Consider the following 268,039-nt stretch of genomic DNA (forward strand, 5'->3'; position numbering starts at 1 on the left):
ACTGCACTCCAGCACTCTCCCTTCGACACTCCAGTCAAATCTTAGCTGTTCATTTATTGCCTTAGCCCTTTTCTTTTCGGGGAAATGAATGCCAGGCATCTCTATCAGTCATCTTGCTGACATCCAGTCAATTTTGTAGATCTAGAAAACATTGATACCACTTCCCCATAACAACTTTTAGGATTAAACACTATTTATTTATAGTATCTGGCATTTACAATGACTTTTATGATTACAGATTCTCTGTTCTTCTCTTAGGTTTTATGCTTTATAATTTAAAATATGTTTCTGCCTTCTAACATTCATGTTAATTGGGTAGGTCTGTTTACTTGCTGTCTACCTCTATCATCAATTATTTGAGAACTGAGAGCTGTTATTCAGCTTAGATGGCACCTAAAATTATTTTCAAATCTTTAACACTTATAATTAACTCTCTCTTAATTTTTGACCTATCTAAAGAGCAGGTATTTTAGAATCCATTTTGTTTGATGTGAACTAGCCCCTAGTTATATAAATTGATCCAATAATACTGTTTTCCAATAATTTGTAACGGAAGAGGGACAGAGAGAATGAGAGATGTGGATTGGGTGGTAAATATCTGACAATATTTGATTCTATGATATTTCTATAATGTATGTTTCTTGTTTTCACTGAAACAATACTGCATCCTGTCACTAAAACCCACTTTCCTGTATAAGCTAGCCTATATTTTTACATTCACCACAAAAAGATTTCAAGATTCCTAAAAAAATTAAAAGTTGTCTAGACTAGAATTTTGATAACAACAACAATAAAAATCTCCCCCTAAAAATTCTGCAAGTCCTGCTATCATATAAGTTTAGGGTGTGGATTTCCACATTCTTCTTGGTATGGTATTTTTAAAATCTCATAGGTGCACGAAATAAGCAAATATATTCAAGTGAGGCTTCATAGGGTTTCCACAGGTAAATTTCTGATGAAAATAAGCATAGTATGCAAATTTACATAATAGACGAGGAAAATAAAACATTGTGAGTGGGAGTCAGTGGAAGCTATAGCTATGTTAATTATATTCCTGAAAACTTTGGATACTAAAATTATTAGTTGAAAATTATTAAATATGTATTTTAAATAATTATACACATAATAATACTGTCAGAAGGAAATCTATAGAAAACAACACCAGGCAACTTTGGAAGAATCCAAAGATCTTGTAGAAATTGAAAATGCAATAATTGACATAAAAATAAACTTCAATGGGTTGATTAAATACTAGACTAGACATTGTTAAAGAGATAATTGGTAAAATGGAAGTTAGCAATGAAAAAATTATCTGGAATGTGGAAGGAGGAAATAAATGTTTTGTGAATAGGCATTAAGAACTCTAAAAGATAGTGTAAAGATATCAAGTGAAAAGCAACAAATGAGTAAGGGAGAGGCAAATTTTGAAGAAAAAATAGCTAACAAATATATAGAACTAATGAAGAATATCAAATTTCAGATCACAAAGTATAAATACATTTATTGTATTTTCCCTGACAATGAAACAAAATCAAATTTATACTTTGACATATCATAATGAAACTGAAGAATGCTAAAAACAAGAAGCAACCAAAGAGAAAAGACAAATTACAAGAAAAAAATTGATAACAATTTTATAGATGACAGAATACAGCAGCAACAAGAGAATTCAAAAGACAAATTGTACCTTCTAGTGATTGAAATAAAATAATAGTTAACCTAGTATTTTATAGCTAGCTAAACGATCATCAAAAAATAAGAATGAAATAGAAACATTTTCAGACACATAAGAATTGTGGAAGTTTACCCTCATCAGACACTCACTGAAAAAAATTATTTTTAGGAATGCATTTCAAGAAGAAAATTGATTCCACAAATAGGCAGATATGCAAGAAAGGCACTATCTCTGCCTGGAGTCAGCTCTGATTCATAACGGTTGCTCGAATTATTAGAAAACTAATACATCATTTTTACATATGACTTTAAATTAAAATATGGTTATTGCAGCACAAATTTTAGAATGAAAAGAGTGTATCACAATTTAAAAGTAATTATCAGATTCTGAAATTTTCAAAAAAACTACAAATAAGACCAAATAAAATTTCTTTTTTCCATGCTGGTTAAGTTTTTGGTTCCTTAATGTGGATAAACTGGAGCTTCATATGAGAACTTGTTTTATATCTTCTTTGTATTTTTGTCTCACATGCACACACAAAAGAGTCTTCAGGTACTGTCAATTCTTTATAGTTTTAAGAACATTATCTGGCCACAATTTGTGTCAACATCAAATTCATAACATCTGAATGAATACTCCTATTTAGTAGGCAATAATAAACATTCAAATCAGAATTCTAGGAAGTTGTAATATGTGTTAATTTATTTTATAATTAAAGAACAAGATACTTCTGAGCAATCTCTTCTATATTCCTGTCAAATTCTTTGTCTAAATCACTAAACAGAACAAGACAGAGTCAATGCTTTTATGCCTTATATTTTCTGAATCTTTCCTATTCAACATGATTCCTCAAGGATTATATTTGGTGCCTTCCTTCTGAAATCACCTCACTGCCCTAACATGATATTCAGCTAGAGAAGGTCAAGACACAACTTATTTGAGCAGCTAAACTAATTACTTCTCACATTTGCTGAATGGATTTTTTTTTTTTCAGTTTGAAAATCAGTTATCTTAAGGAAAAAAAGTTTCTTTATCTCTTGGATATTCATTAATACTCTTCCCTTGGCCAGCCCTAGGCCTAAAATTCTCTTTATCTTCTTAATGCAAATCTAAATATAATGGTCTTTCTAATTTTTCTGAACATTTTTGGAAGCATCAGCTCATTTAAATTGTTATTCTTCCTGACACTATTCTTAAAATTTGTTCTTAAAACTTTATATAGACTAAAAGTTTACATCAAGAGAAATTTCATCTGTCCATTCATGCCTTACTTGGATCCTTTGTATAGTCCATCTTATCAAGAAAATGCTCAGTGTGATATGCAAAATGACCCCCATAAAGATGTTCGTGCCCTTTTACATTGCAAAAGGGACTTTGCAGATATAATTAAAGTTACATATCTCATAATAGGGCAATTACCTTGGATGATCTATGTGTACCCAATCTAATCACATGAGCATTTAAAAGCAGAGGGTGTTTTCCTAGATAAAAATGCAGCAAAAAAAAAAAGAAGTCAGAGAGAGTTAACATTATGGGAGGGACTCAATCAGCTATTGCTGGAGAAAGTGACATGGAAAGCATCAGAATGATGATAGGCAAACTCTAGGAGCAAAGGACAACCCTGTCCTGGCTGATGGCTAAGAAAGAAATGGGGAAATTAGTCTTATAAACTCAAGGAAATGAATTGGGTCAACAACCTAAATGAGATCTAAATAATATCTTAGTCCAGAAAAAACATTAATTTTGGCCTTGTTAGGCCTTGAGCAGATAATTCAGCTTAGCCACACTGTGTCCAGGCTTTTGAACCACAAAACTGAGATAATAAATGGGCATTGTTTGAAACCACTGATTATGTGGTAATTTGTTATAGCAGGAATAGAAAATTAATACCACTCACAATTCTCCTCCCTTGTAGAGCCCATCTCATGGAAGTGAGCCTGTCTTTTCCCTTACTTTTATTAAGTTGGCCTTCAGAATATCTAAATTATATATCAGCACAACCCAGGCATCCTCTTATCTCTTCTCTGACTTCCAAAATGGCATTATTTCTCTTCCTCGAGGCTTTCCATCTCTCCTGTTATACCAATTCTTTTCAGGAAAGGGTCAAAATTAGAATAGTAGTTTCTGTATTTGTTCTCCCTGTCTCCTGGGAGATGAAATCATCAGCAAGGCAAGTCCAGAACTTGTCAGATACTCTGATTTTAGCCAACCGAGACTTCCAGCAGATGTCCAGAAAGTCTTTCATTTTGCCTCCGTGCCAGTTCTGTAGTTTGTGTCAGGAACACATCATCCATTCCCTCCATCTGTTAGTCTGTCACCTTCAAATTTAAAAATTATAAAGAAGCAACATTTATGTAGTTGGCTCTGGGATGATACTAATGTTACTTTGGTGCATCTCTCTTTTTACATTCTCACAAATGTTGCCTTTGAAGTCATTTTTAAGTATATATACATATATATATGTATTTAGGGTATAAAACATGATGTTTTGATATGTGTACATTGTGGAATGGTTAAGTCAATATGATTTACGCATGCATTCCCTCAAAAAGTTATTTTGTGTGTGTGATGAGAACACTTTAAAAATCTACTCTCTTAGCTATTAAGTATATAAGACATTGTTATTAACTATTATCACCATTATCTACAACAAGTCTCTTGAAATTATTCCTCCTGTCTAACTAAAATTTTATATTTTTGACCAACATCTCCCCACTCCTACCACCCCGGCAGCCTCTGGTAACCACTATTCTACTCTCTGCTTTTAGGAGTTCAACTTTTTTATATTCTACATATAAATGTCATCATGTGATATTTGTCTTTCTGTGCCTGGCTTATTTCACTTAACATAATGTCCTCCAGTTCCATCCATGTTGTCGCAAATGACAAGATTTCCTTCTTTAAAAGTGAATACTATAATGGTGTTCCATTATGCATATATAGCATATTTTCTTTATTTGTTCATTGATGGACACTTAGGATGATATCATAGATTGGCTATTGTGAATTTAATGATGCATTGAACATCAGAGTTCAAGTATCTCTTCAAGATGCTGATTTTATTTCCTTTGGCTACATACTCAGAAGTGGGATTGCTGGATCATATAGCAGTGCTATTTTTAATTTTTTTGAAAAACTTTAATACTGGTTTTCATAACGGCTGTACTAATTTACATTCCCATCAAAAGTATACAAGGGTTACCTTTTCTTCATATCCTCATCAACCCTTATTATCTTTCTTTTTTTTTTTTGAATATAGATATTCTAACAGATGTGGAGTTATATCTTACTGTGGTTTTAATTTGCATTTTCCTGAGGATTAGTGATATTAGACATATATTTTCATATGTCTGTTGGCCATTTGTATGTCTTTTTATGAGAAATGTCTATTCAGGTCTTTTGCCCATTTTTAAATCAGGTTTTATTTGTTTTCTTGCTAATGAGTTGAGTTCCTTACATATTTTGGATGTTAACTACCTGCAAGATGCACTATTTGCAAATATTTTCCTCATTTCATGCATTGCTTCTTCACCCTGTGACTGTTTTCTTTGCTATGCAGAAGTTTTTAATTTGATTTAATCCTATGTGTTTATTTTAGCTGTACTTTTGGGGTCAAATTCGAAAATGCCTAGACAAAAAAAAACCAGTCTATTGCCTAGATCAATGTCATCGAGCTTTTCCCCTTTGCTTTCTTATAGAAATTTTACAGTTTCAGGTCTTACATTGAACCCTTTTCCTGTATACCCTGACTATACTCAGCGACTGTGCTTGAGGCTGCAGTGTTTACCCAGAAATAACTTTGCCATGAAATATCTCGCTTTTATTACGATTTTTGCATTGCTCTATTATGTCGATTTTGGAAACAAAGAATATCATTCTGTTTATAGCATTCTGTTTTTAGTAGCGGTATACCATTTACATAATATAGTAATTCTTGATTGCTGAAAATGTCAAATCCTAGAAAACATAGCTTTTCTATGCATGATGTTAACATTGTTCTCAAACAGTTGTTGGCCAAAGATTCATTTGATGAATCTGATTTTTGAAAAATAGATGATTCTGATGATTCTGACAATTCTAATGTTAATTCTGTTTAGAAATAACTCCAATAACAGTTTTTATATTTTATTTTCACATTGAAAATAAGTCAGATTTGCTTCAGCCTCAAAAAGTGTGTTTATGTAAAATTAAATCAGCATTAAAGTGAGCTGCACTTTGTTTTTCTAAACAGGAAAAGGGTCTTTACTCCATTTTAAGTTGATTTTTCTATGTGCTGTGAGATAAAGGATTAATTTTATTCTTGTTCATGTGGATATCCAGTTTTCCCAACACTGTTTATTGAAGTGACTGTCCTTTCCCTGTTTTGTGCTCTTGTTCCCTTTGTCAAAAATCAATTGATCTTATATATGTGGATTTATTTATGGGTTCTTTATCCTCTTCCACTGGCCAATGTATCTGTTTTTATGTCAGTACCATACTGTTTTGATTACTATAGCTTTGTAGTTGATTTTGCAATATGGTAATTATGATGCCTCTGGCTTTGGTCTTTTTGCTCAAGATTTCTTTGGCTATTCAAGGTCTTTTATGAGTCCATATGAATTTTAGGATTTTTTTTCTAATCCTATGAAAAATGTCATTGGAATTTTGATAGGAATTGCGTTGAATTTACTGATTACTTTGGGTAGTTTGGACATTTTAAAAATATTAATTATTCTAATCAATTTCTTTGTGCTTTTTTCAATTTTTTTATCAATGTTTTATGGTTTTCAGTGTACAGATATTTCACCTTCTTGGTTAAGTTTATTTCTAAGCATTTTATTTTTCTGTAGCTATTCTTAATGAATTGTTTTCTTGATTTCTTTTTCAGATAGTTTATTGTTGACGTGTAGAAATACTACTGATTTGTGTATGTTAATTTTGTATCCTACAATGTTACTGAATTTGTTTATTAGTTCAAACAGTTATTTCATGGAGTCTTTGAGGTTTTCTCTAGTAAGACATAAGTAGACATAATGTCTATAAACAGCGACAATTTAATTTCTTTTTTTCTGACTTGGATGCCTTTTATTTGTTTTTCTTGCATAATTGATCTGACCAGGACTTTCAGTAATATGTTGAATAGGAGTGGCAAGAGTGGGCATCCTTGTTTTGTTTCTGATCAAAGAGTAAAAGCCTAAAACTTTTCACCATTAAGTATGGTATTAGCTGTCAGATTGTCATACATGGCCTTTATTATATCGATTTACATTCCTTCTGTATCTAATACTTTGACAGTTTTTATCTTGGAAGAGTGTTGAATTTTGTCAAAAGGTTTTCTGTATATATTGAGATGATTATAGGATTTTTGTCTTTCATTTGTAATGATGTAACACATTTATTCATTTGTGTATGTTGAATTCTCCTTGCAGCCCAGGGATAAATTCCACTTGATTATGATGAATTATCCTTTAACTGTGCTGTTATATTCAGTTTACTGGTATTTTTATTGAGGATTTTGAAGTCATTTTAATGTTATTATAGAGACCTGGAATTTGCTAGCTCATTAGCCTGCTTGTCTGGCTGTGGGACCTCAATCCCTCTTCTGGGTTAACTTTGCTTTCCCTGACATTTCTAGGAGAATTCAAAGCTATCTCTAACACATTTAGGAATCTGTCCTAATTACTTCTGATCATGATGCTTTGACTTTAATTTTAATTACCACTATTGACTCTCTATTTAGACAGCCTGATTCTCTCTGCCACTCTACTCATTTGCTGGCCAATTCCCAGAGCACTACACAAGGCTTCCACAGCTTGACCACTTCTTCTGCAAAGTCTATAGCTAATATTGTAGTCCATAGTATATAGCAGTTTGTAGTCTAATCTAGTACCTAACGGACACATATATCTATTAAATTTAAATTTAAATACATTAAAATTCAAAATTCACTTCCTCAGTTGTACTAACCACATTTCAGCTACTCAACTCAATTATTGCCAGTGGCTACCACATTGGACAGCACAGGGTAACACTCACAGTTTGTTGCAGTAAGTTCTATTCAATAGTGTTGGTCTATAGAGAAGTATCCTCCTCCTCTACATTCTATTCCTTTACAGGGATCCCCAGAAAGCTATTATACAAGGATTAGAAAGTACAGAAGGGCTTAAATGTTTGCTTATGATTGCTAGCTTTCGAGTATTACAACAGAAAAAGGGAATCAGATTTCCTCCTATATGGGGGAATTTTCCTAAATAGATAGTTCTTTATCTTTGCAGAAAATATAAAAATCAAGCCATACTAATGACCAGTATTCACACTGTTGAGTGTACACCATCTCAAAATACATCATGAATCAAAAGGAAACTCATTAGCACCTGGCTGGGAATATTCTGTTTTATTAAATTTTTGTTTCTAAGTAAAATATGTTGCTGGATAAAAGTAGTTAAAACTTTTCTCTGCCTGGATATTAGGAAACAATCTGGCACTTCCCACCAATGCCACATCCCTCCCCATATCTCTTCTGATATAACATCTTCAGGAAATGTGACAGGTGAAAACTCAATCTGCTCTACTGATAAAGAACAGAGAAACACGCAAAAAAGGACTAAGGCTTTGTTACGGAATAGGGAAGCTGCATCTTTTGTTGTATACATCACACTCAAAGGACTTCTTGAAACCAAACCATATTTCTCTGACTCTTCCTGCAATAGATTAAATGGGTATGCAATTAGCTGAGCCGACAAGCCATTTACATTGTGTTCTTGGAACTACAGATACTCCAAAGAAGAAGTATGCCTAAATTTGTGATAGCCTCCCAACCACCTAAGAATAAGTGTGGGAAATGGGAATCTGGGTCATTGGTGCCATCTCTGCCTATTCTATTTGTCCACACTAATGAGTGTTTGCCTTTTGTCTATTTTAAAATGTTTAATTTGATTTGGTTAAGTTAGTGAACTAGTAAAATAGACTTGAAGATATTGACATTAACCCACAGAAGATATTCTGCTTCAAGAAGTAATTTAGGTACTGCTGTGAAGGGATTTTGCTGAAATAATTAAGAACTTAAACCTTAAAATAAACAGATTAGGTCTGGGCGGGCCTGGGCCAATTGCATGAATCCTTTAAAAGCAGAAAGTTTCCTTCAGCTCACTGGAGAAGGGAAAGTCAAAGAAATTCCAAAAGACAAAGATTCAGGACTCGAGAATTTTTGTTGCTGGAGGGGGCTATGTGTCAAGGAAGCTGGGTGGCCTCTAGGAGCTGAGAGTGACCCCTGACTGAGAGCTAGGAAAGGAAAAGGAGAAGTCAGTCCTTTAACAACAAAGAATTTAAACAAGAATGAGAGTGAAAACGTATTTTTCCCCAGAGCCTCCAGAAAATAAATCAACCTGGCTGACAACCTGATTTCAACCTGTGAAACCTGGAAGAGACAATTTGGCCATGATGTCCTGCATTTCTGACCCCATGGAACTGTGAGTTAATAAATGGGTGTCGTTTTAAGGTACTAAGTTTGTGGTCATTTGTCATACTGCAATGGAAAATATAGTGAGATAATACCATTACTTCTATGTAGTCTCTGTCCTATCCAGAGTGCACAGATCAGTTTAGTTCAAGTAATAGCTACTGGCCTCCTCAAAAGTGTTCAATTCTCAATCAGGCTCACACGAAACAAGTCTTAGTCTGCACCAAGCTTTACTACCAACTCACAAAGAATGAAAGAAAGGAGCCACAATTAACACCAAATCAAAATCTTTGATGCCATGATTCAATCAGATTAAGGTTTCTAAAATAACTCCATTCTTCTTTATTATTATTTGTGCAAATGTGTGAGTTATATGAGAATTTTTTTACATGTATATCATGAGTAGTGATCAAGTCAAAGTATTTAGGGTATCCATCACCCAAAGCATGTATTGGTATACAAATAGAAACATCGACCAATTGAACAGAGTAGAGAACCCAAAACTAAAGCCACATATTTACAGCCATCTGATCTCTGACAAGGCCATCATAAACTTACATGGGGGAAGGGACACCCTCTTAAATAAATTGTGCTGGGAATATTAGATAGCTATGTGCAGAAGAATGACACTGGGTCTCTATCTCTACCATATGCACAAATGAACTCAAAATGGATCAATGACTTACATGTAAGACTTAAAACCATAAAAATACTAGAAGAAAATCTAGGGAAAACTCTCCTGTGCATTGCTTTAGACAAATAATGTATGACTAAGAACTCAAAAGCACAGACAACAAAAACAAATATATACAAATGGGACTTAATAAAACTAAAATGCTTCTGCTCAGCAGAAGAAATAATAGACAACTATCTAATGGGAGAAAATGTTTGCAAAATATTCATCCAATAGGAGACTAACATCCAGAATACACTCCCATTCTTGAGTGCATTTTGAGTTTGATAGACCAGCTCTATGTCCATTACAAATTTTACAGGAAAGCTACTTAGTTTGGGGTTCTTACCAATCATGTAGCTACAAAGATTATGCAATTAACTTCTATTCCCTAGGACAGATGTCTTATAAATCCATAAAATTGTAGGCTTATTTATAAGTCCCAAACTTGGAGAAGACATTCATTTACTTCTTAGCTGGTGAATTCCATCAGTATATTCACAAGAAGATGTAGTCTAGTCAAAATTGCCTGACCTGAGGAAAATGGGAGAAACTGAGTTACAGACTCAGTTTTCCTCTAGCTCCCAATTATAGTCAAAACAACTGCTTTTCTTTGATGCTAAGATTTTTTTTTCTTTTCAAAGAATTATTTTTCCAGTGTCAAACAGTCCATTCCACCTCTACCTCATTACAATTTGGACTCCAATGCCTCCCTCTGCCTCAATTGACCTGTAATACCTTCATAGCCAAATCTACAAGCTAAGTACTGAAAAAGTCAAGGCTTATTTTGTTTTAATTTGTTTTGTGGTGGTCATTTGCTACAAAAACTAGTCCCATGAAGATTAATGGATATGAAATATATACTTATATTAAAAGGAGAGTGTATCCACATCTGTGTATTAGTAACAGCCCTCGTCAATTCAGGCATCCTACATATGTTTGCGTATGTCTTCCTGACGTAACTTCCTTTTTACTAGTCCTAATTGCTTATTTCCATTCTGAATCCACTTCAACAACTCTTCAGAACATCAGTAATGTTGCATGTTATGCAATAATCTCATGTTTAGTTTATTTATTATCCATATGCTAAAAATTGGTATATAATAGACATCAGAAACCACAAGTTTTATTTTTTAGCCTCTTCTAAATAGTTTGTGTTTAATAGCCAGTCTTTCTATTCTTCATGGAATTCCTGAAGTAGTCAACACTTTTTTTAATCTTATAATTTGGGTCTCTCTTCTGTATTCAGTTTTGTGTATCTTTGGACAAGTCATGTAGTCTTCAGGCAAATAGAAAACACATTCTTCGTGGTTCTTATGAGGTGAGCTTATTTCTTAGTCAAATATTTGCGCAGCTGATAATATGACTCAGATTCCAAACGTTCCTTTTCAGTGCCACCTGAGATACCTGAATTTACTTGAAAACATCGCTGTTCCCTTGCAGAAGTTAAATTTTCTGTTCAAAATCAAATGACACAGTATTCTAAGATTTTAGAAATTCCTCTTCTAGGAGTAAAACATGTCTTTACAAATTAGCAGCAAAGAACAGCATACACCTGATTAAATTGAATAGCAGCAGGTTGTAATCCCATATTAAACACATACATCTCCCAGTGAATCACATTAGGTCTATAATCCTCAGTAGGGAGTCAAAACCAACCTTCATGTCTTTTCAGAACCCATAGTAGGTTCCTGGAAGCATTAGAATTCAGGGTATTTATTACACTATGTCATTGTTTTTCCCAGAAATCTGGCTTTTCTGTAATAGGATATGCTTATTGATTTCAGAGCTCCAGTAGAATAGTTTATTGCTCCACTTCCTGCTCATATCAGTCTTCTAAACTGTGTAACTGTGTTAATTGTGTTTTGATTTCCAAATATTTCTCATCCTTATTTCACTTAGTATTTTCTCATCCTTATTTCACTTAGTATTTTCATCTTGTCACAATTGACACAATAAGCGTTATATGTATTAATTAGAAAGCTACAGTTTTTTCTCCTTTTTATTCCTGAGTCACCCATCTCTAGTCTCTGAATGCTTGAAATGGATTTTTATATATTAAATTCCCTTAGACTCTCATTCAATTTCCTTTTTCTCTAGTGGTTACTTGACTGTATGGGAGCCATCATGTTTGGCAGAATAAACATTTACCTTAGGATCAAAACTACACAGGCCTGATATTTTGTACAAATGTGGCCCTGCCCAAGTCATAGTGGTTTTGATAATTTCTCTTAAAAAAATGAAATAATTTCTACACTTCAGAATTGTTTTGAGACAAAATAAGACAATGTATGTAATTTTTGAAACATAACACAATGTAGAAATCTTTGGCATTCATAATTTAGTAACTTCTTATTCATTCATTTATTCATCCATTTATATATTTAAATATATACATTAAATTCTATATAATTTTCTTTTCACTCTAGTGTGAGCAGGTATTTGGGACTTTGATACTTCTTTGTCTTAGAAATTTTTCTTCATTGAAATATAAACAATTAAAAACAGTGTTTTTTGTATTTTAATCAATAGCCTATTTCATTAAAACTATTATACTGTAAAAGAGCATAAAAATAAAAGAAGATATTTCCCAGAGACTAAATAAAGTTGGAGACTGGAGGGGGAATTTCATCCCTACATATCTGAGAGTAGTAGGCTGGGAGGTTGGTAAAACTCTGAAGAAAAGCTTCTATTATACACCTAAAGAATTGGCACCTAGTGAGCTCCCACTGTTACTAACAATTTCTAATCTTTAAAGGTAATTTTTAAAAATTAGAGGAGCCCATGTAGGCTGGAACAATAAGCAGTGTACCTTAATAAGCCTTTAAAGAAAGCGGGAATCTTGACACTGCATTGGACTATGAAAACATTCTATACCTTGGAAAAGAGAAAGTTCCAGTAATGACTAAGAAAGTGTGTCCATAACTTAGGAAGATAAGCGGTTAGACCTAGATTCAGTTATTAAAAAATAAATGTTAATTTTCTTTTAAATATGCTATGTTTCTATTGTATGTATTAGTCAATCAAAAACTATTTTGAGTTTTTTAACTGATTAATATATACAGTACAACATAGCATATGTCCTACAACTCTAGACCTGTATTTTTGTCTGCCTAAGACTTCACTGAGCTAGAGTATTCAAATGACATTACATCATCTGACTGCTTTTGAGGATCATTCCTCCTGGATTCTACAATAAATTTCAGGATAAACCTCTAGTTGGGTAGGCTCTTTGCTCCTGTTTAATGCTTAAACAAATATATTCCACAACCATATTATGGAATACTGTAATTCCATGCAAAATAATTATTTTGAAAACAATTTGATGATAGGAAATGCTGAAGATTTATTTATTTATTAATCTTTATTAGCTATTTAATCTCAGGTAATTAATTTTTTCATTATTATTTCAATAGGTTTTGGGGGAACAGGTAGTGTTTGGTCACATGAATAAGTTCTTTAGGGGAGATTACAGAGATTTCTCCCAAACAGTGTACACTGTCTCCAATGTGTAGTCTCTTATCCCTCACCCCCCTCCCACCCTTTCCCCCAAGCCCCCAAAGTCCATTGTATTATCCTTATGCCTTTGTGTCCTCATAGCTAAGCTACTACTTGTTAGTAAGAACTTAAGATGTTTGATTTTTCCATTCCTGAGTTACTTTACTTAGAATAACAGTCTCTAAATCCATCCAGGTTGCTGAGAATGCCATTATTTCATTTCTTTTTATGGATAAGTAGATATATTCCATGGTGTATATATATATATGTAACACATTTTCTTTATATATATACATATATAAAGGACATGAATAGATATATATCTATATATATATATACATATATAAAGGACACAGATATATACACATATGTATATATATACACATATACATACACATATATATACACACACACACATATATATATATCACATTTCCACTCGTTGATTGATGGGCATTTGGGCTGGTTCCGTATTTTGGCAATTGCGAATTGTGCTGCTATAAACATACTCTTGCAAGTATTTTTTGTATAATGACTTCTTTTCCTCTGGATAGATAACCAGGAGTGGGATTGCTGGATCAAATGGTAAATCTAGTTGTTTAAGGAATCTCCACATTCTTTTCATGGTGGTTGTACTAGCTTGCATTCACATCAGCAATGTAAAAGTGTTCCCTTTCACTATGTCAACGCAAAAATCTATTAATTTTGATTTTTTAATTATGGCTATTCTTGCAGGAATAAGGTAGTATTGCATTGTAGTTTTGATTTGCATTTCCCTGATTATCAGAGAGGTTGAGCATTTTTTCAGGTTGTTGGCCATTTGTATATCTTCTTTTGAGAATTTTCTATTCATGTCCTTAGCTGAGTTTTTGATGGGATTGTTTGTTTTGTTCTCACTGATTTGTTTGTGTTCCTTGTAGATTCTGTATATTGTCCTTTGTCACATGTATAGGTTGTCAAGATTTTCTCCCATGCTGTGAGTTGTCTGCATACTCTGCTGATTATTTTTCTGTCCAGACTTAATTTAGTTTAAGTAAGTCCCAACTATTTATCTTTGTTTTTGTTGCATTTGCTTTTGGGTTCTTGGTCATGAAGTCTTTGCCTAAACCAATGCCTAGAAAGGTTTTTCTGATCTTATCTTCTAGAATTTGTATGGTTTCAGTTCTTACATTTAAGTCTTTGATCCATCTTAATTTGATTTTTGTATAAGGTGAGAGATGAGGTTCCAGGTTTATTCTTCTACATGTGGCTTTCCAATTATCCCAGCACCACTTGATGAAGAGGGTGTCCTTTCCCAACTTTATGTTTTTGTTTGCTTTGTCAAAGATCAGTTGACTGTAAGTATTTGGCTTTATTTTTGGGTTATCTATTTTGTTCCATTGGTCTATGTGCCTATTTTCATTCCAGTACCATGATGTTTTAGTGACTATGGCCTTATATAATAATTTGAAGTTGGGTAATGTGATGCTTACAGATTTATTCTTTTCGCTTAGTCTTGCTTTAGCTATGTGGTCTCTTTTTGGTTCCATATAAATTTTAGGGTTGTTTTTTCTAGTTCTGTGAAGAATGATGGTGGTATTTTGGTGGGAATTGTGTTGAATTTGTAGATTGCTTTTGGTAGTATGGTCATTTTCACAAGATTGATTCTACCCATCCATGAGCATGGGATGTGTTTCCATTGGTTTGTGTCATCTATGATTTCCTTTCAGCAGTGTTTTGTAGTTTTCCTTGTAGAGGTCTTTCACCTCCTTGGTTAGGTATATTCCTAAGTATTTAATTTATTTTTTTTACAGTAATTTATTGTAAAAGGGGTTAAGTTCTTGATTTGATTCTCAGCTTGGTTGCTCTTGGTGTATAGCAGAGCTACTGATCTGGGAACATTAATTTGGTATTCTGAAACTGCTGAATTCATTTATCAGTTCTAGGAGCTTTTTGAATGAGTATTTAGGGTTTTCTAGGTATATGATTATATCAACAGCAAACAGTGAGTTTGACTTCCTCTTTACTGATTTGGATGCCCTTTATTTTTTTCTCTTGTCTGATTGCTCTGGCTAGGACTTCCAGTAATATGTTGAAGAGGAGTGGTGAAAGTGGGCATCCTTGTCTTATTCCAGTTCCCAGAGGAAATGTTTTCAACTTTTCCCTGTTCAGTGTAATGTTGGCTCTGGGTTTGACACAGATGGCTTTTATTACCTTAAGGTATATCCCTTCTATTCTGGTTTTGCTGAGGGATCTAATCACAAAGGGATGCTGGATTTTGTAAAATGTTTTTTCTACATCTATTGAGATGACCATGTGATTTTTTAAAATTCCATTTATGTGATGTATCATATTTACTGACTTGCATATGTTAAAACCATCCCTGCATCCCTGGCATGAAACCCACTTGATCATGGTGGATTACCTTTTTGATATGCTGTTGGATTCAATCAGCTGCTACTATTTGTTGAGGATTTCTGCATCTGTGTTCTTCAGGGATATTGGTCTATAGTTTTCTTTTTTTGTTATGTCCTTTCCTGGTTTAGGATGATACTGGCTTTGTAGGATGATTCAGGGAGGATTCCTGCTTTGTGTATTTTTTTGGAATAATGTCAATAAGATTTGTACCAGACATTCTTAGAGTGTCTGATATAAAATTCAGCTGTGAATCCACCTGGTCCTGGACTTTTTTTGTTGGCAATTTTTTTTATTATCATTTGAATCTCGCTGCTTGTTATTGGTCTGTTCAGAGTTTCTATATCTTCCTGGTTTAATAAAGGAAGGTTGTATATTTCCAGGAATTTATCCATCGACTCTAGGTTTTCTAGTTTATGTGCATAAAGGTGTTCATAGCAGCTTTGAACAATCTTTTGTATTTCTGTGGTATCGGTTGTAATATCTCTCATTTCATTTCTAATAGAGCTTATTTGGATCTTCTCCCTTCTTTTCTTGGTTAATTTCACTAATGGTCTATCAATTTTATTTATCTTTTAAAAATCCAAGCTTTTTGTTTTATTTATCTTTTGTATTGTTTGTTTGTTTCCATTTGATATAGCTCTGCTCTGATCTTGGTTATTTCTTTTCTTCTGCTAAGTTTGGGTTTGGTTTGTTCTTGTTTCTCTAGCTCATTGAGGTGTGACATTACATTGTCTATTTGTGATCTTTCAGACTTTTTGATGTAGGCATTTGATTCTATGAACTTTCCTCTTAGCACCACCTTTTCTGTTTCCCAGGGGTTTTGATAGGTTGTGTCACTATTATTGTTCACTTCAAATAATTTTTTAATTTCCACCTTGATTTCATTGTTGACCCAACGATCATTGAGGACCAGGTTATTTAACTTCCATGTATTCACATGGTTTTGAGAGTTCGTTTTGGAGTTGATTTCCAATTTTCTTCCACTGTGATCTGAGAGAGCAGTTGATGTAATTTTGATTTTCTTGAATTTATTGAGGCTTCTTTTGTGGCCTGTCATATGATCTGTCTAGAGAATGTTCCATGTGCTGATGAATAGAATGTATATTCTGCAGTTATTGGGTAGAATGTTCTGTAAATATCTGCTAAGTGCATTTGTTCTAAGGTATAGTTTAAGTCCATTGTTTCTTTGTTGACTTCTGTCTTGATGTCCTGTCTAGTGCTGTCAGTGGAGTATTGAGTGCCCCACTATTATTGTGTTGCTGTCTGGCTGATTTCTTAGGTCTAATAGTAATTGTTTTATAAATCTGGGAGCTCCATTGTTAGGTGCATATATGATATATTTAGGATAGTTATATTTTCCTGTTGGACAAGTCCTTTTATCATTATATAATGTCCCAGGTTTTTAACTACTTTTCCTTTAAAGTTTGTTTTGTCTGATGTAAGAATAACTACTCCTGCTCACTTCTGGTGTTGATTTGCATGGAATATCTTTTTCCACCCCTTTACCTTAAGTTTATGTTTGTCCTTGTGTGTCAGGTGAGTCTCTTGAAGACAGCAAATACTTGGTTGGTGAATTATCATCTGTTTCTCCATTCTCTATCTTTTAATTGGAGCATTTAGGCCATTTACATTCAACATTAGTATTAAGGTATGAGATACTATTCTATTCATCATGCTATTTGTTGCCTGAATAACTTGGGTGTTTTTTTTTTCATTGTGTTATTGGTTTATGGGTCCTGCAAGATTTATGCTTTAAGGAGGTTCTATTTTCATGTATTTTGAGGATTTGTTTCAAGATTTAGAGCTCCTGTTAGCAGTTCTTGTAGTGCTGGCTTGGTAGTGGCAAATTCTCTCAGCATTTGTTTGGCTGAAAAAGGCTGTATCTTTCCTTCATTTATGAAGCTTAGTTTCACTGGATACAAAATTCTTGGCTGATAATTGAGGAGACTAAAGATAGAGCTCATCCCTTTCTAGCTTGTAAGGTTTCCCCTGAAAAATCTGCTGTTAATCTGATAGGTTTTCCTTTATAGGTTACCTAATGCTTTTGCCTCAGAGCTCTTAATATTCTGGCCTTCATCTTGACTTTAGATAACCTGACTATGTGGCTAGGTGATTATCTTTTTGTGATTAATTTCCCTGGTGTTCTTTGTGCTTCCTGTATTTGGATGTCTAAATCTGTAGCAAGACCAGGGCAGTTTTCCTCAATTATTCCCTCAAACATTTTTCAAACTCTTAGATTTCTCTTCTTCCTTGGGAACACCAATTATTCTTAGGTTTGGTCATTTAACATAATCCCAAAATTCTTGGAGGCTCTGTTCATTTTGTTGGATTCTTTTTTCTTTTTCATTGTAGGTTTGGGTTAAGTAGAAAGCCCGGTCTTTGAGCTCTGAAGTTTTTCTGTTACTTGTTTGATTCTATTGCTGAGACTTTCCAGTGCATTTTGCATTTCTCTAAGTGTGCCCTTGATTTCCAGAAGTTGTGACTGTTTTTTATTTATGCTATGTTTTTCATTGGAGATTTTTCCATTTATATCCTGTATCTTTTTTTTAAATTTATTTAACTTGGATTTCATCTTTCTCTGGTGCCTCCTTGATTAGCTTAATAATCGACCTTCTGAACTCCTTTTCTAGCAATTCAAAGATTTTTATCTTGGTTTGGATCCCTTGCTGGTGAGCTAATGTGATCTTTTGGGGGTGTTAAAGAACCTTGTTTTGTCATATTACCATAATTGTTTTTCTGGTTCCTTCTCATTTAGGGGTGGACTATGTCAGAGGGAAAATCCGGGGCTCAAGTGCTGCTGTTCAGATTTTGTCCCACAAGGTGCTCCCTTTCGTCACGCTTTCCCTCTTCCCATAGGGATGGGGCTCCCTGAGAGCCAAAGTGCAGTGATTGTTTTTTCCCTTCTGGGTCTGGCTACCACGTGGAGCTACTGGGCTCTGGGCTGGTACAGGGGTGGTGGGCGGGGTGTCTGCAAAGAATCCTGTGATGTGACCCATCTTCAGGTCTCTCAGCTGTGGATGCCAGCATCTGCTCCAGTGGAGGTAGCAAGGGAGTGAAGTGGACTCTGTGAGGGTCCTTGGTTGAAGTTTTGTTTATTGTGCTCATTTTGTGTCTTATGGCCCCTGGCCAGGAGGTGGCACTTTCAAGAGATCTCCAGCTGTGGTAATCTAGGGAGGACACAATCTTGCCCTAAGGTTGCCTGGATAAGTATTGGGGTTTCTGAGGTGGTGGACAGGTCCATAGAGTTTCCAAGAGATTATGTCCTTTGTCTTGGGCTATCAGGGTGCTTAGAGGAAGACCTTGAGGAGGGGGCAGGGTTAGGCAGGTCTGAGCTCAGACTTTCCTTGGAGGGGCTCGCTGCAGCTGCTGTGGGGGATGGGAGTGTGATTCTCAGGCCAATGAAGTTATGATCCCAGGGGGACTATGGCTGCCTCTGTTGCTTTGTACAGGTCACCAGGGAAGTGGGGGAAAGCCTGCAGTGACAGGCCTCAACCAGCTCCCACACAGGCTGAAAGGCCAATCTCACTCCCACCATGCCCCCACCACCAGCACTGAGTTTATTTCCAGGCAGCTGGTGAGCAGGGCTCAGAACTTGCCCCAGGTTACAAGCCTCCCTGCTGAAAGAACAAGCAGGGCTCTCAGGTTTCCTGCTTCCCTCCCTGTCGTGGCTTCTGTGCTGGTGTCTGCACTCCTGGTTCACCCCCTCCCCCAGATTCTATCCAAGAAACTTCACATTTGGTGGAAATTGTCATGAAGTTCAGCTGAAAGTTTCCTTCTTGCTGTGATCTTTCCCCAATTCTATTGGCAGCCTTTCCAAGGACCCCTGTGAGACAAAGTCAGAGATGGCTTCCCTGGGGACCGAGAGTGCCCACCAAGCTCTTCCACTGCTTCCTCTATCCATGTATTTCACTCAGTACTCTAAATTCATCTCAGCTCCAGGTAAGGTCAAATCCTTCTCCCATGATCTGGACCTCCAGTTTCCCCAGTGAGGATGTGTGTTCAGGGGCAGATGATCCCCCTTTCACACTTTCACACTTTGGGCACTCATAGTTTTTCAGCTGTCTCCCAGAGCCAGCAACAGCAACCCACTTCCTGTAAAAGGTCTGTCAATTTTTTAAAAGAAAAAATAGAATACAAAGCTGGATAAGTAGAATGATGCTAAGTTTTTTTCAGTGGAAGTAGTGCCAGTGGTGGGTGTTGTGTGTTTGTTATATCAGAATATATAACGATTGCTATGGTTTATGTCCCCTCCAATATCAATGTTGAAACTTAATTCCCAATGCAACAGTATTAAAAGGTACAGCCTTTGGAAAATGATTAGATCATAAAGGCAGAGCCCTCATCAATGGATTAATGTTTTTATAAAACGGCTGGAGGAAACTAGCTAGGTACCCTTTTGCCCTTTCAACATTCTGCCTTGTGAGTACACAGCAACAAGGTATCATCTTGGAAGCACAGAGACTAGGCCTTTATCGGACATTGAACCTGCTGGCACCTTGACCTTGGACTTCCAGCCTTTGGAACTGTGAGAAAATCAATTTCTGTTTTTTATAAAAAATGCCAAGTCTCAGGTATTTTGTTATAGTGAAACAGACTATGGACAGATAGATGAGAGATCTGAAATTCACTAAAATTATGCACATGGTTTCTATGAATAGAAACATTATGTTTAAATTCTTATTTTTTAATTTATTTTTTATATTTTTAAAATTTTCAGCAATGAACATGTATCACATTTTATAATCAAGCAAAAACAATAAATGTTATTTTTGCAATTCCCTTCTGACACATTTTCATGATATCTCCCTCTAGTCATCAAGAAACAACTTGTTGCCAAATACCAGGAAATTAACAGCAATTATCACCAGCTGGCTAGATGGAGGTAGTAGTCACTGGACTGTAATCCACCCAGCATGAAATAGAAAACCTTGAAGGAATAAAGTGGATGATTAATCAAACTTGAAACATCAACTTCCTGGGATAGCATATATCAAGACAGATTACTCACTGAACATTAGACATCATTCCTGAGAATCCCATAATGATTTCAGCAGCATCAGCCCTTTAAAACAGACAGCTGAAGTCCACCTTAGAGATCAGGAGTTTTATTTATTCAAAATAACTTTTTAAATTCTAAATTCTAGCTGAAAATGAAATGTCTTATTGGCTAGGAAGTGACAATTACACACACACACACACATGCACATTTTTTGAGACAGAGTTTCCCTTTGTCACCCAGGCTTGAGTAAAGTGGCACAATCACAGCTCACTGTAGCCTCCACCTCCTGGTTTCAAGTGATCCTCCCACCTCAGCCTCCTGAAACAATAGGCACATCCCACAACACCTGGGTTGAAACCATAGGCGCTGAAACCATAGGCACATCCCACAACACCTGGCTAATTTTTTGTATTTTTTGTAAAGACAGGGTTTCGCCATCTTGGCCAGGCTGATCTCAAACCCTGAGTTCAAATGATCCACCTGCCTCAGCCTCCCAAAGTGCTGGAATCACACGCATGAATAACTGTGCCCAGCAAACAATATTTTTATATGATCTATTTTTTATTTAATCATAATTGGACTCAAGTAAACAAAGGACAGCACTTGGCTTTACAGTGTTATTGAACATATGATCCTTCTCTAAATGTCCTACAATCCAGGCAGATAAACCGATATGTATGTTAATTGACAATATGAGAGCATCTATGTTCATTTTGAGGTTTTAAGATGAGGTAAATTGCACCCCAACTCTTTTCTCAAATTCTGATCAATTAAAACACATATAAGATGTAAGGCAGGCAGAAAACCCAAATCAGGAAGAGCAGTTCTATTTGTGAGCAAGTAGGCCTCCCTTATACTGACTCAAAATTAGACAGACTTACCAACCTTGCTAAAGGTAGCCTTATATTGCCCCTTTCAGAAGCTGCCACTGAAAAACCAGTTGCAGTAGCATCAGCATCACCTGAGAATTTTTTAAAGATGCAAATTTATAGGCCTGCTCTAGACCTGCCAAATCAAATTTCTGTGCAAGGGGCCAAGCTATCTGTTTTAAGAATATCTCTAGGGATTTGGAATCACATTGAAGTTTAAAAATCACTACATTTTTAGAGGGGGAGAGGGAGAGGAGCTAAGGTATGCATGCATGTTTCTTTTTCCTCAGTTCATTCCATATTTATGAAGAGAAGTGAGTAAGGAGGGATAGGAGAGAGGGTAGGACGGATACACCATTGAAACTTCCTCTAGATAGAAGGAACTATCAAGAATGGAGCAGAAGCATCTACCTATAATCTTTTTCAGCTATTGGTTCTCTTAATCCATTGAGTTTAAACATTAAGCCTATGGTTAAATAGAGGCTTACCTGTCCCCTTTGATGTAAACTACAAAAGAATCATGGTAATTCTGCTCCCTCTTTCATGAGGCCATCCCTACCCCTTACCAGACTTTCCTTGTTTTAGCACCTTCCTGGGACCATTGGTGGACAGTGTAGACTTTGTGTCTTGAAGTTTTTAAAATGACTTTCAATACCAATTAGTTAAATTTGTTGAGAAAATTTTGAGAATTATGACTGGCCTTTCCAAAATGAAGTTTAGAACTGTTACTGATAATTATGAAGTGTACACGGCTACTTACAGAATGCTTTTAATGATGAGGAAAAGGATCTTTATACTTATCTCCAGAATTTTAAAAAACTTAACTCAGAGGATTTATCTAAAAGTCCCATAGCCTAACATACAAATCAAATTTCAAGGATCTGATTTCAGCTTGAAGAATTTTAGCTAATGAATTACTTGGCCAAGCAACTACTCTTCTTTTTTTTCTTTTAATTAAACCAAAGAAATTATCTATGGTACAAAATACTCTTAACAGTCCAATAATTCATGTGATGAGTGAAACTGTAAAACCTGCAGTTGTTTACATAACTGTATAAAACTGTGCCCTCTCCAAACTGAAGCCACAGAACCATCACAAGTTGTATCTGAGGATTTTCTCCTTATTTACAAGCTAATTATCATGGAGGATTGATCATTTCCTGTTCCACTAGGAATTAACTGCAAGGCCTTTCTGTCCCTAAAGCCAACAGTACACTCTCACTTGTTTCCTATTTCAAATTATGTCCACTCATGTTGTCCAACATAAACTATCTAAGATTCTGAAATAAGAGCAAAAGTCAAATTAGGATAGTCCAATAATAATATGCCAACAGGAGATTTCCAAATCTGGAATATATCTTCTCTAATTTTTATATTGCAAGGAAGAAATTAAAATACAAAGATTAAATCCTGTTACAAACAAAAGGCTTCAAAATCCAAATGAACATCTCAGATTCAACCATCAAGTGCTTTTTTTAAGCCTCAAGAAATAAAATTCTTCCCAAACATCTTATTATGCTGAGTCTTAGAGAGGATTCTTGTTGATTCTATGGAATTGGGTTTACTCCATAGCCACAGAATGGGGGTCTTCAAAGAAAATGAAAGAGCTTCCCTAGGACCTCAGAACCATATCTCTCAAAGGAACCACTTAAAAATTTCCAAAGAAATAACAAGGAAATCCTGCAGTGTGGCTGATAGATATCCGACAGGCTCTCCACTAAAAAAACACAAACGCTTCTGGATAAAACACTTTTTAGTACATTTTTAAATTTATAGGAATGAGGAGAAATCTCCAAGACACCATTCCTCTGTCGAAATAAAACCAACTCATGAGCTGAAACCTGAAGAGGGAGTGGTTAATGGTAAGCAATGGTGAAAGGTGGGATTGTCTATATAATTGCCCGACCAGAATAATTTTGGATCTCTGACGAGATGAGGGAGCTGAAATTGAGATTTCTTCATTAAGTCTGGAATCTGGTTCCAGCAGAACAAAATGCAATTTCCCTTTCTCCTAAGGCGAGTATCTTCAATTCTGATTATTAAAGTCAATCAAACATGGATTTCAGTTCATGGCGGATGGGAGGCAGGCCTATATTGCAGCTCTGACTGGAACGGACAGAGCAGCGTGCGAAGGCTCGCATCCTGAATTTTAGCTCCCGATCCACTGCAAAAACAAACCAGGAATGCCCAGAGGACTCACAGACCCTCTGAAGGAAGTGGACTGCTCCTGCAGGACCCGGGAGACGCCCCAAATACTGTGATTGCCCCAACTACAGAAGTGGGAAAAGAAGATCCTACTCTCCCAAACATACATCCCCACTGGAGAAACTGAAGGTCTGTTTGCCGGAGAAGTTTCCGACCTTACCTGGAGCTGAGTCAATTTATAGAGCGGAGTGAAATACAGGGTAGAGGAAGCAGCAAGAAAGGCCCTTGGAGCTTGCTGGGTCCCCAAGCCAATCATTCCTGCCTGGTACCACAGGGATCCATCGGTAGTGTGGCCAGAGGAGCAGAGGGTAAAACACTTCAGGGAGAGGGAATTCTCTAGCTGACCTTTGTAACAATTTGAACCGGGCGAGAAGCCTCCTGGCAAGAACTCAGGGGAGGGCCACGAATCCGAATCCGGTGTGCAGACTCCACAGGTGGGGGAAGAACAAAGCCCTTTTCTTTCACAGCTGGGAGGTGGGTAGCCAGGCTCGTCCACCACCTGGAAACAGACTTGGGGCTTTTGTGGGGGGCACGGTGGGAGTGAGACCAGCCCTTCAATTTGCGTGGAAGCTGGGTGAGGCCTGTGACTGCTGGCTTTCCCCCACATCCCTGACATCCTACATGACTCAGCACAGGCAGCCATAATCCTCCTAGGTACACAACTCCAATGACCTGGGAACCTCACTGTCATCCCCCACAGCACATGCAGCAAGACCCACCCAAGGAGATTCTGAGCTTGGAAAAGCCTAGTCCTGACTCCACCTGATGGGCCTTCCCTATCCACCCTAGTAGCTGAAGACAAAAGGCATATAATCTTGGGAGTTCTAGGGCCACGTCCACAGCCAGTTCCTCTCCATACTACAACAGCTAATGCTATCTGGAAACTGCTACCTCCTGGCAGGAGGCCAAACAGCCCAAAAATAGGACATTAAACCACCAAAGCTAAGAACCCTCACAGAGTTCATTACATCCACCCTGCCACCTCCATCATAGACAACACAAACAAATAGAAATACATCCCATGCTCATGGATGGGTAGAATCAATATTGTGAAAAATGACCATACTGCCAAAAGCAATCTATATGCAATTCCCATCAAAATACCGCCATCATTCTTCACAGAAATAGAAAAAACAATTCTAAAATTCATATAAAACCAAAAAAGAGCCTGCATAGCCAAAGCAAGACTAAGCAAAAAGAACAAATCTGGAAGCATCACACTACCTGATTTCAAACTATTACTATAAGGCCATATTCACCAAAACAGCATGGTACTGGTATAAAAATAGGCACATAGACCAATGGAACAGAATAGAGAACCCAGAAATGAACCCAAATACTTACAGCCAAATGATCTTCAATAGAGCAAACAAAAACATAAAGTGGAGAAGGGATACCCTTTTCAACAAATGGTGCTGGGATATTTGGCTAGTCACATGCAGGAGAATGAAAGTGGATCCTCTTCTCTCACCTTATATAAAAATCAACTCAAGATGGATTAAGGACTTAAATGTAAGACCTGAAACCATAAAAATTCTAGAAGATACAACTGGAAAAAACCCTTGTAGACATTGGCTTAGGCTAAGATTTCATGATCAAGAACCCAAAAGCAAATGCAATAAAAACAACAATAAATAGTTGGGACTTAATTAAACTAAAGAGGTTTTGCACAGCAAAAGGAACAGTAAGCAGAGTAAACAGACAACACACAGAGTGGGAGAAAATCTTCATAATCTATACATCTGACAAAGGAATAATATCCAGAGTCTACAATGAACTCAAACAGATCAGTAAGAAAAAAAAAAAGCAATGCCATCAAAAAGTGGGCTAAGGAAATGAATAGACAATTCTCAAAAGAACATACACAAATGGCCAACAATCATGTGAAAAAGTGCTCAACATCGCTAATGATCAGGGAAATGCAAATCAAAAGCACAATGTGATACTACCTTACTCCTGCAAGAATGGCCATAATCAAAAAATAAAAATAAAAATAAAAATTAGAAAAAAACAGTAGATGTTGGTGTGGAACATTTCTACACTGCTGGTGGGAATGTAAGCTTGTACAGCCACTGTGGAAAACAGTGTGGAGCTTCCTTAAATAACTAAAAGTAGAACTACCTACCATTTGATCTATCAATTCCACTACTGGGAATCTACCCAGAAGACATGAAGTCATTATACGAAAAAGATACTTGCACACACATGTTTATAGTAGCCCAATTCGCAATTGCAAAATCGTGGAACCAACACAAATACCCATCAATCAACGAGTAGATAAAGAAACTGTGATATATATATATATATATATATATATATGTATATGCACACACACATATATATACACATATATATACACACATATATATACACACATATATATATTCCATCATATATATATTCCATCTCATATATATATTCCATCATATATATATTCCATCATATATATATTCCATCTCATATATATATATTCCATCATATAAATATTCCATCATATAAATATTCCATCATATAAATATTCCATCTCATATATATATATTCCATCATATATATATATTCCATCATATATATATAGTCCATCATATATATATTCCATCATATATATATAGTCCATCATATATATATTCCATCATATATATATATTCCATCATATATATATATTCCATCATATATATATATTCCATCATATATATATATTCCATCATATATATATATATATTCCATCATATATATATATATATATTCCATCATATATATATATATATTCCATCATATATATGCTGGAATACTACTCAGCCATAAAAAGGAATGAATTAATGGCATTTGCAGCAATCTGGATGAGATTGGAGACTATTATTCTAAGTGAAGTAACTCAGGAATGGAAAAGCAAACATCGTATGTTCTCGCTGATATGTGGGGGAAAAGCTATGAGGATGCAAAGGCATAAGAATGATACAATGGACTTTGGGGACTTGGAAGAAGTGTGGGAGGGGGGCGAGGGATAAAAGACTATGGTGTATACTGCTTGGGTAATGGGTGCACCAAAATCTCACAGATCACCACCAAAGAACTTACTCATGTAACCTATGGAAAATTTTAAAAAAGAAATAAAAATAAAAATAAAATCAATCAAATATGAGTTTATAATCAAAGATGACCAAATTCAGAAGAAATCAGCAGGAATAACAACAAAAGAACAACAAAAACATAATTAGACCTACTAAAACATTCTGTTTTGGTTTTGTTTTGTATTATTTTGTTTTTCAAATACAGATTTATTTTATCAATTGTTCCATAACAAACTGCCCAACAATTTTGTGGATTAAAATCAACCATTTTATTTTGTTCACAACTTTTGTGGTTCATGAGTTTGGGAAAGTCTCATATCAGTGGGACTGCTGGGGCTAAAGAAGCTATTTCCAAAATGTGTTTTTTATTTATATGGCTGGTGCCTCAATGCTCCTTGACTTCTCTTTCTCTATACGTTTCATCCTCAAAGGCCTCGCCACTCAACTTGGGCTTCTCAGAGCATTGTGGTTTCAGGGTAATCACACTTCTCTTATGACAGTTGGCTTCCAAGTAAGGTTTCCATGTTCAGCAAATGACAATACAGAACTCCCTCTTAAATTTGAATTTAAGAAAAACAAAAAAAAATATTTTTAGCATAAAGTGTTTCAAATATTACCCAGGACATTTACACTGAAAAAATATTAGCAACCCTACTTCAAAAAGAAAGCAAGCCGAAGTCTACTGGTATAGTTAAGGGCCTTGTTTGGAATTGAAATAGTGTCTTTTCCACCATATAATATTGGTCAAACAATCACAGTGTCGGCCCAGATTTAAGGGATGGAGAGATAGACTCACTTCTGCAGGAAGTGGCAAGGTCACATTGCAAAAGGGCACATGGGATGGGATATATTGTGGTGGCCATCTTTGGAAAATATAGTCCACAAGAATAAATAGAAATATGCAAGAAAATATTAAGAAAATAAAATATAGAATCACAAAAATCAATAAGGTGATACTACTAAAAAGAGCTAGATCTTTCAAAACTAAAAATTATAATAATTAAATTTTTTAAAATCTTGAATGGTTAGACTGAACAGCAGATTAAACACAGCTAAGTAGTTATTAAACTACTTAGTTTAATCTGTGAACAGCAGATTAAACACAGCTTGTGTTATTGCCCCAAAATATTTACTCCCACTTCTTGTAAGTGAATTATTCATCTCATTATTGCCATAAAATGTGTGGTGCCTCCAGTGAAGGAATATACAGATCTGTGCCATTGATGTTGGGTTTGGTATATCACTTCCTTTGGCCAACAGCATGTGAGCAAATGTGAAATTCACTGTGTCCAGGCAACAGGTTTAACAGCCATTGTTTATTTCTTGCCAGCTCTCCTTCTCTTTTCCCTCTGCTATGAGAATATTGTGTTCTGAGTAAGCAAAGATTCTTCAGCCTGGATCCTACACTGAAAAAGAAAATGTAGAACAGAGCCACAAGTGATCTGAAGTGACCAGCAGCTTTCAAAAAAAAAAGAGAGAGAGAGCAAGAAATGATATTTTTAAGCCACTAAGATGGTGGGGGAGTTTGATACAGCACAGACACCTTGTCTGACATATCACTCATCATTTATAAATAGGAAGGATAAGCATATTTCCTCAAAGTATGATAGTCATATAATGCCAAAATTTGCCTTCTAATGTGGGAACTCTCCTTATTGGAGAATAGATTCACAGTAATAAATTTCAAACCACTGGTATAAACTAACTAACATCTTAATGAGACTAAACCATAGAAGCTTCTCTATTCTACTCTCCTTCACCCAAATAACTGACTGCTTCTCAATGATTTTGACAATATATAATTTTACCTGGAATAAATTTTGTTTAATGGGGAATAGCCACTTTTCTAATTTCAATGGGCTTGAAAGCAGAGCTATACTTATGTATGTTCTACAAGATACTTGGACATTTGAAAAGTAGTCACATTAAAGAGTCAGCATTCAATTTACTCAACTTCTGAGGTTCCCCTGGGTGCAGCTGCTGAAGAAATCCCAAATTACACTAAACACAAGAAATCCCACTAGGGATAGAGAAAAAGAGAAGGATAAACTTCAGACTTTAATTTCTTTGAAACTTAACAACCAGGTACAAGAGCGTTTGATATTAGATTACAATTTCTTTGTATTTTTATATTTAGTACTTTAACTTGTAAGAGGATTTAATTCCATTGAATGTCAATTTCTCCTCAATAATTGATCATGTGAGAGGAGTTTATGTTGAAATTGGGATATATTTATACTGACAGTTTATTATTTGCATATTTTAGTGTTGTCATCTGATGTCATGAACTACAGATAGGTTATGTGAAACAACATGGCTGTAAACAACCTAAGAAGGTAAAGAGATATGGTAATGAATTTTCAGTGTTTGTACAAATATGATCTAAGTGTTAATTTAATACTGGACTTTTTTTGCCCAATTTCAGAGACTTCTGGCAACAAAATTATACTGTCTATTGGTGGTTCCAGAAAAATGCCCCAAGAAACAATGGATTTATATTGGGGAAGTGGCCTCATGAAGGTAGAAGCATGACTGTCTTGGTAGGCTGCTTCTGTTTTCCTCGAAGGGGTACAACCACAACAGTAGTAATCTATGGGTATATTAGTTAAACTCAGTTGACTGTAAGAACAAGAAAAGCTAAAATGTTAAGAGGATTGGACTCTGCTTCACACTCTTGATGTTTATACATCACAGGAGCTCCAATATCATTGCATCTCTTCATTCACTCCACCCCCACAGATGATCTATGAATTTGTGAAAAGTGATTGGGCACATTTAGCCCAGCTATTTGCTCTTTTTTCTTTGCAGACAACGTGTTCCACTCTGCTGTTCTATTCTATAAATTGTATGTAGGAGATTCCGCCTCTACCAAATAACTAGGTAGGAATGTGTTTTAGTTATGTTGAGTTAGGCAACAATGAGGTAACAAAATCTCAGTGGTTTCACATAGCAAAGTCTGTTTTGGATCAGCAGCTCTCCAGGGCTACTGAATTCTCAGCAATACTCAGAGATCCAGTAGTCTTATACCTTGTCATTGTACCTTTTAAACAGGTGGCTTTCTGTTAACTATTTGGAAAGACAACCTGAGATTTGAAAGATAAATGATATTTAGAATTTTAAATAGTGTGATAAACATTTTTACTGTGTCTGTTCTATTTACTGTATCTGTATTTGCTGTATCAGCAAATAATTTTTCTGCAACTATACCTTCTTAATGAAACAAAGACATGAGAGATATGGAAACATTAATGAGTTAATCCAGAGGTTGTGAGACTCTTTAAAGTTAGGTCCTCAAATGTAAGTTTCCTGGATTCTGTGTAATACAAAACCATTATTTTTCACGATGGCTTAGAAACATTATGTTGAATAAGTGGGAGATCTATGCAAATACAGACGTATTTCACTGGACAATGTGAAAATGAACAGACCTTGAATGAAATTTGATACGCCATTGTTTACTAACAACATTCTAAAATACTCAATCTGATCCATTGTAAGGTTTATTCCTTACATGTACCTTCCTTAGAATATGATAGTGGAAGGCCATATATATATATATATATATATATATATATATATATATATATATATATAAAAGTTTCACTTGGAAGTATGCAAAGAAAATAGAAGTTAGTTAGTTATTTTGAATGTCATGTTCTGCATTCACTGCCATAATAATAATCATTCTAGTAGGTTTTCCATAAAACTTGGTAAATGCCGAAGTTTTTTTTTTTTTTTTTTAAACTGGTATCAGATCATCATCTCACTTCATTTGGCTGCTGTGAGTGTGTTAAGTATGCCAAGTATTTTTAATCACAAGTCCAAGCCTGCAAGATTTCAAACTTGGTATTCATTTGTCTTTATAAACATTAATCTGGTATTTACAGGGAAAAAAATCAATGACTTTTTTCTGCAATGATTGATTCTCTTCTAAATAAGAAGCTATAAAGTACTAAAATTCAATTAATAACATTAAGCTTCAATATGTATATTATACAATAAGTGAATTCCTTGATTAAATATTTATTACATAGCGATTTTCTTTATAATAAGCAGAAATATGTTCAAAAAGCAACACAAATTTTGTTGTATAAGCAGATAATTTTTAGGGTGATTTTCTTCCTACCTATTATTTGTATTAAGGTTAAATATATACAACATGTACTACTGTTTCACAGGATGGACTCAATATTACATTCACAAAGAACCAATTACCTCAGATCCGAATCTGTGTCTGTATTAGTCCATGTTCAAATCTTTTAAATCTATATTAAAACGATTATTTTTCTAACTTCTTCATTAGAGAAAGCCTTTATATTGGTAAAATAGCAAGTGACAGAAAACCAATTCAAACTGGAGTAAATAAAATAAAGGATGAAGAAAGGAAGAGAGGGAAAAAGTAAGGCAGGGAGGGAGGCAGAGAGGGAGGCAAAGAAAGAGAGAGAGGAGAGAAGAAGGAAGGGAGAGAGAGCACTACTTGGCCAATAATTACGTTGTCTAGGAGTAGATTTTTGCCCTTCAGGCATAGTTGGTGTATGTGTCCTAATTTCTGTTTTTCCAGAGAAAGAGAACAAGTAGGCACACACACACACACACACACATATGTTTATGAAAAATAAGAATTGACTGATGCAATTATGGGAGCTGACGAATTCAGGAAAGCTGGTGGTGTAATTCAGTCTGAGTACAAATGCATAGAGGTGGTAGGGCATTGTTGTAAGCATTGGTCCAAGCCCAAAGGTGAAAAATCAGGAGCGCCAATGTCTAAGGGCAGGAGAAGGTGAATGCTCCATCTCAAACAGAGAGAACACATTTTCCCTTCCTCTGCCTTTTTTTTGTTCTATGCAGGCCCCCAAAGGATTGGATAGTGCTTACCCGCATCGGTGAGGATGATCTTTTTCACTCACCGTACAGATTCAAATGTTAATCTCTTTGGAATCATCCTCACAGACACACCCAGAAATAATATTTTACCAACTATCTGGGCAACCCAGTCCAGTTGGCACATAAAATTAACCATCACAGTTTAATTCAGATGTTCAGATATCAGGTTGGTCTGTCTCTCTGTCTGTCTCTCTCTCTCTCTCTCCTCCCCTCATTGCTATTGCTGTCTATCTAACTAGCTAGCTATTGATCTATATTTCTCTATCATCTTGGCACTACTTGCAAGATAAACAATGGTGACACAATACCTACTTTATCTTTAAAACTTGAATCTCAATTTAAGAAAAATAAAGTCAAGAAATAAGTCCACAGGAAGTTCTGATTGGCTCATCTTAGATCATATGTCCAAACAAATCTATGACTGCAACATGAAACTTGGGATCCTCTGATTGGCCAGAGTCAGTATCACTCATTCCTGTTACTAGGTTTAACAGAAAAGTGGGAGTGAAGGAAACATGTCTTAAAAGAGAAAAAAATAAGTAACATTAACATTTACTTAATGTCGGACATATTTCTTAGTATAATCTCAAGTATTAAATAATACAATAAGCCCAATACATAAGTACTATTTTGTTTCACTTTTATAGATGAGGAAATCAAGGGATAGAGTAATGAGGACCAAAGCCAAGACATAATTCATGTGATGTGACCTTATTATACTGCCATTTAATAAATGTGGTAGACAGATAAAAATATTTTTTTACATAGCTTTCCACAAACTACTTTGTCCAAAAATAATAAGATTCCTGTAAAATCTAAAACACTAAGCCGAGTATGGTGGCTCATGCCTGTAATCCCAGCATTTTGGGAGGCTGAGGTGGGTGGCTCACCTGAGGTCAGGAGTTCAAGACCAGCCTGACCAATATGGTGAAACCCTATCTGTACTAAAAATACAAAAATTAGCAGGGCATGGTGGCATGTGCCTGTAATCCTAGCTACTCCAGAGGCTGAGACAGGAGAATTGCTTGAACCCAGGAGGCAGAGGTTGCAGTGAGCCGTGATTATGCCACTGCAGTCCAGCCTGGGTGACAGAGACTCTGTCTCAACACTGCACTCCAGCCTGGGTGACAGAGACTCTGTCTCAAAAAAGTGAAAAAATAAAAATATAAAACTCTAGAACTTAGATCTCCTACTATTGTCACCTATATTTCTTCTCTCCAAGGTATTGCATGTATTAACTTCATACTTTTCCAATATATCCATAAGATAAAATATTTTACTCTCCTGATTTTAATCATAAAAATTACATGGGGAAAAAAACTCACAAAACCTTTATGATGACTTTGACGGGTTCAGTACTTCAGTGGAGGAAGTACCTACAGAAATGGTGGAAATAGCAAGAGAGCTAGAATTAGAAATGGAGGTTGAAGATGTGACTGAATTGCTGCAATCTCATGATAAAACTGTAATGGTTTCTTATATGGTACAGACGCTCTTTAGTTTATTTAGGTCGCATCTGTCAGTTTTTGTTTTTGCTGCAATTGCTTTCAGCTATCACCATGGAATACTACACAGTCATAAAAAGAACAAAATCACATCCTTTGCAGCAAGATGGTTGGAGCTGGAGGCCATATCCTAAGCAAATTAAAACAGGAAAAGAAAACCAAATATCACATGTTCTCACTTGCAAGTGGGAGCTAAAAATCAAGAAAATGTGGAAAAAAAAGAAAAGAACAACAGATGCCAGGGCCTACTGGAGGGTGAAGCGCGGGACGAGGGTGAGGATAAAAAATTACCTATCAAGTACTAGGCTTATTACCCGGGTGATGAAATAATCTGTACACTAAATGCCCGTGGTATGCAATTTACCTATATAACAAACCTGGACATGTACCCCTGAACCTAAAATAAAAGTTAAAAAAAAAAAAAAAACTTGAATGGATGAGGAGTTGCCTCTTATGGATGAGCAAAGCAAGTGGAGTCTTGAGATTCAATCTCCTGGTGAAGTTGCTATGCAATGCTGAAATGTCAACCATGCATTTAGAATATTACATAAATTCAGTTTATAAAGCAGAGTCAGGATTTGAAAAGATCAACTCCAACTTTAAAAGTTCTACTGTAAATAAAATGCTGTAAAACAGCATTGCATGGCTACCGAGGACTCTTTCGTGAATGGAAGAGTCAATTGATGTGGCAAACTTCATTGTATTATTTTAAGAAATTACCACAACCACCCCAACCTTCAGCCAGCACCACCCTGCTCAGTCGGCAGCCAGTAACATGGAGGCAAGACTCTCCACTAGCAAAAGGGTTGCAACACGATGAAGGTTCAGGTGATTGTTAGCATTTTTTTTTTTAGCAATAGTGTATTTTTAAACTAAGGTATGTACACTTTTTAGACATTTCCTATCACACACTTAATGAACTACAGTACACAGTGTAAACATAACTTTTACGTGTACTGGAAAACCAAAAACTTTGGTTTTTTATGCTTTGTTTTGTTCAGGTGGTCTGGAACCAAACCGAAAACATCTCTTTGGTATGCTTGTATTTACATATATATATATATATATATATATATATATATATATATATATATATATACACACACACACACACACACACACACACACACTAAATACATGTACACATATTTATATATTTTATATACATATCAATTTTTCCATAAAATAAATATAACTGATAGATATGTTATAAATATATGTATGCATATGTAATACTAGTAACAATAGTTAACGTTTATTTAATGCTTACCCAATGCCCTAGGTTCTATTTTAAGCTAGTTACATGCATAATTTCATTAACTTTCCCAATAACTTTGTAAGTTATATAGTATTATTATATCAATACCACATACTAAGTAATTGCTTACATTCACATAGCTCATATGTAGTGAAACCAGGATTTGAACTTAACAAAAGAGAGAAAACAGGTAAGTTTAACAAACAATGGTCAAAAGAAAAAAAAAAAAAACAGAAAAAAATTGGTGTAAATAAGCTATTCACCATCAAAATATATATTTAAAATTTTTTAAAAATTGCAAAATGAGACATAAGGAAAAGATTTTTATATGTGTTCTTAAGAATCAGCCATAGATGTCACCTTGTAATTAATTCATAATGGTAAACTCGGTGGTTAGATCTAATAACTGTTGTGTTTCCCATTTCAGCACAAATGCAAGTGTTGAATATTAAATCAAAGGAAAACATTATCCGGCTAAATACCATGCCTTCTATTTTTAGCATGTAAACAGATTTCTTCTGCATAATGTTAAAATGAACACAAGTTTCTTGCTTCTCTTATTTGAAGAACATAATTTTAGACAGTCTGATTTCCTTTTTTACCATTGTATGAAAAAATAAATTAATTGTTTGAAAAGCTCCTCTTCAGTGGAGTTCTCAAAATACATAAACACACGCATACACACACATTGCCATTATGAAGGAGTGTATAATATTGAAAATCTATTTGCATTTATATTATAGGGAAAGGCTAACAATAAAATAAAGTATATCATTCATGAAAATTTCTAAAACACTGATGATGTAGATAGCACTCAAGTAGTTATACAAGTAGTAAAATCCATTGGTTAGTTATTTAAGTATGCTACACACATTTTATGAGGCTTAATGATATGAAATACGCTTAAAATTTGAATTTACATGTATTACTTAGCAATTGATTTCTTAAAATGTTAAGAAAATCAAAGAAAGATTTAAAGAACACCAATATTTATTTTAAACTAAAAATGGACAGATTTTCAAACAATTTGTTACCATGAAACAGTATATCAGCTAGAATTAATTTTACTGTGTATGTTAGAAAATTCAAAATAAAAGTGCCTTTTTAAAAGACACAGAGAGCACACTAACCATAAAGGAAAATTGGTAAATTGAACACTAACAACATTTTAAAACTTCTGCTTATTAAAATCCATTAAGAGAATAAGCAGAGGAATTACAGACTGGGGGAAAATTTTTTAATACCTTTATTTGACATATTACTCACATCCAGAATATAGATATATATTTTTTGACCATTTAAAAATTGAATTGTCTGTCTTTAAAAAATATTAAGAACAAAATTCTAATTTTTTAAATGGGCAAAAAATATGAGCAGACACTTCAGACAAGAACATACACAAAAGGCCAATACACATGGAAAGTGTTCAACATTATTAGATATAAGTTATATGTAAATCAAAACCACTAAAGATACCAGTATACTTCCACTAATGCAGTTAAAATTAAAGGTATTAACAATATCAAATGTTGGAAAGCCACCAGAACCCCCCCAACATTGCTGGTGAAATGAAAAATAGGGCTGGGCGCGGTGGCCACGCCTGTTTAATTCCAGCACTTTGGGAGGCCGAGGCGGGCGGATCACGAGGTCAGGAGATCGAGACCATCCCGGCTAAAACGGTGAAACCCCGTCTCTACTAAAAATACAAAAAATTAGCCGGGCGTAGTGGCGGGCGCCTGTAGCCCCAGCTACTCGGGAGGCTGAGGCAGGAGAATGGCGTGAACCCGGGAGGCGGAGCTTGCAGTGAGCCGAGATATCGCCACGGCCCTCCAGCCTGGGCGACAGAGCGAGACTCTGTCTCAAAAAATAAATGAATAAATAAATAAATAAATACAAAAAAAAGAAAATGAAAAATAGTACCACTTTGGAAAACTGCTTGGCAGTCTCTTTAAGACTTAAAGATTGGCCTGAAGTTTTTTGTTGTTGTTGTACCTCCGCCAGGTTTTAGTATCAGAATGATGCTGGCCTCATAAAATGAGTTCGGTAGGAGTCCATCCTTTTCCATTTTTGGAATAGTTTCAGTAGAAATGGTACCAGCTCTTCTTTGTACCTCTGGTAAAATTCAGCTGTAAATCTGTCTGGTGCTGGGCTTTTTTTGACTGGAAGGCTATTTATTACTGCCTCAATTTCAGAACTCATTATTGGTGTATTCAGGAATTTAGTTTCTTCCTGGTTCAGTCTTGGGAGGATGTTTTGTGTCCAGGAAATTATCCATTTCTTCCAGATTTTCTAGTTTATGTGCATAGAGGTGTTTACAGTAATCTCTGATGGTTGTTTGTATTTCTGTGGGGTCAGTGGTAATATCCTTCTTATCATTTCTGATTGTGTCTGTTTGATCAGAAATCAGTAAGCCAGATGGGGAAAATCACTGGGAAGGGACAAGAGGAAACGTTCTTGGTTGATGGAAATGCTCTGTATCTTGATAGTGGTATAGGTTACCTGAGTGTATAAATGTGTCAAAACTGATCACACTGTACACATAGGATCACTGAATTTCATTGCATATACATTATATCTTAATATACAAAAAATTAAACAGATTTCTCTTCCCTCCCTTTCTTATATAACAGGATTCAAAGAAAACATAATGCAGAAATTTGCTTTCTCCAGGAAGCCGATTCTAAGACAGAGTTTAGTGTACAAAGTGTTTATTTGGGATCTACACCGGTGGAAGGGAAAAGGAAGAAGCAGAATTGAACAACAGGAGAATCTGAATGTAGTGCAGGCTCAACAGTATCATCTGACCCCACAGGGACCTCTCACGCTGAAATGTCCTATCAGTATTGTCCCCCATTGAGTCTAAGTAGTCAAACTTTTGTATCTCTACTCCAGTAAGCCATGGGATGTGGGATACTCCCAGAGAAGTGTGGCCTTAGATGAGCTGACTCTATAACTGAAGCAGTCTCTAAAAGGGCCAACAGCTGACCGCATCTACTGACAGCATTCTCAGCACCTGGGACAAGAAGTCCTTTATTAAAGAGGGATCTGGAAGGCACATCTAGGCATACCCATGTCCAGCACAGTTAGGATTGCCATTTTTAGCAAATAAAAATTTAATATACCTAGTAAAATTTGAATTTCAGATACACTTTTGTATTGTAAGTATGAACATTTCTTATGCAATACTTATACCAAAAATTATTTGTTGATTATCTGAAATTTAAATTTAATGTAGTATTCTGTATTTTATCCATCAACCCAAAACACAACCAACTCTTGTGTTCTCATATCAACTTATATATATTTGGGAGTAACTCCTCCAGGATTTCAAGTGGTCTCTCTTCCTGAGGAGAATATATAAGGGGAAGATAGTGGGAAGAACTACACATTACACCACCGATGCTGGTCTCATGACAGCAACCTCCCTCCCATCACCATCTGTTCTAGATTCCCCTTACCTTCATTAAGTATCTCTGCAAATCTAATTAGTTTATATGGTGGCACAATCCAGACCTGACCCTCATCCAGAGAGGCATGAGACCCTAGTCATCAAAGTCCTTTTCAGTTTGGGGATGCTGAACTTGTCCATTTACCATTACAGCAGGCAAGAGAGTAACGAGAGGCACCTAACTGGACCACATGGCTGTCAAACATGTTCTTTGCCATGCTGGTATGCCATAATGGTAGCCTTAACTCTTCTTGATAATCAGAGTCAATAACCCCTAAAAGATAATAACTCCTCTTCTTGCCTGCTAGTCCTGAATACAAAACTTGCCAAATAGCAGCCTTATCTTAAATTTTAATGCTTCTCTTGCTGTGGTCCCTGGTGAGTGTTCCCTCCTTAAAGACCAGGACCCATAATAATATAGAACTCATAGTTGTGGGTGTAGGAAGCATAAATCTCTCAAACAGGTCATTGGGAATTAGGTAAGTATAGACGGTGCCAGATAAAGATCTTTGATTTATGGCATGTACTTTCCTGGAAGATGGTATCCCATCTTCAAAAGGTATCACCTCTGAGCTGCTGCTTCAAGTGACCCTCCCCCAGTCTATTCCAATGCTCTGAAATGCTCAGGTTTGTGTAGTATGTGATCAAACTAGTGGATCCCATGGTTATGGTCATTTTTTGCAATAAAATGGTGCCGTTGGTCTGATACAATGTTATGTGGGATCCTATGTCAGAAGCCAAATACTCCATAAACTCTCAGTTAGTGGTGTTGGTTAAGGCATGAAAATTATACTCATTTTTTTTTATTCATGTGTTCATGGTATAGCACTGGAATTAACCAATAACCACGGCTTGTACCAACTGGCCAAGTCATTTTACCTACTTGGTGTTCACTTGTTTAATGTCCCATCCATAGTAGATGGTCTCTTACAGGGATAACATGTGATATAAAGATCTTTACTTTTTTTCCAACTCCCATATAACCATAGTTATGCCTCTACTACATTCCTTTTTTGTCTCTGATTTTCCTGTCTCCTTTCAGGCCCTGACCAACTGGCCAGACCATTTTCCATTTCCCATGGATCTATAGATATTCTTATCTTGGGCTACACTAATGTGCACTGTACAAAGCTCTGACAATTCAGATTTTTTTCTTGCAACTGCTTTTCAAAGCCACCCTGAATGAGACTATTGTACAGTTATCTATTTCTTTTCTAGAACCCAAGATACTAAGTCAACCTATATAGAAACCATGCTCAGGAATGGTTTTTTTCTTCTCTATCAGTTGCTTACAAAGGATCCCCATAAACTCCATAGGTATGAGCTGGGGAAAAGGATTAGACAACAGTGGTAGATAAAGCGGAGTTCTGAACTACCTTCTCTTACAGCTTGTTCATGTCATCTGGTCCTGCTCATAGCCCTTCCATCTTCTGATATATTGGAAATAGTCTTGCCTGACTTTATGACTTATTAGATTTCATATGTCTCATGATGGACAATTCTAGATAACAGTCATTTGTTGTCTTATGGTCAGACACTCTACTTGTACCAGGGCTCATACACATTTTAGAAATTTATCTTTCAAAGGCATATAATTATCCACTGCAGGTGGCATGACCTTCTTCTAGAACTCTAGGAATCTGTATCATGTTTCTCCAACTAGAGCTTCCCATAGGTTTGACAGGACATCTTTCCTCAGCATTCATGTTCTTAATATCATAGAGCCTGATTGTTATATGTGTTCTTGCTGTCTTATTTCTTCACATTAGTTCCTCTTGTTTAAGTTGAATTGTGCTAGGAATTATATTTGAAAAATTGTCGGTAGAAATAATTTGGATCCTAAAATCTTTCTTTCTCCAGGCAAGATTTAAGTATACTATTTCTAGTCTCCTATGGCACAGGCACAATGGGATTACCTTAAGGCATCTTCAGAGACTAAGATAATTCAATATAAGCTGCACTTCCTGAAAGACCTCTTTGTTTCTACTTTATCCTTATATGTACAGTTAAAGCCCTAAGAATTTCTAATGTGTATGTAAGTATGCCCAGGACTCTAATATATATCTCAATCTCTCTGTAAAGTTGCTAAAAGCTCCACTAGCACCTCTAACACCCCACATATCATAGTACATACTTAATATGCATTTATTAAGTGAGTAAATGCATGAATGACTGAATGGTGGACATTAAAGTACTAATAGTGATAACTGTAATTGATAAGCATCACTGACCCACAAGGCAACAAATGTGTATGTGTGTGTGTGTGTGTGTGTGTGTGTGTGTGTGTGTGTGTTAGTTACATGAATTGTAGAACTATAACAGTTTTCTCTGGGATATTCATTTTCTGAATAACCCCTGCTTAGTCCTTGTTACGTCCAAAGGCACAAGCCTCTTATACCATAAAACAAATTCACATTTCAGTATGAGATCTTAATAGTAAAAGAATAAAAATAATACCCATTGGAATATTTGTATAATTATCTGTAAATATTGATTTTCACCACTGTAAACATTCACTGCAAACATGAATACACCAAAAAAAGTGACATTATGTTTTTATCTCAAAATAAGAAATGATTGAGGGAAGCTTTAATGTACTTCAGAGAAAATACTATTAACACTTTTTATCTATTTCTTTATTTTAAATATTTCCATCTTTTATTTTAGATTCAGAAGGGATATGTACAGGTTTGTTACTTAGGTATATTGTGTGATGCTGAGGTTTGGGGCATAAATGGTCCCATCACCTAGGTAGTGAGAATAGTGCCCAGTAGATAGTTTTTCAGCCCATACCGCCCTCCCTCCCTGCTCTAGTAGTTCCCAGTGTCTATTGTTCCCCTTTTTGTGTCCGTGTGTACTCAATGTTTAGCTCACACTCATAAGAACATGCAGTACTTGGTTTTCTGTCACTGTGCTAATTTGCTTAGGATTATAGCCTCCGAATACATCCACGTTGCTACAAAGGACATGATTTTGTTCTTTTTTAAGGCTACATAGTATTCCATGGTGTATATGTACCACATTTTCTTTATCCAATCCACTGCCAGTGGGCACCTAAGTTGATTCCATGTCTTTTCTATTATGAAAAATGCTGTGGTGAACATGTGAGTGCATGCGTCTTTTTGGTAGAATGATTTATTTTCTTTTGGTTTACACCCAGTAACAGGATTGCTGGGTCGAATGGTAGTTCTGTTTTTAGTTCTTTGAGATATCTTCAAACTGCTTTCCACAGTGGCGGAACTAATGTACATTCCTACTAACAGTGTATGAGTGTTCCATCGCCAGCATCTGTTATTTTTTGACTTTTTAATAACAGCTATTCTGACTGATATGAGTGGGTATCTCATTATGGCTTTGATTTGCATTTCTCTGATGATTAGTGACAATGAGCATTTTTTCATATGTTTATTTGTCACTTTTATGTTTCTTTTGAAAACTGTCCATGTCCTTTGCCCATTTTACAATGGGGTTATTTGCTTTTTGCTTCTTGATCTGTTTAAGTTCCTTATAGATTCTGGATATTAGATCTTTGTTAGAAGTGTAGTTTGTGAATATTTTCTCGCATTTTGTAGGTTGTCTGTTTTCTCTGTTGATGATTTATTTTGTTGTGTAGAAGCTCTTTACTCAGGTACCACTCGTCACCATTTCATGCTCACGGATTGGAAGAATCAATATCATTAAAATGGCCATACTGCTATTCAATACTATTCCTATCAAATGACCAATGTTATTTTTCACAGAATTAGAAAAAATGGGCAAGATGACCAACTAGATGCAGCCAGGAGGAACATCAGCCACCAAAGGAACAGGACATGGAACACACTGACACACTTCTTGCAGATCTTCAGAAGGAAGGCATTGAGATTGGATGGAAGGAAGACATAGATGCTGGGCTGAGGAGGGAGAAAGTTAATAACCCTGTTCAGGGCTACCACATACAAGGATTTATTCTTGGCCCCCAACAACTCATATGAAAGGGGAGAGTGGAGCAACCAGCTCTTGCCATGGGCCTCTGAAATTCCAGCCAAGAGGAGGCCCCATGACTGCCGTGGACACTTGAGTTGTCTGGCAAAGCTGCTTAGAGAAGTGGTAGAAGCAGAACTCCAGCCAGTGCAGAGCTCAGAGGGTTTTGTGCGGGAGCATCTTTAGTGGTGTATGGCCAGGGACACCCATTTCCCTAGGGTCAACTTGCTCCCATAGGAGACTTTGTCTTTAGGGGAAATATCAGAGCTGAACCCTGCAAAGTAATCTTGCGCATGAGATAGGGTCAGTCAGATCCTGAGCACGCTTCAGTCTGCTGGCCTCTCCCAGGGCCCCAGCCTGGCAGTGCCTGTTTGCAGTGCAGCCTTGGGTGCCTGGCGGGGACAGGGTAGGTAGCTCCTGGGAGCCTGCATCATAGCTCCTGCACTGGCAGACAGCACCTTACCAGAGCACTCCAGCAGAGCTGTCCCCTCCCCCACTACAGCCTCCCCCATGCCGCTTTACCTGCATGCCTTTACCCACTGCCACCCCTGATATTGCTTTACCTCCTGGTGTGTTCATGGGAGGACCTTGTTTTGTCCTTTCCTATCAGCAGGCATGTGCACATGCACCCTTCCATGCCACTGGAGTCTGTGTGAGTGCACCCTTCTCCCTGTCCCACTGCTGCATCACCATTGCTGTCCAAGCGTTGGTGGGCACAGAGCTCACCAGCTCTGCCCCTGCCAGCATTCTGCCCCTGCACCAACACTGCCACCAGCATGAAACTAGGTATGAAAAGCAATGAACCTGCCCCCACCCTGAGCAGCCACTGCCACCCACATGAATGCACACAGAGGAAACACAAAGTCCACTAGTGCCCCACCCACATGCTATCACAAACACTGGCTCAAATGTGTGCCTAGTCAATGATGGAGGCCCCTGTCCACTCCTGCTCCACAACCATGCTGCCACCACCACTGCTACAAATGCTGGCATGGAAACTGGCACTTAGGCACCTGCTAACATCCTGCTGCAGCCAACAAGCATGCACCCTGCCATGCTGCCACCACTGCTGGCATGTGCCAACTAGGATTGATTCCACTGCCACCACCCTATGAAGGGCTTTTGCTGGCACCACCCATTGGAGTGTTTTGACCAGCAGCTCAGGAGTACCTCAGCTCCTCCAGTGCAGCAAGTACCTAACCTTGAGGAGCCAAAGAAAAAAGCTGGGGCCAATATCAGTCCCCAAGCATTACAGCACACAGTCCAGTAGTAGTGCTGAGCTGAGCCTTGTCCCCCTAAAATCTTCCAGAAGCGAATTCAATCAGCTGAACCCATCTTTTATCACAATCAAATCCCCAAGGTCATCAAATAGGATAAAGGAAAAATAAATTCATCCCAAAAATAGCAACCTCAAAGATTAAAGGAACATAAGCCCACAAAGGTGAGAAAGAATAAACACAAGAACTCTGACAACTCAAAAAGCCAGAGTGCCTTCTTTCCTTCAAACGACCATACTAATTCTCCAGAAAGGGTTCTTAACAAGGTTGAGATGCCTGAAATGATAGAAATAAAATTCAGAATATGGATAGAAAGGAACATCATTGAGATTCAGAAGAATATTGAAAGCTGAGGAGGCTAAGAATCACAGTGAAACAACAAGGGAGCTGACAGATGAGATACCCAGTATAGAAAAGAATGTAACTGACCTACTAGAGCTAAAAAACACACCACAAGAATTTCATAATGCAATCACAAGTATTAACAGCAGAATAGACCAAGCAGAGGAAAGAATCTCAGAACTTGAAGACTGGCTGTCTGAAATAAGACAGTCAGAGAAGAATAAAGTAAAAAGAATGAAAAGAAACAAACAAAACCTCCATGAAACATGAAATTATGTAAAAATACCAAATATATGATTCATTGGCATCCCTGAAAGAGATGGGGAAAATAGAAACAACTTGGAAAACATATTTCAGGATATTATTCAGGAGAACTTCCCTAATCTAGCTAGAGAGGCCAACATTCAAATTCAGGAAATGCAGAGAACCCCAGCAAGATACTTCATTCACAAGAAGATCATCCCCAAGACATATAATCATCAGATTCTCCAAGGTTGAAGTGAAAGAAAAAATGTTAAAAGCAGCAAAATAGGAAAGACAGATCACCTACAAAGGGAAGTCCATCAGACTAATAGTGGACCTGCCAACAGCAACCCTACAAGTCAGCAGAGAATGGAAGCCTACATACAACATTCTTAAAGAAAAGAAATTTCAACCAAGCATTTCATATCCAGCCAAACTAAGCTTCATAAGTAAAAGAGAAATAAGATCCCTTTCAGATAAGAAATCCTGAAGGAAATCATTACCACCAGACCTGCCTTACAAGAACACCTGAAAGAAGCACTAAATGTGGAACGGAAAGATTGTTACTAACCACTACAAAAACACACTTAAGTACACAGACCAATGACACTGTAAAGCTACCACACAAACAAGTTGGCATAATAACCAGCTAATGACATGATGATAGGATCAAATCCACATAAATCAATACTAACCTTGCATGTAAACAAGCTAAATGCCCCAATTAAAAGGCACAGAGTGGCAAGGTGGATAGAGAAGCAAGACCAAATGGCATGCTGTCTTCAAGAGTCCCATCTCACATGCAGTGACACTTACAGGCTCAAAATAAAGGAATGAAGAAAAATCTACCAAGTAAATAGAAAACAGAAAAAAGCATACGTTACAATAATAATTTCAGATGAAACAGACATTTAACCAATGGATATTAAAAAAAAGACAAAGAAGAAAATTGCATAATGGTAAAGGGTACAATTCAACAAGAATATCTGACTATCCTGAATATATATGCAACCAACACAGGAGCACGCAGATTCATAAGGAAAGTTCTCAGAGACTGTCAAAGAAACTTAGACTCCCACACAATAATAGTGGGAAACTTCAACACCCTACTTACCCACTGACAATAATAGATCATCAAGGCAGAAAATTAGCAAAGACATACAGGACCTGAGCTCAACACTGGACCAAATGAACCAGATAGACATCTATAGAAATCTCACCCAAAACCAATACAATATGCATTCTTCTCATTGCCATGCGTCATGTGCTCTAAAATCCACCACATGATTGGATATAAAACAATCCTCAGCAAATGCAAAAGAATAGAAATTATACCAACCACTCTCTTGGACCACAGAGCAATAAAAATAGAAATCAAGACAAAGAAAATTGTTCAAAACCATACAACTGCATGGAAATTAAACAACCTGCTCCTGAATGACTTTCAGATAAATAATGAAGTTAAGGCAGAAATCAAGAAGTTCTTTGAAACTAACGAGAACAAAGATACAGCATACCAGAATCTCAGGAACATAACTAAAGGCATTGTTAAGAGGGAAATTCTTATCACTAAATGCACATACTAAAAAGTTAGAAAGATGTCAAATTAACAACCTATCACAACTAAAAGAACTAGACAAGCAATAATGAACCAGCTCCAAAGCTAGTGGAAGACAAGAAATAACCAAGATCAGAGGTGAACTGAAGGAGACTGAGACACACACACACAAAATCATTTGAAAGATCAATGAAGACAAGAGTTGTTTTTTTGAAAAAATTAATTAAAAAGATAGACTGCTAGCTAATCTAATGAAGAAGTAAAAAGAGAAGATCCAAATAAACACAATTAGAAACAACAAAGATGTTACCACTGAGTCCACAGAAACGCAAATAACCATCAGAGACACCCATGAACATCTCTGTTCACATAAACTAGAAAATACAGAAGAAATAAATTCCTGGACACACACACCCTCCTAAGACTGAACTAGGAATAAATTGAATCCCTGAACAGACCAATAATGAGCTCCAAAATTGAATTAGTAATAAATAGCCTACCAAATGAAAAAAGCCCAGGATCAAATAGATTCTCAGCCAAATGCTAGCAGATACACAAAGAAGAGTTGGTACCACTTCTACTGAAACTAGTCCAAAAAATTTAGGAGAAGGGACTCTTCCCCAACTCATTCTATGACGCCAGCATCAACCTGACAGCAAAATTTGGTGGAGATACAACAACAACAACAAAAAACTTCAGACCAATATCCTTGATGAACTTTGAGGCAAATATCCTAATACTAGCAAACCGAATCTGGCAGCTTATCAAAAAGCTAATCCACCCTGATCAAGTAGGCTTTATCCCTGGCATGCAAGCTTGGTTCAGCATGTGCAAATGAGTAAATGTGATTCATCACATAAACAGAACTAAGAATAGAAAGCACATGATTATTACAATAGATGCAGCAAAGACTTTCAATAAAATTCAACATCTTTTCATGTTAAAAACTCTCAATGAACTAAGTATTGAAGGAACATAACTCAATATAAAAGGAGTCATCTATGACAAACCCACAGCCAATGTCATACTGAATGGGCAAAAGCTGAAAACATTTCCCTTGAAAACTGGCACCAGACAAGGGTGCTGTCTCTCATCTCTTCTATTCAACATAGTATTGGAAATCCTGTCAGAGCAATTAGGTAAGAGAAAAAAATAAAGGGGATCCAAATAGGAAGAGAGGAAGTCAAACTATCCTGGTTGGCAGATTACATGATTCTATATCTAGAAAACCCCACAATCTTGGCCCAAAAGCTCCTGAATTTGATAAACAAATTCAGCAAAGTTTCAGAATACAAAACCAATATATAAAAATCACTATCATTCCTATACACGTAGAGAAGCCAAGGCGAGAGACAAATCAGAAAGCCAATCCCATTCACAATTGCCATAAAAAGAATAAAATACCTAGGAATACAGCTAACCAGAGAGGTGAAAGACCTCTAAAATGAGAATTATAAAACACTGCTCAAAAATGTCAAAGATGACACAAATGGAAAGACTTTCCATGCTCATGGATGGGAAGAATCAGTATTGTTAAAATGGCCATACTGCCCAAATCAATTTACAGATTCAATGCTATTCTTGTCAAACTACCAAAGACATTCTCCACAGAACTAGAAAAAAACTATTTTAAAATTCATATGGAACCAAAAAAGAGCCCAAATAGCCAAGTCTATCCTAAGGAAAAGGAACAAAGCTGGAGGCATCATGCCACCTGACTTCAAACTATACTACAGGGCTACAATAACTCAAACAGCATGATATTGGTACAAAAACAGACACATAGACCAATGGAACAGAATAGAGAGTCCAGAAACAAAGCCACACAGATACAACCATCTGATCCTTGACAAAGCAGACAAAAACAAGCAATGGGAAAAGTATTATCTATTAAATAACCAGTGCTGGGATAACTGGCTAGCCACACGCAGAAGATTGAAACTGGACTGCTTCTTTACACCATATACAAAAATCAACTCAAGATGGATTAAAACTGTAAAAACTCTTGAGACAACCTTAGCAATACCATTCTGAACATAGGAATTGGCAAATATTTCATGACGAAGACATCAAAAGCAATTGCAACAAAAGCAAAAATTGACAAATGGGATCTAATTAAAATAAATAGCTTCTGCACAACAGAAGAAACTATCAGCAGAGTCAACCTATAGAATGGGAGAAAATATTTGCAAACTATGCTTTTAACGAAGGTCTAATATCCAGAATCTATAAGAAACTTAAACAAATGTGCAGGCAAACAACAACTGCATTAAAAAGTGGGCAATGGACATGAACACTTTTCAAAAGAAGACATACATGTGGCCCACAGACATATGAAAAAAACTTCAATATCACTGATTATTAGAGAAATGAAAATCAAAACCACAATGAGATACCATCTCATGCAAGTCAGAATGGCTGTTATTAAAAAGTAAAAAAATAACAGATGCTGATGAGGTTGCAGAGAAAAGGGGATGCTTATACACGGTTGACAAGAATGTAAATTAGCTGCACAACTGTAGAAAACAGTGTAGTGCTTCCTCAAAAAGCTAAAAACAGAACTACCATTTGACCCAGAAATATCATTACTAGGTATATACCCATGGGAATAGAAATCATCCTATCATAAAGACACATGCATGTTTATGTTCACTGCAGCACTATTCACAATAGGAAAGACATGGAATCAACCTAAATACCCACCAGTAGCAGAGTGGATAAAGAAAATGTGGTACATATACACCATGGAGCCATAGAAACATAATAAGATCATGTTTTCTGCAGGAACATGGATGAAACTGGAGGCCATCATTCTGAGAAAATTAATGCAGGAATAGATAACCAAATACTGCATGTTCTCATTTATAAGTAAGAGCAAGATATTGAGAACACATGGACACAAAAAGGGGAACAACAGATACTGAGGCCTACTTGACAGTGGAGGGTGGAAGGAGGGAGATCAGGAAAAAAAAAATGACTATTGGGTACTAGGCTTAGTATATGGTTGACAAAGTAATCTATACAACAAACCCTCATGACACGAGTATACTTATATAACAAACCTGTACACGTTTCCCTGAACCTAAAATAAGTTTTTTTGTAAAGAAAAAACTATTTTAAATTTCATACGGAATCAAGAGCCCAGATAGCCACAACAATTCTAATCAAAAAGAACAAAGTAGGAGGTATCACATTACCTGACTTCAAACTATACTGTAAGGCTACAATAACCAAAACAGCATGGTACTGGTACAAAAACGGACACATAAACCAAGGGTACAGAATAGAGAACCCAAAAAGAAGGTCACACACATTCAACCATCTGATCTTCAACAAAGTTGCCAAAAATAAACAGTGGAGAAATGACTCCCTATTCAATAAATGGTGCTAGGATAACTGGCTAGCCATATGCAGAAGAATAAAGCTGGACCTCTTCCTTACACCATATACAAAAATTACTCAAGATGATTTAGAGATTTAAATGAAAGACCTCAAACTATAAAAATCCAAAAACAAAGCCTACAAAATACCCTGCTGAAGATTAGTCTAAGCAAAAAATGTATGGCTATATTGTATTAACACTTTTTAATCTAATTGCCCTGAAATTTAGTGATCAAATATGAGAATCATAATATGAATATCTGATTTATAACATGCAATGATTTAAGCAGAAATTAATCAAAATAATAAAATTATCAACATTTTAAAAGTTGCTATTTCAAGATAAATTTAGATTTTCTATAAAATGATAACCTTAGCCAATGAATTTTGCATATATCTGAAATTGATCAGTGCTATCTGACAAAATAAAACTATTAAATAACTTTTATCTCAGATCAGATCAATCCAGTATTGAAGCTAATGTTCTGAGATGTTTTTATATTCTCATTACAATGATTAGAAAATCAAACAAGTTGCTACATCTTTCATTTAAATTCTGTATGGTTGAAAGTAATATGCAGTCACTTCAGGAGGCCTCATCACAACATACTTGACAAAATATTAAGCTACCCGTGTCTGTCTGAAATATATGCTGAACCTAATTGAATCACTTCATCTCTTAGGGTTTCAATTTTTTCACCTCTAATGTACATGTTTAGATTAACGTCTGCCAGAGGCTCAGGTACAGGTCTGTTACTGACTTGCTTTAAGAGAATCAACTACAAATTTTGATTAACAATTCAAACTCAAGACCTACTTCATGATGTGCTGAATTAGAATCTCAAAGGCTGGGGTTTCGGAAGTTTTCTGGTTGATACTCTTATGCAGTCAAGTTTGTAAATCACTGAACTAAATGAGCTTTAAGGCCTTTCTCACAGATCTAATATTTAGTGACTCTGAATCTCTGTCTCACAGAATATTATGTCCAAATTAATTTTCATGTTATTTGCAAGATAAGAAATTTGGTCTATCCTTACATATACAATACGGTATGACTAAACTCAGTTATGTTAGAAAAGATTGAATTTACATAACCAATGAGTTTAGGGTTCAAAGAAAGGACAGAAACCTGGGAGCAGTTTTAATTATTGTTTCTCTCATTTTCTTTCTTTCTCTGCTGCCTCCTCTCTCCCTCCCTTAGCTTATTAACTTAGCATTAGCATGGTAATCCAGTAACCTAATCATAGCTACCCAATAAATATTTGCTGATTAGATAAAATTAACCTTCCAGTAAATTCAATACAGTGCAATGCATAGCTTTACCTAGACATAACACAAATATCTTATATGGGGAAAAATTCATAAAGAACACAACAGTGGTAGAATTAATCATTCTAATATTTTCACAGCTTTGTGTGGATATCCATATCCTTTTAATCAGCTGTGGGACATTTACCTTTTCCAAAGTAAAAGACAATGAAAAGACTAGAAGGAAAGACACGTAGTTCCAACCCCAGATCTCTCACCTTGTAGTCATAGGCCTTACATGAGCTACTTCCTTCTCTGAGACTAATTTTCCTCATTTATAAATGCGGAAAATAGGCCGGGCACCAAGGCTCATGCCTGTAATCCCAACACTTTGGAAGGCCGAGGCAGGTGGATCATTTGAGGCCATGAGTTTGAGACCATCCTGGCCAACATGGCAAAACCCTCTCTCTACTAAAAATATGAAAATTAACCATGCACCTGTGATTCCAGCTGTTCCATAAGCTGAGGTATAAGAATCACTTGAACCCAAGAGGCAGAGGCTGCAGTGAGGTGAGATTGTGCCACTGCACTCCACACTGGGTAATAGAGCAAGACTCTGTCTCCAAAAATAATGAATAAATAAATAGATAAATAAAATGCAGAAGATAATAGTAGTTCCTCACAGAATTGCTATGGTTATTAAATCAGATATACATTTAAAATGTTCGGAATAGTGCCTGGCACATATAAAGTACTTGATGCTGGTTGTCACACTTTCTTCACTAGTTTTAATGAGAATTCAATAGATTCTATTTTAAAAATCCCTTTAAACTACAGAGTACTATTATTAATTTGCTTAGAAAACTACTTTTTTCAGGTTTTCCAGTGTGAAAACATGTAATATAATATTTATAATTTCAAATTATCATTTCAATTTGTTCTGTCCAAATGTAAGATGTTGCATGGCCATTAGTCATTTCAGGCCATAATATATCAAAACATTCCTATTTAGGAGAATCCTAAAATTAAAAATATAAAAAGCAGCCTAACTGCCTGTAGTCAAAATGGCCATTGGTTATTTAGTGACTTCATCTCTGAAGGTTTTCATTTTCTCACCTCCAAAAGTGGACGTTTAGATTTGTCTGTTACTGACTTGCTCTAAAAGAATTAACTGGAAATTTTGACTAAAATTCAGGCTCACAGACATTCTCCAGACATGCTGAATCAGACTTTTAAAGCTTGGGGTTTAGGAAGCTCTCTTATTGATTTTGTTGTGCGGTTAAGTTTGAAAATTATTGGAGTGAGTGATGGCAACCAGAGAAGATGCTCCCATCATTGGGGTCATGACTGCACCTTGTCTCTGTTGACTCTGGCCATACATACCAGTTATATCCCAGTGTTAAAGATTCTGGATCCATACTTCTTAAGTTGCAATTCAGACTTTGCTGCTTACTTGAGCAAGCTACCTAAAGTGTCTGAGATTCTACCTCAGACACTTCTACCTTTTTTATTACTGATATGACAACACCAACATTGGTACTTTGAATTCTGTCAGTACTTGAAGGGTCGAGGTGGTATTTTCTAGGCAGAGATGGCGGGGAAGACACTCACTTTAATTCACTTATGTGCTTTTTTCACATGAGCTGTAAAGTAGCACTGCTTTTCCCCAGAGTTCTGTAAGTTATCTCAAGAAGTCAGCTCCTTTAGTCCCCTTATCTAATTTCTCCCTTCCATAGAATCTCAACATCTGTCTATTAGGCTGTGAAAAGGAACAAAGTACTGATAAAGGCTATGGCATGGAAACCTCGAAAACATTATGTTTAAGGAAAGAAGTGAGATATAAAAGATCACATGTTGCCTGATTCCACATATATGAAATGTCCAGAAAAGAAAATTTAGTGATTGCCTAGGACAGGGATTACAAAGGAGAGTAATTGTAAATAGGTATAAGGTTTCTTTTAGAAGTGATGGATGTGTTCTAAAATTAGGTTGTTGCATAACTCTGTATATATACCAAAATCACTGAATTGCACACTTAAAATGGGTAAATAATACAGTATATAAATTATAACTTAATAAAGCTGTTAAAAAAAAAAAAAGAAAAACAAAACATAACCCAAGAAGCTCATTTTGTCAAAAATCCATGGAAAAATACCCCAACAGTTGCCATGGTAAGTGACCTTCAGTTACCCACATAGAGAGTTGAGAAATAAGGGAAGTCTTTGTAACAGAGCAAGCAAATGTTTCCTCAAGCAAGAAACATTTGAGAGTTACCCACATAAGTTGCCCAGAAATAATTTTGAGTAGACATTGATAAAGTTGTATGTCCTGAGTAACAATATGGATATAAGAGCAGAAAATTTCAATTACTGTTTCTAGCTTTGTGAAATTCATTGATTTTCAACCTCTCTTCTTCCCTAATATATACATTTAAAGCTACAAAATTTCCTGTAAGAAATGCTTAACAGTATCCCATACATGCCCAAGTTTTGGTATGTTGTACCTTTATTAGTTAAAATTATTTTTTCACTGTCATGTTATTTTATAACATCTCATTAGCCAAAACAAGGCACATGGCCATCCCTGAGTTCAATGGAGTGCGAAAGTAGACTCCTCCCATAGAGGTTAAAGGGTCATCAGTGAATATTTCCTGAATGCCATCAGTGAATATTTGGAATCTATATTTCCAAGTGGCAAAAATAGAGGGAATTCCAGACAGAAAGAAGGGAGTGCACAAAACTACAAAGCTATGGTGTTTGGGAAAATTATAATAGTTCAGAATGACTGAAAGTGACTGAGAGAAGGGTGGTGGAGGTAAGCAAGGACATTTGCCCTTTCAATTACTTTTAGTATATTGGTAGTAATTGCTTTTCATCCATTTTCTCAAAGAATTGGAAATAGGATTACATCACTGAAATGTCTGAGTACACATGGACACAAAGAAGGGAACAAGAGACACCAGTACCTACTTGAGGGTGAGGGGTGGGAGGAAGGTAAGAATCAAAAAACTACCTATTGGATACTACACTTATTGGTAACAAAATAATCTGCATACAACCCCCGGCCCCCCGACATGCAGTTTACATAAATAACACACATGCACATGTACCCATGAACCCAAAAGTTTTTCTAAAAAAAGTCCATGTTAGCAGATTTTTTTTTGCATCAAAACCTCAATAAATTTTAAGACAACTTAATATGTCAGGTAAAAAAATAACAGACCAAATAATTTGTTGTTGTTGTTGTTGTTGTTGAGATGGAGAGTCTCCATCTGTCGCCACGCTGGAGTGCAGTGGCGTGATCTCGGCTCACTGCAACCTCTGCCTCCGGTTCAAGCGAATGTCCTGCCTCAGTTTCCCAAGTAGCTGGGACTACAGGTGCACGCCACCACGCCCAGCTAATTTTTGTACTTTTAGTAGAGACGGGGTTTCACCATGTTGGCCAGGATGGTCTCCATCCCTTGACCTTGTGATCTGCCTGCCTCAGCCTCCCGAAGTGTTGGGATTACAGGCATGAGCCACTGTGCCCGGCCCAGACCAAATAATTTAAAAAATTTTTTTTTCATTTGTATGCTCTTTTTTTTCGAGTTTCCTATAATATCACACCTAGTACTGTTATAATGAGGCCGCCATAAAGAACTGAATTGCTCATAGGCACCTGGGAGTTCAGTGCTTTCTACATACAGGGTTATCAGGCTTGCTCCAAATATCTGAAAGAATAACCTGGAACGTTGTTTTTGTTTTGCAAATACATCGTATAGGTGCAATCCCATATTGTATTTCACTAGAATGTGGTATTTATAAATAAACACTCAAAAAGAATTCTAAGGTTTTTTTTATTGCTGATATGACAAAAAGTACAATAAACAAAACAAGAAAGAACTTTTTAGTTAGAGTTTTCTCTGAATTTCTGAAATTGTTAAGTTTTCGGGAGAACCTTCTTTAGTTTCTCTTAAACTAAAAGAGAAGACCCAATCTACCCTTCACAAAAACTGATTGTTAATACCTTGCTAGGTCTCTTTTTCTGTAAGATCAGTTCATTTAAATACTTCCAAATCTTGAGCATTTTCACTCCCCTCCAAATATTGGAATATCTGCCTTTTTACTCATTTATTAAATAAACTTTTGTAGACTTTGTGAATAAAGATTTCTGGAGGAATTCAAAGAGATATAATTCTGGGTATATGTAATTCTAGCCAGTTTTCTTTTTTCTTTTCTTTTCTTTTTTTTTTTTTTTTTCTTAGACAGGGTCTCGCTCTGTCACCCAGGCTGGAGTGCCAGTGGAACAATTTCAGCTCCCTGCAACCTCCGCCTCCCGGGTTCCAGCGACTCCCATGCCTCAGCCTCCAGAGTAGCTGGGATTACAGGTGTGCACCACCACGCCTGGCTAATTTTTGTATTTTTAGTAGAGATGGGATTTCCCCATGTTGGCCAGGCTGGTCTTGAAATCCTGGGCCTCAAGTGATCCGCCTCCCTCGCCCTCACAAAGTGCTGGATTACGGGCATGAGCCACCGCACCCGGCCTAATTCTAGATAGTTTTTATTTAACATGCACATTTTTTCATTTAACACGAGTATATTTCAAGGCTGTGACACTGTTAACTTATTCACCACCTTTGTGCAAAACACAAAAACATCCTTTTTCCTGCAGGAAGACACAGTCTGAATTTCAGTAAAAATGTCACTGCTCGGGCCGGGCGCGGTGGCTCACGCCTGTAATCCCAGCACTTTGGGAGGCCGAGGCGGGCGGATCACGAGGTCAGGAGATCGAGACCATCCCGGCTAAAACGGTGAAACCCCGTCTCTACTAAAAATACAAAAAATTAGCCGGGCGTAGTGGCGGGCGCCTGTAGTCCCAGCTACTTGGGAGGCTGAGGCAGGAGAATGGCGTGAACCCGGGAGGCGGAGCTTGCAGTGAGCCGAGATCCCGCCACTGCACTCCAGCCTGGGCGACAGAGCGAGACTCCGTCTCAAAAAAAAAAAAAAAAAAAAAAGTCACTGCTCATTTGGCTTCAGCAAACAACCTAAACAACAGTATGCTTTGATCCTTTGTGAAAAAGTAATTATTTTCTTTATCAATTGTTTATATTTAATGCCAATCTCAAATAGGCTACTTTGCTTAATAACAAAAAAACAAAGAGATGTTAATGCTTAACTAAAACTGTGTTTTCTGTATTATGAAATAATGTTATGTTTTAAATTCCTTTTTACTAAAACTAAAACTTCATTAAATCAATATGAAACGAATATTTGATGGACGTTAGAACAGAACAGAATGTGCACGTATATCAAGGAAGAAACTCTTAAAATACACTTAATAGGAGGATTTACATATATTAAGCCTAAATTTGACGAGTTAATGAAAATTATAATGGACCTGGGCATGAGTATGGTCAAACCCCACTTTGCTGCTAGAGAGTTCCAAGAACCTCATTCCAAACACTTTACCTTCTATATTTAATTTTCCTAATCTATAAAATGAGCATTTCTACCTAGCTGATTTCTTTTATTCCCTCTAGTTTTCAGATTATTTGATTCTTATCAAGGGAACATAAAATGTCTATTTTCAAATTATATATTTGAATCCTAGAGAATTAGCATTTTGAGTTTAAAATCAACCAAGTATGAATAACAACTAGCAAACTAAATTTTAAACATGTGTGGGTGTTTCGTTACCTAGTGTGGAAAAATCTTACATACTTTGCAAATCAAAGACAAAATGACATTTGCATGGAACAGGGAGTCAAAATGATGATTTTATTTTCTGAATGATACAGTATTATGAAAAGAAAGGATACATGATCCTTCCTAGAAAAAAAAAAGAATGTTTTTCTTGTTACTTGGTTATTTTAGGTAAAACTCCTGTTTTCAATTGACTAGAAATGTAATTATTATGCAGGAAATGGCACTTGTTAGAGATGTATAAAAGAAACTGAATTTTAATATACAATTTCTTTAAAGCAAATATTCCCAAATATTAATTTAAAGTAATCTTATTTTTTAAATGAAAAGCTTGTAGTTTTGTCGTATTATGTTCAGAGAATGAATAAAACAAAATCATGTAACTTCTAATGGAAGATTAACTTTAATGATTTGTCGGCATTTAAATGATACAATTATATTCACATAGATGGTCATATGCCACTTTTCTCTTTCAGCCTGTGGCTACAATTCAGCTCTTTTGTTCTGGTTACAAGTAATTCTATACAACAGGATAATATAATCCAAGCCCAAATTTGTGTATAAAGATAGGAAAAAGTCCTATCACTTTTATTTTGCATTCTTTACATTATAGGCAGGAGAAAAGAGGCAAAATATAAGTACCTACTTTTTTTGTGTTTGCTGTCAATAAATAGTTGTCTTTGGACATTCTCCATTCTTTGTCTGATTTAAATATCTCAGTGAACTAAAAACTCCAAAACACCATCAAACAAAATACCAAGAAAATGCTCACCCTCATAGAAGGACGAGATGACGTTCCTAGATTTGTCCACCTTTTCCTAATAATTTTAAAAGCATCATTCATTCCTTCATTCACTCATTTATACACAAAACTTATTGAAAATTGGCAAAAAATGATACATGCTCCCTCATTTCCTCCTCGTCTTGGATACATAGCTAAGTATCTCTCAGATCCTCTTGTGTTTAGATGTGACCATATGACTTGAGTTCTGGTGATTGGCATGTGGGCAGAAGTGATGTAGTCCACTCCCATATATGATCCCATTTTTCTTTCTCAACCCAAGGACCAAATCTGCAGACACAGAAGAAACAGGAGTCTCAAATTTCAAGGCAAATGACCACATGGAAGGTCATACAGATAGGAATGCTAACTACAATCTAAGACCTGAATGAGAAATAAACTTTTATTATGTTAAGAAAGAGATGTCAGGGTTTTTAGTTGGTGTAGCAACTACGTATTGCCTTTCCTAATACAAGAAACTTTTCTCCATCTGTGGAGAAATTTTGAGGTCTAGGGAAAGAGAAATATGAGAGTTATTATTTATTCATTCAAAACACAATTTAATATGTATAATTTGAGAGATGTTGAAGGACTGAAAATTTTTCCACGGTCCTCTGATGACCTTAGCCTCAACTGTCCTCACTCTCCCCTCTTGCTAAACTCGTTACCCAACTAATGATATTAAACCGAAAGAATAATTTCTCTCTCCCTCAGGAACCGTTTCTGACCACATGTTCTGGAAATTATTGGAATGTTAGCTAACCCCTTTTGTTAACAATCTATGAAAACTATGTTTTTCTACTCCCAAAGAGAACACTTCTTGGAGTATTTCTGATGTTCCAGCATTCTGAATAAGAGCTTATGCTTAAGGGTGTTGTAAATGACTTCCTTCTACACAGTGTTGTGATCATTGTGCTATGTTAGAGGTAAAATAAATAAGAGAGAGTCACTGTCCTCAAGATGTTTATAATCTACTGGGTACACAGACTGTTCAGTGTAATTACTCCTACAATCCAGTTATGCATAAATTATCATAGGATCATAAATAAGTGAGCAATTAATTCCCTGGAGCTACCAATTAAAGCTATAGGAGACAAATAGTTCTGGTGAGGGAAAGGTCTTTCGCAAAGAAGAAACCGCATGTACAATAGCAAGCAGCCACCAGAAATGGAAGTGTCTCTGAGACAACTGAAAATTAGTGAATGGAAAACAAACTTATTTCTCCAGTCTCAATATGACTCAGTAAACATCACCTAGAACTGTACGAGCCAGGAATCAAGGAGTCATCTTTAGCCCTATTTTATCCTTCACTGCCCTCTACAACAAGCCATGCCCTATAAATACATCTCGAATCTATCTACCTCTCTACATATTCCCTGCCACCATCATAGTCCAAGCTACTATCATCTCTCATCAAAGTAATTTTAAGAAACTTACTGCTGATCTAACTTAACATCTTTCTCCCCGTTCTCCCTGCGTCCCAATTAGCTATCCATACAGGAGAGAGAAGGATTTTTTTTTTAAATGCCAATCAAATGGTATGGCTGTGTTCCTACCCAAATCTCATCTTGAATTGTAGCTCCCATAATTCCCACATGTTGTGGGAGGGACCCAGTGGGAGATAATTGAATCATGGGGACAGTTTCCATCATACTGTTCTTGTGGCAGTGAACGAGTCTCACAAGATCTGATGGTTTTATAAGGGGAAACCCCTTTTGCTTGGTTCTCATTCTCTCTCTTTGCCTGCTGCTGTCCATGTAAGATGTGACTTGCTCCTCCTTGCCTTCTGCCATGACTGTGAGGCCTCCCCAGCCATGTGGAACTGTAAGTCCATTAAACCTATTTTTCTTTATAAATCACCCTGTCTCAGGTATGTCGTTATCAGCAGCATGCAAATGGACTAATACAGCCAATATGGGCATGAAAAGTCTCTCCTTGGAACTTTCTAACAGTTTTCTATTGTGTTTAGCTTAAAGAATACAGTTCTTAAAATGAGTTACAAGGCTCTACAGGACATGATTTTTTCCAACTGCCAAGCATCAACTCATACATGATCCACAACACACCCCACTCCTGCTTCCTTTGCTTTCTAAGTTCTAACAATATTGGATTTGTTTCATGTCTTTGAGAAGGCCAGGCTATCTCCTACCCCTTCACATACGCTGTTCCCTCACTTTGAGCAGTCTCTCTCAGCCCACCATCACCACCACACTCCTTATTTAACTAATTTCTACATGTCTTGCACCAAAGTAGAGGGTGGGTGCTAGGGGAGCAATCTTTCCCAGGTATAGGCAATAAGGGGTGCTTTGCTTATAAAGAATTTTAAAATAGCAAGAAAATGTTTTAAAAGTTGTTCTTTTTTTATTATTAAAACTGTGTTCTGACAATTATATACAACTTAATAATAAACTTCTTCTCCTAACCAGGGAGACAACTTCCACCAACTCATACTATATGTTTTTGAGAAATGCAGTAATATAGACAAAGAAATCGATCAATTCTTTAAAAATTAGAGAGAGAAAAAGTAGACAAGTACAAGAATAACAAAGAAAATACACAATCATCACATATAAAGAAGAGATAAAATTATGAGTGAATACTTCATGTAAGTATAACAAATTTCAAATTCAAATCAATCATTTCCTTTAAAAAAATACATACATAAATATATATATCTTTACTCTTGCTATACATGTATTAGCATCATTAACATTTATTCATTATCTTTTCCATAAATGCAAATTTAAGCTGACTGAAGGCTGGTACTTCATGTGTCTTGCCCACTGCAGATTTTCTTGTTATTAGACCTGTGCCTAGCACAGAGTAGGCATATAATGAAGTTCTTACTAAATCTATGAAAATATATCCCTTGTTTATGTTTTCTAGTGCATTTTTAAAAATCTGTGTTCTTTTCCACGAAGTTACAGATCCTAGAAAAAACCTGATGAGTAATTTAAAAAGCCTTGATTTTGCAAAAACAACATCCAAAATTAGGTACTGAAGAAAATTAAGAATAGATTTCCTCAATTCCTAAAGAAAGGTTAAAATCATATCTTACTTTAATTTTTCTTCCCATCTGTAATGTAAGTGCACTTTTCCACAAAGACTAAGGAAAGCTGCTACCCATCCTAAATTAAAGAATTGGGCTTATTTAGGAGAAGGAACCCTGTTAACTGAGAAAATTAGTATTGTAAGGTTCATTTCTTCCCAGATAAAAATAGAACTACTATTAAAGTCTCATAGAAAGCATATTCCTAATAAGAATTCTACCAACATTGCTTTCAGAAAAAATTCAAGGAAGTATCTCAACATGGCCTCCATTATAAATAATTATTAGTCCTCTATTCAGCATTCTAATGAGTTGCTTGTAATATCTTCTTTCAAAGAACTGCAGCAGTTAACTTTCTGAAAAAAGATATTATTTAAAATAGTTTTTGTCCCCTATTGCAATGCGTAAAATCTGCTTTATTTCAGAATATCTAAAAATAAAATAAGCCAGGTAGACAACTTAATAGAGAGTATTCACTATATGTTTATGCAAACTGAAAGTAGTCATAATTTTTTCTAAATGAAAGATAAGATGGCTGTTAAAATATTTTAATGCTCTGTCCATCAACTGTAATCTCTCTACTTTACCTCTCTCAAGCCCAGCAGGTTCTAGTGCCTGGAGAAGGTGAGCAAGGCCTTGGGCGCTGATGGGTACTGGAAGAAGAAAGATGGTATGAACAACAGGCAAGATAAGAGCAGAAGAGAACTGAACTGAGAATCAAAACCAACAGTTGACTGTAAAGAGAGCCTGGCCTGAAGAGGACTGCACCTAGTAATGGAAATGTTTGTTCCTCAAAGGGCAAGCTAGTTTCCAGAAGAACTTAGGAGAAGTCAAATAGACGAGTTGAGTTCTTTCTTTATTATTGTAGCTGAAAGTATACCACCTTTTGAGAAGACTAGGGAAAAAACAGGAAACAAATAAATTGCTTACCAGTGAACCACTAACCCATGAAGGTAGCAACCCCTGTGCCTCTGAAGTATCAGTGAAGCTTAAAGCCTTCCAGTTACTTGACACTGAAAAGTGGCACTGTATGCAGACAGACAAAACAAACTGATGCTTAAGTAAACCAAATTGTTGGAGGACGAAAGTATCATCTTAGTTCCCCCTCCTCCCCACTACACACACTCCTCTCAAAAATAATTTTTGGAAATGAAAGTTCAAGTCACAAAAAATTTTTGGAAAAACAAAACGTATAACAATTTCTATTCAACATTGTACTATCAGATATAACCAGTGAACTAAGGTAAGAAAAGTAATTGCAAGATGTAAAGAATGAAAAAAAAAAAAAAGAAAAAATAACCTAACATGCAGATAACATGGTTGTGTTTTTAGAAATTCCACAAGAGTCTACAGAACTTTTTTTTAATGTATAGGTAAATTTAGCAAGATGCTGGACACAAAATCATTTAAAAAGTCATTGTGTTTCTATGTGCCATCATCACATCTATGTGCCATTATCAAACTTTGCAAAATAATTTTTAATAATACTACTTACATCAGCATCAAAAATCAAATACGCCCATAGACTGTACAACATTGAGATTGAATCCTAATGTGAGCTATGGACTTTGAGTGATAATGATGTGTCCATGTAGATTCACTGATTGTAACAAATGTACTACTCTGGTGAGATATATTAATAGTGGGGGAGATTGTAGAAGTATGGGGGTAAGGATTGTATGATAATTCAATGTTCTTTCTGCTCAACTTTATTGAACTGAAAACTGCTCTAAAAACAAATTATATTTTAAAAAATCAAATATGTAGAATAGTGTCCGTCCAATTGAATGTCCATGAAAAGGTAATACTTAATCCTTCCCTACTTGTCAGATATACAAAAATTAATTTTAAGTGAAATGTACTTATGAAAGGACAAACAATAACTTTTCTAGAATAAAAGTAAAAGAATTTTTTAAATAGGGCTGGAAAAGACTTTTTAAATGGGGGGAGCACAAACAATGAAAAAAATGTGTCACATCAATGACAAAAGGCTTGTATCTAAAATGTATAAAAAACTTTTACAAATCAGTAAAAAGTAAGACAATTCAGAAATACAACATACAATACGTAATAAACAGAAAATTAGTCTTCAGGGCAAGGCAAACTAAATGAGATACAACTGCACAAATGCTGGTGTGAGTAAAATTGGAAAGACTGACAATACCATGTATTGGCAAAGTTATACAGCAAGAGGAGCTCTCACACTCTGCTGGTAAGGTGTATTTTGGTACAAACATATTGGAAAACTATTTGGCTGTATGTGCTAAAGTTTAACATGGGCATGTCCTCTGATGCTGATATTTCACTACTAAATATATACCCAAAAGAAATTCATACATATATGCATCAAGAGATATGACATGTATAACATATGTATGTTCATTAAAATATTATTTTTAAGAGCCCCAAACTGGAAACAACTCAAATATCCAACGATAGTAGAATGAATAAATTTTAGTGAATTTGTCCAATGGAATCCTAGACAGCAATAAAGGTAAACTAACAGAAAAATTGTATAACAAAATTTTAAAAGAAGTTAAAAACAATAAAGTATGTTTTATAATATTATATGAATATACTTAAAATATTATCTAGTTACATACAGATATTTTATACTGTATACAATATTTTCTGTTCTTGTACAAGATTACTGTCTGTTTAACAATTACAATTGCATCCATTTCAAAGACAGGCAGGAGTAATTCATCATTTGAGAAGCCAGAATAATGATTTCATTTCAAGATAAGGAGGGAGTTATTGAGTGAGAAAGAGCAATAGATGGGCTTCTGGGATTCGGATAATGTTTTATTTCTTGAATTGGGTGATAGGAAATGGGTGCATTCATGTGTGATTATTAAACAAGCCACACATATTTTATTTGTGCAACATTCTGTACTGTGTTATGTTTAATGAGTGCAATCATACTTCAATATTTCAAAATTTGGAGTATTTCACAGGGATAATTAGACGAAATACAAGCATGTAAGAGAATTGAATAATAAAAAAATTATATAATGCACAAATACATATTTTAAAAAATTGATCATAGACTGTTCATAACATTTTAATATTACTATATTTTTAAATATTTACATGTGTATATTTTATATTCATGTAAATGTTTTATGTTTGTGTGTATATGTTATATATAGATAACATACAAATATATATACATATACATATATATATACACATACATATATATATATATATACACATACACGTAGACAGCAAGAGAGACAGAAAGATAGAGCGAGGAAGAAATGTAAAAAATCACTAAAATGTGTGGGGCGTAACCAAAGTCATATTCAAGCAAAAATGTATAGACTAAAAAGCACTTGTTATTAAGAAGAAAATCTAAATTTAAGCAACTCAATATTTATTTTGATAAATTAAAAGCAAAATAAAAGGATAAATAAGAAAGCTAAAATTAATAAAACATAATGCATGATAATTATTTTTAAATTGGAGAAAATCATATTAAAGATCATATGGAAAATAAATGCTAAAGCTGTTTAATAAAGGAATTATTAAACAGCAGTAATAAGAGATGAATAGCCTGACCTGTATCAAAATGATTATAATGCCTTATCAGATATTAAAATAAATATAATCAAAACTATCTGGTATTTGCATTAGATTATGCAAATAAATGAGTGAAACAAAATAGAGATCTCAAAACATATCGTTTACATGCACATAGAGTGTCGTAATTCAGGGAGAAATAAGATAGGTTATTTAATTAGTGGTGTTCGCACAACTGGCTTTTTCCCTTGGCACCACAAATCACAGGATTGAAAAAGTAAAAAAATAAAAAATAAAAATAAGCCCAGATGGATTAAATACTTAACTATGAAAAGAATAAAAAATATTAAGTGCCAATTTAAGATTGTATTTCAAATCTAGTGTTTGAAAAAACTTTCATAACCACAATAGGAAATGGATATCTTACAGCTTGATACCAAAAAAATTGAAAAGAAAAAAAGAGAATAAAATATATGATTAGACTGGAATTTCTCAAGATCAACACTATTGACATCTGGTCCAACTGTGGACCAGATATATCTTTGTTAATGGAGCCCATCTTCAGCATTGTAGGTTTATTAGCAGCATCCTTGTTCTCTACCAACTAGATGCCAGAAGCACTGCCTCTCCACTCTCTTCAGTGATAACAATTAAAAATGTCTCTAAATATTGCCAAATGTGTACCATTGTCATAAATGTATGTCATAGAATATTATCCAATACCAGAAAAATGCATTCGCTTCTATAATCATTTTCATCTTGCTCAGATGGATTATCATTGTACAAAAGTACTATGTACTCTAACATGAGATAATATGAAGAAAATGTACATAATAAAATTATATTTTTGTATCAGAAAAGAAAAAACTATTGTGTGTATCTGTGCGTTTGTGTTGTTCTTCATTCTTTATGTTTATATATTTTTAAGTATAAAAATATTTAATTAAGTAAATATTGAGTTGTTAGTTTTTAAAACATAAAGCATAATATGAGACGTCCAATGGAAGTTTTTTTTATTTTTTTATTCTTTAGCAAGTTCAAAAAAGATGTTTTGTTTTGGGTTTTTATTTTTATTTTTTAAAGTTCAGTTTAAAGTAAGAAAGTTAAGCAGACTCAGAGAAAATACTAGGTAGATTCTGTAATCTTTTTTTTTTTTTTTTTTTTTGGTCACTGAAGCACCACCCATATTTGTCAGTAAATATTTTATATCCTGGAGTGTCCACAATTGTCCTAATTCTATTAAATTGTATTTATTTAGAACAAAGGCCATTTAATTACCAGGTGTTTCGACACTTAAAAACATTTTAATAAATAAATTCACCATTTACAGAAAGTATATCCTTTATCAAGTCATGATGCCCATTCTGAACCAAAAACAGTGATTGTCTGTAGTAATTTTAAATATTTGCTGAACTTCTATAAGAAAGACATCAAAACATCTGCCACTCTAACTGAAGAAAAGCATGCTCTTAGATTTAATTATTATTTAAAATTGCTAACATTTTTACGGTGTTTACTGTATCTCATGATTTTCCAGGACAGCCTCCAAGTTTTAGATGAAAGAATTAAAATTAATGAATGTTAAACTATTTGTTTAAGAATACTTAATAAGTAGTGAGATTATAATATCAACTTAGTTCTATCCAATTCTAATGTATAAGTAATTTTATTAAACTAAATCGTAGGGAAAAAAGCCTACCAGTTTAGCTCATCTGTTCTATCCTTGTAGAGATAAAGTCAGATGGAAGAAGAAGAAGGCTTCATAAAAGGGAGGTTCTGGCATCCTCAGGAATCACTTGCTGTAATGGATTCTTCCATTCTTCCATTCCACTATCCCAAAAGCCAACAATTTATTCTGGAGAAGTATCTCAGTTTCTAATTACTTCATAAAAAAATGACCACAGAAGAAGCTCTTCAGAATGTCAGAAGAAATTTTCAAAATCCACCCCTCTATTAAAACGATGAGGAAACTGGAAAAAGAAAAAAATGAGTCAAAATCTGATTTTTCAGAACTCTGGAAATTAACCAAAGCCTTGCAATAATTTAAGAAGCATTTATTCCAGAAAAAGGGTTGAATCTTAGTAAGAACTAGAAAGTTGGCAGATTTGAGTCCAGAGCCAGTTCTTTTGAAAATCAGATTGTTCTACAGGGGACACCCTTAAGCTCTTGAAACAATGATGTCAGTCAATCATACATTCAACATGTTTCCAATCCACATTCTTTCTTCCAAGTGTGATTCAAAATTCTTGAGAGTCAATGTTCTTATATGTAAATGTGGGCTACCATGTTAAAAGAAGAAAGAGAAAGAAAAGAAAAAAAGGAAGGAAACAGAGAGAGAGAAAAGAAAAAAGGAGAAAAAACAATTCAAAACATCAAAGACTCATTGAGGTCAGAACATACTATAATGAGATACCATAGATTTTTGGGGGGACAAAATAAATTCCATATGGAGGAGACTGTCTAAGCATGGCCACTGCCAGAGAAATATAACAGAAGCTTCTCATTCCAGTTTTGCAACGTGCTAAGCAGAATGGAGCTCAAATGGCCACCAGTGACCAAAAAAAATTCTGCATGTTTCACTATAAAATGATGTTTTGCAAATTCAAGTGTTTGTGTTTTGGGAAGTCAGGTACTGTAGATTATTCTACCATTCCTTTACTATTGATAAAATTCTCCAAAGATTAATTTCTACCAAAACGTTTATCATTTATCACATATAATGGATCCAATTATTCATTAAATTATTTTCATTAGCCTTACCTCCCCTGACTAGGAATAGTTTTGAAAAGTTGAAACTATTTGTCTATATATCCATATAAAAGCTGCAACTCATTGGGATAGATTGTTACATCAGCCACCCTCAATGAGTAACACTTTCCAAATTCATAAGGTCCCCTCCCCCATTGACTCTGGGCTGGGCCACATGACTTGCTCTAGCCAATAGAATATCAGCAAACGTGACACAAACAGAGGCTTACTAAGTGCTTATGTGTGGAACTTTCTCTCTTGGAATATTGCCTCTATCATGCAGAGAGAGGACCAGCCTTGAATTAATCCTCAGATGAATGCACCTATGTGAGTGAACCCACAAGAAACTAGGAAAAGAACCATCCAGCTGAACCACAGAATCATCAAAAATAATAAATTACAATATAAAGCCACAACAATTTGAAGTTATTTGTATGAAGCAAAGATTACTGATAAAAAAATTAGGTACTGGAAATCGGGAAAATTTAGAACGTGATAGTTTTGAGACTCAGCCATGGGCAAAGGCTGCAAAGGCCTTCGTGGTAGCAAAAAAGATCAAAAGGAAACCAATGCTAAAGACTAAAAAAAAAAAAACCATGGTAACCTGTATTCTACAGTAGCAAAACAATGAGCAAAACCATTGCCAACAGTAACTCTAATATACAAAATGCTCTAATGAACTTGAGGATTTAGGTTGATTGTATAAGCAGATTGTAGTACCCATTTTAACTACATTGCAAGCATGGAATTTTGGAGGCTACAGAAAGAGAATTTCAGGCCCCATATTCTCCTGATGTCAGGCTTGTAGTTAGAAATTCTTAAGGAATAGTTTTTCACATTCCACCAGAAAAAAATCCATGGCAGGCAACTATAGTCATTGCACCTTTATGTGATATGTTCTTTGTTTCTAGTTCACCCAACGAAGGTTTGTCATCTTTTGGAATCCTGGCTTTATGAAGGGCTTTCCCTGTCTAACACCTGCCTGTGTTTCTTTTCCCACCCAGGCTACAGAGGATGGATAGATGTTACCAAAATGAATTCTATTTCAATAATACCTTACTTTTCTGGATTCACAGCTTATCCTTAAGTATTATCTCTGAGGTTTTTGTCTTACTTTCTTATTTATTCATCTATGAATTTATGAAGGCAAGAATCACTTTGCAGGACCTGAATCTTAAATAGTTTGGGGGAGACTCTTTAAGAAAAAGCATACAAAATAATAAATGCAAACTTGCTGGGACTTTGGAAGGAGCCCTAAAACTTAAACTTCTATTAGCTTTGGGGTAAATCTCCTGCTGGCCTCTGGTCTACATTCTTTTTTTTTTTTTTTTTTTTTTTTTTTTGCTTTTATTTTAGTTTTTGGGGTACCTGTGAAGGTTCATTGCATAGTGATATGGTTTGACCCTGTGTCCCCACCCAAATCTCAACTTGTAGCTCCCATAATTCCCACGTGAGAGGAATCTGGTGGGAGATGATTGAATCATGGGGGGCAGGTCTTTTCCATGGTGTTCTTGTGATAGTGAATAAGTCTCACAAAATTCACTGGTTATATAAAAACAGGAGTTGCCCTGCACATGCTGTCTTCTCTAGTCTGCCACCATGTGAGACATGCTTTTCACCTTCCACCATTATTGTGAGGCTTCCCTAGCCATGTGGAAATGTAAGTCCAATAAACCTCTTTCTTTTGTATATTGCCCAGTCTTGGGTATGTCTTTATCAGCAGTGTAAAAATGAACTAATACAGTAAATTGGTAACAGTAGAGTGGGGCACTGCTGAAAAGATACCCAAAAGTGTGGAGGCAACTTTGGAACTGGGTAACAGGCAGAGGTTGGAACAGTTTGGAGGGCTCAGAATAAGACAGAATAATGTGGGAAAGTTTGGAATTTCCCAGAGATTTGTTGAATGGCTTTGACCAAAATGCTGATAATGATATGGACAATGAAATCCAGGCTGAGGTTGTCTCAGATGGAGATGAGGAACTTGTTGGGAACTGGAGCAAAGATGACTCTTGTTATGTTTTTGCAAAGAGACTGGCAACATTTTGCCCTTGCCCGAGAGATTTGCAGAACTTTGAACTTGAGAGAGATGATTTGGAGTATCTGGTGGAAGAAATTTCTAAGCAGCAAAGCATTCAAGAGGTGACTTGGGTGCTGTTACAGGCATTCATTTTTGTAAGGAAATTGAAGCATAAAAGTTCAGAAAATTTGCAGCCTGACAATGCCATAGAAAAGAAAATCCCATTTTCTTTTCATTTTCAATTCAAGCCAGCTGCAGAAATTTGCATAAGTAAGAAGGAGCAGTATGCTAATCCACAAGACAATGGGGAAAATGTCTCCAGGGCATGTGAGAGGTCTTCACAGCAACTCCTCCCATCACAGACCCAGAGGCCCTAGGAGGAAAAAGTGATTTCATGGGCTGGGCAGAGGGTCCCTGTGCTGTGTGTAGCCTAGGGAATTGGTTTCCTGTGCCCCAGTTATTCCAGCCTTGGCTGAAAGGGGCCAATGTAGAGCTCCGGCCATGGCTTCAGCGGTGCAAGCTCTAAGCCTTGGCAGCTTACACGTGGTGTTGAGCCTGCAGATGCACAGAAGTCAAGAATTAAGGTTTGGGAACCTCCACCTAGATTTTAGAGGATGTATGGAAATGCCTATGTCCAGAAAGAAGTTTGCCACAGGGGCAGGGCTCTCACAAAGAACCTCTGCTAGGGCAATGTGGAAGGGAAATGTGGGGTTGGAGCCCCCACACAGAGTCCCTACTGGGGCATTGCCTAGTGAAGCTGTAAGAAGAAGGCCACCATCCTCCAGATCCCAGAATGGTAGATACACTGGCAGCTTGCATTATGTGCCCAGAAAAGCCACAGGCACTCAACGCCAGCCCATGAAGGCATCCAGGAGAGAGGCTGTACCCTTCAAAGCCACAGGGGCAGAGCTGCCCAAGACCATGGGAACCCACCTCTTGCATCAGTGTGACCTGGATGCGAGACATTGAGTCAAAGGAAATCATTTGGGAGCTTTAAGATTTGACTGCTCCACTGGATTTCGGACTTGTACGGGACCCGTAACCCTTTTATTTTGGCCAATGTCTCCCATTTGGAATGGCTATATTTACCAACAGCCTGTACCCCATCATATCTAGGGAGTAACTAACTTGTTTTTGATTTTACAGGCTCATAGTGGAAGAAACTTGCCTTGGATGAGACTTTGGACTGTGGACTTTTGAGTTAATGCTGAAATGAGTTGAGACTTTGGGGGACTGTTGGAAAGGGGTGATCGGTTTTGAAATGTGAAGATGTGAAATTTGAGAGCTGCCAGGGCAGAATAATATGGCTTAACTCTCTGTCCCCACTCAAATCTCCTCTTGCAGCTCCCATAATTCCCACGTGTTGTGGGAGGGACCTGGTGGGAGATGATTGAATCATGGGGGCAGGTCTTTTCCGTGCTGTTCTCATGATAGTGAGTAAGTCTCACAAGATTCGATGGTTATATAAAAAGAGGAGTTTCTCTCCACAAGCTCTCTTCTCTTGTTGGATGCCATGTGAGATGTGCCTTTCACCTTCCACCATGACTGTGAGGCTTCCCCAGCCACGTGGAATTGTAAGTCCAAAAAACCTCTTTCTTTTGTATATTGCCCAGTCTCAGCTATGTCTTTATCATTCAGCAGCATGAAAACAGACTAATACACACAGGTAAACACGTGTCACAGAGGTTTGTTGTACAGATTTTTTCATTGCTCATGTATTAATCCCAGGGCCTAATAGTTATCTTTTCTGCTCCTCTCCCTCCTCCCACCTTCCACCCTCAAGTAGTAGACCCCAGTGTCTGTTGTTTCCTTCTTTGTTTTCATAAGTTTTTATCATGTAGCTCCCACTTATAAGTTAGAACCTGTGGTATTTGATTTTCTGTTACTGTGTTAGTTTGCTAAGGATAATGGCCTCCAGCTCCATCCATGTTCCTGCAAAAGACATGGTCTTATTCATTTTTATGGTTGCATAATATTCAATGGTATATATGTACCACATTTTCTTTATCCAATAGACCACACCAAAGGTCTACATTCTTTAAAATATTTTATTCCTAAATTTTAGGTTGCATATGAAGATGATTTCTCTGGGCATCTGAGGTATATTGCTGGAAACGGAAGTGTGGTTGCTGTTCAGTGTGTATTTTCCCCACTTGGTTTTAGCTACATGAGCACAACTGGGCTGTCTGGTTCACTGCTATATGCTCAGCACTACAAACTGGAAGCTCAGTAAATGATGAATGAATGATTGAATTGTCACATTGATTAGATTTATTTTATTGGTCAGATATTTCTAGACAAAAAAAATGAAATGGAAAATAAGGGAGAAAAATTTTTAACCAGCATAGGATTAAGTGAGCAAAGGTGAAAATTAATGTCAACAACCCAAATGTACAATATTAGTATCTGCCAGCTAGAAAATCGGCAGATCTGTGTATAAAGACAGTTCTTTTGAAAATCAGATTGTTCTGTAGGGACCACCCTTAAGTTCTTGGAATGATGAAATCAGTCAATGATATAATTAACATGTTTCTAACCCGTATTCTTTCTTGCATGTTATGACTCAGAGCTCTTGAGAGTCAGTAAGAATACACCAAGTTATTTTGTAGAGGAAAATTGACTCTGTAGACATGCCTGCTACCCACATCCATGATGAGTGAGTTGGCTCTTTGTTCAAGTAAGAATATAAATTCAGGTTTTAGCATTGTAGGAGAATGACAGCTATTCCCTGTCACATGTGATGACTAAAGTTGTGAAGGGCACTTGTTAAAGACTATCTTAAAATATGGATATATGAGAATCACAGTTTCATAAGATGGTATTATTCATCTGGATTTGGTAGATTCTATCTCTGTAATAATTTAGACACGAGTTACATGAACAGCCGTATTATTCAAGGCCCCACAGGAATGACTTGACTATTTGCTATGCCCTGTAATTCAATACTCTGTACTCAACTTTTAAATAGGCAAAAATATATATTGTTATTTGAACAGTGGTTCCCCACTTTGGTACAAACAAAAATGAAGACATTATGAACTGTACAGGCTGCTCCCTTAAATGTAGATCTACATAATATATGTCTCACTAAATTTATATCCAAGAAATAATTTGCCCCTGCAGAGGAATTTGTATGTCTCTTATATCAAATATGAATATTACTTAGCTCAGTGTGATTCCTTTTTTGCCTTAGCTGCCAGAAAACTAAGCCAAATTGTGTGCCCAGCAGTAGAAATGAGGTCATATGAGAAATCTATTGGCATAAACTCTTCATGTTTCTCTAAGGCTTATCTATTCTTTTTTATTCTCTTATTGAATTTAACATAATTAAAAACTGTGTATTCCATATCTAAGTCATTTGAATGTAGGTGAGATTGAAATAAGCAAATAAACAATATACATTTTAAAGAGCTATATTAGGCATTATGTCTCTCTATAAACATAAATTAGATTGAATACTATCTATCAATTAAAATTTCCTAATGTAATTCAACTATAGAATTCATATTTTCATATATTCACCTACTCATTCTTTCTAAAATATTTAATGAGTACATACATAAGACCTATTTAAGAAAGACTGTGTCAGATATTGTGGTGGGAAAGTAAAGTATAAAGATACTACGTAATCCTTTAAACTAAAACTCTAGTTGGACAGATGGCCATCTAAAATATAAGTAACAACAGGGTATACAACTATCAGCAAAAGGCTTCAGGTGTTCCAGAAAATGAGAGCATTAATTCAATCAGCTCTACAAGGGTTCATTATTACGTAGTCCCCTTTGAGATTTATTCCTGACAGTTTATCCTCCAATTAAGAGATTAGAATTCTACTGGTGTATGGTTTTATCTTTTCAGTATGTTTTAGAATTGTTCAAACAATAGAGCCAGTTAGGCCTAGGGCACCAGCCTTATCAACCTGACTTGAATTAAAAGCTCTCTTGAGAAACAAAAAAATAAGATTTTAGTTGTCAAAAAAGAAAAATAAAAAGGAGCACAGCAGACTAACCAAACCAAATGGATTGAAAGGGGCTACTCAAGTTGAGGAAAACATAATATAGGACATTGGCTGTCAATAAGGGAGACTACAGATAGACTTCTATTTACTCGGCCATACAGTGCTTTAATCAGTGTGTAACAAACCATCTCAATACCCGGCAGCACATGATACAATATGCTTATATATGATGATGTTGTTTTATCAGATCCCATCACTAGAAACATAAAGAAGGTATTTTTCCCAGTCTTGCTCACCATAGTATCCCTAGTATCTAGAACAGTTCCAGACACACAGTTGATAAATATTGTTCATGAAAAGAATAATTATATATTAAATGATTGATACAAAGAGTGAATGATGCAGCAGTCTAGAAGAAAAGATGATCTTTCTATGCTGCAGTGTTGTCTTAACCCATTTATGCCTGAGGTTGCAATTTTTTGAATTTTTGCAATCAGACCTTGCCAATGACCTTGAGCAGCAGGATATAAATAACTCCCACATGCTTAGTGTTCCAATAATGGAACGCTAAGCTTAAATGGGCTATAAGTTAGATTCCCCTAAGACAGACAAGGATTTAAGTGCAATTATTTCTTTGGGAGATGATCACAAAGGCACTGGTAAGGAGGTAGAGAAATAAGGTGAAGAAAAGAGGGAAGCCAATAAGGGGTATGTTATCTAATAGGTTCCCATGGCAGGTTACCACTGTGAACAACTGGGGAACTGAGAAAGATGCTAAAATATAACTGAATTATTTTTTCAGAGAGATAAGAAAGATGGAGTATTTATCCTTCAACTTCCATCCACCATTGGCTAAGGGTGCTGGGAATATTCACCACTTCCCAGGACTTCCTTCCTGGCCTACCTGGACTGATAGGCTTCCAGTAGAGTCAAAAGTGCTTGAACTGGAATGCAGTAAGCATCTACTGGAATGATAAATGCAAAGGAGATATGAGGAGGCATCAATAGTGTCTACTAAAAATGTTAATAAAATAGAGTTAAAAGTTGCAGTTTCAATGAACTACTTGAGTCTCATTTAAAAATGAAAATGCAAATACATGGAAAGAAGAGGAAAACAAGACATAATACAAGTTAGACATATATAGGATACCAGGGAGAAAACTAAACCTAATGGAGTGGAGGACTGGTGGGAAATGAGATTTAAAGATTCCATAGCACAGGCATCATAAAATCACTGAGGACTTTAGACTTTATCTTGTAAACAACAGGAGAACCCTAGAAGATTTTTGAATACAAGAATAATATGAATAAATAGTATAACATAATGATTAATTTTTCAGCTATGAGTAGGAAGAAATGGAACACTGAGGCCTTTAAGTCCTGACCAAATGATATTATAATTCTGGCTTGAAAAGCCTGGACTAGGGTGGTGGGAAACGACAAAAAAGTAGATAGGTAATTGAGTACCATGTAATTCATCTGTGCAACAAAAACCACTGGTACCCCAAAAGCTATTGAAATAAAAATTTAAAAACAATTTTAAAAGTTAAGAAGCCAATAAAACAAAAAATTAAAATTAAAAAAAAGTTTCCTGAAGGGAATAAAAGGTAAATAGGATGAAATGGATTATATAAACGAAGACCAGGAAAGGAGCAGGAGCCCAAGGATGCGAGGATTCACATCAGTAGGTCACGGCAATTGTATTTTCTTAAATTACTCCTAAATTTTAACTTAACATTTATATATTTTTATTTTTTAGAAATTTTACAAAATTTTTGCAAGTTGCCCCTGGTTCCAATATAATTTCAAAAAGTTGAAGTGCAGTTTTCTTGAATCTTTGTTGGCATAAATTTTTGCCATAAACTAAGAGATGAATTTGACACCCAAAGGTTTTCACCAAATGACAGTTCAGGAAAGTGGCAGAAGATGTGCAGTGGATTCCAGAAGGTGCTTGAAGAGCGCATGCTGGGTACAAAGGCTTTGTTAAAGATGGCAAGTCTGAGCAACATATACAACTTCCCATTGAGTTAAAACTGAACCAGTTCTAGGAAGAGAAGCCAGGGGTCAAAAAGCAGTTATACGGATTTCATACATCTGCAACCAAAACAGGAATAACTTGTCATCAGGGGCCCTGAGGTAATAGAAATAAAATGAATGCCCAGCACATTGTAAGGCAGAAAAATGAGTTGGGTTTCAGTAAATCAGGACACCCGTATCAGAGCTGGCTGGTGAAAGAGATTTGATGAGTTACTTTGACAGAGAAATCAGTGAGAAGATACCTAAGGCCCATGCCTTAACCCACATTTGGAACTTAACAGACGCATGTTATAAAAAGTTGGACAATGTTTTTGTTTCACAAACTTTACTTGTACTATTTCTTCTAAATATTAGGCACAAATTTGGCAGGAGGTCATGTTTTATAAGTAGGAAACAAGTAAATACACATTTTTAAAATAGTTATTTAAATTAAATTAATTAAATTTAATTAAATTAATATACACATATGGTTTAAGTCAAAAATACAAATGGAAAGTTTAGAGAAAAATGTTCTTCACATCCCAGTCTTTCCTTGACTCAGTTTTCTTCATTCCTGTCACACATCTATTAGTATTGTATATATCCTTCCAGATATTCTTTATTCATCTATAAGTAAGTACAAATATGTATGTATTCTTGATAGTATTTTATTCACAGTGCTCTGAACTCTGCCTTTTACTTAATAGTGAATGTTTCAAAATATTTACATATTATTACGGAGACAAGTACCTCAAATTTTACAAATGAGTAATATTCTATAAATTTTATCATTTTTATTTTGCACAATTTTGGTTATTCCATATTTGCTTGCATGTATGAGAATGAAGTTATAGGATACATTCATAGAGGTGAGACTAATAAGCAAAAATATATACATTTAAGTAGAAGCTTAAAGAATTCAACACAATCCCAATAAAAACACTAACAGGCTTCTTTTTTCTGATTTCTTTCTTTCTTTTTTTCTTCTTGTCTGTCTGTCTTTATTTTTCTTTCCTTCCTTCCTTTCTTGGTGTAGTCTTCCTTTCTTTTTATGGTAGTGGATGTACAAACAGTCTGATCCTACATTTCATATAGGCATACAAAAAAATCTTAGCCTGAACACAAAGAGCAATGAAGATGCTCCACTTCTACTAGATATTAAAACACACTGCAACATATAAATAGTAGTAATAGTCTGGTACTGGCACACAGAGATAAAAATATCAATGGGACAAAATAGAAATTCCAGAAGTAGATGCAAATTCACACAAAAACGTCATATATGACAAAATTTAGTATTTCAAATTAGTGAAGGAAGATGGACTATTTTATAAAGTCTAATGGGACAATTAAGTAACCATCTGGAAAGAAAATACTATTGGGTCCACTATCTGACATGGTTACAGAAGGACTGATAGCACACTCAGATTCAGTAATATGAGGAATTTAATAAAGGGACTATTTATAAAGGTTTAGAGATATTGTGGGAAAAATCATACTGAGACAGTAGCAGAAGGATCCTCTTACCATACATAGGCCTGAAGGGGAGAGAGTGCTAACACCAAGAGACAGAGAGGGATGTGTGAAAAGGGACATCAGACAACAGCTGTGACCTTAGGTTGAAAAACGCAGCCAGGCCACAGGGACCCCACAACAAGACAGTCCTCCTCCTCTCCCTCTGAACTCCTGCCACTCATCTCAATTGGCCAAATACAACTAGAAACCAGAAGGCAAGTGATATTCCCCCACAAGTTCGCTTCCTAGATTTGAGAAGAGAGTAGAAGAGATAAGGGTAGATATAGAACCAGTAGAAGATAGCACCTCATGGTCTATACCAGAATAAATTCCAAATGGAACAATAAATCAAAATAAGGAACAATTATTTTATGATTCGGTTTGTGTAAAGTGTTTCTAACCATGACTGATAATCTAGAGTTCATTTAAAATTGGTAAGCTTGACTGCATTAAAAAGAACATACTTCTGTATGGCAAAATCACTGTCATCAGAGCAGAAATACAGTGATAACTTGGTGGAGGAGAAACTACATCTAATATCACAAAATGCTAAACAGCACAAAAAATTAATTTCAAAATACCAATAAAAAAATTGACAGAGTATATGAACATACAGCTCAGGAAAAAAATGCGTATGAAAATATATTCAACTTTATTCCCAATAAGATAGATGAAAATTACATCTTCTCAGAAACACCATTTTTTGTTTAACAGACTGGCAAACATTGCAAACTTGGTGATACAATCTATTGTTTCATTGCTGGTAGGAGGGCATATGTGTAAAAATCCTCTGGAGGAAAATCTGGCAATGTCTATAAAAATCGAAAATGGATACGTACTTTTCACCCTAATTTACCAATTAAAAATTTGTTTTATTGAATCCAAAAATTACATTCAAACATCAAGAAACAAAAAAATTCTGAGCCTCAAAGGAATGCTATATCAATTTCTTTCTCAGCCATGAAAGACAAAAAGCAAGAACAGATTTATTTTATATCCCCATATCATTTGGATGTTAGTAATTCTAAGTGTATAATTTTGGTAAATCACAATAATGACATAATGATTAAGAAAGCTGGTTCTGAAATACTTTTCTATATTGATTTCTTCCTATGTGCTTTTAGTCTATATATTCCTACTATTGATTCCTGAGGTGTGTCACATTTTTAGTTGAAGTATCTTGGAATTCTTAGATAGGATTATAAAACTCTTCATTTACTTTTGTAAATTAAGAGAACGTTGTCTCTCCTTGCTATTACATCAAGAAACATTAATTAAATACCTACACTGTGACAAGCACTGTGCAAAGTTCTGGGGTCACAAATATGAATAAGAAAGCAGCCTGTGTTGACCATTTAGACTACTAGGGAGATAAAAAAATGTTCTGGTTACCGGAGCTCTACATCAAGCCCATCCCAAAACTTACCGGCTCAAAGCAACAATATTTACTTGACTCACTAGTACAGAAATCAACATGCCCTACAAAGCCTATTTATTTATTTTTGGAGAGCTTGTTGTTAAACATTTAAGTACCACTGAATAGTTGGCACTAACTAAAGACAGTCTCCAAATTAAGAATTTTTTTTTACTTTATTATGTTTGAAAATGATGCTCATTCAGTAGAAATCATACCCTGAATTTTAAATTTTGATATTTTTCTGGGATGGGCAGCAGAACTGAGCCCAAGATCCTAGTCAGCCATGCAATCAAGGGGTGAATAACTGATACTCTACAGCATTCTGTGTTGCCACCGTTTTTTGGATATTGTGTTTTGTGTTTTCGCATCCTATCATGTCTACAAAACACCCTTTATATACAATACTCAATACTTTATTGTAAAATATAGGTTTTGTGTTAGATGATTTTTCCCAACTAATGTATGTGTTCTGAGCACGTTTAAGGTAGGCTAGGCTAAGCTATGAAGTTTGGTAAGTTAAGCGTATCAAATGCCTTTCAAATTACGATATTTTCAATGTAACAATAGGTTTATTGGGATGTAAATTAATGTCAAATTGAGGAGCATCTGTATTTAAAATGTGCAACTAAAAAATCACAGATGAAAAACTATAGATGACAAATGCAATTCTGAATTTTTCAAATGTTATTTGGAATTGAGCAAAATCAATTGTATTGGCTTTTTGAAATGCTCTCACAAAGCCACCTCTTGTATACATCTCTTTTATTGTATTATTTATACACTGTGCAGTAAATATGCACATGAAATATTTACACACACGTTTATTCAAAGTACCTATTATTCATTTTCTCCTTTTTCCTAGGTGTGCCAAGAAGGAAAACTAATAATATTTCCCTAGCTAATTTCATCTACCTCAGGTTATCTGGAGATTGTCATTTGGCTAGTTTTTGTTTTCAGTATTACAGATTTTAATTTTGCATTTCTGACTTTATAGGCTTTTATTGAGAAGAGGGAAGAAGTTGCATTGAGAGCTTCTACCCAGGTGTCATTTCACATGTTATATAAATAACAAGTCATTTTGCATCCATTTTAAATTTAAGGAATGTTTTTAATAAGGCAAGCATATTGAATTTTAATTTAGATTCATACATATAAGTGTGTACATATATATATATATATATATATATATTTTTTTTTTTTTTTTTGAGAGGGAGTCTCACTTACTCTGTCACCCAGGCTGGAGTGCGGTGGTGCAATCTTGGCTGACTGCAACCTCCGCCTTCTGGGTTCAAGCGATTCTCCTGCTTCAGCCTCCCAAGTAGCTGGGATTACAGGTGCGCCACCATGCCCAGCTAATTTTTGTATTTTTTAGACACAGAGTTTCACCATGTTGACTAGGCTGGTCTCGAACTCCTGACCTCAAGTGATCCACCCACCTTGCCTCCCAAAGTGCTGAGATTACAGGCATGAGCCACCGCACCTGGCCTAGATTCATATTTGGCATTAGTGAGTTTAGTCTGTACGTGCACAGAACTATTAGATATAAACCCATTAGGTCAGAAAAAGTAATGTTTTAGGGCAAATAAAGGGCTATACTGTTACACTCCTTTACATAAAGAAAGTAAGTGATTGAGTGATTCTACTGTGCAATATTTTGCATTATGGAGTGTTAGCAAGCAGGCTAAACTATAGCATTTAGTTATGGCAATAGTTTGCTGCAGGGTACAGAGCTGACACATTCATAGCTGTTCCTTGACTACTAGCTAGTCTAACCAGATAACACATTGTATGGCTTAATTGGAGCACTCTTCTATGCTTTCATGTCTTTGCACATTTAATCCTCAGAATAACCCTATCAGGAAGGTGCTATTACCTTCGTTTGCAGATTAAAAAATTGAGACAAAGGAATGAAAATAAGCTTACCCAAGGTCACACAAATCAAAAATAGCTGTATTAAAAGTAGATCACAGGGCCAGTTGTGGTGGCTCATGCCTGTAGTCCCAGCACATTGGGAGGCCGAGGCTGGTGGATCACTTGAGCCCAGGAGTTTGAGACAAGCCTGGGCAACATGGCGAAACCCTGCTTCTATAAAAAATACAAAGAAAAGGAGCCAGGCACGGTGGTGTGCACCTGTAGTCCCAGCTACTCGGGAGGCTGAGGCAGGCGGATCACCCGAGCCAGGGATGCAGAGGTGGCAGTGACACCCTGCACTCCAACCTGGGCAATAGAGTGAGACCCTGTTTCAAAAACAAATAAAAAAAGTAGATCACAGGCAGCCTCTCTCTAGAGCCACATTCTCCATCCTTCTTGTCATGTGCAAACAGGGTCTAACCCAGAAGACAGTACCTGCTGAAAGTTATTTTGGGTGTCCAAATATAACTGACTCCTCCATTTAAAATGAAAAACATGTTAAATTTTGTGGACTTCATAAAGATTACTATTGCAGGGTCAGCAAAGTTTAAATTTCTCCTTTTTTGGGTAAGTAATTTTGAGAGTAGCCAGGTTTGTATTGTTTAAATATTCCCAGAGATTTTTCTTTTTTAATCTTTCCTCTTTGAATGTTCTAGGGTAGTCATACATTTGACAAACTCAATATTTAATTATTCTGAGAGCTAGAGTCACCATTTTCATTTCCCTAGCTCATAAGTTTTGAAACCTCCATATAAACATGCAGAAATCTTTGCCTGTTCCCTGAGATCTATGGGGTAAGATTGCTTAACCTGGCAGAATGAAAAAGGAGAAGAACCTTAAAGGCCACAGCAAGTAACTTCTAAATGTAAAATCTATTTCCATAGTCACTTTTTCTCTTCTTTAAAGGTTAAGAAATTGCTTTTGTTGGATTACCTATTTAGTAGTTATAATAAGCTAAGCCTATATTGATTTTCTTTCTGAAATGATATATTATAGAATACTTCCCAGAGTTTGTAACATTTAATTTACACGCATCAATTTTATAAATCTAAAATTTAAAAAAAAGTTAAAATGAAACTAGAATAATGCCACCCTTACTACAAGATTACATATGTTTAACACTTCCATTGACAAGTCTTATGCTTCTCTTTACATATTTATACCTTTTTTCTTCTTCCTTATAACACTTCATGTTACTCAACAGCTATTCACTGACAAATACTATGTACCAGGGACCGTGCTTGGGGCTGGGATAAGAGGGTGAGAACCCTTATCTGCTTCGAAAGATTTCATGTACTCACAGAAGGTACACACAAGTAAATATTTAATTACAATACCCAACTATGGTTGGCAAACTAAAGGCTGGCCACAGACATCTATGTACTAATATCTGGAAGTTGTGAATATATGAGGTTATATGCACAAGAGGAAATAAGATTGTAAATAGTATTAAGTTTGCTAATAAACTGACCTTAAAATAGAGAGAATAGCCAGGATTATCCATATGGGTCCAGTGTAATCACAAGGGCCTTAAGGCGGGGGAAGGAGGCCACAGATAACCGTCAGAGGAAGACGTGACCGAAAAAGGCATGCAGAGATGCAAAGATGGAGGAAAGGCGCCTGAATCCAAAGAATCAGAATGACCTTGATATGGTTAGGCCTTGTGTTCCCACCCAAATCTCCTCTCCAATTGTAATTTGAATTGTAATCCCCCTGTGTGGAGGGAGGGACCTGGTGAGAAGTGATTGGATCATGGGAGCCCACTTCCCTCATACTGTTCTCTCGTTAGTGAGTGAGTTCTGACGAGATCTGGTTGTTTGATAAGTGTCTGGTGCTTTTCCCTTCTCGCTCTTTTTTCCTGCCGCCTTGTGAAGAAGGTACTTGCTTCCCCATCGCCTTCACTATGACTGTAAATTCCCTGAGGCCTCCCCAGCCATGCAGAACTGTACGTTAATTAAACCTCTTTTGTTTGTAAATTACCCAGTCTCAGGTAACATCTGTATAGCAGTGTGAAAACGGACTAATACAGACCTCTAGAAGCTGAAAAAAACAAGGAAACAGATTTTTTCCTAGCACCTCCAGAATGGAACACAGTCCTGCTGACACCTAGATTTTAGCCCATTGAGATTAGTGTAGGACCTCCATCCTACACAACTATGAAATAATAAATTTCTGTGTCAAGCTGCTAATGTGTGGTGATTCGTTACAGCAGCAATAGGAAATTAATGCATCACTGAACAATGCTAAAACAGAGGAACCTCATATAATGCTAAAGGAGGCCAGAGGGGATATCTTAGCCTGGAGTGAAAAAGTGTGTGCCCCAACAAAAGAATACAATAAAGATCAGAGTTTTCAAATGTTCCTCTCCCTGGTCTTCAAAATGTCAAGACAATCTTATGGAGGTACTTGTTGGATTGTTGTAGATTTAAAAAGAAGCAGGAGAGCCAGAGCCAGAAGCCTTAAGAAATATTTTCTTCTTTGGGGGGGATCCATTTATTGTGAGATAATGGTAAAGTATGTTAGGAAATTAGATCCCATTGGTGAAAAATGGTTTTAATAGTGAAAGGATGAATGGGAAAGGTATTTTTTCTTTCCATTCAGTTAAATAAGAACAAGTACAATCTGGTTAGACATTTTAATTTTCTATATAGGGGTAATATTTGACTTTGTGTTATTTGTAACTATATATTATTGGGGCCTTAGACAAACATTAAATTTCACAACACTGCCAATTCCATGCATATAGGTACAGGTACGTGTGACACAAAACTAAATCAGAGACATCTTAAAAAAATTAAAAACAGGAGAACCAGCACTGCAGCAGCCTGGCCTATGGCATACATACCCACAGTAAGTTACAGATTACTCATTGATATTACAGAGAAAGTAAACTGCAATCATGTTTATCACTGGTGCACACCACAGTGATGAAGTAACATTTTTTGTATTTGATCAGTCACAACTATTGGATATCAACTACATTCCTGGTATAATAAGGCTTTTAAAAACATAAACATGATAAATAATGGTGAAACAGAGATATCTCCCCCATCCCTTTCTCCTGAAGTGAGAGCACTATTCGAAGAACAAACAGAGTAATTCCTGAGACACGGCTCTCTCAGCACCTCAAAGAAAATCTCCCAGAATGAGCTAAAGGAGAAAATTGTAAAATGGTTCCCAGATGTCAGTCTGTAGAATTCAGGCAGGCTATGATTCAAGTGTCTATGCAGGAAAACCGTGAGAGACTTCATGCAAGTAAAAAGAAAGTAGCTACGAGATTGCTAGAGAATTAATGGTGACAACTATAATTTTATAATGACCTGTAGTTAACTCTCAAGAATGTCATTTAGGGAATCCTGTGAATAAAGATTTCTCCATAAATTCCCTGTTGAATTCCCATCTCCTGGTTCAGGCATGGTGGCTCATGCTTGTAATCTCAGCAATTGGGAGTCTGAAGTGTACAGATCACTTGAGCCCTATAGTTTGAGACCAGCCTAGCGAACACAGGGAGACCCTGCCTCTTCAAAAAATTTTGAAAAAATTTAAAAATGAGCTGGGCGTGGTGGCATGTACCTGTAGTCCCAGCTACTCAGGAGGCTGAGGTGGGAGAATCACTTGAGTCGGGGAGGTGGAGACTGCAGTGAGCTGTGATTGCTGCCACTGCACTCCAGCCTGGGTTACAGATCGAGACCTTGTCTCAAACAAACAAACAAAAATTCTCATCTCCTCCCCCAGATAAATATATTTTTGAGAGGAGTGATCTCAGGTGCGATTTTCCAATGGATCTTAAGCATCAAGTGTATAATACCTGTCACATAATAGATGTTTAATCAGTGTTCATCAAATACATAATTATTTAAATTTTTTTGACAAATATTTAATGACATTGAAAATTCTTCACAGTGAAAGAATAGGTGAAAAAAAAGAAAAACAGTATTTGGATACTCCGTGATCCCAATTATGTTAACACACATGCATAGCAAACAGACTAAAGGGAAAAACTGAAAATGTTAACTGCAAATATTTCTGAGTGGTGGGTTAGTGAGTATTTTATATTGTCTCTTTTTACTTTGTTTTTCACAGTCTTGAAAACAAGTATGTATTACTTTTACAACTAAAATTTCTAGAGTCATGCGGGTTAAAAAGTAATTACTTCTCACAAGAGCCATGTCATTTTCTTAGAATCACTTACATTAATATTATGAAGTTTGGACTTTCTACACTAATGTGATTTCCAGCACATTTTCTGTATAGGAGACTAAAAACCACTAGAGTTTAGAAAACAGCTTTATTGAGATATCATTGATATAAAAATAATATACCTACAATGTATACAACTTAATATTTTGATATATGTACACATGGAGCATAGTTGCTAGAGGCTGACGGGAGGGAGAAATGGAGTGATGTTGATAAAAAGTACAAAGTTTCTATCATGCAAATGAATAAATTCTGGAGATCTAATGTACAGTGTGGTGACGATAGTTAACAATACTGTGTTTTATGCTTGAAATTTGCTAAGAAGATAGGTCTTAAATTTAATCTTCTCCACACACACACACACCCCCACACAATGGTAACTATGTAGAAGTGATGGATATGTTAATTAGTTTAATTGTAGCGATAATTTTATAATGTATACACATATTGAAAACACTAGGGTTTATAGAATGGGATAAGCAACCTCTTTTGCGTCCTATTTTCTTTTCCTTATTCAAGGTTCTGAACTGACACTAAAAACACACTTGTATTTCTATAGATTCAAGGATTCCATATACGGTTCTACAATCAGGTGAGAAAATTTGCATATAGTTTGTAGCAATTTCGTGAGTAATATAGTCCTGAGAAGGCATTCATTCATTCACTTATTTACTCATTCAGTCATTGATTTATGGACATAAAATAATGCACCCTCAGTCCTGAACAGTGATGATTCTATAGCTGAAAAATGATTCTATTCCATCACTGATCCAGATTCTCATATAAACTTGGTCCAGGTTTTCAATATTTTTGGCTTAAATAATTCAGTTGGTTTCCTGACTGTTCTCCCTGTCACCTGATTCTCTCATTCGAATCTATGATTTATTGTATTTTCTGAAGCATTTTTTAAAGCACAAATTCATTACATGGCATGTTATAGAGAAATTATGACTTTGGGGGCCAGAAACCTGGATTAGAGGCTGATTCTTCTAATTACTTTATTGGTCATCAGTGTTATCTTTGAAGTCATATGGTCTCTGGTTTTCAAATCCTGTCTCTGATTCTTGCTAGCTCTGTGTCCTTGCACAAGTTATTTAAGGCCTCTTTCCTTCTCTATAAAATAGGGCTAATCATACCTACCTCACAGTATTAGGTGACATAATGAATGAAAACTTTTGGGCTCATTACTCATCAACTATATGAGTTCCCTATGGCTGTTGTCACAAATTACCACAAACTTGGTATCTGAAAACAACAGAATTTTATTTTCTCACAGATCTGGAGACCAGAAATCAAAATCAGTTTCACGGGGCCAAAAACAAGGTGTCAGTTGTACCATGTTCTCACTGAAGGTTCTAGGGGAGAATATATTCCTTCCCTCTCTCAGTTTTCAGCGGCTGCTTGCATTCCTTGGCTTGTGCCTGCATCACTTCAGTCTCTCCCTGCATGGTCACATTGCCTTTTCCTCTTTTGTCTGAAATTTCCCTCCACCTGCTTCTTAAAGGACATTTGCGATTGCATTGAATTCCTCCCTCCCTAAATAATCCAAGACAATCTGCCCATCTCAAGATCTTTAACTTAATGACAACTGCAAAATCTTTTTCATAAAATGTAATATTCATAGGTTCCAAGTATTAGAGCATGAACATGGGGGGGGTAATTATTCAGTCTACCAAAAGACTCTAGCTTATAATAAGTTCCAATGTTAATTATTATTTACATCATGAGACTGTGGGCTACTTTCTTAATTTTCGTGTTTCCTTGTTAGTAACAGGAGAATAATGGTATGATGATATCTATCCCAATACCCCAATAATGTATAAAAACTGCTAATAATTGATTAGTACATATATTTTCCCTTTCCCTTACACATTTTAGTGTGTTTTGTTGAGGGTGAGGAGCAACAAAACACTCATTAAGTTTAAATTAGTGAAACCACTTTGAAAAACTGTGTGGCAGTGTCTGCAAACATCGATCATTCCACTTATAACTACATACCCAACAGAAATGCCTACATATGTTTATCAAAAAACATATACTAGATGCTCAAAGCCACACTATTCAAAGCAGCCCTGAACTGTACACAATCCAAATATCTGTTACCAAGAGAATTATTATTAATTGTTTATTTATACATTAGAATACTCTATAGAGATGAAAATAGTCTTCAACTACCTGCAGCAACATAAATGATTAGTCTTTCAAATATTAAAAAAACAAAAGCCAGACACAAAAGATACTGCGTGATCCTATACTTAAAATATATAACCAAGTCAAACTAATCAGTGCTGTTAGAAGTCATGATAATAGTTATTCTTGGACTACTGATTGGAAGCAGGAAATTTCTGAGGTGCTGGAATGCTTTATCTTTTTATCTTGTTGCTGGTTTAAATTTGAGTTTGCAAAAATTGATTAAGCCATGCACTTATTACATATGGTATTTATTGGAGTATATTATACCTTTATTAACAGTTAAGGTTGAAAAAATTATTTAGAAGATTCCTATCCCACAAAATCACTATCTACATTATTTAGCTTGGTACCATGGCAATACTCAATCTCACTACACTCCACTCTGTTTTCCTAGCCTCATATTCTGCCATGTTCCCCACTATACCATTACAGACTTCTAAGCACTTTTCTCTAAAACAGGTCACATACTTCCATATTCCCATGAATTTGTATTTTCTATTTCCTTTTCTTGGGTTTAAATTTCCCTTCTTTTGCTGAATACTACTCATTTTTAGGGCACAGTTTGACTTCCACCTTGTCTCCTTGAAACCTTGTCTGATTCTATGTACAGCATATTATACATAAATTTTCCATAAATAACATAGTATTTAAACCACTTATGAGTTTACACATCTATATAAGAAGCTATCATTAACACCGCAAAGTGAGTTTGGCAATCAATCCTCTTCTGTCTCTCAAAACCCCCTTGTGGATTCTTCCTTTATAACACAGGTATACCAGGTGTTCAACATGTTTTTATTAAACTAAACTCACCTCTCTCACACCCTATATTGTGAGCTATTGAGCAAAGGAATTAGATTATTCATTATTGAATATCTGGCACCTATCCTAATGTATGATACATATTAAATTCTCAATACATGTTTCGTTGCCCAGTTAAGTCTATGCTATTTTATATTTTTAGATTTAAAAAATTCTGTATTAATTCTGTCAAATGGCCAATCTATGACCTTAAAATTGCGTCCTGCTTTGCAGAGTTTTCTCTGTGGAAATTCAAGCAAGGGCAATGAGAAACGTCTTTGTAGATTGCAATACGAAACTTAAAATATTACCATGTTTTTTGGGAAATTTAAAATGAAAAGGTAATTCAAATCAACACAATCAATTTAACTTAAGAAGTATTTATCGAGAAACATTTTAGGCATGGTGAGGGTACACAAGATACATAAGGTATTGTTCCTAGCTCTAGATATTCAGTATTCAGTGAGACAGGTAGGACAATCAGGCTGCATCACTCTAACCTTCAGCATATAAAACAAGGTGTCCTGTGGTATAAAAGAATATAAATAATAGTTACAGGTGAGAGCAAATCTTATGTGGTAGATCATTTCAGCAGGTTCTTAAAAGACACACAGGTTATTAACACATATATCCAACATCTTGTAGCTCAAAAAACAGATTATTTTCACCATATTTGGGGAAGATGAGAGTCACTATAAAAAGTTGCTAGTGTTTAAGGGGAGATGAATGGAAACAAAGTGTAAGAAACAATATCAAAAATTTTAATTGGGTCCAAATTATTAAGAGTTTTAGAAGCCACCATGAGATATTTAGACTATATCTTGCATGAAATTATAAACATTAAATATTGAGTATTTTGTAAGACTACAATTTGATGACTGTCTGTTATAGACTGAAAAAGGGAGACATTAGAAGCAAGGAGACAGCCTAGGAAGTTTTTATAATAATGCAAATAAGAGATAATGAGGGCCTGTACTATAATAGAGACTGTGGTAGCAGGAAAAAATTAGAATGTGTAGTAATGGACAACTAATTAATAGTGAATGGTAGTAAGTGGTGAGATGGAAGGAGATGGGAAAGTGAAAACTGAAGATGACGCCTAGATTTTTCTGACAGTGTTATATTATCAAAATTCTCTTATAAAACAGTTTTATATTCAATCTCATGAAAGAAGAAAAAGAAAATGTTTGCTGACCATGCAACTGTTCTCAGACAGCAAGAATGTACAAGTTGATTAAATTTGCAAGAAGGCAGAATAGCCCAAAGTTCAGGATTAGAGCATGAAACCACCAGACCAGAAACTGAGATCCTGAACCCCTTAGGCAAAATATCACGAGTTATACTTTCCTGCACCCCAAATGATGGGCTGATTTTCAAAGCATAATCAGGGAAATGAAGTAAATAAATCCCATTCCACAAGGCTTCAAATATTAACAATGCCTTAGTCAAATTGTATAAGTACAATGCCAACTATAAGTTTCCCCTTTCTAGTGATTAGGTCTACAAAAGTTAGTGTAATCCATTATGTTGTTGAATACCAAAATGACCACAGCCTGGATATTACTGGTATATAGAAATGCTACTGATTTTTGTACATTGATTTTGTATACTGAAACTTTACTGAAGTCATATATCAGTTCTATGAGCCTTTGGCAGAGTCCTTTGGGTTTTCATATCATCAGTGAAGAGAGATAGTTTGATTTTTTATTTTCTTATTTGGATGTCTTTTATTTCTTTCTCTTGCCTGATTGCTCTGGCTAGGACTTCCACTACTATGTGGAAAAAGAGTTGTGAGAGTGGGCATTCGTATCTTTTTCCAGTTCTTACGGAAAATGCTTCCAGCTTTTGCCTGTTCAGTGTGATGTTGTCTGTGGGTTTGTCACAGATGGCTCTTATTATTTTGAGGTATGTTCCTTCAGTGCCTGGTTTGTTGAAGGTTTTTAACACGAAGAAATATTGAATTTTATCAAAAGCTTTTTCTGTCTATTGAGATAATAATATGGGTTTTGTTTTTAATTCTATTTATGTGATGAATTACATTTATTGATTAGCCTATGTTGAACTAACCTTGCATCCAGGAATAAAGCCTACTTGATTGTGGTGAATTAACTTTTTGATATGCTGCTGGATACAGTTTGCTACTATTTTGTTGAGGATTTTTGCATCTATGTACATAAGAGATATTGGCCTGAAGTTTTCTCTGTGTGTGTGTGTGTGTGTGTGTGTGTGTGTGTGTGTGTGTGTGTGTGTGTCTGTCAGATTTTGGCATCAGGTTGATGCTGGCTTCATAGAATGAGTTAGGAAGGAGCCATTTCTCCTTGATTTTTTTGAAATATTTTCAGTAGAATTGGTACCAGTTCTTCTTTGTATGACTGGTAGAATTCAGCTGTGAATCCATCTGGTCCAGGGCTTTTTTATGGTTGATAGGTTCTTTATTACTGATTCAATTTCAGAACTCAATATTGGTCTATTCAGTGTTTCAATCTTTTCCTGATTCAAAGGATACACCCTACAAAAGACTAATATCCAGAATCTATAAGGAACTTAAACAAATCAACAAACAAAAAACAAATAGCCACATTGAAAAATGGGCGAAGGACATAAGCAGACACTTCTCAAAAGATGACATACATGCAGCCAACAAACATATGAAAGAATGCTCAGCATCACTAATTCTCAAAGAAATGCAAATCAAAACCAAAATGACATACCATCTCACATCAGTCAGAATGGCTATTACTAAAAAGTCAAAAAATAACAATGACTGGCAAGAGTGTGGAGAAAGACTGCTTATACGCTGCTGGTGGACATGTAGCCCAGCCACTGTAGAAAGCAGTTTGGAGATTTCTTAAAGAACTTAAAACAGAGCTGTGATTTGACCCAACAATCCCCTTACTGGGTATATATTCAAAGAAAAATAAATCATTGTACCAAAAAGACACATGCACTCACATCTTCATTGCTATGCTATTCCCAATAGCAAAGATGTGGAATCAACTTAGGTGCCTGTGAACAATGGATTGCATAAAGAAAATGTGTTACATATATACCATGGGATAATATGCAGCCATAAAAAAGAAAAAAAATCACATCCTTTGCAGCAACATCGATGTAGCTGGAGGACATAATCCTAAGCAATTTAATACAGAAACAGAAAATCAAATACTGCATGTTCTCATTATAAGTGGGAGCTAAAATATTGAATACACATGGACATAAACATGGGAATAATAGGTACTGTGAACTCCTAGAGAGGAGAAGGAAGAGGGTATGGGTTGAAAAACTTCCTACTGGGTACTGTGCTCACACTTTGGTGACAGGATTCTTACCCCAAACCTCAGCATTACACAATATGCCCATGTAACACACTTGCACTATACCCTCTGAATATAAAATAAACATTGAAATTTAAAAAATTATGTTTCAAATTTGGTCTTAAATGTATATAATTGTCAACATTCAGATCTTAGTATTGACCTTATAACTCCAAAGGTCTATAACAATGATGCATAAAAATGTGGAAATATGAAGTTATTCAAAATAAGCAAGTTCATACCAAAGAGGCAAGGACTTCAGAGATATAGAGAAAGACAGTAAGAAGGAAATACAACTCATTTCCTCCAAACTGACTGTGGATAGAGACAACTATTTATTTTAGTTATAATCCTCATGAACCAAATCACCTCATCCTAGGAGTGAAATAAAATAATCACAAAGAAACACAGTGTTTCCAAACATACCCTTCTGAATACTCTCGCCTTATCACCACCACCACCACCACCAGCATTAATATGCCTCCCAAATAGATCTTGGAATTCCCACAGGATAGCTCTTCTATGTTTCTATGTTGGACTAGTCTTAACAAGCCCAAGGCATTTTATGTTTTTCTCCCATTCTGCTCTGACACACTGTGGTGATGTCCTTGTCACATTCAAAACCATATGAATCTTTATTTCTATTGCTTGGTGGTGCCTCTACTTGGCTGTAAATGCCCCGTATCTAGAGAACTGATCATTCTAAATCTAGTCACATCCAAAGTAGTGCTTATCACTTAGGAAAACATTACAGCAGTCTTATATAGCTGCATAGTCCTCAAACACCAATGCTTTCTTTAGCCTAGGGTCATCTTTATAATATCCTGAATCCTTAGAGAATGAACTGAAGTACAAGCTAAGTGACAGATTCTATACTTAACTTGGAATCACCCTGACCTTCATTTATAGCCTTTAATATATAAATTAATACTTAATAACTTTTGCATTTTTACTAGGCACTTAATAACTTTTGGAATTTTTAAAAATTATTATACTTTAAGTTCTAGGGTACATGTGCACAATGTGCAGGTTTGCTACATAGGTATACATGTGCCATGTTGGTTTGCTGCACCCATCAACTCGTCATTTACATTAGGTATTTCTCCTAATCCTACCCCTCCCCCAGCCCCCTATCCCCCAACAAGTCCTGGTGTGTGATGTTCCCCTTCCTGTGTCCATGTGTTCTCATTGTTCGATTCCCACCTATGAGTGAGAACATGCGGAGTTTGGTTTTCTGTCCTTGTGAGTTTGCTGAGAATGATGGTTTCCAGCTTCATCCATGTCCCTGCAAAGGACATGAACTCATCCTTTTTTATGGCTGTATGGTATTCCATGGTTTATTTGTGCCACATTTTCTTAATCCAGTCTATCATTGATGGACATTTGGGTTGGTTCCAAGTCTTTGCTATTGTGAATAGTACTGCAATAAACATACATGTGCATGTGTCTTTATAGTAGCATGATTTACAATCCTTTGGGTATATAACCAGTAATGGGATTGCTGGGTCAAATGAAATTTTTAATTCTGGATCCTTGAGGAATCACCACACTGTCTTCCACAATGGTTGAACTAATTTACACTCCCACCAACAGTGTAAAAGCGTTCCTATTTCTCCACATCCTCTCCAGCATCTGTTGTTTCCTGACTTTTAATGATCAGCATTCTAACTGGCATCAGATAGTATCTCACTGTGGTTTTGTTTTGCATTTCTCTGATGACCAGTGATGATGAGCATTTTTTCATGTGTCTGTTGGCTGCATAAACTTTTGAATTTTTTACACAGGCACTGTTGTAACAGACTTTCAATAGATTATTTTATTTAGCCTTCCTGACAATATTATGAGTTAGATATTATTATCCCCATCTTAGAAACAGATAAATTGAGGTCTTTAGACTTGGTATTTCTTGCCCAAGTTAATACAGGTGTTAACCAATGGCTTTATATCCAAACAGTCTCATGCTGGACTACTCTAAACTACCAAACTACTTCTCATTCTTTAGGATAAACCGATCTGTCCCTGAAATGTGATGGCTATTTGGGCAAAAGACACATAAGCCTAGAACAGGTCCTACTTGACTCCATGGGAGCATATGTAGAAAACTGTGCCTCTGCTGGTCATTTGCATGATTGTAGGAAAACAGCCTGCTGCATGGCATGAGTGATGCCATCTTGATGCAAAACCACCATGATTACTGATGTTTGACCTCCACATACCAAGGTGTTCGGCATAAAAATCTATAAACAATGTCTGTAGTATAGATAACCCATGTAAAAACACTTATCCAACTTCCCCCATGATCACGAACATTAGCAAGAAAGTCTGAAGACATGGTCAGCTGCCTATGTTTTACCCTAAAAACTTGCTATACACAGAACACTTTTTGGAAGGTGAGTGTGGGGATCTACCATGTCACAACTGCCTGAGTTATTATTGCTTCTGTTTTTCTCTAGTAAATGTTTCATTCCCAGAAGCTGGATGTGTTAGCCTCTTTCTTTGGACTCTCAGCTCCCGCAGTCTTTGGGGTTAGATTTGTATATGCCTGCTCACTGTGGAACAGTGGTCTTTGGAAAACTTTTCCTGAGAGTGTCTAGTTTCCAAAAGTATGACCAAAATGGCAGGCTCCTCTCTCCCCTGGATGGTAAGAAATCAGATTTGCCTTGTTTTCTTCGCCTTGCAAAGAATTAATGCATCCCAGCATGTTCCTGAGATGGGAGACAAATTTCTGTGATCTCTCCTTTGACCCTTTTACTTCCCACTGGACAAATAGTGTGTCTGATCATAGTATTTCTACAATTCCAGCAATCCTTTGACAGAATGTCTTTCCTTCAGTCATATGGGCTAGTCTCTGGGTACAATGTAGAAAGTGAAGTGTCAGTGAGCCTGGGATATGTTAGGCTTCTAGCTTCTAGAGAAGCTCTCTCCCTGTTAGTTGAACTACTGAATATGCAATGAAAGGTGATGTCAAATTTCTCAGAATAGATGTACCGCTTTGTCTTATAGAAACTGAGTTGTTATGTGTGCCTGAACAGGAGTAGTCTGAAAGAAAAAGACCAAAGTAAATGTAAGGGAAAAAAAATCACTGAAAAGTAGAGAATACAGAGGAAGAAGAAGAAGAAAAAGAAGGAGGAGGAGGGAGGGAGGAGGGGGGAGGAGGAGGAGGAGGAAGGCAAGGGGGAGGAGGAGGAAAGAATAATCAAACCAAACCTAATATTCTCAGAGAGATAATAGGAATCCATTTCTTTAAAGAAAGAACTAGATGTTATGATTAAGAAGCAAAGTGTAAGAAAAAACTTCTATTAAAGAAATATATACATGTACTCATGTGTGTATATTTGTGATTTTTAATCAAAATAATAGATTGAGAATCACATTAATATATCCAAAATAGTAGAGCAAAAAACAAAGTGAAGGAAAAGTAGAAGAGAAAAAAATAGAAAATTAAAGAATCAATAGTGATTCAACATCTAATAAGCAGAGCAAAGAAAGGGAAAATGGAGAAAAAATTGAGAAGAAATTATTGAAATGATAACTTATAAATTTCCCCAAACCTGAAGGAGTAGAGCCTCCTAATTGAAAAGATTAACATAATTTTCTACAGAGCGAAAAATAATAATAATCAAGGACAAAATGCATCATCATAACATCTCAGAACATGATAGATTTTAAAAATTCTAAAAATGCTTTAAAAATTAAAATAGGCAACCAAAAGAATTTACAAATCAGTTTTTAAGTAGATTTAATAACAACACAGCAAAGACATTATAGCAGTGCTTTCAAAATTCTAGGGGAAAATAATTTTTAGTCTAGAAGTCCAAATGCATCTAAATGCACCAATCAAATGTAAAACAACAAATTTCTTTCTCATTGTTTTTTCTTAGAAACCCACTAGGAGATATGCCTCTCAGGATGGAGAGATACTAACATAGAAAAAAGAAAAAAAGAATTCCCATAATATGGGAAACGGAGTCCCAAAATGGCATTTGTGCATTTGGTCTGGAAATTTACCAGTCCAGATAGGAGCAGGACTGAGTTCTCTGGGTTGCTGGCCACCATGGAAACAGCAAACTGATAATTACTTTATATGCTGACATTTTGGAAACACTTTTAACATGCTTATATGGCTTCAGTGAAGCACAGGGAAAAATATAAATACATAGCAAATTAGGCAAATAGACATTATCCTAAGTGAATTAACACAGGAACAGAAAACCAAATACGGCATGTTCTCACTCATAAGGGAGCTAAACATTCGGTACACATGGACATAAAAATGGCAACAATAGAATTCGGGTACTACTAGAGGCAGGAGGAGGGGGACAAGGGTTGAGAAACTATTGAGTACTATGCCCACTACCTGGATGATGGGATTAATCGTACTCCAAACCTCATTATCACACAGCATACCCATATAACAAACCTGTAGAGGTACCCCCAAATCTAATATAAAAGTTGTAATTATTTTTTACAAAGAAAAGAAAAAAAAACACAAACTGAATAATATTGAGTCTAAGAGAAAAGATGTAAGACTGTTCTAATAACTAAAAGTGATAAAGAGTTATGAATTGAACTGTGGTATCATGAAAGGAACTCATTTTCAAGTGGGGGCAAAGTTGAATATAATGCAAATAATGGGGAAAATTGGAGAAATAACAATAACAAAAAAATTGGCAAATACAAAAATTATTAATTCTAAGAAATCAAAAGTTGCACTTCTTGACCCTGCAGTGAAAATATTTACTTAGTCCTTAAATATAAACAGTAATGAATGGCATAACCTAAACTGTAATGTAACCTTATTAAAAAGAAGAAGGGAAAGGAAATAAATGTGTCAAGAAAGATGACGCAACAGAGTCTCTCCTCAACTATACAACCAGAGATCTTTGATCTTTGATAAACACGTGAAATTAAGAGTGGTATGAGAATATTTAGAGGAACCAAACAGGTAAGTACCAAGGAAAATTAAAACGTGGGAAAGAGTTGTAACCAGCTCTCTCTGAGCAGCAGGACCAAGGGTTGGTGCAGGAGATAGTTTTTCCCTATAAACCTCTGAGAACTGCTTGATGCAACTATGTTTCTACTTTACTATAGAAAAAATGTAAATTCTAAATTGTTATGAAGTTTAATAATTTTACTGTTTATAACAGACAAGTCCAATTGTTTTTACTCACTTAAAAAATAGAAGTTTTTAAAGGCACTTATAATGAGTGGTATAATGTTGTTTTAGCTTTTGTTTTTTTACTTGTAACATTATTTTTGATGCTCCAGAAATTTAAAATAGTTAATAAACGTACCAAAATTGATAATAAGAGTATCAGGAAAAAGAAAGCATCAATCAAAAGATGAGTAACTGGGGCAGGGAGAGTAGGAGACTGGAGAATGAGTACAACTACATGATATTCCAATGTAGGCACTACCATAATGTATTTTTCTTACTATCACTGGTGTTATTAGTTTTAATATTTATTGAGTACTTGCCATCCACCAGACATCATACTAATTATTTTATATACATTCTTTCCACAATATCTCTAAATACTATTAAAACTCTCACACTAATGACTTTCTACCACATTGCCTTCTTTTATTTCCTTCTTAGCAACTATAACTCTCTGAATTGATGCTGTCTTTTTGTTGGAGTTTTTTTAAATTTGTTTATTGTTTGTCTACAATGTAAGTTTCATGAGAGTAGAGACCTAGTCTGTGTTATTTATTACCTGGAGCACAGTAGGCACTCAGTAAATTTTGCACAAACAATGGATGAAGTTGACAAAATCAAGCTGGAAAGAGGTTCAATTTGTTACTCAAGATGAGTACTTAAAACAGAAATATGTTCAGATGCTGAAAGAAGTTTAAAATATATAAAAATAATTATTGTTAAATTATGTATAATATTTTCCAATGTGTGTGTATGTGTGAATGTGTATTTGTATACGAAATATAAAAGTTTGAAAGTATATAAGATAGTAATATTGAATATCACAGAATAAAGGGCCAGACAAATTTTTTGTCTTCTCTTTTATTCTAATTTACCTACAATTAACATAACTTGTATAATAAACATAATACAATTTTGTAAAATGTTTTTGAAAAAACCACATGCTACAGTGTTTCCTAGTCCACTTGAGGACCAAATGTAACACGATGGCCTCATTATCATAGCATGATTAATTAAGCAGCTGAAATATAACCAATACTCAACCAAGTCAAAGGATCGAGCTCTCTTTAAAGAATCTTCTTAAAATATACTCAGGATCCAGTGCTGAAGTTGACTCTTTTACATAATCAAAATCACCTACTGAAGTTATGTATACATAGGTACAATTATGTATTGCTTTGGCTTAGGGGTCCCATCAATGATTGACAGATATTCCTCACTATCAGTTCTCGAAGAAACCAAAGGTATCCTGTGTTCCATTTTCTCATTCAAGTCAAAATCCATTTGCTCTAAGTTTTATTTTTTGCTTTCATTCTTAGTTTTGCCTTTTTTTAAATATGGTTTAGTTTCTTTTCCTTGCTGCTCTTTGTTCTTTCTGCATCCTTTTTCATGAAACTGCCATCTTTCGAGACCTAAATGAACTGGTTAGTGTGGTCATGAAAATTCCCTTATAACCTTTCTTTATAAATCAATCTGTTCCTCTCTAAAGCTAGTGTTGATGGCCCAGATTCAGTTCACCATGCACTAATACAGAGATTGTTTACTTAATGGACTGAAACATAATAAAAATTTTTCTCCTCACCTCATTTGACCTACAAGTAAGCTTTCATTTTCAGCTTTCACTTTTTTTTATTGCCTTTTTTGTCTTGCTTGTAATAATATAAATCTGGTTAGGCTAGCTGGTGTGTCAATTCCTGTTAATAAAATAAACCATTTCTTCTCATAACATATGTTTTCACATCATTAAACCAGTAGGGAGCATTTACCCAATGTTATGTATTATTGCTCAATTTATACAATTAAATGTTTGAATGATTATATATATGTATAATATACACATACAGAAAACACCAGGGTAGGCATGGGGAATACTATTATAAACTATGTTCAATTAAGAACTAACCGTCATGTAAAAATGTAAGAATATATTTTCACAATTCGCTGAAGCACATTTTTTATAGATAAACACAACAGCATATAAAATGTGTAATAATCCTGCAAAGGCTGAATGAGATGGTAGAGAATGGAGCAGGCTCTTTTGTTACCCATGTAGAACAGCTGTGTGATCAACTACCCAACTGCCTTTTGGGAATGAAGCCAACTCTGAGACCAGGCACACCAGGTGATAATCTAACAGATGCAGCAGGAGCTCCACCTACTCGCTGCACTGAAACACAGACATTATCACCTAAAAACAAACAAAATAGCAGCCTGTGTGAGGAGAATAGTATTAAACAAGCAAAACAGAAATGGACATCAGGTCCCTTTTAGGAAGTCAGGATTTTGATGGCCTATCAAGTAAAGAGAAATAGCAAATTAAATAATTTCTTCATTTTAAAAGAAAGAATCTGCCTCTTCTCTTTTATTATACTATTCGTAACTCAATCAAATAATATAGATTAGGTAGCCTATAAAAATGATTCCACATGCAGATGAAGTTGTTTTCCTATGTTAAATATTATTTGGAAGGAAATTAAGTGATTTCAGCAGAGGAGAATTAAGTGAATACAGATGACTTGTATAATGGAAGAAATAAATCACATTAGATCCCCTAAGTAGAAAAAATAAGTGACTTTATTTTATTCTTAGGAGCCAGAATGCCAAAGTTATATTTTTTCCTGTTCAGACATTGATTTTTCAGAATTGCCTACAGCATGTAATAACCTTTCTACTTTAGTATCCTTATGCAGAAAATTGGGATTATATGTTTTATTAGTTTGAGTTTATCGCTAGAGTGGTGAAGGGATGAATTATTTTATTTATCTGTATTGATACATTTTGTAAAAGTCATTTTGAAATTCTTCCAAGAATCAGCCATCCCATCTTTGATAATCAGTTGTTCTTTTTTAAATGGTTGTTGAAATTTATTATAATTTATTTTATTTTTTCCATTGGTAAACAAAACTTCTGAAGGAAAACCTTGAATGCAACTCAATTAAATCAATGTTAATTTTTGCAAGGAACATATTTATTTAAATGTTTATTTTTATTTTTATTACAGTATCACACAAATTTTAGCAAGACAAATCAAACATTCTGGAAATTAGGTCTGATAGATTCAGCCTTTACAGGTTGGATGTATTGTTAGCATTTTTCTTGCAGAGAGTTAATCTTTTCCCCAGTATCTCACACAGCTAAAGCTAAAATGAACGTGCAACTTTCTGAGGCTTTCCCAACGGAACAATGTGTATCACATAGCAACAGCTGCCGAGGAGAAAACCACACAGCGAGCTTAAGTTTTTTCCCTCTTGTAAAGATGATTACATCCAATTGCAGGAAATGTATGCAACATCAATACTGTCTTAAACATGTTCTACTTGTATGTCTATGTTACTGCATTTAATAACTATTATCAGATGTTACATTTTGCATTTCCAAAGAATTTTTACATCTGTTAAATAGCCCTATGAGAGCAGGTATGATTACTCCTGTTTCACATCTGGGAAAGCTGATATTCATAGGATGTGGGTGTCTCGATGAAGATCAGAAGGCTGGACTTACACAGAATCAGAACTAGCGTTATTACTCAGTTCTCTTTTTACCATACTTTGCTATGTAGTTCATATGTATACTGACCTACATGGTTTATTGATGGTTTATTTTCTTAAGATTTGACACACCAGCTAGTCTAACCAGATTTATATTATTACAAGCAAGACAAAAAAGGCAATAAAAAGAAGTGAAAGCTGAAAATGAAAGCTTACTTGTAGGCCAGCATGTATATAGTTCATGTGTATGTTAACAAAAAATAAAACATAATAGGAGTACAACGTTACATACTAACATGCTATTTTATAATCCACTGGGTCATATGTATTGTGGAGAGAAGCATTATGTCTATTGATTGTCCTAATTTCTATGTCACCATAGTGCAGTTTTGTTTTTGTCTTGTAAATGATGGTGGTTTGGAACTACTGCTAATTGCTAATGCTCCTGGATACATTTGGCAGTAGTCTCAGGCAAGCAACCCACAACAAGCAAATTAAATCGTTAACAGTAGTTTTTTCTAAGAGCTTACGGTATGAATGACAAAGGGATTGTGGATGCCAAACAATTTAAATAAAAATATAAGAGATTATAGTTTATGTAAAGAAACATAAACATCTTAGAGCTTATACTACAATGGACAGCAATAAAGAGACTCAACCTCTTGCTAGAGTTGAAATATCATGAGCTTTGAGGAAAAAAAAAAAATCCCTGAATTTGAAAGACTTGCTATTTGATATGAAGGCAAACACTTCATAATCAGGCCAGGAGGGCATTCCAGGCATAGTGTGTGAGATAATCATAGGCAGATGTGGGATGAATGGATCAAGGAATTTAGTTTACTCAAAAGCAGCACCCATCTCATTAGGAATAACATAAATAATGACCAGGAAAATGGGAGATATCAGAACTTTTTCATCTACAGCTCTGGAGCAGTTCGCTACTTTGTATTTCACTTTCCCCCTTATTCGTTTTGTTTTATGCCATACTTATTCTCTACATAGTGCCAACTTTACTTACATATTTGGCAATTTTTGCCTCATAAGCTATTGGTGATGAGCCAGAAACAAGGTAGACAGCTGAAGAAATGGTACAAAAGAAGTACATAACCACACACACACACACCAGACTCCTATTTGTTCAGTTCAGAGACACCTTTCAATGTCATCAAGTGCCAATGCCTTTATCTTATCACATTCACCACACCACATCCCACCCCTATACCTGTATCCACCTTTGCCTGCTTAAACATCGTTCAAGTAAGCCTTCCCTAACCCTCACAGACTGGACAACAAACCCCTGCTAAATGCTTTGATCATGTCCATAATTGTCTTCCACAGCTGATAGTCATTATATAATTTTGCAATTGGAAATGGTAATTGTATACCAATGTAATTTAAAAAAAAAATCTGCCAATCGTTCAATAAAATTCCTGAGTTTTTTTTTAGACTGTAAGCTTTATGAGAAACAATGAAAGGTGTGTTTTGATTGACACTACTTCAGCATCTTGCAGAGTGGATGAATACATACTTGTCGAATAATTGAGCTTGTTCCAAGGATAATTCTCAAGTTGAGAGAGAAGTGGAGGTATGGAAGAGAGATAAGAGCCAATAAGATAAAGAAGAAAACCAGATTCACTTACTCGTTTGTATTTGTATAATTGTCAGTTCAATGGCTAGTATATGGTAAAAATAGTAAAAAAAAAAATAGTAAAGAGGTTTACTATTAAACTTTACTATTAAACCCCTTTTTACTATTAAACCCCTTTATGATTTTTACCATATATCAGAGTCCCTTTTTAAATGAGCTTTATTTTACAGGGCTTAGAGCATAATTTTCTTATTTGCATGATTACAGAAATTTACAGTTGCATATATTATTGAGTTTACAGGTTATAAGTGTCTTTTTTGCCCTTGGTCAAGAAGGAGACCCACAATTATGACACTGCTTCTCTAAAAAAATTATCTGTGATCTACATAACTGTAATCTGTATGAAAACATGGTCCCCCATGGATTCTCTGGGAAGAATAGAAAGAACTTGTCTATGGGTAAGAATGCAGATTGTCAACCATAAATTAGTGCAAAGCCCTTCGGAGCCTAAACAAAGGTATTGAGGCAGTAAAATAGGGTCTGGAGGCAGGGAACATAAGGCTGATTCACACTTCAGCTATGACAGGAAATATTCTCTCCATAGGGCATAGGCCAAGTAAATGACTGTAACTTCACTTCATCCTCTTCATTTACATAGGCTGTACCCCAAGAAGAGGGTATTTAAACCCCCAAAAATTCTGTAATGGGGCCCTTGAGCCCCTATGCTTGGGCTGGCTCCCACCCTGTGAAGTATACTTTCATTTTCAATAAAGCCCTTCATTCCTTCCTTGCTTTGTTTGTGCTTTTTGTCCAACTCTTTGTTCAAGACGCCAAGAACCTGGACACCCTCCACCAGTGACAGTATGACTAGGGAAAGGATGAGTAGAGAACATGATTTTGGAAATTCAGAGAGAGACATGAAACTTGGGAAACATAGCTTGAAAATGTGGGTTGAGAAAGCAGTACAAATGAGTTCTATCTTGCAAACTTTAGAATAATAAAGATACAAATAATAGCCCAAACCAAAGTATTATTTTATATGCATGCTCAACTGGAATCTTCTTAACCTAAAATGTCATTGAAAATTTAATACATGTAGGGTTTTCCTCCCATCTTTAGCTTTTTGCCTAGAGAAATGGGCACCTTGTAAGTTGCTATCAAGTAGGAGATTCTTTAAATTGCAAACAATGCTGCTTGAAAAGCACTAGGAAGAAGAATGTGTCATTCAATGCATCATTTATTTATTGAAAACATTTATTAGGCATCTATTATATGCCTAATGCATAGATGTAAATGTTTGACTCACGTAGACACAGTTATTGTCTTCATAGATCTTATAGCAAAGAGTGGCAGATATGAAACAAATAATTACTCAATTAGTCATTTCATAACAATAGTGTTAAAGCTGGCTGAGTGGTGCATGCCTGTAATCCCAACACTTTGGGAGGCTGAGGCAGGATAATCACTTAAGAATCACTTTGATCATATCCTTTGTCCACTTTTTCATGGGGTTGTTTGTTTTTTTCTTGTACATTTGTTTGAGTTCTTTGTAGATTCTGGATATTAGCCCTTTGTCAGATGAGTAGATTGCAAAAATTTTCTCCCATTCTGTAGGCTGCCTGTTCACTCTGATGGTAGTTTCTTTTGCTGTGCAGAAGCTCTTCAGTTTAATCAGATCCCATTTGTCAATTTTGGCTTCTGTTGCCATTGCTTTTGGTGTTTTAGACATGAAGTCCTTGCCCATGCCTATGTCCTGAATGGTATTGCCTAGGTTTTCTTCTAGGGATTTTATGGTTTCAGGTCTAACATTTAAGTCTTTAATCCATCTTGAATTGATTTTTGTATAAGGTGTAAGGAAGGGATCCAGTTTCAGCTTTCTACATATGGTTAGCCAGCTTTCCCAGCACCATTTATTAAATAGGGAAGTCTTTCCCCATTTCTTGTTTTTGTCAGGTTTGACAAACATCAGATGGTTGTAGATGTGTGGCATTTTTTCTGAGGGCTCTGTTCTGTTCCATTGATCTATATCTCTGTTTTGGTACCAGTACCATGCTGTTTTGGTTACTGTAGCCTTGTAGTATAGTTTGAAGTCAGATAGTGTGATGCCTCCAGCTTTGTTCTTTTGGCTTAGGATTGACTTGGCAATGTGGGCTCTTTTTTGGTTCCATATGAATTTTAAAGTAGTCTTTTCCAATTCTGTGAAGAAAGTCATTGGTAGCTTGATGGGGATGGCATTGAATCTATAAATTACCTTGGGCAGTATGGCCATTTTCATGATATTGATTCTTCCTATCCATGAGCATGGAATGTTCTTCCATTTGTTTGTGTCCTCTTTTATTTCATTGAGCAGTGGTTTGTAGTTTTCCTTGAAGAGGTCCTCCACATCCCTTGTAAGTTGGATTCCTAGGTATTTTATTCTATTTGAAGCAATTGTGAATGGGAGTTCACTCATGATTTGGCTGTCTGTTTGTGAACAGACACTTCTCAAAAGAAGACATTTATGCAGCCAACAAGCACATGAAAAAATGCTCATCAGCACTGGCCATCAGAGAAATGTAAATCAAAACCGCAATGAGATACCATCTCATACCAGTTAGAATGGCGATCATTAAAAAGTCAGGAAACAACAGGTGCTTGAGAGGATGTGGAGAAATAGGAACACTTTTACACTTTTGGTGGGACTGTAAACTAGTCCAACCGTTGTGGAAGTCAGTGTGGCAATTCCTCAGGGATTTCTAGAACTAGAAATACCATTTGACCCAGCCATCCCATTACTGGGTATATACCCAAAGGATTATAAAACATGCTGTCATAAAGAGACATGCACATGTATGTTTATTGTGGCACTATTCACAATAGCAAAGACTTGGAACCAACCCAAATGTCCAACAATGATAGACTGGATTAAGAAAATGTGGCACATATACACCATGGAATACTATACAGCCATAAAAAATGATGAGTTCATATCCTTTGTAGGGACATGGATGAAGCTGGAAACCATCATTCTTAGCAAACTATCACAAGGACAAAAAACCAAACACCACATGTTCTCACTCATAGGTGGGAATTGAACAATGAGAACACATGGACACAGGAAGGGGAACATCACACACCAGGGCCTGTTGTGGCGTGGGGGGTTGGGGGAGGGATAGCATTAGGAAATATACCTAATGTTAAATGACAAGTTAATGGGTGCTGCACACCAACATGGCACATGTATACATATGTAACTAACCTGCACATTGTGCACATGTACCCAAAACTTAAAGTATAATTAAAAAAAAAAAAAAAGAATCACTTTGAGACCAGCCTCGGCAACATAACAAGGCCCCATCTCTATTAAAAAAAAATAAAATAGGGCTGGGTGCTATGGCTCATGCCTGTAATCCCAGCACTTTGGGAGGCTGAGGTGGGCGGATCACAAAATCAGGATTTTGAGACCAGACTGACTAACATGGTGAAACCCCGTCTCTACAAAAAATACAAAAATTAGCTGGGCATGGTAGCAGGCACCTGTAATCCGAGCTACTTGGGAGGCTGAGGCAGGAGAATCGCTTGAACCTGGGAGGCAGAGGTTGAGGTGAGCTGAGATCACACCGCTGCACTCCATCCTGGGCAACAGAGTAAGACTCTGTCTCAAAAAAAAAAAAAAAAAAAAAAAAAGCAAGGCGTGCGTGCACACCTTTAGTCCCAGCTACTCAGGAGGGTGAGGCACTTGAGATCAGGAGTTTGAAGTTACAGTGAGCTATGATAGTAACAGTGCACCCCAGTCTGGGCAACAGAGCAAAACTCTGTCTCTAAAACAATCTTTTGTGAAAATAGTGTTAATCCTATGGAAGATAAGTAGAGAGCATTGTGAAAGTTTATTGGAAAGACACCTGACCTGGACTGGGAGGAGGTGATTTATCCAGGCATCTTGAGAGAGTTGTATTTCAGTTGAGACCTGAGGAATTAGTAAAAATTAATTAATGTTATTTGGCCAGACAGCATCTAAATCTCTGTTATTTATTTGACAAATTTGCCACTTAATGAGTTGTGAAGGTGGCCGACTCCACCGCAGCCAACAGAAACTAAAAATGTCAGATACTCATTTTCCCAACATTTTTTATGGTTAAAGCATGGCTACATTTATACAGGCTCTGCCATCAAGACATAACCATAAAAGACCGAATGGGGAGCAAGTGCCACAAAATGAATAGGGACTAGACGGAATGTTGTGTAGGTATCTGCTAATTCAGCAATAACAAATTCCTTGGGCAACAGGCTTAGCAGGGTAAACAGCACATATGGGGCTTGGTGTTGAGGACAACGTTGTCTACTCTTCAGAGAGTCTAGAGTGATTGGAGATGTGGTTCCTCGTTGCATGGCCACAAGCTTTAACCTCTAAAGATCTCCCAATAATTCTATGAGCCTCCTAACATCTTTTAATAATTTTTTTCTTCTTAATTTAGAGTTGGATTTTGTTATTTACAATTAGGCAAAGAAGTTGGAGAGAGTGAACAAGAGATTCCTGGTAGAGGCCAGAGTGAATGTGTGCTGCAGCCCAAGCATCCTGGGTAGGTGTGAGGGAGAGTGTGACAGATGAGGCCGGTGCAATGGGCAGGGACCAGGGAAGGCAGGGCCTTGCGGCCATGAAAAGGATTAACAATGAGAAGTCACTAAAGAATCTTAAGCATGCACAAAGCATGATAACATTACATTTTAAAAAGTGATTCAAAGATGGGAAACTGTATGTTTGAAATTACTATGGCTAGACAAAGGAAATGACTGTGGAAGTGCAGATCAATAGCTGGATTTCAAACATGCTGTGAAATAAAATAGTCTTTGGCAAGAGGTCAGATGTGTAAGAGTAGAGCGTTTTACTTACACAACAACTTGCTACTTGTTCAACGAAAGTGGATGACAGATGGAGAAATTTCAATATAAATGTATTTGTGGCTGATTTGATTTGCATATATTCTGCTCAGCCAAATGTAGTCAGGGGAAGCACATAGTTAGTATACAGGCTGATATTTCTACTGTTCTCTTAGCCCAAAATTAATAGATTAAATTTCTCTTTGTTTTATGCTGTCATTCTTTGGTACATTATAACATTGTGTCATCTCTTCAACATCAATTTAATCCTTTTTTTCTTGCAATGGGGAAAGAGCTGAAGGCATTAATTGGTTCTAGAAAGGTACAAAAGACATTCACAGGTTATATAAATAAAAGGGTTGAGAATCAGCTTGGTTGACACTTACTGTGTCTCAGCAATGAAATCCAATTATCAGTAATAGAAGAAGAATAGGAATTACTTATTCCTACTATTAAGTAAAAATAAGTAAAATGTTCTAACAGTTGAAAGTTCTTCCATTGTCTTCTATTTATAATGCTGAAGAACTCAACGTCTATAGGTTCATTTGATATTTACAACCATCAGTGGAGTCCAATGTCTCATCATACTTTCTCACTGAGACCTATTTTATCTAACTGTATGCCCTTATCTGTAGTCCTACAGCACCATAAGGACATCTCTAACACATGTGGGCATAGGGCATGATAGTGTTGGTTTATCTAAGTCTTCCTAGAGTGCAGAAACCATAGATCCTATAAGATGAGATGCAGCGTCTCTGGCACACTTGAGTTCAATAGCCTTTATCGTTGACCTGAATGACTCATACTTACATACTCTGGCCCCACATTTTTAGTTTTCCATTTTCCATCCTTTTGTAAAATTGATACTCTGCCTTTGTATTCTGACTTCTGATCTACCATCTCTAAGTCTGACCTATGGGCTATGTATGTTCTTGCTTAATGTCATGTATCTGGCTCCTTACCTTTTCTAGCACCAGTCTTGATCTGTTATATAATTCTCTGGTACTTGTTTGTGAAATTTACATTCCATTATGGTAAGAAGCCTTAGGAAAAAAAATTTAATTATGATCTTAATTAGGTTATGTATGCCCATCCTGCACTGTTTACAATAGGCCAAAAATATGTATGATAAAAAACAACTTTCCATTTGGGGGCAAGGAGGTAGTTAGGAACAGGTAGAACACATGGAATTTTTAGAGTAGTATAACTATTCTGTATGATACTGTAATAGGAGATACGTGTCATTACACATTTATTAAAACCTATAGAATGCACTACCAAGAGTGAGCCATAATGTACATAATGGACTACAATTAATAATAATTTATCTATATTGGCTCATCAGTTGTAACCAATGTACCACAGTAATGCAAGATGTTAATAATAGGGGAAGCTGCTGGTTGCAGTGAATGGCATATGGGAACCTTGTATACTTTCCAAACAATTTTTCTGTAAACTGAAACTACTTTAAAAAATAAAGTTTATTCTCCTTGAAGTCTGGGTATTTTTTTAGTTAAAAAAATTTTAAAATAAAGTTTATTAATTTTTAAAAAACTAAAACTTTCTCTCCCATTTTGTGTTCCAGCCACCTAGTTTGTTTGCCTATAAGCAGTGTGTTCACAGAATGCTTTATATTCTATCAATACATTAAAATTCATAATGACAATTAGCCAGCAACTATAAGTGCCACTTTTAAAACTGAAAGCATGGTTTACTACAAGAAAGCAAAAATGCTCCTTGCCACTGCTCTTCCTTTAGTTCTATCATAGCTCCAAGTTCCTTTCCACCCCAGAGGCTTTGCTTAAGTTTTGCTTCTACTTGAATAAATTTCTGCAGGCTAGACGAGAATCCATTATTCACTTTCACTTTTCACAATGATTTTCTTGGTAGTACATATCATAATTACATATTAATTCACATAATTATTTTCTGTAATGTCTGTCCACCGTCTTGGACAAATCTGGCAAACTGGTCTTCTATGGAAACATTTGCTTAAATTCAACATTTTAAAAGTGATAAATTAGGCAGATGTAAATGTTGTTTTTAAATAACAATACAAACAGCTTGATATACCTATTGCACAATAACAAATCTGCTTTCTCATATATATTACTGTCAGGTGGTTTCTGCTAGACATTAGATCTGTGACCCCCAGATTCTAATGTGAGTTTTATGCAGACCAGGAATGACATCTGTAGAATTCTAGGTTGTGTCTTTCCTCAATTCTTTATATATTGACATCATTAGGCAGGGCAATTTCATGGTATAACCTCAGGGGGCTCCATTTACATAATAACCTAGAGCACAACTCACACTAACTTACAAAGCGGTCCTGAGAATAGGCCCTCAGTAAATATCTATTAAATGAAATAAAAACAACACAATCATTATACAAAAGGGCAGAAATTATTAAATTATTAAATTGGCCTTTTTCTAAATGGAATAATGTAAAGTTTATTTGATTTAGTGTGTGTTCGAGTCAACATTATTTCTATTCAATGTGGTATATCGGGTCATTGTTCCCAATTCTTCAGTATTACCCTGTAATGGTAATACCCTGCAATAGAACATCCATACTATGTGGTTTTTCAGTACCTTCCTTTGATGCGGTGCATATGTTTCCACTCTGCTAAAGTTTGGCTCAGCTAATTGATCTGCCAGGGCAGGTAGGACAGAAGTGGAGAAACGTACATCGAATGCTATGAAAAACTGAAAAGGTGATTATGACATTTGGCTTAGGCTTCTGGAATTTTTACCCTCTGCCATGAGAAAAATATGCCTATGTGTCTATTTTCTGTTCAGCCTGAATGCGGAAGTGCAGCATGTGAGGAAGACCTAAATCCAACCAAAGCTAGGAATCCAGCCTAGGGACATCCAAGCACAGAGGAGCTCAGCCAAGACAAACCCAGCAGCAGTTGATCTGGAGACTCATGAGTGAGAAAAATTAATGTTTATTGTTAGAAGCCATTGAAATTATTGGGTTGCTTATTACCAGCATTATCTCAGTTAAGAAAAAAATGAGAAATGACAAAGTGTACTTCAAAAGTACCAAAAATAGTACTAAAAAATAGGCAGGGCTCCCTGCTGATGCCCTCAGCAATGTTAAATAGTTCAGCACTAATTTTTAATTTTGGTGAAAGAATTTTTTTTTGGAATTTGTACACTCATTTTTAAAAGCAGGTCAATATTTCTTTATAGCCCTTTATTTATTCTGCCTTTAATAAAATAAAGTTCACTTATATCAATCCAATCTTTCCAAACTAAGCCATTCTGAAGGATAAAAAAAAAATTTTGCATAATTATAGAATGCTTATGTTTTAAACTACTTAGTTTTATAAGCACCAGTGAGTAAACAAACATCACATGATAAAAACAGCAAAGTCACATTAAAGGTGTTTATTCAATATACACAAAACAAAAGAATAAAATCAAAATACAGAAGTTGTTTATCATTTAAATCAATTGTCAAACCTGTTGTAGGTATAGGATTGACGCCAAAATAACAGTGATTTCCGTTTACTCTGACAAGCAGCATCATAAGGCATTTGTGTACATGATTTCTAGTGTTCTCAATAGCTCTGCAGAGGAGACATTATTATTTCTACTTTAGAGCTGAAGATACTGAAGCTTGAGGAGGTGTGAAGTGATCTGTATGAGAACACGTATCCACTAAACGAGGGCTTCAGTAAAAACGATTTGTCTGACATCACGACCACAGCACAACTCACACACTGCCCTAAGATCATTTCTCTTTTAATACTTCCAAATACCCACATATTCATAAAAATGTTTGCTGAGTCGAATCGAAAGTGGACAGGTACACAATTCATCAGGAGATAAGTTAGCAAAAGCAGCCACTTTACCTCTTTAACTACGTTTCTTCTACAGTAAAAGTAAAATTGTTCCCTTAAAGTCCATCAAGGTGATCAATATTGTTTTTATTTAGTGTAGACTTTCTCTGTTTGCTTTTTATGAAAAATAGGACATTTACCAGGTCCTCAGCATCCATACCTTGATACCTCTTGCACCGGCCAACTTCTTAATCCAAACATTCTGCCTAATATAAACAGTTCTGCAGTCTAGCATGGAATAATGGTTTTTCAGGAGCAATTCCTTTAGACAATTAGAAGCTTCTTCATGATTTTTTTCTCATATTATATGCTGCCATATGGTAACAAGAGTCTACCCAGCATAGCATATGGAAAACTTGCCATGCATGGGAAAACATTAAAGAAAAAATATAGAAACAAGTGATGTTGCCATTGCTCATACCACTGCATAAGAAAATTGCTTGCCACTGGTGCCAAAGCATAAGTAGTTTAACATATCTCTTATGTGTGATTTCTATTTTATGTTTAAGTCTGGGTTACTAAGTAATACCCTGCCAGTATTGATCCCTATTTTGATACTAGTTGAACAAAAATGTTTTTATACCTGATTAGTGGCCTAGCATGGCCAATCCAGAATGCTTTCTCTCTCCTCCTTGGGAAGCCTCTTCTATTCTTAATTTTCATTTATATCACCAATGAATTAGTTTCTCACAGTTAGTATTTTCAAACCATTCTCATTTCAAACCATTCTCAATTACTTCTTCTCCCTCACCTCTCATGTCCAACCAGACAAAAAAAATCCCATCAGTTTTATTTAATACCTTTGAATGTAGCTTGTCTTTTCAATCTTATTGCCTTTACATTCAAGCACTTATTCTTACTTCAAAAACTGGAATTACTGTCTGTTTTCTCCTACCTAGACCTAGTATTTCCTCTCATCAATCCAAAGTCAAGCGCAGCTAGAGTTACGTTTCAGAGAACAATATAGATCAAGTCACTTCTGTCTTTCAAAATTTCTGTTTGACAGATAGTAAGGAATTAGACCTAAAATTATTAGCATAACAGCTCAGGGCTTCATCATCCAATACAAATGAATCACATTTTCATGAGCACTACACTCCCAGAAGACCATTTTTCTCACCTTTTCCTCAGACACATCAGATGATCTTGTATCTTTCTATCTCCTGTAAACTAATCCTCCTGTGCCCTAGAAGGTCCTTGATCCACCATCTTACCTTGCAAATTCCAGCTCATATGTGAAGTGTCTTCCCCAAGGATGATTAATTGCTTCTTCCATTCCTTCATAGCTCATAGAGGGTACTGTCAGTTATCTGTTTATAAGTCTGAGTAAACCTTTCTGAGAAGTCCAGGGCAGAGATAAACCTTATGTCTGACAACTTAAAAGGCACTTAGCGGATAATTGCTGAATAAATAAGAGAGAAAATCAAATAATTAGTGCTTAACTGTATCTGTTTTATAGAGTTCTAATTTCAACACATACGGAGTTATTTAAAGTTGACTTCGAAAACTGTAAGTTAAATTAGTTTGGGAGACCTGGGGATTGATCCAACCTGCCCATCACCACCAACACCTACACATGCTATCTGGGAACCTGAGGACAGGCCTATCCTGCCCACAGCTGCCACCACTGGTGCCTGAGGACCAGCCGAGGAAAGCCTCCAGCATTGGTGTCTCTATCTTCAGCAAAGCCTCACCACAGCCTCCAATAAAAACTGCAGTTACAGAGATGACTGACATTAATGACTGCTGAAGAAATCATAATGAGACTATACTACACTGCCAACCCAGAATCAAAGCTAAAGCACTCCCACCCAACCAACACTAGAGATACATCTGAAAAAAAGTCCCTATGGAAGTCAGTTCATAAAATTAGAAGATGAATAGATATCAGTGTAGGGAGGCAAGAATTATGAAAATTCAAGAAAACGTGACACCTTCAAAGGAATACAATAATTCTCCCAAATAAAAGAAAATTTGTGTAATGTCTAAAAACAAATTTAAAATAATATTTTTTTAACTCAGTGAGATACAACAGAACACAGTAAAACAATATAAAGAAATCAGGAAAACAATTTACTGTTCAAATGAGAAATTTAATGAAGACATAAATAACATTTTAAAAAACAAAAATTCTAAAACTGAAGAATTCAATGAGTGAAATAAGAAATACAATTGAGAGGTTTGACAGTAGACTAGATCAAGCCAGAAGAAAGAATTTCTGAGCTCGGAGATAGTTATTAGTATTATTATTTTTTAAATAAACCAGTCTGAAGAAGATATAGGAAAAAAGAGCAAAAATGAAGAAAGCCTATGTTACATATTGGACACAATAAAATGACCAAATTTTTAAAATTCTGAATGTTTCAGAAGGACAAGAAATAAGTAAAGACAAAAAAAAAAAAAACCCTATTTAAAAATAATAGTAGCTGAAAATTTCCCAAGTCTTGTGAGAGATATAGACATCCAGATACACAAAGCTCAAAGATCCCTAAATACATTGAACCTAAAAAGGTTTCCTCCAAGGCAAATTATATTCAAAATGTCAAAAGAAAAAAAAAAGAATTCTAAAAACAACAAGAGAAAAGTGTCAAGTCACATATAAGAAAATTCTCATCAGACTAACAAGATTTTTCAGCAGAAACCTCACAAGACAGGAAAGAATTGAATTATGTACTCAAAGTGCTGAAAGAAAAAAACTGCAAGCCAAGAATATGCAACTCAGAAAAGTCTTTCTTCAAAAATGAAGGTGAAGTCTTTTCCAGACAAAGAAAAACTGAGGGAATTCATAACCATTAGATCAGCCCTATAAGAAATAATTAAGGACACTTAAGGATACTTATTTCCTACATTTGGAAATAAATGGACAATAACTACCATCATAAAAACACACCAAAATATAAAACTCACTGGTAGAGCAGATACACAAATCAGAAAGACAAAAAGCCAAACACTATCACTATAGAAAACTACCAAACCACAATGATAAGAGAAGAAGAAAGAAAGAAAAAATGTACAAAACAACCTGAAAACAATTAACAAAATGAGTGGAATAAGTTTTCACTTATCAATAATAACCTTAAATGCAAATGGATCAAATTCCCCACTTAAAAGATATTCACTGGCTGAACAAATGAAAGAACAAAACCCAACTATACGCTGCCTACTAGAAACTCACTTTACACATAAAGATAAAAAGTGAAGGGATGGAATAAGATATACCACACAAATGGAAACCAGAACTAAGCCTAACATATGGAGTAGCTACACTTATATCAATAAAACAAACTTTAAGTCGAAAACTGTAAAATGAGGCAAAAAAGTCATTATATTATAATAAAGGAATCAATCCAAGAGGATATAATGTTTCTAAATATATATGTATGCTCAACACTAAAGAACTCAGAAATACAAAGCAAATATTAGACTTAAAGGGAGAGATACACTCCAAGTAACAGTTGAAGACTTTAACACCTCACTCTAAGAATTGGGCAGACCATCTATTCAGAAATAAAAAAGAAATGTTGGATTTATGCTGTCCTTTAGACCAAATGGGTCTAACAGACATTTATAGAACATTTCATCAAACAGCTGCAGAATTCACTTTCTTCTCATCAGCACATGGAACACTCCCCAGGACAGAACATACACTAGGCCACAAAAAAGTTCTTAACAAATTTTTAAAGACTTAAATTATATCAAGTACCTTCTTAGACAACAATGGAACAAAATTATAAATCAATACCAAGAAGAATTTTGGAAATTGTAAAAATACATGAGAATTAAACAACATGCTTCTTAATGACCAGTGAGTCAATAAAGAAATTAAGAAGGAAACTTAAAATTCCTTGAAACTAATAAAAATTCAAACACAACATACCAAAACCTATGGATACATCAAAAGCAGTGCTAAGAGAGAAGTTTATTACAATAAATGCTATATCAAGGAAGTAGAAAGATTTCAAATAAACAAACTATAATGCACACCAAGGAACTAGAAAAGCAAAAACAAACCAAATCCGAAATTAGTAAAAGAAAAGAAATATTACAGATCAGAACAGAACTAAATAAAATAGAGATTAAAAAATACAAAGGACCAACAGAACAAAAAAAGTTCGTTTTTGAAAAGATAAACAAAATTGATAAACTGCTAGCTAGAATAACCAAAAAGAGAAAAGCAAAGGTCTAAATAAATATAATAATAAACAAAAAAGAAGACATTCTACCACAGAAATTCTAAGAATTATTAGAGACTATTATAAGCAACTGTACACTAAGAAATTGGAAAACCTGGAGAAAATGGATAAACCACCGGACACATACAAGCTAGCAAGATTAAACCAAGAAGACATAGAAAATCTCAACAGACCAATAATGAGTAATGAGATCGAATTAGTAATAAAAAGTTTCCCAACAAAGAAAAGCTCAGCACTGGATGACTTTACAGCCTAATTCTACTAAATAAGGACTAACCTAAATTCTTCTCAAAGTAGTCCAATAATATTGATGAGGTAAAATGTCTAAGTCATTCTACCAAGCCAGTATTACCTGATAACAATACTAGACAAGAACACAGCAACAAAAAATAGGCTACTATCCCTGATAAACATAGATGCAAAAATCCTCAACAAAATGCCATTAAAGCAAACCCAACAACACATCAAAAAGATAATATAGCATGATAAAGTGGGATTTAATCCAGGAATGCAAAAATGATTCAACACATGCAGACTAACAAATGTGATAATGCACATCAGCAAAGCAAAGGACAGAAACATATGATGATCTAATTTGACACAGAAAAAGCAACCGGTAAAATTCAACATCCTTTTATCATAAAAACTCTTAACAGATTAGGAATAGAAGAAACACACCTCAACATAATAATGACCAAATATTACAAACCCACAGCTAACATCATATTGAATGTAGAAAAGCTAAAAGCCTTTCCTCTAAGAAGTGGAACAAGACAAGGATGCCAACTATCACGTTTTACTTAAGATAGCACTGAAAGTCTTAAAATAATTAGGTAAGAGAAAGATATAAAAGTCATGCAAATTGGAAAAGAGAAAGTCAAATTATCTCTTTTGCAGAAGGCATTATTTTATATACAAAAAACCTACAGATTTCACCAAGAAATTCTTACAAATTACAAACAAATCTATTAAAACTCAAGATACAAAATCAACATACAAAAATGATTAACAATTTAGTATACCAATAACAAACTAGCTGAAAGAAATCAAGAAAGCATTCCCATGTACAATACCTACTGTGATAGTTAATATTAAGTGTCAACTTGATTGAATTGAGAATTGTAAAGTATTGTTTCTGGTTGTGTCTGTGAGGGTGTTGCCAGAGGAGATTAACATTTGAGTCAGTAGACTGGGAGAGGCAGACCCACCCTCAATCTGGATGGGCACCATCCAATCGGCTGCCAGCACAGCTAGAAAAAGTAGGGGGGAAAAGGTGGAATAAGCAGACTTGCTGTGTCTTCCAGCCTTCATCTTTCTCCCATACTGGATGCTTCCTGCCCTTGAACATCAGACTCCAAGTTCTTTGGCTTTTGGACTCTTGGACTTACACCAGTGGTTTGCCAGGGACTCCTGGGCCTTTGTAGACAGACTGAAGTCTACACTTTTGGCTTCCCTACTTTTGAGGCTTTGGGACTCAGACTGAGCCAGTACTGGCTTCCTTGTTCCTCAGCTTGCAGACAGCCTACTGTGGGACACCACCTTGTGATCTTGTGAGTTAATTCTCCTTAGTAAACTCCCTTTTGTATATACATCTATCCTATTAGTTCTGTCCCTCTAGAGAATCCTGACTAATACAGATTTTGATAACAGGAGTAGTCCTTGAGGAACAAAATTTTAAGAATGGATTTCTTTAGTTCGTTTTGGGGTTTCTGAAGTTGGCTTCTTAATCTAAGAAGACCCAAAAATGCTAAAGACTGTACTTCAAGTTGTATGCAGAACACTGATAGTCCTTGGCATGAACTGTTTAGAGAGCTATGCAAAATAAATGCATTCGATGCTCCTAATTCACCACTCCTGAGAGGTGATATGGTTTGGCTGTGTTCCCACCCAAATCTCATCTTGAATTGTAGTTCCCATAATTCCCACATGTTGTGGGAGGAACCCAGCCATAGATAATTGAATCATGGGGACAGTTTCCCCCATACTGTTCTCGTGGTAGTGAATAAGTCTCATGAGATCAGATGGTTTTATAAAGGTTTCCACTATCCCCTGGCTCTCATGCTTTCTTGTCTGCTGCCACGTAAGACATGCTTTCCACCATGATTGTGTCTCCCCAGCCATGTGGAACTGAGTCCATTAAACGTCTTTTTCTTTATAAATTACCCAGTCTCAGGTATGTCTTTATCAGCAGCATGAGAACCAACTAATACAAGAGGCAAGGAATTTACTGACTCCATACATAATACTTTTGAACATATGTGGAGAACCAAGGAATATAATGAAGTTGGTTGGTTGTTCCTAAATTCACTGGACAAAGTGATGAAAGAAAAGACTAACCTCAAAAATTCTAACTCCCAGCTCCAGAAGCAAATACTAAGCCTCAAATCTTCTAAGATTGTCCTAAGTGAGAGTCTTATCTCATGTAGACAAAGGGCTGAAATTGTGGAAAATTAGACACAAGCTCTTATGTGAATGGCTGACCTGCAATGAAAAGTGCATGCACAGCCTCACCAGGTGTCTACTGCTAAAGTAGACAGTGAAGTGTCTAAAATGAAGGCAGTTATTGGAAAAGAATGGGACCCTGCAACTTGGAACGGGATGTGTGGGAGGACCCTGATGAAGCTGGGAGCACTGAGCTTGTAAAGTCTGATGAGACTCTTTTTGCCAGAGGAAACAGTCTCCCCAACTTCAGTGGTGGCAACCTCCCTTTCCTCACCCCAGCTGCCATCAGCCTTTCCGTCTTTATCTGAGGAGACTAGCCCTGCACTGTCTGAGACAACAGTGATGGCCCCAACTGAGAAGTTGCCAGACAAGACAATGCTGATTCTCCTCAGGACACACCCCCTCCACCCTTTTTGCTTCTAGATCTATAACTAGACTCAAGTCCTGGCAGGCCCTTAGAAGTGATGTTGAAAGTATCACCCATGAGGAGGTGCACTACACTCCAAAAGAACTGCTTGAGTTTTCTAATTTATATAAACAGAAACCTAAAGAACAGGCATGTGAATGAATATTAAGGGTGTGGGATAATGATGGAAGGAACATAAAGTTGAACACTAAGAAGAGTTTTTACATTTAATGTTGCAGCTCAGGGAGCTTTTAAAAAGCTCCTAATAGTTTATTTCCTTGGTTAGCTGAAACATGGATCAAAAGATGGCTCACTATGAGTGAGCTGGAAATGCCTGATCTCCCTTGGTTTAATATAGAGAAAGGGACCCAAAGGCTTAGGGAGATTGGAATGTTAGAGTGGATTAGTCACTTTAGACCTACTCAACCCAGCTGGGAGGGTCCAGAAGACATACCTTTTACCAATACTTTGTAAAATAGATTTTTCAGAGGAGCACCTTCATCCTTGAAGTGCTCTGTGATTTTTCACCTCTGTATGCCAGATCTTACAGTGGGAACCACAGTCACTCAATTGGAAAACTTTGATGCCATGGGAATAATTGGATTCTGAGCTGGCAGGGTTCAAGTGGTGGCACCAAAGGCAAGGTCAATGTAGTTACCATAATGGACAGCAAAGGCAAAGCAGCAATTAGAATAGTCAGTCTTGTGTAGAGATCTGGCATTGGCTAATTAGTCATGGTGTTCCTGGAAGTGAAATTGATAGAAAGCCTACCACATTCTTACCTAATTTGGATAAGCAGAAAACTTTCAGGTCTGGTAGACAAAAGACTACATTTGAATTATAAAAACAGAAAATCACAACCCTCAATCAATTTCCAGACTTGACCCAGTATACAGATCCAGAACCCCTTGAATGAAGGGGAGGCCAGGTCCCCTTGAGGAAGGACTCCACTACACTAATGAAAATTTATACTGTTAATCTTTCTTCCATCCTTTCCCAAGGAGACCCATGGCCTTTTACTGGGGTAACTGTGCACTGGGGAAAGGGGAATGATCATACCTTTTGGGATCTACTGGACACTGGCTCTGAGCTGACATTGATTCTAGGACACCCAAAACATCACTGTGGTCCTCCAGTTAGAGTAGGGGCTTATGGAGGTTAAGTAATTAATGGAGTTTTAGCTAAGTTCCAACTTACAGTGGGTCTAGTGGGTCTCTGAACTCATCCTGTGGTCATTTTTCCTAGTGCCAAAAGGCATAAATGAAATAGACATACTTAGCAGCTGGCAGAATGCCCACATTGGCTCCCTGACCAGTAGGGTTAGGACTATTATGTTGAGAAAGGCCAAATGGAAGCCATTAGAGCTGCCTCTACCTAGAAAATAGTAAATCAAAAACAATATTGCATCCCTACATGGATTGCAGAGATTAATGCCACCATCAAAAACTTGACAGACATAGGGGTGGTAAAATACAAAAAAATCATTGAAGGCTACTATGAACTAATTCATGCACATAAATTAGGAACCTAGAGGAGATGAATAAATTTCTAGAAATATACAACCCTCCTATATTAAACTGGGAAAAAATAGAAACTCTGAGCAGACTAATAACAAGCAGCAAGATTGAAATGGTAATTAAAAAGTTATCAACAAAAACAAAAAATTCCAGGACCAGACAGATTCACAGCTGAATCCTATCAGACATTCAAAGAATTAGTATCATTCCTATTGACACTATTCCAGAAGACAGAGAAAGAGGGAATCCTCCCTAAATCATTTTTTGAAGCCAATATCACCCTAATACCAAAACCAGGAAAAGACATAACAAAAAAAGAAAACTACAGACCAGTATCCCTGATGAACACAGATGCAAAAATCCTCGACAAAATACTAGCCAACCAAATCCAACAGCATATCAAAAAGATAATCCACCATGATCAAGAGAGTTTTATTCAAAGGATGCAGGGATAGTTTAACATACGTAAGTCAATAAATGTGATACACCACATAAACAGATTTTAAAACAAAAAACACATCATCATCTCAACAGACACAGAAAAAGCATTTGACAAAATCCAGCATCACTTTATGATTAAAAACCTCAGTAAAATCAGTATAAAAGGACAGAGCTTAAGGTGATAAAAGCCATCTTTGACAAACCCACAGCCAACATTATACTGAACGACAAAAAGTTGAAAGCATTCCCCCTGAGAACTAGAACAAGAGAAGGATGCCCATTTTCACCACTTCTATTCAACATACTACCGAAGTCATAGCCAGAGCAATAGGATAAGAGAAAGAAATAAAGGGCAATCAAATTGATAACGAGGAAGTCACACTGTCATTGCTTGCTGATAACATGATCATATACCTAGAAAATCCTAACAACTCATCCAAAAAGCACCTAGAACTGGTAAATGAATTCAGCAAATCTTCAAGATATAAAATTAATGTACACAAATCAGTAGCTCTGCTATACCTTAACAGCAACCACACTGAGAATCAAATCAAGACAATCACTTTTACAATAGCTGCAAAAATAAAATATTTAGGAATATACTTACCCAAGGAGGTGAAAGACCACTACAAGAAAAACTACAAAACACAGCTGAAAGAAATTATAGATGACACAAACAAGTGGAAACACATCCCATGCTCATGGAAGGGTAGAATCAATATTGTGAAAATAACCATACTGACAAAAAGCAACCTATAGATTTAAAGCAATTCTTATCAAAATCATCATTCTTCACAGAACTAGAAGAAACAATACTAACATTTATATGGAACCAAAAAGAGCCTGCATAGCCAAAGCAAGACTAAGCAAAAAGAACAAATCTGGAGGCATCACATTACCCAACTTCAAACTATACCATAAGGCCATAGTTACCAAAACAGCATGGTACTGGTATAAAAATAGGCATATAGACCAATGGAACATAACAGAGAACACAGAAATAAAGCCAAATTCTTACAGTCAACTGATATTCGAAAAAGCAAACAAAAATATAAAGTGGGGAAAGGACACCCTATTCAACAAATGTTGCTGTAGAATAATAATAATAAAAGAATAATAATGTAGAAGAATAAAAATGGTTCCTCATCTCTCACGCTCTACAAAAGTCAACTCTAGATGGATCAAAGACTTTAAGACCTGAAACCCCTAAAAATTCTAGAAGATAACATTGGAAAAACTTTTCTAGATATTGGCTTAGACAAAGACATCACAACCAAGAACCCAAGAGTAAATGCAACAAAAAGAAAGATAACTAGATAAGACTTAATTAAACTAAAAAGCTTCTACACCGCAAAAGAAATAATCAGCAGAGTTAACAGACAACCCACAGCGTGGGATAAAATCTTCTAAATCTATACATCTGACAAAGAACTTTTATCCAAAATCTGCAAGAAACTCAAACAAATCAGCAAGAAAAAAAAATAACCCCATCAAAAAGTGAGCCAAGGACATGAATAGACAGTTCTCAAAAGAAGATATACAAATTGCCAACAAACATATGAAAAAATGCTCAACTTCACTAATGATCAGGGAAATACAAAGCAAAACCACAATGTGATACCACCTCACACCTGCAAGAATGGCCATAATAAAAAATAAAAAATAATAGATGTTGACATGGATGTGGTGAAAAGGGAACACTTTTACACTGTTGGTGGGAATGTAAACTAGTACAATCACTGAGGAAAACAGTGGAAATTCCTTAAAGAACTAAAAGTAGTACTATCATTTGATCCAGCAATCCCACTCCTGGGTATCTAACCACAGGAAAAGAAGTCATTATACGAAAAAGGTACCTGCACACACATGTTTATAGCAGCACAATTTACAATTGCAAAAATATAGAACCAGCCCAAATGCCTACCATGGAATACTATGCAGCCATAAAAAAATGGGATCATGTCTTTTGCATGAACATGGATGCAGCTGGAGGCTATTATCCTCAGAAAACTAATGCAGGAACAGAAAACCAAATACTACAGGTTCTCCCTTATAAGTGGGAGCTAAATTATGAGAACTTATGAACACAAAGAAGGAAACGACAGACACTGGGGTCAACTTTAGGGTGGAGGATGGGAGGAAGAAGAAAAGCAGAAAAAATAACTATCAGGTACTGGGCTTAATTCCTGGGTGAATAACATATACAACAAACCCTCATGACATGAGTTTACCTATATAACAAACCTTCACATATACCCCTGAACTTAAAATAGAAGTTAAAATAAAGAAGAAACAATCCACAATTTCATATGGCACCATAAAAAAATCCCAAATAGCCAAAGCAATGCAGAGGAAAATAAAAAGCTGGAAGCATCACACTACATGACTTTGAAATATACTGCTAAACTACGATAGCCAAAACAACGTGGTATTGGTATAAAACAGACATATAGACCAAGTGAACAGAATAGAGAACCCAGAAATAAGTCTTCATATTTACAGCCAACTGGATTTTGACAAAGATCCCGTGAACATACGTTGAGGAAAGGACACCTTCTTTAATAAGTGGTGCTAGAAAAAATGGATATTCATATGCTGAAGAATGAAACTGGACCCCTGCCCATCACCATATACAAAAACTGAACCAAAATGGATTAAATATTTAAATGTAAGACTTGAAGGTATAAATTTACTAGAATAAAACATTGGGGAATTTTTTTAGGACATTGGTTTGGGCAAAGATTTCTTGAGTAAGACCTTGAAAGCATAGGTAACTAAAATGAAAACTGATAAATGGGATTACATCAAGCCAGAAAGCTTTTGCACAGCAAAGTAAACAATCAACAAGATGAAGAAATGGGGGAAAGTATTTGTAAACTTTCATCCAACAAGGGATTAATATCAATAATATACAAATAATTAAACTCAATAACAAAAAATCCCATTAAAAAGCAGGCAAGGATATGATCAGCCATTTCTCAAAAAAGACATACAACAGGCTGATAAGTTTATGAAGAAATGCTCAATATCACTAATCATTAGGTAAATACAAATAAAGCCCACAATGAGACATTATCTCATCTCAGAATGGCTATTATCAAAAAGAGAAAAAATAGGCCAGGCACGGTGGCTCACACCTGTAATCCCAGCACCTTGGGAGGCTGAGGTGGGCAGATCACCTGAGGTCAGGAATTCGAGACCAGCCTGGCCAACATGGCGAAACCCTGTCTCTACTAAAAATTTTTAAAATTAGCCGGGCACAGTGGCACATGCCTGTGTTCCCAGCTACTTGGGAGGCTGAGTCAGTAGAATCACTTGAATCTGGGAGGCAGAGGTTGCTGGCAGCCAAGATTACATCACTGCACCCCAGCCTGGGTGACAGAGCAAGACTCTGTCTCAAAAAAGAGAAAAAATAGGAAATGTTGGCAAGGTTGCACAGAAAGGGAACACAAATACTGTTGCTGCAAATATAAATTAGTACAGATATTATGAAAAACAGTATGGGGATTTGTCAAAAAAACTAAAAATAGAACTACCATTTGATCCAACAATCCACTACTGCGTATTTATCCAAAATAAAACAAATCAGTATATCAAAGGAAGATTTTCACTCCTATGTTTACTGTAACATTATTCATAATAGCCAAGATATGGAATCAACCTGCGTGTCCATCAACAAATGAGTGAATAAAGAAAATGTGCTATATAGGCACAATGGAATAGTGTTTAGTCATAAAAAGAATAAATGTCCTCTTATTTGCAGCAACAGGGATGGAACTAGAGATTAATATGTTAAGCAAAATAAGCCAGGCATGGAAAGACAAAGATTGCATGTCCTCACTCATATGTAGGAGCTAAAGTTTATCTCAAGGATACAGAGAGTAGAATGATGATTACCAGAGGCTGGGAAGAGTGGAGAGGGGGAGGATAAAGAGAGGTTGGTAAATGAGTACAAGCATACATTTAGACAGAAGGAATAAGTTCTAGTGTTTGATAGCATAATAATGTAACTATAGTTAACAACAGTTTATTGTATATTTCAAAATCTCTAGAACAGTTGAAATGTTCCCAACAAATGTTTTAGGTGATGGATATCCTAAATACCCTGATTTGATCATGACACATTGTATGCATGCATCAAAATATCACATGTACCCCATAAATATGTACAATTATTATGGATCAATAAAAATGTAGTCTTTATTACCAACTAATACTTTTTAAAGGAAAAAACATTTATGGGTGCAATATCACATAATTTTTCACAAATGAACTCAATTTATTAAAAGGATACCCCAAATACAGTTTAATATCAACTCATTATCATAATAACTAGGTCTTCTAGGTAGTCATAACTGGAAGCTAGAACGTCTCTTCCCCACACATTTTTTTTTGTTCTTTTATTTAATACAACAGCAGTCCTTGCAAGTTAGCTGCTACAGATTGTTAGAATCCCTCTGAATTTCAGATTCGATTACAAATATTATTTGCTAAATACACTGTGCTTGCAATATTTACTTACACTTTTACCTTCAAGAGGCTAATTTTTCAATACTGGTCCCTATTAATAATTTTTGTTGTTGTTGTTTTTCTTTTTCTTTTTTTTCCCACCCTTCCAGCTCTTTTGATTGCTACTCTTGCTGCTGCTACTGTGTTGCTATTGCAACACTGCCTTGTTTTCCTGATTGCACACTCATGTGTGACATGACCTTATGTTGGATATAGGTTCCCTGAAACTCCCATGTCCCTGTTTTGTTTCCACAAACGTCTTCAAGGCTAATTCCTTTCCCTCTGAACCACCTGCCCTTTAACATTAGCCTTAATCCTCTTGGTCCTCTAGAACACCATGCTTAGCCATATCCCCACATGGTTCATGAGGATATTGGTCATTTCATTCTTTCTGGTCTTGCTAATAAGTCTGGCTACCCTAGCTCCAATATTAACTTGCCATCCGCTAATAGACCAGCTCACAATATCCCTAATCCTGTCCCGCACTGTATTCCTACAGTATCTCCATCTCAAACATCAAAGGCTTACTGAAATTACAGATAAGCCTCAAAGCCCTGTTTAAGTACTTTAACTTCCTCCTAATCAATACTAATCTTCCTCAATACCCCCAATACAAAAATTGCAGTGTGTATTTACCAAGTTCCTAATTTTCTTAGTCCATTATCAAATAATCAACATTGATTATAAACTTTCAATAATTGATGAAATAATTGTTCTAAAGGAAGAAATTATAAACACATTCTCTATACATTATACATTTTTTTATAGTTTTGTGTGAGCCTCAAGTAAAAGAACCATATTGAGTTACACATAAAGGAAATTTTTTTAAGTGCTACATCAAGCTTGAAGCTGCTAAAACAATTATCACAACAAATAAATGTCATTGTTTTCTTTGACTATTGAATACAAGTCTCTTGCAGGGATAAAAAAGATCCTCATGGTTTATATTTAGATATTTCATTGTTGTTCAAGGTTCAGTTTTTATTGTAAGCAAAATAGCATACAAGTAAATTTACCAAAGCAAAATGTTTCTTGAAAAATATATGCAGCCCACCATTTATAATTATGTCTTTTCTAAAAGTTTGTTTGCAACATGATTATTGAGAACTTCATTTTTTTCAAAATTTTAAAATTTATTTTTAATTTTTAAGGATAGATAATAGTTGTGAATATTTATGAGGTACATGTAATATTTTGATACATGCATTCAATGTGAAATCAAATCTGGGTAATTGGAATATCCATCACTTTAAAAATTTATTATTTCTTTGTGTCAGGATTATTCTAAATCTCCTCTAGCTATTTTGAAATAAACAATAAATTATTGTTAACTATAGTTACCATATTGTGCTTTTGAACATTAGATGCTATTCTTTCTATCTACAAACCTCTCTTCATCCTATCCCACTACCCTTCCCAGCCTCTAGTAACCACCATTCTACTACCGCCATGAGAACACATTTTTCAGCCTCAACATGTGAGTGAGAACATGAAATATTTCTCTTTTTGTGACTGGCTTAATGTGGAAGACATAATGTCTTCCACGTCCACCTATGCTGTTGCAAATGACAGGATTATATTCTCTTTTAAGTCTGGATAATGTTCCATTATGTATATATACCACATTTTTTATCCATCTATTTGTTGATGTACACTTAGGTTAATTGTATATTTTGACTATTGTGAATAGTGTTCCAATGAACATGGGAATGAAGTCTATTCAATATACTGATTTCCTTTCTTTTGGATAGATACCCAGTAGTGGAATTGCTGAATCACATGGTAGCTCTATTTTTAGGTCTTTGAGAAACCTCCATACTACTTTCCATGGTGGCTCTGCTAATTACATTCCCACCAACAGTATATGAGTGTTCCCTTTTCTCTGCAAACTTGCCAGAATCACTTATTTTTTTTCTTTTTGGTAACAGCCATTCTAAGATGAGGTGATATCTCATTGTGCATTTGATTTGCATTTTCCTAATGATTAGTGATATTGAGTATTTTTTTCATATACCAGTTGACCCTTTGTATGTCTTCTTTTGAGAGATGTCTATTCAGATCTTCTGACCATTTTAAAATCAGATTGTTTTATGGTATTCAGTTGTTTGTGTTCCTTAAACATTCTGGTTCTCAATCCCTTGTCAGATAAATAGTGTGCTAATATTTTCACCCATTCTCTAGGTTTTCTCTTCACTTTGTTGATTCTTTCCTTTTGCTCTGCAAAAGCTTTTTAGCTGAATGTGATCCCATTCATCAATTTTTGCTTTAGTTACCTGTGCTTTTGAGGCCTTACTCAAGAAATCTTTGCCTAGTCCAATGTCCTGGAGTATTTTCCCAATGTTTTCTTCCAGTAATTTTATAGTTTCGATATTACATTTAAGTTTTTAATCCATTTGCTCTGTTTTTTTTTATATATGGTGAGAGACAACAGTCTAGTTTCATTCTTCTGCATATGGATATCCAGTTTTCCCAGCACCATTCATTGAAGAAGGTATCCTTTCCACAGTGTACATTCTTGGCACCTTCATCAAAAATGAGTTGGCTGCAAATGCATGGTTGTATTAGTCAGAGTTCTCTAGAGGGACAGAACTAATAGGATGCATGTATATATGAAGCGGAGTTTATTAAGAATATTGACTCACACGATCACAAAGTGAAGTCCCACAATAGACTGTCCTCAAGCTGAGGAGCAAGGAAGCCAGTCGAAGTCCCAAAACCTCAAAAGTAGGGAAGCCAACAGTGCGGCCTTCAGTCTGTGGCCAAAGGCCTGAGAACCCCTGGCAAACCACTGGTCTAAGTCCAAGAGTCCAAAAGCTGAAGAACTTGTAGTCTGACGTCTGAGGGCAGAAAGCATCCAGCATGGAAGAAAGATGGAGACTGAAAGACTCAGCAAGTGTGCTCTTTTCACCTCCTTCTGCCTGCTTTATTCTAGCCACACCCAGAGCTAATTAGACGGTACCAACGCAGATAGAGGGTGAGTCTGCCTCTCCCAGTCCACTGACTCAAATGTTAATCTCCTTTGGCAACACCCTACCAGACACACCCAGGAACAATACCTTGCATTCTTCAATCCAGCCAAGTTGACGCTCAATATAAACCATCACAAGCCCACCCCTTGTCAACATGAACACAGGCACATGTCCTGAAATCATGCATAATCTTCAAATAAAGACAATGATAAGATCATAATTACACTGAACATAATACAGCTATTCTTCATACAACTGGAAGCACATTAACCTTTAACCTAAATGCTATTACATAAAGTTAACAACACTTAAATGCTGATATGAAATCAATAAATCTTATATAATAAAGGAAAAAGAAAGGAAATAAATGAAGATATTTTCTTAGTACTAGTGTATACATGCACAGAAATATTCTTAACAAAATAAGGAAGAAATATTTATGACAACTACAGTCCTCCTTTCTGCAGCTGGTCATGTGCTCATAGCTGGTATTGCTGACTACCTTCTTCTACTACCCATTTCATATTCCCTTTACCTTCTGCAAGCACCTCAGTGGGTTGTGGTATTTTACCTGGTGGCGTGACTTAAGCCTTCATTCCTGAAGGGTCTGGGCCACTTGTAGTCCTGCCTGGACTGGGTCGTTGTAGTTTCCCATTGACCTTAATCACAGGGCATGGTAATACTAAGAGCTGCCCTGTGGGATCTCCTGTATTCCATATATACTCTTCCTTACCTCCATTGTGGAGTAGTAGACTAAAATCATGTGGATAGTCCAGGTCAATCACCCCAGCAAACACTGTAACTTCCTTCTTCGCCTGTTGCCTTAGAGGTAGGAGGAGTCCAAAGTGGCCAGGTGAGAATCTAAACTCCCAGTTTAATGGAATCATTGTTGTGTCTCCTGGTGGCAGCATTTCTCCCTCTGGAACTAAGACCTCTAGGCCAGCAGAATGTATGTTGTGGGAACATGAAGCAAAAATTTTCCTAGTGGGTCACTAGGGGTGATGGTGAGAGGTGCCACTTCCACTTCCACCCCTTGATTCCTTGACCCATGAATCCTGGCTATGGGAGAAACAGTACCATATATAATCAACCTGCCACCAAGTAGCAGGGTGATCACCCCAAGGAATGGTGCCATATCAAGGGCTCAATGATGGTCTCTGCTGTAGCAAATTGCACATTCACGGTCACTGTAGCCAGGTCATCCTTGGTGAGTGGAAGTCCACGTGGCTGAGCCCATGCATAACCTTCATGCCTGCCACCATGACCACTTTGTTCATGGGCCCAATGTGTGATGACAAGGGTGGCTGGAGAAAGAGGTTCAGCGGTGAATGAGACATCCTATCTACTTGATTACTGGAATCCTTCCCTGCTGAGGTCACCCTTTGGTGAATATTTACATGAAATACAAATACCTTCAGTTTTTGACCACTCAGAGAGGTCCATTTACATACCTCTTCCCCCAATATTTTGTCACAAATTTTCCAATCATGCTTCTTCCAAGATTCTGAACATTCAGCCAAACCATTCGGTTCAGCCCACAAATCAGTATATAATTGCAGATCTGGCCATTTCTCCTTACAAACAAAGTGCACAACCAGGTACACTGCTTGAAGTTCTGCCCACTGGGAAGATTTTCCTTTGAGACTGTCCTTAGGGGATGTCCTAGAAGGGGGTTGTAGTGCTGCAGCTGTCCACTTTTGGGTGGTGCCTGCATATCATGCAGAACCATCTGTAAACCGGGCCCTAGTCTTCTCTTCCTCTGTCAGCTGATCATAGGGATCTCCCCAGGAGGCCACTGTTGCAGGCTAGGGGAGAGAAGGCAGGGTGACAGGAGTGGAGACCATGGGCATTTGAGCCACTTTTTCATATAACTTACTTGTGCCTTCAGGGCCTGCTCAAGCCTAATCATGTATCTACCACTTCCGTTTAATGATGAAATGCTGCTGTGCCTGCTCTTTATTGGTAGATGGGTTAGAAAGCACTGAGTTCATGATAGGCAGTTCAGTGTGACATCTTGTGAAAGGGAAAAGTGATCAATATCTTTGCAAACAAGATTATGACACAAAGCCAGAGAGTTGATATACCCCTGAGGTAGGACAGTGAAGGTATATTGCTGGCCTTGCCAACTGATGGCAAATTGCTTCTGGTGGGCCTTATGGACAGGAATGGAGAAAAGCTATTTGCCAAATCAATGCTGCATACCAGGTACCAGAGATATGTTAATTTGTTCAAGCAATGAAACCACATCTGGTACAGCAGCTGCAACTGGAGTCACCACTTGGTGAAGTTTACAACAGTCCATTGTCATTCTCCAAGATTGATCTGTCTTCTGCACAGACCAAATAAGAGAGTTGAATGGGGATGTGGTGGGAATCACCACCCCTACATCTTTCAAGTTTTTGGTGATGGCACTAATCTCTGCAATCCCTGCAGGGATGCAATATTGGTTTTGATTTATGATTTTCTAGTTAGAGGCTGCTCTTATGGCTTCCATTTGGCCTTTCCCACCATAATAGTCCTAACCCTACTGGTAAGGGAGCCAATGTGGGGATTCTGCCAGCTGCTAACTGGCAGCTATTTCAATTATGCATTCTGGCACTGGGGAAATGACCACAGGATGAGTCCAGGAACCCATCAGACCCCCTGTAAGTTGGATCTGAGCTAAATCTTCATTAATTACCTGACTGCCATAAGCCCCTAATCTAACTGGAGGACCACAGTGGCATTTTTGGTGCCCTAGAATGAATGTCAGCTCAGAGCCAGTGTCCAGTAGTCCCCAAAGGTATGGTCATTCCCCCTTTCCCAATGCACAGTTTCCCTGGTAAATGGCCACGGGTCTCCTTGGGGAAGGATGGGAGAAAGATCAACAGTATAAATTGTCAGTAGTGTAGTGAGGTCCTTTCTCAAGGGAACACAGTCTTCCCTTCATTCAAGGGGTTCTGGGCATGTAAACAGGTTCAAGTCTGGGAATGGATTGAGGGCCCATGATTCTCTATTTTTGTAATTCAAATTAGTCTTTTGTCCACTTCACCTGGAAGTTTTCTGCTTATACAAATAAAGTAAGAATGCAGTAGGCTTTCTATCAATTTTACCTCTAGGAACACCATGATTAGTTAGCCAGTGTCAGAGCTCTACATGAGTCAGACTTTTCTGATTGCTGCTTTGCCTTTGCCGTTCATCATGATAATTATGCCCATCTTGCCTTTGATGGTTGAGTGCTGCCACTTGGCCCCTGCCACTTCAGGATCCAATGATTCCCATTGGGTTTAAGTTTTCCAGTTGAGTGACTGTGGTTCCCACTGTAATATCTGGCATACAGAGAAGAGCAATCCAGAGGTCTACAAGGATGAAGGTGATGTCCTTACAAATCTATTTCACAAGGTGTTAGTGAAGGATATGTCTCTTGACCCTCCCAGTTGGATGAATAGGTCTAAAGTGACTAATCCACTCTGGCATTCCAATCTCCCTAAGCCTTTGGATCCTTTGCTCTACATTAAACCAAGGGAGATCAGGCATTTACAATTCACTCACAGTGGGCCATCTTTTGATCCACGTTTCAGCTAACCAAGCAAATAAATTATTAGAAGCTTTTAAACTCCCTGAGCTGCAACATTAAATACAGAATCCCCAATTAGTGTGCCCAAATCAATAAATTCAGCCTGATCCAACTTTATGTTCCTTCCACTATTATCCATTCTCATACCATACATTTTGCCCAGATTTCTGCTTATATAAATTAGAAAACTCAAGCCGTTCTTTTGGAGTATAGCACAGATCCTCATGGGTCACAGTATGATCTTCACCTCTAGGGGCCTGCTGGGACTTGAATCTAGTTATAGGACTAGAAGCAAACAGGGGTGTTCAGGATGTGTCCTAAGGAGAATCAGCATTTTTTTTTGGCCTGGCAACTGCGTCAGGGGGAGCCATCACTGTTACCTCAGGCAGTGCATGATTGATCTCCTCACACAAAGGTGGAAAGGCTGAAAGCAGCTTGGGTGGAGAAGGGGATGTTGCCACCACTGGGGTTGGGGAGATTGCTTCCTTTGGCAAAAAAGGCTCATCAGAGTTTACAAGCTCAGTGCCCCCAGCCTCATCAGGGTCCTTCCACACATCCCCATTCCAAGTTGCAGGATCGCATTCTTTTCCAATCAATGCCCTCACCTCAACAGTAGACACCTGGTGAGGCTGGGTGTGCACCTTTCATTGCAGGTCAGCCACTCGCATGATAAGAGCTTGTGTCTGATTGTCAGCAATTTTAGGCTTTTGTCTACAGGAGATAAGACACTCACTCAGGGCAATCTTAGAAGATTTGAGGCTCAGTATTTGCTTCTGCAGCCAGGAGTTAGAATCTCTGAGCTCATTCTTTTCCTTCATCACTTTGTCCAGTGAACTCAGGAGCCACCAACCAACTTCATTATATTCCTTGGTTCTCCACATATGGTTGAAGTTGTTATGTATAGAGTCACTAAACTCCTTGCCACTCAAGGGCAGTGAATCAGGAGTATGAAATGCATTTGTTTTGCATAACTCTCTAAATAGTTCATGCCAAAGACTATCAGTGTCCTCCATACTATTAGGAGTAGAGTCCTTAGCATTTTGGGGTCTAATCAGATTAAGTGGTCAACTCCAGAAACCCCAAAACCAACTAAAGAAATTCTTTCTTAAAATTTTGTTCCTCTAGAACCACTCTTGGTACCAAAATCTGTATTAGTCACTGTTCTCTAGAGGGATAAAACTAATAGGATAGATGTATATAAGAAGGGGAGTTTATTAAAGAGTACTGACTCGCATGATCACAAGGTGAAGTCCTACAATAGGCCATCTGCAGGCTGAGGAGCAAGGAACCCAGTCCAAGTACCACAACTTCAAAAGTAGGGAAGCCAACAGTGCAGCCTTCAGTCTGTGGACAAAGGCCCAAGAGCCCCTGGCAAACCACAGTAAGTCCAAGAGTCCAAAGGCCAAAGAACTTGGAGTCTGATGTTCAAGGACAGGAAGCACCCAGTATGGGAGAATGATGAAGGTCAGAAGACAGAGCAAGTGCAAGTCTGCTTATTCCACCTTTTCTTCCGTGCTTTTTCTAGCCCTGCTGGCAGCTGATTGGATGATGCCCACCCAGATTGAGGATGGGTCTGCCTACCTCTGTCCACTGACTCAAATGTTAATCTCCTTTGGCAACACCCTCACAGACACACCTGGGAATAATACTTTGCATCCTTCAATCCAGTCGAGTTGACACTCAGTATTAACCATCACAATGGTTTTCTTTTTCAGTTCTCTATTATGATTCACTGGTCTGTCTGTTTTTCTACCAGAATTCATGCTGTTTCAGTTACTATAACTTAGTAGTAAATATTGAAGTCAGATAATATGATGCCTCTAGCTTTGTTCTTTTTGCTCAGGGTTGTTCAGACTATTTGGGATCTTTTGTGGTTTCATAAAAATTTTAGGATTGTTTTTCCATTTCTGTGAAGAATGTCATTGGTATTTTGATAGGAATTGCATTAAATCTGTAGATATCTTTGGGTCATATGGACATTTTAACAATATTAATTCTTCCAATTCATGAACATGAGATGACTTTCCATTTGCTTGTATCTTCAATTTTTTTCATCAGTGTTCTATAGTTTTCACTGTAAAGATCCTTCATTTCTTTGGTTAAGTTTATTCCTAGGTATTTTATTTTTTGTAACTATTGTGATAGTGCCAGGAGGCAGACAAATGCCTAGGCAGATAGAGGTGTGTCCCAGGTGAAACCCCACCTTCAAGCCAAAACAGCCTGAAGCCTGAAAGACCAGACTGCTGGTTCCAAATGAAAGATGTGACCTGGAGTGAGAACATCTATTGCTATTTGCCTGCCGTTTCTTGATTGGTTCTTTCTGAATAGTGCTTTTTACCCAATCAAATGTTGCCTTTTCCAATAGTATCTGTGGCCTGCCCCTCCCCCATCATGTGCCTATAAAAACCCAACTTAGTCACACTTGGGGAGACAATCCAACTTTGGGTGAGAGACCACCTTCCTATCCCCTCTCTGCTGAGAGCTGTTTAGTTGATCAATAAAATTCTCTGCCTTTTTCACCCTTCAATTGTCAGCACAACCTCATTCTTTTTGGACACAGGACAAAAACTTGGGATCCACTGAACACAGATACTCAGAAGGCTGTAAACGCTGTGACCCTCTGCCTCACATGATGGGAAGCAGCGGTGGGGTTGAGCTAGTCCCAGACCTGCGGGCAGGCTGGAGCAAAGCAAGGGGCTGACAGAGCTGTTAACACCTCACCGTCCATTGGGGTGCAGACAGCAGAACTAAAAGTGCTAATTAGCACATTGTAACAACCCTTCTGGGGCTTGAGGATCATGGGCACCCCTGCCAGGGCATCATCACCTTTCCCTGAGCACGACGCACCTGGTCCAGCCGCAAGCGTGCACAAAGTCCACTTCCACGCTGGTGTTTGGAACAGTCGGCCAGGCCCCACACTCACTTGCCCACACATCCCCTCATACCAGGGGCTGAGCACGCAGCCACAGCAACTATGGGCTAAGCCCATGCACAAGCCAGGTGCGGCCTATGTGGGCCAAGTAAGTGGGCCACCTCAGGCAGGTAGTGTGGCTGAGTGAGGTCCAGGCAGGGGTGTCACTGGCCAGAGGTCCCTGGCTGGCAAAGTGACTGAGAAAAATGCCTCATTTCTGGGGGCTTGTCACTTACCCTCATTGTCTGAGGGTAAGTGAATGCAGATTTATGACTCTTCACTTTTTTCAAGGCTTCTTGCCCTCAGATTTTTCTGAAAGTAGATGAAGCACTGAATATCTGATTAGCCAGTCAAGAGTGGATGGTGCAGCTACAGAGCACACGACACTGGAGAAGACCCTGTCATTCCTTCCCATGTTCCTCTCGGGGGTTGGGAATGTTGGTTCTGTTCCAATCCAGTCTTCCTTGGTATTTCCTTCTTTCTTTTGGGGATGAACAGTGGGGCTGTAATGGCACCCATCTCTTGAGGCTGTTATGACATCTATCTCCTCTTTTATAATGTTAACGGTGTTGTTGCAAACTACAGAGATATTACTGGATGGAATGGGCACTTGGACCAGTCATCAAAAATGTAATTCAGAACAATGCAGTTTCCATCTATTCTTAGAAGCAGGGAGGAGGCAGCGATTAAGAAGTGTTTTATTTTTGTTTTTTTCTTCCTGTTGAAGGAACCCATTTGCATAAGAGCAAGAGGCTTTTTCCCACAGACACCTTCCCCTCCCTGCACTTAAGCTGTTTATTTTCTTTCTTTCTTTTTTTTCACTATGTCAGGAGTTAACACAGTCCTGTGAATACAGAGAGCTTCTCTATGAGAGAGGATTTTTCCTTTTGGGAGGCATCTTACTAGGCCAGGTCCCCAGTTCTCAGGATACCCTTCTCTCCCTTGTTTGAGGAGGACCTAGTTCCACAGATTCACCCTAGCACTCTGCTTATGATAGAGAAGTAATGGAGGAACAGCCCCAACTGCCCCCACTGGTCACTGACTGCAGTTTCGTGGGGGCCAACTGGGACTTAATTTAATGAGTCTATGCACCATTCTGAGGCACATTTTTATCCCAAACTTGATTCCAAGCTTCAGGTTGAAGCCCTAGAAATGAAAACTGGATCTGAGGGATCCAGAGGCAGATGACAATGGAAGTCAAGGGGTGCAGTGCTGGTGAGCATGGCTAATTACTGCCCATTAGCACCCCCCTCCCTGATTCATGAATGGAGGTCATGCCCCTACCTATGGCATAGATGAGGTCTAGGGAACTCTAAGGTTACCGACAGCAGGGAGGGTACACCAATGCATAGGTGAGTGCAGATATTCCTACACTCTAGGCCTCCCTGTTACATGGATGAAGGCTGCATTGGCATCCATAAGAAGCATCTGCTAAGGTCACTGTGACTCAGGGATATAAGGACAGAAGAAAAAATGGGATGCCTTTTTTTCTGTCCCTCACATACTCTGGGTATTTGCTGGGAAGAGAAAGGAATTAAGGAACACTTTTACCCCTATTTCCAGTTGGGTAACCAACAATCTTCAGTCTGTACTTCTCTTGAATGCATCCCGAATCGCTGGGACTCCTTTGGGAAAAAACAAAAAGCTTTCTTTTTCCTGTTACCTCCTCTCTGTCCTCCCTTTGCAGATGGGTAATCACATCTCTGTACCACAGGAAACTCCCCTTGGATGCATCCCCCAAACTGGGAAAAGTTTAATTTCCCCCAACCTTAAACTGCTTGGCTTAAAATTAAACTCGGAAGAAATTACAAATCTAATTGAGCAAATCACTTGAGGAGAAACAACTTTTACAGTATACAAATAATTTCTTTGTCTGCTCTCCCTTCACAGGACTCCAGGGTCAATAGAGCTCTATAGCTTGGGGGAAAACCAAGAAGCTAGCATGGGTAAAAATTTTTAACAACCAGGCTTCTGTCCTCTCTCTCTCTCTGTGTAAACCGTTTGAATTAATGGTAAAAACCACTGTTTATATCCTCTGTAAAGTTTTGATTAACGGAAAAAATAATTTGAGTGGCTAGTCTTAAGATGTAGTGAATCTGGTGTGCTTTGTGTGTCTTTCGGTATGGTTCTGTCATAAGGGGGATTACCTTAAAATAGAACATAGGCCTAGGACCCCATAAGCCCACTGTTTGAGCCAGACCAGCAAACTGGTCAGTTACAAACTTTGCTACAGGTCTCTGAAGAAAAGAAAACTGGATGAGGTCTCCATCTTGTTTTATGTCCTTGGGAGCCTGACCTTGTAACCATGTGGCAGTACTTTCTTTTGGTCTCTGCCATTTTACAGTGGTGGCCTGGGTTCAGTCCTGGCTTAGGGAATGAGTACTTCCTGGTTAATATATGTGTAAATTTTATGATTTGTTGATTCTTTTCCCTTCCATGAACAACTTCTAGCTTCCTTTCTTAAATATTCCTTTCTCTGAGCTACCTTTGAAGATTCTAGATTTTGTAATAACTGCTTACTACTGCTTTGAAAATATCTTGTACACTCATGGTTAAGTCATAACCTTAGTTGAGGCTTGTTGGTTTCACCTGTGAGGTTACTTTTGGTAAAGTTCAAAAGCCAGAAATATTGGCCACTTGGCATGGCTAAAGTTGGGTAATAATGGATTTAAAAGGATTTTTTAAAAGAGCATTCTGATTAAAAGTCAGCTTAATTAAAATTGGATATCCAAGTTATAGGTATATTTAAAAGGCCTTTATGTCATTTATCTTCTTGGATATTGTTTTACTGGAAAAAAATGTTTTTTTCTTCTCAGTCAACTAAAGTATTTTTCTCCATTTGTTTTGCCACTCTTAATGTGTGCATGAGAGGCCCTAAGGTAACTTCTGATAGCCTGGGACTGCTTGGGCAAAACAGAGAAGGTGCCATGGACCCCATTTTGGAACCCCAAGAATTAAGATATATCCCTCTCAAAATCTTTTTTTGTCTTCCAGCTATACCTGCTTAGTAGGCTCTAGCCCTGTTTCTTGAAGGGCTCCACCCTGAGGGAAGTAATCCAATTAGGAGGTTGGTAAATGAAAAAGCTTACAAATCACCGAATCTTCTTCTGTTTGTTATATGTGTTATGTGTGTAATTTTATATTAAAAAAAGAGCTCCAGTTGATTGGCTTGAAGAAAATAGAAGCCCTTAGACCAAATATTTTTAAAGAAAGAATAAAAGTTGTAATGACTTTTATTTCATGTCACTTTAATCTTTGAGAAATAAAAAGTTTTAAAGATTATTGGTAAAATACAAATGTCTTCAAAATGTAAATATGTGGTCTAAGTTATGCAGGTCAGATTGTAAGTTTGCTAAATGGTTCAAGGTCATAAACTGATTTTTTGGCTTTTGAAAATCATTTGACTTGTCTGCTTTACAGTTTTGTAAGGCATAGGGACATATGGAATTAACCACACACCTAAGTATGTTGGAAAGAGTCAGACCTTATCTGTGCCTAGTACATAATAAAAATAACTTACCAAGTTTTACATTAAGATTAAAAATTGCTAACAGTCACCATCATAACACATAATTGAGCCTACTCAAAATAGATTTACATGCAAAGGGCTTAAAGAATGTAAAATGTGTTTTTAGTAAACATTATAAGAAGGCATGGGAATGTAAGTTTTTGCCTAGTTTAAAGGGTTAGAGGAATGTTTTAAATTAGATAAAATAAAACTAAAGGTTTAAACAAGTTGTGGAATGTTTACAAAACTTAATCTTGTAAAAGAAATTCTGGCATAAACATATTGGCTAAATTCACAAGGGTATTATCTGGTTTTTCCACTAATTGAATATTGAAATAAAAGCATGACAAGGTTTTCTTAAGGCACTTATCTGCTCTTTACAAAAATTTGTAAGGGGACTATGAGAATCCCACTTTATGGTCAAATTGATTAAGATTGGATGGATTTGTCTATAAGGTTTCATTAAAAAATAAAATATTGGGATTGATATTAGTAGTGGACTAATACAAGGGTGAAATTTGCTCTCTCTCAAACAAGATTTTCATGTAATATTAGAGGATAATGAAAGACTTTTATTTGCCTTGCAAATAAACTACCAAAAAAAGAAGGGAAAGACAAGAGACAGATTGTTTCGAAAGCTATGTCTTCCCTCTTAATGAGTAAAGGATTTTGCCTTTTTAAAAAAAAATTTAGTCATCACTTTGGCTAAATACATGACTCATGATAACCTGGAATTCTATTTCATAGTATCAAGTGTTTTAAATCTTTAGCTTCCTGAAATCAAACTTCAGCTTCGAGGTTGTTTTTCTGATCCCTAAATTTTGAATGCTACAGAGGGGCCCTGGGCATCCAAAAGAGAGGTAAACATGATTATTTGACATGTTTAGTTACATGGGATTGCCAAAACAAAAATAATGTTTAACTTTCTTTGGGTTATACTTTAGTGAATAATACTAATATGTGTTCCAAAATTGTGTGAGATTTCTAAAATTCTAATGTCTGAGTATGTTACATTATTGTAAACCACAGAAATAACCAAATTTCTCTGTCAATCATGTTTTTGACTGTGACTAGTTGAAGACATTTTGTAATTCACAGACAATGGTTGTCTTGTTTTGATTCTTTTCAAAAGCTGGCTTATAATCAGCTATAGGAATTTGACAGGTGCTCTCAAATGCTGATTGTTTGTTTTTCAGTCAGGAAAACATCTTATTTTGAGCTATTTACAGCTTTTAACAATTGAGGAAGGTATACTCCTGTGAACAAAATTTGGAGCATATTTGTTTCTCTCTTCTTGGTTTCTCCAGAATTTGGAAACTATTTATGAGTTTTCTTAACTTATGGCAATATAGTTATTTGCAAAAGTGCAATAAGAATCCATTTTCTTTTGCAACAGGATGCAGTTGGAGAAACCACTTGTTTTACCAAGACTTTGACTAGAAGGAAGTGTTTCCCTTTAAGGAATTAAGTTTGACTTGCAGAGCCAATAAAAACCGATTGGGAAAACTGGCCTCATATCTTGTCTACACAGTCTCCTACAGGGTTCCTAACCTGTGGTGAGTAAAGAATGTCACATTCTAATAGGGCCAGGAGCCTAAGTTATCTTGGGTCCTCAGGAAGAGAGAAATTTGTCCAACTCATAGGTATTTGAGGGTACAAACCCATGGCTGGGCTCAGCTTCAAAAACTTTTATCTGAGTTTTCTTATGGAACAGTGTTCCATCAAAGCCAATTTAAAAAAGCCCATGTGAAAATAATTATTCTTGCTGCACTTTATGCAAATAATCAGACAAAGTATAAGACTAAAGTTTATTTTGCAAACAACTCAGTCCTATCATGATTTAGTTTTAACAAAAATGAGGACTGGAGAGAGAAAAAATATGTCTCAAAAACTTATCACACACTTGTCATTAAACTCCAGTCTCATTAGCTGTTTTTAAGTTTTTGCCTGCATTTTAGACTAACCCTGCTTATTCCTGTGAACCAACCAGTGATCTTCAGCTGCAGTTCAGAAGAAACAAAAAGGATGGATAATGTGAAAATCTGGACCAATATTCTAGTTCTGGGCAATCCTGCAAATCCTGCCAGGTGCTAGGAGTAAATAGGGTACCCATAACCTGATGGTTTCTTTTTTGACCAAAAAAATAAGACCAAAGATGACCAAAGCCAAACTTCATGCGCCAAAATCTTAGCAGGCATAACTATAGCCACCAGTTATCTGGCCATGTCAGCAGTCTCAGGATTTTTAAGCTGTTCTTACCTCCTTGTTTCATTTTGATTCATGTCATCTAATAACACAGTTTACCTCTTCTTACCTTCAGGCTGTCAAACTCCAAACGGTCATGCAACTGGGGACTTGGACATTGGCTCCCTTTTACTGGGGACCCTTATATAGGCCTCTGAGAGAGATCTGACTGCCATCTTCCCAAAACAGTGCCCCCTGTTAGCAGGAAGCAGTTAAGATTGGTCATCGTTCCTATCCTAATGACAGTTAGATGTACCTCTTCAGAGGAAGAAATTGATAGCAGCGTGAGGCAGACAAATGCCTAGGCAGATAGGGGAGGGTCCCTGGTGAAACCCCACCTTCAAGCCAAAACAGGCTGAAGCCTAAAAGACCGGACTGCTGGTTCTGGATGAAACCTGCAATCCGGAGTTAGAACTTCTATTCCTGTTTGCCTGTTCTTTCCCGATTGGTTCTTTCTGAATAATGCTTTGTAACCAATTGTATGTTTTCCTTTTCCAATACTATGATCCTTTTCATAGAATCCAAATGAATCTTTTCCAGTACTACTTACAGCCTACCCCTCTCCCGTCCTGTGCCTATAAAAACCCCAGATTCAGTCACAGTGCGGGAGATAACCCAATTTCAGGTGAGAGACCACCTTCCCATCCCCTCTGCACTGACAGCTGTTTTGTTACTCAGTAAGATTCTCCACCCTCATCACCCTTCAATTGTCAGCATAACCTCATTCTTCTTGGATGCGGGATAAGAACTCGGAACCCACCGAACGTGGGTACTGAGAAGGCTGTAAACACTGTGGCCCTCTGTCCCTCATGACGGGAAGCAGCAGCAGGACTGAGCCAGCCTTAGAACGATGAGCCAGAGTGGGGCAAGGGACTGACAGAGCTGTTAACACATCACCATCCATCAGGCTGTGGATGGTGGAACTAAAAGAGCTACTTAGCACATTGTAACACCCCTTCTGGGGTTTTGGGGTCATGGACATCGCTGGCTGGGCACCACTGTGTTCCCCGTGGGGTGACATGTCTGGTCCAGCTGAAAGCCTTGCATGGAGCCTGGCTTTATGCTGGCACTTGGAACACTCATCCGGACCCCACACTCACTTGCCCACACAACCCCTCCTACCAGGGTGTGAGCATGCATCCATGGCAGTCGTGTCCTGAGCCAGTGTGCCAGCCAGACGCAACCTGGGTGGGCCGAGTTGGCAGGCCACTGCCTGTGGCAGGTAGCATGGCCAAGCAATGCCCAGGCAGGGGTGTCACCAGCCAGAGGTCCTTGGCTGGCAAAGTGACCAAGAAGTATCTGTATCAATTTTAAATGGTGTTGCTTTCTTGATTTATTTTTCAGATTGTTCACTGTTGACATATAGAAATACTACTGATTAGTGTATGTCCATTTTGTATCCTGCAACTTTATTAAATTTGATATTCTATTCTAATAGTTTTTTGGTGGTGTCTTTAGTATTTTCTAAATATAAAATCATATCATCTACCATCAAGGACAATTTGACTACTTTTTTCCTATTTGGATGTCCTTTCTTTTATCTTTTTTCAAGATAATAATGCTATATGTTTGCTTCTATCTGACAAAAGAGAATTTCACTACAGTGTGACTAAAGCAATACTAATACCATTGTTTCATCTTCATGAAGCCTCCATTTATATACTTTTTTCATAGCAGCATACATTTCAGGTTAAGATTTAGGTGACAGAAATATATTTCCCCCTGCTAAAATACTGGTGGTAGTTAAGGTCAGGGAAGGCAAGGTGGCAATCAGGTGATCCTTGATTCCACAAGGTAACACCTCTCCATATATGCAGAACAGAACTAATCCTATAGATCAAGCATTTCCCAGGAGTTAGAAATTATGACTCTGACAAAGATAGATCATAAATCCCTTTTTCATTTTGTCAATATTTTTTTAAATATTCAAAAAATCAAGTTGAAGTTTCAACTCTAGGCAGTCCAACTTTGGAAATGAGAGATAGATAGATAGATAGATAGATAGATAGATAGATAGATAGATGAGAAAAGTCAAGTAACTATCATTTCCTCTATCTGTATGCTTCTAGGTCCTACTTGATGTTAAAAGCCCAACTCAACTGCTAACTTCAATCAAATTGTAAGAGAAAGAATTGTACCTGTCTTCTGTGGAATATAGTAGGTAAATATTCAATTAATTAATCAGTCTCCTTCATAAAAATCTCTGGTATCTATCTAAAATGAGTTCATCTTTCTCTAAATTTTCATTGCATTTTGCCTATATCCTCTTCTGATTTAATGCTTTCTATGTGGTATGTTAGTTATTTATGTGCGTGGCGTAGGGCCCTCATATATAATTTCTTTGAGGAGAGGGTTTATGTATGATTTGTTTTCTCATACACCAATCAATCAATCAATATTTGTTAGAATAAACATCTGAAAGATATAAACAAGTCAAGTTTTGTTTTGTCTTTAAATTCATATAGATAATTGAAACAGGAGAATTTTCTACCCATGTAAGCACTCTTCATAGTGCAGACTAGACCATTATTACAAAAAAGTTTTTAAAATTACATTCTACTTCCTGAAGACAAATATATTCTAAAGTAGCAATTTGACTCCCCAGAGATGTTTTGGTAAACAGTTTATCAAGTTTTCTCTAAGAACTATAGCATTTATGTGTCTTCTTTCACTTTGCAGTTATAGAAATGACACCTCTAAGAATGAAAATAAATCTCTTATAGTTTTAAAGAGAAATGGAAAGAAATAAGAATTTTTCTCAGCCAGTATATACATGACATGGAGCTTATTGCCTGTTTGCTATATGTTGCATTAAATATAAAGTCAGAAAATTACAGAAGGAAATAATTCATTGTTTGGGGACCACTCACAGAGAAACCAGACTCTAAATATTGGAACCATAACAGAACATGACACAGGAAATCAGAAACAAAATGTAATATAAAAATGACAATTCTATTTGTTCTTTCTTAATATAAAAACATCAAGGATGTTTTATCCAGATAAAACTTTAAGAGCAAAGAAATGCTATGAGTGTTAGGTCATACAAAAGTCATACTTTGTCATGTCATATTATGTACTAATCACCATCAAGAGTTTCTAATTCCTTTTTTAGCTCTTCTATCTCGATCTCCCAAAGTTAGCTCTTTGCCTCCTCACTGAGGCAAACAATTATCTCTACTGGCAAACTGATAGGAGCAAAACGTGTAATACAAAGAACAATATTTATGATAAGAAAATATGTTATTAAAATAAATTACCATGTGATGCACATTTTTTAAGTGTAGAAAATTTATTCATCTTGTTCTCACTCTAGGTGGTTCAGAAGTACATTGTCCAGTTTGTGAATAATCCAGAAAATTCCTCCCTCATTATTATTATGTGGGGGCCCATTTATCAGAAAGAAAAAAAAGAGAAATCGTGACAGTGAGATAAGAAAATAATTCCATTTTTTGTTTGCAGCCAATTTGTTAAATATTGTTGGGAGGGGAAATTGAATTTGTGATTAAATTAGTAATCTTCAGTGGTGTTTCTTTTTTCTTTTTTTTTAACTTTTATTTTAGGTTCAGGTGTACATGTGCAACCTCACCAGCATCTGTCATTTTTTGACTTTTTTTTTTTTTTTTTTTTTTGTTTTTTGAGACGGAGTCTCGCTCTGTTGCCCAGGCTGGAGTGCAATGGCACGATCTCGGCTCACTGCAAGCTCCGCCTCCCGGGCTCATGCCATTCTCCTGCCTCAGCCTCCCGAGTAGCTGGGACTACAGTTGCCCGCCACGACGCCTGACTAATTTTTTGTATTTTTTAGTAGAGACGGGGTTTCACCGTGTTAGCCAGGATGGTCTCGATCTCCTGACCTTGTGATCCGCCCACCTCGGCCTCCCAAAGTGCTGGGATTACAGGCGTGAGCCACCACGCCCGGCCTTGACTTTTTAATAATAGCCATTCTGACTGGTATAAGATGATATCTCAAGGGAACACTTATATCCTGCTTGTAGGAATGGAAATTAGCTCAGCCATTGTGGAGAGTAGTTTGGTAATTTCTCAGAGAACTTCAGAATTACCATTTGACCCAGTAAATCCCAAAGGAATATAACTCATTCTACTATAAAGACACATGCATGTGTATGTTCATCACAGCACTATTCACAATACCAGAGACATGAAATCAATATACATGCCCATCGGCGGTAGACTGGATAAATATTTCATTTTATTTGGCATTAAGAAAAATGTTCCAAATCAGACATAGCAATTTGGAGGAGGAGTAAGAACTGAGGAAATTGAAAGCCAGACAACCCATCCCCAATCCTCTATTCTTACCTCTTGTCTAGCCCCACCAACTTTACTCTCAGGAGGTTGCACAAAGCACACTCCTGTACACAAACTGAGAAATAGAGCATGACAAATATCATCTATGCACTTTAGAATTGTGGGTTACCATAGCAGTGAAGCACTTCAGGTAAATTGCTATAGTGCGTTTGGAATTGAAATCCTAACTTAAAGGAACTAAGACTGTTTCTCTCAGATTAAAAAAAAAAAAAGCTTACCAATAAATATATTGCTGCAGGGCTTAGCTTTAAGTGAAAGTTTTTAGATTGTCTTCCATGAAAACAACAACGGACAGGAAAAGCTTTAAACTTACAAACAATCCTACAAAGAGATCTACAAGCATTGTTAGTAGAAGAAAATCTAAAACTGCCAAGAAAGCAACTTTATGACCATAATCCCTGACTGGCTGAGAAATCCTGCAATGTTTTCATCAAGGATAACACATTTTCTCATATGTTCTGTGAACCATCTTGCTCTGGTAATTATCTGCTGCTGAGTAAGTCTTTTGCATTTTATTCAAGGATATACCCATAAAACCCAACCAAGATGACTAAAACAGATGATCTTCTCATCAGTATGCTCTGAAAGCAATACATAACAAATTCCATTTACCCTCTAATATTTGTCCTAGGGAGAGGATACCTAAATCTAGAAATGACTAGGGCATCTGTGAAGTCAAACGATGTTTGTAGAATAGACAGCCAATTTTTCCAACTAACATACATTAGAATTTGATTTATCCGGTTTATTGTTAAAAAGAGTCTCTCTAGTTAGGTGGCATTATCCTGGACAATAAATATAGTGATAATATGACTCACTTCAAGACTTTCAGGGTTTTCTTTTTAATCATCAAAAAATTAAATTATTTAAAGCGCTTATTTTATTTTATTCTAGGACATTAAAATTAGGAAGGACCATAAGGACTATAACCTAACCAGAAAAATTGATGAGCCAAATATTTTATTCTCAGCTATCCAAGGTAACAATTTACTGAACTTCATTATAATCACCTCTCTTGATGAGTCACTGGTGAATTTATTAATAGCTAAATTAAAAACTATTATGATTCAATTCTATTCAAAACATTTCTTAAGTGTGTCTTATATGTATGCTGTAATATACTAAGCAGGTAACTTTTATGTACTGGACATGGTACAGGCTCTACTGATAATGTGAAGTTTTGCTGGGGATATATTATTACCTTCCTCCTGCCTTTTTTCTTTTTTTCTTTCCTCTTTCCCTGTATCCACTGCCATCCTCTTTCTTTCTTCTGGCTTTCACCCACACATTCAAGTTAAAAAATGTGGTTAAAAACATATTGGTTGGCCCTGATAAAGGTTAAGGATGCAAAACAAAGAACGAAAATTGCCCTTAATTTAGGGGTACCCATGCCCTAATCTTTTCAACTTGTAAACATATTACCTTACATGAAAAAAGATAGTTGGCAAAGGTGATGAGATACTTGAATGGGCTACTATTTTTCAAAGAAGTGATAGAAGAACGTCAAGCTTGGAAGGACTAATATATGCAAAGGCACGCAGTCTTTAAAAGTACTCCTATGTCTTTGATATAATATTTAGAACAATATAAATTTCAAAGTCAAACTTACTTTATTCTCTACTATTTGACTTCATACCAAGATATAGCCAAAATTCTTTTTTTTTTTTGAGATGGAGTTTCGCTCTTGTCCAGGCTGGAATGCAATAGCGCGATCTTGGCTACTGCAACCTCCGCCTCCCGAGGTCAAGCAATTCTCCTGCCTCAGCCTCCTGAGTAGCTGGGATTACAGGCATGTGCCACCACGCCTGGCTAAGTTTGTATTTTTAGTAGAGACAGGGTTAGTCCATGTTGGTCAGGCTGGTCTCGAACTACCATCCTCAGGTGATCTGCCTGCCTTAGCCTCCAAAAATGTTGGGATTACAGGCATGAGCCACTGCTCCCAGCCAACAAATTCTTATGTATTATTCTGTTTGATTTCAATTCACATACAAACATACATTTATTTACAAAGATGGGATTATACTATGCTCATTGTTGGGGTACTTTATTTTCATCTTAAAATTATGTATTAGATATATTTGATATAATCATATATCTTTATAACTATATAATATTCCATTCTATGCATATACCATAATTTATTCAATCCCATATTTATGGGTATGTTTTGCTTTTACAACTAAGACTGCAATATTTCTTTTCTTTTTTCTTTTCTTTTTTTTTTTTTTTTGAGACGGAGTCTCACTGTCTCACTCATGCTGGAGTGCAATGGTGTGATCTCGGCTCACTGCAACCTCTGCATCCCTGGTTCAAGCGATTCTCCTGCCTCAGCCTCCCGAGTAACTGGGATTACAGGTGCCCGCCACCATGCCCAGCTAATTTTTGTAGTTTTAGTAGAGACAGGGTTTCACCAGGTTAGCCAGCGTGGTCTCAAACCCCTGACCTCAGGCGATCCACCTGCTTTGGCCTCCCAAAGTGCTGGGATTACAGGCGTGAGCCACTGCACCTGACCAGGCTGCAATATTTCTTATACACATATCTTTGTTTATGAAACTGGCTTATTGAATGCACTGAACTCATTGAATAAAAACAAGGATATTGTTTTGTTATTATCTTCCTACTACCTTTAACAGTCGTTCTCAAAGTATGGTCTCTGGACTATCAACATCAACATCAATATCACCTGGAAACATAGAAATGCAAATTCTCAGACCTCACAGGCCGTCCTCGCAGACCTCCTGAATCAGAAACTCGGGGAGTGGGACCAGGAGTCTGTGTTTTAACAAGCCCTCCAAGTGATTCTGATGCATATTAAAGTTTGATCATCACTGGCCAACACTCCTCCCATTCCTACTCCTCAAGGACATTTCAGGCAAATCCCTTAGCTTTCTCGTCTCATTCAATTTCACTACTTGCTTTCAGGCATTAAAATATGTCATAGATAAATTGAATAGAAATTTCAATTTCACAATCAATTCAAGACTAGAACCATGACTTACAAGTAGGGAAGGGGGAGACTATCTATTTTTTTGCTTTTCTTTCTTATTCTCATCTTACTCTGCTACTGTTGGATCTCTCTTCTCTCAATAACTAAGACCTAAAAAAAAGGAGTTGGAAAAAAACAGAAACCACTTGTTAGGTGATTTGTGCTGTTGTAATCTAACAATCAGGTTCTTTAATGAGGCAGCCACCAAATGTGGATTGTTTGAAAGACCTTCACAGGTATCTCTAATTTGCACAGTTCCAAGACAGGAGTAGTGTACTCACATGACCTCTTACAATTCTTCACCCCATCATTCTCCATCTTCTGGCTCTATAGCCACAGCTCTTGGAAGTAGTGCACTGCACAGCCTCTTATTGTTAGAATCCTCTTACCCCCAAAACTGATTGTTTTAACTGATATTAGGTTGAAATGACTCAAACTGAATTACCTTCCACAGCAATCAGTTAATTGACAGCAAACGCATGCATCTATGACATGCTAATTGTTGGGAGTACAGACTATTCCTCTGCTATCTTTTCTCTTTGCCAGTCTCTAGGGTTTAAAAAGTCCTGATAAATATTAATCCTTTCCCTATCTGAAATCAAAGCGAACTGACATACATGTAGAAGTGAAAAAGATGAAGATGGAGATTAAGTATTAGTATTATTATGAATGAAAGCTTGTTTGAAGGAAATAGCTTAGAGCTGTGCCAGTAGTACTTGCCAATGCATCAAGCCCAAATTAAACAGAACTCTTACCTAGTCATAGGCATTGCTGGCAAACTGCGGTACTCACCCCCACGGAACAGGCTGCTTCGTCCTTGGCAGAAGAGCAAATGCTAAGGCATGCATCTTATGTGCAGGCTGGTTCCCAAAGACTGGAGAAAGAGTAGTTAGTGTAGTCAGAAACTTTGTGCAGGCTCATCAGATAAATTCTCCTCTTTCCAAATAAAGAAATGAGAGAAATGAAGAGAGAAGCAAAACGTTATCTAGTTCAGCTTTGTCTTACTATACATGCAATATGAACAACAAGTGCTAGTCACATATACAGTTTTAAATTGTCTAGTAACCACATTAAAAAGGAAAAAGAAACAAGTAAAATTAACTTTAGTAATACATTTTTATTTAACCCAGTATCCCAAAATATTACTATTTCATAGAATAATCAGTATACAAATATTAATGATGTCTAATACTCTTGTTTTGTACTAAGTCTTCAAAATTTGATGTGCATTTGACATTTTCAGCACATTTCATTAGGACTGGCCACATTTTAAAACACTCAACTAAAGAGTTTCTGCACAGCCAAAGAAACTACCATCAGAGTGAACAGGCAACCTACAAAATGGGAGAAAATTTTTGCAACCTACTCATCTGACAAAGGGCTAATATCCAGAATCTACAATGAACTCAAACAAATTTACAAGAAAAAAACAAACAACCCCATCAAAAAGTGGGCGAAGGACATGAACAGACACTTCTCAAAAGAAGACATTTATGCAGCCAAAAAACACATGAAAAAGTGTTCATCATCACTGGCCATCAGAGAAATGCAAATCAAAACCACAATGAGATACCATCTCACACCAGTTAGAATGGCGATCATTAAAAAGTCAGGAAACAACAGGTGCTGGAGAGGATGTGGAGAAATAGGAACACTTTTACACTGTTGGTGGGACTGTAAACTAGTTCAACCATTGTGGAAGTCAGTGTGGCGATTCATCAGGGATCTAGAACTGGAAATACCATTTGACCCAGCCATCCCATTACTGGGTATATACCCAAAGGATTATAAATCATGCTGCTATAAAGACACATGCACATGTATGTTTATTGCAGCATTATTCACAATAGCAAAGACTTGGAACCAACCCAAATGTCCAACAATGATAGACCGGATTAAGAAAATGTGGCACATATACACCATGGAATACTATGCAGCCATAAAAAATGATGAGTTCATGTCCTTTGTAGGGACATGGGTGAAATTGGAAATCATCATTCTCAGTAAACTATCGCAAGAACAAAAAACCAAACACCGCATGTTCTCACTCATAGGTGGGAATTGAACAATGAGATCACATGGACACAGGAAGGGGAATATCACACTCTGGGGACTGTTGTGGGGTGGGGGGAGGGGGGAGGGATAGCATCGGGAGATATACCTAATGCTAGATGACGAGTTAGTGGGTGCAGCGCACCAGCATGGCACATGTATACATATGTAACTAACCTACACAATGTGCACACGTACCCTAAAACTTAAAGTATAATTAAAAAAAAAAAAGAAAAAAGAAAAAAAAAACACTCATGAGAGGTACAAGTCACTGGCTACCATATTGGACCATGAAGATCTAGTTTAATGCTTCCTACCTTGAAACATAAGGAGAAAGGATTGTATTTTTTCATTACAATCAGCCAGATTCCATAATTCAGAATTCCCCCAGCATAAATGAAACAATTGTTTCATTATGACACCTTTCACACTGAGCTCCAAACACCACAATTCAAGAGATTCTAATTCTCTAATTTATTTTTGTAGGCCTATCTTAAATATAAGCCTACAAATTTTTGCAACTCAGCAAGCATCCTGCTATGAAGTATGATCTTGTTCTCCTATAATTTTTACTGTCACTCCTATTACAAGTAAATCTTTTTGAGCCCTCTTTCTTGGATGAGAGAGAAAACCCATCTACAGCAAGAGCCAGGGGAACAATTTATGTTTTCAAGCTCTGTTGATGAGTGTGTGTGTTGGGGCAAAAATGATGCATCTTGAAGTAATTATTATCAATTTTCTTCAAATGTTCAGCTTTATACAATTCCAAACAACCAGAAAAACGTTCATTGAACATTTTGTACTATATCCTTGAAAATATATCTGAAGAATACATTTGTGAATGTGAAATTGCTGAATCAAAGGAAATGTATTTCTTAAAATAGTTTTTATAATTTTATAGATGCTGTTAATTGGTCATTGTAAAGCCATCCTCAACCTACTTCTCCTTTGTCACCTCCCACTAGAGCAACAGGAAATCAAATTCTTGCTTTCCCAGTCTCCTTTAAATCTAGGAATGGCCATAGGACTTTATCTGACCCTTGAAACATGAGCAAAAGTCTTTTGAGGGGAAATGTCTAGAGATCTCCTTCTTTTTCTAAAAGCTGGCATAGCCCTTCTCCCTTTCTCCTTTTCTTTGTTTTTGGCAACAGAGAAAAATGTGTGAGTCAACAAAATGTGTGAATCAGCTGTTTGGAGCCCATGGGGTGACATGCATGAGGGGCAGGCTAATGAAATCACAGAAGAGGTGGTGCTGGTTATCATCAACCTGCTGAACCAGCAATTAACTTCATATTGTTTGAAGTATTTTTTAAAAACCCTTATTTATTCAAGCCACATTGTCAAATTTTCTGTTACTTGCAGCCAAAACATTCCTAAGTGATTAGTCTGTTGACAAAAGCCTCTCCAACAAATTGTACCAATCCAATCGTTTTCAAACAAACAGTATATAAGAGTGAATTTTCGCCCAGTATATCCCTGCCAATACAGGGTATCATTAAGAGTTTTAGTTTCTGCAATCTAATAGGTGAAAAATGGTATCTCACATTATTTCAATCTCCAAGAACAGAGATTTATATTTTTGTTAGGGCCACTTCACCTGAAGAAAAATATTTCTGTCTACATATTGTATTTTAAAAGTGATAGTCGGCTCCCAAAATATATCGTTAGTTTAAAAATAACAACAACAAAAAACTTGAAAGACTTTAAATTATAATGATATGTATTTAGAAGCTGTAATAATATTTATAGCCTAATAATTAACATTCTTCCTATTATATATCTTATACAATAGATATAATATGTATATATACGAAAGAAACCCATTTTAACACAAATATTATATATATTACTTGCCTCAGACAATGGGAAAACATGTGACATACAGTCAATGAATAAACTTTGCCTATGAAATCATCTAAAATTTCCAAAGAATTTAGAACCTTACATCCCTTGAGGATGTCCCTTCTCTTGATCTTGCTCAAATAGTATTATTTTGTGCACCACAGCTATTATTGCCAAAATGTTAAGCTCTTACAGGCTAAAAGTGGAACATTTTCTTGTTGCAAAGCAAATTCATTTTACATAATTGAATTTTAAGGAAAAAATTGTTTTTTTATTCTGAGACTCCTTTATCTCACTTTTTTCCATTTGTTCTATTATATATACGAGCTGAAATATATTCAAAGAGATTAAAATTGGTTTATATTCTATAAGGTTAGAAATGAAATTTTTGTACAATTAGTTATCATACATATTCAATTTACTGAAAACTTCATATATAAAGAGTCAGCATTTATGGAAAATCTGGTTTTTAGCATATGCAATAAATGTGCATGATTATCTATTAAGGGTATTTACTATTTTCTTGGAATTTTACATTATTTTACATTAACAAAATATTGAGACACTTGAGATGCCTGGAATATGATTATTTTGCATGCATAATAAAGTTTTCTTAGTATTATCATAATTATCACAATCAGAGCCTTATCCTAGCTGATTATGATGAGCCTGCAATCAGTAACAAAAATGTGGAAGTTTCCTGCTATACCAACAAATATTGAACATAGATAATAAGTAGTAGTTTCACTGGAATGTTTCTAGAGGAAGCCACCTATTTGAGCCCCTCCTGAATGGGCCTTTGTTATTTCAGAGCTTTCCTTGACTCTTGTCTTCCAGGTTATTTCTACCTTGAAAAAAGAGGGTCCTGATAGGTACCTCAGATTACTGAATGATGCATGCTCTCTTTTCTTCTTTCTCTAAGCCCTATTGCTTAGGGACTGGCCTGTCCCCATTTTCCCCTTCTAGCTTTGAAACCACCTATCCTGGGTTGGGGATCTTTCCAATATTATGCTTCTAAAACCATCACGGTGTAGAAACTTGATCCCCAAAGTTCTACACCATTTTGACACTTCTCTGGAATGTTTATTATTTGCCAGAAAATGTTCTAAAATCGACACATACCTATTTAAATCAAATAACTGATGATTAGCTCCTTCACTGGGATTACTGCTTCTGCCCTATTTGGTTCTACATTCTGTTAATTCTCCATTCTTTCTTTTTTAGCCATTCTTTACCTGAATTAAATGTAAAAAGCAGTATAGTATACTAGACAAGAGTTCCTGAACTTAAATTCTGACATGAACATTTACTATCTGTGCCTATGGGGAAATTTCTTAAACAAGTGGTAACTGTTTCCTTATCTGTAAAATGAGGATGATGACAGCATCTACTTTATAGTGTTATTTGAAAAATGAGTTAATAACTGTAAAATGTGTTAATAACTGTAAAACTCATAGAAAATAATCTGGAATGTAGACAGTGCTCAATAATATTACATATCAATAATTTAATATAACATGAAGCCACTTAAGACAAACCTAGGATATGAAAGTCATAAAAATTATTTTTACTACAGGATACCCTGGGACTGCCTATACTTAGGAAAATAAGGAAGGAAAAAAGAGATTCCCAATGTATTTAACAGTGGCAAGAAAGGTAAAAAATGAGACAAGAAGCAATAAGTTGAAATTCACCTATTGAAATTGTTGTTTTGCTGCTTAAATATTGAAAATTTCTCATAGAACAGTAGAGCCAAAATTAAGCCAAAAGGCTGGCTGAAAAATTACTGGATAAGAATAAATGTCACATTTATGCCCAGGCCATTCTAAAACCAAATACAGATTAAGCAGCAAACACCTGAGTGAGAAGGATTATGCTAAGACAGTATAAGGAAAAAGAATTGTTGGCCGGGCGCAGTGGCTCATGCCTATAATCCCAGCACTTTGGGAGGTCGAGGCGGGTGGATTACGAGGCCAGGAGATCGAAACCATCCTGCGAACACAGTGAAACCCCATCTCTACTAAAAATACAAAAAATTAGCTGGGCATGGTGACACATGCCTGTATTCCCAGCTACTCGGGAGGCTGAGGCAGGAGAATCGCTTGAACCTGGAGGTGGAGGTTGCAGTGAGCTGAGATCACACCACTGCACTCTAGCCTGGGCAACAGAGCAAGACTCTGTCTCAAAAAAAAAAAAAAAAAAAAGGAATTGTCAAATGCCTTAAGTCCAATAAAACAAATAGAAAAAGAAGGGAGGATGGTCAGCTGAATTCAGGTCTGAGTACCACGTTGTGGGTAAACATATGTAAGTTCTTTATCAGACTGCAAAATCGTATGGGATTATGATTAATTTACTGATAAGGTGCTGGCAATGCAATGCTGTAATGAACTAAAATATGATGCATAGTAAGCTTTCAGACAAAAAGCTTATTCTTACTAAACTTCTCATTAATTAAAAGTATTGGAAGAGTTTGGAAGAACATTATAATTATCGTCATTATTTTCATGTTCAAACTAGAACCTTATTGTGTTAATAGAATATTCCAGGCATAGGTAAACTCAATCTTAGCTCAATTTCCTGCACCTCAAATTGTAAGAGAAGTAGCTCTTCCCTAGTCTGTCTGTTCCACAGAATCAAAACCCCTTACCCTCACCTTCAGTTTCATATTTTGCCTCCTGCCTCCATCTCTTATTTCATTTCCTTATTATTTACCACCATTAGTTAGAGAGACCACATTATTTATTATCTGAACTGAAGCAACTCCAACAGTAAATATAGGTCTCTAAAATAATTAAACTAATATAAATATTTGAAATATTTATGTGCTAAAGTTCGGCTTTATTATACTGGTGGACCTATATATTTTCATTTAAAACTAATTTTAAAATAAAATTCTACTTAGAAAGTAAAAATAACATATAAAAATGTACAAAAAGGGGGAAATCTACTTTATCTTGGCTATCAGAATATTAAAAAATAAAATAAGCAGTGTAAACCTTGTTGGTACATATGCATGTACTTTTAATCAGTTTCTTAGTTGTATCTATCCCAAAACCATGTCACTGGCATTTTTCCAAATACTGTATTTCAATGGTCATATATTTATTTTTTTGTAAAATTTTCTGCAGTCTTCTTCAAAACCAAATATAATGTGAATAAATTTGAAATTGTTGCTATCATCAATAGAATATTTTCTGTAATCACAATGATTTTTATTAGGAAAATATTCTTTTTATAGGGATGGAACAACTGATAAACCCAAAGTGAATTCTACCAAATGAAGGACATTCTTAGTTCAATATTTTGTATTTAAATGAGTAATCACAAATATTTTGCAAGCACATCTTTTTTACCTGCAGTCAGAGAATTTGTCTGAAAAATATTTTACGTAAAAAACTGATCAAGTAACTCATTGCTATTTATAATTGTTTTAGATGTTTTGCCAAATTTAGATCTTGCAAAATTATAGGCCTTCTCAAGCTTCATTCTATTCTTGTACAGAATCTAAATTAGTCCACGAAAATGGGAGTTCCATCAAAATCAGCTTATTCCGAAAGCAATTCTAGAACTTCAAACTAAATCTTACTTGCTGTTTGAACTCCTACTATTTAAATTGTTCATTTATTCCTTTGCTTTTATATTGAGAAATTTCCAAACAATCCTGCTTTTAAGCTTTATTTTCAATAATTCTGTTTATAAGATTTATTTTCAATTATTCTCCAAAAGATGGAGACTCTTGGCATTCCACTTGTTGAATATTTAATTCAAGATTTCTCATTGATTTTTCAGGGAAATGTAACCAAGATTTAGGGAAGTCATTATTTAAAAGTTTGCTACCGGCCGGGCTCAGTGGCTCACACCTGTAATCTCAGTGTTTTGGGAGGCCGAGGCGGGTGGATCACCTGAGGTCAGGAGTTCGAGACCAGCCTGACCAATATGTTGAAACCCTGTCTCTACCAAAAATACAAAAATTAGCCGGGCATGTTGGCATGCGCGTGTAATCCCAGCTACTCAGGAGGCTGAGACAGGAGAATCGCTTGAACCCAGGAGGCAGAGGTTGCAGTGAGCCAAGATCATGCCATTGCATTCCAGCCTGGGCAACAGGAGTGAAACTCCGTCTCAAAAAAAAAAAAAAAAAAAAAAAAGTTTGTTACCACAGTAAGATACTTAGGTTGAATGACAAGGCAGTTCTTCAAAGACTCAAGCATTTCTGAAGTCTGAACAATGCTGGACAGCAAAGAGAGAAAGAAACTTATTGGCAGGCTGAAGTGTTTAGTTGTACTCAACATCAATTTTGTCACAGACATCTTGCAGTTGTTACTCTAAGTGTGTACACGTTTAAAATATTCATCAAATTTTGGCAAATTAATGTGTATCGTAAAAATACCAAGTAAATTTTCACTTTGTCGTTTTCTTAATTTAGTTATAGCAGTCTTTTAATGACAATACTGTTCTCTACACAAAAAATTTTAGCTACAGTATCACTGCAATAACCATTTTAAATAGAGTTTCAAACTTGTCAACTAAATTTACAATAGCAATATAATAATGTTAAACATATAAACTATGAGAGAATCGGCTTCCAAAAGATTTACTTTGATTCCATGAAATTAAGTTTTTTAAAAGGGAATCATTATGGAAATTAACTGATTTCCTATTTTAAGCATCTAATGATGTTTATGTGAAAACTAGCATCATTTAACTGCCTGCAAAATTCCGCTAATCGCTCTGATACATTAATATCTAACATTTCATTTTTTGTACATGAAAAAAAGCTTGGGGTTAAAATTGAGCAAAATTAATTCAAAATAATAATTTTTAATCTAGATTTACCTTCTGGAGCTTCAAGTATCTAATAAAGTTTGGAACAGATGATGATTTATGTTTTTCAGGATACTTAGATTTTCAAGTTTCCACATGGTCAGAGATATATTATGGCCTCTGTGATGGATGATAAATATTGTCAAATATTTATATAGCTTAAATATTCTTTATCAACTTTATTGAGAAAGAGACAGACCATAAGATTTCATTATACATGCACTTTCTTTTTTTTAGTTTATTGCTACTGATACTGTTTATTCCAAAATAAAAATATCTCACCAAACAAAAAAATAGAGATATATACCATATGCTTAATGACAGAGGGTTATTGAGATAAATCTGTATGCAAAGTACATGAGGACACTCCTAGCGCTTTCAATATAACTCCTTGGGTGTACCAGAGACCTTCAAGTGGAACTTTGTAAAATTTTACATGATATTACTCACAAGATCAAAGACAGATTGGCCTTTGTACTCAGTCAATGCTTGGTTAGAGGAAGGGAGAATATTACAGACATTTTTTAGTGTGTCTCTGATGCCTATCTTATCTGTCACCAGTTTAATAATGGTAAACTGTAAGAGTAAGACATGGTCAAGAACGCAAGTTTCCCAGTCCCTTTGAAAAACTCCAAATAGGTTCCATATTGAGTTTCTAATGAGTTTTTAATATGTCCAGATCAGTGATTATTCTCAGGATAAAATGAAGCTGTTCCTACCAAAGAGCTATGGCTCAGACAGTAGCAAAAGTTTAACTAATTTTATGTACCTAGCACAGGGAATTCCAACTTATCTCTCCAGTGATAAAAATATTCATTTCCCTGGGACTGTTATTATAGAACTTTAAAGTCTTTGCCACATAAACAACTTTATGGTCCAGATCACTCTCAATCCTCAGGAAAGTAGAAAGAGACAATGTCATGCTTAAATTCAAATGAGTAAAATTGTCTATCACTATTTGGCTTGTTGCCTAACAATGTCCTCATAACCATGAAATCCTTTACCTCTGAGACCCATAAAATATCATCAAAATTATTACATATCACCATAAGAGGTTAAATATTTCTCTTCTAATTTTGGACTCTAAATTACTTCCATCAGACATCAAGGCATAGCAAAGTTCTTTGAAGAACTCGTGCAATATACTTAATCTTATCAACAACATATACAAATTGCTCTTCCTTCACAACCTCCTAAACAAATTCTATGTGATAAAACTCAGAGACTTTATCTTCTGAAAAAGGATAAAAAATGTCTTGGAACTACATTGGGAACAATGGTGTCAGGTACTTCTAACCACTAACACAGCAGTTTAACTCCATAGTGTAAATCCTTGGATTCATGTGCCCTTGCTAAAAATCACACAAAGTTTCAAACTTCCTTTGTACTGTACTGCCATTCCATTGAGAGATTTAACATAAGGATTCTTAAGAATGTTTCAGAAGCAGATAGTCAGAAGAAGACGTCTTCAAACCAAGAGCTTCAGATCAAGAAGACAACAGCATGATGTAGAAAACATCCACCCCAAACCTACAGAACTAGATCTAGCTCACTGGGGCTGCAGATTGCCATGCATGCCTTTGTTTTTTGTTTTCCTAGTTGATTTCTTTCCTTTTTGCTGAGTTAAGGTTTTATATTTTAAATAAACACTTGTTATTTTTAATGTAATACTTACAAAATTTTATATATAATACGTCTTTATGCATTCTTAATTACTCTTTGGTATGGGTCCAATCCCTGGCTGCATACTTTTCATGATTTGGACAAATGTACAATCAAACTGACTGATTTGTACATATCTCTGAATGTTAATCAGTTCTCTTAAGTATTAATGCCTAAAACACATTTGTTTACACTAATTATTAGACTGAACCATAACATGAGTTTTATCTAGCAAATAGCATAATAGTTCAGGTAAACAAAAATGTAAAACCATCTGTCGTACAATACCTACAAGAAGAGGTTTCTGTTTTCACGAAAATAACAGCCAAGATCCATTTGTAATAAATAGACCTGATAATCAAACTTTTATAGGGATTAGGCTCAGATGAAAAACAGGAAATACATGTTTTATAGTTTACCTCTTACATTTACAGACCTTACAAAGAAGGCTTCCTATGTAAGTTAAAAAACTGATTTCCTATCAGATTGAATCATTAATCTATTTAATAATGTCATCACTTTATGGTCTTCTGCCTAGTACCTAACTACTTCTGAATAGAAATGAAACCATATAATGAAATCGAGATACTCCATTAAGCTATTTCAGTCAAGATCACATCATTTAGTAGAAATCAATGACTATTATTGAATTTGTGTGCCCCCCCACACACGAAAAAAAGGTTATTGGCTACTACCAGAAAACCTGACAAGATCTTATCTCAGGATACTTATATCTGTCTGCAGGATAGTCTCTAAAATAACACAGTTTCCATTTTGACCCTCTAGTTCTCCTTCTTTGAAAAATAGCTTGCTTTAAGAAAAGAAAAACTGGCCTCAATTAGAGGTTCAATTCCTAACTTATTCAGTGAAAAATTCTAGACAACTTTTTTCTGTCCTCAAGACTTTTTATATTATTCTTTGAAAGAGATATAGAATATAAGGAAATTCTTATCTGTCATAGTTCAATAATTGAAAGAGAAGCTAAACAACCTCAGTAAGCGCATAGATTTGCTCTCATAAGAAGTTTATGAGATTGGAACATGTTGATTTAAAATAGAGCAGTCCTAGACAGAATATTGACATGGTGGTACATGTGCTACTTCAGAGGAATAATTGAGGTGGCACATGTGCTATTTCAGAGGAATAATTGTTATAGCATCCCTACAGATTTTTATGAGACCTTTAATACTACTAAGAAGATGACAAATAAATGAGGAAATCATGAAATTAATTAACTAATAGCCTCATATTTGTTCTGCAGGCTCTTCATATTGGGGATGGAATCTGTTATCTTGGTTTAATTTAGGCACTGTTGGATTTCAGTTTAGCAGTCAGCTACAAATCTTGATTATAATTATTCTAGTATTTGTCTAAGTGGCATGGTTTAAATGCTGTTGTTCAGCCACTGCTCCATCAAGTAATCCAAAAAACTGACCTGCCAAAAAGAACAAGAAAACCTGACATATATAGCAGTTGAAATGACTACCAGCAAAAACTTGCTGTGTAATTATGACTTTCCAAAGAATTTATATAGACCTGAACTGATCATTTCCCCAGATGATAATGGTCTATCCTTTAGCCTGGGCTGGAAAATGATGACATGTAGAGGTGAAGAATTGAAACAACGTGTGTCACTATGACTTAGTTGAGATTGTATATTACCTGTGTCAACATGAGTTAGTTGTTTGTTCCAGGAAATTTTGCCAAGAAAAAAATAAAGATGTAAACCAATAAATCATTGTTTGTTTATGTAAATTTCCAAAGATCAATTTATTAGAGGCAATAGACTGTTCACCTGAGAGAATAACTTGTTTGTCACCCATAGTTTATTTATCAAGACTTGCTTCATCACCCTTGTTTCTCTGTGTCCACCAAATCTAAACTATTATATCATTAATTTTGTCTAAACCTAATTAGTTCCCCATCTTTCCAGACTCATCTTCAACAACTTCATCTTATATAACAATGACCTATAAATATTCCACTTCTGAACTCTCCTTCCCAAAACAATACCAAGACTATATTAAGGTGGTGTGCTACCCAATGAAGAAAATTCTAGTAAATTTTGCTTTCCTTTATTAATAGATTGTTTGGTGATATTTAGTAGAACTCAACATAAACTACTTCATTTGGTTGGCCATCAAAGTCTCATTCTTCAGTGTCATTGTTCATTGTTTGCCTCACTTCTAAAACTTCCAATACCCCCTCTTTTCTCCTCTTTTGCTAAGAATGACCAACTCATTTTACTTTTTAAATTTTTTTTAAATTTTTGTGAGTACATGGTCAGTGTATATATTTATGGGGTACATAAGATATTTTTATACAGGTATGTAATGCATAATCATCAAATATGGAAAATGGGGTATCCATCTCCTCAAGTATTTATTCTTTGTGTTACAATCAAATTATATTCTTTTAGTTATTTTAAAATGTTACAATTAAATTATTATTGACCCTAGTCCCTGTTGTGCTATCAAACACTAGACCTTATTCATTCATTCTATTTTTGTATCTATTAACCGTCTCCACTTCTGTCTCACCACACCCCACAACTACCTTTCCAAGCCCTCTTGTTACCATCTTTCTATTCTCTGTCTCCTTGGGTTCCATTGTTTTGATATTTAGATCCCACAAATAAGTGAGAACATGTGACATTTGTATTTCTGTGTCTGGCTTATTTTTCTTAACATAATGAACTCCAGTTCCGTCCATGTTGTTGCAAATAACCGAATCTTATTTTTTTATGGCTGAATTTACTCCATTGTGTCTAAGTACCACATTTTCTTTATCCATTATTCTGTCAATGAAGACACATTGCTTCCAAATCTTGGTTGTTGTGAACAAAGCTGCAACAAACCTGGGAGTGCAGATATCTCTTTGATCTACTTGTTTTCTTTCTTTTGGGTATGTACCAGCAGTATAATTGCTGAATTGTTTGGTAGCTCTATTTTTAGTTTTATGAGGACCGTCCAAACTGTTTTTCTCCAAACTGTTTTAGTTTTATGAGGACGCTCCAAACTGTTTTGTACTAATTTGCACTCCTACCAACAGTGTACAAGTGATCCTTTTACTCCACATTCTCATCAGCATTTGTTATTGTCTGTCTTTTGGATAGGAGCCATTTTAACTGGAGTGAGATGTTGTCTCATTGTAGTTTTGATTTGCATTTCTCTGATTAAGTCCAATGTTTCTTTGTTGATTTTCTGTCTGAAAGATATGTTTAAAGCTGAAAGTGGGGCGTTGATGACTCCAGCTATAATTGTATTAGAATCTATCTCTCTCTTTACCTCTAATAAAATTTGCTTTTATATCTGGGTGCTCCAGTATTGGATACCATATATATTTTAAATTGTTGTATCTTTTTAATTAATTGACTTTTTTATCATTATATGGTGATCTTCTTTGTCTCTTCTTATAGTTTTTGTCTTGAAATCTATTTTGACTGATATAAATATAGCTACTCCTGGTCTTTTTTGGTTTCTATTGGCATGGAGTTTCTTCTTCCATCTCTATTTTCAATGTAGGTGCATCTTTATAGGTGAAGTGTATTTCTTGTAGGCAACAAATCAATAGATCTTGGTTTTCATCCATTCAGCCACTCTATGTCTTTTGATTGGAGACTTTAGTCCATTACATTGAATGTTATTACTGATAAGTAAGGACTTACTCCCGCCATTTTATTATTTGTTTTCTCATTGCTTTGTGGCATTCTCTTCTTTGTTTATTTCCTTCCTGTCTTCCTTTTAGTGAAAGTTGTTTTCTATGGCAGTATGATTTAGTTTCTTGCTTCATATTTTTTGTATATCCATTGTATGCTTTTTGGTTTGAGGTTAACATGAGGCTTGCAAATACTATCTTATACCAATTATTTTAAGCTGATCACAACCTAAAGCCAAGCAGGGTGACTCATGCCTCTAATCCCAGCACTTTGGGAGGCCAACACAGGTGGATCACGAGGGCAGGAGATCGAGACCATCCTGGCCAAAGCGGTGAAAACCTGTCTGTACTAAAAACACAAAAAATTAGCCAGGAGTGGTGGTTCATGCCTGTAATCCCAGCTACTCGGCAGGCTGTGGCAGGAGAATTGCTTGAACCCGGGAGGCAAAAGTTGCAGTGAGCCGAGATTGTGCCACTGTACTCCAGCCTGGTGACAGAGTGAGACTCCATCTCAAAAAAAAAAAAAAGAAAAAGAAAAAAGAAAAAAGAAAGATATTGATTCTAAATACATGTGGAAACAAGTTTCTAATGCACCTTACGAGCTTGTCACCAAAGATCTTTATTTCCTTTTCCAACACCCCTCCACCAGCACCATTTGTTTTTCTCCTGATTACATTTTAGAACTCAGCTTATAAATTGTGCCCTCTGGGAAATCTTCCATCATGCATTGAGGTTGAATACTATATCACTAATCACAGTGTTTTAATGGCTCTTTTAATTGTCTTTTTTTCCCTTTTAGCCATAAACTTTTTTTTTTTCTTTTTTTTGACAGTCTTGCTCTGTCACCAGGCTGGAGTGCAGTGGTGTGATCTTGGCTCACTGCAACCCCCGCCTCCCAGATTCAAGCAATTCTCCTGCCTCAGCCTCCTGAGTAGCTGGAACTATAGGCACATGCCACCATACCCAGCTAATTTTTGTCTTTTTAGTAGAGACAGGGTTTTACCACATTGGCCAGGATGGTCTCCATGTCTTAACCTCATGATCCGCCTGCCTCGGCCTCCCAAAGTACTGGGATTACAGGTATGAGCCACCGCGCCTGGCCCATAAGCTTCTTGAGAGCAGGAACTGATTTATTCATTAATGTACTCCTGGATATTTAACACAGAGTTTGACCTATTGTTCATTATCACTAAATATTAGATCTTGAGGGTTTTGAATATTTAAGATATTTTCATAAATTTTATATTTTTGAATGCTTTGTTAGTGTGAGGCATTGTGTAGAATAATTCATGACATGTATCTTCATGAAGAGGTGACATTTTGGTTAATTCAGAAAGGAAGTTAAAGTTTACAATTGAAAAAAATTAAAGAAATATGATAAAAACATTGTAACCAAATTAATTCTTCAGATTAGCTTAGCCAAACACCCTTTAATAATCTGTCATGATCTTCCATTAGGTATCTAGGGGTCCTAGATAAGCAAATGTAAAGACTTGAGAAAACTGTGCCTTTCAACACTAGAAAAATGTGATTATTATAAAATTAAAGGATAATCTGTTCAGGAACCAGCACTATAGGACAGTGTTACAATTTTTAGGAAATACAAGATAAAAGCATATTTTGTCTCCCACTGCTTTGATATATTTTTAGTCGAGTCTGAGCAAATATTCTCTCTTTTTTTCTGTTTGTGTGTCTGCAAACAGAAATCTCATTAAAATGTCTACCAGAAATACTATGGAATTAGATGCTAGATTAAAGACAAGAACATTGGATTCCTAAGTGCTGTGGAAGATAAAGTTTTAATAATAAAAGTAAACTCAAACCTATGACACATCTTATTTTCTTTATTTTTGAAAACTTAGGTTACCATGACAACAAAGTAACCTGAGGAATCCAATAGTTCATTAATTCAATTAAGTTTTTTTTTTTTTCTCCAAGAAAACAGAAGATTTTGTTCTCCTTCAAGAATTTATAAACCGCAGGGCAAAATCTGCCATAAAATCATTTAAAATGAAAATCTCCAATTAAAGCAATGCATCTTTTAGAAATAATATCTGCCAGAAATTTCAAAATCCTACTGAGTCTTGAAATTATTAGTTCCTCTATTTAATCCCCAGGCATCTTGAATTTCAATACTTTTAAATAATTCCTCTGACAATACCAAATAGAACTAAGTGTAAAATGACAACAATTAGCTACGAATTAGCATTTCAAATGACAATGTAAAAGCTCAGTATTATTTGAGATGCAGCCAAAATATTACAGGATAGAGAAGTGACATTCTTCCCTTATTAATTAGGGAATATTAGTGGGAATATTAATATAGTGCAATATTAGTGGTTCTAATATTGCACACTACTTTAGGAATTTGAATAGTTTTCTTTAAAATGTTAATGCAGCTCCTAGTTTCTAAAGTTTTTCCATCAATACTGCTTCAATAGCAAGATTATTCTTCAATCCAGCCATGTTAAGTATTACATATAACTTCAAATATAGTATATTTTAGCCTATCCATTTGTGTTGCTGACAACAAAACATAATGTGAAGGTCAATCAAATTATGACAAGGAGAATACGAGCAAAATAATATTTTAAACATTTGTGTGACTCTCACTTATCTAGCTAAATACACTAGCCTCTTTATTATTTTATTCATTTTTTTTTCTTTTACAACTTTTATTTTGTGTATAAGGGGCATATACACAGGTTTGTTACATGGGTAAATTAAGTGTTGCTGGGGTTTGGTGTACAAATCACTTCATCACCCAGGTAGTTGCACAGAACCCAATAGGTAGTTTTTCAACCCTTACCTTCCTCTCACCCTCCACCCTCAAGTAGGCCCTGGTGTCTACTGTTTCCCTCTTTGTGTCCATGTGTTCTCATCATTTAGCTCACGTTTATAAATGAGAACATGTGGTGTTTGGTTTTCTGTTTCTGCATTAATTTTCCCAGTATAATGGCATCTGGTTGCATATATGCTGCTACAAAGGACATGATTTCATTTTTTTACGGCTGCATAGTATTCCATGATGTATATGTGCCATATTTTATCTAGTCTATCACTGATGGACATTTAGGTTGATATCATCATGTCTTTGCTATTATGAATAGTGCTGCAGGGAACATACATGTGTTTTTTTGGTAGAATGATTTATATTCCTTTGGTACATACCCAGTAATAGGCTTGCTGGGTCGAATGGTAACTCTGTTTTAATTTCTTTGAGAAATCTCCAAACTGCTTTCCTTAGTGGCTGAACTAATTTGCATTCACATCAGGAGTATATAAGTGTTTCTTTTTCTCTGCAACCTTGCCAATATCTGTAATTTTTTGACTTTTTAATAATAGCCATATTGACTGCTGTGAAATGGTATGTTATTGTGGTCTTGATTTGCATTTCTTTAGTGATTAGTGATGTTGAGCATTTTTTCATAAGCTTCTTGGCTGCATGCATCTCTTTTGAAAAGTATCTGTTCATGCCCTTTTTGCCTACTTTTTAACAGTGCTGTTTGCTTTTTTCCTGCTAAATTAAGTTCCTTATAGATTCTGGATATTAAACCTTTGTTTGATGCATAGTTTGCAAATATTTTCTCCCATTCCATAGGTTGCCTGTTTACTCTGCTGATAGTTTCTTTTGCTGTACAGAAGCTCTTTAGTTTAATTACCTGAATAAACTTGATCCATGCTTAGGGTTTACATAATCAAGTCCCTTTTTAATCTTTTTTGAGATTATATAAACATCAACAATAGTAAACTTCTATAGAAGAAATTAGGTTGGGCCCAATTTATTACCTTTCCACGTCCAGTTAGCATCATTTAGATACACTATGAGTTTCTTATCAAGTTGATAGCTATGAGTCTAATAAAGATGACATTAAAATATAAATGTAAAGAATTCATATATTACAAATTTACTGAATTTTATTTGTTCTAAAACATAGCTTTGTGACTATATACATATATAGATACATATATGACATATATGATACACGTATACACATAAATGATATATTTATTTACCATCCTTTGTACCTGAAAGAATATTATTAAAGACAGTAATGGTTACATGTAGCTGTGATTTCAAATCTGAAATATGATGTATTTTTAAAAGAAATATACTATACAAACAGCATTGACAACTAACTTTTTGATTCTTGGGGAACATATTGCTGTTCTGTTTCCATCTCATGAGGAATTTGTCAAGTTGTCATTTGAATGCCATCACTGGGTAACAGCCAGTGATACACATTGTGCCAGGCACTGTCCTAAGCATTTTTATATATATTACTATATTTCATCCAATAAAAAATAAAAGTAATTATTATTGTTGCCATTTTACATGGTGATGAGAATGACTCAGAGGAACTGGAATATGCCTAGGGATGCAAAGAGAGTAGGATTCGGAGTAGTGATTCTCATCCAGGTCTAACTGACATCAGAGACCAGGCTCTTCACATGCTACAACCCGTTGATCTAGCCCCTTCTCTGAAATTTTTCTTTTGTTGGTCCTTTAGTAGTGTGTCAGTCTATTCCTGAAATGACCATAATGCTCATTCCTTAACATTTAGTAGCTTTGGGGTGTCCTAGTCATATAACCTAAGGTAGTCCTGGGATAATGAATAAAAGGAATAAGTTGCTGACAGTCTCTCCTATTGAAGGTTTTCACAGTTTGCAAATAAAAATATAGACATGCAGTTTAATTTGGATTTCAGATAAAATTTGAATCTTAAATGTTGCCTGGAAAATACTTACACAAAAATTATTTGTTGTTTATCTGAAATTCAAACTTAAGTGTGTACATTGTATTTTACCTAGCTTGTATCCTCATTCCTCCCCTACACAAATGTGAACAGTAACTGTGGCTCCAATACCAAATATGACTTTTGAAAATATATTAGCGTTAATTTTTGAAAATCTTAATAGAAGAGATCATGGTTGAGGAATCCAAGGCCTATAGAGAAAAGTAATGTTAAGAGAAATAAGATCATGAGTAGACTTATAAAATGCATAAAATAATTTTACATTTGCTAAAACCAAAAAAGTACAAAAATAAATTACAGAAATATCAATGGGGATGTTAAATATCTCAGTTTTATAATAGTGCATCTTGGGAAGTTGCTTTCTATTTAACTTCGATCTTGAGATTAGTCATGAGAGGAAGAGGAGGCCACTCTGATAGTACTTACAGGAGAGAAAAAGAGGAAAGTATCATATAAATTAGATTCCAAAAGTTCATTTTTGTGTTTGTGGGTTCAGCTGGCTTCTGATTATTGGCTTTTTAAAAATTAATATATAATGGTTCAAGGTTTTCAGAAAGTGTTTCTCTATATTCCATTCTCTCATTCATACTCATTTATTTTTGAGAAATTATAAAATTTGAGCTAAGCAACATTTTTTGAAGATATTCTTATCACTCTTTACAAAGTTGTAGCAATTTAGTCATGTCTTTTCTGCAGATTTCCCCTTAGAATTTGATTGCATAAATGCTCAAAGTACCAACTTCAGGTACTAAGTCTTTTTTCAGGTGAAATCAAATAAAGTTCTTGATCCCCTTCAATATGATTTCCAAAATTACGTTTGGCTTCTTTTGTAAATGTACAGTACACTTTTTCTTTAATCTGAAATACTCTGTCTCTGTACTTTTTTCTGGAAGCTGAATTCCTCCTGCCACTACCAGTATTCTCTACACTTTGGCAATGGAATAGAGATTTAAGGAAAAAAAAGAAAAAAGTGTTTTGCTGGGTGCGGTGGCTCATGCTTGTAATCCCAGTACTTTGGGAGGCCAAGGCGGGCAGATCACCTGAGGTCAGGAATCCAAGACAAGCCTGACCAACATGGTAAAACCCCGTCTCTACTAAAAATACAAAATTAGCCAGGTGTGGTGGTGCATGCCTGTAATCACAGCTACTTGGGAGGCTAAGGCAGGAGAATCGCTTGAATCTGGGAGGTGGAGGTTACAGGGAGCAGAGATGGCACCATTGCACTCCAGCCTGAGCGACAAGAGCGAAACTCCATCTCAAAACAAAACAAAACAGTGTTTTATCACAATGAGTCACATCCTACTTGGTGTCCAAGAAAACATTACCTGGCCTCATGATATTTCTTGTCTAACACCATCAACTTCCGGTATAGCAGTAGTTCCCCTTCATTACTAATTATTCATTTAATGTCCAGCAGCCTATGTCTACATACCCAGGCATTAATTATTCATCAAGACCTTCAATTCTTTCACTCCTCTTCAATTCTGTGTTCTATTCCTCATTCTCTCTTCCTTTCATTCCTCATTAAGCTTATATTTCCTGTTCTATGATTACAGGCTCCCCTGGAAGATATCCTCTACTCTTCATTCTTCTCTCCTGCTGACATACATGTGTAGCAAAACTCCAAGTCTGGTTGAGGCCAAATATACTCAAGAAGCCAAAAGTTGCTTGCAAATGACATGTACCTGGGATGACTAGTTTCACTTTAAATTTCATGATCCTAGACCTCAAAGAAATTTTCAAAGCTGCTCAAGCTTCAAACCCTCTTTCCCTAGCAAGTTTGCTTCCTCACTCTGGAAATAGCAATTTTGTGCTTTTGTCTCCTCAGATCCTCTACATTCCTTTAATTAGCCTACTCTGAATAAATTCACTTTATACCTCTTTCAGAAAAAAATAGCCTTCAGACAATAACTTCCCCATCTTTCCATCACCTAATCTACATGCCTACCTGCACCATTACTTTGACTTTCTCTCCCGTTGTTACAGGGTCCCTTCTTTTATCAAAAGCCAATTCTTTAACCTAGGCCTTGAAGCACACGATTTCTTTCTTGAAACTGTGCTTCTTAGGTTGTCTTCTCTCCTTCTCCTGTATTACTAATTTCTCTTTACATTAATCATTACTTTCAGGACATATGCTGTTTCCTGTCTTCAAACAAACATTTATTGACATATATGAACCTCCAGCTACCAATTTATTTGTTAGAATCACTGCCATAAAACTGTCTGTAAATATGTTTACATTTACTGTGTCTACTTCTCACTTTCTGTTTACTCTTAAACCCCCTAGCTTTGAACTGGAAATTCACAACAACCTTCAGGACGTAACTCTAATGGACACCTTTCTATACCTATCTTACACACAGCTGTGAAAGAGTGACTTAAATGACCATTCTGCCTTTTGGGGTTTTTTAAATTAATTTTTTTATTGTTATACTTTAAGTTCTGGGATACATGTGAAGAACATGCAGGTTGTCACATGGATCTACACGTGCCATGGTGCTTTGCTGCACCCATCAACCCGTCATCTACATTAGGTATTTCTCCTAATGCTATCCCACCTCTAGTCCCCAACCCCCAACAGACCCCAGTGTATGATGTTTCCCTCCCTGTGTCCATGTGTTCTCGTTGTTCACCTCCCACTTATGAGGGAGAACATGCGGTGTTTGGTTTTCTGGTCCTGTCTTAGTTTGCTGAGAATCATGGTTTCCAGCTTCATCCATGTCCCTGCAAAGGACATGACCTCATCCCTTTTATGGCTGCATAGTAGTCCATGGTATATATGTGCCACATTTTCTTTATCCAGTCTATCATTGATGGGCATTTGGGTTGGCTCCAAGTCTTTGCTATTGTGAATACTGTTGCAAAAACATACACGTGCATGTGTCTTTATACTAGAATGATTTATAATATTTTGGGTGTATACCCAGTAATGGGATTGCTGGGTCAAATAGTATTTCTGGTTCTAGATCCTTGAGGAATTGCCACACTGTCTTCCACAGTGGTTGAACTAATTTACACTCCCACCAACAGTGTAAAAGTGTTTCTATTTCTCCACATCCTCTCCATCATTAGTTGTTTCCTGACTGTTTAATGATCGCCATTCTAACCGGCATGAGATGGTATCTAATTGTGGTTTTGATTTGCATTCTGTAATGACCAGTGATGACGAGCTTTTTTTTCATATGTTCGTTGCCCAAATAAATGTCTTTTGAGAAGTGTCTATTCATATCCTTTGCCCACTTTTTGATGGGGTTGTTTTTTTCTTGTAAATCTGTTAAAGTTCCTTGTAGATTCTGGATATTATCCCTCTGTCATATGGATAGGCTGCAAAATTTTCTCCCATTCTATAGGTTGCCTGTTCATTCTGCTGATACTTTCTTTTGCTGTGGAGAAGCTCTTTAGTTGAATTAGATCCCATTTGTCAATTTTGGCTTTTGTTGCCATTGCTTTTGGTGTTTTAGTCATGAAGTCTTTGCCCATGCCTATGTCCTGAATGGTATTGCTGAGGTTTTCTTCTAGGGTTTTTATGGTTTTGGGTCTTATGTTTAAAGTCTTTAATCCATCTTGAGTTAATTTTTGTTTAAGGTGTAAGGAAGGGATCCAGTTTCAGTTTTCTGCGTATGGCTAACCCCATCGTCTCAGCTCAAAATCTCCTTAAGCTGATAAGCAACTTCAGCAAAGTCTCAGGTTACAAAATCAATGTGCAAAAATCACAATCATTCCTATACACCAATAACAGACAAACAGCCAAATCATGAGTGAACTCCCATTCACAATTGCTACAAAGAGAATAAAATACCTAGGAATACAATTTACAAGGGATGTGAAGGACCTCTTCAAGGAAAACTACAAACGACTGCTCAAGGAAATAAGAGAGGACACAAACAAATGGAAAAACATTCCATGCTCATGGATAGGAAGAATCAATACTGTGAAAATGGCCATACTGCCCAAAGTAATTTATAGATTCAATGTTATCCCCATCAAGCTACCATTGACTTTCTTCACAGAATTAGAAAAATCTGGAACCAAAAAAGAGCCCATATGGCCAAGACAATCCTAACAGAAAAGAACAAAGCTGGAGGCATCTCGCTACCTGACTTCAAACTATACTACAAGGCTGCAGTAACCAAAACAGCATGGTACTGGTACCAAAACAGATATATAGACCAATGGAACAGAACAGAGGCCTCAGAAATAATGCCACACATCTACCACCATCTGATCTTTGACCAACCCCTTTTGTATTTTTTTTGTTTTTTGTTTTTGTTTTTGTTTTTGAGATGGTTCTGGCTCCGTTGCCCAGGCTGGAGTGCAGAGGTGAGATGCTGGCTCACTGCAACCTCCACCTCCTGGGTTCAAGCGATTCTCCTGCCTCAGCCTCCCGAGTAGCTGGGAGTATTGGTGCCTGCCACCATGTCGGGCCAATTTTTGTATTTTTAGTAGAGACAGGGTTTCACCATATTGGTCAGGCTGTTCTCAAACTCCTGACCTTAGGTGATCCACCCGCCTCGGCCTCCCAAAGTGCTGGGATTACAGGTGTGAGCCACTGTACCCAGCCTAAAGAAAAGATACAGAAGTTAATAAGAATTACATACCTGTAAAATTTAGTAAAATTAAATGGCCTGGGAAATTGCTGTTTCATAGGATGTTAAAAATTAAAAATAAATGCTGTAGATGTGATGATTTGTGATTATAGAAATTAGTGTTTGAATTTTAAGCTTTCTAGTTAAGTAAGGGGGAGGCTAATTTTCCATGAGAGTATTTTCAGAAAGATCATCTATTAAAAACAGATATAGGCTGGGCACAGCGACTCATGCCTGTAATCCCAACACTTTGGGATGCTGAGGCAGGCGGATCACCTTAGGTCAGGAGTTCGAGACCAGCCTGGCCAACATAGTGAAACCTTGTGTCTACTAAAAATACAAAAATTAGCCAGGCGAGGTGGTGTGCACCTGTAATTCCAGCTACTTGGGAGGCTGAGGCAGGAGAATCGCTTGAACTTGGGAGGCAGAGGTTGCAATGAGCTGAGATTGTGCCACTGCACTCCAGCCTGGGTGACAGAGCAAGACTTTGTCTCAAAAAAAAAAAAAATCAAAGAATTAATAGAACACAGTGTTTTGGATGCTAGGTTATTTGTTGTTGCTGTGTTTTTTTATTTGTTTGTTTTTGCGGTTTTTTTTTTTTGAGATGGAGTCTCACTCTGCCGCCCAGATTGGAGTGCAGTGGTGCGATCTCGGCTCACTGCAACCTCCACCTCCTGGGTTCAAGCAATTATCCCACCTCAGCCTCCAGAGTAGCTGGTAGTACAGGCAGGTGCCACCACGCCCAGCTAATTTTTGTATTTTTAGTAGAGATGGGGTTTCGCCATGTTGGTTAGGCTGGTCTCGAACTCCTGACCTCAGGTGATCCACCCGCCTTGGCCTCCCAAAGTGCTAGGATTACTAGCTTTTTGGCATGAGCTACTCCGCCCAGCCTCACTCCCACTTTTTGAAATTCTCTCTTTGCTTTGTGTATTATTCTGCTTTTGCTGGGGTTTGCTATATTACAAACAACTGCAAAGTCTTGTTGACTTAAGAAAACTAACAACTACTTCTGACTCTAATTACATGTTTTCTGTGCCTCATGCCTAGTTACAAAGTTTCTGTGCCTTGCTTGGCATGGCTTTGCTCCAAATTATGCACTGGTTTCATACTTACAGGGTCTCAGGTTAAAGGAGCAGCTTCTCTCTGGGACATACCCTTCTTTTGGCAGGGGGCTCCAGAACAAAAACCTTGGCAGAAATTTGTAGTGCTTCTAAATCTGCTCAGATATGCTGTGCGTCATGTCTGCAGATTCTCCATTAGCCAAATAACATGACTGAGCCCAAAGTCAGTGAGATGTCAAAGTATTCTCTGCAACTTACCTGGCAATGGGCAGGGATGAATACTCTTTAAGACAGGGAGAGGTATAGCGGACACAATAATAAATCTATCACACTTCTGGCTTTTCTCCTTTCATTGGCTCCCTCTTTTTGATCTTTTTTATTGTTGTTGTTGCTTCTCTACCTTTTTAATGTTGAAGGACTTCTCGAACTCCTGACCTCAGGTGATCCACCCACCTCAGCCTCCCAAAGTGCTGGGATTACAGGCGTGAGCCACCGCTCCTGGCCCTTAATGTTGAAGGATTTCAAAGATTATTTCTAGACAACTTTTTTTTCCTTCTACTCTCTTCCTACTTTATCTCAGCCATTCCAATTGTGGGAAACATGCTCAAGTGTCCAGACCCAAAGAATGGACCAGAGGCACTAAAAACAGCAAAAGTGAGGCTTTTTAATAACGGTCTTGCAAGATCAGGTATCTAATGAGCAGGCACATCCCGGGCAGTCTACAACAGGTCTCATTTATCTCTTAGCATGCAAGTCCCTCCCCCAGTTCCTCACTGGTTGACGACTATGGAGTTACAATCTTCCCGGACATCGCCTAAATTCCATTATCCCCCTTGTAAGGTTATACCCCATTCCCTTCCCCACTTAAGTTTCGATTTCCCAATAACAAAACATTCTTCCTTTTATGGGCTGACCCCTCCTCTAAATTCTGTTCGCTTATTGTGACCTTCTAGGTGCATGAGCCACGCGGTTTTTTACATTTGCAGGCTGGCTGCCGGTGCTTAGATTTATCATGCCTTGAAAATAGACCACTCAAAATGTTTTCTCACATAATGTTTCTTAAATATTAAATCCATTTTAATGACTCCCAAATGTACATTTTATTTTTGATTAACTTCTCCCTTGAGATACTCCAAGCAGTACCCTTGATTCATCACACACACACACACACACACACACACACACGCACAGAATCCCTTATGTTTCCATATCTCATTTTATTACTCCATTCTCACACTGCTATAAAGAACTGCCCAAGACTGGGTAGTTTATAATGAAAAGAGGTTTAATTGACTCACAGTTCTGCATGGCTAGGGAGGCCTCAGGAAACTTATAATAATGGCAGAAGGGGAAGAGGCATGTCTTACATGGTGGCAGGTAAGAGAGAGTGAGTGTGAGAAGGAGGAACTGTCAGACACTTATACAACCATCAGATCTTGAGAGAACTTATTCTCTATTATGAGAACAGCATGGGGGACACCACCCCATCATCCAGTCACCGTCCACCAGGTCTTTCCCTCAACACATGGGGATTACAGGGATTAAAATTCAAGATGAGATTTGGGTGGGGACACAAAGCCTAATCATATCACTTGCTAAATAGTTCCAATTGTCCACACCAAAAACAAAGAATTTGTTTTGTTGATTTATTTCTTCCATTAGTTACATTTCACTCTTTATCATTTCCCCAAAATTTTGCCTTTAATATATATTAGGAATTGTTTACTTCTCTTCATCTCTGCTACCTCTACCCCAATTCATCTACAAAGAAACAAAATCATGGGAGATTTGTTGACTATAGAAAAAAAAATACAGTCCCAAGCCTCAGAGAGCACCCAATTTAACAATATGAACCAACACATGCATTTTTAAAATGGTAAAATCATATGACACATACTAAATTTAAGGAAAGTATTTTGGTAGTAAAAGATTCATGTAAGAAATAAATTAATTCTGGTTTTGGTAGCAACAGAAATTAACAAAAATGAGAAAATTCTCCCTCTGCTTTTTCTTATGGGATTAGTGCCATTTTACCAGGCACACTCTGAAAATGGGTGCATATATGTTAGTGGGGAAGATTTAGGGGTAATGATTTTAACATAAAGGATGGGAGAGAGAAAAAAAGATGAGAAGACAGATAACCAGTTAGAAAGCTGGTGAGCAATCCTAAGAACCTGAATTTGAGTATTGAATGTGGAGATAAAGAAAAAGACAGAAATTCTATAGATGGAAGTTTCCTTCTTTCACACAATTCAGTTTTCATTGTGGGAGGAAATGCATGCTTGCTTTTACACTAAGGTATAACAAGAAAGACATCCCTCAAGACACTTATAAATTTTGGTGGCCTTCTCTGTACTGAAATTGTGCAATATATTTCAATGTCTATTATCAGCTAGATCTATGACATCCAAAAAAGTGGGAAATGAAAGCCAAAATAAGACAACCAGAAGGAAACAGATATATTGCTATTCTAGAATTATTGTGTCCTGTTCTCATTTTTAGAAATACATCAAAATTTTTAGAAAATGGAAATATGTCATTTAGGTATCACAACTCTTTACTGGGATAAGCATTATCTTAGTCTCAAAAACTCTTCGTTTTGTTTCAAGTTAAAAATCAGTGAAAGCATTATTGATCTAGCCTCTTAATATAAAACACTGCACCTTCACCTTCACCCAAGCTATAAATTCAAAACTCAGCGTATGATTGCTCCATCAGTCTGAAAAAAGGCTGTTGGAGGAATTTAAAAATAAAATTTAATATATACATGCATCCAAGATATGACTTATTCATACTTTTATATTTTTAGTGTCAGCAGTGAAACTAAAGTTTTCACTACTTTATGTTAGATTTATCTTGGATGTATTTTAAGCATTAAGAATGAAATGACAGAGTCTATCATTTATATCAAAATTATAATCTCTAAAGTGACCTGTGAGGTTCCAAATATGTGCACAGAAAACCAGTAATACATTATGATAAGTATATATTACATATGATTCCCTATTGTCTTCTGCCAGTCCACTAAGCAGATGCATCTCTGGTCCCAAGGGGCATATGTAAGGTGACATGTTTATATATGTCTGAAAGTTCCCATTTGACAATCCTTTCTCTACACCTCTAGTCAGAGGACAGGTTGTGCAACTGGAAGGAGTAAAGCAGTGTGCTGAGATAAAATATAAATAAATCCCATAATAGCTCTCCTGATTAAATCCAGTTTTCTTTCCTGAAACTTTGCTTAAATGTTATCCATTCTGATGACAGAAGCCATCTGTTTTTGTTTGGGCTTTTAAATAAACATTTATAGAGCCCTTACCATAAGCTAGCTACTGTTTTATGTGGTGTACATGGATTATCTCATTTAATTTAATTCTTCTAAACACCCAGTGAAGTTTGCCCTATTATTATCCCCATTATGCTGATAAAGAAATTAAGATTTAAAGAGTTAGTGATTTGCAGAAGGTCACAAACCTAGAACACAGAGGCTTTGGTTGAGACTGTTTTTTCCGTAATAATTCTTAAATCAGAAGGGTCATGGAAGCATATAATCAGGCATTCTTTTCTTCCAAAGCTAAACATTTTTCCCACTTAAATTTGAAATTTACTTCTTTTCCAAGGAAACAGAGATGGGTCAAGAGAAAGGGTGGGAATTACATCTTTTTAATTTGACATTAGGCAATTGACATATTTCTTTTTCTTCCTGGAAATAAGTCACCATCCCTTGAAACTAATGGGTCATCTTCATGTTTTAGAAAAGACAATTTAATTCATGATGCAATTTACCAAATACTATACAATCATTCCATATATATTTAACTATTTTATGTATTTAAGTCCTACTTTATCACACAAATAATTGAGTTGTTCATACAATATTAATTATAAAATAAAACTAGGTCCCTCCTAATATAACTATAAACTATAAGGTTGAAGGAAACTTAGACCGTCGGCCGGGCGCGGTGGCTCAAGCCTGCAATCCCAGAACTTTGCGAGGCCGAGGGGGGTGGATCACGAGGTCAGAAGATCAAGACCATCCTGGATAACACGGTGAAACCCTGTCTCTACTAAAAATACAAAAGAACTTGGGAGGCGGAGCTTGCAGTGAGCTGAGATCGCGCCACTGCACTCCAGCCTGTGCGACAGAGCGAGACTCCGTCTCAAAAAAAAAAAGAAAAAAAAAAGGAAAAGAAGGAAACAGACCATCATCTCTGCCAACCACACATAAAATATTTAAAACATTTATTGTACCCTACCTAGGTTTAAACATCTGTGGTAGGGAGAAAATCGCCATGTACAATGTCAGATTGTTCCATCAAAAACTCATATACCTAGCTTTTTCCCATATATTGAGGCAAATAAGTCTTCCTGTACAATCTATTTGTTGAACCTAATTTATCCCTTAGGGGTCATTTTTTTAACAGTTCATCAATATTCACATACCATACAGTTCATCCATTAAAGTGTACAATTCTAACTTTTTAAGTATATTCACAGAACTGAGCAACTATCACCACAATCCATTTTAGAACATCTTCATGACCCCAAAAAGAAACATCCCTCCTATTAGCAATCACTCCCATTTTTGCCCCAATCTCTCCAGCTCAGGAAACCACTGAGCTACTTTCTGTCTCTATAGATGTTCCTATTCTGAACATTTTATATATATGAAATTACAAAATCTGTAGTCTTTTTTGACTGGCTTCTTTCTCTTAGAATATGTTTTCAAGATTCATCTGCATTATAAAATGCATCAGTACTTCATTTCTTTTTATTGCAGAATAGTATTTCATTGGATGAATATACCAAATTTTATTTATCTATGTCCCAGTTGATCAAGTTGTTTCAACTTTTCACTACGTTGAAAATTCTGTAGCAAACATTTGTATACAAAGTTTTTTTTTGTGAATGTATGTTTTCAATTCTCTTGAAATTCCATACCTAGGTCTACCTGTAACATTTTGAGGAACTGCCAAACTGTTTTCCATAAAACATAAAGCGTCTGTGCCATTTTATATTGCCACCAGCAATAGGTGTGAGGGTTCCAAATTCCCCACATGTTCATCAACACTTATTATCTATCTTTTTTTTAAAGCCATTCTGGTAGGAGTGAATTAGTATCTCATTGGTTTTGATTTGCATTTCCCTAATGCCTGACAGTCTTCATCCTCTTTTCATGTGCTTTTGGCCATTTGTATGTCATCTTTGAAGAAATGTATACTTGGGTCTTTTGCTCTTTTTTTAATTGGTTTATTTAATTGTTTTGAAAATTGATTTGTGTTGTCTATATTAAAGATATGCAATATGATGTTTTGAGATACATACACATAAATGATTACTGCAGTCAAACAAATGTACATATCCATCACCTTCTATATTTACCTGGTGTGTGTGTGTGTGTGTGTGTGTGTGTGTGTGTGTGTGTGTGTGCATCTGTGAGGTAAAAACACCTAAAATATACTCTCTTAGCAGATTTTTCAGTATACAGTAGAATATTATTAACTACAGTCTTCATACTGTACATTAGGCCCCTAGACATATTCATTCTTCCTAACTGCAAATTTGTAGCCTTTGATCCACATCTCCATTTCTTCCTCTCATAATAACTACAGTTCTACTCTCTGTTTCTATTTATTCAACTTTATATTGTAGGATTCTGCATATAAGAAAGGTCATAGAATATTTTTCTTTCTGTATATTGCTTATTTCACTTAGCATAATGTCCTCTAGCTTCATCCATGTTGTCAAAAATGGAAGTAGAGTCAGTTCTCCATTTCTGTGGGTTCTGCATATGCAGATTCAATAAACTACAGATAATAGATATTAAATAGATAAATAAAAATTAATAAAATAACACAAATAAAAAACAATATAGCATAACAACTATTTATGTAGCATTTACATTGTATTAGGTACTATAAGCAACCTAGAGATGATTTAAAGTATATGGGAAGATGTGCACAGATTATATGCAAATACTATGCCACTTTATTTAAGGGACTTAAGCAACCACAGATTTTGATATCTCCAAGGCATGCTGGAACAAATCCCCTGCAGATATCAAGGGATTACTATATCTATTTTTTAAAAACTGAATAATATTCCACTGTGCTTGTGTGTGTGTGTGTGTGTGTGTATTTTTTATCCATTCGTCTGTCAGTGGGCACTTAGGTTGTTTCCACATCTTTGCTACTGTGAATAATGCTGCTGCAATGAAAATGGAAACACAGATATATCTATATGAGGTTCTGATTTCACTTCCTTGGATATGTTCTTAACAGAGGGATTATTTGCTAACAAGCCCACTAAGAAAACACAGTGGGGGAGGATAATGTCTTCAATAAGTGTTGTGAAAATTAGATACACACGTGCAAAACACTGAAACTGGACAATTGCGTATGTTATCTTATGCCATACACAAAAATTCAATATGGATAAATGACCTAAACAAGAAACCTAAAACCATAAAACTCCACAAAGAAAACATAGAGGGAAAGCTCCTTGACATTAGCCTTGGCAATGATATTTTGGATATCACACCAAAGCTCAGGCAACAAAAGCAAAAGTAAACAAGAGGGTCTACATAAAACTAAAAAGTTTATTTACAGCAAGGGGAACAATAAAATGAAAAGGTAGTCTACAGATTGAGAGAAAATATTTTCAAAGCATAAATCTGACAAGAGATTAATATATAAAATATATAAGGAAATCTCACAATTCAATATTTTTAAAAATGAACAATCCAGTTTAAAAATTGGCGAAAGTCCCAAATAGAAATTTTTCCAAAGAAGGCACAAAAATGACCAACAGGTATATGAAAAGGGGTTCAACATCACTAATCAATAGGGAAATGCAAAAAAAAAAAAAAAAAAAGCCAAAACGAGCTATCGCTTCACACCTGTTGGGATGGATATATCAAAAAGTCAATAGATAAAAGTGTTCCTGAGACTACCGAGGAAAGAAAACCCTTATACATTGTTGGTGGGGATGTAAATAGGACAGCCATTATGGAAAACAGTATGAAGGTGACTCAAAAAATTAAAAATAGAACTAGCTTATGGGTTACTTTTCAATTATTGAATTGTAAGAGTTTCATATATACATACTCTGGATACAAGTCTTTTATCACATATGTGGTTTGAAAATATTTTATCTCTCATTCTGTGGTTGTGTTTTTACTTTCTTGATGGTATCATTTGCAGCACAAGAGTTTTTAATTTTGATGAAGTCCAATTTATGTATATTTTTATTGGTGCTGTTGGTATTATTGGGGCCATTTTGACAATAATAATCAAAATTCCATATAATGGGCCTTCAAATATTTGAAAACAACTCTTATGTCTACATGAAATCCACACTGCACCTTATCCATATTTCTTTATTAAATATTCTAATGTCAAATCTTTTCAATATATTCATTACTTTACTCTGTAAGTGACTATTTTAAGTATAGACTGAAAAGTCTAGGTAAGACTAAGAATATTGCGTCCTTCACATTATTTTTTTTACTTCAAATACTAGTTCTTATTGGATCACGTTGATATTATAGATATGTAACATTTCTAAGTTTCCTTGCTGCTTTCTATATTTGTATACAAAGCTCTGTAAGCAACATCGTTTTTAATGTAATGCATAATACTCTATTGTGTATTTGTGTGCATGTATATAAAATTTCACCTTAATATTTTATAAATAATGAAACTAAGCATCATTTAAAAAATGTAAAATTATCTTTAACGGAGTTAAATGTATTTTAACATCTTATATATTGAAACATTGAAACACACACCTTCAGACACAAGTAAGAAATACATCAATAAGATAACAGATATTTATTAATAGAAATTTTAAATACCACTTGTAGTCTTTTTCTCAATATAGATTTTAAAGATATGCATTAAAAATTACATAAAATACACCTGTATAATTTAAACTATATTTATAAAACAAATACCTGATTTAACAAGGTAGAGAAGTAGGACATCGACAACATTTTGGAAAACCTGGAATTATGTCTTCCTCTGTAACATCCATTTCCCTCCTGCCTTGAGATACCCAATATTGTAAATTTATAACAATTATTTATTGCTTTTAGCAATGTTTTTCTTGTTTTTTAACTTTCTATAATTAGAATAATTTATTATTTAGCAACTTGGCTCTTTTGTTTATCATGATATTTTATCAGTGATGTGTGACATTCCGTTGTATGAGTATACCACAAATTTTTATCCATTTTCTTGTGGATGAATATTTATGTTGCTTTCTATTTGTGGTTATTTTTAAAATCTGATGTTTTTAACTATCTCAATTCTTATAACTGTCTAATTTTAAAATCTAATTCTTATAACTATCTCCTGGTACACACATGCAGGAGATTCTCTAGAGAGTATATTGGGAAAGGAATAAATGTTTTTCATATATTCAGCTTTACTAGAGAATGTCATACTCTTTCCCAAAATATTTATTAAAACATGTGTACTTCTGATTCATACCAAATTGTATTTATTTTTAAATTTCACATGTCCCTCTAGTGACTAAGTAAGGATATCTAGCTATGAATTTAGTTTGTATTTCTTTAATAATAAATGAGAGGCATTAGCTTTTTATTTGTTCAATCACCCTTTGGATTTTTTTTGTTTTCTAAAGTATCTGTATAAACCTATTGATTTTCTTCAATGAGTTGTAGAAATCTCTACATATTAAGGATATGGATAACCTATTGGTTATATGTGCTGCAACTTCTGCTATTTTTTTATTCTTTTGATGAAAAAAAATTATTAATTTTAATGTATTTGAACACTTTTTCTTTAAGGGTTTTCTTGTTTTAATGAAGAAATCTTTCTTCAGCCCAAGATCATAAAGACATTATCTGATTGGATATTCTAAAATCTTAACTTTAATCCACCTACACTTCACTTTTGTACATGGTATGAGAAGGAGTTTACAATATCCATTAATTTCTTGGTGAATATTCAATTATGCCATTACCATTAATTTAAAAGCCCATCTTTTTCTTACCTAATTGCAGTGCCACCTCTGTTATATATGCCTGGTTCTGTTTCTGGACTCTGAGATCTGTTCCACTGGTCTATTTCTCTAAACCTGCCCCAGTACAGCAACTATTTTATAGCTTTATAAGGAGTCTTAATATCTTTTAGAATGCTTTCACCAACAATTATGTTTTTCTTTCAAGAATGTCTTAGTTTTTGCATTTCCATAAAAATTTTGTAATCAACCTCGTAAATTCAACAATACCAAATCTATAGTGATCTCCGTGGGAACTGTGCCATAACTACAGATCAATTTGGAAAGAAATGTCATCTTTTTAAAACTAAGTTTCCCAATCCATGATTATAATACATTACTGTTTATTTATATATTTTAATGACCTTCAAAAACGCCATCATTTTGTCCATAGAGATCTTATACACTTTTGTTAAACTTGTTCCTAGGCATTGACATTTTTTGTTGCTACTGTGAATGTTATGCTCTAAAGCTTCATTTTCTGTTTGTGGCTCATATAGCATTGTATATTAATCTACTGTTTGGTATTAATTTTGTATCCAGAACCTTTACTGAACTGTCGTTAATTTTACATAAATTATGTATTTAATGTTGAATAGGATTAGTATTATCAGCATCCAGGTTCCAAAGCCCAAGAGAAAGCTTTTAGTATCTACTGAAAATTGGTATGTTGGTAACAATACCACATAAGCCTTATCAAATGAACTAGGATACATATTTCCTTATATTTCCTTTTCTATCCTCTGGAAGAGTTTGCATAAAATAAGAATTATTTCTTGTTGGATTATCTGGTAAAAGTCACAAGTAAAGCCATCCAGATCTGAAGTTTTTTTGTGAAAAAATTTTGATCACTCAATTTATTTTATGTTTATAGGAATATAGAATTCCCATTTTCTGTTTTGCCTTGATTCAGTTTGAGTAAGTTATCATTTCCAAGGAATTTGAACTTTTTTTCATATTTTAAAATTTATTGACATAATTATAATGCCATCTATCTAGTTACGATATGCAGCACCTGTAGTTATGTTCCTTTTTACATTCTTTATATGAATTTTTTATGCCTCCTTTTTTTCATAATTAAGCCTGCCAGAGGTTTGTCAATTTTATTTCTCTTTTCCCTCCAAAATGCAGAGTTTTGGCTTGGTTGATACTTTCTCTTGTATATCTGTTTTCTAGATCATTAATTTTTCTCTTACATTTATTATATTCTTCCTCATACATTTTGGGGTTTTATTTTGCTATACTTTTCTAAATTTTTGAGACAAATGGTTGGCATTAATTATCCTTTAAGATAAATCTTTAAGGACACAAATATCTAATCATTGCTTAGCTATATGACCCTGAAATATCTATTTAGTTTTTTCACTATTATGAAGTTAAAAATATCTTCTAATTTCCAATATGATTCCTTCTTTAAACCATGGATTATATATAACTGTGTTTAATGAGTTCCCATCTTATAGAATTTCTCCATAAGAACATAACATAAGAACTGTTACTGCTTTCTAACCTCTCAAAACTTAAATGCATTTTGGTAAGAGAACATGTTTTATATAATTTCAAGTGTTATTAGATTTTTGAAGCTTTCTTTGAGAAACATTGTCAATATTTTTAAAGTTTTCCATATATGCCATATATATATACACACACACATACACACACACATATATACATAAAATATGTATGTCCTTGAGTATCTGAGTTCATTAGGTCAAGAATGCTAATTGTATTGTTCATACTTTACTTACGTTTTGATCTCCTTGTTGTATCAACTAATGAAATAAGTATGCTAAAATCTGCCACCACAACTGAAGATGTATTTATTTATTTCTATAATTCTGAATGTTCTCCCTTCATATATTTGAGGCTATGCTAGTAGGTATCCATATTTACATAAATTTTCTATCTTCCTTAGACATTGAACCATTTATCTATGTGAAGTGACTGTCTGCATCTCTCAGAAATCTTTTATACACTGAAGCCAATTTTGCCTAACAGTAATATAGCTGCACCTGTTTTGTTGTTGCTCTTGTTGTTAGTGTTTGCATGGTAAATTATTTATGGCTTGTGGGTTGTTGTTGTTGTTGTTGTTTTTACTACCCAAGTGATAAGAATTTTTACCACAGTTCAATTCAAAATCTCACATATGGTGGTAATTTCTTAACGAATTTTTTTCTTTTCTCCTGCTCGCTAAGTGCCAGAGAAACTTTTCTTGTAATATCCTAGGGATGAGGGGATGGGTAGGAACACGTTTAGCTTTTAGTTCATACTTAGAAATTCTGAGATTGTAGTCCTTTGAGGTCTCAGATTTACGTTGGGGCCTCAGAGTTTCTGCATTAGCACTGCCCCACACCCTTTTTATTGTTTCCCAGTCTTTTATTTCCACACACAATTTGTGATCAGGCCATCAGATCTGAAACTCAAGTTGGTCCAATTAACAAAATTCCCATGGAGCAAGAGTAACTTCAGCTCTTGGCCTCAGCCTAGCTTTCAAATTTCCCGGGATCTTCATTAGCCATTCAACACATTTGCTATCCCTCTAAAACCTTTATAACCATTTTTTTCTACATATTAACTGGAAAGTTTGTATATTATAATAACTAAGTATGCAAATGCTAAATGCATATATCTCAACCCTGCAGTTTACTAGCACTATGATTTGGGCAAACCACTTCACCTCTCTGAGCCTCAGTTTACTTCTCAATGAAGTGTAGATAAATATACTACTCACCTCATAGCGTTATTGAGGTATTTAAAGAGGAGACTGAGCTTAAGACATGTAGCACAGCTCAGGATACATTAGTTCAAATACTTTGAGTTTCAAGTTAAAAAAAAAAAGAACCCTGCCTCAACTGCCATAGTAGTAGGAAGTTTTACATTACACACACTTCTGAAGGTAGGAAAGCTCCAGCTTATTATATTCACTGGTTCAAAGACATTATGAATGAGTGAAGTATTTCTACCCTTTCCTGCTATGCTTACCAGGTTGACTTTTTCCCTTCATGGTCTATAGATGATATTTGCCTCTTCAACCATTTTCTTCTTTATGGAAATGTTTGAAGACCTTAATAAACTTTTCTTTTCCTCTGTCTTTCAGAAACTTTCCCATCCTCGTTAACTTTCCTTAAAGGTCAGAATGTTCTCCTCTCTCTTTCTAAACTTACCAGTGGTAAAACGTTATAGGGGCACAAGGATTGTCTTAAATCAATCATGACTCTGGAGCTAGAGTTGATGTTTTTCCCCCTTGAACACATGCTACACAAAAGACAGTTAATAGCTGAACAAAATTTGTGTTTTGTTAGTAGGAGAAGGGGAGGATTCGCTTTGGTTAGAAATAAATAATATCTTCTAAAATTTCTATTATTATTCTTAATTGGGTAATTGATAAAATGTATTCCACAGGGCACAACAGAAGCTAGAACCTTAAATGAACAGTTAGAAATTCTCTTACATGTTTACATTAATTCATTAATCAGAACTCTTTGAGTAAAGTTACTAAGCAATTATTTTTCTAAACAACTATTCAAATATCTTTTTTCTGTCTTTCTCACAAGTATAAGATTAAAGAGCTTTTCTACTGACTTACTAAAGTTCAGAAACAAAATGCCTAATGTTTAGTGAGTGAGGTCTTTTATCAGTCTAGTATTTCTGTCCAAATGAATTTAGACTGACATGATTCATTTGAAATGAATTCATCTTGGCTCCTGGTGGCCAATTATTCCTTTCCTAGCTGCTCATAAATTACTATTTCAGTAATTCCTCCTTGTTTTTGGTCAAGAATCAACATCATAGACGTTGATCTTCCCCATGGATTATAAATACTAATAGTGGTGGCAGTGGTAACAGTACAGATAATATTTTGAAGGAATCTACTATGTGCTAGGCTTTTTGCTATGGTCTTTAAATATATCAAATCATTTAATACTCATGGCAACCCTGTAAATCTGAAACCTTGGCACAGAGTAGACAAGTTTCCTGCCCCAGATAAAAGTATCCAGAATCTGGAGCCCATGCTCTGGGCTACCATACAATAATATAATATTGGTAGTTCCTTTGCTTGTACTCAAGCCTCATAAGGCATATGATATGGTTTGGCTGTGTCCCCACCCAAATCCCATCTTGAATTGTAGCTCCCATAATCCCCACATGTGGTGGGAGGGACACATTGGTAGGTAATTGAATCATGGGGGCGTATATTCCCTGTGCTGTTCTCATGAGAGTGAATAAATCTCATGAGATCTGATGGTTTTATAAAGGGCAGTTCGCCTGCACACATTCTCTTGCCTGTTGCCATATAAGATGTGCCTTTCCTCCTCCTTTGCCTTCCGCCATGATTATGAGGCCTTCCCAGCCATGTAGAACTGTGAGTTAATTAAACCTCTTTTTCTTTATAAATTACCCAGTCTCTGATATTTCTTCACAGCAGTATGAAAATGGACTAATACAGCATAATGTAATATATGGTAATTTTATTGTGAGTTCTCAACAAGCTCACGTGACGTTTCTGCCATACTATGTTTAATTACTTTGATTACTTTGCTTTTACCTGTCTAGTATCTCAATCTTACTTGGACTGATAAATGAATTTCCAGTTAATGTCTTATCAATATAATTTGCCGCTATTAATCTGTAATTTCATGTTTGGGGTTGGAGTTAGCTCAAGCTATTACCTCCTAATGCTGGATTTTCCATAATTTCATGTTTGAGATCTCCTTAGAGCTGTAATTTATTTTACCACCGCTGCTTCCTAATCCTAAACAAGTGCATTGGACCTTATTTTTGAGAACAATTCATAAAATCTTCACATCAAGAAATATTGACAAGTGTCAACAAAATGTGTTTGAAGACTTAATAAACTTTACTATAAATAATCCTTATTTTACAGTAACTAAAGTGAACCTTTCAACCTTATTTTTCACACATATATTTAAGTCTATATGCAAAACAGAAACTATTTATTCACCTCTCCCTAAGTAGAATCAAGATCTTTGCTGGTTTTAAGGGGAAAAAATTTAATGTCAACAAATATAATTTTCTGTTAAATTCACACACATTTTGTTCATGGGCTTAGAATAAATTTTTAGGAAATGTAAATATAGCTCTAGACAATTATGTGAAATTATACTCTCACTTTTTTCTAAAATTTAAAATGCTATCCATATATAATATATTGCATCACTGTAGTAACTTTTCAGTACAGCTGTGGTTTTCATCATAAATTGGTAGTCAGTGAGCTATATCTCATGTCCAAGCCATCATTGGTATTCCATCTGTAGCTTTTTCTAAGTCCAGAACATTTTTCTATTCCCACCCTGATGTCAGTCCACAGCTGTACTTCCTCCTTATTTTCTCAGTTTATATAACTGCTTCTTGGTTCATTCTACTAAAACATACTGTATCAATATCCAAATATAGCAATGTTAGAAAATATAGACTAAATCTCAGATTTCATAGGCAGTAATGAAAATGACTTTGGGAGGGAATGTGTAACCATACTGCACAGCATTTTCAACTTTTCTGTCTTTCTAATTATTCTTTTTGTCTTCCCCCCTTGTTTATTGGATTCCCTTAGTTTTCTGTCCCTGACTATTCAGATAAAGCTATGTCTGGTTATTGGTATGGTAGGGGAAGTGGTTGCAAGGGAGAAGGTTATAGGCATTTGGTAAGCTATGCATTATCTCACTAGAAAAATGCCCATATGTACCTACCTATCACACCCATACACACACACACACAGACACACACGCTAGACAATCCAAATGGAACAAATCACCTATGTACCTTGATATCATGTATTCACAATACAAGTATTATTTTCTTACCTGCCAATAAGGAGTTATGATTACCTGCAGTTTGCAAGCTGTTAAAAGAAAAAAGAAATAACTTCTCATTGCATAAAGTTCTCACATTTGGAGGTAAAAAGCATTTATAATCGATTTACTTTTATTAGAGACTTTGAAGAAATTGATGAGGAAAGTATTTTCATCTGAAGGAATAATAATTGAAGGCCCTAGTAATTAAACCAGAAGACTTTTCCCCCCACACTTAAGGGACCATTACTCTGTCATGGGTCTCATTTTGATTTCAGATGGTGGCCTTATTACTGAACCAAGAAAAAGTATTGAATATTAATTATGGAGAAAGAGTTTCTCTGTTTTATACCAATCTTAACATGTATTCTCTTTGCATTTACTTAAAAATCAGCAACTACTATAAATTCAGCATGAAAGTCAATATCACACACTGTCCTAAATGTGGTTTGCAAGCTTTCAAATGCTCTGATTTTCTCAGTTTGAAATGGGATCTTCTCCTACATCTTTTCCCTGCCTTCTCATGGGTTGAACTAAGAAAGTATATGAAAAACTACAGCCTTTTGCATGCATTGCTACCAAAATTCCTTTCAAATACCACTTCTTTTTTTCTTAGAGGTACAGTGCCTCTTAGATTCTGATGCACACACCCAGTCTCTGATTGTATACAGAAGGGGAAGAACTGATGTGGCTAGAGGTTGACAGTACAAAGAGAACCTCAAAAATCAGTATCTGAAAATAGGATGTAATGAAGGGATGAGAAAGGGAATGGTGTCTTAGGCAAAATATTAGAGCGTGAATTCAATGGTGACCAACATCTGACCCCGTCCTGCCCTTGTGAAGCTTGCAGTCAAGTTGGATAAAAATACATTAATCAAATAATCATATATTAAAGGCAATGCACAGTATGCCTTGAGGGCTTGTAACGGGGAACCTGAAATGGTCTGAAAGGCCAGACAGAGAAGAGTTCCCTGAGGAAGTAAGACTTAAAATCTGAGGAAAGAATGGTCTTAAGTGGGCCAGTGAACAGGGATCTTCCCTGTTTTCCAGCAAGCAGGAGGAGCTAATGGAGACATAGATCATTTGGGCCAATGAAAGAAGTGCAGCATTAGAGCCTGGAAAAGAAGGGGTAGAGGTGTTGAGACCAAAAAGCTTTATATAAATCATGATAAAGATTTTGGTTTTTAACTTAAAAGCAATAAAAGGCGATAAAGAGTTTTATTCAAAGTGGTGACATTATTAAATTTGTATTTTCTTTTTTTTAAATTCTATTATTATTATACTTTAAGTTTTAAGGTACATGTGCACAATGTGCAGGTTTGTTACATATGTATACATGTGCCATGTTGGTGTGCTGCACCCATTAACTCGTCATTTTGTATTTTCAAAGATCATTCTGGCTGCAGTTTGGAGCTCTCTTCTGCATGCTTCTTATCTGTGATCCCCTATCTCCCCTTTTTGGAGCCTAGAGATGCTGTTGCAAAGGATTAAAGCAAATTACTCTTCCATCACACCAAATAAATCGGAGCAAATGGTGACTTGTTTTTCACATCTATAGCAAATTTAAGGTGTTTATTCCCACCTCTGAAACCATTAAGACGGTTTGTCTACATTCACACCATCACAGTAACTAATATCAACTGGCAAGCTTCTCTTGGTGGTACCTGCCTCTGGAATTTATTGAATGAAATCTGCATTTGCTTTCTTAGAAAAATAATTTAAAACTGTATGTGCATTCTGACATCTGCCTGATTATCACTTAATTATATTCAAGAGTCCCAGTTAATAGACATTTACACAAATAATAAGTTTATATTTTATTGCTATGCCATTTGTATTATTTTTTAAGATGCATTTTACTATATGAAAATAGAAATGACAGTATAATCCTCTTCTCTGTAACACATTTATGATTTTTTTCTGAGATAAATATGATTGTCTGCTTAAGGCACAAACTTAAAGCCATATATCATATTTTTTTATTTTAGCACTATCCAGTTTCTAACTTATCTGAGATATCTTATTTCCCTAATCCATGATCACTTTTCACAAATCCAGATAAAGGAAAAGCTGAAATTGTATAATTTATGTGACTAGGAAATTAATAAATAAGCTAAAGAAATACGCCATCAAAACAGTTAATTCTACAGCACTTTTTTCACCTTTTATTGTAAACTACACATTTAAAATAAAATAAAGTATTAACAGTACTCTCTAGACAAGTCTTGCCCACCTGTCACATATATATACTGCCTGATGCTGTTTTTCATCTCTTTTCAATTTGTAGAAGTTCTAAAAATACAAAAAAAAAACTTTCTAAGAATAGTAGCATTGATATCTTGAGACAGCAATACTATGTTTTTCTCTCTTTTTTATTTTATTATTATTATACTTTAAGTTTTAGGGTACATGTGCACAATGTGCAGGTTAGTTACATATGTATACATGTGCCATGCTGGTGTGCTGAAACAGCAACACTATTTTTAACTGTTATTTTCTATTGCTGTTTTCTGGTAAAACTAGCTCCATACTTCCACCCAGTGGGATTTTTTCACAAAAGGATTAGAGAAAGAAGAGAAGAAAGGAAGAAATGGGAAGGAGAACAGAAAAAGAAAGAGGAGAAGGAGAAAGAGGAATAAGAGCAGCAAGGAGAAGGAGGATGATAAAATTGAGGAAGAAAAAGAAAAAGCACTCTCATCTTTCATATTCCATGGGTGAAAAAAAAGTCTTACTTTACCGCAGACTCCAATGTCATTTTTTGAAGGATATTCACTACTGAGTTATACTCTCACTTCTGTTTAGCAAAATGTGGTCTTGCTATGGGCAGGAATGTAAATGTATAATTAACAATAGTATCAGGTTGGTGCAAAAGTAATTGCGGTTTTTACCATTATTTAACTTTTGCCATTACACTAATGGCGAAAACCACAATTACTTTTGCACCAATCTAATAGTCCAATATTGCATTTGACAATATTATATTCTAATTCAGCAATCTAGAAAATCATCTGAAGCTCCAATGTAACAGTGCTTGAAAATATGTTCAGAATGAGGCCATGTTAGTGCCTTTTTAATGATAAAATTCTTTTCGAGGAATTATTTTAAAAAGAAACAAAAGTATTATATTTTATATAACAAGATATATAAAGAAAAATAATGCATATAAAAATCCCAAATCAGAGAACAATTTAAATGAATTTTTAGAATTAGTAAATCTGTAAATATCATTGATTTATTCATTTAACAAATATTTATTGAAAGTCTACTAGGTATTAGGAATGGTAGATATAAAAATGATAAAAAGATTGTCCTGTCATCAGAGACATTTCTTATGAGGAGACAATCAGTAAGCATATAAATAAATAAATAACATAATGCCAGATAGTGAAAAATATTTGAAGAAAATTAAAGCATGTTAAGGGGAATGTTATAAATAAGCTATCCAGGGAATGTTTCTCTAAGAAGGTAACGTTTGAACAGGAAATAAGTGACACAGAGAAGTAAGATCTTGTTTCAGAGCATTGCAAAATGAGGAAATTGCATGGAAAGGGTTATGAGGTGGGCCTGTATTCAAATAACATCACAACAGTAGGTTGGACGTTTGTGAATTCTTCCAATTTTTTTTTATATAAGCTTGTATGAGTTGGGGCTCATTATATGCAAACAAAATTATACACCTTATAGAAACACATTGGAATATTTGAATGCCTATCGGCGAACTTTGGTCTAAAAAAAGGTACCCACAATTCTCCAAGGGTTGTTGTCTCCATTCAACCACACACACACACACACACACACACACACACAGACACTCTGACAGACTTCCAAGCCAAGAAGTTTTCTGGTCCCTGAATGACAATGTAAAATATCCACATACTCCTAATTCAAGAGACCATTTCAGGCCAGGCGCAGTGGCTCATGTCTGTAATCTCAGCACTTTGGGAGGCCGAGGTGAGTAGATCACTTGAGGTCAGGAGTTTGAGACCAGACTGGCCAACATGGTGAAACTCCATGTCTACTAAAATACAAAAATTAGGCGCGTGTAATAGTGGGCACCTCCCAGATGCTCGGGAGGTTGAGGCATGAAAATCACTTGAACCTGGGAGGTGGAGGTCGCAGTGAGCTGAGATCATGCCACTGCACTCCAGCCTGGGTAACAGAATGAGACTCTGTCTCAAAAAAAAAAAAAAAAAAAAAGACAATTTCAGCCTATCTGTCCTGGGCTAGTTGTGTTAGTATCATTTGTATGTAATACTTGAGCAAGATGAGTTTTAATGCCCTAGTGTTGAGTGTTATATCTGCTCCTTTAAGGGAGTCCAAACATTCCTGAAAAAAAAAATAGTGTAGTGTTACAGTAATACACTACCAATGAACTTAGCCAATGATTCCAAAAATCTCTGGTTCCTCATGGGTCTATTTGCCAATCCTTTCACTATCCAGTATTTTTCACACACCTTTTAAAAAAGAATCCATCATTTTATTGATTCCTGTTGCCATAATATATTCTTCAGAATCTATAAATTCATTTTGAAAACTTCATCAGATATTTGTGTTTGAGATGGAAATGATCATGGCTGTCTTAAAGACCCAGAAATGAATCAATTTTGGCTGTTATTCCTGTGCATGTAATACTTGAAGGGGCTCAGTGAAACTACTCACTTCATGGGGGTGATTAAACTTCAAGAACCACATTTAAACTTCTTTACTAGAAGGATGGGGATATGTCACAAAATAACAAATGCAAACAACCATCATAGTTGAAAACAACTCCAGATAATTGTGAAATTAAAGTGGTGACAAGGATGGTAATCGCTGTTCTTTGTATATTTCAACTTGAAGATCATCAATAAGCCTGAAAGGCTGAACTACAACACAGATATCTAATTTAAAAGCAATATTTGACCGTGCTAGCACTGTAAATCACTAAAAATGGCCTCTGCCCTATTTTTGAATGAGGAATTTATTATCATACAGCCCACCTTGAACCTCATCTTCCTCACCTAGCAGCAGTATAAACTGGTCTATTTGCCCAGATGATTTGCTGATATTTACATGACCTCCTATTTGTACCCATAAACAGATTTCATTGTTGGCATTCGTGACTGCACTTCTGTCTGTACGTCCCTTCCAGGAAGGCCCAGGAATACACTCTTTCTGTGCCACAGCCTGTCTAGATTTCAAAATGCTGTTTAGATTTCTTTTCACCTGTATTTGCCATCTGGGAACTCAATATGCTTTAGGTGTAGTGTCCATGCCTGGAAAAAGGAACTACCCTGAAAAATTCCAAGTAGGTAAGTACTTATATAGTATATATAACTACTATACTATAGCAATCAAAACAGCATGAAGCAAACACATAGACCAATAGAACAGAACAGAGAACCCAAAAATAAATCTTGCATTTACAGCCAACTTATATTTGACAAAGGCGCCAAGAACATACACTGGGGAAAGGACACCTTTTCCAATAAATGCTCTCAGAAAACTGAATATTCATATGCAAAAGAATAAAACTAGATCCCTATATCTCATTTTATATATATATATAAATCAAATCAAAATGGATTAAAGACTTAAATGTAAAACCTGAAATTCTGAAACTACTAGAAGAAAACATTAGGAAAAAACTTTAGGACATCAGTCTGGGGAAAGATTTTTTGAGTTAAGATCCCAAAAGCACAGGCAACCAAAGCAAAAATTGACAAATGGGCAAATGGGTTTACATCGAGCTAAAAAGCTTCTGTATAGCAAAAGAAACACAGTAAAGAGACAACCTATGGAATGGGTGAAAATATTTGCAAACTATTCAACTGACAAGTGATTAATAATCAGAATATATAAGAAACATAACTCAATAGCAAAAAAAAAATCTGATTTTAAAATGGGCAAAAGATTTGAATAGACATTTCTCAAAAGAAGACAAACAAATGGCCAACAGGTTTATGAAAAAAATGCTCAACACGACTAATCAGAGAAATGAAAATAAAAACCACAATGGGATATCATCTTACCCCAGTTAAATGGCTATTATCAAAAAGAGAATAACAAATTCTGGCAAGGATTTGGAGAAGGGAATGCTAGTACACTTTGGTGGGAATGTATATCAGTGCAGCCAATATGGAAACAGTATGAAAGTTCCCCCCCAAAATAAAAATAGAAATACCATATGATTCAGCAATCCCACGTCTTTATCCAAAATAAGGAAGATCAGCATATTTAATAGATGTCTGAACTCCCATGTTTATTGCAGCACTATTGACAATAGCCAAGATATGGAATCAACCTAAGTGTTCATTAGTGAATGAATGGATTTTTAAAATGCGGTGAAATATGCGCAGTGGAATATTATTCAGCCATAAAAAAGAATGAAATCCTGTTATTTGCAGCAACATGTATGGAACTGGAGGACATTATGTTAAGTGAAATAAGCCAAGCACAGAAAGACAAATATTGCATGTTCTCACTCATATGTGGGAGCTAAAAAAATTGATCTCCTGGAGGTGGTGAATCTAACAGTGGTTACCATAGGGTAGGGAGAGTAGTAGGGGGAAGGATGAAGAGTGACTGGTTAATGAGCACAAAATACAGTTCAATAGAAGGGATAAGATTTAGTTTGATAGTACAATAGGGTGACTATAGTTAACAATAATCTATTGTATATTTTAACATAACCATAGGAGTGGATTTGGAATGTTCCCAACACAAAGAAATGATAAATGTTTTAGGTGATGGATATCCCAATTTGATCACTACATATTGTATGCTTTTGTCAGAATATTACATATTTGCCATAAATATGTACAACTATTATGTATCCATAAAAATAAAAACAAAGTAGCCACCATAGTAAAAATGTTCTCCATGTGCTATAATAGGTCTGAATATATAACCTCCCAGACTGGCTAATTAACATTACAGGATACAGGTCATTTTCCATTTGTAAAAGGCTCTTATAAATAACCCCTAATTAAGCTTTCCCTATAATACTGTAATGCCTATAATTTCTGTACAGTACTAGCCCATAAGTGATAGCTATTAATAATAATAATTATCATTAGCAATTATAATTTGAAATATTCAGTATTTCCTAATTGATGAGTAATGTGCCATCATGCTAAGATGTAGAAAATCAATGGTGAAGGAATAATTTTGGTGTACATTTTCATGGAATTTATAGCATAGCAAAAATATTCATTAAATTAGCAGTATAAATAGGTGTGATTTTAGTGACATGAGAGAAGGAAAGGAAGTACATGTGCTCTAGGAGTATATAATGAAGATGGGTGGGTGAGTACATGGGGGATGGTGACAAGAAAAACTCTCTAGAAGAAGTGACACTTAAATTGAGACCTGAAAAACAGACAATCATCAACGGAGTTGTGGTGAAGGTGAGAGGTAGGAACTAATCTGTTTAAAGCAAAAGGATCAGCACATTAAAAAGCCTTGGGGTGGAAAACAAAATGATAAACCTGAAGAACTTAAGGAAGTCATTCTAGCTTCATACAAATCACATGGCGAGAACTGGATATAAAGTGGGGACAAGAGAATAAAAGTCAATGAAAGATATCCTTTAAAAATTAGAATTTATCCCAAGAGCATGGGAAATCACTGAAGGGGTTTTATGCTATGATATAATTGGACTTGTGATTTAGAAAGAATAGCATGGACAAAATATAGAAAATCTATGAGACTACAGGACTTTCCTTATTACCACAATAACAGTCTGCTGCTTTTTAAATCCACTTTGTATTGCCCATGAATATAGATTAATTTCTTGCATAGGGAGACCTAGAAAATCTAAAAGCTCTCAAACTACAAAAACCCTAAGCACATTGGATAAATACAAGAAACATTTTAAAAATACATAGTAGGTCAAAAGAAAGTAACACAATTTCACAGACAAAAGCGAAGAGTAAATTAAAATCCAGAACTGTAAATGCCAAGTTGGTCGTATGTTTTGGTGGAGTGCACTGTTGATCTTACTAAAAGCTATATGAATTAACTGCCTCAAGTCTTACACCATTACCCAATCCCAAACATAAACCTGGTGCCCTTAAACAGGGTACCTTCATATGAAATGGTGAGCTATAAAAATGTTCCCTTTTCTCACTGAGAGAAAAGAAAAGATAGCTTATCTATTCTTTCCAGTCTGGATCTGTGATGGAGGAGAAAAGAAATTCAGCCAATAAATGTGACCATAGGCCTAACTTTAATCAGGTTTTGTGTTTGAATTCCCACCACCTGCTTGGTCCAAAGCTTAAAATGTATATAAAATGTTGCCTGCAGGCTGGTAAATCTTTAAGATTCTTGATAGAAGGAAATGCAAAAAATCATTCTTATAGGATGCACCCTAAATCCAGAAAACAGAGGATTGCCTACAGTAGATGAGCAATTTAAAATTAGAAAGCACATAAGGAAGCCAAAAGCAAAATCAGCAGATGCTACAAACAGGAGGTACACCCCTAAGACTTCAGAAAATAGAACAATCTTATACAAAATAGTAAGTTTATTTAAATGACTAAGTAGTTAATGGATGGAGGAGAAACTCTGAATATAAAAATAAATACAAAAAAATACCCAGGCAGATTTGGGAAAACCCAAATATATTTTCTAGAAAATAAAAATTTAATAGACAGCAAAAATAGAAAATGAAATGAAACTGAACAGATGATTACTAACTTATTAGATGATTCTGAAAAAATTACCAAGAAAACAAGAAATGACTGCAAATAAGAATAACGATTAATTTGGGTAGATAAATAAAGGTGGAATTACAGAACACTTCATCACAATAATATGGAAAACTTGATGGAGGTTATTAAAAGGAAAATGTACTAAGTCAATTATATATTGGGTAAGAAAGCAGAAATTCCGATCTCTTTAAACTTTTGTTAACTATATATGTTAAATTTAAAGGGTAACATTTAAATGAATATAAACAGAATACATCATTTACAAATGATTAGAGAGAATAAAAGACAAAGTAAATTCCATCAATCTGATGGACTACATCACAAGGAAAAAACAAACATAATAAAAATAGCATAAAAGTGGTGGAAATAAAATTAACAATAATTACAATGAACATAATTTCTAAATACCAAAAACATATAGACCCCAAACAATTGCAGGTAAAAGGATATTTTTTTAAAAGACAGCAAATACTGTCAAATACTAATAGAAGCTATTCTTCCAAAAAAAGTTGGCATAAAACAATATAAAATTTATGAACAAAAGGAAAAATATATGAAATTATTATTAGGCAAAAAGAATGACTGAATGATAAAAGGAAAGATTCACCATAAGTGTGTATGTACCTAATAACAAAACTTTGAAACAATTATTTTCAATTTTTGTGAGTACATAATAGACGTATATATTTATGGGGTAAATGAGATGCTTTGATACAGGCATGCAGTGTGTAATAATCACATAATGGAAAATGGGGTGCCCATCCCCTCAAGTATTTATGCTTTGTGTTACAAACAATCAAATTATAGTCTTTTATTTATTTTTATTTCTTAAGACAAGGTCTTGCTGTGTCACCCAGGCTGGAGTGTAGTGGCATGATCATGGCTCACTGCAGCCTTGACTTCCTGAGCTCAAGCAATCCTCCCACCTCAACATCCCAAGTGTCTGGGACTACAGGCATGTGTCACCACACCCTACTAATTTTTTAATTTTTTTGTAGAGACAGGGTCACACTATGTTGCTCAGGCTGGTCTTGAGAACTCCTGGGCTTGAGTGATCCTCCTGCTTCAGCCTCCCAAAGTGCTGGGAACATAGGTGTGAGCCACTGCACCCAGATGCTTTTATTTTAAAATGTACAATTAAATTATTATTGACTATAGTTACCCTAATAATATAACTTTAAATACATAAAAAGCAATAGTAGGAGAGCTACAACCTCAGGGTCCCTTATCATTTTGGCTCTCAATTCCCTCCTCATTTTTTGTGATTTCCTTTCTCATGAGTTTAACTTCATGTTTGAGAAACGTTTCTTATATTTTAACCAGTCTTTCCAGACGTTTGTCAGGATACTTTTTCAGGACATCAATTCCTGTACATAGGTAAAATTGGAAATTTAATTTATGGTTTGTGGAAACCAACATATATCGTAAAATATAAAAAAGATTCCTGTTGATGATGGACATCTAGAGGAAAACTTCAGGGGAGGGAGAAGTAATGAAGGGGTGATTACCTCAGGGGAAGGAGAAGTAGTGAAGGAGAGAAAGGATGAGAAAGAAATAGGTTTGTAGAAGAATACACAGGGGTTCCAAAGTTATCTGTAATGTTTTCTTTTTAAGACAGTTGTTGGTACTCAGGAGGCTGAGGCAGGAGAATTGCTTGAACCCAGCAAGTGGAGGTTGCAGTGAGTCAAGATGGCACCACTGCACTCCAGCCTGGACGACTGAGCGAGACTCTGTCCCAAAAAAAAAGAAAAAAAAGTGATTACCAAAAACATGTAGAAATATTCTTTTAATTCTCCTTTTGCCAGCCTTAGCTTATTCCGTCTGCACATTTTTCATTTTTTTCCACACAACAATTGAACGAGAAGACTGCATTAATTGATGGATTTAAAATAAAGCATGCCTGAAGAAACTTTCATGCATAATACCATATGTAGAACAGGTTAAAACTGGCTGTTTTTGAAACAGCCAGTTGTAAACTGAAACGTCTGCAACATCTGTCAGACTTTGTCGGATCAATTTAGATATGTTCCCCTCATTCTAATTTCCTGTTAGTTTGGCCATTTCTCTAGTTCTGAATCCTTTTTTTTATTATTATTATACTTTAAGTTCCAGGGTACATGTGCACAACGTGCAAGTTTCTTACATATACATACATGTGCCTTGTTGGTTTGCTGCACCCATTAACTCATCATTTTTATTAGGTATTTCTCCTAATGCTATCCCTCCCCCAGCCCCCCACCCCACAACAGGCCCCAGTGTGTGATGTTCCCTGCCCTGTGTCCAAGTGTTCTCATTGTTCAGTACCCACCTATGAGTGAGAACATGCGGTGTTTGGTTTTCTGTCCTTGTGAAGTTTGCTCAGAATGATGGTTTCCAGCTGCATCCATGTCACTACAAAGGACATGAACTCATCCCTCTTTATGGCTGCATAGTATTCCATGGTATATATGTGCCACATTTTCTTAATCCAGTCTATCATAGATGGACATTTGGGTTGGTTCCAAGTCTTTGCTATTGTGAATAGTGCTGCAATAAACATACATGTGCATGTGTCTTTATAGCAGCATGATTTATAAGCCTTTGGGTATATACCAAGTAATGGGATGTGTGGGTCAAATGGTATTTCTAGTTCTAGATCCTCGGGGAATCATCACACTGTCTTCCACAATGGTTGAACTAATTTACACGCCCACCAAAAGTGTAAAAGCTTCCCTATTTCTCCATATCCTCTCCAGCACCTGTTGTTTCCTGACTTTTTAATGATTGCCATTCTAACTGGTGTGAGATGGTATCTCGTTGTGGTTTTGATTTGCATTTCTCTGATGACCAGTGATGATGAGCATTTTTTCATGTGACTGTTGGCTGCATAAATGTCTTCTTTTGAGAAGTGTCTGTTCATATCCTTTGCCCACTCTTTGATGAGGTTGCTTGATTTTTTCTTGTCAATTTGTTTAAGTTCTTTGTAGATTTTGGATATTAGCCCTTTGTCAGATGAGTAGACTGCAAAAATTTTCTCCCATTCTGTAGGTTGCCTGTTCACTCTGATGGTAGTTTCTTCTGCTGTGCAGAAGCTCTTCAGTTTAATTAGATCCCATTTGTCTATTCTGGCTTTTGTTGCCATTGTTTTTGGTGTTTTAGTCATGACGTATTTGCCCATGCCTATGTCCTGAAGGGTATTGCCTAGGTTTCTTCTAGGGTTTTATGGTTTTAGGTCTAATATTTAAGTCTTTAATCCATCTTGAATTAATTTTTATATAAGGTGAAAGGAAGAGATCCAGTTTCAGCTTCTACGTATGGCTAGCCAGTTTTCCCAGCACCATTTATTAAATAGGGAATCCTTTCCCTATTTCTTGCTTTTGTCAGGTTTGTCAAAGAACAGATGGTTGTGGATGTGTGGTATTTTTTCTGAGGGCTCTGTTCTGTTCCGTTGGTCTGTATCTGTTTTGGTACCAGTACCATGCTGTTTTGGTTACTGTAGCCTTGTAGTTTAGTTTGAAGTCAGGTAGCGTGATGCCTCCAGCTTTGTTCTTTTTGCTTAGGATTGTCTTGGCAATATGGGCTCTTTTTTGGTTCCATATGAACTTTAAAGTAGTTTTTTTTCCAATTCTGTGAAGAAAGTCATTGGTAGCTTGATGGGGATGGCATTGAGTCTATAAATTACCTTGGGCAGTATTGCCATTTTCACAATATTGATTCTTCCTATCCATGAGCATGGAATGTTCTTCCATTTGTTTGTATCCTCTTTTATTTCATGGAGCAGTGGTTTGTAGTTCTCCTTGAAGAAGTCCTTCACATCCCTTGTAAGTTGGATTCCTAGATATTTTATTCTTTTTGAACAACTGTGAATGGGAGTTCACTCATGATTTGGCTCTCTGTTTGTCTGTTATTGGTGTATAGGAATTTTTGTGACTTTTGCACATCGATTTTGTATCTTGAGACTTTGCTGAAGTTGCTTATCAGCTTAAGGAGATTTTGGGCTGAGACAATGGGGTTTTCTAAATATACAATCATGTCATCTCCAGACAGGGACAACTTGACTTCCTCTTTTCCTAATTGAATACCCTTTATTTCTTTCTCTTGCCTGATTGCCCTGGCCAGAACTTCCAACACTATGTTGAATAGGAGTGGTGAGAGAGGGCATCCAATTATAACTTTCAACCAGTTCCTATTTTCTGGGTTATTTTTTAAAATTTACATTTCTAATACAGCTCTGCTTCTGAAATCATGGACTGAATTAGACGTCTTCTCTTACTTTCCTTTACTAACATTTTTTGCCATCAGTTTCAACAATACCTAGAAAGCATTAATGACAAGAAGAAAGGAATACTGTATCAAATCATACACCTGTAACCTGAACCTAATAATCTTTGCTGCCAAGGGAAAAAAAATAGCTCTCAGGCAGGAATAGACATAATTCCCTAGTAGTTAAAAACATGGCTGTAAAGTCAGATGAAGCTGAATTCATATCCACACTCTACCACCACAGGCACTCTACCATAGGCAAGTTTCTTTTCCTCACCTAAAAAGCAAGGCTGAAAATACCTATCTTACAAAGTTGTAAGAATTACAAAAACAAAGTATAAAAGTGCTTAACCATTAATTAACGTTAAAGTAAGCAGTTATGAAAAGATACCTTAAAGTTAGGACAATCATGACGCTATCAATTGCTTTTGTGACCACTTTTTAAAGTACAATAACTTCCTTCTGCTCAGAACTCTTTAAGATTATTCTTTTCACATGCATGTCAGATATATATAATATTTACCTATTCACTACATTTATTGTTTATTGCGTGTCTCCTCTACTCCCTGATGGACTATAACTTTGACAAGGACAAGGATTTTTGTCTTCTTTTTTCATTTGCTTTTTCTAACCAAATGCCTGCACATAGTAAATGCTCAATACTCACTAAAGTAAATTTCATTGATTTTATGAGTACATGTGCAATCATATCCCATGCAAACACAAATCCTGTTATTATAGTTCTAACCATGTTAACACCAACCTAACTTTAACTTCTTTTATGATCATGAAATCTATTTTTGAAACATTTATATAATGATAAAAATTTAAAGTTTTCTAAACTCATATTTAATCATTAATCATCATTCCTAGATCTCATTTAATCATCACAGCAATATCATAAACTGGGTGCTATTATTGTGTACATTTTACATACAGAGAAATTTAGGCACAAAAAAGTAGTTGATTTGCCTAGAATCCACTGTAGTAAGTGGTAGAGCTAGGCTATACCCAGTTGTTCCACAATCACTCAATATTCAAAACGTCATAAATATATAGAGCTCCTGCAATTTGTGACAAAAGCAGAAAAGTAGAAAATGAACATAGGCTTCCTGAATGCCAAGCTACAACCTGAGGATTAGTGAAGTCTCTCAGCTCCTGCAGCAATTATCTCCACTTCTTTTCTGTTACTTTAATGTTGCCTCATAAAATTAATCTTCTTAAATATGTTACAAGGTCTTTGAGTTCAGAAGCCATGGATTAGAAGTCTTTGAAGGATCCAGAGCACCTTATAGAATATATTATACATATAATACATATAAATCTCCCACCAGTGCCTGACAAAGAGTAGTCAATGAATGTTAGGTCCCTGAATCTCACAGTGGGGTGGTAGGAAAGAGTATACAGATCAGACGAATAGGTTTGAGTGCTACGTCTGTTACTTCTTAGATGTGAGGCATGATTAATTTTTCTTAATTTCTTTGAGACTTGGTTATCTCATTACTTAAAAGTCATATAGTAATACCCACCTTATTGCTGTCCACATTGAGAACAGCATATAAATAGACACTGACATGGTTGGTGCTCAATAAATATTAGTTATGCTTTCCCTCCACTAGATGATTGACTTTATATGGTATTGATCTTAGGGTTATTATAGACATCAGATCCAGAGTCAGCAAAAGTACTTCTCTTGAATATTTCTGCATACAAAATACGAAATGTGGATCTCATTGAGAGTGCAGTGTCCGAACACCAGGAGTAGTCCATTACTACTAAAATGATTTTCTGATCACAACTTTAATTAACAGGGCCTAAATTCAGAATGGATGAAAATAGTTATTGTAGCCACTACTTTTTGGCACACTGAAACTACTTAGATGATCATAAGCAGCTCAGACAGAAAAAAAGTACTTTAATAGATATGGGAAGAATAGGATACTAGAGAATGACTTTAAAACGCACACTATAATGCAACCAAATGAAAAGTATAGTATTGGAAGACATTCCCTAGTGTGCTACATCATAAATGGGAAATTTTCTCTGTGTGCATGTATTTTAATTAGGTGCATTAGGCAGACAATGGATATTAAGGTTGGAGTTGTCAACACTACAAATTCTACAAATAGCAACCTGCTTAAATAAGAGGAAAAAAAGTATTCCTCCAGTTTGGACCTCCCATAGGAAGACTACAGATTTTATTCAGAAAGAATAAGGTCCTAAGGCACTGAGACTTTTGACCTCTCTACCCCTAGTACATCAGAGGTCTAAAACAAAAGCCAGAAAAAATTGTTGACTGTCGTGGAAAACAGAACTGAATTATTTTATGAAACATAAATAAATAGTGTTTGTATCTCAAACAGCTTTACCTCCAGCACCTGACATCATTTATAGTTTGGCTTTAGCTTCAATATATTAGTGAATTAATCTCATTATGTTAAAAATAAATCTCTTTGCTCACACCATTTAAAATTTAAGTCACAGATTGAAGCTCACATTTCAACAAAGGACAAAAACCTTTGAACCCATCAAGCCAGTTGCTTTATCAACTTGTCTAAACATTTCTCTTTGGTGTCTAATACTTGTTTTTCTCTGATTAATCTCAGATTCTAACCTTTCCCCTTTAAACATGCTTCTATCAAAGTATAAGAGAAAAAAAAGTTACTTATGGAAATGCTGGCTCAATGTTACTTGAAACGCTCTCTCCTAGTACCCCACAACAAGTCATTTTGCTGTTCGCAACTTGCGGAGGTTGCTATGCAACCACAGGGAGATTTCAAGCCACAGAATATGGGCACATGAATTAAGGTGTTAGAATAAAATTAGTTGAATGTGTATGTGTGTGTGTAGGCAAATACTGTATAAATTATCAGACAGTAATAAGCCGTAAGTATAAAGAAGTTTTTCTGTGAGGAAAAAAGAAAGTGAGCCAGAAGCAGCAGATTTTTTAGTTAGAAGCTTACAAAGTTCTTACAGTTAATTAGGTCTACCATTTAATTTGATCATTCGAACTGCAGAATAAGCATAGGGTGCAAAGAAAAGAACAGTGGGTGGACAGTTAGTAACTAAATTGGGCAGCTCACACCAGTATAAACCTCTTTTTTTTCCCTCCACGTGGGTAGGAAGAACATAAGAATATATAAAACTAGAACATTGTACTGAATCATGTGTGGCACTATTTATGACAAGATGGGATACATGATATTCACAACCTCCCACTTTTATGCAAACAAAAATAAGGATACACTAGAAATATATGTGAATGGAGCATTACCTCAAGCCTACGTTATCTGTAAAGCCAAAGGCAAAGTGGAGATGTTCAAATAGTCTGTAATGAAATAGTTTCAATTTTGGATGTCCTTTCTTCCTAAGCTTTATGAACCAAAAAGATCTTTATAAGTCTTTATCACTTGGGAAAATAGTACTTTAAATACTAGTAATACTAGTAATGCTAGTAACTAAAAGCTAGATTTTAGTTGGGCAATTGCAGTACTTTTGTCAATGCCCTTCAGTTAAAGACCACCAGAAACATACCTGCAGTTGAACAAGTTGAGTTTATTACTTATTACAGTAAGGAAGAATACACATAAGAAACTGTGGGACATCATAGTAAGACATTTCATAGGCTGAATCATGTTTTCTCAAAATTCATATGTTGAAGCCCTGACCATAGCACCTCACAATGTGATTACATCTGCAGATAAGGCCTTTACAGGTATTAAGTTAAAATGAAACCATTAAGATGGGCTCTATTCCAATCCGACTAGCTTTTTAATAATAAGAAATGTTAACACATTGAAAGATTGATATTTTTATACAGAGAAAAGACCGTATGTGGACACAGCAAGAAGGCAGCTATCTACAGGACAAACAGAGAGGCTTCAGAAGAAATCAAACCTGCTGACACTTAATGTTCTTGGACTTCTAGCCTCCAGAATTGTGAGAAAATAAATTTCCATCATTTAAACCACCCAGTCTGTGGTACTCTGTTACAGCAGCCCTAGCAAACTAATATAGAGAATGTTAGGAAAAAAAAATCTACTATAGGGTTTGTGCTTTGGTTGGGTGCTTTTGAGGAGAATCTAAATAAGCAGGAGTTCACTCTAAGTGCTGACAAAAAGCAGGGGGCAATTCTGTGTTCTGATATCTCAGTAAGTATCATCTATATGTAAGGCAGACAAGAATGAGGCTAAAGCTGTAATTGGTAAAGAAGTAGAAGTCACTCATGTTAGTCATGAAAGGGGGATGTTTGCCGTTTTGCAGATAGCACAGTGACCTTGTTTTTGCTGTGTTTTTAAAAAAATTAAGTGGCCTTGTTTTGTCTTGCTTTGGGACAGTCTCAGAGTGACTTTGATGCTGGTGTTTGATGAGATTTCTTACATCTAATAGGTGAACAACAGCTATGAATGCCAGGCCAGCTTCAAATGACACTGGAGAGGCTAGAGCTTTGGCACAACAGTTCCTGGTTCTTTTTCACCTTTGAATCGTTTTAAAATAATAACCCTTTCACTTAATTGTAAAATTATAATATACACATGTACAAGGCTAGAGACTGTTTAGTACTATGTGGAATTTACTAGAGGAGCCAAAAAGGTTTACTGCCACACACAATATGATCTTCTTTCATCCATATTGCCGTAGATCTATTTTCTCAACACAGTCCTATCTCAGCTGAGTAGCTAGGCTGCCATAAATATAAGTGACGAACACTCCTACTGATTAAATTACCACAACTGTTGACATTTATATTGTATTTCTTATTTGCATAAGAGCTTTTCATCATCTTGTCAGTTTTTCCTCACAAATAAAGGAGGCTATGGATGCCCCAAAGAGATCAGATGGCTTTCCAAAAGGCATAGTTGGTGGAGTCAAAGCATGAAGTCATCTTCTGAGCTGTGAGTTCACTCTCAATATATTCGTGCTTTATTTGTCCAACTAACATAACACCACAGTGGCTGAGAAGGCAGATCTGGGGCAGGCTACCTCCATTTATACCCCACTCTGCCACTAACTACCTTTGTGACTTCTAGAACATTGTTTACCATCTCTGTGCCTCAGTTTTCACATCTGTAAAATGGAATTTCTAATAGTATCTAGCTCATCAGTTTGTTTCACAGATTAAACAAGTCAGCACATGAAAAATGTTTAGGATAATGAAGACTCATAGTTAGCATTTATTAAATGCTGGCTACTGTTGTGGGAGAACTGTATCCCTTCAAAATTCATATGATGAAGTTCTAACTCCCAGGGCCCCAGAAAGTGTGTGATGGTTAATATTGAGTGTCAGCTTGATTGCACCGAAAGATGCAAAGTATTAGTCCTGGGTGTGTCTGTGAGGATGTTGCCAAAGGAGATTAACATTTGAGTCAGTGGGCTGAGAGAGGCAGACTCACCCTCAATGTGGGTGGGTCAGTGTGGGTGGGCACCATCCAATCAGCTGCTAGCATGGCTAGAATAAAGCAGGCAGAGAAGATGGAAGAGCTGACTTGCTGAGTCTTCCAGCCTTCATCTCTCTCCCATGCTGGATGCTTCCTGGCCTGGAAGATCAGACTCCAAGTTCTTCAGCTTTTAGACCCTTGGACTTATTCCACTGGTTTGCCAAGGGCTCTTAGGCCTTTGGCCACAGACTGAAGGCTGCACTTTCAGCTTCCCAGCCTTTGAGGTTTTAGGACTCAGACTGGCTTCCCTGCTCCACAGCTTACAGATGGTGTATTGTGAGACTTTGCCTTGTGATCATGTGAGTCAATACTCCTTAGTAAATTCCCTTTCATAAATACATATATCTCATTAGTTCTGTCCCTCTAGAAAACTCTAATACAGATTTTGGTGACAGGAATGGGGTGCTGCTATAAAGAGACCCAAAAAATGTGGAAATTACTTCAGAACTGAGTAACAGGAAGAAGCTGGAACAGTTTGGAGGGCTCTGAAGAAGACAGGAAAATGTGAGAAAGCTTGGAACTTCCTAGAGACTTGGAAGGCTCAGAAGTAAGGAAGACGTGGGAAGGTTTGGAACTCCCTAGAGACCTTTTTGAATGCCTTTGACCAAAATGCTGATAGTCATATGGACAATAAACTCTGGGTTGAGGTGGTCTCAGATGGAGATGAGGAACTTTGGAGGAACCGGAATAAAGGTTACTCTTACTATGAAAAGAGACTGGCAGCATTTTGCCCTTGCCCTAGAGATCTGTGGAACTGCGATGTTGAGAGAGATTATCTAGGGTATCTAGTGGAAGAAATTTCTAAGTGGCAAAGCATTCAACAGGAAGCAGATATAAAAATTAGAAAAATTTTCAGCCCGATGATGCAAAGGAAAAGAAAAACCCAATATCTGGGGAGAAATTCAAGCCAGCTGCAGAAATTTGCATAAGTAATGAGGAGCCAAATGTTAGTCACCAAGACAATGGGGAAGATGTTTCCAGGGCATGTCAGAGAGCTTCACAGCAGCCCCTCCCATCACAGGCCTGGAGGCCTAGGAGGGAAAAATGGTTTTCCAGGACAAGTCCAGGGCCCCCCTGCTATGTGTAGCCTTGGGACTTGGTGCCCTGTGTCCCAGCTGCTCCAGCCATATCTAAAAGGGGCCAAGGTAGAGCTCAGGCCGTTGCTTCAGAGGGTGCAAGCCCTAACCCTTGGCAGCTTCCATGTGGTGTTGGTCCTGCAGACACATAGAAGACAAGAATTGAGGTTTGGGAACTTACACCTAGACTTCAGAAGATGTATGAAAATGCCTGGATGTCCAGATAGAAGTCTTCTGAGTGGAGGAGTCCTGATGAGCCTCTGCTAGGGCGAATCAGAACAGAAATCTGGTCAGAGTACCAACACAGAGTCCCCACCAGGGCACTACCTAGTAGAGCTATGAGAAGAGAGCCACCATCCTTCAGATCCCAGAATGGTAGATCCACCAAAGGCTTTCACCTTGCACCTGGAAAAGCCACAGACACTCAACACCAGCCAGTGAAAGCAGCCAGGAGGCAGGCTGTATCCTGAAAAGCAATAGGGATGGAGCTGAAAAAGGCCATGGGAGCCTACCTCTTGCATCAGCATGACCAGGATGCGAAACATGGAGTCAAAGGAGAACATCGCAAAGCTTTAAGGTTTGGCTGCCCCGCTGGATTTTGGACTTGCATGGACCCTGTGATCCCTTTGTTTTGGCCAATGTCTTTCTTTGGGATGCGTGTATTGACCCACTGCCTGTACCACCATTGTATCTAAGAAGTAACTAACTTGCTTTTGGTTTTACAGGTTCATAGGTAGAAGGGACTCACTTTGTTGCAGATGAGACTTTGGACTTGGACTTTTGAGTTAATACTGGAATGAGTTAAGACTTTGGGGAACTGTTGGAAGGGCATGATTGTGTTTTGTAATGTGAGGGCATGAGATTTGGGAGTGGTCAGGGGTGGAATGATATGGTTTGGTTGTGTCGCCACCCAAATCTCATCCTGAATTGTAGTTCCCATAATCCTCATGTGTCATGGGAGGAATCTGGTGGGAAGTAATTTATTTATAGGGGCAGTTACCCTCATGCTGTTCTCATGATAGTGAATGAGTTCCCATGAGATCTGATGGTTCTAATGAGGCTTTTCCCCCTTTTGCTCAGCACTTCTCCTTACTGCTGCCATGTGAAGAAGGACATGTTTGCTTCCCTTTCCACCATGATTGTGAGTTTCCCAAGGCCTCCCTATCCATCATGAAGATGTGAGAAGGTTTGGAACTTCCAAATGTGAGTCAATTAAACCTCTTTCCTTTATAAATTGCCTAGTCTTGGGTATGTCTTTATTAGCAATGTGAGAATGGGCTAATACAAAGTAACTATATTTAAAATAGTAATTAAATTAAAATGGAGTCCTTAAGGTGAACTCTGATCCAATATGACTGGTGTCATTATAAGAAAAGGAGATTAGGGCACAGACAACACAGACACACAAGATGAACATGTCAGGACACAGTGAGAAGGCAGCCATCTGCAAGACAAGGAAAGAAACCTCAGAGTGAAACCAATCCTGCCAATCATTGATCCCAGACTTCTCTAAAACTGTGAAAAAAATAAATTTCTGCCATTTAATGCTGCTAATTTACCTTGAATGTGTGACTTTTCTTTTATTTATTCTGCTTTTTATGCTATTTTTATGATTAGAGAAAGACATTTTCCATAGACTGAGTAGAATAAATCATTTTCTTATTATTCACATGTTTTCAGTAAGGTAGTTTCACAACTGACTTCATTCATTTAACTTCTTTTTCTTTTCTAAAGGTTAGCAGTGTTTATAATAGGTATCTTTTTGAAAATGTTCTGTTGGTCAAGCCACCCAGCATATGCTATCTTGTTACAGCAGCCTAATTAACCTAATATAGCTGCATTTATAAATATTAGCCACTGCTACTGACAGAACAATTCCAATAAATTCTTCTTGTCACTTCTTAATAAAGATATTGAAAGAACACAAAATACCTTGTTTCACTTCTTAAAATATTTGACATCTTAGATTTTTTAACTGTTTTTCTTTTCTTCATTATTATTATTATTATTATTACTATTATTTTGAGACAGAGTCTCGCTCTGTCGCCCAGGCTGGAGTGCAATGGCACAATCTCTGCTCACTGCAACCTCTGCTTCCCTGGTTCAAACGATTCTCCTGCCTCAGCCTCCCGAGTAGCAGGAACTACAGGCACATGCCACCATGCCCAGCTAATTTCTGTATTTTTAGTAGAGATGAGGTTTCATTATGTTGGCCAGGATGGTCTTGATCTCTTGACCTCGTGATCTGCCCACTTCAGCCTCCCAAAGTGCTGGGATTACAGGTATGAGCCACTGCACCCAGCCTAAACTGTTTTTCTTTCTCTTTTTTTTTTTCTTTGAAATGGAGTCTCGCTCTGTCGCCCAGGCTGGAGTGCAGCGGCACGATCTCGGCTCACTGCAAGCTCTGCCTCCCAGGTTCAAGCAATTCTTGTGCCTCAGCCTCCTAAGTAGCTGGGACTACAGGAGCCCACCACCATGCCTGGCTAATTTTTTTGTATTTTTTAGTGGAAACGGGGTTCCACCGTGTTAGCCAGGATAGTCTCAACTCCTGACCTTGTGATCTGCCCGCCTCAGCCTCCCAAAGTGCTGGGATTACAGGCATGAGCCACTGCGCCCGGCCTTCTTTTCTTAATGTTTCTTGATATGGTTTGGCTGTGTCCCCACCGCCCCCCATACTCAACTTGAATTGTATCTCCCAGAATTCCCACATTCTGTGGGAGGTACCCAGGGCAAGGTAACTGAATCATAGGGGTGGGTTTTTCCTATGCTATTCTTGTGATAGTGAATAAGTCTCACGAGATCTGGGGGTTTATCAGGGGTTTCCGCTTTTGCTTCTTCCTCATTTTTCTCTTGTCACCATCATGTAAGAAGTGCCTTTCGCCTCCCACCATGATTCTGAGGCTTCCCCAGCCATGTGGAACCGTAAGTCCAGTTAAACCTCTTTTTGTTCCCTGTTTCAGGAACGTCTTTATCGGCAATGTGAAAATGAACTAACACAGTAAATTGGTACCAGGAGTGGGTTGTTGCTGAAAAGATACCCAAAAATGTGGAAGCAGCTTTGGAATTGGTAACAGGCAGAGGTTGGAACAGTTTGGAGGGCTCACAAGAAGACAGGAAAATGTGGGAAAGTTTGAAACTTCCTAGAGGCTTGTTGAATGACTTTGCCCAAAATACTGATAGCAACATGGATAATAAGGTCCAGGCTGAGGTGGTCTCAGATGGAGATGAAGAACTTGTTGGGAACTGGAGCAAAAGTGACTCTTGTTATGTTTTAGCAAGATGGCTGGTGGCATTTTGCCCCTGTCCTAAAGATTTGTGGAACTTAGAATTTAAGAGAGATGATTTAGGGTATCTGGTGGAAGAAATTTCTAAGCAGCAAAGCATTCAAGAGGTGACTTGGGTCCTGTTAAAAGCTTTCCGTTTTAAAAGAGAAACAGAGCATAGAAGTTCAGAAAATTTGCAGCCTGACGATGCAGTAGGAAAGTAAAACCCATTTTTTGAGGAGAAATTTAAGCCAGTTACAGAAATTTGCATAAGTAGCAAGAAGCCTAATGTTAATCCCCAAGACCGTAGGGGAAAATATCTCCAGGCCATGTCAGAGAGCTTCACGGCAGCCCCTTCCATCACAGGCATGGAGGTCCAGAAGGAAAAAGTGGTTTTGTGGGCCAGGTCTATGGTCCCTGTGCTGTGTGCAGCCTGGGGAATTGGTACCCCATGTACCAGCTGCTCCAGTCATAGCTGAAAGGGGCCAACATAGAGCTTGGACTGTGGCTTCAGAGGGAGGAAGCCTCAAGTGTTGGCAGCTTCCACGTGGTGTTGAGCCTGTGGGTGCACAACAGTCAAGAATTGAGGTTTGGGAACCTCTGCCTAGATTTCAGAAGATGTATGGAAACACCTGATGCCCAGGCAAAAGTTTGCTGCAGGAGTGGGCTTTCATGGAGAATATCTGCTAGGACAGTGTGGAAGGGAAATGTGGGATTGGAGCTCCCAAAGAGAGTCCCTACTGGGGCACCGCCTAGTGGAGCTGTGAGAAGTGAGCCACTGTCCTCCAGGCCCCAGAATGGTAGATCCACTGGCAGCTTACACTGTGTGCCTGGAAAAACCACAGACACTCAATGCCAGCCTGTGAAGGCAGACAGGAGGGAGGCTATACCCTGTAAAGCCCCAGAGGTGGAGCTGCCCAAGACCATGGGAACCCACCTTTTCCATCAGCAAAACCTGTATGCCAGATTGCCCTCACATCTGAAAATGGGTATTTCTTTTCTACCACATGGTCAAGCTGCAAATTTTCCAAACTTTTATGCTCTGCTTCACTTTTAAACATAAGTTCTAATTTCAGATCATCTCCTTGTGAATGCATATGATTGTATGCTTTCAGAAATAGGTTACATGTTGAATCATTTGCTGTTTAGGAAGTTCTTCTGCCAGATACCCTAAATCATCTCTCTCAAGGTCAAAGTTCTACAGATCTCCACAGCAGAGGCAAAATACTACCAGTCTCTTTGCTAAAGCATAGCAAGAGTGACCTTTGCTCCATTTCCCAATAAGTTCCTCATTTCCATCTGAGACCACCTCAGCCTGCACTTCACTGTCCACATCACTATCAGAATTTTGGCCAAAACCGTTCAAGTCTCTAGGAAGTTCCAAACATTTGCACATTTTCATGTCTTCCTCTGAGTCCTCCAAACTATTCTAACCTCTGTCCATTACCCAGTTCCAAAGTTGCTTCCACTTTTCAGGTATCTTTATAGCAGTCTCCCAAACTCCTGGTACCAATTTTTTGTATTAGTTTGTTTTCACACTGCTATGAAGAACTACCTGAGACTACATAATTTATAAACAAAAGAGGTTTAATTGACTCACAGTTCCACACGGCTAGGGAGGCTTCAGGAAACTTACAATCATGTGGAAGTCAAGGGGAAAGCAAAGCACAACTTGCATGGCAGCAGGAGAGGGAGAGAGAGAGAGAGAGAAGGCTAAAGGAGAAGTGCTACACTTTAAAACCGTCAGCTCTCAAAATAACTCACTCACTGTGAGGAGAATAGCATGGGGGAAACCACCCTCATGATCCAATCACCTCCCACCAGGTCCGTCCTTTGACTTGTGGGGATAACAATTTGAGATGAGATTTGGGTGGTGACACAGAGACAAATCATACCAATATGTAATATAAATACATATAGAAAAATACACACTATTCACTGGTATATATAAAAAAGCATCAAGTCATTAGGTTGGTGTTTTCATCAGAATCAATGTGAATCACCAGAGATAGAAAAATAAAACAGAGAAAACAAGTATACTACATAATATTCTGGATTATTTTCATCACAAGAATAGGCCAAGAACACACAAGGAAACCAAACAAGTCGAATTAAATGTTTCTTGCAAAATTGCAATATACATATTGCCCTCCTGGTCATCCTGAAAATAGACATCATCCCCAGCCCCACTTATAGTGAAAAAAAAAAAAAAACTCAAACAAATTAAGCATTGATTAGAGGTACAGCCAAATATAGTCTCAGTGATAAAACAGCTAGGGAGAGTGAAAAAGATCCTATCAGTATAAGTGATGTCATTATGGGGAAGAATATGACCCAGGCATAAATGGATTAACTTGAACCTGTGAATTTGAGAAAGCGTTCTTATCCTATTGAACCTGGCCTCATCGGTGTGCATTATTTAGGCTACGCTGCTGTAATAAAGAAAATTAGCATAATTAAGCAGCTTAAAGAAGACACAAATTTATTTCCCTCTCATTTGATGGTCTAAAGTGAGCAGTCTGGATTAATAGGCTGCCTTATTTCATGCAGCCTATTTCATTTTCATTCACTCAAAAACCCAGGTTCCTTTCTTCACATTCTCTCGCCATTTTTTAGTGCCTTCCCTTTACCTGTATGAGTTTTGGGTCACTGCCACATTAAGGTTGCCTCTGTCTAATAGGCAGAGGAGAGTGTTATGGAACATAGCCAGGAGTAGGTTCAGAAGTGGCACACATTATTTCCATTCACGTATTTTTTAGACGGAATTTACTCACATGACCACACTTAACTTGGAAAACTTGGAAATAGGGCTATCAGTGTACCGAAGACAGGGCAGGTGAGCCTAGATGGAGTTTGCCTCAATATTGAAGCAACATAATCATGCTAAAATAACTAATAAAAAAAGAGAAATGGGAATTAAGATGTATATTTGTCTAACCTGAAATTTTTAAAAAGTTTTCTAGTTGCTTTTTTTCTCACTGAATGAAAGTAGGTATAAATAAAAATGTCTACCAATAGCTAATTCACACAACAAATTTCAGAATGTAAAACAAATTTAAGTCTTTATGGGAAAACGTACAGTAAAGTGTAAATCATCACTATATAGTGTTTGAAATATTTAATTGAAACAAGTGTTGTAATTATTTTATCTTTTCTAATGATGTAAAAATGTAGTTTAAAATCTATTTTACACAATTCTAAATCACTTTAAATTTTGTTCTTATTTTACACATGGCAATAGACCGAATCCAAAAAAAAAAAAGTTTTCATTTAATAAATTCAATTCAAGATGATATATTTTTGTGGTTACCTAGGTAATAGTTGCTATAGCTCTGGAATGCATTATCAGTTTAACAGTATATTCATAATAGGTCCTACAGTGTAGATTCAGATCACTATTTTATAGACTGTCATAAATAAATATGTTAATCTTTGCATTATCCATCAATATCAAATATGTTAACATGTTCCATTATCATCAATATTTCAAATACCAATTTCAAATCTATTCTTCCCCAGACAGGGAAGATAAAAAATTATATACAATTTCATAATTGTATATTGTACATATATTGGTTTTAAAGATGTTAACAGCTATATAATTGAATGTCTTCAAAAAAGGAAACATCAAGTATGTTTCTATGCTAAAAACATACAAACATATATAGAATATAAATAATCCTGAAAAGATTTTTAACATGATATTCATTTCTACTAATTAAATCAACTGTTATGTAGTTGGTTAGCCAACGACCCTCTATCTTGAAAAACAATTTGACTTCAATTTACATGTATAATTCCTGGATTTTTAATTATTAAATTGGAATCCATTCTGAAGTACATAGAAGTTTTGATTGATGTCTCACAGAGCATAAATAATTGCCTCTTTTAAGCTGTTTGGTAATTTTAAAGCAATAAGTAGCACTGCATACTAGAATAAGCTAGAGCTAACTGTCAGACTTGCAATCAAATTTCATGTGTGAAATTAGCTACGTGATTTTGCACAAGTTACCTAAAGCTCAGAGCCTCAGTATTCTCATCTCTAAAGGACATTCATAGGATCATTTTTCATATAAAGTGAGATAATTTGTATGGAAACCATCTAATAATAATGGTATGTATGAACTCAAAGCAATTACTATAACATAACTACCAATCAATTTCTCCTTTACTGGTTTAATTGTAGATGCAAAGATCCAAAGCAAATTGGATGTTGCTCCAAACTCAAAAGATGTTTTTAATTTATATTGATTATTGATATATTTAGCTCTAGGTATCGAAGGTAGAAACTTCTGTATTACCAAAACTTTTTGAACTCTTTTTCCAAAACACAGTGTTTATAAAGAGGTTACCACTATCTATATTCTAACTATAGCACCATAAAATTCAACTAGCTTTACTAGCTCTCTCGACTATAACTCAGATCCCTCATCTGTATGATATATGAATATGATGAATATAGTACAAAAAACAAAATATATTGTACCTTTTAAAAATCAACCTATTCTAGGGATAAAATGTAAACACACTCACACATACACACAGACACTTATATTGCCTCTCTTTTCTCAGGCTCGAATTCCCTTTTCCTTACCCTTGCTTTCCAAAAAGGCTTTCATCCCTTCTATTCCAATGAAATTTCTCCTATCAATATTGACTTCCATTTTACCGTTTCCAAAAGTCAACACCAAGTCCTCATCTTAGATGACTTATTAGAAGCATTTGACATTGATGATTATTCCCTCTCCTCCTTTTATTTTAATAGTTGGCTTTCCAGGACACCACATCTTCTAATGTTCTTCCTGCCTTTCTGACTGCTCCTTCACCATCTCCTTTGCTACCTCCTCCTCTTCATACCTACTTTTAGATTTTGGAGTGCCTTAGGGCTTAATCAAGGATATACTTCTCTATTTATACTCACTTTTATAGGTGATCTCATCCAAATCTGTAGCAATAAATGTCATCTGTACATTAGTGAGTCCTAAACTGAATTGTTACTCTACTTGTCCTGTGACTTTTAAGAAACCCATATCACATTAACTGTTTACATGTCAACAAAGAATCTTATGATCACCTTAAATTTAACATATCCAAAACAGAATTCTATCTCCCCATCAGGATCACAAACCTGTTCCTCACTCAATTCTTCCCCTTTATCTGTACATTTCCTCAGGTCATAAGCTCTGGAACCATCCTTTACTTCTCTCTTTCCCTCATTTTCTATATCCAACTCATCAGAAAGGTATGGTTTGAATATATGTCTGATTCCTACCTCTTCTGATGGCCCTACCACTAACACTCTACTGAAAGGCACAATCCTCCAGTGTGAATTTTATAAAAATGTACAACAGATTATGATACTCTCTAGTTCAAAGTTTCCATGGGCCATCCATAATACTCAGAAAATATCCTAACCGTAGCCCTTATGTTCCTAGTCTATCTTCACAATCTCATCTCCTATCTCTTTCTACTAATTTTCTTCACTTCAGCCATGGCTTGTTCCCAGGTTATCACATTCTTATTTTCTGTCTCCTCTCCCAGAATGACCTTGCCCAGATTTTCATGTGGACTAAAGCTAACTTCCAAGTCTCTGCTCAACTATCATATTATCAATGGCCTTTTGCATCATCTTATTTAAAATAAACTTCCCATATCACTTTCTCTTCTTACCTTATTTTCATCTATAACAAATGTAGTGAACAAAGACATGTTGCTCTCAGACCCACTTCCAAGAAATAATCTGCTGCCTAGAAATGAGCAATGGCGTTTTCTGACAGTTCTCAGCCATTAACTCCACGAGTATAGGTGATACTCTGTTCTGTGTGACATCAGCTAATGGCTGAGAAATGTGTTACTACAGAGACCTAGCCATTTCTAATGGATATTTTTTTGTTCTGGAGTGCTTCTGTGGACTGCCAGATACATTGTCAATTACAGCATCATAACTGACCTCTGTTCATTCCCACTGCCTGTTTTTCCCCTTCATTGGTTTCACTGGTTTGCACTCCAACAAAATTTTAAAATTTTACCCTCGATTTTAGTGTGTTCTTTCTAGAAGACCCAAATTATACAGCAAGCTATGTCACATATTTGTTGACTCTATGTCTCCCTCAATAGAATGCAAGTTTTATTAATGCAGTGAGTTTGTTAGTCTTCTGAACCATTATATTCCCAACTACCAAAAAAGAACCTAGGATAAAGTAGGTCCTTAATAATTCTGTATGATTAAATGAAGAATGACTTTGCGTAAATGAATTACCTAATGCATAAACATTATAGCACGATTAATAAAACATAAAAAGGAACAAATGTCAACCCACAGTTTTGCCATCCTAATAAATCAAGCCTTTAAATTATGTTTTCTTCTCTTTAGCCACATGATTACAATATTATACATAGTTTTACTCACAGCATTGCAAATATAATTTTTAGTCTATTGGTTATTTTAAGTTAATACAAAATATTTCTAGGTTGTTATAGTGTTCAAACTATACATTTCTCATGGTGTTTATGTTTCATTATATAGATATACAACAATTTGCTAAATTGTCGGGATTTTTAAAATGAAGTTTTTAATATTAGAGGTAACAACACAGCAATGTTTACATTTTTTTAACAAGTAACAGAGCTAGATTAGGTGATTTTCAGAAATATTAGGTTAGCAATAGGGGATGTATATTTTTAATTCCATACAATGAACAAAGAGGCATAGCTTGTTGCACTTTACCAAAGGCAATCAGACAGGTGTTAGAAAAGGCTTTCACATTTTAGGTGGGCCTGATAGAAAGACTATAAATTAAAGGGAGAATAAACTTCAAGTTTTGCCTGACCTCTAGAATTGTTTTTGAATTATCTTTACAATTTTCCTGACCTTAAATAAATTGTTTTCTAAATGGGCATGCAGACTTAGATTATGTCCTCAAGTTCTCTGCATAGATGCTACAGATGCTAATAAGAGGTTGTAAATAGAGATAGTACCAGGTTCATAGTAATATAGTTAGAAATGTTTGATCTTTAGAGCACAAGTTACTTAATTTGAATAGTAAGAGCGTTTCTCTCAGTTTAATCTAATAGTGGTCTCAAAAGCTGACAATGTAACAAATGTATATTTTACCACATTTTGGTGATACACTGAGTGAAATCTGGTTTGAAAAGGTATAATCTAATGCTACTTCCTAAGTCCTTGATACAAACAAGTAGAAGCTTCTTGACATATAAGGTAATGGAGTAGGAATATCAAGAATCCTTATGTATCTACTATAGACTGTAAGATCAGAGTCACCAGCAGCATTAAATATTGTTTCACAAAAACGCTTAAATGCTTGCTCTAGTACTCCAACTAATTCTTTGACCTATTTGCAGAAAAGCTTTTGAGGGCTTCAGGCTTGACTTGAAGTACAATAGAAATTATTACATTAAATGAAATCTTTTTAATCTTTTTTTCTTCAGATTACAAAAGTAATGCATATATTCATTGTCTTAGTTAGGTTAGACTAAGCTATGGTAACAAATTCCAAAATTTCAGGGGACTAACATTTATTTTTGGCTCATATATATCAGCGTGGCTCTCCTCCGTGCAATAAATCTGAACTGAATTTCCTCCCATCTTATGGCTTTATCATTCTCATCAGCCTCCGCAAGCAGCCAAAACTAGGGAAAAGAAATCATGGAAGAGACCTACTCACTCTGTAAAAGCCTCAGATGAGAATAACACATTTCATTTCCATTCACATATTTAGCTGCATAACTATACTTTGTCCACAAGGGAGTTAGAAATATATAGTCTCAACATGTTCATGATGATAATCCTATTAATATAAAAGGAGAGAATAAAATTTTGAGGAAAAAGTCTGTTCCACATTTATACAACATTGAAACATCATGAAAATATGCCTTTAAAAGTAAAAATTCCTCTTAAAACTGCCCCTCAGAAACAACTACTGTCAAGAATTTGTTACATATTCCAACTCACTTTATTCATATGCTTGAATATGTTTTAAATAAGTCTATAGTGTGCCTAATAGTTTTAAACTTTAGAATAAAATCAAAGCATTTTAATATGGATAATAAGATGTTAAAGAGATTACTAAAGAACTTCATCTCCCCTTCCTCACTGCATATCAGCCATATGATTTTTACTTCTGTTCGGGAAATATTCCCATTTACTTTGCAATTTTCTCTGTCTGAAACCTTCCAATTCATTGCAGAATGAGAGCCTTATTCTCCAGATCTCAACTCAGAGGGCATCTCCTCAGAGAAGTCTTCCTTCAGCATTAATCAAAGATGGTCTTTTCCACTCAACCAACTCTAGCTCAACAAAAATTTAAATTCCTTTTCACTGCCTGAAATAATTTTCTTTACTTATCTCCACTAAAATGTAATCTGCAAAACAAAAGGACCTTATCTATCTCGTTCAGCACTGTGTGCTCAGTATATACAATGATGCCTGATGTTATAGGTGCTGGATGAATGAGTGTATGAATGGATGTATCTATGGTTGTGTAACAAACCAACTGAAAATGTAGTGGCTTAAAAATTAATTTAACAATGATTTGTTATTTTTCATGACTATGGATCAAGAACTCAGGCAATGCTCAGTTGAGTGGTTATTCTACTATACATGATTGTAGCTGGATTCACTCATATGTAGCTAGCTGCAGCCAGCTGGGAGGTCCCAACGTACTAACCAAATGTACTAAGTGGATTTCTCATGCATCAGGTGTCTTTCTATATTACTTCTAATTATCAAATCATCTAGCCTGGACTTCTTTACATCATGGCTGCTGAGATCCAAGAAGAAGGAATAAAAGTTGTAGTATCTTTTAAGGTCTAGAGTAGAAATCCAAGAATATTACTTCCACTGTATTCAATTAGTTTAAGCAAGTGATAGTCCAGCGCAGGCTCAAGGAAAGAGAAAGGAGACCAAATTTCTTCGAGTCTGTGCATGTACAACAAAGGGAGGAATTATTGAAAGCTACATATGGAGATTATATACCCCAGTCCCAATAACTGTGTCAGTCAGGACACAATCAGTGAATCACTAATAGTTAATATTACAGTTATAGAATAAGTTGTAGAATAGTTACAGAATAAGAATTTTTTTTTGTAGGAATGAGACCTTAAACAATTGTGGGAGAAGCTTGAAAATTAAAGTCTGAAAAGGGAGGTTGGAGGATCAGAGGTGTCATCCACAGTCAATCTGAGATGCCACATAGATTCAACCACCAAAAAAGGATCATAAAAGAGGAGTGGGTGGAGATACCTACAGGAAGGTGTTATCTTTATGGGTTCCCATGTAATTATCTGGTGATGAACTTCGGGCCACGGATGGTCACTAGGGCCTGCAATTGGAGAGAAGAACTAGACAGACACTGGAACAAAGCCAAGCAGAAACTTGCCAGCATTTGTGTACCTCTTGTCTGGGTCTGAGACTGACGGTCAGCAAGGCCAGGAGTCCAAAAGAAGAGCTTGACACATAGTTGAGATGCATAGGGAAAAGCTAAAGCCCAACAGGCACCTCTATATTTGTCTGTCATTTCAGATAACCATGATGACCATAAGAAAATGAAGCCATTGCTTGCTTCTGCTTTCCAGATCTCAAGCAAATTACTCTTTTGACCAACTATAACCTGAAACCATTCATGAAAAGAGTTGGGAGAACATAATTAAATTGATACTTTAGAAATCACAAAAATGTACTTATTCTTTTCATTGGTCAACATAGCCTGGATATCTTTCAAAATCAATACATGGACATCTTTCTCATTATTTTTAATAGCTGTATAATTTCTTTCCAAGTTCTGGTATTGCAAGCAATGCTGCAGTGAATTGCCTTGAACAAGAATTCTTTTCAATTGTGAGAGGTCTGTAGAATAAATTTCTAGGAGTGGAAATGCTAGCATAAAGGGTATATAAAATTTTAAAGCAGTTATTGCCAAAATGTCTTCAAATAGACTGTAACTATATTGTTTTGGAGACTGCCATAATTGAGTCAGCCTCTCTCTCAGATGGATCATATTGTGATTCTCATAATTGCAATGAAAAGGAAATTGCAAGGCACAGAGGAACAAAATGAAATTAAATGCCTTCATCTGCCTTTTAGTCCTGATTAAACATAGAGTACCTAAAATGTTTGAATATTATCCACTCTGATTTTAGTCTTGTCCCTGAAGGTGAGAGTGTACTCCTTTGAAGAGTCCTAAATTCCAGACATATTAAAAGGTAAATAAGGAAAAATAAGGGGCCGGGCATGGTGGCTCACACCTGTAATTCCAGCACTTTGGGAGGCTGAGGCGGGTGGACCACGATGTCAAGAGATCAAGACCATCCTGGCCAACATAGTGAAACCCTGTCTCTACTAAAAATACAAAAATTAGTTAGGCATGGTGGTACATGCCTGTGGTCCCAGCTGCTTGGGAGGCTGGGGCAGGAGAATGGCTGTAACCCAGGAGGCGGAGGCTGCAGTGAGTCGAGATGGCGTCACTGCACTCCAGCCTGGTGATAGAGTGAGACTCCATCTAAAAAAAAAAAAAAAAAAAAAGGAAGGAAGGAAGGAGAGATGCTTTGGTCCATGATCATTTTCCCTGGACAGAGATCAATGTCAACAATGAAATGTAGCCAGCCTCTCAGGGTTTTTCCCTGTAGGCCTCTATTTAAGCAAAATCTCTTTATACATGCTCAGCTGAGAAATAAAATACTTTTCTCTCCATTAAGTTTAGTTAGCAAGTTTGCTGAACACTAGAGGCTCAAGAATGGGCTTTAGATACATTTTTTACTCTCCCTAATAGGAAAGGTGAGGATAATAATGACAGAGATCTCAACCTTGTGCTCGTTAGAATCCCCTGGGAGTATGCTAAAAATTAGCAATATCTATGCTCCAGTTCCAGAGATTTTGAGCTGATTGGTTGGAGGTATCCAGCGTTGGTATTGTCTAAATGATATCCATGTGTTTCTCATGTGCAGCCAGAGTGAGAACCTCTACCTTGGAGAAGAAGCACTCCATTCCGGTGACAACTGGAATACCTCATTTACAATTGATATCTGTAGGACTCGTATTATCCAGTCCCATTAGAAGAAAAGAAATTACTCAGCTTTCATTAATTGGAGATTTTTCTGAAAATTCCCCTAAAACAAATGTTTGCCACTCCTGCTTACAAAGTTTGAAAGTGTCTGTGTCCCCACACCCTGGCAAATACTAGTTATTATTAGTAATTTCCTTTTCTTTCTTTTTGTTAAACGGAGTGGAGTCAACTACTTCAACATTGTTTCAAATATATCCTTTGCATTATTGCTGAGATTGAACATCTTTTAATAAGTTCTTTGGACATCATGCCTACTGTGAATTGCCTGTTCATATTTGTGCTTTATTTTTGTTGGACTGCTCATTTTTCTTTCATTTATTTGCAAAGGCTATTCATGTAGATAATATCCATTTGTCTTTTATATATGCTATACACATTTTCCCCAGTTATTCACTTATTTTTTAACTTTTGTATGGTGATTTAAGAAGAAAATTGTTTAGTCAAATCTGTCAATACTTTCTTATTTTCTTTCATGTCGCCCTCAATCCTATATTATTTTTTAAAAGACTACATTTTCTATTGTGTTTGTTTTAATGTTTCATTCTATAATCTTTCTGAAATTAGTATAAGTAGCCAATTATTTTACATTAATTAGCACAACACAATCTATTATTACAGCACACTTCCATTTTAAGATACATTTTTTACAAGTTATAAGTGTTTTTAGCCTGATTATTCTTAAAATCACTCATGTTGATTTCAAGAATCTTAACTGGTTAAATATAGATGATTCTAGCTATTTTACTGTAATTCTCAGAAAAAAAGGAATTAAGTAAGAAGCTATTTATACTTTTTCTCTCAGTCCGAAATACATTCTTTATGTCTGTAAGTTTTGACACAAATACATTTTAGAGATATTTTTAAGTCCTCCAGGTTTGAATTTTAGAACTAAAAAATCAGAAACATCACATTCATTCGGTAGCCATCAATTGTTTATCTTGCTGAGGAGATTATCACTTTTCTGTGATTCAATTATGCAAATAAACTCTAAAAACAGAACTTAGCATAAGTGAAATGCTACTTTAAAAAACAAAATTTTATAAAAAATAAATATACACAATAATTATCTGCTCCTTTTATTTCTTTAGATTAAGACTGATTCTGTAACTCTTATGCTTGTGACAAAGCAATGTGACCTTGGAAAGATGTCTATTTCCTTATCTCTAAAATGATGATACATAATAATGTTGATTTTAAAGTGCTATTATAAGGATTAAATAAAATAATACATGAAAAGTGCTTAGCAAAATGTCAGATGGAAAGCTAACACCCATTACATAATTGCTGTTTTTATTCAATTAGCAGTCCTATTACTACTACATACGTTATGAGGCACACATCACATTTTGATCTTTTCATTGTTTTCATAGTGCCATAGGAAAACTCACTCTAGTCTGGTTTTGTCCTCATTACTCCATTTGGTATTGTTTATGTCAAAGCCACCAACAACTTCTGTGAAACCAAATCTCATGTTCACCTTTCTGTTTATATCTTACTTATGCTTCTGTCTGCCTACCGTATTAACTTTATTCTCTCCTCTTGCCTCTTATCTTATTCTTTGCTCTGTCTTGCTACACTGCTCCTTTATGATCTTTTCTTCTCTACTAAACTGCTAAAAGCTGGATGCTTTGAGGCTCTGTTTTAAGTCACTCTCAATGTTCCCACAAGGTAATATTTCTAGCTTATCTCATAGGATTCATGGCTTTAAATACCAACTAAATATCAAGGGCTCCAGCCCTGACCTAGAACCTGTCTGGAGTCCTAGACAACAACTTTCCACCTGATATCTGGACATGAATGTCAAGTAAATATTTCAGACTTAGCTGTCCAATTTCTCCCTACCTCATAACCTAGTACTTTAAAAACTGTTAAAAATGTAAATTAGATTTTGTTTCATTCTTCCTTAAAAACTTCCAATGGATTCCCATTGTACTTTAAAAAAAAATCCAAATTCTTTACCCCAGTTTACAAAGAACACTCCATAGTCTCTTTCTTTGACATTATCTAATTAGCCTCTTCTCTAATTAGTTGTCCTTTATACTTCAGCAACATTGGCCTTCTTTTTATCTTAAAACTCAACATACTTAAGTTTGCCCTAACTAATACTGCTTCTGGTTTGCATGCACCTAGCTATTTCTGGTTCTTCGTCACCTCTTCAGAGAGGATGAGTCTACTAACATAGCTCCACAGTCACTGTATCATGAAGTTCTTTATATTCATTGGAATTATATATTGTGTAAGTGCTTATTTATTTGTTTGTTTCCTCTCACTAATGCAAGCTTCATAAAAGTAGAGTTCTTCTGACCTAGGTTCACATCTCAAAGAACAGACCCTAGTACTCAGTTAGAATTTGTTAAGTACATAAATAAACACATTATCCCTCTTTACCAAAGAAGAAATAAAACTTGAAGAACTAGTGCCAAACTAACAAAAAAAAAAAGATGAGAAATCACTTTCCCTGAAACTTTTCATACTTTAATTGTTTCTAAACAAATTTTCCATTCAATTAATGTTTACTAAATTGCTAATTAAGTGTTATCTGGAAACAAACAACAAAATATTAGGCATGATTCCTAAAATCAAGAAGTTGTGCCTTTATATGAGGACACAAATGAACACATGAAAAGCTAAGTAAATACTTGGTGGTAAATGTTAGATGAGAGAAAAATGACTGATACACATAATAAGAACTATTGTAATATTCAAATCTATTTATGTTACAAGATAATTATTGGCAATATTTATTTCTGTTTTCTTCATTATTGAAATGTAATTGCATTTTTAAAAAAATTTGATTCCCAACTTGATATATAATCTGGTAACAAAACTTTGAGAAACTCTAAAGAACTACGTTAGACAATTCAAAAAAGTTTTAATGTAAACAATACTTACTAAGAAAAGATAATTAAACTGAAGCCATTTTCAAGTCGAGTAAGTGTTTGGGACAGAGAAAAAACTGTTCTGTTTTGAGTAGAAATGGATATATTTGGTTGTTCTGATATATATATGTATATACTGGGAATAATTTGAAAACTAGTTATATGTTTTATACAGTCAAGCATTGCATAATGACATTTTGATCAATGACAGACCATATATACAGCATGTACAACAGTGGTCCCATAAGATTGTAACAACATATTCTTACCAGACCTTTTGTATGTTTAGATATGTTTAGACACATAAATTCTTACTACTGTGTTCCATCTGCCTACAGTGTTCAGTAGAGTGACATGGTGTACAGATTTGTAACCTAGGAGAAATAGGCTATGCCTAATAGCCTAGGTGTGTAGCATAGCCTAGACTATCTAGGTTTTTGTAAGTGCACTTTATTTTGTTAGGATGATGACTAGATCACCTAACAACACATTTCTCAGGCTGTGTATCTGTCATCAAGCAATGCATGATGGTAGTTGTAAACTAAAAATAATTTATTGCCTATTTTTGACACAGAGATTTCTACCACCAGTGTCACTTACCCCCAAATTTTTTTTCTCTAAAGTAACTCACTGTACAGTCATGATTTCTGAGGTGAGTCTACATAATGCAACTCAAATATAGTGATATGATTTTGATTTTTAAATCACAGTATAAATGGGATTAATAGATTCACATATTTCTTGTTAAAAAGGTCTGAGGTAATATTAGGTCATCAAATGCCTAGAGAAAATGAATAATACTGTTGCTGGGGAAAGGTTACAAGAAAAGGAAAGTGTAAAGATTATAAATGTTACCTACTTTATACTTTTGAAAACAGCCATCCTGGACATCCACTAACACCAAGATTATTTAATTATTCTTAGAAGAAATGGCAGAGAAGGTCAAGTTTAAGTAGAGTCTATCAGCAAAAGACAACAATCCTCAATTCTCCCTGAAAACCACTCAGCAAGATATAGACTTGAAGTCATCGTGTATGACCATATCACCATGGTAACCTCCAGCTCAGGCTACTTGATGTCTGCAGAGCAGTAAAAACATTCCTTTAAAGAGAAAAGAATGCATGTAGGTCACACACACTCACACGAAAAATGAATGTGAGAGAAGAAAAGATTCATTTCCAGGGAAGTGCATGGCAAATGTTGTAGGCATTAAATATTTGGACAATAAAACTGGGAGCATTTCTAATATGGCAAGAAGGAAATAACCATAAAATAAAATTTTCCTGTACTTAATCTAGAAAATTTTCCCCACCTAAAACCAAAGTGGGAGAAATCCCACTTCTCCTCCTCTGAATATACAAAATACTTTTTCAAGAGCCATGCACATCTATCTGAGGTATTAGTGAAGAAGGTATTAGTGAAATATATTTGCCCATAAAGAAAGCTGTGCTTCACTCTTTGGTGACAATACACATGTCTGCATGAGAAATAAGCACAGAAAAATTAACTGTATAAAACACACGTATAATGTATATTAATTGGTAGATACTTTATATGCATTCACTTTCTTAATTTTTCCCATCAGTCCTGAAGCAGAGGTACTATTATTTTTCCTAATTACAGATAGATGAAGAATGTAAAATACAAATAAGTTCAGAAATTTTCCACAGGACACACGGCTAATAAGCAACAAATCCAAAATTCAAAGTGAGACAGTTTGGCTCAAGGGTCTGTATTTGTAACCATTGTGCTAAGACAAGTCTGTAACACCAACACAGAATTTCTTTCTCTTTACGTACAAATGATAGAATGGCTTAATGCTTAAAATGATAAGCATTTATTATCTATAAGCTTATTTGCATTAGGAATTCAAGAGTAGCCAAAATAAAAAATTACGGCTTAGGGTTTCTTAATGAGGTTGTAATTAAGATGTTGGCTGAGGCTACAGTTATCTGAAAGCATGACAGCAGCTAAAATATCTGCTTCCACAATGGCTCCTTCATGGCTGTTGGCAAGAGACTTCACTTCCTTATCTCTTAGACTTCTGCATAGAGCTGTTTGTGTGACCTTACAAAACGGCATCTGGCTTCCCTCAGAGTGAGAGCTTCCCCAAGAAGTGAGAGTAAGGCAGTAGCCTAATTATCACATGCCATCGCTTTAGGCATATTCTAATGATCATGGAATGGCATGTGTTTATGAATACCATATACAAAGCCATGAATACCAGGAGTAGGGGTAGACTGATTAGCCCACCTGTAATCTGAATTTCTTTGATTAGTGCAAAGCAGAGCTGGGACTAGAGTGACGCAAGTGAAGCATCGAAGGGGCAAAATGTAAGGAGGTACTCATCCTTGTGTGCCGACTCTGAACAAACATGACCTAGAGAGAGACTCCCTTTTTATATTTTGTGTCCTAGGTATCTTGCTTGCTTTACCGTAGTCCCAGCCCCGGTATAAAAAATAAACATTTTTCCATGTTTTACTTCACTGTTTCTTCTTTTATTTATTATGAAATCAGAGTCATCACTTACCTATTGGAGTCTTTATCTTATGATTTTGATTATCTTTAAATTTTAAAGATATTAAGAGTATATTTCTGTTATAATTTTTGTGGTACACTTTGTCTTTAACATATTTCCAATATTCTTACTTCTGTCACCTGTCTTAGAGGACAAGAGTGGAAATGCTTGTTTTAAAGTGGTCTTAACATGGAGTCCCATGAGATGCTCCCTGAACACCTTAATATTATGATGTTTGGGTTATATTATGCCAATTTTTTTGAGGTTATGATTCATGCTATTAACCCAAAAAAGTTTGAATCTACTGCTTACTTATGAATTACAATATCATATTTGCAGACTTTGGTGTAGATGCTCTCATTTGTCCTTCAACACTTATTTGTCATTTTAAATAAGGAATATGAGTTTCATTACTAATTATTGATTGGCAAAAAGAATTAAGATAGGATTAATTTCTGGAATTCAATTTTACTTAATTAAACTTTAAGAAGAGATTTACAAAAAACACTTTAAATAGACTTAAAATTTATATTTATTATACAAGCAATAGTATGACTAAGGACAATGCCAGAGGAAAGAATGCATACCAACTCTAAACATATCAATTTTTTTTTTTTTTTTTTGAGAAGGAGTCTCACTCTGTAGCCAGGCTGGAGTGTAGTGGCACAATCTCGGCTCACTACAACCTCTGCCTCCCGGGTTCCAGCCATTCTCCTGCCTCAGCCTCCCAAGTAGCTGGGACTACAGACGTTTGCCACCACATCCAGCTAATTTTTCTATTTTTAGTAGAGATGTTGGCCAGGATGGTCTCAATCTCTTGACCTCATGATCCGCCCGCCTCAGCCTCCCAAAGTGCTGGAATTACAGGCGTGAGCCACTGCGCCCAGCCCGAACAAAAGTTTTTTTAAAATCACTAGTATGATTACATTGCCAAACCCAACCTAGTATTTAAGTATTAAACAGAGATTACTAGCTGCTGCTGCCAATCTTAAGTTGTTATTATTATGCTGTTTAAAATATGATTTAATGCCATTTTAAGTTACTCTTTAATTATTAGAAAGAAGTAATATATTTGGAAGTCATCCAATATATCCCTATGAATTAAACTCCCTCACTCTTTAATCATGTTATTTAATCAAAAATTAATTTCCTGCCAGAGTGGCCTGTTAAGGATTTGCTAATTCTGACTTTCTTCTCTGAAACTTAATTGAACTCAGCAGTCAATAGCTTCTCTCCCCAGGTCTTGGATAACAAAATACATTTTAGTTTCTTCTTTTTATTTTTTCCCCATATTTATCATTTCTCAAACGTTATTTTTTTCTTTAAAAATTGCTTTTCTTTTCTACAATGATTAAAGCAATTGAAAAGAATAAACAACTCACCATTAATTGACTATTCTTGAGGCTTTGTTATTTTTAAATCAACTTGGGATGATTTTCAATCTCTTCTGATATGCTTTCACATCCAATTAAAAAACATATAATAATGTGGAACTTTCTAATACAGTCTAGTCTCTTGGGCAACTGAAAGGTGTTTGGTTCATTCTTGCTTCTGTTGTCAGCTCTGGTCCATGGAAAATATCCTTCCATGGTGATCTAGGCAACATCATGATGAACCAGGAACACAGTGAAAGCCTTTCATGAAGGTGTGAAAAGCTTTAAAAATTTAGGTTGCAACTGGAGCACTCCAGTCTGGCGAGAGAGCGAGATTCCATCTCAAAACAAAACAAAACCAAACCTGTTTGTTCCAAACATAGCAAATTTTTTATTGCTAATTTGAACACACACACACAGATAAAATAGGTAATGATGAAATCTACACTCCAAGAAGATTTGTAGCAATAATGAAAAGAACACTGGAAAGGAGTTTGGTAGTCAGCACTACATCATAACAATAAGTAAAAAGCTGAACAAACTGAAAAATTAACAGCTCTTCTTAGATCTGTCAGAGAAGTGAGATCACAGGGCAAACCACTGCCCCCAAAATTGTAGAGACAGACAAATAGAAGTGGAGAATCACAACTTATTAAGCAGGAACTACACAGAAGAAATGTCCATGAGAACCAGTGCCGGGATAGGAAAACTTGAACTCTAATTGACAAATACCTGGAGGTTGACTATGGACAACTCTGAGTGTTAAAAACTCCAGAAGGACGCAGTCACAAAGGTGCCCTCTCCCTTTTGTGAGTTTTACCTCTAGAAACTCTACCAAGTCCTCACAATAAATATTGGAGAAAAATTCTCGTATGCTTCCAGAAGAGGGAGGGAAAAAGTAACCATTTAAAAAATACAACAGAGCATTCTGTTCTTCTTAACAAGGCCTGTCCTCATGATAAACTATTTTACTACAGGCTAACATGGTGGAGTTTTATCAGAGTCTAACATACCAGGAGGAAAGGAAATACCCAACTTCAGTCCACTGTAGCCATCCTGTCCTACCTAAGCAAGAAAGAAAACTTAGATACATCCCATCAATACCTAATTTAGTGAGAGTTTTTAGCATGAAGCGTTGTTGAATTTTGTCAAAGGCCTTTTCTGCATCTATTGAGATAATCATGTGGTTTTTGTCTTTGGTTCTGTTTATATGCTGGATTACATTTATTGATTTGCATATATTGAACCAGGCTTTCATCCCAGGGATGAAGCCCACTTGATCATGGTGGATAAGCTTTTTGATGTGCTGCCGGATTCGGTTTGCCAATATTTTATTGAGGATTTTTGCATCAATGTTCATCAAGTATATTGGTCTAAAATTCTCTTTTTTTGTTGTGTCTCTGCCAGGCTTTGGTATCAGGATGATGCTGGCCTCATAAAATGAGTTAGGGAGGATTCCCTCTTTTTCTATTGACTGGAATAGTTTCAGAGGAATGGTACCAGTTCCTCCTTGTACCTCTGGTAGAATTCGGCTGTGAATCCATCTGGTCCTGGACTCTTTTTGGTTGGTAAGCTATTGATTATTGCCACAATTGCAGAGCCTGTTATTGGTCTATTCAGAGATTCAACTTCTTCCTGGTTAAGTCTTGGGAGAATGTATGTGTCGAGGAATTTATCCGTTTCTTCTAGATTTTCCAGTTTATTTGCGTAGAGGTGTTTGTAGTATTCTCTGATGGTAGTTTGTATTTCTGTGGGATCGGTGGTGATATCCCCTTTATCATTTTTTATTGTGTCTATTTGATACTTCTCTCTTTTTTTCTTTATTAGTCTTGCTAGCGGTCTATCAATTTTGTTGATCCTTTCAAAAAACCAGCTCCTGGATTCATTAATTTTTTGAAGGGTTTTTTTTTGTCTCTATTTCCTTCAGTTCTGCTCTCATTTTAGTTATTTCTTGCCTTCTGCTAGCTTTTGAATGTGTTTGCTCTTGCTTTTCTAGTTCTTTTAATTGTGATGTTAGGGTGTCAATTTTGGATCTTTCCTGCTTTCTCTTGTGGGCATTTAGTGCTATAAATTTCCCTCTACACACTGCTTTGAATGTGTCCCACAGGTTCTGGTATGTTGTGTCTTTGTTCTCGTTGGTTTCAAAGAACATCTTTATTTCTGCCTTCATTTCGTTATGTATCCAGTAGTCATTCAAGAGCAGGTTGTTCAGTTTTCATGTAGTTGAGCATTTTTGAGTGAGTTTCTTAATCCTGAGTTCTAGTTTGATTGCACTGTGGTCTGAGAGACAGTTTGTTAGGTATTGATGGGATGTATCTCAAAATAATAAGAGCTATCTATGACAAACCCACAGCCAATATCATACTGAATGGGCAAAAACTGGAAGCATTCCCTTTGAAAACTGGCACAAGACAGGGGTGCCCTCTCTCACCACTCCTATTCAACATAGTGTTGGAAGTTCTGGCCAGGGCAATTACGCAGGAGAAGGAAATAAAGGGTATTCAATTAGGAAAAGAGGAAGTCAAACTGTCCCTGTTTGCAGACGACATGATTGTATATCTAGAGAACGCCATTGTCTCAGCCCAAAATCTCCTTAAGCTGATAAGCAACTTCAGTAAAGTCTCAGGATACAAAAATCAATGTATAAAAATCACAAGCATTCTTATACACCAATAACAGACAAACAGAGAGCCAAATCATGAGTGAACTCCCATTCACAATTGCTTCAAAGAGAATCAAATACTTAGGAATCCAACTTACAAGGGACGTGAAGGACCTCTTCAAGGAGAACTACAAACCACTGCTCCATGAAATAAAAGAGGATACAAACAAATGGAAGAACATTCCATGCTCATGGGTAGGAAGAATCAATATCGTGAAAATGGCTATAATGCCCAAGGTAATTTATAGATTCAATGCCATCCCCATCAAGCTACCAATGACTTTCTTCACAGAATTGGAAAAAACTACTTTAAAGTTCATATGGAACCAAAAAAGAGCCCACATTGCCAAGTCAATCCTAAGCCAAAAGAACAAAGCTGGAGGCATCACGCTACCTGACTTCAAACTACACTACAAGGCTACAGTAACCAAAACAGCATGGTAGTGGTACCAAAACAGAGATATAGATCAATGGAACAGAACAGAGCCCTCAGAAATAATGCCACATATCTACAACTATCTGATCTTAGACTAACCTCAGAAAAAGAAGCAATGGGGAAAGGATTCCCTATGTAATAAATGGTGCTGGGAAAACTGGCTAGCCATATGTAGAAAGCTGAAACTGGATCCCTTCCTTACACCTTATACAAAAATTAATTCAAGATGGATTAAAAATTTAAATGTCAGACCTAAAACCATAAAAACCCTAGAAAAAAACCTAGGCATTACCATTCGGGACATAGGCATGGGCAAGGACTTCATGTCTAAAACACCAAAAGCAATGGCAACAAAAGCCAAAATTGACAAATGGGATCTAATTAAACTAAAGAGCTTCTGCACAGCAAAAGAAACTACCATCAGAGTGAACAGGCAACCTACAAAATGGGAGAAAATTTTCACAACTTACTCATCTGACAAAGGGCTAATATCCAGAATCTATGATGAACTCAAACAAATTTACAAGAAAAAAACAAACAACCCCATCAAAAAGTGGGCAAAGGATATGAAGAGACACTTCTCAAAAGAAGACATTTATGCAGCCAAAAGACACATGAAAAAATGCTCATCATCCCTGGCCATCAGAGAAATGCAAATCAAAACCACAATAAGATACCATCTCACACCAGTTAGAATGGCAATCATTAAAAAGTCAGGAAACAACAGGAGAAATAGGAACACTTTTACACTTTTGGTGGGACTGTAAACTAGTTCAACCACTGTGGAAGTCAGTGTGGCGATTCCTCAGGGATCTAGAACTGGAAATACCATTTGACCCAGCCATCCCATTACTGGGTATATACCCAAAGGACTATAAATCATGCTGCTATAAAGACACATGCACATGTATGTTTATTGTGGCACTATTCACAATAGCAAAGACTTGGAACCAAGCCAAATGTCCAACAATGATAGACTGGATTAAGAAAATGTGGCACATATACACCATGGAATACAATGCAGCCATAAAAAATGATTAGTTCATGTCCTTTGTAGGGACATGGATGAAATTGGAAAGCATCATTCTCAGTAAACTATCGCAAGGACAAAAAACCAAACAACTCATGTTCTCACTCATAGACGGGAATTGAACAATGAGAACACATGGACACAGGAAGGGGAACATCACACTCTGGGGACTGTTGTGGGGTGGAGGGAGGGGGGAGGGATAACATTAGGAGATATACCTAATGCTAAATGACGAGTTAATGGGTGCAGCACACCAGCATGGCACATGTATACATATGTAACTAACCTGCACATTGTGCACATGTACCCTAAAACTTAAAGTATAATAATAATTAAAAAAATTTTAAAAAAGAAAAAAAAAGAAAAAACTACTAATTTTTTATAAACACACATGCACAAAAAAAGAAAGAAAACTTAGAAGCGCTGGTGGAGTTCAAAGTTCAGGAATACAAGTTCATCAGAAGTCTGAGACATAATCATAGGAGTATATAATGCTTCCCCTTCCCTTAAAATATACCATCACACCACTAAATGCCTATTTACTAGAGTTCCTTTAACCTAGTATATCATGTCTATCTTTCAACGTAATATTACAAGTCATACTAAAAGGTAAAAAAAAAAAACTATAGTTTGAAGAGATTTAACAATCATCAGACTAGTGTCAGATGTGGCAAAAGTATTGGAATAACCAAATAAGGAATTAAAAATATACACCTATATATATTTATATATGTTAATAACATGCTAAGGGTGAAAAATCTGACATGTGAGAACCAACATATAATGTAAACTGACAAATGGAAATTCTAAGAAAGAACCAAAAAGAAATGTTAGAAGTCAAAGACACTGTAACAGAAATGAATAATGCCTTTGATGGGCTCCTTAGTAGACTGGACGGAGCTAAGGAAAGAATCTCTGAGCCTGTGGATATAACAAAAAAAGCTTCAAAAACTGTAAAACAAAGAAAAAAATTAATAAAATAGAACATAATATTCCAGAATTATGAAAAAACTACATAGGTGTGACATATGCGCAATGAAAATGCAAACAAGAAAGAAAGAGAAACAATATTTGAAGCAATAATGACAGAAATTTCCCAAAATTAAAGTCAGACACTGAAGCACAAATCCAGTAAGCTTAGAAAATATCAAGCCAGGTAAATTCAAACAGAACAAAACAAAAACTATACATAGGCATATTATATTTAAATTTCAGAATATCAAAGAAAAAACCTTGAAAAAAGACAAAGGTGAAAAATAAAACAACCTTTACATACAGAGGAGCAAAGATAAGAATTACATATAACTTCTCTTCAGGAAACACACAAGTAAGAAGAGAGTAGAGTGAAATATTTAGTGTTGGGAGGGGGAAAAAAAGAAACAACAACCTAGAATTCCTTACCCTGAAAAATTTTCATCAAAAGTGAAATAGAAATAAAGAATTGAGGGAATTTGTTTCCAATAGACTTACCTTGCAAGAAATGTTGAAAGACATTCCTCAGAGAGAATGAAAATGTACAGGTCAGAAACTCAGATCTATATAAAGAAAAGAAGAGCATCAGAAAGGGAATTAAGTGAACGTTAAATTAAAAACTTTTATTTTTCTTATTCTTAATTGATCTATCAGATAACAGTTTGTTCAAGATGATAATAGCAGCAGTGTATTTGATTATGTATGTTTATGTACATGCTTTATGTGTACATATATGCTTATGTATGCTGATACATAAATATTTGAGATATGAATGACAGCAATGATAAAAGGTACAGGGAGAAGAAATTAAGAATATCTTGTTATTATAAGGTAATCACACTATTTGTGACGTGATACAGTATTAGTTGAAAATGGACTTGGATAACTTGTAAATGTGCAGTGCAAACTCCAAGGAAAACACTTAAAGAGTTTTAAGGCTGGGCACGTTGGCTCATGCCTGTAATCCCAGCACTTTGGAAGGCTGAGGTGGGCAGATCACAAGGTCAGGAGTTCAAGACCAGCCTGACCAATATGGTGAAACCCTGTCTGTACTAAAAATACAAAAATGAGCCAGGCGTGGTGGTGCACACCTGTAATCCCAGCTACTCAGGAGACTGAGGCAGGAGAATCACTTGAACCCGGTAGGCGGAGGTTGCAGTGAGCCGAGATCCCACCACTGCACTCCAGCCTGAGCGATAGAGTGAGACTCTGTCTCAAAAATAAATAAATAAATAAAAGAGTTTTAAAATAAGTATAATGGATATGTGAATAAATGTGAGAAAATTGATTAAAACCAAGAAAAGGCAGGGAAAAAGTGAAAGACAAAAATAGAAACAAAGAGCAAGGTTAACAAATAGAAAATGTAACACATATGGTAGTTATTAATCCAACTATATCAATAATTACTTTGAAAGTCAGTGGTCTAAATGCACCAATTAAAAGACAGAGATTGATTGTCAGAGGGGATCAAAACAAGACCCAACTTTACGTTTATACAAGTAATTCACTATAAAGATAAAGACGTATAGATTAAGAATAAAGGGATGGAGGAATATACACCATGCAAACACAAATCAAAGAAAGTAGAAGTAGCATTATTAACCACAGACAGAACAGTCTTCAGAGCAAGGAAAGTTATCAGTGACAAATTATAAGGGATAAAGAATGGCATTACATAATGATAGGGTGACTAATACTCCAAGATGACAAAACAACCCTTAATATGTATGCACCTAACTACAGAGGATCAAAATATGTGAGGCTCAAAATACATGATAGATTTGCAAAGTGAAATAGACAAATTCACTATTACATAATTGAATACTTTAATACCCCTTAATTAGACATGGACATATGCATCAGGCAGAAAATCAATAAGGACATAGTCAAACTCAGCAGAACCATCAATCACCTGGATATAATTGAAATAACTACTTTATCCAACAACAGCATAATATACATTCTTCTCAAGCTCATATGGAACATTCACAAAGAGGGAACAAATTCTAGGCCATAAAGCACAATTTAACAAATTTAAACAAATATAACATTTAAAATATTTTTTAAAAAAATTCTTTAAAAGTAAAAAAAAAAAAATAGAAATTATGCAATAGTTGCCCTCATACCACAATGGAATTAAACTAGAAATCAATAACCAGAAAGTAGCCAGAAAATCCCAAAATACTTAAAAATTAAACAATACACTTCTAAATAACAAATGAAATAAAGAAGAAATCTCAGGAGGAATGTAAACTTTTTAAGCTGAATAAAAAATGAAAAAAAAGTATGAAAATTTGTAAGGGCACAGCAGTGCATAGAGAGAAATTTATAGCATTGAATGCATCTATTAGAAAAGAGCAGTGATCTAAAACTCAATAGTCAAAGCTTTCCACCTTAGGAAACTACAAAAAGATGAGTAAGATTAAAGTAAGCAGAAGAAAATAAATAATAATGATTGGGGCAGAGATCAATAAAATTGGAAACAGGAAATCAATAGAGATAGACAATGTAAATAACTGGTGGGTTTTTTAATTCAAATTGATATTAGAAAAGATCAACGTAATCAGTAAGCCTCCAGACAGACTAAGAAAATAGAAAAGAGAGAGAAGACACAAACTACTAATATCAGAATTGAAAGAGGGTACATCATAGATCCCACGGACATTAAAATGGTAATAAAGGATACTATAAACAACTATGTGCCCCAAAATTTAATAGCCTAGATGAAATAGATCAATTTCTTTTTTTATCATTATACTTTAAGTTTTAGGGTACATGTGCACAATGTGCAGCTTTGTTACACAGGTATACATGTGCCATGTTGGTTTGCTGCACCCATCAACTGGTCATTTACATTAGGTATTTCTCCTAATGCTATCCCTCCCCCAGCCCCCCGCCCCCCAACAGGCCCCAGTGTGTGATGTTTCCCGCCCTGTGTCCAAGTGTTCTCACTTTCAATTCCCACCTATGAGTGAGAACATGCAGTGTTTGGTTTTCTGTCCTTGTGATAGTTTGCTGAGAACAATGGTTTCCAGCTTCATCCATGTCCCTGCAAAAAACATGAACTCATCCTTTTTTATAACTGCATAGTATTCCATGGTGTATACGTGCCACATTTTCTTAATCCAGTCTATCATTGAGGGACATTTAGGTTGGTTCCATGTCTTTGCTATTGTGACTAGTGCCACAATAAACATACGTGTGCATGTGTCTTTATAGTAGCATGATTTATAATCCGTTGGGTATATACCTAGTAATGGGATCACTGGGTCAAATGGTAATTCTAGTTCTAGATCCTTGAGGAATTGACACACTGTCTTCCACAATGGTTGAACTAATTTACACTCCCATCAACAGTGTAAAAGCATTCCCGTTTCTCCACATCCTCTCCAGCGTCAGTTGTTTCCTTACTTTCTAATGATTGCCATTCTAACTGGCATGAGATGGTATCTAATTGTGGCCTTGATTTGCATTTCTCTGATGACCAGTGATGATGAGCGTCTTTTCATGTGTCTGTTGGCTGCATAAATGTCTTCTTTTGAGAAGCATCCGTTCATATCCTTTGCCCACTTTTTGATGGGGTTGTTCCTTTTTTTCTTGTAAATTTAAGTTCCTTGTAGATTCTGGATATTAGCCCTTTGTCAGATGGGTAGATTGCAAAAATTTTCTCCCATTCTGTAGGTTGCCTGTTCACTCCAATGGTAGTTTCTTTTGCTGTGCAGAAGCTCTTTAGTTTAATTAGATCCAATTTGTCAATTATGGCTTTTTTGCCATTGCTTTTGTTGTTATAGACATGAAGTATTTGCCCATGCCTATGTCCTGAATGGTATTGCCTAGGTTTTCTTCTAGGGTTTTTATGGTTTTAGATCTTACATTTAAGTATTTAATCCATCTTGAATTAATTTTTGTGTAAGGTGTAAGGAAGGGATCCAGTTTCAGCTTTCTACATATGGCTGGCCAGTTTTCCCAGCACCATTTATTAAATAAAGAATCCTTTCCCCATTTCTTGTTTTTGTCAGATTTGTCAAAGATCAGGTGGTTGTACATGTGTGGTGTTATTTCTGAGGGCTCTGTTCTGTTCCATTGGTATATATATCAGTTTTGGTACCAGTACCATGCTGTTTTGGTTACTGTAGCCTTGTAGTGTAGTTTGAAGTCAGGTAGCGTGATGCCTCCAGCTTTGTTCTTTTGGCTTAGGATTGTCTTGGCTATGTGGGCTCTTTTTTGGTTCCATATGAATTTTAAAGTAGTTTTTTCCAATTCTGTGAAGAAAGTCATTGGTAGCTTGATGGGGATGGCACTGAATGTATAAATTCCCTTCGGCAGTATGGCCATTTTCATGATATTGATTCTTCCTATCCATGAGCATGGAATGTTCTTCCATTTGTTTGTGTCCTCTTTATTTCATTGAGCAGTAGTTTGTAGTTCTCCTTGAAGAGGTCCTTCACATTCCTTGTCAGTTGTATTCCTAGATATTTTATTCTCTTTATAGCAGTTGTGAATGGGAGTTCACTCATGATTTGGCTGTTTGTCTGTAATTGGTGTATAGGAATTTTTGTGATTTTTGCACACTGATTTTGTATCCTGAGACTTTGCTGAAGTTGCTTATCAGCTTAAGGAGATTTTGGGCTGAGATGATGGGGTTTTCTAAATATACAATCATGTCATCTGCAAACAGGGACAATTTGACTTCCCCTTTTGCCAGTTGAATACCCTTTATTTCTTTGTCCTCCCTGATTGCCCTGGCCAGAACTTCCAACACCATGTTGAATAGGTGTGGTGAGAGAGGGCATCCCTGTCTTGTGCCAGTTTTGAAAAGGAATGCTTCCAGTTTTTGCCCATTCAGTATGATATTGGCTGTGGGTTTGTCATAAATAGTTCTTATTATTTTGAGATATATTCCATCAATACCTAGTTTATTGAGAGTTTTTAGCATGAAGGGCTGTTGAATTTTGTCAAAGGCCTTTTCTGCATCTATTGAGATAATCATGTGGTTTTTGTCACTGGTTCTGTTAATGTGATGGATTACATTTATTGATTTGTGTATATTGAACCAGACTTGCATCCCCGGGATGAAGCCAACTTGATCGTGGTGGATAAGCTTTTTGATGTGCTGCCGGATTCGGTTTGCCACTATTTTATTGAGGATTTTTGCATCAATGTTCATCAGGGATATTAACCTAAAATTCTCTTTTTTTGTTGTGTCTCTGCCAGGCTTTGGTATCAGGATGATGCTGGCCTCATAAAATGAGTTACGGAGGAGCCTCTCTTTTCTATTGATTGGAATAGTTTCAGATGGAATGGTACCAGCTCCTCTTTGTACCTCTGGTAGAATTCGGCTGTTAATCTGTCTGGTTCTGGACTTTTTGGCTAGTAGGCTGTTAATTATTGCCTCAGTTTCAGAAGCTGTTATTGATGTATTCAGAGATTCAACTTCTTCCTTGTTTAGTCTTGAGAGGGTATATGTGTCCAGGAATTTATCCATTTTTTCTAGATTTCCTAGTTTATTTGTGGAGAAGTGTTTATAGCATTCTCTGATGGTAGTTTGTATTTCTGTGGGATCAGTGGTGATATCCCCTTTATCATTTTTTATTGTGTCTATTTGATTCTTCTCTCTTTTCTTCTTTGTTAGTCTTGCTAGCAATCTATCAATTTTGTTGATCTTTTCAAGAAACCAGCTCCTGGATTCGTTGAATTTTTGAAGGGGTTTTTTTATGTCTCTATCTCCTTCAGTTCTGCTCTGATCTTAGTTATTTTTCGCCTTCTGCTAGCTTTTGAATTTGTTTGCTCTTGCTCCTCTAGTTCTTTTAATTGTTATGTTAGGGTGTTGATATTTAGATCTTTTCTGCTTTTTCTTGCGGGCATTTAGTGCTATAAATTTCCCTCTATACACTGCTTTAAATGTGTCCCAGAGATTCTCGTATGTTGTGTCTTTGTTCTCATTGGTTTCAAAGAACATCTTTATTTCTGCCTTCATTTCGTTATTTATCCAGTAGTCATTCAGGAGCAGTTGTTCAGTTTCCATGTAGTTGTGCAGTTTTGAGTGAGTTTCTTAATCCTGAGTTCTAATTTGGTTGCACTGTGGTCTGAGAGACAGTTTATTGTGATTTATTTTTTGTTTGTTTGTTTGTTTGTTGCTGAGGAGTGCTTTACCTCCAACTATGCGGTCAATTTTGGAATAAGTGTGATGTGGTGCTGACAAGAATGTATATTTTGTTGATTTGGGGTGGAGAGTTCTGTAGATGTCTATTAGGTCTGCTTGGTGCAGAGCTGAGTTCAATTCCTGGATATCCTTGTTCACTTTCTGTCTCGTTGATCTGTCTAATGTCGACAGTGGGGTGTTAAAGTCTCCCATTATTATTGTGTGGGAGTCTAAGTCTCCTTGTAGGTCTCTAAGGACTTGCTTTATGAATCTGGGTGCTCCTGTATTGGGTGCATATATATTTAGGATAGTTAGCTCTTCTTGTTGAATTGATCCCTTTACCGTTATGTAATAGCTTCTTTGTCTCTTTTGATCTTTGTTGGTTTAAAGTCTGTTTTATCAGAGACTAGGATTGCAACCCTTGCTTTTTTTTGTTTTCCATTTGCTTGGTAGATCTTCCTCTATCCCTTTATTTTGAGCCTATGTGTGTCTCTCTTCAGAGCTGTCAGACAGGGACTTTTAAGTCTGCAGAAGTTTCTGTTGCCTTTTGTTCTGCTATGCCCTGCCCACAGAGGTGGAATCTATAGAGGCAGTAGGCCTTGCTGGACTTAGCTGGGCTCCGCCCAGTTTGAGCTTCCCGGCCACTTTGTTTACCTACTCAAGCCTCAGCATTGGCAGACACCCCTCCTCCCGCCAGGCTGCAGCCTTGCAGGTCAATCTCAGACTGCTGCGCTAGCAGTGAACAAGGCTCTGTGGGCGTGGGACCTGCAAAGCCAGACACAGGAGAGGATCTCCTGGTCTGCTGGTTGCTAAGGCTGTGGGGAAAACACAGTATTTGGATGGGACTGTACAGTTTTTCCAGGTAGTCTGTCACGGCTTGCCTTGGCTAGGAAAGGGAAATCCCCTGACACTTTGCACTTCCTGGGTGAGGCAATGCCTCACCCCGCTTTGGCTCACCCTCCATGGGCTGCGCCTACTGTCCAACCAGTCCCAATGAGATGAACCAGGTACCTCAGTTGAAAATACAGAAATCACCCGTCTTCTGTGTCGATCACGCTGGGAGCTGCAGATTGGAGCTGTTCCTATTCGGCCATTTTTGAACGGACCCCTTATCAATTTCTTAAAAGACAAAATCTGCCAAAATTTACACAAAAAGAAATATAATTTTTTCTAGTAGACATAGACAATCTGAATAAGGCCATGTCTATTAAAGAAATTGCATAAATAATAACCTTCCAAAAGAGAAAGCACACAGCCTAGATGGGTTCACTATTGAATTCTATAAAACATTTAATGAAGAAATTATACCACTTCTCTACAATCTCTTCCAGAAGACAGAAACGAAGAAATGCCTTCTAACTTACTCTGTAAGGCCAGTATTAATCTAATACCAAACCCAGACAAAGACATTACAAGAAAAGAAAACTACAGACCATTATCTCTCATGAACATAGATGTAGAAATCCTAAACAAAATATAAGTACACAAAATTCATCAAGGTATAAAAAGAATTATGCACCATGACGAAGTGGGAGTTTTCTCATACATGCAGACTGGTTCAAAATTCAAAAATAAGCTTATCGTATTACCAGGTGAAAGAAGAAAAAATCAAATGATTGTATCAATAGATGAAGAAAAGGGGAAGGAGGGATGAACAGGTGGAGTGCAGAGGATTTTAGGGCAGTAAAATTATTCTGTATGATTCCACAATGGTGGCTACATGTCATTATACTTTTGTCTAAACTCACAGGATGTACAACGCCAAGAGCGAACCCTAATGGAAACAATGATTTTGATGTTTCGATGTAGGTTCATCGATTGTAACAAATGGGTAATTCTGATGTGGTGTGTTGATAGTGGGCAAAACTGGGAGTGTCAAGGGCTGATGTATATGAAAACTCTCTGTACTTTCTGCAGAATTCTGCTGTGAATCTAAAACTGCTCTAAAATTAATATGTATTAATTTTTAATTACTGGACTAGGTGTGAAATGATTTAGTTTATAGCTTCAACTCTTTCTCTAAGTTCTTTTATCTTTGGATCTCAAAATCCTTATATAAAATATATGGAGTTGAACTAAGTTAAAATATCATGATTAAACTAAAATTTAAAATGAGAATATTTACCATATATACAGTATGAAATAATGACAAAATTTTAAATGGTAGCTCTGTTTAAATTTCTATTTTAAAAACAGAAGTTATTAAAAATATCCATAGTGACAAAAATATTACCTGTCTGAGCTTAATTTATATTCAGATGGCAGAAATATCAGGGGAAAAAAAGAAGTATATGTCACTGTATGATACTGTTACTGTATGACATCACTGAAACAAGATTTATTGCAAAGAATAAAAATTAAAATATACACTGAACATAAGTAATTCTAGAATTCCTTAATGATTATTAAATCTGTATTGAAACCTATTGATAAGCATTTTGTTGTAAACTCAATTAACAGTGTCTATTTAGGATGCAACACTTAATAATGAGCCCAATTATTGAATGTTTCAGAAATAATTGTGGTTGGCCTAGATTATTTGATACATCTGAGGACAAGGTCTATTTAATTACAGATTCTGAATAGGAACAGAAAATACTCTAAGTTGATGGTTCTTCAAGTGTGGTCCATGATTCAGCAATCTGGGAACTTCTCATATAGCCATATTCTTGGATCCTACTCCATGCCTAATAAATCGGAATTTTGGCAGCAAAGCCAGATAATATGATTTTTTAAAAGCCCACCACCTCATACTGAGGCATATCAAAGTTTTAGAACTATTTCTCTAAATATTTTATGTAAGAGTAAATTTAATACAGGTTAGGTGCTTACAGTATAATTGAGAAAGCTGCAAGAGCAACCTCTGAACCGTGCCTCCAAAAATAAAGAACAGAAAAAGAACTGACCTGCTAAAGTTACCACCTCCTTATCTACTACTGGAACAACTGGTTTCAAGAACATAAGCTATAACTGCAAGGTGTCAGGATGCTGAAGTTAAAAAGATATTATTATTTATGCCAGATATGTCCCTCTCAATAGCAAAAGCTGAAGAATGAAGGCTGAGAAGCAGCTGCAGACAGACTTCACTTCTCCAGGACTTTGTTTCTCACAGAATGACACTCAAAGAGGACAGAAAGACTGCTCCTGTCTTCCAAATCTCATGCCACTGCTCTTGACTGATAGATCACAGTGTGCAATCAGAAACATAGATGTAATGGTATAAACTTAGTGCTATCTATTGACACTCAATGGGCAACACAGTTAAATCTCCACCTAGACATGATCCATATGAATTATCATTTGGTTTCATCACTATATTCAAGCATAATTTCAGAAATAGTAAGGAAACAAAAGTTTAGAAGCAATTACAGTATTTTAAAGTAATTACTACCAATTTGTTACATATCATTGTCATTATTTATAAATTTATATGCTTGCATATTTATTGGCTAAACCGAGCAAATAAAATAATTCTCAGCTACACCTTGGGAAAATATACCTAAGGAATTTATATAAAGAAAAATAGATGATAGATACCTAGATTGATAGACAATAGAACATATATTTGTATAATATAGTATGTTACTCTTTATACACTCTGATTGAGGTAGGCAGAGTATAATATATTTTTATATGAAGAAACTGAACTCCCAAATTATAAAATGCCACATTGTCACATGGCTGATAGATGCATAAAAGAATGTATGTATCGTAACTCATAGGTCAGTGCTTGTTCCAATACACTTTAATGCCTTTGTCTATTATCCTCTGAGAATTCTTACAACAGCAACAGGACATGACAGAAGAAAATGGGTACTGAACCAAAGGCAAGAAAATAGTGTGAATGCAGAGTAAACAGAGGAACAAAATAGTGGCCCAGGGGTTTAAAATAACACATCAAGTCTAAATGCTAATATTGCAAATCTAACACAATTCCATGTATATATTAGTCCAAACAGCTTGGCTGTGTCTGCTAAAACCAAACAAACAAACAGACAAACAAACGATCCCCGAATCCCAGTGACTTAAAACAGTAAAGTTTATTTCTGGCTCCATTGAAGGATGGATGGGGACCTTAATTTGCCTTCTCTTTATTCATGAACTCAGGCTGATAAAGCAACCATTAACTGTAACATTACTGATCATCAAAACAGAGGAAAATCTGCCTCTATAGAGTCCCTTCCTGATATTTAAATGACACACATCACTACTGCTCACAGCTCATTGACCAGAATAAATCACATGGACTCACCCAACTGCAATGGAGCTAGGAAGTAAAATCCTATCGTATGCTTGCAAGGTGGAAACCAAGACAGAAATATTTGGTGAATGGTATTACTGATGATTACCAGAGTGTCAAAGTCAAATTAGAAAAAAAAAAAGGAGAACAAAAAAAATGTATCAAGAACTTGAAACTGAGGGTCACAGATAGTCAATTTGAATAGATGAAACAATGTTGATAATAAACTTAGTATTTGTTAGTAATTATTTTCCGTCATGGATATAAAGAAGCAAAAGAAGTCTGTCTACAAACTTCTTTGTAGTGAGACAGACGTTCAGAGAAAAACAGAGCAAAGAGACAGATTATTATAGCTAGGAATCCTAATGATTTTCTTTGTCTTGACTCTACTCAAGAGAGGCTCTTCTGCCCTTCAGTTCCTTGGATAACTCAACATCTATTATTAAATTTCCTATTTCTCTTAAATTCACTCATATTAGTTTCTATTGCTTGCAGTCAGCAGAGTTTTGATTAAGGCAATGGTACTAATTAATTTTGTAATATTTCTCTATCAAGTGAAATACAATATAGGTTCTAACATGGTATATTGAAGTAGTTTCTCTCAAAATTAGTGGGCCTTATTGTATTTTCCCTGCGTGTTATCTACTGATAAGAATTATTTTTAAATTGGAATTACTATCACAATATTAGATAAAGGAAGACAGTGATAAGGAATTTGGATATTTTCCTCTAGATTAAAATATTGAATATCATTAGATTAAGTGAACACCAATTAAAATAAGTTGTTAATTAAGGGGTTTTTTTTTGCCAAAACAGAAAAAAAAGTAAGGGAATTGTTTTAAGAACTGAGGAAGTGCCAGTTGACCCAGCAACTCTCATCTAGAACTTAAAATGCTAAAATAAATTTCATTATCAGTCAGAGAAGAACAAATTATCAAAATGTATAATGATATTCAGAGAGAAATGAAAGACAGACATCTTTAAAAAGTGTTCAAGTGAAAGAAGCAAAACTAAAATGTTCAAATTCAGAATAAAATTTAAATTACCTCCACCAGAGCAAGTGGAATATAAAAGAAAGTTTCTAAAATCCTTAACATGATTCTTTCAGGAATATTTCATATCAACTATCTATGTCTTTGCATGTAGCTATAACGTCTCCATAAATTCTCAAATTGGAAAGCAACAATCATAGGAAATAACATTTCAATCTTTTTTGTACTCTATATACAAGAAAATAATTTGGCTCACATTGTGAAAAAATTAGACAATTGTGGATGAAGGCTGTCAGATAATCCAAACTGTCAGTTTGGTTTAACATTTCTGAAAAGGGGAAAAACTTTGACCAGAACTGCCAAAAATATGCCAGTCACTTTAGTGCATGCTTGAATAAACATGAAACAATATTTGTATATGCTGATTAAAGACAAGATTTTGCTATGGATTATAAGATTCCACTCAAAAATGTTTTTTTGTTAGTAGGAAAGCCAGTAATGCTTTTAAACATAAAACAAGTGCTGAAATCTGTTTCCTAGAAAATGTCACATAAGAGTATGATATTAATCACAAAAGGTTAAGTTTAATGATCTAAAGTAAAACATATATTGCCTGCCATACGACTGTGGTTTAATAATTTGTCCCCTGCATAATCCTGTAATTTTCAGCAGCAAAACATATTTCTCCAAACATACGCTTTTTAATATTTTTCTTTTCAATTTACATAAGATACAAAAATTGTGATCTTAAAAATCATTCCTATTCTCCAGTCTCAAGAAGTTTCAAAAATACTAAGCAGACAGAAACATTAGCAGACTGAGATCCAGTGGTGAGTGGTTCTCTGCAATGAAGTAGTATTGATCTATTTCAAAAATAGTTGAGTGTCTACTGGGTGCCAGACGTTATTTTTAACTGCTCAGGATTCAGCTGGGAACATGGTAGACCAAGGTCTCTTCCTCAGTAAATGTTATTAACAAGCGAGAAAATATTTAAAACAAACAAGTAAATATGTGATTAAAGTGCTATGGATAAAAATTAACTAGGATATTATGACAAAAAAATTGTATACCAATGTTCCTTGTCAAGATTCAAATTGGGTATTCCAACAACTTTTTTTAACCTTATCTTAGAGCTTCAACAATACAGCATTTATTTATCTATAAACACTTTTAGCATGTGAAAATGGTAATTATTTTCCCATACAATGCCATAGATTACAAATATATTTATTAACATTAGCCTGTTTTTTCCTCAAAATGGACAATAGCAGCATCTTAAAACATTCATTTTATAGATGGAGAAAATGAGCCTCAGGGAACTTAAATGGCTGGCTCATGTTTATGTGTCCCAGCAGAGACTTGAACCTAGGTGCATTGAAGAAAAGTTTATTGGAATTTGATGATGCTGGCACATCACAAATATTATAAAAATGAATATGGCACAGTCCTGACTTGAAAATGTTTCATAGAGAACATGGTTTGCGGTTCTTAATCCCTGGGCAGCAGCAATCATGCTGCTTCTAAAAATAACCAAGGAAAAAAAATCTAATTCTCGGAAGACAGGCGACACTAGAAGAAAGTCTGAGTCTTACTGTCAGTCTTTCTTCTGGTTTGATGACCCTCATCTCCAGAAGCCATCAGAGGTTGGGTACAAAATACTTAGGTCACTTAGCTTCAAATGTAACCACCCCTTCCCTTTTACAAATGTTATCTAAGGTAAATAGAAGAACCAAAGATTAAGATCGAGAAAGACCATTGGCAGGGACTTGGTTACTTTCCTCGTGTGTAACTGACATGCTCACATTTGAAGCCTGAGGAGTGGTCATCACCAGAATGTACTCAGTATCATGTGCAAAATAGGGGAGGTGACTCTCCTCACCAGTTTAAATGCAATCTGATAAAATGTAGCTTCTCCGATCATTGATGTGGTGCTAAACGGCTTTGAGAGAATTAGACTTAGCTGGCTAATTGAGAGACAATCCAGTAGATTTCCCTAGAGGTACACCGGATAGATTTTCAAAGTAAAGGGTTGCTGAATTCCTGGAGGTATCATCTTTTGAACGAGATTCAAAATGGAAGTGTTCATGTTGGGGCTAAAAGGCCTAATACTGGCTAATGTCCACAGCAGGACAGAACAATTAGCAAATTTAGGAAACTGCTCTCATTTATGCCTCCGATAATATAGGTAATGTTTGCAAATCAAGTTCTTCCCTGCTTTAATTAATTCATGTTTATTAATAAATATGAACAGATTAAGTATATTTGACTTTATTGTACACTATATATACATTTGGGAGATCTCCCACATATGTATCACTAGAAAAGAACATTGCACATTGCATTAAATAATTTAATCATTAAAATATTAAAACAGAACTAATTATTTATTTTCCTTCCCTATCTTTACCTTCCTCCCAGGATCATCCAGTGTATATACCCAATTATCTTGGAGACTCTACCTCTACAGTTTTGTTTTGTTTTGTTTTGTTTTTGCACATAATAATTGGGTCAATCAAGGTTCAAATAAATGAGAACAAAACCACAGGAATCTCTGTGACATTTATATTCACAATTCCCTCCACGGCTTCCATCCAGTCTTGGCACAGACCAGACTCCTGTGTGGTGCCTATTGTGCTTTGCGGAAGTAACCTCGTATGTGCTATTAAGCAGGTAGATAGGGGAGACTAGTTCTTCAGACAGCCCAAATGCAAGCCTCCTGTGTAAGCACCTGCTCCCCATTCATGACTGATAATGCTCCCAAATACAAATTCAAGCTCACTGGGTAAGGCAAGGAAAACAAGAGGAAAAGGAAGAGAAAGAGAGAGAGAGAGAACACAGAATGGTGACACTTATGACATTAATTAATCAATTAGGAAAACAGAGCAATTGAAGAAATTGAGCATAATAAGGTCAAATGTAAAAAGCAGGCCAAAGAAGACAAGTTCAAAGACAAGATGAGAACTTTTAATCTAATTAATATGCTTTTGGTAAATCATAAAATGTATATACTATGCTAAAACTGACTAAATCATAAGGCTACAAGGGAGTCCAAGAGTGTGTTAGCTTCACTTGTTCTCTGAAAGGTGAATTTCTAAACTTCCCAACTGAATGGTTCTCTCATATTTTCCTGAAAACCCCTAGGGACAAATGACTTCGTAGCCTCCTGAACAGATTGACATAAAAATTTCATGACGGTAAAACTGATGGTGTTAGATATAAAAGAAATGGTTAATTGCTGTGCCATTTTGAAACTTAATTTTTTCTAGTTTTCCAATAAATCATTTTATGAGGTCTATTTTAATTTAGTTTTTTCATAGTAAGAGAATTGTAAATATAAAAATTTAAATCAGCTTGTAATAGAAATTTTGGAAAATGCTAGAAATTATGAATAGAAAAATTAACCACCTATATTCCTACCAACCAGCATCCCAGCATTAGACTTTCTTTAATTTCTTTGGTATATTTCCTCCTTCACATTATTATTTTATTATTATTTTTGTTGTTGTTTTTTTTTTTTGAGACAGAGTCTCTCTCTGTCATCCAGGCTGGAGCGCAATGGCGCGATCTCGGTTCACTGCAACCTCTGCCTCCCGGGTTCAAGCTATTCTCATGTCTCAGCCTCCCAAGTAGCTGGGATTACAGGCGCCCGCTGCCATACGCCCCGCTAATTTTTGTATTTTTCTTAGATACGGGGTTTTGTCATGTTGGTCAGGTTGGCCTCAAACTCCTGACCTCAGGTGATCCAGCCACCTCGGCATCCCAAAGTGCTGGGATTACAGGCATGAGCCACCGTGCCCGGCACCTCCTTCACATTATTAATTCAAAAATTTGGCCAGGCGCTGTGGCTCATGCCTGGAATCCCAGCACTTTGGGAGGCCAAGGTGGGGGAATCAACTGAGGTCAGGAGTTCAAAACCAGCCTGGCCAACATGGTGAAACCCCATCTCTACTAAAAATACTAAAATTAGCTGGTGGTGTTGGTGCACACCTGTAATCTCAGCTACTTGGGAAACTGAGGCATGGGAATTGCTCGAACTCAAAAGGCAGAGGTTGCATTGGGCCAAGATCATGCCACTACAATGCAGCCTGGGTGACAGAGCAAGACTCTATCTCAAAAAAAAAAGAAAAAAAAAGTCAAAATTTGGATTATTTTCTCTGTGTGAAAATATATATGTGTGTGTGTATATATATATATATATACATATATATATACACACACACACATATATATACACACATATATATACACACACACACACAAAAACATACACACATATGCACATAGAAATAAAGTTTTGTATCCTCCTTTTATTCTTTTTCTTTCTTAGAGACGGGGTCTTGCTCTGTAGCCCAGGCTGGAGTGTATTGGCGCAATCACAGTTCACTGCAGCCTCAAACTTCTGGGTTCAAGTTACCCTCCCACCTCAGCCTTCTCAGTAGCTAGTACTACAGGCACACACCACCACACCCAGCTAATTTTTTATCTTTTGCAGAGACAAAATCTCTCTGTTACAAGCATGAGCCACTGGGCTCAGCCTACTTTTTAAATTAAACATTACATTATGAACATTTTTAAAGATTTTAAACAGTAACCAAACTAAGATTTTTAAATAGTGCTGTAACAATGTAACATATTATAGTGGGTTGAATGGTGGCCCTCCAAAATATGTCTACATGAATCTGTGACCTTATTTGGGAAAAAGAATCTTTGCAAATGTGATTAAGTTAAGGATCTTAAAATAAGATAATCCTGGATTAGGGTGGGCCTTAAATCCAATGGTACGTGACCTTAGGAGAGTATAGAAGTGGCAACAGACAGAGAGAAGGTGTTATGAAGATTGAGGCATAGATTGCAGTGATACACCAAAGATTCCAGTGGCCACTAGAAGTTAGGGGGCATGGAACTCATTCTTCTTCAGAGATTCCAGAAGGAATCAACACTTCGATTCTAGACACTGGCCCACAGAACTGTGACACAATACATTTTTTGTTGTCATAAACCACCCAGATTGTGGTAATTTGTTATGACAGCCCTAGGAAAATAATACACATGGATAGATCATGATTTACTTAACCATTCCCAGAGGAATTTTTAAGATAAATTTTTTCTTTTTAAAAAAATTTTGCTATCATTAATGATGTTAAAATTAATATCCTTGACATTCACTCATTCAACAAATATTTATTATAAACACCTACTACATGCTGGATACTCTTCCAGAAAATTGGGGAAATGAGACATCTTGGAGCAAGGCAAGGGTTTCAGTCCCTGTTGAGCCTAAATTCAACTGAGGGAAGACATGATAACCAATACACACGATAAGTACACAAATTATAAGTATGTTGGAAGATGTACTGTGCTATGGAGTAAAGAAAAAAAAGCAGAATAAGGGAGTATGAGTTGGAAGGATTCGATCTGCATTTTAAACAGGCTAGTTAGGGAAGACCTTATCGAATAGGTGACATATGAGTAAAGATAGATGAGAAGACAGTGGGGAGTTAGCCATGTAGCTATCTGAGGAAGAGCTTCCAGGAAAAAGGGAGAGTCAATGTAAAATGACAAAGATTATATCTTTAGGATAAATTATCAGAAATGTAATTATCAGGTCAAAGTGTGTGGATATTTTTTAATCTCTTGATAAATGTCAAGAAATTGTCTGGAAAATTGCATCAAATTAGACACCCTGAAAATGCACCTGAGTTACTGCTTCCCCAAATTTCAATACTGTACATTATCATTGTTTTTATTAGCCAAATTGAAAGGCAAAAAACATAGATGAAAAACTTCATTATGCAAATTTGCTTATTCTGGTGAGAATGTATCTAGAAATCATTTTTATTTTTTTCTTTTAAGAAATACCTATACTTGGAAATGCTTGCTTTTTAAAAAATATTGAATTGGGAAACTTTATCCTGTGAATCAGAAAAGTTTATTCTGTGATCTGTGTCTTTAATATATTGTATAAATGTCTTTTCCCAGTTTGAAGCTTGTCTTTTAACTGCTTATTTTTACTTAAAAATATAGAAATATTTTTAAGTTTATATACTAAAATATGTATAACTTTTTGCTTTATAATGCATTTTAGGGTAATACTCTGTTATTTCTTATCTCCAAGAAAAGATGGATAATCAAATATATTATTTACAATTGTTTTCTAAGCCTGTTTTAAAATGAGTGTATTTTACAAGAATACTACAACTTTTTGCGAAGTATGACTAGGAATTTAAAAGTTGTTATATTTGTGTTTCCTAGCAAAATTCAAAACTTAAATGCTCATTTTATGTAAAATATTTAAAATGAAAGCATGGAAAATTCAATAATGATAAGAGTTTAAATATATCATTCTGAATATTTTTTCAAAATTTAATTATTGCTGTACTATGTATAGCATATAGTTGAGAAATTTTAGTTTTAAAATAAATTTTAAAACCTTTATCAACACATTATTATACCTTTAAATATTCAATTTTATTTATAATATATTGTGTTTCATAAAATAAATTACACATCACAATATTATATAAATAAATCTATATAGGCTTATTTCAGAGATACTGTGGGTTCAGTGCCAGATCACCACAATAAAGTATATATGGTAATAAAGTGAGTCACATGAATCTTTTGGTTTCCCAGTGCATATAAAAATTATGTTTACACTATACTGTAGTCTATTAACTGTGCAAAAGCATTATGTCTAAAAAAACCCAATGTATATACCTTAATTTAAATATACTTTATTGCTAAAAAAATGCTAGTGATCATCTGAGCCTTCAGGAAGTCGTAATCTTTTTGTCAGTGGAGAGTCTTGCCTCGATGTTGATGGCTGCTGGCTAATTAAGGTGGTGGTTGCTAACGGTTGGGATGGCTGTGGCAATTTCTCAAAATAAGACAATAACAATGAAGTTTGCCTCATCAACCAATTTTTCTCTTCAGAAAAGATTTCTCTGTAGCCTGTAGCATGCAATGCTGTTTGATAGCATTCTACCCACAGTAGAAGCACAATAAAGCGAAGGGCAATAAAGTGAGGTATGCCTGTATATATACACACATACACACACACACAGCAGATAATATATATAGAAAACAAACAGAACAAAATCTAGAACAAAAATGAAATGGATATATCAAACTCAGAATAATAGACTTACTTTGATAGAGCATTAAATTTAACACTAAGCTTCCTGACTTAAATAATATCTGATACAACAAAATCAGGTCTACCTCTGCTATCACATAACAAGCAGCCCACAGGGCTTTTGTAACCTTTGCTTGATTGAATTACTGTCACCGAGAAGTTCAGTGAAGCATTTTCTGCTTCCTAGCAGTCTCCATCATTCTAGTATTTATAAATAGCAAAGAGCAGCAGGCTGCAAACAAAACTTCCATTGGAATAACATATCCAAGATTAGTTCATTTATAAAGTTCCTGCTAAATAGTCAATCCCCTTTTAGCTGATCATGTTTTCATCCTTTTCTAATTTCCTACACTTGAAGGGGAAAAGCACTTAAAAATATTTAGAGGTATTATTCATTCAAGGTTTTCTTCTGTTTCTATGTATATTCTTACATTTGAAAACTATGCTCATGTGATCAAATAAGACAAAAGAATATATATTTATATATATTTATTAACTATTTTACAGTCTTCTGATTTTTTTCTGACTTTGGTCATAAAAGGTAAGTAGAAATCACATTTACTATACTCATTTCAATTTTATGTTATCTGCACTGTGTACATAAACTAAATATATGCCAAAAATTTCCCTCCTTCAAAAGGAAATTTAGATTCATTCCTAAATGATTTGACTTTTGGAGGGCTATAAATATATAGGCACTTTTTGATTATGTATGTGTAAACTTTGACCAATCAAGATATTTGAGTGAATATTTTGAATTCTTAACTTTATTCCATTAATCAGTAAAAGAATATATTCTTAAACAATTTGTAATTCCTCACTAGTAAAACAGTGCCTTGAACTCCCTCTGCTGGCCTTATAAGGGTAGTTTAACTTTAAAAAGTCATTCACATATTTGTATAATAATCTAGCATCGAAAAACAGAAACACTTTATATGTTGCATAATGACTTCAACTATAATAAAAATTCAAGTTAAAATATACTTATCCTCTTTTAACCCTAAAAAATACAGCTTATATCATAAAAAGTGATACTGAAAGGCTATTACTATAATATAAAATCACAATAATCAAAATAGTCTGAGGCCTGGAACTCCCAGCCTCAAGCAATCCCTCCACCTCAACACTCCAAAGTGCTGGGATGATACACATCATATGTCTGTATCAAAATATCTCATATACCCCATTACTACATACACCTATATACTCACCAAAATTAAAATTGAAAAAAAAAAAAAAACAGAAGCAGGCACAGGAAAAATTAAAAAAGAAAGAAAAAGATCAGTGTAAAGAGTAGAGCATCCAAAAGAGTGTGTTAGGAATTTAAGGAATTGTTACAAGCATGACAATTGAATCAAGTTGGGAATTAGGAGTTTATCAATCAATGTATACTTAAATACTTGGTCATATTTCGAAAATAAAACAAAGATATATATTGACTTCATACTCTAAACCAAAATAAACTCCAGACGGAATTTTAAAAATTTAAATATAAACATTAAATTAATATAATCATTGCAACAATATTTTGAAGAATTTCCTATCTTTAGATGGGAAAGTTCTTTCTAAAAAACAGGAAGCTTAGCAGTGATAAGGGAAAAATAGTCATATTTATCTACACACATATTTTCATAAAAGGAAAACACCATAAACAACATCAAAGGCAAATGATTGGGGCAAATATTGCAACAGATATGATAGATAAAGGCATAAATTCCCTACTACACAAAAAGCTTCTATAAATTGGTGAGAAATAGAAAAGGAACTCAATAGAAAAATAAGCAAAGACTTATGCTAAGGAAATTCACAAAAGAAATCTAAAGAGTCAATAAACATACAAAATCCTGCTTGTCCTCACTAATAGTCAAGGAGAATAAAAGTAAAATGCACAGTGAGGATTACAAGTCATTAACGGGATACTTAAGCCTTGGGCTAATTGGCAAAAATTCAAAATATAACAACATCCAGTGCAAGTTGCTGCAATCATTTAAAAAATATTTCGGCAATATCAATAAATCAAAGACACACACACACACACAGGCACACAACATTTGCTGAAGTAATTTCACTTGGTGAATATCGCCAATGAAAACAAAGTACCAACACCAAAGGACATGCATCTGGTGACACGTAATGTAATTTGTTTGTAATGGCAAAAAATAGGAAACATTCTAATAGTAATCAAATATAAAATACTTGAATACATTTTAGTACATTTTATTATATAATTATTTAAATAAAATATATAATATATACATATTTGTCAGAAAGAAATATGTATTGCTAATGATGAATCATTAAGATGAACCATGATAAATAATTTTAAAAAGCAGTCACAACAATATGGCATTTGTATATGATTTTTCATGTTTGGGTCAGCATAAAAGAAGTTGTGGAAGGAAAGGACTAGGCCCTTTATAGCAGCTATCAATGAGGTAGGAATGGAGAGGGTGGGGGGAAATTTTAATTTTTTTATATACATTTTTGAACTTTTTTACTAATTAAAATAGGTATTAATATTTTTTATAATTGGACATCTTAATAAAAATTAAAATTCAAAGATAGACAGCTAAAATGAGGTATTCCTATATATCTTTCAGGACATAAGGTTTGTTCTGTACATTTTAGGTCATAGGCTCTATCATAATTCCTCTTTATTTTTCGTTTATTACCCCCAAAAGGTAAAAGAAATGCTAACCTTCCAGCAGTCATGTCCATGAAATTCAGGTGCGGAGAGGAGAGAGGCAGCAGGGGAATTTTCCAGCACTCATACTTCAGAAAACTCCCCAATGGATGTTGAAAACCACCTCTTCAAAGCCCACCCTGTGCTCAGAGCAACGGCTTTACATATTAGGTAAATGATAAAACGTTCTCCCCACTTGTTTTCCACAGGTTTCATTAGGGGCTGGCTGTGATCACCTGTGACAGCAATACTGATTCCCAATATAGTTTCAAAATTATGCCAGAAAAGTAGTGCAATATTTTTTTTCCTCAACCTTGGCTGCACCTTAAAATAAATTAGAGAATAAACAAAGAAAAAATATTGTGCTCAAGTTGATTGAATCAAAATCTTGGAGATAGGCATTGGTTCTCCTGTGCTGTTTTTTGTTTGTTTTTTGTTTTTCGTTTTCTTTTTTTTTTTGAAGCTCTTCAGGTGATTCAAAAGCACAGTGAGTGTTGGGAAACATTAACAGGGTAAGGGTCTCAAGCCTGGTGCTAAGGTGGTAATTGGAATCTATTTTTTCAAGTTTCTGCCCATTTTGGGAGCAAAGGAATTAACTGCTTTTTTATTTCAGACTACCTTTTTTTTTAAGGACTATTTGTATAGTGAACAGCGCTGAGAGAGCTGAGAGTAGGTTTGTTTACTGTCTAATATAATAAAGACAATGCCTCCCTCTGGGTCAAAGGTTGGGCAAATCACAAAAGATACAGATTTTCTAAGCTCAGAGTTCCCCTGCTGTGATAAAAACCTACTGCATTTATAGCATCCAGCTGGCCTTTATTGAAGAACCCTGTGGGGATCAGGTTTCAGGGGACTGGTGAAAAAAAATGATAATACTCTGGCTACTGCTATTGTTGTAAATAGTAAACTGTTCTCTGTCTTTGAGTCAAGAATCTTGTCTCTTCTACCAGTATTCATAAAATGTGGAGGCTAATTTGTTAGCTTGCAAGTTGGGTAAAATCTCAGACCCTTTGCAGTTTTTGACAGAAAGTTCCAGTTTCTCCATAACCACAGCCACCCTTCATATCATCTCGGCCATTCTAAGAGATATGGTTTTAATTCACATTTCCCTGATAACGAATGATACAAGGCATATTTTCCTGTGCTTGTTGCCATCTATATATTTTCTTTGGTGATGTGTATCTTCAGATCGTTGGCCCCATTTTACAATGGATTGTTTGTTTTCTTGTTATTGAGTTTTAAGATGTATATATTTTGGAAGCAAGTCCTTTGTCAGATAGGTAATGTGCAAATACTTTCTCCCAGTCTGTGGCTTGTGTTTCCATTTTCTTAATGATGCCTTTCAAAGAACAGAAGTTTTTTTATGTTGACGAAGTCATAGTTATCAATGTTTTACTTTATGCATCATATTTTTTTTTTTTTGACGGAGTCTCGCTTTTTTGCCAGGCTGGAGTGCAGTGGCGTGATCTCTGTTCACTGCAACCTCCACCTCCCGGGTTCAAGCGATTCTCCTGCCTCAGCCTCCCGAGTAGCTGGGACTACAGGCGCGTGCCACCACACCCAGCTAATTTTTGTATTCTTAGTAGAGATGGGGGTTTCACCATGTTGGCCAGGATGGTCTCGATTTCTTGACCTCGTGATCTGCTCACCTGGGCCTCCCAAAGTGCTGGGATTACAGGCATGAGCCACTGCGCCCAGCCTACATATCATAGTTTAATCTAAGTAACCTTTTCCTAAGTCAAAATCACAAAGATTCATCTAGAAATATATTTTTAGCTTTTATATTTAGAACTATGAATCATTTTAAGTTTTATACAGGCCAAAGTTCTTTTATTTCTGTATATGAATATTGCAGAATTGAATATTTCATATGAACATTGATTAACCACCATGCATTGAAAGGATAATGCTTTTCCTCCTGAATTACCTTGTTAACAATGAAAAAAATTGATTGACTGTACATGGGTTTATTCTGGACTCAATGGTGTTTTATTCATCTTTATATCTACTTTTATGCTACTTGCACATTGTCTTGATCAGTGTAACTTTGTGACAAATTTTGAAATCAAATAGCTAAATTTTCAATTTTTTTCTTCTTTTTCAAAATTGTTTTGCATATTCTAGGTCCTTTGCACACTGTTATGTTAGGCCAGTTCAAGATGGCAGGTTGGAGTTAAAGTATAAATTATGTTCAAAAGGGCTGAACAAAATGAGAAGTCACAGAGTTTGGACATTAAGACAGGGAACATGTGTACATAAATCTGGTTTGCACAGGGTCAGTAAGTTATTTTTCATTTGTGGTATCAATTAATGGGAATCTGGTTTTATTGTCTGACCATTCCATGTCCTCTTCCATTCTGATATTTTTGGTTGTTCTAGTAAATTAACTACTGTCATTCGGTCTTATCAACAACTGCTAATTTCTTCTTTTATTTCATGTTTTCTTGAAGGTTCTGTTATGCACTACATGCAAAAGATTGAGTCAGTCTCAGAGATTTGTTGAAAGGACTGTACCAGGTAATCTTTCCTAAAATAACCTGTAACTGTAACTCATGGTTTCAGGTTTGGGAGTTAATGTGAACATTGCTCAGACAACATTTAGACTCCACCAGAGGACTGGATTATGATTTCCAGGAATCATTTTAGTCCAGATGCAAGGTTCAAGAAAACAGATCCAGAAGAACAGAAATTACTTACATAGAATCAAATACATTAGTAAAGCATATTTAATTGTGGTTATTTCTTTTGGCATGCTATTGGTATTATTTTTATAAATCTATTTTATGAAGCATTTTAAAGGAAATCTTTCCTTTTATGATTAATTTATCTCTAACCCTTAATTCAGTAGATTATAGTTTTGCAATTTGAAATGAAACTTTTTAAAAATGATATCTGATTCTCAGAGACCTCTCCAAATTCAGAAACAGATGACTGTACTGAGCCTTTTTATTCATGGCAACACATTTATTTCATAGGTTCAATAAGAATCCATCCTTCCTTTTACCGGGACAAATTGACAGTACCACTCAGGTCATATTATAGAATTACACTTGATCATAACTCTCTAGAGCTCATCATTAAAAAGATAAGTATTTAAATTCACATATGGAGCAAATACCCAGAGCATCCTCACACCAAACTGGACTGTCACCTGTGATATGACTTAACAAAGTCCCAGTCTTGCAAGTGATAAGGAAAGTCACTTCCTAGCCAGGAATCTAAGAATATTTGAGTGATTGCAAAGAGAAAATTCACTCAAATTTATAGGCACTGCAATAAATCTTGTATAAAAAGACTTTTGTTTTTTGTTTTCTAGACTCAAAATAAAACCGCAAAAAAGAGAAATTTAAAAGTCTAACTCTGTTTTCCTTCTGAAATATTCAGACCATAGTTAATTTTCTAATAGCAATTTGTTCAACCCTATATGCCCTATGAGGCTTATATTAATTAATACTTCTCAAGGTACGTATGTAAATAATCAGGTTAAAATATTATGAAACTAGCCAGCTTTGTGATTTGGAACAACCTTTATAAATTACTTATGATCATTATAAGGGGACACTTAAGAAAAATTATCCAAAATTTGGAAATAAGGCAAAGGGAGAGCAGCATATCCTTTTAATGTCAAATTCAAACATTGATCAACTCAAGAAATAGTCCTTTATCTAGGGAAATCAATAATTCTATTGCTATGTTTAAAGAATTATCTAATATTGATTAAAGACTCAAACTATGTAATTTTACATGTTAACTTGTGTAACTTTGTCTGGTATTTCCTTTCAGTAGAAAATATAATCCAAGAAATTATGGTTTTATTGCTTTATAGGATATTAACAAGTTTTGTGTCTCACTGGCATGCTCACTCAGTATTATTTTTCCAGTGAGAATATAATTCCTGTTTATTTGAACCAGCTTAGTCTTCCTGATAGTTATCTCATTAATGAGCTGAATAAATTTTGACAGGTGTTCATCTGCTATTTTATGATAATCATATATATACATGTAAATTACATATATACATATATATGTAATCATATATATATATATATATTTAAGAGAAAGAGTCTTAAAATGTTGTCAAGGACCATGCTGGAGTATAACAGCTATCCACAGGCATGATCATGGTGTGCTACATCCTCAAACTCCTAGGCTTAAGCAGTCCTCCTGCCTCAGTCTCCTGAATAGCTGGACTACAGGTGCAGGCCACCATATATGCACTTGCATTCAATCTGTCGCAATATGTTGTTTTGGTTGAAGTATTTGAAGACATTCCTGTTTCACACAGATATGTAGTTGGGGAAATAATAATTATTTTTACAATAGTCTTTTCAGTTAATTAGTCTAATTTTTAATGATAGCTGTGTTTAGCAGCCAGTTTGCAAAATTCCATGCTTACCAGGCTCACACCTTCCTCAATAACACATTTCTTAGTGCCTTGAGAAGGAAGTATCCTCAACTGCCCCACTTTAAGGTAAAGTAAAAAGGGGCTGGGCAGATTCATTCCAACATTTCTATTTTTGGGGGTGTTTGGACTTCATCCTTTAGAGAATGCCAGCAAAATTCAGGCATTTCCACTTTTTAAAACATAGGTTATTGGTGAGTCCACACTTCAATTAGTCAACTTATCAGGTTATTAATGTATTTTTACATGCGTTAGTCAAAATATTAAATTCCATATTATGGGTGAATGCATCCATGACAATGAGTTCAACACAATTGCACCTTACATTTTATCTTCCTTGGTATAATCCCTTAAAATCCATTCCCACACACATTCTCTTGTCAATACAGATTGGTGAAGTGCTGAAATTCTTACACTACTTTTCATCCATTCTAGGTCTGGAAGAAATTATAGGTGCACCATGAGAAGAATGAGTTTCTGAGGCAAGTGTATGCATTCAAAGATTTTTTATACAGAAGAGATTTGTTTTTGTTTTTGTGGTTTTTTTTCTTTTTTTACTATCTTCTATTTGACGAAATTGATGGTGGGACTGGGAAGAACATGAAAATTCTCAGCCTTATCTATGCTGCTCAAACGTCTCTGTCTTGTGGTTTAAAACTTCACCCCTTTTCCACTGATACTTTTCTATCAGCATAAGAGACCTAGAGATGTTGAGAATTTATTAGAATTAAAACTCCGCAATTGTCACAATCAAACCTTGGACTTAGTTCTCTTCTATATCTTCTCTATGGCCGTAGGAAATGAGAGGCTCATTCAAATCTGCTCTTTAGGCTTTCTGATCATCCATGCCAGATATTTTAAATTTTCAATAGCACAATTTCTACATCTACACTCTCTGGTGTTATCAGAAGAAGCCGGGTGACACCAAAAAGTTTATAATTACTCTGTTAGCCATTGCAGCTAAGTTTCATAATCATTTAATATCCCAATCCCTCGGCCTGCTCATATATTTCATCCCATGACAAAAGCTGTAATCATTTGAGTAATAGTAATGTCACTACACATAATGAATTATCCATATCTCATTTCTTCCCAATACTCCTCAAATATTTAAGCAATTCATTTCCTAAATTTGAAGTTCTGTTTCCTGGGGCTGCTTCTGATTACAATTATTGTACCAATCAGGTTCCTGGCAGAAAGCAGATGACACAAATCAACTAGAGAAGAGGTTCATAAATAAACCATTTACACAGGTACAGACGAGGTATAGGGAAATCACAAGGATTGTGCCAAAACCTGATTACAGTAACATTTCCAGGTTCTTACTCCCCACTTCCCCATACACACACAGACTCTGCCTATGACTTTATTTTAGTGTTTCTCACAAAAAAATTAATTGGGGGGTAATCCAAGATTCTCCCTTGCCTACTGCATCCCACTTCAGTTAATTAAATACCAAGTCCCATCCATTTCACCTCTTAAATATACACCTAACATATCTTCTAAACACAGTGACCCCATGCAGTGTGGCATCATGGTTCGATGCTTACTGAGTGATAAGAATTTTAGTATAACATTCATTGTATAATGTATACACTGGAGCCTCAGAAGAAGTTGTGTAATAAGGAACTAAGTTGCGTAGGTTCTATGTCATAATAAGAAGTTCATTTTTCTTTAAATTACAGCAACAGAAAAAAATAGGGGTAGCAGAGCCCTTTATATGTCCATAATATTTTTGTTTTTGCAGTTAAATGCTCAGCTTTAGAAAAAGCATTAATACATCAGCACAAAAGACATGGATTTTAATATGTAGCACATTCAGTTATAGCACTGCAAAGAGAATTAGGAAAGAAGTAACTATAAACATCCAGCTGCAGAGTTTAAGCAGTCTCATGCTGTGACTACAGAGAGTGCAAATTATATGTTCTCATCTCATTTTAGAAACCAAAACGCATTATATTAAAGCCTAATTTATGTTACAACCTGGGAATTATTAAGTTTAACACAATTTAGACAATGTATAGACTTACTGAATTCTTTATTTTGATTAGTATCACTGAATAAATATTAAACTGCCTTACATGAGATAGATAGCGTCAACACATACAAAGGTCTCCCTACCTGAACTACTGCACCAATTTTTTTTTTTTTTAAGAGACAGGGTTATACTCTGTCAACCAAGCTGGAATGCAGTGGTGTGATCCTAGCTTGCTGCAGCCTCAAACTCCTGTGTTCAAGTCATCCACTCACCTCAGCCTCCTGAGTAGCTAGGACTACAGGGGTGCACCACCATCCTTGGCTAATTTGATTGATTTTTTTTTTTTTTTTTGTAGAGACACAGTCTTGCTATGTTGCCCAGGCTGGTCTCGCACTCCTCGCCTCAAGTGATTCTCCTATCTTGGCCTCCCAAAGTGCTGGAATGACAAGCATGAGCTACTGCACCCAGCTACTGCACTACTTATTGACAATAAGTTTCAAGACAAAGCATATCTGTAGTTCTCTCTGCTTATTTTGTATTACCTACATAATCTGTGTTGTAGTAATATTTATTAATATAAAGTGTGGGTGGCTGCATTACTTGCAAATTAAGTGTAACTTAAATTCATGGATCTTCGTCATTTTTGGTCATCTAAAAAGATCTACAAGGTATCATTTCATTATAATTCATTTTTAAAGATAAAATATGATAAAGAAGTAACTTTCTATGAGATCTCTATGAGAAAAACTAAGTAATATCTACGTGCATGATGTCCCACTCCTATATTTATTTATCCTGTTTTTCTTCACTCAACAACATCTCTCTGGCCCAATTTAATCCAAAAACGTAAGACATACTTATTTCTGAAGAATGATTTTCACTATAGGATAGAACAGACAACTCTCTGAACACTTGAAACAACTTCACCATGTTAAACACCCTTCAATTGCTAGAAAAAAATAGACCATGGAATCTTCTGTTTTTATAAAGCAGTACAGAAGAAGACATTTGTAAAATAAGAATAAATGCTAGGTGGAAAGATCAATTTGCCTTTCTTTTCTAAGCCCCATAAAGAATTCTTCAGGCCAGACAGGCTTTAATAACTGTCTAGCTTTGGTTCAAAGAGCATGTATCTAATAGAAAGAAAGAACAAATGTCCCTCATGTGTTCCAAGGAAAGGATTCCTTTATAAATGTCAGAGTAATAGCTAGAGTTTTCTGCTATTCTGAAATTAATCATTGCAATGTTAATGGCTCTTTATGTGCACAGGAGGTGGGGAAAAGCAGAATTAACAAATACATAGTCCAGGGCCCCAATCTCCCATAACCTCTGTTTATCAAACCCACATTCTTGGATTCCTCAATACGGGTTTCCATGTTTTGTTTTGTTTTGTTTTTTAAAGGATAGGAACATAACTCAAAATGTTAATATCTAATGCTAATCTCTTTAAATGAAAAAATAAAATCATTTTCTGAAAGCATATTTCCTTCCTGAAAGATCTGAATAAAACGAAACCCTCTAGAGAACTAAAAGTTTCTAAGAGCATACTACAATATATCAGATATTATTGAAAAGAAATGTGGCAGCTATTTTGCTTCAAGTTAATTAGGAAAATAAAATATGCTTTCTTTTAGAAGTCATGGAAATTGTTGGAACTTTTTGATAACTTAATTAGGCACTTTTATATTTAAATAAATATAAATAAGGAATTGGAAAATAATCATTTTTCTCTCACTGTCTTTCAGAACCATGCAATACTGTTTTTCTGCATTTCCTTTTCAGTAAAACCGATTATTTGGGCTATCCAGGGGAGTTTTTAAAAAATCTCAAAATGGAATACTTTGCAACATACACTTGATATATATTTATGATGATAGTTAATATGCTAAAGCTTCCCAAATACACATGTGATATAAATTTATTTAGAAATATTTAGTATAAAACAGAAAATTTTAAAGGAAAACTCATTAGAAAAATGTTTAAAGATTTATATACACAAAGTTCATTACATTGTCTTTTTATTTTAGGATAGTCATAATTGAAAAGTCAAAATTTGGAATTAAAAGATTATGGCACAAAATTATAATAAATATTATTCAACTATGAATCACTAGAATGCTGATTTAGAATAGTTGAAGATGTAAAAACATGTTTTTAACATAGTAAGAATAACGGCCGGCCATGGTGGCTTACGCCTGTAATCCCAGCACTTTGGGAGGCCGACGCAGGCGGATCACCTGAGGTCAGGAGTTTAAGACCAGCCTTGCCAACATGGTGAAACTCTGTCTCAACTAAAAATACAAAAACATAATAATAATAATAATAGCCGGGTGTGGTGGCGGGCACCTGTAATCCCAACTACTCGGGAGGCTGAGGGCTGAGGCAGGACAATAGGTTGAACCCAGGGGGCAGAGGTTGCAGTGAGCTGAGATCGTGCCATTGCACTCCAGCCTGGGTAACAAAAGTGAGACTCCTCCTCCTCCAAAAAAAAAAAAAAGAAAAAAAAAAAAAGAAAGAAAGAAAGAAAAGAAAGAGAAAGAGAAAGAAAGAAAGACAGAAAGAAAGAAAGAGTAAGAAACACTATACTATTGGGAAGATGTATACCAATGCATTAATCATTCATAATTCTAAATCATTTTTCTTTTAAAAAACTCCATTTCTGTGACACTAACATTTATATTTTTCTAAATATAATATTTATATACATATGCATCCTAAAAATATACTGCTATTCAGTTTATTCATTAGCAGAATTAATACTGTATAAAAATTTCTTGGTTATCAGGTAACTGAATCATTTTGCATATACCTTTGATACTAGAAAACAAGATAAATATAGCTGTATTTTAGTTACAGTTTCTTTGGAAACATACACCAGTTTGGTAAGTTTTGAATATCTTTTTTTCATTTTTGCAATTGTGAAATGAATCACTGGCTTGAAAGAAACTTTTATTAATAGATAATGAATATCATTCCTATTTGGAAACCAAATGCTCGAATCGAGTAGGGTACTAAGTTGGAAAATTCTGTACACAAAAAACAAATATTGAGTAATTTAATTTGGATGCATACTATTCTATGTATGAAGTGTGTGGATCCTGGATTGCACATAAGTTAATTTATTAAATATGGTGAAGCATAATTTTCTCAACTGAAAAATGACAGCAATAATAGTATCTATCGGATAATTGTTAAGAGGATTAAATGAGACATGCAGTATTGGACAATTTTAATATTACTATTTTATAATTTTCATGTTATTATTCAACCAATCATAGGATTAAGTGGAATCATAGGGTTCATTGTGAGATTAAATGAAATGCTATTCACAAATCTCTTACACAGTGACAGGTACTTATATGAATAACAATAAAAATAGTAATTTTACTTCCTAAATATGTATAGTACCAGATTAATAGTGTCTCAATATCTACATATTCCTCTAACATTATTTCTTTCATGATCCCAAATTACTAATTTGCTATTAATTGGCCTCAAAATGCCTATCTTTCATGTTGAAATATTTGGCAATTGTGTTATGAGAGGAAAAATAATATGCTTAACATTCGGCAAAGTACTTCCAAAGTCCAGAATGTCCAAACTCTTAGCTTATATTAATATGAAAATATGTTTAGAAATCTACTTCTGAAAATGGGCTTTTTCAGTGAAAAATATCATTACCCTTTTTGTGGTGCCTGCATTAGTCTACTTTAAAAAGTATCTGCAATTAAACAGAGAGGAATATAAAGTTTAATTTGTATCATATACTTAAAATAATAATAATTATTATTATTTTGAGACTTGGTCTTGCTCTGTCACCCTTGCTGGAGTGCACTGGCACTAACATATCTCACTGCAGCCTTGAACTCCTGGGCTCAAGTGATTCTCCTGCCTCCCATCTCACATGTAGGTGGGACCATAGGCACATACTACCAAACCTGGCTTGCTTATTGATTGATTGATTGATTGTAGAGGTGGGATCTCACTTTTGTTGCCCAGGCTGGTCTCCAAACTCCTGGGCTTTGAACAAGTGATCCTCCCACCTCCAGCTCCCAAAGTGCTGGGATTATAGGCATGAGCCACCATGCCCAGCCAAAATATTATTTTTTGAGTAACATTAAGTGTTTAAAAAGTTTTCAGGAACAGGGAGACAAGGGTAAGTAATTAAAATATTGGGAGATATTATTTGTAAGGTATTCAACACTCTTAAGTGTCATTTGAGAATTTTTGTATTCTCCTTTAAGGGTTTTAATTGCCATTGATTGAACAAGTTTATATCCTGTGACAATGACAACTCTGCATGATTTTCAATTTAGCAATATAAAAATGATATTAAAGATTATTACTACTGCCTCTCTGGGGCATAAAGAAAAGATTATTTATATGAAATATAATGTAATTAAGATCTATAATATTACAGAGAAATAATTGCAATTACAGGTAATTACAGGTGTTTTATGTTGACACATATAGGCTTTTTTCTAAAGCAGTTATTATTTTTGGCCTTTAATCCAACACAAATCTTATCAGCAAACCTGCCAAATCCATCCATGACACATTTGGTGGAAAACTTTTTCTAACTGACTGTACTTCATTGCAAACAATATAAAATTGATGTATAACATATCAGAGTTAATATAATAAACAATAATAGCTAACATATATGGGCATTTACTATGTGCCAGTTGCTGTTCTAAGTGCATTGCATGAAATACTGTATTCAACCACTTAAGTTCTTATGATGTACATATTATTTTAGGTCTACAATTTCTTACCTATTATTTTGAAAGCCAAAAACTTCTGAAAACTTTGTTTCATTTATTCTCACACAGGTAGAAATCTGACTTGGATTGATATGAAGCTATTTATATTCTTGAATTATGTCTCTTAGTTTGAATATTTATTTATTTTGCTGCAGCAATTTTAATATGCCTGAGACTCTGCTGTGACTGTTATGTAAATGTATGGTATCCACTGAACTATTTTTTAAAATCCTAAATATCCAGAATTCTGAAATACCCCCAGACTCCAGAGTTTTGGGAAAAAATATTATGAACCTATATCATGCTCATTTTACAGATGGGTAAACTGGGGCACAGAAAAGGTAAATGATTTTGCAAAATTGCACTGCCAGTAAGCAGTTGAAATGTGATTTATTTCCGTGTAAACATTTAATATGGTTTTAAATGTTTCTTCCATCTGCCTTCCTTTTTCCTTTACTACAGAATCTCAGAAATGGAATGCTAGATGCACACCTGTAGATGAATGTCATTTTAAGAAGGAAAAACTACCTATAGGGTACTATACTTACTAACTAGGTGACAAAATAATCTATATACCAGACCCCCGTGACTCACTAGCTATATAACAAACTTACACGTGTACCCCTGAACCTAAAAGTTAAAAAAAAAAGAACAGCTTACTGCTCCCAATATTGCTAGCTTAAAAAAAAAAAAAAGTCATTTGTCTTGAGATCACATTGGTCAGCCCGGATAAGTCGGTTGAAGCTGGGACATTAATTAATTTGAATGTGTATGTGTGTCATGGTTGCGCCGACAGGGTGCCAAGTGCTGTGCCAGTTTCTACTGTTCAAAAACCCCACTGTGAATTGCTATATAATAATCAGTCTGAAATCTGGAATTACAGAACAAGCAAAACCTTCAACGGGCTTAACGACATCTGTCTTGATTGAAATTTCACAGATGGAATTTCTAGAGATATCTATATAGCAGCTTGGGATGGGAGTTAGGAAACTGAGTTTCTGTTTCTAGCTCAGAAACCAGATTATTATGTGACCTTGAATAAATAACTAAGAAGTATTTTACTTCATCTCTCTCCATGTATAAATTCTAAATTACATTTAGAATTCTGTTACTATAAATTCTAAATTACATTTAGAATTCTGTTACCATGAATTCTAAATGAAAGAAATATATATGAGTTTAGTTAATTGAGCCACTTTTAGGAAGGCCTTAGAGTAGTATTTATTATTACTTCAGTGTCTAATCTTGAAGCTCTATGTCCCAGTTTCACTGTGTCAGAAGCCAAACTCAGATTTGTCATTTCTTCAGTGTATTCCAAGATAAAACGTTTAAGCTAGTTCTCAAAAAGTCTTTAATAGGTTTTTTTAAAAGTGACAACTGAGTAATAATTTTGTAATCACAACTCTAAACATAGATTCCATCCTTAGCCAAACTGTAAATATGTAAGTTAATAATTCAAACATATTTGTTCCTATCATACTCTACATAAATCATTAATAATGTTTCTCAATTTCAGTAATTATTGGAACAGCAGAATACTGCATACTGATAAACTATTTCAACCAACAGCAAAGAAAAATTCTCATTTTTCATATTAGATTAGTGGTTTCTAATTTCCTAGAACAGTACATACGTCTTACTGGTAAAATTTCTATGTATACAAAAAGGTTGTAGGCATGACTCATCTGAGTGGTCCACTTTTTAGGCTACTAATGTAAAAATATCCCTATAAAATTGAAGAATGCAGATAAGACTTCAGAATTGATGATAGAGCATATACTCTTTAAGGAATATATGAATATCCATAATTATAGATCATAATTATTCATATTGCAGAATACATCTCAAAAATTTTTAAGTGGCTAGCAATGGGTTATTGTAAATTGTAAGCCTCTTTTCTCTTATTCAAAACTTTGATTTTCTTCTTACTCTATTAATAAAGCATACCAAACATAAATTTGCCTAGAAATGCAGTTTGGGAGTAAGAATGTAATGAATGAATTTACCAGTAGTTTATCATGTTTAACTAGGGAAAACAGTCATTGTGAATGTTTATAACTTAAGATGATACATGAGTGCCAACTTGTACATAGATGAAGACAAAAGAAATCCAAAATACCATTTTCAACATGCAAGCATAAAATGCTAGTCACACAAAAATGCCAATGCTTTTAAAATAAATTCACTTTTTAATCTACATTTAAAAGCATAAAAATTAACCTTCAAAATGTATAGCCACAGTGACTCAAGTAGAATTTCCAAAAGATGTTTTCTTAAGGATGGCAAGAGGGAATGAATGGTATTAAAGATGCACTTGACTTTCTCCACTGCTGTGAACAGATAATTTGAGGCCTACTCAGGTGTAAATCTAACAAACTCAATACTTTTTAACCCAAGCAAGGTTCCTCTACTTGTTTTTCTATTCCTGTTGTAAAATTTTATACATGATACATAAAACATATATATTATGTATATGTGTGTGTATATATGTATATATGTGTATATGTATGTATATATACATATATATGTATATATGTGTGTATGTATATATACATATATGTATATATGTGTATGTATGCATGTGTGTATATATATACCTATACACACATATATATGTATGCATATGTATATAATATTGGAGGCTCCCACAAAAGAAACTTAGAGAAGGAGAGATAGAGTAGATCCTCTATATCCCCAAGATCCTGAACCATCTCTGTTCTGTATTAGGAAAGTAAAGTTTCTCAGTGATGTTCTGGGGATGGCTATATCTGAGTTTGTGGATTAAGTAAATACTGAGCTGGCTGGATTGTTTGTGTGGGGTATTTTATACTACCTAAGCTCCTCTGCTGTGTGAGTTCCCTAATTTGGGATTATAGCATTTGGCTGACTCTGCTTTGTAGGTGATGTGTCCAAGGCGTCAAACTTCATCAGTTCCTTCCTGTAGTTTTTCCTCTATCCCAGAGGAGAAGATTTGACCATAAAGAATTTAGTCAACTCTAGGATATATCATCATTTAAATATCACCATATATCAGAAGTTCAGCCATGGAGTTGTTTCATTGAGATAATAATTTTCTGAAAGGTATACAGCGACATTGTATTGCTATAAACAAAACAAGTCGAAATTTTCCTTGAACTAATGAACCCACCTGGCCAGTGATGAACTATTTTTGATGGACAAAATATTTCTTTGCCATCTCTAATAGATCCTGTCAATCTGCAAGACTGACATAAGGAAGGCTAAATGACTAAGCCTAATCAGTTAGCAGGTAATAGCTAGTAAGCTGCAGTTCCACAAACCCAATTGGAATAGGGAGGAAGGAGTTACTTACAAATCAATCTTTAAGACTTGCACTAAAGACTTTTTGTCTTATTTCCCTTTATTACTTTGATATTTTTCGTTTCTCAAATATTGCTGAAACTGACATATTTGTGATGAGAACTATTGTTTTTAGCCCCTGAAACTGAGTTATAACAAAGTTTGTCCCCATTCAGACCACATGACTTGTGTAATTTTCAATCAGGTAAATTGGGCCTCTTCAGAGAATCACAAGAAAGGTTTCACAAACCTCAAGTGGATTATGACCACTGGGGACTAGAGCCATCACAGATGTGGAATAACTGGAATTACAAGGGACTGGTAGTATGGAGATATTCTGTGTATGAAAAAGAAAGTTTTCATATACACAGTCATTTTTGCAATACAAATGCACAGGCTGTCACTATGTATTCTGAATATACAGTACTAAGAACTGAATGTGGTTAAGTGCTGAGAAAAAAAGAATGATCTCATGATATTTAGGCTAAATCACCAAAGAATGCCAGAATAATAATTATTAAAAGGGAAAGGTTTCCTAAGGAATTCATTCTGCTGTGTTTTATTTTGTTGTCTCAGGGACAGAAGATGATACCACTGTCATCTCCTTGGTTCAGGGTTATTGGGCAGGATGACTGTCTCTTAAAGTTGTCTGCTTCTGAAGGCTTTTGATGTAGCCTCAGTTTAATATCTCATGTGAAAGAAACCTACTGATTTGGGTTGGCAGTTGTTTCCACAGTGACACAGAAGAAACAAAAACGGTGTCCCAGCAATGTTGTAAAGCATTTTTACATTGATGTGTTATGCATTGTGTATCCTCAAAAAAATACATTGGAGTTATATCCTCCAGGACCTCAGAATGTTACTTCATTTGGAGATATAATCTTTACATATGAAATCAAATTAAAATGCAGTAATTAGGGTAGACCCTAATTCAATGACTGGTGTCCTAATAAAAAAGAAAATCTGGGCACAGAGACATACACACAGGAAGAATAACATGTGAAGACTGGAGTTATGATGCCATAAGCCAAAGGAATTACCAGAGCCAGAAGAGAATCCTGGAACCAATCTTTCCCTGTGACGCATCTTCAAAGGGAGCATGGCCCTCCTTACACCTTGATTTTGGGTTTCGGACTTCTGGCCTCCAGAACAGTAAGACAATACATTTTTGTGTTTTAAGACACTGACCTTGTAGTACTTTGTTATTGTAGCCCTAGGAAACTAATACAATATGTCTTCTAAATGACACACTTCTTGGGTTGGAGGTCATGCAAAATGTTGAGTTGTTTCCTTTGAAGAGGTAGCTCATCCCTGCTGTGCATAAGACTGAGTAAAGGAGGTTAGTTTCTGACACCATCCAGGTAGGTCTGCATGCATCAGTAAAGTTTTTCCTAGTGGTGGAAGGTGTCTTGTAATGATCTTATAGAAAGCCCATGGGAGCTCTGAGGAGAGGACTACATGGTTATTAATGATAGTGGGAAAATGTAGACCTGGGAAAATTAAATGTTTATGAAAATTTGGACAGTGTCATCTTCAGTGTCTCCTTTACTCATTCTACTTCTCTTTAAGACTGGGGTAATGCTAACAGTGAATTTTCTGGGTTAGTGGAAAGATCTAACAGAGTTTCTTTATGCTTATTCTCATGAAATGAGTATTTCCGTTTGGGAATGTATGGTTTAATATTTTAACAACTGTGACAGTGTTAGCTCTTTGGCAAGGAAAAGCATCTATCCAGCCAGAAACTTTTACCAACAATAACTAATGTGTATACATAGCCTAAAGATTTAGGCAGTTGTATAAAGCCTATCTGCAAAACCTCAAGAGTCTTGAGTAGAGGAACTGAACCATGCCTCACCTTAACAGATGTACCTGGATTATGCTTGTTATCTACCATTACTTATTTAATGCAAAAGTAGTTTTTTTAATTCTATAACGTGAACAATCATAGAATAATCTGACCTGGGTTCATTGGTGGGATTGTGGTGCTATGGGGCACTAAATCCCAAAATTGCCAAAATCTATCTTTATGGAAAGGGGATCCCCAACTTTGCCTTTCAGAAGGTTGAGCTAATCACTGTAAGTCAACCATAGCCAGTTTAAATTGAGACAATACTTCTTTTGAAAGTTTGGTGGAGAGAGATGTCCATTTTAAAGCATCCCTTTTAGCTGCGATGTGAAAAGCAGCTCATTTAGATGTAACCTTGCAAGACCACTGCCCTCAGATTTTGATCTGCGTATGCACTTCTATCTTAATAACTAGGATCTCCTTGTGAGTTTTTAATCACTTTCACTAAAACATTAATATTTTTCCACTGGTAGTCAAAATATCTTAAGAGGTCATAAATCCTTCCAGTTTTCATAACATTCCAAAATCATGAACAATTCTTAAAAGCACATCTGTTCTCTTTTTGTCTTTTGCCACAATACAAGCTTTAGTCAGAGCTATTAATTCAGCTACCTGGGAAGATAGAATACAATGTAATGAGCTGCTTTAATGGCTGCATTTTCAGTGGATACAGAAAGAAGAGGATGCCATTGTCATTTTTTAAAGTAAAAACCCATCTATAAACTATATTAAATCAGAATTAACTAAAAAGGTGTTTGTAAGGTCTGACCTGGGTATGCTTAATTCCTGAGTTATTGCTATAGTCATGTTTTCCCTTCATCTTGAAGAATTCCAGTTATAAGAGTACAATTTGTACAATGGTAAATAGTGATGCACAAAGAATAAAAGGGCTTCATAAATGTAAAAGTTGTTGATAGATAAATGTCGAGTGTTGCCTAGAAGTAACAGTGATTGCCCAGTACATGCAAACCACAGAGTTAATGAAAAGTAAATGCCACATTGGCAGAAGCTTTCACCAGTTTGGCAGCTGCTGCCACCTCCTGCAAACATGAAAATTGGGTTAGATCTTAGTTACCAAACCAAGGGATATGCTAAGAGAGACAATAAACAGGCTTCTCTTGAGTTAATATTCCCAATGCATCATCTTGTCTTTCTTGAACAAGAGAGAGAAGGTTTTTAGATGATTTAGGGATACCCAAAGTGGGATGTTGTTAAAGAGAAGAATTCGAAGATGAGAAAGCTTCTTCTACTTTTATATCACACGAGAAAGTCTCAGGAATTGTTGTCATAGTAAGTTCATAAGAAGACTGAGCAACTTTTAAAAAAATAGGTATTTATTGCTTGCAATAACCAGTCAATCCTAAAAATTTTTTCATTGTCTTTTAATTTAGAGCTTTAGTAAAATGGAATTTTCTTTGTTTTGGTGTACGAAAAATACCCATGTACTGACAGATCATGACTCAAATAATTTGTTCAGTTTCTTGGCAAAATCACTTTTCTCTAGATTCCTTATGCCCCTTTTCAGCTAATCTTGAAAAGAAATATGGAGTCTCTGTGAAATACTTAGATCAAGAGGGCACTGCAAAATATCATCTACATA

General features: G+C 35.8%; 1 long non-coding RNA gene across 2 annotated transcripts, besides 4 other annotated features; it reads right to left on the minus strand.

Moving 5' to 3' along the window:
* Positions 23,372 to 24,571: an enhancer, noted in NCBI's record as "CDK7 strongly-dependent group 2 enhancer chr12:82495963-82497162 (GRCh37/hg19 assembly coordinates)". NCBI's record gives its function as "activates an origin of replication core promoter dependent on BRD2, BRD4, P300/CBP, MED14 and CDK7 cofactors, with strong dependence on CDK7, by STARR-seq in HCT116 cells {active_cell/tissue: HCT116}" and the evidence as "EXISTENCE:reporter gene assay evidence [ECO:0000049][PMID:35650434]".
* Positions 42,349 to 42,849: an enhancer, noted in NCBI's record as "H3K27ac hESC enhancer chr12:82514940-82515440 (GRCh37/hg19 assembly coordinates)". NCBI's record gives its function as "activates a minimal SCP1, AML or CMV promoter by ChIP-STARR-seq in naive H9 embryonic stem cells {active_cell/tissue: H9 hESC(naive)}" and the evidence as "EXISTENCE:reporter gene assay evidence [ECO:0000049][PMID:30033119]".
* On the minus strand, positions 56,083 to 229,503 carry LOC105369873 (uncharacterized). Of its 2 annotated transcripts, XR_001749232.1 has the most exons (5): positions 229,439 to 229,503; positions 144,801 to 144,882; positions 64,665 to 64,935; positions 60,028 to 60,093; positions 56,083 to 56,682 (listed from the first exon to the last, which is right to left on the minus strand). It is a non-coding gene; the product is annotated as an uncharacterized LOC105369873 (long non-coding RNA). The 2 variants fall into 2 exon arrangements; XR_945149.4 differs by lacking the exon at positions 56,083 to 56,682 and having other exon boundaries at positions 58,731 to 60,093.
* Positions 68,388 to 68,977: an enhancer, noted in NCBI's record as "H3K27ac hESC enhancer chr12:82540979-82541568 (GRCh37/hg19 assembly coordinates)". NCBI's record gives its function as "activates a minimal SCP1, AML or CMV promoter by ChIP-STARR-seq in naive H9 embryonic stem cells {active_cell/tissue: H9 hESC(naive)}" and the evidence as "EXISTENCE:reporter gene assay evidence [ECO:0000049][PMID:30033119]".
* Positions 235,316 to 235,817: an enhancer, noted in NCBI's record as "H3K4me1 hESC enhancer chr12:82707907-82708408 (GRCh37/hg19 assembly coordinates)". NCBI's record gives its function as "activates a minimal SCP1, AML or CMV promoter by ChIP-STARR-seq in naive H9 embryonic stem cells {active_cell/tissue: H9 hESC(naive)}" and the evidence as "EXISTENCE:reporter gene assay evidence [ECO:0000049][PMID:30033119]".

The sequence above is a fragment of the Homo sapiens genome, chromosome 12 (genome assembly GCF_000001405.40).
Source record: "Homo sapiens chromosome 12, GRCh38.p14 Primary Assembly".
Classification (NCBI taxonomy): domain Eukaryota; kingdom Metazoa; phylum Chordata; class Mammalia; order Primates; family Hominidae; genus Homo; species Homo sapiens.